This window comes from Rana temporaria, chromosome 1 (genome assembly GCF_905171775.1).
Source record: "Rana temporaria chromosome 1, aRanTem1.1, whole genome shotgun sequence".
NCBI lineage: Eukaryota > Metazoa > Chordata > Amphibia > Anura > Ranidae > Rana > Rana temporaria.
In genome coordinates, this window is record NC_053489.1 from 213,282,425 (window position 1) to 213,570,782 (window position 288,358).

The window sequence follows — 288,358 nt, forward strand, 5'->3', positions numbered from 1 at the left end:
TTGTCTTTGGGAAATAGATGTATGAGTGCTGCCAGCATTGCTGCAGAGGTTGAAGGGGTGGGGGGTCAGCCTGTCAGTGCTCAGACCATACGCTGCACACTGCATTAAGACGAACACTAACTTGCTAAAGAAGCTGAGGGTAAAGGTGATGGACTGGCCAAGCATGTCTCCAGGCCTAAACCATATTGATCATCTGTGGGGCATCCTCAAACAGAAGGTGGAGGAGCGCAACATCTCTTAGGCCCCTTTCACACTGGGGCAGGACGTGTGGTGGCGGTATAGCGCTATACCGTCTAAATTTTCACGGAATTGTGGCGGTAAACATAGCGCGCCTCATACCGCTCCAAAGATGCTCAGTGCTTTCACATTGAGAATGCAGTGCAGGAGTTTTTCAGACGGTATTTAGGCGCTATTTTTGTGAAAGGGGCCTAACATCTACCAGCTCTGTGATGTCGTCATGGAGGAGTGGAAGAGGACTCCAGTGGCAACCTATGAAGCTCTGGTGAACTCCATACCCAAGAGGGTTAAGGCAGTGCTGGAAAATAACTTAGGGGTGTACTCACTTTTGTTGCCAGCGGTTTAGACATTAATGGCTGTGTGTTGAGATATTTTGAGGGGTCAGCAAATTTACATTGTTATACAAGATGTGCACTCACTACTTTACATTGTAGCAAAAGTATAAATTCTTCAGTGTTATCACATAAAAAAGGATATAATAAAATATAAAAAAAAATGTGCGGGGTGTACTCACTTTTGTGACATACTGTATATTATATATATATATATATATATATATATATATATATATATATATACACACACACACACACGTAGAGAGTGCTTCACTCGGTCACTTGCGACCCCGCCAAGCTGGCCACCGCAATGTGCACAGGCTTTCCAGCCTGAAAGAGGGAGAGAGCTGCCTGTCAGTTCCTCACTGACTAAGGCAGAGCTGCTCACTCTGCAGCCTCCCATGTGCTTCTATTGGCAGGAGAGGGGCCAATAAAAGACACAGTTACAGCAGCCAATCAAAGGAACTGTACTAACCTGCAGGAAGCAGCTGCAAAGGACTCTGGAATATGAAGTCTCAGCACAGAGCGGTCTCACTGACTTTTAAAGAGGCAGGACTACAAATCCCAGCATGTTCTGCTGGCAGGAAAGGAGAGACTCCAGTTTGGTTCATAGAGGATAATTCAGTCAGCACAAGTGGAAGAAGAGATCAGATCTGAGGGAGAGATGCTGTTTATCAGGTGATTTCACCACGCGATTCAGGCCAGTCGGGACATCCAGCCTGAGAGAGGGGGATCCCAGGTGCAAAATCTAGGTGCACCTGCACCAACGGTGAAGCTTTCCAGTGTGAGTTGACCAGTCAGGTCGTCAGGAGAGCCTGCTTGTTCCAGCACGTTCATTTGGGCATCGACCGCAGGATCAGGGTGAGAAAGCTTTTTCCCATTTGCAGGAAACAGGGACACTGCACCACAGAAGGAGTTAATTGAACACTGTATACAGACATCATTGCTGGTAGTCATCTTACTGACACTTGTAGTGCCACAGGGATAAAGGATAAGGCCATCTATTTCTGGGGACACTGTTTACGGACATCATTGTCTTCTCACCTTGCTGAGGAATATCCTGCCTGCTCCACTTGATAATCTGGTCCAGTTGTGTTGAGTTTAAGTGCATCAACGAACGTGGCTAGCTGAAGACACAACGTTTTTTTTTTTTTACAAAAGGACTGAAGCTACTAGTGCAATACAGACTCGCACACTCATATTCAGGGCTCTGTATATGCAGTGGGTGTGTGGGACAGCTTATCTAGGAGGTTAAGCCATTGCATGTTGATGTGAATAAATGGGTAGGTTCAGGTACGGCCGTGTTTACACTACGCCGCCTTAAGTAAGAGAGGCAAGTACATGATTCTCAAGGCACTTACCTCCTTACTTAGGGCGGCGTAGTGTAAACGCGGCGGGCGTAAGGGCGCCTAATTCAAATGAGTTGGAGGGGGGCGTGTTATATGGTAATGAGGCTTGACCTCACGTTTTTGACGTTTTTTGTTACTGCGCATGCCCCGGGCGCCTACATTTCCCAGTGCGCATTGCGGCTAAGTACGCCGTATGGGCCTATTGATTTTGACGTGGACGTAAACAACGTAAATCCCGATTCGTGGACGACTTACGCAAACGACGTAAAAAATTCGAACCTCGCGGCGGGAACGGCGGCCATACTTTAACATTGTTATTCCACCTCATAGATGGAATAACTTTTGCCCGCCTAAGGCCTTACGGAAACGGCGTAAAGCGACTGCGGTGGCTGCGCGTACGTTCGTGAATTGACGTAGAAACTCATTTACATATTCTACGCCGGCCGCAATGGAAGCGCCACCTAGCGGCCATCCGAAAAATTGCAATCTAAGATAGGACGACGCAAGCCGTCGTATCTTAGATAGGTTTAAGCGTATCTCTGTTTGAGCATACACTTAAACTTAGGTCGGCGTAGATTCAGAGTTAGGTCGGCTTATCTACTGATAAGCCGGCCTAACTCTTTGTGAATCTACCTAAAAGTGTTTAAATTTGGGCCTGTGGTGTCAGGGGACAGAAGAGCGCAGCCTGACACAAAGGGGGTCATTCCTCTGCTCTACTGCCTGGACTCATAGAGCCAACCTAAGTAAAGGTAACCAATCCGATTTAAAGTGTCATATTGTGATTTATTTGCCATTTAAGTGTGCCTCTGCTCTTGGGGACATTCTCAGGTTTGAAATCCCCTGAAAGTAGCCAGACTATAGGATTGAACTAATGTATATTGCTCTTGAACTCAGTTATTGCTCTCCAGTTGATTTCTTGAATATATATGGTTACTGTTTGTCATTCTTCCACAGAAGTATTGCAGTAAGGACAATTTCTGTGTTTTATCATAACGTGTGTGTATCTTATTGGTCATTGCATTTACACTATTGCCAGGTGTGCCAGATGGGGCTGAGGCTGTTATTAGGGTTGAGAGGCAGAGTAACAGACTAAACAAACAAAAGAAGCTCCTTTGGGGGTATCGCTACATACACACACACCTTATAGTTCTAATATAATATATTATAAAGCTATATTATATTTGAATGGGTTGTTTTACAGGGAGAGGGTTCCCATAGATAGACTTTAAACTTCAAAACTACAGTACATGGGTACTGAGTGATGTAATGCTGATTTCAATGTCCTACATGTGAGGCAACATGTAGTTAATCACAGAGTAGCCAGGGATTAACCTCCCTGGCGGTATGATTCTTTCAGAAAAAAGGTGCGGTACCATTATTTGCAAGGAAATTTGGCGTTTTATACTGTAGGCCTGCAATTCTTAGGAATAACTCACTTAAATCTGACCAAACAAGAGTGTAGTAGGCATCCCGGGTATGACATTTTTTTAAAAACAAAATTATAAATTATAATCTAATAAATAACTATACATAATTATAACAAATAATAATATAATTATAATAAAAATTATTCAATAATGTAATCAACTCAAAATCACTGAAATTTGCTCAGTCGCAGAATTGTCGCTGTCATTACTTTTATTTTTTTATGACGAATTTCCCCACAAATCGCTATCGCACAATTCTGCAAGTGATTATAATTTATTATCGCTGTTTTCTAGCTGCTCTAAAACTATTTTTGACATAAAAAGACACTTTTGGTTGCTATGGACAATCTACAGTTTGCAGGGAGAAAAAACAGTTTTTATTATATAAAAGTGCATTTAGGGCACTGGGCAGACCACTAGGGACAAGGGGGTGTGTGTATTTTTTACATACAGTACTGTAATCTATAAGATTACAGTATACTGTATGTAATGTGTTTGTTTACGTTTTTGAATTTGGCCCCGTTCTCCGCCCCCGTGCGTCGTAACGTCACAGGGAACGGAGATCGACGGCACACAGAGGCACTGTGTGAATCGAGTGAGCACCCGCTCGCTCACACAGCGCGGTGGCATCGCTGGATCCAGGGACAAGGTAAGTAAACCATGCCTGTGGATCTAGCGAGGCAAGCCAGAGTCTGACTCTGCACAAAAATCTAACCCTGAGTCAGACTCGGAAATACCGCCAGGGGGGTTAAATAGCCCATGCAGTTTTAGCCCTAATCTTTTATCAATCAACAGGTCTAAACAGGAACTGGATAAATCCAGGAGGTAAGCAGTTAACTTCTTCCAGTAAGGGAAGAAATAGGAAGCCTATAAACCCGTGGCAACTTTTTTTTCTTTGGCACAAGCTAGAATATCTGTCAAATGAAACACACATACCTGGCTCAAAAAGTATATTTATTTACTGTGTCCCTTAAAATAAAGATACACTTTTATAGTATTTATTGTATTCAATGTTTGCAAAAAGAACAGAGTCAGGTTTTTAAACGGCCAGTAAGCATGTTTAATGGACGGAAACAGAGCAGCCAAACCCTCACAAAAGTATGTCAACACGGAAAATAAAAACGTTTCTCATGGCAAAAAAAAGAAGATATAATACAATATATTGCAGCTTACCAATTTATAGATGTGGAACAAAAGAGGGAAAATACCCATGTGTATTCATATCCAGAAAAAGGTGAATGAAAATATATTTGGTTACTGTGGATACTGTGCTTGATTTAGCTATTATGTATATTGGTTGTTGTATGCAACAATATTTGTAATGAAACATGATTTTTATGTATGCAACATTTTTCTGTTCATACAGTGAGACATGTGCTCCCTTCATTTCCCTTGGTGTGTCCTGAGGAAGCGGAACAGTGAAACGCATTGATGCACAGGGGCTCCCTTACTTTAAACTATCAAACTTAACCATATATCCAAAGTATTGGGCCTTGTTGGTTGTATATTATACATATATTAATACATGTTTTTAGATGGCACTGTTCCTAACCACATATAGCACAGCCAATTTAAATCAACAGGCTGCCCTATGCGTGTCACAGGAAAAACGAGACAAAATGTGCACTCCCACTATGCTAGATGTGAATAGGGCATGAAAGTGAAATTGGTGTGGTATCACAAGAACAATGAGGCTCCATTCAAATCTGTGCATTTCCTTGCATTTCAGAACTGTAAAAGTAAAAAACGCACCATGCTCCACTCTGAAAAAAAGTTCTTTGGGGCAATTGTTGTGTGTAAGGCAGCCCATTCAGGTGGATGGGCTGCCCCTATGTGTGATGAGTGAAAATGCTCCAAAACGCCTCCCCACCTCGCTAAAAAACAAAAACCGCATGTGGGAATGAGAGTTCCCGCTATGCAGAGTTGTGAACGGGGCTTGACACCTAAGTGTTTCTGTCCACTTCCTCCTATGTACTTGTATAAAGGTGGCCAATCCACTATGCAATCTGATTGTTTATTTAGTGAGAAAGGTGATCACTGATTAAACTTCATTTAAAAAATGTGCACCTGGGAATGGGAGGGTGGATGATGTAGAGGTGTGTGCTAATGAGGTCAGCTGGTCAACTCCTTCCTGTGTCATGACCTACATTCTGTAAGGAAGAACGACATTACAAATGGAAACGTGGATTAGGACAAGAAAAGTAAGTGACTAGATTTAATGGAAAGCTTTGATATTTTTTCAAAAAAAGTACATGAATGCTATATTGGTGCATAGAGAAGCTGTAATTTAGAAAACATAAATAAAAAAAAGTATACAAAAGGTGAACTTACCCTTTAATCCCTGCCCTCTGTTTTCACCTGGTGATTTGGCCAGTAACACACCTCCTGTATTAGAATGCACCCGTTGGATGAAGGAGCTCAGGGGGCACTTTTTTAAAGCACCATTGTCAATCTGGGGACAGGGGAGTGTTAGATGTACTAGCAAATTCCCTAAAAAGTTGAAGCCAAACTCCAGCTAATACTTGGCCTGATCACCAGACAAATGTGGAAGAAAGAAAGCCTAAAATTAATGCATCCACCACACCTAAGAAATGGAAAGCTGCAATATGATAAATGTTTGCTTTTGGATTAAATACCACCTACTAACAAATGATCAGGTTTAAAGTGGAAGTGGAAGTTGTGCCTGAAGTTCTACTTTAAACAAGCAAGTTTGCAAATCCTTAGTGGAGAAAACTAAGTGGACCTTGTATGACAATGCAAGCCCCGCTTCAATGTAACCCTCCCTAGCAAAATGATGTAATGTATTCAATGTACATACCTACATACCCCAGATATAGGGCAATGTGAAAATCACATTCCAACTTCATTTACCCTCTCACCTTTTATCTGTGAAATACTGTATGTGATCCAAGGTTCAGTAGCTCTGTGCTAAAACAGCTATGTTACAAAGCAGAAAAATAATAGAGGAGGCACAGCATGAGACCTTTAGCCCTGGTTCACACTGGGTACGATTTGGAACGATTTGAGATGCGATTTGACATGTCAAATCGCATCTCAAATCGGCGGCAATTGTCGGCAATGGCACTGTCCTAATCAGTGCGACGCCGCATCTGCGATTTCAAAAAGTAGTTCCTGTACTACTTTTTGCGATTTCGGGCCGCGATTTACATTAAATTGCGGGCCAAAATCACGGAAAAATCGCGGCAAAATCGCAGCCGCGAAATTGCGGTAAAATCGCGCATTTTACCGCGATTTTGAATTCGCAGCAGTGTGAACCTAGGCTCACACTGAGGATTTTAGAAAAGAAAATGCTTCAGTAACTAGAAAGGTTATAACATTAAAGCGGAACTTCACTCTCTCAATCAACATTGAGTATTCGTTATCCTTGTGCTGCCAGCATTCCCAAATAGATAGGAAGGTGTGTTATATTTACTTGGTTTAAACTTTTTTTTTTTTTACATTTGTTAATACTTCCAAGTTTCCAGGCCTAGGCAAAAGATATCATACATCCCAGGAGTCTTCAGGAGGGGAGGAGGGTTTTTCTCAGTTAACCATACCCTCCTGTCTGCATGCCTGAGCTAAGGGCAGATGTATACCAGGAATTAAATGCTACATGAATCATCTGCCCTTACTCAAGATGGCCGCAGTTAGAAATTCAGAAATTCTAGGGGGGGGGGGGTTTCCAAGTGATTTCTCAAAAAAATGATGGATGGATGAATTTGCTTTGAATATTAAAAATGTAGTTCCGCTTTATTGTCTAACCTGTCATTAAACTGGATTTTTCTATTTTGTGTGGAATTGTCTGCTATGTGTGAATTATCTTTGCTACAAATGCATGATGACCAGCAATAAAGCTCACAGTACATTTAAAAAAAATGAAAGATGCTTGCCTGCAAGCAATAAAACAGAATAGAATGCCACATCAAATTGTATATCATTTGCCATTCAGTAAAATTGGCCTGTGACAGAGGCTTAAAGTGGATGTAAACCAAATTCATGAAATCTGAGCTGGGCACATATATCTGCAGTGTTTTGTTATCTCTCTTCAAAGTGCTAAGTCCCATAGCTCTCTCCTGAACCGTTTCTCTGTTATCAGCCTGATAACTCCTGACAAAGTCTCAGACACATCAGATAAAAGCAGCCTGAAATTTCTGTCAGGGGAGGTTGCAAAAATAGATAAGTAGGGAGCTGACCCTGTTACAAAACACCTCCGAGAGTCTCTGCCTATGTGGAGAGGGGGTGTGTGCCTTTCCTCCAATTTTAGCCATCTTGACTGTATGCCCAGACATCACACTCTGTGTTAAACAGGAAGAGAAAATTTCCTAACACAATCTGAACTTTCTAAACAGTATATAAACGTGAAGACAGCAGATATACATGTAAAACCTATGTAGGGAGATTTGGTTCACCTCTGTGTATCATCTGAGGCTGTTCACTTCACTGGGTGTATGGAGGGTTTACACCCAGTTTAACCACTTCCCTACCCACCCATAGTCATATGACGTCCACAGATGGGATCTCCCATCCTGGGTGGACGTCATATGACGTCCTGGGCTTCCCGGCCGTCTAGGAGGCGCGTGCCTGTGGCATGGCGCGGAACCCGGGGCCCTTGGATCTGTGTGTGTAAACACATTAGGGGACACATTTAACCCCTTCCGCGCCCCTAGTGTTAACCCCTTCCCTGCCAGTCACATTTATACAGTAATCAGTGCAGTTTTATAGCACTGTATTAATGTGAATGGTCTCAAAAATGTGTCAAAAGTGTCCGACATGTCCTTCGCAATGTCACAGTCACAATAAAAATCGCTGATCGCTGCCATTACTAGTAAAAAAATAAAATAAAAATGCAATAAAACGATCCCCTATTTTGTAGACGCTATAACTTTTGTGCAAACCAATCAATATATGCTTATTGCGATTTTTACCAAAAATATGTAGAAGAATACGTATCGGCCTAAACTGAGGAAAAATGAATTTATTTTTTATAGATATTTTGGGGATATTTATTATAGTAAAAAGTAAAAAATATTGTTTTTTTTTTCAAAATAAACGCTCTATTTTTGTTTTTAGCGCAACAAATTAAAACCGCAGAGGTGATCAAATACCTTTTTGTGGGGAAAAAAAAGGACGTCAATTTTGTTTGGGAGCAACGTCGCACGACCGCGCAACTGTCAGTTAAAGTGACGCAGTGCCGAATCGCAAAAAGTGCTCTGGCAAGGAAGGGGATAAATTCTTCCGGGGCTGAAGTGGTTAAAGTGGAGGTTCCCCCTAAAAAAAATTTCTAACAATTCATTCGGAAGACTGGTTACACTGTGGTTAGGCTGTTTTTTTTTTGTTTTTTTTCCGTACATACCTCGATATCGCCGTTTCATCCCTCGGCTTCCGGGTATGATTCTTGCTGGACCTAGTTGATTGACGTTCCTCCGACCGGCGCATACTGCGCGTCACGACTTTCCGACAGAAGCCGATAGTCAATGCGCAGTCGCCATATAGAGTCGGCTCTATATGGCGCCTGCGCAGCGACGTTCGGCTTTTTTCGGAAAGTCGTGACGTCAAGTATGCGTCCGTCGGAGGAACGTCAATCAACTAGGAACGCCCAGACCCGAAAGAATCATACCCGGAAGCCGAGGGATGAAACGGCGAGATCGAGGTATGTACAAAAAAAACAGCCTAACCGCAGTATAACCAGTCTTCCGAATGTATTGTTAGAACAATTTTTTAGGGGGAACCTCCACTTTAAGGTACTTTCAGACTTTAGATTGTGCGTGTCCAACCACCCACCCACAATCTCATGTACAACTGTTTTGCAAATGTAAGTTTGCATCAGGTAAAATAATTGTTAAATATTTGTTTTCTGTTTGTAGAAAATAACTTCTATAAGATGACCTATAGTTTCTGACTATTCTAGCGCGAGACAGGATGAGAAAAGCAAGAGAAATTTTTGCGTAAAATAAATTAATGCTGTAGGAGGGCTCAGTGCAACAAACATTACATGGCTTTAGATTCATTGAAGTAATTGGGCTCTGATGGTACCAGAATTTACTGGGTCTCTGGGGATGTGTCAGTTTACTTGGTTTGTGGATTATATAACACATACGCAAACACACAATGGCCAGTTAAATTGTGTGTAGCCCCATAGAGATGAGTGGCATGGTATGCTGCTTTTGTTGTCTATGGATTGGGAGGCAAATCATTTGTAAGCCCTGGACTGTACAGTATCACAGAAAATGCTTACAGATTAAGCCACCTGAATTAACTAGCAAGGGGTTTAACCCGTCTAACAAAAGACTGAAAAATCATGCAAAGCTTGTGCAAATACTTCCCACTCCTCTACCACGTAGAGCTTTCTGTCTGAGTACTGCATATCATGATAATGCATTTTCTGTCAGTCTAGTAACCCCATACCCTTTGCACGCACCAAACTGTGTAACCAAGCAAGGCACACAACTTTCCATGCTCCCTTGTGTTTCAGAAGATCTTGCTTCCTTTGAAAAGTTGCAAATTTCATTAATGAGTCCATAATATCCTAATTTGTTTCCATAATATCCACATTTTTGGGGAGGTTAAACCTGAAAGCATCAAGCTTAAGACCGCATACACACTATTAGATTTTCTGAAGATTTTTGTCTTCAGATTTACCAAAACCATGTAGTGCAAGGGTCTGCCTGATTGCATACAAATTGAAACTCTTATGCCGCGTACACACGATCGGTTTGTCTGTTTTAAACTGTCTGATGGATCGTGTGTGGGCCCCATCGTTTTTTTATCCATAGGTTAAAAAACTAGGAACTTGTTTTAAAATTATCTGATGGTTAAAAACCGATAGAAAAAAACGATCGTCTGTGGGGAAATCCATCGGTTAAAAATCAACGCATGCTCAGAATCAAGTCGACGCATGGTCGGAAGCATTGAACTTCATTTTTCACAGCACGTCGTTGTGTTTTACGTCACCGCGTTTTGACACGATCATTTTTTTAACTGATGGTGTGTAGGCAAGACTGATGAAAGTCAGCTTCATCGGATATCTGATGGAAAAATCCATCAGAACGTTTTCATCAGATGAACCGATCGTGTGTACAGGGCATTAAGGTTTGACCTCATATTATATGGTTTTGGTAAATCTGAAGACAAAAATCTGCAGAAAATCTAATTGTGTGTATGGGGGTTTTACCTATTTAGCTCATAGAATGATCAAGGGTGGAAAATATGTTCACCACTTAGTGGTTGTGCTCTTTCAGACTATTTAAGACCTTCTTGGCCACTTTCCAAACTCAGGAGGCCTGGAAAGCTTCCATGCTGGGGTGCACTGAAGGTAACACTAAAGCCCCGTACACACTCTCGGAATTTCTGATGGAAAAAGTCTGACTGACTTTTTCCATCGGAAATTCCGACCGTGTGTATGCCCCATCGGAAATTCCGATGAATTCCATCGGAGTATAGATAGAGAACATGTGATTTTGGTCGGACAAAGGTCCGATAGTGTGTACGGGGCTTTAGTGCAGTGGAAATGGCAAGGATTTTGTAAACGGACAGATTCCCTTTAAATGTCACGTGTAATTTACAAAAATCACCCTTATAACTACAGAGGATAACATTGCAGCCAATTCAGTTAAAGATCATTGAATTCTTATAACCAATGTCACAATCTAAGGGTCTATGGAAGGCACAAGTGAGTACAGTCCAGCTCTGCTTTTTTTTCAACAGTATATCTGAAATCTTGGTTACTTCCCAGTTACTCATTCCATGGTCACAGCATTTCAGTAATCCATATGGTCCCATCATGTAGCAGCACTGAACGAATTCCCTTTATGTGATGGATTGAATATTCACTTTGAAGAGTGCTTGAACATCCAATCGCATAAGTCCTTTGCATTTGTATAGTAGTCAACATGATATAGTCCCTGAGTGAAGGTGTCATAGTAGGAGTGGAGAATATATGGAAGTTAGTTGTAAGCCACTTACAAAGTGCCGGACAATGCACTCAGTGAGAGCTTCACAGTTATCAGTTCATTGCTAAAGGTCAGTAGCCTGCTGGATATCCTCCCTTCCTTGTGTCTGAAGCTGCTGCCCACTTGTTTCCTGTCCGTACAACAGCCTGGACCACAGACCCGACCCTTTTAGTATATACCACATTATGATGACGTTTCACTAGTTCTTTTTCAACACTCTAAGATCAAAGAAAAAAAAAAACAGAGAGAGGTTGATCTATTTGTATTTTGGTAAAATGGAATATGTACTATAGGTACAATTTGAAGGTTATAAATTATAAATACCTGCTCCATGGTCTCTTCTAGGTTGGTGTCATTTGGGAATAACTGATTGTGCATTCTCGCCAACTCCACTGATTTCTCAATATCATGACCAAACCAAAGCGAGTTCATAATGACCTACGATGGAAAATAAAAAAATTGTGACCCAGTGCTTCCATACAAACTAATATTCGTATATAACATTTTTTACACATATTACAGCAGTTTTTGAATTTTTCAAGTACCAGCTTCAAAACAACAGCTGTACCTCATTAACCCCTTTTGTTGCCACCAACGTAAGGTATTTAAAAGGTAAGGGGTGACTGAGGTGGCAAGAGGAGCTCTAGATGCCACAGATATTTTTCAGTTAATTTTAAGGCCCAGGTATTCACCAAATTCTTTAATAGTTGAAGGGCCGAGGATAAGGATGGGCCTGTATCATAGATATTTATTAACTTATTATTGGCATATAGGCCTATTTGTTCAATTATTTGTCCAAGGGTAGTAACTAGCCTCTAAAGCACTGCATTTGGCAAATGGCAATGGCAAATGTCTCCATTGTTATAGCAAAAAGAGGGAGAGACAAGTGGCAACCCTGCGTTGTGCTTGGTACAGTTGTATATGCTTAGCCTTATTAAATATAGATATTGTTTGTGATGCTTGAGACTCACCAGTGCTGTTGCTGTTGTGATTCTAGTTCCTCCGGAGGCTCCAATAACCATATGCACTTTATTATTCTTATCCAAAATGATGGAGGGGCACATAGAGGAGAGGGGCCTCTTCCCTGCAAAAGTGGTAGGAGAAAAGTAATCTTTACCTGTCACTACTTATTCTGTTTCATTATACTTTTTATCCATGTATGCTCTTAAAACTTACCTGGTCTGATAAAATTAGCCGGTGATGGAGGGATTCCAAATCCATTGACTATCAAAGGTGATCCAAAATCATCCATCTCATCATTGTAGATGATCCCTGTGACATTGGAGCGCACCTTAGAGCCAAAGCTGAAACAAAAATGTATAGTTATTTTTAATCTAAGAGTGGTAGGCAAATTGTAAAAGACCCTTGCTTTTTTTCAAATTCAAATTTTTACTACTAATATGTACATGCCTTTGACACGTGTTATTTTCTGCTTTATCTGCTCTAACTGTGTTTTCACTAGCATTACAGTTTGTAATATACCAATACCAACACAAATCCAATCTTATCCCACAGGCCATAAGCAACTTTACTGAGGTTGCCTACTTACAGAAAAAAGAGAGGTCCTCCACAATCCTCATCAAAGTTAATCTATGTGGCTACCTCTCATAGACCTCTTGTGCTTAAAGAGAAACTCCATGCTCCTCTGTAGCTGCTGCCTTTTAATATAAGAACACTTACCTGTCTAGGGATCCAGCGATGTCCTCACCCAAGACGATTCTTCAATCGGCTTCAGGTGCAGGTGGCAACATCTTTAATAAGGGAAACAAGGAAGTGAAGCCTTGTGGCTTCACGCCCAGTTTCCTACTGCGCATCGCCTTGTGAATGGCCCTGTAGTCTTCTAGAACTTATGATGTGTTCCAGAAGACTGAGGGGGAAGAAGGCGTGGCCGAACTTCCATTTCAGATCGCCGCGGTGATCTGAGTCGGAAGCAGGTACATGTCAAAAACAGGTACCCGCTCCCCTCCTCCCCCAAAAAAGTGCCAAATGTGGCAGTGGGGGGTTGGGTGCAAACAAGCGTATTTTCCCCTTGGGGGGAGCTCCACTTTAAAGTTATATTGCAGCAGCAATATGTCTGCTCTGAATCTGCTTTTTCTTTAGTAGCTGAAAGACTTGAAGAACAACCCAAATATGATTGAATACTGACAGTGACATAGGTTGCTCTGCTGTCCTCACTTGTTTTTACAGCTACCTGATATAAGTGAACTTTTATGGTTAGAATTTTTATCATAATATCTCCCAATATTATATACAGTAATCAAACATAACTTTTGCAGTGTGGCAGGGTACATTATCACACAGAAAAAGGCCAATGCTATCAAGGAATATCATTTTCATGAAGGGGTGTACTCTGTCATCAACAATGATTAGGTAGGTGGTACAGATAAAACTAACATCCACATGAATGGCAGGACCCAAGGTTTCCCAGCAGAATAATTATCAAAGCATCACACTCATTTTGCCTTCTTCCCATAGGGTATTTTGGTGCCATCTCTTTACTAGGTAAACAACACACATGCGCCCAGCCATCCAAATAATGTAAAAGAAAATATGATTCATCAGAACAGGCCTCCTCTTTCCATTGCTTTGTGATCTAGTTCTCATGCTTATCTGCCCATTATAGTCATTTTTGGCTGTGGACATGGGTCAGCATGAACACGGGTCAGCATGAACACTCCGACCGGTCTCCAGCTACACAACGAACGAACTATGATGCCCATTTTTCTACTTTCAACATATCAACTTCAGAAACAACATTAGAAACAATTTGTGGAATACAGACCCTCAAATCGAAGCACCTCATCCCCTATAAAGAATACAAAATGCACAAGGGGGAAAGGGTAACAAACCCTGGGGACTTTTAAACGGTGCTAGTAAATACAATAAAACAAATAATGTAAAAAAGTTGAAAAAATGTATTTAATGGAAAACAATCAATATAAAAAAAACATCCGATTAATATAAATTGTTAGCTCCAAAAATAAGCTTGAAGGAACCTGTTGCAGAAGTTGAGCAACTTCTGCAACAGGTTCCTTCAAGCTCATTTTTGGAGCTAACAATTTATATTAATCGGATGTTTTTTTATATTGATTGTTTTCCATTAAATATTTTTTTTCTACTTTTTTACATTATTTGTTTTATTGTATTTACTAGCACCGTTCTAAGGCTTCATTTCCACTGGCGTTTTTACAGCCACTGTTGTTAGGCTTTTTTACAGCTTAAAAACGCCTGTCCATGTTTATTTTGTAAAAAAAAAAAAAAAAAAAAAAAATTTTTTTTTTTGTGAGCTGCAGCTTTAAAAATGCCGCGGTCGCGTTTTTGAGCGTTTTTGCGCGTTTATGAGCGTTTTTGAGCGTTTTTGAGCGTTTTTTAACGTCTGGCGTTTTTACAGCTCTACTCTGGAGCTTCAGAACGCCCTGGTCCCGCGTTTTTTTTACAGCTCAAAAACGTCTATGCCACTTGCAGCTCAAAAACGCCTATGTGGGAATGAAGCCATAGAATAACATGGACAGGCGTTTTTAAGCTGTAAAAAACGCTCAGAAACGTGGCTGTAAAAACGCCAGTGGAAATGAGGCCTAAAAGTCCCCAGGGTTTGTTACCCTTTCCCCCTTGTGCATTTTGTATTCAGAGACAACATGTCCACTCGTTGCCCAATATATCCCATCGACTTTCAAAAGTTATTGTAACAAGATAATCAATGTTATTCACGTAACCTGTTAGTGGTCATAAAGTTATGGCTGATCAGTTTATTGTGTAACAGCTTTCCTTTAATGCCAATCTAACTAGGGATTACACCTTACTGTGTTTTATGCTTGTAGGTGGGGCCCAGGCCCAGAGTATCCAATCAGGGAGAAACCACACACAGTTCTTGATGTTACAGTTGTCTTGTATCTATAATATACCCGGTGGGGCTCCATACCATTACTGGGAGTGAAGTAGCTGTGATTCGCTGGACAGGTACAGAGGGCAAGGGCTCTGTGTGTCCCTCCTGAATGTATAAGAGACAGCAGAGGTGTATAGTACATCAAGAGAGTTCAGTCAACTGTTCCAGCAAAGGTACCCCATGTGTAAGACAGTGACCTAGCATAACCCAGAAGAACCCACCCCAGGGTAGGCCTCTCATGTGACCCTTGCTTGGCGCACAACAAGGAGGAAAACACGGAGGACATGAAAGCCAACCACACGACCCCTAACTCCCCCCTTCTCCCACAAGTACCTTAGCTATAAAGTGTAACAGAAATACTGAAAATTATATCTATAGTATTCTTTTCAAGCAATATTAAAATATCTTTTATTTTTATGTAACATGGTGTAGAATAAACATATTCCATAGCGCTAAATATCCCCATCAAATAACATCAGTGATCACAAAAATGTTACCCTTGTATGATTCTATATCTTACTATTGGTTAATGGTACTCGTGGCCGATACTGCACTTCCATCTTCTGCTACAACTGACAAGTGTGCTGTGCCATAGCTGTCTGGAACATAAAATAAGGGCTCATAGTAATCAGATTGGTGAGTGGTATCATCTGTGATTTTCTGTCTCAAGCTCTCTGCAAAGAAATCTGAAGTCAAATTCTTCATCACCTGAAAGGGAGAGAAGATGGGATAAATATGAAACCTTCAAAGATCAGTAAATAAATGTATAGTAGACAGGGGCCAATCATGTTGCTTTCAATTTAATGCAGGAACACACAGAGCTTCAACACATGATGCATTTTTATAGAATAACGGAGAAGATTAAGACTATAGATGTAAGGCCCCTTTCACACATAATGTCAGTTTTTGACGGACTCCGTTTGCTCAGCTGAGATCGCTTTGTTAATTCATACTGAGCTGACGGATGACAGGTCCGTCTCTGCTCACTGTGCAGAGACAGACCTGTCAGATCTCCACTTTGCGCTATGGGGGAAGCATGTCTCCTGAAGAATGTCTCCAGTCTCCAACAGCTCCTATAAAATTTTCTCTGTTTTTGACAGTCTCCTGCAGCGTGTCCACAGTCTCTGACCATCTCCTGTAGCATGTCCACAGTCTCTGACCATCTCTTGTATCATGTCTGCAGTCTCTGACCATCTCTTGTATAAGGCCCCTTACACACATGCGGACCATTCATGTTCGCTTTTCCGTTTTCATCCGATCCGACGGATAGAAAATAGGGTTTCCATCTATCCGAATTTAGCAGATCTAAGAACTGTATGGAGCGTCCATTCAGGTCTGCCTAAAAAAATGACAGGTGGACCTGAACGGTCCGCATATGTGAAAGGGGCCTTATACAAGAGACCAGGTCCATAAATAGGGGGGGAGTCAGGGGTGTTAAAACCCTCCCTCAGGGCCAAAATGAAATGCATGGTGTTCCTGCTCTGCAGCCGCACATGGCACCAGCGACAGGCAGCACTGCAGTCAGTGGCACACAAGAGTGTAAAAATGCCACTGCAGCAAGTGTAATAGATCATTAGGCATACCCGCACACATGCTGTTTTACACCACCTGGCCGGTCTATCAGGCTCAGGCTGAAGGCTGACCGATCTATCACCAGGCAGCACAGTGGGAGCCGGCAGTGCGTGTGGTCCTGCCCAATGCACACCATGTATTCCCGTTGGCTTGCAGTGCCACTCCCACCTTGGGCTTGGGAGAGGAGCTTTGCCTGGGCCCTGGAGCGCAGAGTGCTTGTAAAGTGCTGTGTAGCCGCCGGCCCCCCACATGGCTGAACTGCCGCTGTCCTGTCCAGGTATGTCCCTCTTTCTCTTCTGTCCTAGTCTGAGAGATTCACCGAGAGTATCCTCAGACTTACCACTGCTCAGACCGCTGTGCTGCTGCTGGCATTCTGCTGTTCATACTAGGTAATTGTGAGTCAGTGAGAGACTGTCTGTTATTCTGTGTGGCAACTGGCAAAGTATGTGTTTCAGGCTGGCTGGGCTAAATTTTCCATGACTAAGCACTAATTGTGTGCGAAACGCGTCGGCTGTCCCCTTATGTGACTGTATCCTTGGACGTACACGTTTTACTTTTATCAATAAAGACAACTTCCTCAAGTTTATCTGGAGTGCGGATGTCCATCGATTTGCATGTTTTCCATGTTTGCCTAGTGCATTGCCAGCACCTTGGACTCCTGGGAGGTTCCTTCAAATGTCTGCTAAAGATCCACCTGGAGCGGTGACTCCCTTTCTATGTGTTTCAGGCTGGCTGGGCTAAATTTTGCATTGCTTGTGTTACTGACAGTTGACTGAGGCTAAGCTGAGTTTTCTATTGCTTGTGTTTCAGACAGTCCAGCATGGCACTGGCAAGATTGTTGTGGTGCTCACCGGCTTACTGATTCAGCAGTTGACACCACAACATGTCTGCCAATGCCAGGCTAGACTTTTTGCTGCCCACAGTGGCATGCATTGGCCCCGTTTTACCCCTGGTTCATACATATGTGGTACAGGAAATGCTGTCATGCCTGCGAGTTTCCTGCACCGCATTGCAATCACACTGTGTTTTTGATCTGCTGCAGGTGTCAATTCAAAGTTAACAACTCCCCAAAAGAAGGTCAGAAACGCAGTGTTTGTTTAAAAAAAAGGTGCCTGCACTTCTTTGGTGCGATGTGGTGCGATTCAGCCCATTCAAAATGGGCATAAATCACACCACACAGAATCGTAGATTTTTTTTAGTCTGTGATTAATTGAAAATTAAGCTAATGTTAACACAGTGAGTGTGCTGCCTTCCACAAGATGGTGCCCTTTGTACCTGCCCAGTAAAATTGGCTATTACAGTGCACCATCCTGTGGTAGGCAGTGCATTACCCTTTTTTTTTATCCTTAAAAGTTAAAAAAGTCAGTGAGTGCTCTTTCTGACACAGCATGGTGCACTTTGCACCATAATAGCCCTGCAAAAGATGGTCAGAGACTGCAGACATGATACAAAATGACTTTTGTATAAGAAGTCAATGCAAGCCACTCTGAAGTCACCCCAAAGTAGTACAGGAACCTATTTCTAAGTCAAAGCAACTATTAGAACGGTTCCCATGTACAGAATGGAGCGTGACTTGTTAGGCGGCCTAACAGGTCACCCCTGTGTGAAACGGGGTATTATAAAGATATTTTGTATTTACGTAACCTCTTCCCATCCCGCGTATAGTAATATGATGGCCGCAAAGTGGCTCTGCCATCCCGGGTGGCCGTCATATGACGTCCTCAGCTTCCCAGTGGTCTAGGGGGCACGCACGAGTGCCGCTTCGCTCGAGAGCCGATGCGTGTGCTTGGCGACCGCAATATCAGCCGGAAACCCGCGATTGCTCGTCACAGAGCAGTGATGTGGATCTGCGTGTGTAAACACACAGATCCACGTCCTGTCAGGGGAGAGGAGACAAACCGTGTGTTCCTAGTATATAGGAACACCGATCAGGCACCTCCCCCTGTCAGTCCCCTCCCCCCACAGTTAGAATCACTCCCTAGCTAACACATTTAACCCCTTGATCTCCCCCTAGTGTTAACCCCTTCCCTGCCAGTGACATTTATACAGTAATCAGTGCATATTTATAGCGGTATAAATGTCAAAGGTCCCAAAAAAGTGTCAAAAGTGTCCAATTTGTCCGCCGCAATGTCACAGTCCTGACAAAAATTGCAGATACTCGCCAATACTATATATGCAATAAATCAATAACCTATTTTTTAGACGCTATAACTTTTGCGCAAACCAATCAATATATGCTTTTTGCAATTTTTCTTTTACCAAAAACTGAGGAAGAATTTTTTTTTTTACATTTAGGATATTTATTATAGCAAAAAGTAAAAAATATTGTGTTTTTTTCAAAATTGACATTCTTTTTTGTCTATAGCGCAAAAAATAAAAACCGCAGAGGTGATCAAATACCACCAACATAAAGCTCTATTTGTGGGAAAAAAAATGATCAAAATTTCATATTGGTACAGTGTTGCATGACCGCACAATTATCATTCAAAATGTTACAGCACTTACAATGTTACAATTGGCCTGGGCAGGAAGGGGGTGAAAATGCCCTGTATTGAAGTGGTTAATGTAGTTGATTTTGATGCACCACATGTGTCCTGTGAAAGCAGCTTCCCTTTGAATGGTATTCCAGTCACCTTTTTTCTTTTGTATTAATACATATGCTGCAGGAGGCGCACTGACTTAGTGCGTTGGCATATTTCTAGGGTTCAAACTATTTTACCTCTTTATTAGCACCAAAAACTGACAGGGGTTCTATTTTTTTTCCCCACTGTATCCATCCCACTGGATATCACATCAGATAAATACTGCATATTTTGGAAAAATATCCAGGGCTTTTTTTCAGGGGGAACTTGGGGGAACTCAGTTCCACCACCTCTGGCTCAGACCCTTTGGTGCCTGCTCACCACAAACACTTGTAAACATAGAAGTCTGGTTTCTGTGTGTACAAGTGACAGCTCTGCACTCTGTGTGTAACCCCCCCTGAACTCTACACTCTGTATGTAATGCAATTCTGGTATTTAATGCCCCTTAAGACCCTTCTACTGTTTGCGAAATTTGAATGAGGTCGTGGTTAAGTTCCTGCACCTATTTTTTGAGAAAAAAAGCTCTGAAAATATCACACACTGTATTTTAGATGTTAGGTGTTTTTAAGGGAATTGGTGAATGTCCAAATTTTTGGGGAAAAAACGCTACCGCATTTCTTAAAGTAGTAGGTGCCATTTTATAAATTGAGCCCATTGTCCTTTTGGATGAAGTGGGTGTCCTATATACTCTTGATTGAATGCTCTACAGCTGTTTTACTCATTGGAGTAATGAGCAATTAAGGGACTTTTGCTACTTTGACAGAGTACCACCACTACTCTAATATTGCTATTACATTCTAATTGTTTCTATTTAATATGTGTTATATGTTCTTTATAATTACGGTAAGTTTATATACATACAGTATTTATACTTTAGGATGTATTCATATATTCCTTTATTTAAAGGAACATCTTGGGAGATATTTTGTTTTTTATAGGTATACCTTTATTTTAAATCGGTGTTGTTGATGGCTGAGAGTCATGTATACTGTATCTGTTTACTCTTTTTTTCTTTTTTTCATATATTTGAATTTCTGTGGCAGTCTTGTTAGGTAGATATTTAGTAGAAGTTATCCTTAACCACTTCCTATGCCGTACGACTATAAACGTCCTCTCTTTGAAGAGGAATAACGTTTTTATGGTAGCAGCTAGCTACCATAACCCTGGTATCCTCTTCAAGAGCCGGCGGTTCTCTTTCAGATAAAAGTGGTTTCTGCGGAGGACTCACCGCAAGATCACTTCTATCAGCGGCAGGAGAGTGCCCCCTCACGCCAAGCTCTGGTGCCCTCTGCCGCTTACAGTGGCCGCCGGTAACGGTGGAGTCGATCCGGTCCTCTCCCTAGCCTGACATGGAGACGAGTGAAAGGAAGATGGGCCCGCCCGTCTCCAAGTCATTGCAGGGCGGAAGCGACGTCAAAACGTCACTTCTGCCCATAGCTCTTAAAGGGACATTTTATTATTATTTTTTTTTCCAAATAACAATTGTTTTTATTGCATTTTAGTGTAAATATGAGATCTAAAGGTCTTTTGGACCCCAGATCTCATATTTAAGAGGACCTGTCATGCTTTTTTCTATTGCAAGGGTTGTTTACATTCCTTGTAATAGAAATAAAAGTGACACAATTTTATTTTCCAAAGTGAAAACAGTGAAAAAATAAAAAATAAAAGGTAAAATAAATAAGAGAATTTTTTTTTAACCGCGCCCCGTCCCGCCGAGCTCGCATGCAGAAGCGAACGCATAAGTGAGTAGTGCCCGCATATGAAAATGGTGTTCAAACCACACATGTGACGTATTGCCGTGATCGGTTCAGCAAGAGCAATAATTCTAGCCCTAGACCTACTGTGTAACTCAAAACATGCAACCTGTAGAATTTTTTAAATGTCACCTATGGAGATTTTAAAGGGTAAAACTTTGTCGCCATTCCATGAGCGGGCGCAAATTTTGAAGCGTGACATGTTGGGTATCAATTTACTCGGCGTAACATTATCTTTCACAATATAAAAAAAATTGGGCTAACTTTACTGATGTCTTATTTTTTAATAAAAAAAAAGTGCGCTTGTAGGACCGCCGCGCAAATACGATGCGACAGAAAGTATTGCAACAACCGCCATTTTATTCTCTAGGATGTTAGAAAAAAAATATATATATATTGTGAGGGATTAGCTCGTGGGGATCACCTTTTCTGAAATCACAGTCTGTAAGCAGGCACTTTCTTTTAAGTCTGGCGGATGCCAGATTTTATTTATAAACGGTTTGCAGATTAAAATAAACAAAACAATAAATTAAATCCTTGCCGTCCGGCGCTAAACTAAACAAACAGGATCTCCTCTCTATACAGTGTGGGGCTAGTCCCTGACACCCACAAAACATGTAGTAAAGCAAACCTTTTTAGTCCAGCACTCAGCGCTCCCCTCACTCAGGTCCCTTCCTGAGTTTCAAGCCAGAGCCCTGTTGTGCTCTCTTCCTGGACATTTAAAGTCCAGCTGATTGTGGACTCCAGTGGACCCAAACATCCGGACCGGAACCCTAGCCAGGCCCAGAGGCTGTAAAACCCGGAATGGATTCCGGTTCAGTCTCTCATGATAGAACGTATGCGAGGTGAAATGTACCTATGATCATGTATCGCACCTCGCATAGCGTCACATATCCTCCCCCTCTGCTCAAGCCCCTGCGGCTGAGCACTTGACCCAACCATACAGTGCACACGGGAGAGGGCATCTGCATTATTTTGGAGCTTCCCTGGCCTGTGCTCCACCGTAAATTTAAAAGGCTGTAGAGCCAGGAACCACCTTGTCACACGAGCATTTTTCTCCTTGTTATCACACATCCACTTCAGGGGAGCATGGTCTGTGACCAGCTTAAATGACCTCCCCAGTAGGTAATACCTCAGGGAGTCTAAGGCCCACTTATTGGCAAGACACTCCTTTTCTACGAAGGCATCATTTTTCTCGTGCTTGTTCAGCTTCCTGCTCAGGTATATCACTGGGTGCTCCTCACCATCCCTGATCTGTGACAGTACGGCCCCTAGTCCCACCTCAGAGGCGTCCGTCTGTATAACAAACTCCTGGCTAAAATCCGGGGTTACTAGTACGGGTACCATACAAAGAGCCTGTTTTAACTTCTGAAATGCCCCCTCGGCTTCGGGGTTCCATTTGACCATGACCGACCCCTTACCCTTCGTTAGATCGGTCAAGGGGGCGGCAATGGTGGCAAAATTGGGTATGAAACGCCTGTAATACCCCGTAATGCCCAGGAAGGCCCTCACTTGTTTTTTATTGACTGGTTGGGGCCATTTTTGAATTGCCTCAATCTTATTGGTCTGCGGCTTGACCATCCCCCGGCCAATAACGTACCCAAGGTATTTGGCCTCCTCCAGGCCTATGGCACATTTCTTTGGATTGGCCGTGAGACGTGCTTCCCTAAGGGAATCTACGACCGCTTGTACACGGAGCAGGTGCGATTCCCAATCTGGGCTGTGGATGACCACATCGTCCAAGTACGCCGCTGCATACGAGCGATGTGGTCTCAAAATTGTGTCCATCATTCGCTGGAATGATGCAGGGGCTCCGTGCAGACCAAACGGCATCCGCTTATACTGAAACGAGCCCTCAGGAGTGGAAAAGGCAGTCTTCTCCTTGGCCGATTCAGTAAGCGGTATCTGCCAATAACCTTTCATTAGGTCTAGGGTCGTTATGTAGCGAGCCTGTCCCAACCTGTCCACAAGTTCGTCGACCCGGGGCATCGGGTAGGCGTCAAATTTGGACACACTGTTAAGTTTTCTAAAATCATTACAAAACCTAATACTGCCATCAGGTTTTGGGACCAGCACTATGGGACTTGACCACTCACTGTGAGACTCCTCGATCACATCCAACTCTAACATATTTTTTATTTCTTCCGCAACTGCCTCTCGCCGGGCCTCTGGAATTCTATATGGTTTTACATTTACCCGAATCCCTGGTTCCGTCACTATGTCATGTTGGATCGTGTTGGTCAGTCCGGGTAAGGGGGAGAAAAAGTCTCTATTTTTCTGCACGAATGCCCTAACGTCACTTTGCTGTGCTACGGACAGGGAATTCGTGATGGGAACGTCGGGTATCACGGGTATCCGGTCTGTTGGAGGCGGGGACGTGGCCAGTAAAGTCTCTCGGTCCTTCCAGGGCTTTAAGAGATTTACATGGTAAATTTGGTGTGGTTTCCTTTTCCCTGGTTGGTAGACTTTGTAGTTTACCTCCCCCACCCTTTGGACAACCTCAAAGGGACCCTGCCACTTGGCTAAAAACTTACTTTCTACCATGGGAACCAGTACCAACACTCTGTCCCCCGGGCTGAAAGTACGGACCCTGGCACCCCGGTTATAGACCCTCCTTTGGGCCTCCTGGGCTCGCTCCATGTGTTCCCGTACTAGGGGCAGAATGGTTGCGATTCGGTCCTGCATCAAGGAGACATGCTCTATGATGCTCCTATATGGGCTGACCTCTCCTTCCCACGTTTCTTTAGCAATATCTAGCAGGCCCCTGGGATGCCTACCATACAAGAGCTCAAAGGGGGAATAGCCTGTGGAGGCCTGTGGAACCTCTCGTATGGCAAACATGAGATATGGTAGCAAAAAATCCCAGTCTCTCCCATCCTTGTCGACCACCTTTTTCAACATACTCTTCAATGTTTTATTAAACCTTTCGACCAGACCATCTGTCTGGGGGTGGTAGACAGAAGTACGGAGATGGGAGATTTTGTACAATCTACACAATTCCTTGGTAACCCTTGACATAAAAGGGGTGCCTTGATCGGTCAAGATCTCTTTTGGGATCCCCACTCGACTAAACACCTGGACTAATTCCTTGGCAATAACCTTGGCGGAGGTGTTACGCAAGGGTATGGCCTCAGGATAGCGAGTCGCATAGTCCAGGATCACCAGAATATGCTGGTGACCCCGGGCAGATTTCACGACCGGCCCCACCAGGTCCATGCCAATCCTTTCAAAGGGGACCTCAATTATTGGTAGAGGAACAAGGGGTCTGCGAAAATGGGGCGATGGTGCTGACATTTGGCACTCGGGGCACGATTCGCAGTACTCCTTGACCTCTGCATGCAAACCGGGCCAGAAGAATCTTTGGGTGATTCTCTCCCTGTTTTTTTCGACCCCGAGATGTCCCCCCATAACATGACCATGAGCCAGGTCTAGCACCACCCTGCGAAAGGGTTTGGGAACCAGTAGCTGTTCTACCTCTTCCTCTCCATGTTTTATCACTCGATATAACAAATTGTTTTTAATTGCCATGTAGGGAAAGGACACCACCCAATTAGGATCCACCGGTTCCCCATCCAACACCTTAACATTTTCCCTGGCATTCATGAGGGTGGGCTCTCGCAGCTGCTCGGTACAGAAATCCTCCCTCCTGACCTCCAAGTCGGGTACCACATTTTGGCTACTCTCCATGTCAGGGTCAGGCGAGGTTTCCTGTTCGTTACCCTCAGGCTGGGTGCTAGCTTCTAAGTCATCCGGTTCCCCAGCCATGGCAGGGAATGGTGGAGGATCTCTGGCCTCCTCGATCCCACCAACAGCATGCCCTTCCCTTTGGCAAAACGGGTCTGGTGAGAGTTCTCGAGTTTCGCCAGTAGGGGGAGCGCTATCTACGGGCCTCCCTTCACTCTCCCATAACTTCCAAAAATGAGGAAAGTCTCTCCCCACTAAGGCTTCATGGAGCAGTGAAGGTACCACCCCCACTGAATGTGTTACACAGCCCCAGGGGGTATCATCTCAACCACCGCTGTCAGGTAGTCCTAGAGTGTCCCCATGGATGCATATTACCCCAATACAACTGGGGTGTAGTTTTGCGGGGTCTACACACGCACTCCTGACTAAGGTCACCACACTACCAGAGTCTAGCAGGGCTGTAAGAGGCTTGCCATCTATTGAAATAACGCACATTTGTTTTTCAAGGCGACTCTGACCTGTCGCAACACATGCGACCTGTGCAAACAGAGAAATGCTTCTTACCCTATTAACATAATCACATTGCATAGGTTCATCATTTAGAGGGCAATCTGCAGCAATATGGCCTAATGCATGGCAACGAAAACACCGTATTTGCCCTACCCCCAGTCCTTTTAACGGTCCCAAAAACCTTCCTGGCTTCTTTGGCCAGTCTCCAGGTCTAGGACCTACAGTCTCATCTGCTGTAACAACAGTCTTATCCACTCTCCCCAAATTCTTGAACCCCGGAACAGTCTTACCCGAACCGTTGGGAGATCTTGCACCCCGAGACACTCCGAAGTGGGGCGTGGGTGGGTTTATTAAGTCCTCGGTAGCACTGTACCTCTCCACTAGGTCCACCATTTGGGCTGCAGTGTTGGGGTCCCCCTGTCCTAACCACCTTCTCAGGGCAGCAGGGAGCGCACGCAGGTATCAGTCCATTACCACACGCTCCACAATCTGAGGGCTGGTCAGAGTCTCTGGCTGCAACCACTTCCTGGTGAGGTGGACCAGGTCAAACATTTGTGACCGGGGTGGCTTGCTGCTGGAGTAGGACCACTGATGCACGCGCTGGGATCGGACTGCCATGGTGACACCCAAGCGTGCGAGTATTTCTGTCTTTAGAGTCTCATAGTCCTGGGCCTTATCTGCTTCTAGGTCAAAATAGGCCTTTTGGGGTTCTCCTGTTAGGAATGGGGCCAATAGTCCCGCCCACTGCTCTTTTGGCCATCCTTCGCGGTCAGCGACTCTCTCGAAAGTCGCCATGTACGCCTCAACATCATCCGCCGGTGTCATCTTTTGCAGGTGGTAGGAGGCACGTACAATCTTTGGTTCCGCTAACACCGGAGGTGCGGACCCCTTTTTCAGTTCCACGAGAGCTTCGGCGAACTGTCGGTTCATCTCCTGCTGGGCATGGTGTTGTGCTGCAGCGGCCTCTGTGACTTGGCGGTTTATCTCCTGCTGGGCAGCCTGTTGTGCTGTAGCAGCCTCTGCGACTTGGCGGTTGGTTTCCCGCTGGGCTGCATTGGCCTGTAGCAGGGCCTTTAACATTTCTTCAATTTTCAGAAAAGTGCCCGCTGAATCCACCACGTGTGAGGGATTAGCTCGTGGGGATCACCTTTTCTGAAATCAGTCTGTAAGCAGGCACTTTCTTTTAAGTCTGGCGGATGCCAGATTTTATTTATAAACGGTTTGCAGATTAAAATAAACAAAACAATAAATTAAATCCTTGCCGTCCGGCGCTAAACTAAACAAACAGGATCTCCTCTCTATACAGTGTGGGGCTAGTCCCTGACACCCACAAAACATGTAGTAAAGCAAACCTTTTTAGTCCAGCACTCAGCGCTCCCCTCACTCAGGTCCCTTCCTGAGTTTCAAGCCAGAGCCCTGTTGTGCTCTCTTCCTGGACATTTAAAGTCCAGCTGATTGTGGACTCCAGTGGACCCAAACATCCGGACCGGAACCCTAGCCAGGCCCAGAGGCTGTAAAACCCGGAATGGATTCCGGTTCAGTCTCTCATGATAGAACGTATGCGAGGTGAAATGTACCTATGATCATGTATCGCACCTCGCATAGCGTCACAATATATATAATGTTTGGGGGTTCTAAGTAAATTTCTAGCAAAAAAGAAAATCAGTTTTTAACGTGTAAACACCAAATCTCGTTAAAGCGGTTGTATACCCACTGAACTCATTAGCTCATTATGAAATACTTACCTTAGAACGAGGCATCAGTAACTTACCTGGTCCACGCCGAGGGAGATGACATCTTGCCGTGTCTTCTGGGTATCGCGGCTCCAGCGCTGTGAGTGGCTGGAGCAGCGATGTCATCACTCCATGCGTGCGGGAGACTTCTTTCCGGTAAGGTCCAGCATCTGCCGGGCCTTAAGCCGAAAATCCCCTGTGCCCATGCGCCGCTGCATTCAGCAGCTCATTGCGAGGGGAATATCTCCTAAACCGTAAAGGTTTAGGAGATATTTTTTTTACCTACAGGTAAGCCTTATTATAGGCTTACCTGTAGGTAAAAGTTAAAAAAATCCCTATACAACCACTTTAATGTAGTGGTTAATGATCAGAGACTGCAGACATTATACAAGACAAGGTCACAGCAGCAGACATGTTACAGAATGACTGCAGACATGATAAAAAAGATTCTTAGAGACTACAGACTTGATAAAAAAAGATGGTCAGAGACCGTAGACATGGTACAAGAGATGATTAGAGACCGCAGACCTGATACAAAAGATCGGTTAGAGACTACAGACCTGATAAAAAAAGATGGGCAGAGCCTGTAGACATGATACAAGAGATGATTAGCGACTGCAGACCTACTACAAGAGATGATCAGAGATTGCAGAAATGATAACAGAGATGGTCAGAGACTGGGAAAAGGCTATAGGTGTGGTTGGAGACTGTAGACATGCTTTAGGAGGCAGTCATTGACTGGAGACATGGTATATGAGACTGCTAGAAATCACTGCTATAACAGGGAAATAGGGAAACACAGATTCATTTCTGCAGTGCCCCCTAAGGGCTATGCAAAAAGTACCAGGGTTAAAAAGGGTACCAGGGTTAAACAGTATGAGAGAGAAGAGATCTGGGAACACAATAAAAACTGAAGTAAAATGATTATTTCTAATATACTGTTTAAAAGAAGAAAATACCAAACATTATAAGTTGTCAATCACACATAAGACAAAAACAAACATTCATAAAGCTCATTCACATGTGCGGCTATACTGCTGCTCCTCTGAAAAGTGATCATCAGTGAATGAATAACGTTGATTATCTCATTACAATAGGTGGGCTATATTAGGCTGCAAGTGAATATGTTGACCCTTCTTTGATGTTTTCAAAGTAGAAAAAATGGGCAATCATAAGGTTTTGAGTGACTTCGACAAGGGCCAAATTCTAATGGCTAGATGACTGGGTCTGAGCAACTCCAAAACTGCAGCTCTTGTGGGATGCTCTCGGTCCGCAGTGGTCATCACCTGCCAAAAGTGGACCAGGGAAGGAAAACTGGCAACAAGGTCATGGGCGGCCAAGGCTCATCAATGCAAATGGGGAGTGAAGGCCACTTGCGTAGTCTGATCCATTAGAAGAGCTACTCTAGCTCAAATTGTTGAAAAGGGTAATGCTGGTTCAGACAGAAAGGTGTTAAAGCATACAATGCATCGCAGTTTGTTGTGTATGGATCTGTGTAGCCGCAGACCAGTCAAGGTGCCCATGCCGACCCGTTTCCATAGCCAAAAGCGCATACAATGGGCACATGAGCATCAGAACTGGACCACAGAGCAATAGAAAAAGATTGCCTGGTCTGATAAATTAAAGAATGGTTTGAGCAGCACAACAACCAGTTTGAGACTTGTTTTGGCTTGGCCTCCAAATTCTTAAGATCTCAATCCAATTCAGCAACTGTGGGATGTGGTGGAAAAACAAGTTCAATCCATGGAGGCTCCCCCTCAATACTACAGCATACCTTCAGAGGTCTAGTGCTGTTCATGCCTCGATGGGTTATGGTGGGTGGCCACAACAGGTTATGGTGGGTGGCTGATTGGTATATAGCAAACTTTCTAAACAAAGTGCCAGTTTACTGTAGAAAATGCCCTGGCATTAATGGGGGTAAACAATGCCCCATCTTTAGTATTAGCGGGGGGAATAGCGCCCCATCATTGGTGCCAGTGAGAGAAATAGTGCCCCATCATTGGTGTCAGCGGGAGCAGTAGTGCGTCAAGGGCCGGATAAAGGAAAGCAAAGGGCCCTATCTGGCCCCAGGGCCTCAGTTTGGAAATCCCTGGTACTAGCATCTGGAACAAAAAATGTAAGTTATACTTGGCATCATGGTTCCAAATGCTCTATACATTTCAACAAAATGTATTAATGATCAGATAAGGCTGAACTCCTGACAAACAGCTAAATACACAGATTAAACACATCTAGGAGTGTTGTTTTACCTGCCAAATCATTTTCAGTTTTGGCCATTCAAGTCTAATATTTACAAAGCTCTGTCACAGAGCACAGAACTGTCTAAAATTGCAGGAAACCCGATTTTTTTTCTCCTGCAACTTTACTAATAGGTCTCCTTTTCATTACCACTCTGTGACTGGACAGTGAAAGGAGAAGCAGCATACTGATGAGGTCATCTCTATGTCAGTCTGCTCTCTCTTCCTATCCTTGCAGTACAGCACACCTAATTACCGTATTTGTCGGCGTATAACGCGCACTTTTTTCCCCTTAAAATCACGGGAAAATCGTGGGTGGGCGTTATACGCCGATCCGCGCTGTCTGAGCGCCGACATATACGGAGCGCAGTACACTCGGGTACACTCAACCACGCTCGCGGTCACGCCCTGTCCCGCCTCCTAGCCTTTATGCGAGAGTGGCCGAGCAAGGCCGAGCCTAGCCGAGTGTACCGCGCTCGGTATATGTCGGCGGCGGCGCTCAGAGACAGCGCGGGAGAAGCGTGGAGGACACCACCAAGGCCGCAGATGGACGCCGGACCGGACAAGGCTGCCGATGGACGCCGGGCAAGACACCGACGAGGGGCATTCAAACTGTAAGTATTTCTTTTTTTCCCTTAAAATTCCCTTCTCGGTTTGGGGTGCGCGCTATACGCCGGTGGGCGTTTTACCCCGATAAATACGGTAACTCCTTGGGCTGATTTTCCTTCCTTCTTTCTTAGCCGTGCTGTACAGCAGACAGTATGGCCTCGTACACACGACCTAGGAACTCATCGGAAAAGACACGTCGTTTTCCTCGACGAGTTCCTTGTTAGGCTTGTCGAGGAACTCGACAAGCTTGCTTTCCGTACACACGGTCAAGACAAAATCTCCTCGTTCTCAAACGCGGTGACGTACAACACATACAATGGCAGGGGAAGTTTGATTCCACTGGCACAACCCTTGGGGCTGCTTTTGCTAATCTCATGTTACTGCGTGTTAAGTAAAAGTTTGGTAAGAGACGATTTGCACTTTTCAGTCTGTTACAGCGTGACAAATGTGCTATCTCCATTACGAACGCTACTTTTACCGAAGGTGCGCTCCCGCCTCATACTTTATTCTGAGCATGCGCGGGTTTCTTAGCATACACAAGATCGTGTTTCCCGTCGAAAACCAGCCCGACGAGGAACACGACGAGGAAATTGAGACTCCCGTCGAGGAAAAAGAGAACTTGTTCTCTTTTTTCCTCGTCGAGTTCCTCAACAGTTTCCTCGATGAAAAACATACACACGACCGGTTTCCTCTGCAAAAAACCTCTGCCACCATGTTTCTTGATGGATTCTGTCGAGGAAAACGGTCGTGTGTACGAGGCCTAAGATACAGCTACCAAGTCAAATTCAGATACACTGCCATCATTTAAAAACAAAATACATTAAATTATGTATTAATGACTACAGAGTCACATTCATTGATTATTATTTTTTTATCTGCCTAGAGTTCAGCTTCATAACAAACCATTAAGATACTTAGACAGAAGACAAACAAAACAAATGTTGTAATTAAGAGCTTATGATGGAGTCAGGACATTGCACAACTCAATGACTGTGCGTCAGTGGTGATTTATTTAACCTTCAGACAAAAATGAAAGGAGGACAAATATTCAATCACGTGCCAACAGGCCATGGAACTTTACAGTCATTCTGTAATGCCCTGAAAAACCAAATCAGGTTGAAATATTGTTACCTCTGTTAGGTTGACAAAGTTAGGATCCCCTAGCAAAGTCCTCTTAGCATAAGCAAAGCGGAAAGCTTCTACAATGCGGTGGTAGGTCAGTCCCAAAGATGCAGGTTTTACACTTTCGCTTGTAAAATTAAAACCTGATACAAAATAGGAAAAGATAGAAATAAAAAATATTAGTCCTATGTCAATTTTTACATAACTACAGTATTATTTAATACTCTTTAATGGCAATACATGTTGTTTTTTTTTTTTGCACTGCAGTGTCTCTACGCCAGTAGGAAATAACTGTGGTTTTTAACACTAATTAGCAGGCGCTGCTACAGATAAGAAACCGCAGCAGAGAACTTTCTTAAGCAAAGTCTCACCCTTCAGAATGTTAAGAATAAGGCCAAGGACAGGACCACTCAAGGGAGCCTTAGGACTGATTAGGGTGTAGTCACCGAGTTGATACCGAAGTGGATTCTCGCTAATTTCAACTGTATAATCTTTCAGATCTCTTTCTGTAACTATTCCACCTGCAACAGAAAATAACAAAATGGTGTAAGACAGGTCCTTACTAGGCAAGTATTTAAAATCACTAGGTCAATTTGGCAGCACATCTTTTATTTACATAGTGGGGGATTTATTAAACTGGTGCACATCGAATCTAGGTGCAGCTGTGCATAGTAATCAATCAGCTTCTAAGTTTTATTGTCAAAGCTTAATTGAACAAGCTGAAGTAAGTCTAGGTTCACATCTATGTGGTTGCGGTTGATGCATTTTTCAAGCACATTTTGCATCTTTGATGCGTTTTTGCATGCATTTTGCATTTTGTGTGGGTTTTTGATTTCCTTTTAAAAACCCTGTGTAAAAAACAAGTTCCTCAAGGCGTGAGACTTTAATGGATCAAAAACGTTCAGGAAGTGAGGGATTTTCTAAAATTACATTTTTTTTCCAAACAATAAATGACATATCAAAAACTGTATTAAATTGAAACACATGATAGAAAGGAAATAACAAATATGGAAGACAAACAATTGGAAGAAGCCCAGATCGGGAGGACAGACGAAATCCAACGCGTTTGAATGCAAATTAAATAAAAGTCTTCTTCAGGGAAAATGGGCTGAAGCTTTCACAATATATACATACAATCTCATGTGTTCTATATAACAATCGGAAAAGATCATAGCTCAACTGGTAGCAGGAAACTGAGACACCAAAACGGCGCCCTGTAGCCAGAGCAGAAGGAAATTGAACCGTGTCCACATCAGACCCCCGCAATCTGAGAGTGCCTCCCAAAAGGGGGCCGGAGCAGTGTCAGAAGGTAACACAACAAGGATCTATCACCTGAGGTTAAATGGAGTGGATCTATCAATGTAGAAGTTGATCTATGAAGATCCAACTAAAAATGGCCGTTGAGATTCCAACAGGACTGTGCTATGAGTGAGGCCATAAAAGCATAGCATACTCAACATTCATTCAGCAGGTATTCAGGAAGAGGCTGAACAAGCAAAAGCCAGACCTGTAGATGTCATAAGTACAGCAAGTCCTTGTGTCTGCAGCCATATACCATTAAAAACACTGTATATAACAGGTTGCTAAAGAGCGGGACGGGAAGCCACCCTTCACTTCCTTAACAACCGATGAGTCACCAGCTGTCAGCATTGTTCCCCACAGACAGCTGATTGTAAAATAGTGCCCCCCCCCCAATGCATACCAGCCCCTCAAATCTGGTATGAATTTGGAGGGGACCCCCACACCAAAATAAAAAAAATGTGAGAATTTGTGTGAATGAGTATGTGGTACATTGTACCTCTACCCATTCACAAAAAAAAAAACAGTGTAGTGTTACAATAAACAAGAGACGTTTTTTGACCTTTTGAAGTCCTTTATCAAAAATGAAAAATGTCCCTCGTAGCTCCAACATCAATCACAATGTCATCTTTCTCCACCGATGTCTTCTTCCTCTGCTTGCTGTCGAGGACTCGCTGAAAAAACGCTCCTCTTCCGACGCTGACTATGGTGTCTGACAGTTCTTATTTAGCTATGGGGCGTGGCCATGCAGTGATGTCACCCAGAGACCCACCCCCTTGTGGCACCACAGGCCTGGGCAGTGTGCAGTGGGCAGTGTGTGGGTCGGTGAAGGGGTGGGTCTAAGGGTAACATCACTGCATGGCCCCTCTGCCCCAAAGCTGTTGAGGGCATGCAGCCTAGTATGATTCAGTAGAGGGGGTCATCTCCTCACGGGGGGTTGTCCCCTCCCTCTCCTGACCTGCTGGGCTGCATGCTTGGATAAGGGTCTGGTATGGATTTGGTGGGAGGGATCCAAAGCCATTTTTTTTATTTTGGAGTGAGAATCCCCTCCACATCCATACCAGATCCGAAGGGCCTAGTATGCATTTGGGGGGACCCCACGCCATTATTTTCTCGAATGATTGTAGCCAGCAAATCTTTTTTTTTTTTTTTACAGTGGGGAACCCCGCTGACAGCTGATAACTCATCAGTTGTTAAGGATGCAGGGGAAAAAACGCATAAAAAAGGGTTGTGTTTCTGGCGCGACTCCATTGAAGTCTTTTACACACAAAATGCAATCTGCTGCAGGAAAAAAGTCCAGACCCTTTCCAAAAACGCACTGGCTGAAAAACACATAGATGTGAACATGTACCTTAGGAAACCATGTTAAATGGTGAACTGTAGTGCGTTTCTGCAAAATGGAAAAAAGCCCAAAAAAGTGCATAGGTGTGAACGTAGGGTTAGAAGCTGATTGGTTACTATGCACAGCTGCACCAGATTTGATGTGCACCAGTTTTAGTAAATCCCCCTACAGTGCTGACATATTCCACAGTAATTATAACAAAAGAGAACTGGGGTAAAATATTTGTTAGTGACTTCAAACCACCACTGATAATACCCATTTAATAAAGATCAATACATATTTGAAAAAAAAGTAATAATAATTATATTAATCCATGCTAAAACTACTACAAGGTTACGAATAATATTACCCTTAAGCTATTTAAAATGTATAATAATTTTAAGCAGGGCCCTGCATCCTGTATAAACTCAATATAGAGGAATCCAATTGATTCTAATCTCCCCTAAAAAAATGACAATTTATATTACATTAAATACAAAAGATATAATGGATAAGGAAGAACCAAACCACACTGTGACCTACTGTATAACTGTGTCGGTTCCATGTCAAAATTATAGGTGGTAGTGTGGTTTGGTTCAGTTTGAGCTGGGCTACAATGTATGCATCAGTCTTAATACTTTATGGTCAACTCTTGTGTGTCCGCATTTACCTTCCCAGCTTATATACACAGAAAGCCCTATTTGACACTTTAGCTATTGAGCCCATATTTTGATAAAACTCCTATATTATTATATGTATTTATTAGTAATAAGAAAAACGTATGCATTTAATGTTTACTATATAGGTGTTAATACCCCTATCCTCCTTACCCATTATATTTGATATAATTAATATATACATTTGAAAAAAGGTAGATTGGAATCAATTAGATTACTCTGTTTTAAGGATGCAGGGCCCTAATTGAAATTATAATTAGTTTTAAATGGGTTATGAGTAATATGTGTGACCTTATAGTAGTTTAGGCATGCATTATTAAAAAGTATATTATTTTTTAAATATTTAAGGATCTTTATTCAATTGGTATTATCTATGTCAGTGATGGTTCAAAGTCTGTCTAACAATTATTTTCTCCTGTTCTTTGAGGTTATCTTTGGCAAGCACCACAGCTGACATATTATGAATTGTAAATTGTATCCATTATTTTGGTTAAGTTTGAGTTAATGTAAGTATTATCAATGTGTTTTTTTTTTTTTTTTTTAATTTTACCTGAATTTCTAATTTGCCCATACATTCTTGTGATACACACACTTCTGTTAGTTTATAAAGTCAATTTTACTACTTCCTAGTTCAGCTTTTACTGATTTCCGATTAAGCTTAAGGGCTTGTTCCAGCACAGATCAGTGGAATAGTACACAGAAAACAATGGTCTGTGTGCCTAATTCAAATCACAATGTTGTGTACATGGGTGGTGTGTTAAAATGCAACCTATCTTCATTTTAACGCAATGTAGATGAACTCATGCATTCCCAACACAACTGAAAGTAAAGATATATAGGGCCAGATTCACAGAAAAAGTACGCCGGAGTATCTGCTGATACTCCGGCGTACTTTCAAATTTGCAGTGTCGTATCTTTATTTGTAATTCACAAACAAAGATACGATGGCTTTTGGCTAAGATCCGACAGGCGTACGGCTTCGTACGCCTTCGTATCTTAGGATGCAATACTTCGGCGACCGCTGGGTGTAGTTCGCGTCGTTTTCCGCGTCGGGTATGCAAATTAGCTGTTTACGGCGATCCACGAAGGTACGCGCGTTCGTCGCATTCTCTTACGTCGTCGCTAGTCAGTTTTTCCCATCGCAAACTTAAGCCTGCTATTTCATGGCTTAGATTTAGACCAGCCATGTTAAAGTATGGCCGTCGTTCCTGCGTCGAATTAAATATTTTTTTTTTTGCGTAAGACATCCGGGAATACGAAAGGACATAACGCACGTCGCCGTTCAAAAAACACGTCGGGGCGCCATAATTTGAGGGCAAAGCATGGCGGGAAATTTCCTAACGGAGCATGCGCAGAACTTTCGGTGCGGGAACGCGCCTAATTTAAATGGTACACGCCCCATTTGAATTAGGCGGGCTTGCGCCGAACGCATTTATGTTACACCGCCGCAAGTTTACAGGCAAGTGCTTTGTGAATCAAGCACTTGCGCTGAAAACTTGCGGCGGTCTGAATCTGGCCCATAGTTGCTAGTATTTTATTCCTTCCGGAGAATGAAAATTCAAGCCAACATGCATAAAAACACCATGTTATACAATGCAATTCGCATGAAAATGTTTGGTGATTAAACAACAAAGCACATGCATTTTCAGTGCCTTGCTGTGAATTCTTTAGTGCAGTATTTTGTAAAAGGACACTTAATGTCATTTAAGTGTTAAGGATTTAAGTGCAGTGCTAGGTTACTAGTGATATATGTAATAATGCAAACATATAAGGATAGTGCACAATTAAACATACATTAATGACATTGCCTGCAAAGCAAGACTTGTATGCAAAATAGTGAGACAACATATACATAAACATATTGAGAACCTAAATGTCCATTAAACTGCGTCAAGAGACAGTTAGATGAGTCCAAAGTGAAAAAAAGTAATCTTAGTTACTTAGCGCTGCACTTAAATCCTTACCACTTTCTTTACACAATTCGTCTAATTGTAGTGTCAGAAGCTCATCTATTGAGTGTGGTGGCACAGTATTTTCCTTCCTTTCCATAATGTAATTTCCCTGTACATTGGACAGAGGTGACAATGCTGATTTATCTAGAAGACTATAGGTTGTAAGGTGACACAGGAAGCTACATTGTGGAACCAGGTGGGTCAATTGTTTAATTAGAAACTGTGCATCATCAATCTGGCTGTACAGTGTGGAAAATTTGTGTAAATGGCAAGACTGGCTGTACAGAATTACAAATATTTTAGTAATTGAGTCATTAATCATAAATGGAGTTAAACTGTTGCCTGTGTGCCTGGAGTTACACATTAACTTCATGTATGTTTAGCGCCTTTCTCAATTTTCCAGGAGCCTGGTGGTGACTCCCAGAGGGGAGGGGAGCTGACATACATTCTCAGGGTGCAGGTTACTAGGTATGGTGGGTGATGAATAAAATAGAAATTTAGCACCAGTCACTTTTATTCTTGAACAAAGAGAAGTTTATTTCTCACAACAGGAAAAATGCGGGAGAGAGGGGATAGTGCACAGGATACCCTTAGTCAAAAATAGTAACGATCAGCAGACAGGCAGATTGGCAGACTCCTTTGACAAAAAAGGTGAGATAAGGCAGAAAGCAGTACAGGAAAAGAGCCTTTAACTACTTGCCGACCTGCCCTCGCAGTTCTATGGCGGCAGGTCGGCTCCCCTGCGCGAAAGCCTGTACAATAACGTCGGCTTTCTAAGCGGCCACTAGGGGCTCGTCCCTGACTCCTGTGCGGGTGCCCGGTGGGCGCGATCGCCGCCGGGCACCCGCCGATTGCTTGTTACAGAGCGGGGACCGGGAGCTGTGTGTGTAAACACACAGCTCCCGGTCCTGTCAGGGGGAAAAATGCCTGACTGTCTGTTCATACAATGTATGAACAGCGATCAGTAATTTCCCCTAGTGAGGCCACCCCCCCTACAGTTAGAGCACACCCAGGGAACATACTTAACCCCTTCCCCGCCACCCAAGTGTTAACCCCTTCCCTGCCAGTGGCATTTTTATAGTAATCCAATGCATTTTTATAGCACTGATCGCTATAAAACTGTCAATGGTCCCAAAAATTTGTCAAAAGTGTCCGAAGTGTCCGCCATAATGTTGCAGTACTGAAAAAAAAAAATCGCTGATCGCCGCCATTACTAGTAAAAAAAATATATGAAAAAAAATGCCATAAAACGACCCCCTATTTGGTAAATGCTATAACTTTTGCGCAAACCAATCAATAAACGTTTATTGCGTATTTTTTTACGAAAAATATGTAGAAGAATACGTATCGGCTTAAACTGAGGAAAAAAATTTTTTTTATATGTTTTTCAGGGATATTTATTATGGTAAAAAGTAAAAAATATTACTTTTTTTCAAAATTGTCGCTCTATTTTTGTTTATAGCGCAAAAACTAAAAACTACAGAGGTGATCAAATACCACCAAAAGAAAGCTCTATTTGTGGGAAAAAGGACGCCAATTTTGTTTGGAAGCCACGTCGCACGACCGCGCAATTGTCAGTTAAAGCGACGCAGTGCCGAATCGCAAAAATTGCTCTGGTCTTTGACCAGTAATATGGTCAGAGGGTTAAGTGGTTAAAGCTGAACCAGCACATTTGTACTTTGTAGAATAGGCTCCTATAGTAACTGAACTTAACTCACTGAAGGTGCAGGAACTTTATGGACGAATCCTTCTTGATGCATTTCCATGCTCTCCATGCTCTCCATGGGTTCTTGTTCCATGCAAGAGTCACCTCTGGTACTTCATCTCAGGTCTCCATCCCTTCCTTCATGCTTCCAGGTAAGGATGAGCTTCATGAGCTTTATGTTCGGGTCGAACGCGATTTCGACTTGAACATTGGCTGTTTGCCCGTTCGCCGAATAGCAAACAATTTGGGGTGTTCGTAGCAAATTCGAAAGCTGCGGAACACCCTTTAAAAGTCTATGGGACAAATCAAAAGTGCTAATTTTAAAGGTTAATATGCAAGTTATTGTTACAAAAAGTGTTTGGGGACCTGGGTCCTGCCCCAGGGGACATGTATCAACGCAAAAAAAGTTTTAAAAACGCCTGATTTTGAAGTGAAACAATAAAAGTGAAATATTCCTTTAAATTTTGTACTTGGGGGTGTTTATAGTATGTCTGTAATGTAGCGCATGTTTTCCGTGTTTATAACAGTCCCTGCACAAAATGACATTTCTAAAAGGAAAAAAATTGCGGCTATAATGAATTGTCAGGTTTCCGGCAATACAGATAAAAGTCATTGAAAAAAACGGCATATTAACCTTTAAAATTAGCACTTTTGATTTTTCATGTTTGTGTTCCATAGACTTTAACGGTGTTCGCGTGTTCGAACAAATTTTTTGCCTGTTCGCATGTTCTGCTACAAACCGAACCAGGGGGTGTTCAGCTCATCCCTACTTCCAGGTAGTTAGCAGGCTTCCCCATACAGAACCTTAAGCACATGGTTAGGCTTTAGACCTACCCAGCAGGCACTGTTTCACACACATCACATCCAGACCGCAGCATGGGCGGGGAAGACCCCCATAACCTTTCCAAATAAATACCTCCTCCCAGCATTCATAGCAGCAAATCTGATTGGCTGAGAAATGTGTGATTAATCATAACCTGAACTCACCATAGCTCATCATATTAATGTCAAAGGCAACATCGCCATCTACTGACAAAAAGGAGAAGCCACAGCTAAAACAGGATTAGGAAGAAATCCATTTGATCACTAAACACTACAAATTAGCCAGGCTGGCTACATTTACCTGTAGCCCTGCTTTGGGACAAGGGTGCTACATATGTTTTTGCAGAGTGGATGAAAAACAGAAAATTTAGAGATAGCTCACACAAGCAGAGATCCCACACACTTCATACAGCCTGACCTTACCTGCTTGTTGAATGTCTTTGACAATTTGTTGAGCTAACCGACCACTGTAGAACGACTCAGGATCATCTGCCAGGATCTGTAGCGTTTCTGCCAGTTTAGGCATCCTTACAATATCTCCTTTCTCCAATACTTTCCCTTGTGCGTCACACAACACTTCACTGTGGGGGGTTGGCGTAAATGGAAAAGACATATTTTAAATATGGCCAGCCTAAAAAATATCTGTCAACAGAAATAGTTGTATCCCTTAGTAGAGGAGATATGAATAGAGAAACCCCTAGAACGGAATAGGTATTTACCATCTATGTGTCACTGGGGTGATTATCCCCATCTTTTTTGTCCTGGAGAAGCAAGATGAAATCTCTCAAAAGCGAAGGGAAATGGTTTCTTAGGCCTATTTCTCACCTATGCATTTTTAGTGCTTTTTGCATTTTGCAGATTTGCACTTCAGAACATGTTCCATAGCAAACAATGTTAAACGGACTGCGGTGCAAATTTGCAAAATGCAAAAGGCACTAAAAATGCATAGGTATGAATTAGGCCTTAGACCCCTTAGTTGTTACCATGGATAATTTTCCCTTAACCCCTGCTCTAGAAACAATAGTAAAGTTGTGCCACACACAGAAAGGCACTCTCGAAAGAGGAAAATATTACCTTACCAAGAACTGTGAAATGTGGAAAATTTGTCTACAAAACCTGCTATAAAGATCACCAAACATATTACAATCTGACTTTACCTTTACTTTATATCTTCCCAACCTTTTTTATCACTCACGCCCCTAGGAAATGTTTCATTTATGTTTGTTCCCAAAAGTAATATCACATTTGAGGACGAAGAAGTCTAGTTTGGAATTTGTGAACCACAAATTGCACCACATATAATACTGCGGGTGAACAAATTGAACTTAAAAAATAAGCTTTTAAGATGTAGATATAAATGTAGATATAAATTGAGCAGTTAGATTTCTGATTTATTCATTATTTTTTTTTTTTTTAAATGGTAAAATCAATTCCAATTATAAATTCAATTACTTCTTTGCTCCTGCTTATCAGAATTTTATTGCTGACTGCAATCCATGGGTGTGCCGCTGGATCCAGGCGATTCCTACATTTTGTCCTGATTGAAAAAAGAGAGCTGAATCCAGATTCAAAGTATGTGGTTGCAGATGAAATGGGGACATGAAGAGCTTTTCCACCAATTCCCGAGAACATACCGAGGGTTGCACATCAAAACTCCTCCAAATGCTTTTAAATTACATTTCAAGCGCTTAATTTGGCTGAAAGGTAAAAAGATCTTCCTTCAGCAATTCATCATCTGACATTTACTCCAAATTGTAGGAATATGGATTCGTAATCCATTTTTTATGAAATCTTCAGGTTTCCAGCAGCAAAATATCCATCACAGCCAAAAAAATATATATTCATAGATTTATCAGTGAAATAATATACGATGAGTAAGTCAGATGTTGTGTTAACTTATAATGATTTTATATCATTACTATGATAATCAGTTATAGTACTTTAGGTTATGGTATTTCTGTTATTATATACTTGTGTTTAAATAAACAATGATACCACTATCTACTTAACATGACAATACACCACTACTGCTCAAGGCACACTGGCAGTGATGGCTCATAAATGGTCGCTTAGGGACACAAGCCACTCTTTGTCACACCCCCTGAAATTCCATCCCGTATCCCAGGTTGGGAAACCCTGATCTAAAATATCCAATGTTTTTTTTTTAAGAATAAAGTCTATTCAAAGTTTAGCATAGATAGACAAAAAGTGATACCTAAAAAAGGACCATGAGACAGACTCTTCCCCTAATGGAGGTCACAGTCAAACCATCAGAGGTAGGTATATTGCAAGGTATAAGGTACACGTGGTTACTAAATGCAATAGAGACAACTTAACAAGTGAAAGTGAGTCACGTAATCACAATACTTAACATGGATGGAGGGCTTAATGCCTCTTAACCATGTATAGACAAAGTGTTAAGGAACAAAAAGAGGGGTAGGTGGGAAAAAAGGTGAGGGGGAGGTGATCTGACTGAGGCAAGCTCAACAAAACCAGCACTGACACATAGGGGTTGATTTACTGAAGGCAAATCAATTTTGCACTACAAGTGCACTTGAAAATGCAGTCGCTGTAGATCGGAGGGGAAGATCTGAAATGAGGGGAAGCTCTGCTGATTTTATCATCCAATCATGTACAAGCAAAAATGCTTTTTTTTTTTTTTCCATGTCCCCTTCAGACCTACAGCGACTGCACTTCCAAGTGCACTTGTAGTGCAAAGTGGATTTGCCTTTAGTAAATATACCCCATAGATAGCAGTGTTTAAATCATAAAAAAAGACAGAAGGTGTAGGAAACTAGAGAAGTTGATCCAATTGCTCCATGTCACCACAAACCTCTAATGACGGTCATGTAGATAAGCTATTAGCACCTTCATCCTCATAATGTGGTTGAGTTCACTAACCCACTTCCGAACGTGCAAGATGGTCGATCTTCAATGCCTACAGATCAGAGTCCAGCATGCAGGAAGGGGGAATCAGAGAAGGCCTTTCTTTATTGGCTTAATGGGGTGAGAGGGAGCAAAGCCACCTCTGGAGTCTCTGGCCAGTTCATGCCCATGATTTGGTTGCATAATCTGAAGATGATTCTCCAGTAGAGTCAAATATAATGTCAAGTCCACCAATTGTGGAGCACGGTTCCCTCCTCTGTTCTGCATATTCAACAATGAATAGAGAATGATGGAAAGAAATTATGCAACATGGCAGGGCATGTTTACTGCCTAGTTAATGTCTTGTAATTTCTCTCCTGTTCTTGACTTGCTATGCTTGATTTGAAAGTCAGGAGAAGGGATTTCTCCAAATCATTTTTTATTTAATCAGGCAGACCAATTGGCAATACATAAATGTTTGCAGATGTAAAGGCGATTGTACAATCAGATTGCAAAAAAATATGGCTTAAAGTGTGTGTGAACACCATCAATAATCTTCTTTTATATGCTACCTTTTGGTATTTTAAATATACCATTAAAAGTGTTTTGTTATATTTGTTCAATAAGTGCAAAAAAGGTGGAGACACCTCTGCTTGTGTGCTCCTGGTGGGCAGTGTAAATGTGTCTTTTTGTGTTCACAGATGTACATAATCCTGGTGGCAAGCCAGTATTTCCCTTCCTCCCCGTGAGTGCCCGACAGCGGCTGAAGCATGTGCTGTCCGCTGAGTCCATGTGCATCTGAAGCACAATGGGAGAATGCTGTGGCTCAGCAGTGATATTGAAACACATTTGAGTTTTGACTCACTAAAGACACTGGGACGTGTAAAAGTATTGAGGCATGTTCTACTGTACCTACTCCTGTAGTAATGTGGAGAATGCAAAAACATAAGAAAAATGCCTAGTCTTTAGTACTACAATAATCTACGGACATGAATATTTTTATATAATGTAACTATGTTAAATTGGTATTAATTAAAATGAGGCTAATCTGAAGCATGCACAGCTAAAACCTATGTGCATGTTAAGATATGATTATTTCCTATATTCTCAGACAGGCAGATATGGGACCTAGGGAGTTCCTTGGTGGCACAATTGCAAAATTGGGAACACAAGTCTTAAGGCATCAAGTTGCCCTGAAGGCAATAGGCACAGTTTGCTCTACCCCCTTATGTCAACGTAAATCGGTACCTTAAAAGGTTAATAAATGGAGGAAAATGGATAGATGATGCTGACATAATAAATAGAGCTAAAAAAAAAGATAAGAGGCACAAATAATGCAAGTAAAATTATGAATAGGCTATACAACATATAAACAATGTAAAACGTACAGAAGTCTTAAACTGGTAGCAGTGCAGACAATAAGGTGTGCAATTAGGACTAAAAGCACGTCACCATATGTTGCTCCTTACCATAGTGATTTGTCCGATTCAATATGATCCTTGGCAGAAGACAGGCCCTGAGACAGGCCCAGGCCAACTGGAAATCCTTCTCTTGCCAATTTAATGCTCGGCTCAAACAAACGTTTCCATTGCAACTTGCCATGTCGCTCGTGTGCGACCTTGTATCCTCGAATCTCTCCTGGTACTGCTATGGACAATCCACCTGAAAAAACATGATAGTGTAGCATGTAAGCCATAAGGTCAAGTGAAACAAGGTGTAAAGAAATCGGTAGACAAGAAGATTGGTCAATACATTTAGATAAGGTAAACGTGCCAGATGTAGCCACGCTGTTTTTGCCAAAAAGGATTGTTCTTGATTTAATTCATGTTTAGTAGACTCAGGGCTTTTTTTCAGGGGGAACTTTGGGGGACTCAGTTCCACCACCTCTGGCTCAGACCATTTGAAGCCTGCTCACCACAATTACTTGTAAACACAGAAGTTTAGTTTCTGTGTTTACAAGTGACAGCTCTGCACTCTGTATGTAACCTCCCTGAACTCTGCACTCTGTATGTAATGCAATCCTGGTATTTAATGCCCCTTTAAGACCCTTCTACTGTTTGTGAAATATGAACGGGGTCGTGGTTGAGTTCCTGCACCTTTTTTCTGAGAAAAAAAGCTCTGAGTAGACCATTGCTCCTTTGTGGAAACCAAGGTCAAAGGGCTGAAGTTACGGAGTGTCACTGCTATATGGAGCTCTTGCAAAGGCTAAATCAGGCAGTATTTCATAAATCCTTCTGTTGAGGCCAGTGCGAGTTATATCCTTCTCCCCAAAAATATTGGCAGGTGCCAGATCCCATCTTGACAAGCACAGAAAACCGATGGTTGGACTGATTTTTCCCACTATAACTGGCCAACAGTTTAATTTCTAAATATAGAACGTAAAGGAAAGCAATGCAACCCATGTAAGATAATGTTATCTAGTGTAAATCATACAACTATTCTCCACTGCTCAATGAATCTCTTTAGAGTATGTTTGATTATATATATATATATATATATATATATATATATATATATATATATATATATATATATATATATATATATATATATATATATATATAAAATTGTGCTGTGCTTGGACTTGCCAAAAAAATACCATAAACTGTGCCTTACTTCAATTGTGCTATCGCACTCAAATCAATAAACTAATAAATAAATAAACCTAGTGTTCTAGTGCATTCAAACCTTATATCAACTTATTCACATAATTATTAACAAATGAATAGATGGGTATTCAGATCACCCAAATAAAAAGTGCTAGCTTCTCGCAACTAAAATAAATAAATGTGCAATATTAAATATAGAAACACAAAAGTCCCAATTCATATGTCCGTGTGATAAAATCTCTTGTGCTCAAGTTAAAGTGCTTGGTATTAACTTAGAAAAAAGTGCTCAGTGCTGTCCCTTTAAGCTTTTAAACATGCTCCACACCGTCCATCCCCTCTTTCGACTACACTCACCAGAGCTGGATTAACTCTTAATCTCATAAGCAGGTCACAAATGCTTTGGGATGAATGACCTTCCACTCTGGGGTGATGATGTTTGCTCCTTTAGGATCCCTCTATGTATGGTAGTTTACCACGGACATGCATGTAAGAGAAATAGGGGAGAGACCCAAGACAGTCTCTAATAGTGTAATTCCATTTTATTAAAATGTTAGGGCTGCTCCTGATGACGTCAGAGTTATGAAACGCGTTGAGAAGGGCTTATTGCATCACTTCTGCTATCGTAGTGTCCGGTCTTTGGAACACACATGAGTATTGAGGAAGTAACACAAAGTGATGCATAATTATCCTGTATGTATATTTTTAACGGATTTTAATAAAACAGAATTACACTATTACACTGAGGATGCTCAAGTTTAATCCTTCAACCTAACTATGTAACTATGTTTAAAACACCCTCTCATTTAGTGATCACTACCTTTATATCTCTGATCAAATCTCATACATGCAAATAGTACCAGCTTTAGTTTCCCTGTTCTGCATTTATTTATTTTTTTATTACAAATACTTATACAAGGTGGTATCAAAAAGTTTCAAGACTAGTTTTGTAATACACCAGCAGATGGCAGGACAAGGCTGCATGCACAGTCACAGGGAGCCCTGACCTTTACAAGTCAGTGTGCCAAAAGACATCGTCCAGTTTAATCAGGAGCTGTGTAACTGGTGCTATTCTGTGCATTACCACATCTGTTAAACTGGGAAAATCTGCCACATAGACAATTGACATGATTCAGCAAGTTTACTGCGTTCGAGGTGTTTTGAGTGGCACGTGCTCTTCAATAAGCGGAAAAACATCACTGGAAGACGACGAGAGATCAGGAAGACCTCCATCCCCGAAAATGTCAAAACCATTTGGCAACTTGTGTATGATGTCTGTCGGAGAACAACTGCCTTCCGCAATTTAAAACACCTCGAATGACGCATTGCAGCTTCGCTATAAACTTCCTGAATCATGTCAAACGTCTTTGTGGTAGATTTGCCCAGTTTCATGCAGAATTTCACGTATGCTCTTTGTTCTATGCTCTCCATGATGAAACAGTAGATGTGATATCGCAGGTGGGGACTTATAAACGAAAAAAGACCGAAAATTTTGAAAAAAAATGATATTTTCTACTTTTTGTTATAAGAAAAATCAAACAAACTAAATTTTAGTCATACATTTAGGCAGAGCTTTTTTTCTCAGAAAATAGGTGCAGGAACTCAACCACGACCCCGTTCAGATTTCAAAAACAGTAGAAGGGTCTTAAAGGGGCATTAAATACCAGGATTGCATTACATACAGTGTGCAGAGTTCAGGGGGTTACACACAGAGTGCAGAGCTGTCACTTGTAAACACAGAAACCAGACTTCTGTGTTTACAAGTCACTGTGGTGAGCAGGCACCAAAGGGTCTGAGCCAGAGGTGGTGGAACTGAGTTCCCCCAAGTTCCCCCTGAAAAAAAGCCCTGCACTTAGGCCAAAATGTATTCAGCCACATGTCGTTAGTAAAAAAAAATGTCAATAAGTGTATTTTTATTGGTTTGCGCAAAAGTTAAATCGTCTACAAACTACGGTACATTTTCTGGAATTTACACAGCTTTTAGTTTAAGACTGCCTAATTTCTTGAGGTGCTAAAATGGCAGGGCAGTACAACCCCCCCCCAAATGAACCCATTTTGAAAAGTAGACACCCCAAGCTATTTTCCGAGAGGCATGTTGAGTCCATGGAATATTTTATATTTTGCCACAAGTTGCTGGAATATGACAAACTTTTTTTTTTGGCACAAAGTTGTCACTAAATTATATATTGCTCAAACATGCCATGGGCATATGTGGAATTACACCCCAAAATACATTCTACTGCTTCTCCTGAGTACGGGGATACCACATGTGTGAGACTTTTTGGGAGCCTAGCCGCATACGGGCCCCGAAAACCAAGCACCGCCTTCAGGCTTTCTAAGGGTGTAAATTTTTGATTTCACTCCTCACTGCCTATCAGTTTCGGAGGCCATGGAATGCCCAGATGGCACAAAACCCCCCCCCAAATGACCCCATTTTGGAAAGTAGACAGCCCAAGCTATTTGCTTTTTTTTTCATGCAGCCTGTTGGCTCAACGAAAAAAAGAGATTGATCGGTGGGTATGCCCACCATTAGAATACCTCCCTTCATCCACCCACTTCTAATGATGGGCATACATGCATCATTTATATATGCCGAAGCATGGAGGCATCCTCCCGCAAAAAAGTTATGCCGCTCACACATGGTCGGACTTTTCCACGGGCAAGCTTCCGTCGGAATTTCGACCGTATGTATGCGGCATTAGGAGCAAAATCGCTCCTCCGCCCCTAATGCCCCCATGCTTCGGCATATATGCTCTTTTTTTAACTGTGGTGGGGAAATCACCTCCTACAGTGTTGGAGTCGCGGCTTTATGTATCGTGGGAGCAAACGCTGTTGCTGTCACACTAAATAAATCCGCGCTGCAACTGAATGGCATACCTGCTAAGCAAATGATGGTTAACATTAAAACAAAGTAACATTACATTTTAACAGTAAGGCCTCGTACACACCAGCGGACAGTCCGATGAAAACCGTTTTCATCGGACATGTCCGCTGGGAGATTTCGGTCTGATGGTTGTACACACCATCAAACCGCTCTGCGGACCAGTTTCAGCAGACATGTTCGGTCGTGTGTACAAGGCCTAAGACCTTACCAAACGTTACCTGCAAAGCAAATACCAAAAAAAAAACAGTAAAAAATAAAAAAAAAATTTAACGCAACCTGTGCCTAAAAAATATATATGCCGAAGCATGGGGGCATCCTCCCGCAAAAAAAGTTATGCCGCGTACACACGGTCAAACTTTTCCATGGGCAAGCCTCCGTCGGAATTTCGACCGTATGTATGCGGCATTAGGAGCAAAATCGCTCCTCCGCCCCTAATGCCCCCATGCTTCGGCATATATGCTCTTTTTTTAACTGTGGTGGGGAAATCACCTCCTACAGCGTTGGAGTCGCAGCTTTATGTATCGTGGGACCAAACGCTGTTGCTGTCACGCTAAATAAATCTGCGCTGCAACTGAATGGCGTACCTGCTAAGCAAATGATGGTTAACAATAAAACAAACATTACAGTTTAACATACCATACCTGCAAAGCAAATACAATAAAACATAGTAAAATTAGAGAGAACAATAGATATAGAATAATAGTGAGTGGACAGTAGAGAGTGAACATAAGAGAGAACAGTAAAGAGAGAGGAGAAAAATACAACCACAACTATTTTTTTTTTTTTTGTGTTTTTTTTTTCCCCCCCACTTTTTTCACTTTTATAAAAACTGTAAAAAAAAATGTAAACTGAACGTCGCAGATTATGGTCTCTCAAAATGTGATGGCCATCACATCTTCGGAGACCCTGTGTTAGTGTGCCTAGGACTGTGCGGTGCTGTACCCTACGCTAAAACTCAACTAGTGTGTGGTAGCGTTTGAAACATTCACCAATGCAGGCACCAGGTTGGTCAGGACAGGAGGGACAATAAAAGCGGGTGTCACGCCTAAATCCGCGTTTGCTCTAGACACGACATCTTCTTTGGGGGGTTCTTTGGGTAGGGGTACCAGAGAGGACAAAAGGAAAATGCCTCTCATACAGCCAGCTCACTGCATTTGCGTTGGGAAGGTGGGGCACAGCACCGTCTGAAAACAGAAGGGCTGCAACGATCTCTTCCTGGAATTTTAGGAAGGATCCAGTCCGTCCTGAAGCTCTGTATAGCACATGAGCGTTCAGAAACAAATAAACAGACACTTTTTTGTACCAGCGTCTGGCTTTACGGGCAATTATGTACGGCGCCAACAACTGGTCATTTAGGTACACGCCTCCCATGTTAAGGTTGTACTTGTGGATACAGTGGAGTTTCTCCACAACACCAGTCGCCGTAGGAATTTGGACTGCCGTGTCAGCGTGAAGCGAGGACAGAACGAAAATATTCAGTGAATCCCTCCACTTCACTGCTAATAAATTATTACACTGTAAGCAGGCTCTCTTCCCCCGACTAAGACGGGATTCTACAAGCCGTTGGGGAAAGCCCCGGCGATTAGGTCGCACGGTGCCACATGCGCCAATTCCAAAATCAAAAAGGTGACTAAAAAGTGGCACGCTTGTGTAATAATTGTCCACGTACAAGTGGTACCCCTTTCCGAATAAGGGTGACACCAATTCCCACACTATCTTACCAGCGCTCCCTATGTAATCTGGGCAGTTCTCCGGCTCTACGTGGCTATCTTTTCCCTACATAAAGCTAGATGTATAGCCTGTTGCCCTGTCACAGAGGTTATACATCTTGACCCCGTATCTGGCACGCTTGCTGGGAAGGTACTGCTTAACCACTTGACCACTGGGCACGTAAACCCCCTTAATAACCAGACCAATTTTCAGCTTTCGGTGCACTCACAATTTGAATGACAATTACTCAGTCAAACAACACTGTACCCAAATGAAATTTTCGTCCTTTTTTTCACACAAATAGAGCTTTCTTTTGGTGGTATTTAATCACCGTTGGGTTTTTAATTTTTTGCGCTATAAGAGAAAAAAGACTGAAAATTCTGTAAAAAATAATAATTTTTCTTTGTTTCTGTTATAAAATTTGGCACATTTAGTATTTTTTCTTCATTCTTTTGCTTAAATGTGAAAGATGAAGTTACGCCGAGTAAATAGATACCCAACATGTCACCCTTCAAAATTGCACACGCTTGTGGAATGGCGCCAAACTTTGCTACTTAAAAATCCCCATAGACGACGTTGCAGGGTATTGTGGAGTATTGTGGGGTATTGCGGAGTATTGTGGGTTATTGTAGAGTATTGTGGGGTATTGTAGAGTATTGTGGGGTATTGTAGAGTATTGTGTGGTATTGCAGGGTATTGCGGAGTATTGCGGGGTATTGTGGAGTATTGCGGGGTATTGTGGGGTATTGTGGGGTATTGCGGGGTATTGCAGGGTATTGCGGGGTATTGCAGGGTATTTCGGGGTATTGCGGAGTATTGCGGAGTATTGTGGGGCATTGCGGAGTATTGCGGGGCATTGCGGAGTATTGCGGGGCATTGCGGAGTATTGCGGGGCATTGCGGAGTATTGCGGGGCATTGCGGAGTATTGCGGGGCATTGCGGAGTATTGCGGAGTATTTTGGGGCATTGCAGAGTATTTTGGGGCATTGCAGAGTATGGGGGCATTGCAGAGTATGGGGGCATTGCAGAGTATGGGGGCATTGCAGAGTATGGGGGCATTGTAGAGTATGGGGGCATTGTAGAGTATGGGGGCATTGCAGAGTATGGGGGCATTGCAGAGTATTGCACAGGGAGGGATGGATGGATCTGTGACTACATGTGTCACAGATCCAGCCCGCAGCAGCAGCAGCAGCTGCTGCTGCTTCCGCTCTCTCCCCTCTCCTCTCTCACACTGTACCGTTCGGTACAGAGAGGAGAGGGAGGAACCGGCGTCATCACATGACGCCGGTTTGTTTACTAGTGATCGCTCCGTCATTGGACGGAGCGATCACGTGGTAAATCGCCGCTATCAGCGGCGATTTACCGTGATCCGTGATCAGCCGGGTCCAGAGGACCCGGCGGTCACGGAGACTCCCGTGTGCGCGCCCCACAGGGCGCACGGGAGCGCGACTCTGGGAGGACGTACATTGACGCCCTCCCAGAGTTAAGCAACCGCCTTGTAGACGTATTTCGTCTATAGGGCGGTTGCTAACTGGTTAAAAGACAAGCGGCCAGAAAACTTAATCAGGGACTCATCAACGCAGACAACTTGATAAAGATTATACAAGGCTGCAAAACGTTCGTTGAAGTGGTTTACGAGGGGCCGAATTTTGTAGAGCCGATCGAATCCAGGGTCTCCCCGAGGACGACAGAGTTCATTGTCACTGAAATGCATGAACCGCAAGATCTGCTCGTATCGTTTCCTGGCCATGGAGGCAGAGAAAATGGGCATATAGTGAACTGGGTGCGTGGACCAATATAACCGCAGCTCACTCTTTTTAGTAATGCCCATGAGGAGGGAAAAGCCCAGAAAGATCTTAAATTCGTAAACCGTAATTGGTTTCCAATGTCTGGCAAGGGACAGCTGGGGATTAGCGGCGATGTATTGACCAGCATACAAATTGCTTTGGTCCACAATAGATCTATAGAGATCTTCGGTGAAAAGCAGCGAATAAAAATCAAGTGACGTAAAATCAACTGTTTCCACTGGAATTCCGGGTTGGCCAGTGAATGGGGGAAGTACGGGTGCTGCAGAAGTGGTGGGTACCCAAACAGGATTAGCGAATGCAACAGGAAGGGCACTATGGGCACGACGGGCCTGTCTTTGTCTTCTTCTTGGTGGCAGCGGCACTACTTGTGCTTGCCACCTCGCCAGCTTGAACTGCACTTATGGGACTCGCCACGTCACCACGTGATACTGCAGTGCTGGATGTACGACCAGGATGTACTAGGCCGCTGGTGCTTGCCAGTTTACCAGAAGGAATAGCGGCGCTAGTACTTCTCTGCTCTATACGAGAGCCCTGCGGTTCTTGCACCTCAGCGACAGCAGAAAATCGGGGTCTGGTACACCTGACCTTGGCAGGGACCACAACTCCGTCGTCAGAGCCATCTGTCAGGGAGCCGCTGTCGTCTACAGGATCGTATTCTGAGACAGAATCTGACAGATGCGTGACCTCCTCCTCACTATGTGTCATGCTCAGAAACAAGTAGGCCTTTTCACTACTGTACCTTCGATTTGCCATTTTGGGCTCTAAATTTGGGGGTACAGTAGTAAGATTCACAGGTAAAAAAGCACCTGACCTATCAGCGACTGAGTCAAACGCTACCAAAAAATTGTTAGCAATCGCAGAGATCAGGCCTGACTCTGCGAACGCTGCAGTTATGTGTTTTTGTGTTTTGTGACAGTGACCGATCGATCGATACTGCACTTGGGTCGGCTGGGCTGGGCGAAGGGGCTAAACGCAGGTGCTAGCAGGTATCTGGGCTGATCCAGCTAACAATGCGTTTTTGGGAACCCTAAACTGCCGGGGACGCTAGTATAGATCTGATTAGATCAGGTATCGATCCGTTCAGATACTATACCACTAAGGGAGGCGTATGGTGCGTGCGTGGGTGTTAGCGCTACTGGCACTAATCTGACGCTGCCAGGGGCGACGCAGACCCGATCTGGCGCTAAAACCAAACTTTGATCACCAGCCGGGCGATCAGGGGGTTAAACCTTTATTGGAAAAAATATGGCGGGTGCCTTGACGCTATAAAAAATAAACTAGCTAAACTGCGTCACCCGTGACACTTATACTGTGATCACTGGTGACACGGGGTAATCAAGGGGTTAAACCTTTATTGGGGGGGTTAGGGGGGTCCCTAGACTTATTAGGGCCTAAGACTAATTACCCTAACAATTATTTTAGTCACTAATGACACTAGTACAGCGATCAAAAAAAATCTGATCGCTGTACTGGGTGACACAGTGACAGGCAGTGAAGGGGTTAATTTGGGGGGTGATGGGGGGGAGAATTGTGTGCCTACGTGACCTGGTGTCAGTGTAGTGTTGTGCAACTCACTGTTAGATCTTCTCTCCCTCTCGGTCTGGAACGAAAAGACTGACACGACGGAGAGAACATCACTTCCCCTGTCAATGTTTACATTTACAGAGACAGGGGAAGACAATCATTGGCTAAGATTGATCACCAGGTCCAGGCCAGATTTTATAGCTACGGGCTCTCGCGCAGGAGTGCCGACCTGCCACCGTAAAACTGCGGCGGCTGGTCGGCAACTAGTTAAAGAGGGCAAATTGTTGGTGCCTGCTTAGCTGGTGCCTCTGTGACTGAAGTTGCCAATTTTTTTTTGCAGTGTTGCGAGGTACAGTATCATAGGTTATGACAGTTTTTGGGAAACCGTCATCTGATAAGCATAAATACGATCGACATGGACAACTGGCTGAAAGAAACAAAAAAGGACATTGCACAAAATTATGACCCAGATTTTTGCATGAAGAGTGGTATCAAAACCCTTTATCCACCATTCAAGACTTATATTTGTCAATTCCCAGGGGAATTCAGGCTGTCTAATGCCCAACGCTATATTAGGTAATGATTTTGTTCTTTTATCATACTTGGTTCCATAATTTTGTCCAACCCCTGTGTACTGTACATTCCCTGCGCTCAAGTAGCTTTCAATTTGTTTGTACAATTTTCCTTTAGATTTACTAAAGCCATATCATTTCAGGTCATTTCTAAACAATTTCAATTTGTATGCAATCAGGCAGACCCTTGCACTACATATGTGTGTAGAAAGGTTGGAAAATTTCCAGAAACAGATGGTGGTATCTCACATTTCTGGGCGTCCCTGGAAATGTACATGCGCGTGTGCGTAAGATTGTGCAACGGACGGTGCAGGCGTAGTCTGTCATATGCCTCAGCATTGACAGGAAGTGAGGGGAAGAAACCCCCTTCTCTAACAAGGAACATGCAAACATCCGCACAGAGCTAATGCTACAAACCAGAGTGTGTGTAATGGCAATTGGAACCACAAGATGGCGAAAGAAACATACAAGTAATACAGACATAATTAATTTAGAAAATAGATGACGATCTGAAATAATAATTAAAATATATAATAGAAACATCACCATAATGCTAATAATAGCACAAATAATTGATGTAATGGTCAATATCAGGTAGTGCAGACATCCATACGTGTACAATATACATCTTAAGATGACTACAATAGATCGCTCCTGAAAATATAAAACAGCATAAGACATACATAAAGCACCCACATATATAATAAGATAAAAAACAAAAATAAATAAATATAAAAGGGGGATATCCATGTTGAAAATTTATAGAACTTCTAAACACCAAGGTAGGTGCTAAAACAACAGATACATATAGCTAAAAGACAATGATGTATCCAATCTGATCATCACAGTGCAATATGATACAAGCTGTGGCAAGAGATAAGGAATAATAAAAAACATCAATTTATATATATCCAAAATGTATAAAGATGTTATTATTGGATCCAGTTTCAACATGGATATCCCCCTTTATATTTATTTATTTTTGCTTTTTATCTTATTATATATGTGGGTGCTTTATGTATGTCTTATGCTGTTTTATATGTCCCGGAGCGATCTATTGTAGTCATCTTAAGATGTATATTGTACACATATGGATGTCTGCACTACCTGATATTGACCGTTACATCAATTATTTGTGCTATTATTAGCATTAAGGTGATGTTTCTATTATATATTAAATTTATTATTTGATATGAGATCGTCATCTATTTTCTAAATTAATCATGTCTGTATTACTTGTATGTTTCTTGCGCCATCTTGTAGTTCCAATTGCCGTTACACACACTCTGGTTTGTAGCATTAGTTCTGTGCAGATGTTTGTGTGTCCCTGGTAGGTGGAGGGGGTTTCTTCCCATCGTTTCCTGTCAATGCTGAGGCATATGACGGACTGGAATATGATACCACTCTTATATATATTTTTTAGGCTTTTATTTTATTTTATTACCATCTAGTCCCCTGGTATTACCAGATCTTTATTGGACAGCATGATCTAATAAGATTGATACAGTTCCAGCTGTTATTATACTTAGTATCTTCTATTACAAATTTATAGATTTTTACTACCTGTTGATTGGTCGCTTGCAATGATCTAACATCGGCACATACTCACCTGGTGGATCTGACTATCACTGGAATTGTTCTATCGGCATTGGCGCACCTCTTAAGCTGCCTATGATTCATCCAATTTTTATCAGACTAGGTGAGCATGTAGCAGTTTATGTAGTTTATGATTTATGTAATACTATGTAATAAACTTTTATGATTATTATTATATTGGATACTAATGACATATTTTTATGTCCTGTACAGACCACGTGAAACTAAAGATGGGTGCAAGGCCCTGATGAAGCACAACTGTGCGAAATATGTTTGGCCATCTGCATATATGAAGTATTTTGTTACTGAATTCTTCATGGTCTATGTAAAACCTATTATCATATTTTAATGTTATTAATAAATTCTTATACCTTTTCAATTAATTTTGTCTAGTGTGCTCACCTTATAACAGAATTGGTGTCTCCCAATAAAATCCCATACTCTGGGAGAGTTGTGTCTCTCCCTACTTTTTCCTTGCACTACATAGTTAAAGGTAAATCTGAAGGAAATTGAATAGGAAAATTGCATAATGTATGGCCAGCTTTACTCACATGCATACATACTAGGACCAATTTAGACAGGAGCCAATTAACTTACCAGCATGTCTTTGGGGTGTGGGTGGTAACCGGAGTACCCTGGGGAAACCCACACAGGAAGAACATGCAAACTCCAGGCAAGTAGTGCCATGCTTGGGATTCAAACAGACAACCCTAGTGCTACTAGGTGGAAGTGATAACCACTTAGCCACTGACTGTGCTGCCCACATTGTAAATAAACACATGTTGGTACATGATGTATTGTGTGTATTGTGATCACGGCCCCGGCACCCCCCCTTCTCAGCTCGCGGCTGAGAGGAGAGGAGAAAACGACGTTCATTTCGGTAGTCTTCCCCCTCTCATGTCGCTGCTGGAGAGAGGGGAGAAAACACGTTCACTTTCAATCTGCGGCAGTATGAAGAGGTGAGTGAGATGACACTGGCAGTCCCTGGCCCAGCCCCCCCCCCCCCGGTTCTCAACTTGCGACAGCACCTTCCCTGTTCGAAACCCCCACGGCACCCCCCCACCGGTTGTTAATTCGTGGCAGCACAACCCCCCCGTTCTCATACAACACCCCCGGTTCTCAAATCGCGACAGCCCCCTCCGGTTCTCGATTCACGGCAGCCCCCCCCCGGTTCTCAATTTGCATCAGCACCCCCCCCCGGTTTTCTCATTTTGTGGCAGATACCCCCCGGGTTCTCGATTCGCGGCAGCAACCCCCCAGGTTCTCTGCTCCAGGGGGCCCATGCCTGAAGCTGTGTGAGGGGCCCCAAAATTTCCAAAGGCTGCCCTGATTGTGATCAAAAGTAATCTCTAGACTGGGGACAAAGGGCCAAGTTGCTTTTTAGATGCTAGCATTTATTACACTAATAACAATTTTGGGGTGCATTGATTTTTATTTTTCATTTTATTTACCCATTGGCTAGAACAGAGCAAAATGTGCCCTTAGATACACATAAAACATTACCCATTTTACTGTGACAGATAAAAGCTTATTTTAGAATAAAAAAAAAATATAAGAAATATGTTTGCACTGAAAATGTATTTATTATTACATTTACTATAATTTATTATTAGTAATCCATCTGAAACATTATTACTCCAATGTGTCATGATAGAAGATCCAGCAATTCTGCCATTAGTGGCAACGTCAGGAGAATCCAGTCCCGACGCATGCGCATTGGCGCGTATTTGAGTGCTATTTAAACTGTCCAGTCCCTCACCATCTTGCTGACCAGTCTACAGCGTTTCCTGAAAGAACCTGCACCTGCTACCTGTTTGATTACTGTTACCTGACCCGGCTTCCTGTGACCTTCCTCTGCCTGCAGCCTGCCCTTGACCCCGGCTTGATCTGACCACCGACTCTGCTTAACCCCTGGCTCTGTCATCTGCCCGCCTGATATACCGACCCGGCCTGGACTTGATTAACCCTTTCGGATCTGCTCCGTTCTTCTGATCTGCTACCTGATCCAGTGTGTGCCTATCACTTGGTTCTTCATCAGCAAGCGCTACCTCACTGTGCCTGTGTTCTGCGGTTTCCTGCCCGGACCCCGTCTACACCTGTCTACGTCCTCTTCCGGTCCGCTACCAGCTTACCACCAGGCGCTTGTGCCCCTCTAGACTCTTGACCCTCTGTCTGCTCTACCAGGGGCTCCTGAGTCAAAGGCTTACGAGAGGCCTCTCCCTGCACGTTGGGCTCCATAACCAGGTACGTGACACAATGACCAACTTTGAGTAAATAAAATTGAGTACATCTAATGGGAAAAAAATGTTCTCACAAGGATTGTATTAAGCACTCAGCTGCTTCTCAAATTTTCCGACGGCAAAATTTCCTGTCGGAAATTCTACACAAAAATCCTACGCATGCTCTGGAATCATTGAACTTAATTTTTCTCGGCTCGTCGTAGTGTTGTACGCGACGGCGTTCTTGACGTTCTGAATTTCCGACAGCATTTGTGTGACCGTGAGTATGCAAAACAAGTTTTAGCCAAAATTCAGTCGGAAAAAAAATCCACGGTTTTGTTGTCGGAAATTCCGATCGTGTGTACGCGTCATGAGGCATATTAGGTATTTTGGCACTTGAGTGCTTTGGAGGTTAGGATTTTGTTTCCTGGGAAAGTGGTAAAAGGCCATGTGTTGCTGCAGCTTTTACCAGTAAAACAGAATAGGAAATGACCTTACTCCATCCTCTGATGTATTGGGAATTTAGGATTCAATATTAAAAACTAAATAGTCAATGGGTTTGTTTACTAACGGTAAATAGACTGTTCCATTTGCAAGGGAATTTTCCCCAGAGGTTAGTGATCGTGGTGAAATTTCACTTTGCAAAGAATACTCAATCACGTGTAAGCAGAGCTTCACTTCATTCACTAAGCTCTGGAAAAATTCCCTTAAATAATTAAATCTGTTTGCGAGAGAATTTTCTTAGCTTAGAGAGATCGTGCAAGGAGGTGTACCATCACACCTTGGATCATTTGTTCATCCTCACCTTTTTGTGATAACGCAGTACTATTCCCAAACATCCCCTCACTGGCATTCGATGGTGCTGTCTCTCGAGCATTTATTATTTCAGCATTTCCTGGAAGAAAAAAAAATCTATATAAAATAGCCCAGTGATCTCTAACAATGTGTGTTTTTCAGTTATATATACTGTTGGGATTATCAGTGTTGTTTCCCAAGGGCTCTTCCACCCTGGCTTGCAGTTCAGTTCCACAATGTAAAATAACTGGATATTAGAAATAAAAAGTAAAACAAAAAAAAGGCATCTGGAAGCAGCAGTAGAAGCTCCGTAACACCTGCCAGCCACTGCTATACTGCCCTCTGAAAAGCCACCCAAAGCAGATCACTTTCAGAGGGCTGTAAGCATTGCTGCCAATGTAAACATGGTACAGGCCAAATAAAGAAAAGCCGTTTATCTGATGGCAAACTGTCTCTTATTTTTCTAAAACAATAAGGCCGCGTACACACGGTCGGTTCATCGGATGAGGACGGTCCGAAGGACCGTTCTCATCGGTTAACCGATGAAGCTGACTGATGGTCTGATGTGCCTACACACTAATAGGTTAAATAACCAACGGTATCAGATCGCGGTGACGTAAAACACAACGACGTGCTGAAAAAAACGAAGTTCAATGCTTGCAAACATGTGTCGACTTGATTCTGAGCATGCATGGTTTTTTAACCAATGCTTTTGCATACTAACCGTCGGTTTTGACCTATCGGTTAGGCGTCCATCGGTTCAATTTTAAAGCAAGTTCTACATTTTTTGACCGAAGGATAACTGACCGATGGGGCCCACACATGGTCGGTTTGGTCTGATGAAAAGGTCCTTCAGTTCGTTTTCATTGGTTTTGACCGCCCGTGTGTACGCGGCCTCAGAGAAAAACATAAAACTATAGTTTTGCTTTCCCTGTCAGCTCATCATCACTGTTACTACCTTTTATTTCACATGCCTTTCCATTTAGATTGTAAGCTCTCACGAGCAAAGCCCTCCTAGACCTCTTGTTCTGAAATATATTGTAACTGTACTGTATCCCTTTATTCTGTAGTAGCACTATATCAATTCTGCATAGTAACAATAAATAGAGAATTATGAATATAGCAATTCTTTTTGTTTCAAATGCACTTGATAATTGAGATTTACCCACGTCATTTCTGCTGGTACTCACACGAAGGTAGGAAGACAAACACTTGCCCAAGCCCAAACTACTCATAAGACAAACATGTAGGAGGAGATCATATAACATTTAGAGCAAAAGATCTTCTGTGAAGCTAAGCATAAAAAAAATAGAATAGCGCCTCTAATACCGCTTACACACGATCGGGCTTTTGCCCGACCAAATCACATCGGAATTCCGACAGAATTCCAGCAAAAAAAATATAGATCAAGTTCTATATCTAAAATTCATCAAAATTTTCGATGAAAAAACCCAACGATATGAAAATCCGATGGAAAAAGTCCATCGGAAATTCCGATCGTGTGTACAGGGCATACGTGTAATATTTTAATATAGCAAGGTTTGGCAAATGACAAATGAGCATTCACGTTAAGAAAGTAAAAGTAAGGCCTTGTACACACGACCGAGGAACTCGTCGGAAAAGACACATTGTTTTCCTCGACGAGTTCCTTGTTAGGCTTGTCGAGGAACATGACAAGCTTGCTTTGCGTACACACTGTCAAGACCAAATCTCCTTGTTCTGAAACGCGGTGACGTACAACACATACAATGGCAGGGGAAGTTTGATTCCACTGGCACAACCCTTGGGGCTGCTTTTGCTAATCTCATGTTAAGTCTCGTGTTAAGTAAAAGTTTGGTAAGAGACGATTTGCACTTTTCAGTCTGTTACAGCGTAACAAATGAGCTATCTCCGTTACAAACCCTACTTTTACCGGTGCGCTTCCCCTCTCATACTTTATTCTGAGCATGCGCGGGTTTCTTAGCATACACACGATCGTGTTTCTCGTCGAAAACCAGCCCGACGAGCAACTTGTTCTCTTTTTTCCTCGTCGAGTTCCTCGACAGTTTCCTCGATGAAAAACATACACACGACCGGTTTCCTCGGCAAAAAAGCCCTGCCACCAAGTTTCTTGATGGATTCGGTCGTGTGTACGAGGCCTAAGGCTCATCTGTGGTAGTAGACTCCCGATGGAGATGATACTCTGCACCAAGGACGTGCAAAAATCGAGCTTGTTGTGGCGCCGCGTCCTAAGGTCAGAGAGACCCCAATTTGAGGGGTAGGTAGCCCAAGTCCTACCCCACCAGTGGTAAAAATGTAGGGCTCCTACGACCTATGGTTCTGGAGATACAGAGCTCCTTGCGCAGCCTGTCAGAAGCTACATACAGAGCTGCCAGTTTAATTACAAGCTGGCACACTCTGTTTGCAGCAGACTGAGAGGTTGAGCTCACAGTGCCCTTCATGACAGAGCTGAATGGACAGCTTGGAGTCTTGGACCAATGGTAAAGTAACATTAGCCCCAGCTGTCCAATAACAATGCTGCAGTGGAAGCACGCCTCTCACTGCAGTGTCATAGAAGGGGCATGTGCCTAAAAAACAAATGCTCCCTTCTTAACTACAAGGAAATACATGGATTTATAGGTATAAGATTTACCCACAATCCCATGTTTTTCTCACACAGGTGAGAGTTAGAATATGATGCTGTTGAAAAGATATTGTTATAATCAAGCTGAATCATATATTTATATGCTATATGTTATAACATAATATATTATTATTCATCTATTAACTGTGAAATTACTGGTTTGAGTTATAACTTCAAACTTCCGTAATTTCTCCGTTGAGTACAGTTTTTGAAAATATAGTAAATTACATTAAAAACAATATATAATAATTATTTGTATATTACTTATTAATAACCCCTTACCACCCACGCCAATTCTGACACTTCTCTCCTACATGTAATAATCATAATTTCTTTGCTAGAAAATTACTCAGCTCCCCCAAACATTATATATATATTTTGTTTTAGCAGACACCCTAGGGAATAAAATGGTGGTCGGTATTTGCGCAGCAATTTTTAAAATTTTTAAAATGCGTTAAAAAAAAAAATATAACCCAATTTTTAGGTGAAAGATGATGTTAGGCCAAGTAAATAGATACCCAACATGTCACACTTTAAAATTGGGCACGCTCGTGGAATGGCGCCAAAATTCAGTACTTAACCTCCCTGGCGGTATGATTCTTTCTGAAAAAAGGTGCTGAAAGCGGTACCATTATTTTGCATGGAAATTTGGCGTTTTAGATTGCAGGCCTGCAATTCTTAGGAATAACTCACCTAAATCTGTCCAAACCAGAGTCTCTAATAGACTATGACAAAGTTTGAAACACAAAATCATAAATTATAATATAATAAATAATAACAAATAATAATTTAATAATAACAATAGTTTTTATTCAATAAATTTTAACAAATAATATATTCAGATACTCTGATTTTTTGGGGGGTCAAACAGGGGTGCAAAATGATAATTCAATAAATGTCTCGGGTGTGGAAATCCTTAAAGCACGGTATGGCGCAAAGTCCAACATCACAGTCGAGACAACAGTAGCGCGTTTCTTTGCGAATTTTCCTTCCGCTGGCGTCGCGCTTGGAGCAGCAAACCACACACATCCGTGTGGGTGCTGCTTTTTTTGGAATGGGTGGTACATGGTCCAAAAAATGACGACCAGTTAGTCGCTCTGGATTTACAACCCCAGAAGCCCGTCGTCCAGAACGGTTTACCGCCGTTGGTGTTTGGTTTTTGAGGAAAATTTGTTCAGCCACCTTCCACATAAAGTCCGCATGGACGATAGATCTGACATTTTTTTTTTTTAGCAGGATGAAAGAGTTCCAAAGACATTGCTCCAAAAGATGTCGGAAAATCTTTTTATAATATTTTTTTTGCTGCTTTCTCATTGCAGGGTAAAAAGTCATGGCCTGGTCAGCCCTGTCCACACCTCCCATCGTGTGGTTGTAGTCCAACACCACCTGTGGCTTTAGAACGTCTTTTCCACCTTTGGTATGGACCATGGCGGTCGAGGTGTTGTGGACCGTGCTCAAAAGGGAAACGTCCTTTTTGTCCCGCCACTTCAGAGCCAACATTTTCCCCTTTTGCCATGCAGCTACTTGTCCTTTCCCAAGCTTTTTGTTTGGAAATCCTGACGGCATGTCACGCCGGTTAGGCCTCACAGTCCCATAAGCGTCTGTCCTATTCAGAAGTAGGAACTCGTATAGTTCTGGGGACGTATAGAAATTGTCCGTAGTGATACAGTAGCCCTGGTTGAGCAAGGGCTCTATCAATGAAAGCACTGACGCGGTTGCCATCCCAAAATCACTGAATCTCAGGGAGAATTTGGTCCCTTTGCCAGTATAAAGTACTGAGTTCCAAATATATCCCGAGCTGGACTCACATAACATAAAGGATTTTATCCCAAAGCGAGCACGCTTAGACGCAATGAATTGAATCCAGCTTAGGCGACCTTTGTAGGCCATGAGACTTGTCTATTGTAATGTCCCTCTCAGGTATGTAGGTCCGCTGGAAATTCTGCAGGACCATTTGGTAAATATCCCAAATTTTTTTAAGCTTTGGAGCTGGATGAGACCGTTCGTCAAATTCCTCATTATTTGCAAAGTGCAAATATTTTATTATAAGTGAAAACCGATATTCGGACATTACTGTTCCAAAAAAAGGTGTGGCCAATAATTTATTTGTGGTCCAGTACCACTTTTGGAGTGGTTTTCCCACCACTCCCTGCAAAATTAGGAGGCCAAGGAATTTCCATATATCCTCGCTGGTCACAGGCTCCCATTTTCTGCGTCTTGAAAATAACTGCTGGGTAGCAGATTGCTGTTCTTCATACCGATTGGTCTCCAAAACAATTTTGTCGATCACCTCATCGGTCAAAAATAGTCGGAGGTATTCTAAGGGATTGTCATCCTCTATGTCCACTTTTATTCCAGGTGATCCTGTGAACGGAAACCTAGGGGGCGCTACATGCTCCGTAGCGCAATCAATTGCGCACCAGGTCCGCACGTCGCTGGGCACAGGTGCAGGATCGTCAACCACATCACTTTCTGCATCCGACGATGAACTTTCCCACACGTCGCTGTCGCTCAGCTCCTCCGCAATGGATTCGGCATCGCTGTCGCTGTTTGGCAGCAGGTCGCATAATGAGTTTGATGCAGAGGCGCGCTTTGCCATTATTGCTGTGCAATATACAGACACTGATACAGTAATTCTGCAGACAGGGCACTGGAAAGCACTGGGGGGGGCAATCAAAGGTCACTGTATTTTTTTTTTATTTTATCCAATGATATCAGTGTGTTTTTACTGTGTTTTACTTTGTTTTACTTTTTATACGTTTGAATTTCGTGCCGCCCCCCCCTCCTTCCGCCCCCTGCGTCGCGACGCTCGCAGGGAAGGGAATCAGGGGAACACACAGCATCGGGCGGACATCCGCCCGCCGTGCACTGCGAGGATTCAACGCTGGATCGCGGAGAAAAGGTAAGAAAACCTTTTTTCTGCATCGAGCGAGGCAAGCCCGAGTGTGACTCGGGGTTACCATTCGCAGCCTGAAAATCTCACCCCGAGTCACACTCGGGAACACCGCCAGGCAGGTTAAAATGGATGTAAACCCTCCATACACCCAGTGAAGTGAACAGCCTCAGATGATACACAGGGATGAACCAAATCTCCCTACATAAGTTTTACATGTATATCTGCTGTCTTCCCATGTATATATTGTTTAGAACGTTCAGATCGTGTTAGGAAATTTTCGCTTCCTGTTTAACACAAAGTGTGATGTCTGGGCAGACAGACAAGATGGCTAAAATTACTGATTGGAGGAAAGACACACACCCCCTCTCATCATAGGCAGAGACTCTCAGAGGTGTTTTGTAACAGGGCCAGCTCCCTGTTAATCTATTTATAGCAACCTCCCCCAACAGAAATGTCAGGCTGCTTTTATCTGATGTGTCCAAGAATTTGTCAGGAGTTATCAGGCTGATAACAGAGGTATGTGTCAGGCAAGAGCTATGGATACCCTTCTAATACAAATATTTTGTCCCACTTAGATAGATTCTACATCATGTCCAGCTCCTCCGCCCCCCCAACCACACTGTCTTCTGGGAGACACACAGGTCCCAGAAGACAACAGGGACCAGTCAGGACACGCATCGCGACTCGCGCATGCACCGTAGGGAACCAGGCTGTGAAGCCACAAGACTTCACTTCCTGATTCCCTCACTGAAGATGCTGGTGCCTCCCCCCGGAGCCGAGATTAGCAAACCTGTGAGATCAGCAGGCTTACTGCTACTTTTAAAATCCAACATCTAAAACAGTCAGACGGAATGGGATGTTTTGCTTTGAGGGCTCGTTCACATGTGCGGAAGTGACTGTCACCCCTCTGAAAAGTGATCCATGCAGTTTGTGAGGTGATGATGAGGTAATATGTCACCTCCTCATCACCTGATTTAACACGATAGTAACCATAATACCATACCACAGCCACATTCAGGGCAGTTGTAGGGTGGCCCCTTTGAACTACATTATTTGCATTCAGTGGCAGCAACGCACACAAAAAGCAACATGTTTTTTATACATTCATTCAGGAATTTGTTTCTGTTGGAACATATACAAATTTCCCACACTGATATCTCACAGCTCCCTTGTATTAGTGAGGTGATCTATATACAGAATCTCTGTATATTTATACTTTTATAGAAGTGACTGCAGTGTCATTCCAGTCAGCAGGGCTTTTTTTATCTGCAGCAAGGCAGTACTCGATACCACCACCTCCAGCACTAGGACTGTGCTCACTGCAGTCATTTGTTCTAAAAACTTAATCTGACTTCCTTTGCTGGTGTTGCGTCAGAATCTGGTGACCTGTCAGATTAAGTAACGGAAATGATGTTCCGTCAGCTGCGCATGTGTTCCACTGTTACCCGGTTTGCTCATCTGACAGAACACCTGCAGTCAGAAGAAGCGGCAGTGGACATGTTACTACACCCAGCTATGTGTTGAATTTCACAGTAATTTTAGCAATAAACTGAGCATATATAAATAAATATAGTATGTTGACATCTGTGATGCTGTTTGGATGTTACATGTTGAAAGCAGCGGGGCATCAGCAGTGGGAAGGTGGCGGAGGCCATGTTGGTACGCCACATATTTCTCAGTGCTAAACCTTTCAAAATAAAACATCCAAACAGCATTGCAGATGTCAATACAGTAAAACCTTGGTTTGAGAGCGTTTTGCAAGACAAGAAAAACGTTTTAATAAATTTTGCCTTGATATACAAGCGATGTCTTGATATAAGAGTAGCGTCATGTCACAACTGAGTATAAAAAAGAAGAGAGGGGACTTTAAGTGTAGTGTTGAGCGGAATACGCCATATTCGATTTCGCGATATATCACGAATATATAGCCGAATATTCGTGAAATATTCGCTAAAATCGAATATTCGTGATATTTAAAAAAAATAAAAAAATTGCGAAATTTCGCTAATGCGAAAATGATTGCGAATTTTCGATAACTGTGGTAGGAGAACTCCGATTGGCTCTGATGCAAAAGAAGGGCGGAGAAAGTATTCTCGAATATTCGGAAATCGAATATTCGGAATATTTTATCAAAAAAAAAAAAATGTTGTGAAATATTTTGACAACTGTGGTAGGAGAACTCTGATTGGCTCTGATGCAAAAGAAGGGTGGAGAAAGTATTCGCGAATATTCGGAAATCGAATATTCGCGATTACTTTCTCCACCCTTTTTTTTCATCAGAGCCAATCAGAGTTGTCAAAATCTCGCAATCAATTTCGCATTCGCATTAGCGAAATTTCGATAAAATATCACCAATATTCGATTTCCGAATATTCGCGAATACTTTCTCCGCCCTTCTTTTGCATCAGAGCCAATCAGAGTTCTCCTACCACAGTTGTCAAAATATTTCACAACATTTTTTTTTTTGATAAAATATTCCGAATATTCGATTTCTGAATATTCGAAAATACTTTCTCCGCCCTTCTTTTGCATCAGAGCCAATCAGAGTTCTCCTACCACAGTTATCGAAAATTCGCAATCATTTTCGCATTAGCGAAATTTCGCAATTTTTTTTTTTTTTTTATATTCGGCAACATAAAAGGATCGCCTCAGCTTAGCTACTCGGCCCAGGGTCTCTAATCATACCAGCAATGCTTTTAGACGTCGATAGGATGTGATCTGTTTTAAAAATAAAATTGAAAAAATGCGAATATTCGGAATTGCGAATATTGGCCGCGAAATTCGAGATATTCGCGAATACTCGAATATGCCATATTCGAGCCGAATATTCGCAATACGAATATTCGTGAGCAACACTATTTAAGTGTAGCAATATGGTTACATTTAATGAAGGTACAACATTTAGCAACTTATTGCTACACTTAGAGGTGCCTCTCTTCTCTTTTATACCCTGCAAAAAAAATGCTTTGATATACAAGTGCTTTGGATTACAAGCATGTTTCTGGAACGTATTATGCTCGCAAACCAAGGTTTTACTGTATACTATAGTTATATATGCTCACTTTATTGCTAAAATTAATGTGAAATTCAGGTAGCTTTGAGGTAACTGGATGTACTAAGATGTCCGCTGCCTTTTTCTGACTGCAGGTGTTCTGTCAAAATAGCAAGTATATTTATTCCATATCACCTTATGAAATGGTAATAGGAGAGAAATAAGGAAGAGAAGAATAAAAAAAAAAGGGTAAGGAAAGGTGGGGGGGGGGGGGGGGGGACAGAGGGCATGGGGTGTTCCCGGAGGCATAATCTATTCTTATAGTTTTATTATTGTTGCATATACAAATGTTAGTTACCATGACTGGATCACCTGGTGGTCAAAGTTTATAGGTAAACAATGTGTAACCCATGGTTTCCATAGATCTTCTTATCCTTTCAAATTTTCTTTATCTAGGGCTTCCATTTTTGCATGCAACAATGTCCGATTCATTCTGTGTTTGGTTTCTTTCTGCTATGTTTAGTAAGGGAGTTTTCCATGCTTTAATTATTGTCTGTTTAGCTGCCGTCATAAGTTGTATGAATGGCTTGAATTGTTTACGAGTCATGTAATCAGATTTTATATTTAAAATGGCAATTTCTGGATCTGTCATTATTGTCATTTCAAACATTTCTGAAGCAAGTAAAAAGACCTTTGTCCAATTTTTTTTTTTATAATAGAACAATTCCACCACATGTGTATATATGTTCCTTGTTCTTAACAGCCATGAAAGCAGAGACCTGAGTAATCACGCACAAATTTAGCTATTGTAGCAGGAACCAAATAACAGCGTGGGAGAACCTTGTAGGTGGTTTCAATATCTATCACATTAGGAGGAAAAGATTTGAGATTGGACCAAATTGCGCACCATTCTGCTTTATCTATAGTTCGATCAAGATCTTTTTCCCCATTTAACCACAAAAGATGGTAATTTAGCATTCTGATTTAACAAGTAATGTGGAGTATATTGTTGATTTGAGACCTCTGGCATGAGGGTCTTTCATGCATATATTTTCAAACTTAGTAAAATCATCTACGGAACCATCAATGCTTAAGAAAGGAATACAATAGTTCTTAATTTGAAGGTTACAAAATATTTCTGATTGGGGGAGCCCAAAAGACTTGCATAAATCTAGAAAGGACGGATTGTTGTATTTAGGTTAATGTGATGTAAACATGTTATACCTGCTTTAGACCAAGCCTGAAAAGATCTGGGATAAGTCCATGCTGGATAAAAAGCTGGGTTTTTGAGAAAAGATAGAAGTGGATTATGTTTGGATTGCAAGACCATGAGAGATTTTGGGGCAGATCCACAGAGCGAGTACGCCGGCGTATCTACTGATACGCCGGCGTACTTTCAAATTACCCGCGTCATATCTTTGGTTTGAATCCTCAAACCAAGATACGACAGCATCTGAGTTAGATCCGACAGGTGTACGTCCTCATACGCCTTCGGATCTAAGATGCAATACTTCGGCGTCCGCTGGGTGGCGTTCACGTCGTTTTCTGCGTCGAGTATGCAAATTTGCTATTTCCGACGATCCACGAACGTACAAGCGGCCGGCGCATTTGTTTACGACGTCTCTAGTCGGCTTTTTCCGGCATATAGTTAAAGCTGGTATTTCGTCGCGTATAGTTAGATCTGCCATGTTAAGTATGGCCGTTGTTCCCGCGTTTATTTTGAATTTTTTTTTTTTTGCGTAAGTCGTCCGTGAATCGGGATGGACGTAATTCACGTCTAAGTTTAAAAAAATGACGTTGTTGCGACATCATTTAGCGCAATGCACGGCGGGAAATTTAGAAACGGAGCATGCGCAGTTCATTTGGCGCGGGGACGCGCTTAATTTAAATGAAACACGCCCCCTAATCGCCGATTTGAATTACGCGCCATTACGCCGCCAGAGATAGACTACGCTGCTGTAACTTTCGGCGCGCAATCTTTCAGGATTCTAACCAAAGCCAGGAAAGTTACGGCGGCGTAGCGTATGTCTGATACGCTGCGCGCGTGCAGATCTCTGTGGATCTGCCCCTTTGAGTTTATCCCAAATAGCTAGAGAATGTTTAGTGATTGTTTTTTTTTAAAGTTTTACGATCTATGGGACATAACCATAAAATATTGTGTATGGAGAGAGGGTCACAATCTATTGCTTCGATGGTAACCCACAGGGGAATGTCAGTTTTGGAGTGATATTTTATGGATTGTGCTAGTTGAGCGGCTTTATAATATAATGAAATGTTTGGAAATCCTAGGCCACCATGGATACTCGTGGTTTGAGTTTTCCACAAGTAAATTTTATAAATTTTTGTTGTATAATTCTTAGGCCTCATTCACACTTGGCCGTTCGGGTCCGTCTGTCGGCGGACCTGAACGGCCGCTCCATGCATCGCTATGGAGCGTCGGATGTCAGCGGAGACATGTCCGCTGACACCCGATCCGACCCGCTAAAAACAGACGTATGGGGGCCACGTCCCCATCCGTCCATGCGGATCAGATCGGGTAAGATCTGATGAAAACGGACATGCTGTCCGTTTTCATCAGATCGCTCCATAGGGAGACAGCGGTTCCCGACAAGTGAGCAGAGAGGAGCTTGTCATTGTCGGCTCAGCGGAGATCTGCGGACTGATCTCCCGCTGAGCCGACCGGAGCAGGCGGACTCCGTAGCGACGGAGTCCGCCAAGTGTGAATGAAGCCTAAAGGAAATAGGCCAGGATGTGTATTGGAAGGAATCTTGAAAAGGTACAGGAATTTAGGAAGTATAGCCATCTTTATTATATTTATTTTCCCAACCCATGGTATCAGTATGGATGACCATGTTAAAAGCAAGTTTGTAGTTAATTTTAGTAAAGTAGGATAGTTGGCAGAAAATAAATCCAAGTGGCTGACAGTGAGCTGGATACCCAGATAAGGAATGCTACGTATAGCCCATTTGAAGGGTAATGATTCTTGTACAATTAATTTTTCTGTAGTGGATAACGAGATGTTCAGTGCTATAGATGTTTGACTATTATGCCTGTTATAGACGGTTCCATTCTTATTCTGTGCTAAAGGTTTATTAAGCAAAGCAAATAATAAAAGGTGAGAGCGGGCATTCTAGATGTGTGCCCCTTTCTATGTTGAATGTTTCAGATTTGTAGCCTGCATTTATTTTTTTAAAGTGTACATTTTATTGTACAGAATATAACAAAGCAACATAATACAGTACACATTTTCACATCTTATGGGTCAGAAAGAATTTCAGACAAACTCAGAGTCATAGTTGTACAGCATGTACACACTATCCGGCAAGCATAATAACAGTACCCTTTTTCCGTTTCCTTTTAACATAAAGCCATCAACTTAACACATGAAACACAGAAAGAAAAGAAGAGAAAAATACTCATTTCCCTTGTGTCTCCTGGTGCCTAACGCATTCCATCTCGGCCTCCTCCAGTCCAACATTCTTCTACCTCATGTATCTACATTTACATCTTAACCAGTACCTCCATTATACCCCCACATCTCCCGAGACCTTCTCAAGCCATCCCGCCCACACCTTCTCGATTTTTTTGGGCATCCTCTAGCTGTGTATGTCAGTTTGTACATTGGCAGGGCATTATTCACTAGTTTCAACCAACCCTGCAGAGATGGAGGCAATGGATTTCGCCAGTTAATGGCCAGGGCCTTCTTAGCATAGCAGAACAGTATTCGCAATAATGTTTTCTGTGATGCAGGTAATTCCTCCTCCTCCAGATCACCCAAAAGGCATCTAGCTGGGGAACATATGTTAGGTAGTTCCAAGTTAACCTCTAGAAATGATAGTATCTCCTTCCAGAACCCTTCCACCCGAGGGCACTGCCACACCATATGGAAAAAGTCACCCTCCGCCGCATGGCAGCGGGGGCATTCAGATGACTCCCCTCCACCCATTTTGTGCAATCGCTTGGGAGTGTAATATAATCTATGCAAGTAATTAAATTGCGTCAACTTGTCCCTAGCTGAGATTATCGAGGGTACCAATGAGTCAAGGGCTTCAGACCAGAATTCCTCTGTAAGGGACCACCTGCCACTGCGCCCTTACCCTCTCCATTCTGGGGGAGGAGGACGTCAACAACATAAAGTAATACTTAGAAATCAGCTGCGAATGATCCCCATCAGTCAGTAATTTTTCCATACTGGAGGGGGAGAGCGCCACCACCCCCCCACCGTATTGAGCCATTGCGGCATGGCGCAGCTGAAGGTATCTAAAAAAGAATGTATTAGGAACTCCATGCTCTGTCTTCAAATCTATAAAGGTTCTAAATACCCCATTCTTGAACAGCTGATGGGCATACTTAACCCCATACGCCGCCCAACGCGACCCATCCGGTACCTCGACTATCTCCTTAAGTTGAGTATTATGCCACAAAGGGGCATTGGGAGAGGCTGCAAGACTAGTACCCCCCACCCTTACATTACAGATATGAAATATTTTATAGGACAACTTCAATATGTCCCCCCCTCTCTCTGGGTATGGGCCATTCCTATAGAGGACGTTAATTAGTCCTTCAAACGAGTGGACCTGGGCTGCCTGAGTGGCTACTGATGAAATACGTAAGTTTTTGAACCCCCACCAGTGCATGTGTGTTAACTGGGCCGCAAGGTAATAACAGTACAAATTCGGTAGGGCCAGTCCCCCCACCTTTATTGGCAAATAGAGCGTTTCCAGGGACACCCTTGCAGGTTTAGGGATATAGATTGGGGCATGCCAGAATAAATAAAGAAACCTAGGCAAATAGATCATTTTAAATATGGTAATTCTCCCAAGGAGGCCCAAGGGTAATTTAGCCCATGCTTGCAGACTTTCCTTCAAGCGGAGCTTCATAGGGGTCAGGTTATTACTCATATAAGCACCAATCGGCAGCTGGACATCCACTCCCAGATAAGGAAATTTGGACACTACTCTAAGTGGGATGTCCGGGGGCAACCGCGGGGGACTATCTGAGCTAAAGGGAAACACAATTGATTTATTCCAATTCACCTTGAAACCTGAAAAATTTACAAATTCAGAAATTATGCTCAGAGCGGTGGTCAGCGAGCCCTCCGCCTTAGCCAGATACAGGAGCATGTCATCAGTGTAGAGGGATGTCCTTTCTTCCAACTCATTGATAGTACAGCCCCTGACATTCACATCCTCTCTCAGCCGTGCAGCCAATGGTTCTATAGCCAGAGCAAACAACAGGGTTGACAATGGGCACCCCTGCCGCGTGCCCCTAGCAATATGAAACAAGTCCGTGATGACATTATTAACCCTAAGCCTAGCCCGTGGTTCAGCATACAGTATTTGGACCCACTTTATAAATCTGGGGCCGAACCCCAACCGCCCAAGGACTGCTAGAAGATAAGACCATTCAATGGAATCAAACGCTTTATGCGTGTCCAAGGATACCACCACTCGAGTATCCGGTGTGGACCCTTCAGACTGTGGAATAGTGAAAAGTCGGCGCAGGTTTATTGCTGTCGACCTCTCAGGTATAAAACCTATCTGACCCTGATGAATAATGGACGCAATCTTCAGATTCAAACGTTTAGCCAGTAATTTAGCAAGGATCTTTGCATCCACATTAATTAACGATATTGGTCTATAGGATTCGCAAAGATCATGGTCCTTGTGCGGCTTGGGAATCAACACTATAAGTGCCTCTCTCAGGGATTCAGGGAGTACCCCCCCCCCCCCGATAGGCATCCATGTACATCTTGAGCAATTGGGGTGCCAGGCTGTCTGTATATGTGCTATACCACTCTGCCGGAAACCCATCCATTACCGGGGTCTTATTTGTGTTCAGGGAGTTTATAGCCGACACCACCTCCTCCACCGCAATGGGGAGGTCAAGCTCCTCCGCCGCCCCCACCGAGAGCTCCAGGAGGGGTATCGGAGCCAAATATGCCTGCACTGCTTCTCTACCACAGTAGCCTGCATATTTAATGTATGCTTTAGGTTTGTGGTAAAGTGCTGAAAGTCATTGTAAGAAATGGGGGCCAAATTCCCATTTACTAAGAGTATAGTACATATAGGACCATGAAATGGAGACAAATGCCTTTTTTATATCTAATGAGAGGAAATAGGCTGGGACACGGTGTCATTTTGCAGCAATTGATAGAAGGGTGGCTCGTCTAATATTATCACTTGCTTGTCGGATAGGGATAAATCTTACTTGGTCTTAATGTATGATTTTACCAATGAATGTGATAAGTCTAGTTGCAAGGATCTAGGCTAACATTTTGCTATCTATATATAAGGAGATAGGACGATAGTTCGAACAGATGCTATCGTCCGAGTTTGGTTTGGGAAGCATACAAATAATTGCTGTTAATGTTTCCTCTCTAAATGAGTAACCTGATAGTAAAGAGTTGAAGGCATCAGTTAAGGTGGGTGATAATGTTTCAATACATGTACAATATTACTAGTGCGGAAAATCCACCAGGGCCAGGTCTTTTGTTTATTTTCAGTGTTTTGAGAGCACTGGACACCTCTTCAACCGATACAGGTTTCTCTAGAAGCTCTAATTATGTTGTGGATAATGGGGGAAGGGAAATGTGGGGAAAATAATGCTTTGGATGTATCCAGTTCAGTGTTAGAAGAATATAAAGTGTTTAAATGTGTCTTACATTTTTGAAGTATTTTCACTGGGTTATTCGAATATACATCTTTAGACATTTTGAGGCAAATAGGTTTAGTGGGAGAGTTGTGAGATTTGAGTGTGCGGGCTAATAGAGTTTCTGGTTTGTTAGCTTTCATATAAAAATTGTGGCATGATTGATTAATAGTTTTGTCTGCTGATGTTGTGAGAAACAGGTCAATTTCAAGATTAGCCTTATCTAATTGCAATTGTAACAAGGGGGAAGGTTTGGATTGAAATGCCATGTAGCAATTGTTAAAGTTTGTTTCTAATTTGTTATATAAAGCTCTACATTCTCGATTATATAGAGCCGCTTGTCTCATACATATAGCACGTAAAACTAGTTTTTGAACTTCCCAGTGAGCAGTGATATATCAGGGGTAGAGTTGTCTACGATGTATTATTTCAGTGCAAGTTCAATATTAAGTTTATGTGTCGGGTTTTTAAGTAGCTAATCTCTAAAAAGCCAGGTCGGATCATGTGCTTTTGGAATGGTAGAGGCTATAGTGGTAAGTATTGCACTATGATCCGACCATGGGATTGGTAAAATTTTGGATGTTAGGATTTCAGGCACCATACCTGTAGTTAGGAATATGCAGTCTATATTTATGAGAATGAGCGATGGGGATGTGAATAATGGGTAAATTGTCTTTTGGTTGGATTCAGTTCACGCCAGGAGTCTACTAAATTATGTTTTGTAATAAGTTGTGAAAAAGAGTGTTTGTTAGGGACATTAGATTGGGACATAGGTGATTTGTCTGGAAAGGGAAAGAGCGTTAGATTGGAATCTCCACAAAAAAGTAACGTTCCTATTTTATGTGATTCAATTACCTGTAAAAGATGAGAAAGGAACGAGGTAGGACTTCTGTTGGGGGCATAATATGAAACTACTGTTATGGCTGTATCATGCAAATATCCTGTTAGAATCAAATATTGCCCTTCCGGGTCTTTAATCTCCTTTAATAATGTGAATGGGTTATTGCGGTGAAATGCAATAAGTATGCCTCGCTGTTTAGTTGAAGCTGAGGCTGTGTAGACCTGTGAGTACATTTTGCTGAAAAATTTAGTGAATTTGTGGTGTGAAGTGAAGTGAAGTCGGTTTCTTGAAGGCTCAGGATATGTGCTTTTTAGTGGCAAATGAACGAAAGGCTTTGGTGCATTTTTGTGGGATGTTTAAGCCCTGACTACTCAGGGAAAGTATATTTATTGGACCCATAGGGTTATGAATGCATGAGGTAAGATATCATGTTTTCCAAAACATTGGGGGTTATTTACAAAAGGCAAAACTTGAACTTGAAATTGCACTGAAAGTGCACTTGGAAGTGTAGTTGCTGTAAATCTGAGGGGTAGATCTGAAATGAGGGGAAGCTCTGCTGATTTTATCATCCAATCATATGCAAGCTAAAATTATGTTTTTTATTTTCCTTGCATGTCCCCCTCGGATCTACAGCACTTTGCACTTGTAGTGCAAAGTGGATTTGCCCTTCGTAAATTGTATAGATAGATCTGCCTCTGGGAGGGGGGGGGGGGTAGGGAAGGATAGAAAAGAAAAGAGCAGAAGATCTAATAATAAAACATACATTTTCTTCATTTTGAATAGTAAATAAAACAGAAATAATCTCATAACACATCCGTTGGGGGGGGGGGGGGCGTCAAAAAACTCCCCCCAAGGGTACATTGGCCACTGTATCAATGAACTAACCAAGAGTAGCAAAAAGAGAGCTCAAGAAACATTCCTGAAAGAACAACAAAGCCTACTAGTAGCAAGTTTCTATAAGTATACAAGTAACGAGAATATTTTAGCACTTGCAGGAACTGGGGGATAAGTAATGGAAAATAAATATGGATACTGAAGATTGATCTATTTTTACCATTAAGCCATTTATCTTGGATCTGGAGTAAAGCAGTTGTTACAATATGTGACATTAAGAACTTGTTACGACAATTAAAGTATCTCCTTGAGGCGATAAATTACAAGAAAAGACAATAAAGATAATAGGACTATTTTGCCGTCTTATTAATCAAAAGATGAAAAATGGATCCTAATGCCGCGTACACACCATCGTTTTCTGCGATGGAAAAATGCGACGCTTTATGTGCTTTAAAAAAACGTCATTTTTCAAACTTCAATTTGAACAACGACGTAGCATACACACCATCGCTTTTTCACAACGCTCTAGCACAGCGCAGTTCCGTCAATCACGCACGACGTCACTATAAAGGGTCGTTTCCATGCGGAAGACGGCCTCTTTTGCTGATATCGTGTTGCTGCGTGTTAGTAAAAGTTTGGTGAGATACGATTCGTGATTTTCAGTGACTGTGCTTTAAATTTCGTTTTCTTGTCTATAAGCTGAAAAACACCTTAACGAATGTGCTGATTCCATTCTGAACAGTCGTTTTACATGAATGAGCGCTGCCGTCTCCTAACTTGCTTCTGAGCATGCGCGGGCTTAAATCGACGTTTTTACGTACACACGGTCAATGTTTAGAACACAGAAAACGACGTCGGCCAAAAACGACACATAAAATTGAAGCATGCTTCAATTTTTTTCTGTCGTTTTTTAGAAGACAGAAAACGACGTTTTTGCCCACACACGGTCAATTAAATTGACGTTTTTGAAAATGACGTTTTTTTCCATCGCAGAAAACGATGGTGTGTACGCGGCATAAGAGTATGAAGTTATGAAAATGGAAAAGATATCTAATTTTGACATTAACATAACCGAGTGTGTACAAGTATAAGATAAGAATTTTCTTGTGAAAAAAGTATAATAAGAAGAATTTTTTTGCCAAATGTGAAATAGACAGTAAGAATTGGTGAATGTATCCATCAAGTAGAGAGAGAAATATGGGTATATAGTATTCTTCAGTCAATAAGAGTCATCAGGAGCTTGGTCAGGCGATCAATATCGGCCCCTTTTGTGTGAACTCTGTTGCTCATTTCTCCTTGGCAACGCAGAAGATTTATTTGGAGAGGATGATGTTGGTCTTCGTCGAGTGGTTTCCTGATTCTGTGTCGAGTTCAGCAGATGCATGTCTTGAAGAGTAGTTTCGAGTTCGTTGGCAGAACGACATGTAAACTTAGAGCCTTGAAATGCTAAACGCACTGAAAAGGGGAATCCCCATTGATATGCAATTTGATTGCGTTGTAATACTTGTAGAAAGGGTTTTAAGGCCTTTCTTTTATTTATTGTAAGTTGGGACAAGTCTGCAAAAAGCTGGTAATTATGGGCCAGATTCACGTAGAATTGCGGCCGTGTAACGTAACCCGTTTACGTTACACCGCCGCAAGTTTTCAGTGTAAGTGCCCGATCCACAAAGCACTTACCTGTAAACTTGCGGCGGTGTATCGTAAACACGTCCGGCGCAAGCCCGCCCAATTCAAATGGGGCAGGTACCATTTAAATTAGGCGCGCTCCCACGCCGGGCGTACTGCGCATGCTCCGTTCGCAATTTTCCAGACGTGCTTTGCGCGAACTTTGTGAATCGCGACGTGCGTAACGTACTTACGCCGGGAAAAAGAAAAAATTCAAAAGCGACGCGGAAACGACGGGCATACTTTAATATGGTGGAGTAATTTTGCACCATGTTAATAGCACCCCTAACTTTGCGACGGGAAACTAAGACTTGCGCCGACGTAACGACGGGAAAAACCTTTGCGGATCGCCGTAACTGCTAATTTGCATACCCGACGCTGGAATACGACGCAAACTCCACCCAGCGGCGGCCGAGGTACTGCATCCTAAGATCCGACTGTGTAAGTCAATTACACCTGTCGGATCTAAGGGCTATCTATGAGTAACTGATTCTATGAATCAGTCGCATAGATACTCTGAGAGATACGACGGCGTATCAGAGATACGCCGTCGTATCTCTTCTGTGAATCTGGCCCTATGTCCTTGGAAGTTAGGAGTTTCTTTATTCCCTGCTGCAGATAGTGGTTGTTCTTTTGTTCTGTAGAAATTAAACTTTGCAATGATATCGCGGGGTGGACCATCAGATTTTTTTGGTGTTAGGGCTCTATGATCCCTGTCCATTTCCAGACGGTCTATTGGAATGGCTAGTTGTAGTTCCTGGAAAAGTGCTGTCATTGTAGCTTGTAAGTCAATTACAGTTTCAGGAATACCTTTAATGCGCAAATTAGAGCATCTAGCACGATTTTCATAGTCTTCCAATCTTGTCTGTAATGTTGCATTTTCCTTTTTAAGGTTGTCAATTTCATTACAGCATTCTATATTGTTAATTTCTAATGCCCTGTACACGATCGGTTCATCCGATGAAAACGGACCGATGGATTTTTTCATCAGATATCCGATGAAGCCGACTTTCATCACCATCAGTTAAAAAAACTTTTGTGTCAAAACGCGGTGACGTAAAACACAACGACGTGCTGAGAAAAATGAAGTTCAATGCTTCCGAGCATACGTCGACTTTGATTCTGAGCATGCGTGGATTTTTGACCGATGGATTTCCCCACAGACGATCGTTTTTTTCTATTGTTTTTTTAACCATCAGATAATTTAAAAACAGACTAAGTTTTTTCACCGATGGGAAAAAAAACGATGGGGCCCACACACGATCGGTTCATCTGATGAAAACGGTCCATCGGATCGTTTTCATCAGACGAACCGATCGTGTGTACGCGGCATTAGTCATCTACTCTGGTTTGAAGTGTGGATAAGCGCTGACTCAGCCCTCTTATTTCCTTGGCAGCAATCTACTAGATTATGGAAGAACGGATTCAGAAGGGCCCTTGGGATTGTTTATTTCATGATATGAGGAAAACTGTCCCTCTTACGAGAATACCCTAGTCCCATTCCTCTTAAATGCAGCTAAAAGTTTGATCCCAAGTTTTTGTAGAACTTAAGAAGTTCCGAGCATGAAGGAGTGGGTTGCAAGGGTTGAAATGATAAGAGCCATAGAAGAAACTATTCATATAGAAGAGGACTCACTGGAGATATAGCGCAATACATGGGGAAAATGGATGGAGTTTAGGGAATCTGGAGGAATTGATGCAAGTGTAGGGAGATGGGGGGAGGAGAGAAGGGGAGGAGAGAGAACCCCCTTCAGTGTTTTTTTGTTTTTGTTCTTTTTGTTTGAGTGGGTTGTTTTGGGGGAGGGCATGTGGAAAGGGGGGGGTAAACATTTAGGGGCAGATCCTCAAAGAAATTACGCCAGCGTATCTCTTAATACGCCGCGTAATTTCAAATTTGGCGCGTCGTATCTTTGTTTTGGTATCCACAAAACAAGATACGACGGCATCTGTGTTACATTCCGACAGGCGTACGTCTTCGTACGCCGTCGGATCTTAGATGCAATTTTTCGGCTTCCGCTAGGTGGCGTTCCCGTCGTAATCTGCGTCGAGTATGCAAATTAGCTATTTCCGACGATCCACGAACGTACGACCGGCCGTCGCATGTTTAAATGTCGTTTTCGTTCGGCTTTTTCCGGCGTATAGTTAAAGCTGCTATATGGTGGCGTACTCAATGTTAAGTATGGCCGTCGTTCCCGCGTCTAATTTTGTAAATTTTACGTTGTTTGTGTAAGTCGTCCGTGAATGGGGCTGGACGCCATTTACGTTCACGTTGAAAACAATGACGTCCTTGCGACGTCATTTGGAGCAATGCACCCTGGGAGTTTTTACGGACGGCGCATGCGCAGTTCGTTCGGCGCGGGGATGCGCTTCATTTAAATGAAACACGCCCCCTACCCGCCCAATTTGAATTCCGCCGTGAGAGATACACTACGCCGCCGTAGCTTACGGCGCAAATTCGTTGAGGATTCAAACCAACTCAAAGTAAGTTACAGCGGCGTAGCGTATTTGACATCTGCGCCGGGCGCAGCGTATGTATGTGGATCTGCCCCTTAGAGCTTAGATAAAGGAATATGATTTGTATCATATATATAAGAAGGCCAGTATGGTGGCCTGAGTTTATGGGAGGAGCCCGGAGGGTATTTAAGCAGCCCACTCACACATGCTCTTTGTCGGTTCAGTGTGCGGTACTACACGTCACTGGGCCGACTCTTTCCAGCTCACCTCATGTCCGTGAGTCTGCGCATTCAATCGCATTCGACAAGGCCCCTGCAACCACACAATATCGTCCCAGCAACCTGACACTCACTGACACCCTTGCAACCGCACAATATTGTCTGCAGTAGTATAAAACACTTTGCGGCAGGCACCTACGTGCAAACCCGAATACAAACTAAACTTGCAAACACACCTCAGTGACAAACAATCAGCCACACAAACACACAGTGGCACCCAGTTGGCCATTCATCTTCAGTGGCACGCGGGCCACTCATCTTTTCTCTGTGTTTTTTCCCTGCGGTTAGTTCAGGTTTTCATCCAGCACCAGCGAGTGCACGTTGGCCTGCGAGTGCATGTATATCGTCTTGTTGAGCACCTGTGTATTGTCTTGATTTTCTCACACCAATGCAAGATCCAGTCCAAGTTCTCAAACTAGACCAAGCATCAGTAGCAGACTTAGCTATGTGGGACAACTTCCCCACCTGATAGAACAGCATTTCAATCTTCATCCTGGCAGTGTCAGCCGAGCCACCAAAGGCTTTTGCAGCCATTTTTAGGCCGCCACTGGTTCTCCAAAACTTGGCCCCCAGAAATTCTCTTAAATTTTTTCACCCAGTCTTCATCACACCTCGTGCTGCACCCCATCGTGGCAGCTGCCCACGTCTAGGACCACACTTGAACAGGACAGACACTGTTCTTCACCACAGACAATCAGGCCACAGCCGACATCATCAATTAAGGTAGATCTAAGTCACTCCCCATCACTTCCTGCGCAGGCTCGCGCAGCTGTCACTCCGTCACCAGTTAATATCTTATGTAGACCTTTTTCCAGGCAAATGCAAAAAGCAGCTGATGCGCTTTCCTATTCCAACCTTGGAATGGATGTTTTTTCCAGCAAGAGCCTGGAGCCGACCCAACAACTATCCCTGTCCCACCATGGACATTGCTGACGATGGACTGAAGTCACATCTCACCAACGCAATCCAACTTATTAACCACTCCTTGGCACGCAACACACTGAAGGCCTATCGCACTGCTTGGAACACTAATCGCAAATTTTTGGCCCCTTGCCCCGAAGCAGCAGTTGGACACATCCTAGCCTTCATATCGTATTGCCACATGCAGCTGACCATTTCTCAATACTATCACGCCATATCTAGATGGCATCCAGCATTTCCTGTCCCTGCAGGACCCCAGTAAACCGTCAGTATTCTCGAGCCCATGCAGTCAAGTCCCTCCTACAGGGCATACAGAAGCACCAACCTGTAGTCAGTGGCAAGCGCCTACCTTTCAAGAGTCCCATCTTTAGGGACATGTCTAAAATCCTTACTCGTTCCCTGTTTAGGGCTTTGCCCAGACTAGTCACCCGAACAGCCATCTACCAGGCCTTCTACGGTTCCCTACAACCTAGTGAATTTAGTCAGCGGCTCCGGCAGTCACACACTGCTCCGACGCCACCCGACTCGCTTTCGAACCACTACACTCTCACAGTCTGCAAACGCAACAAACCAGCCCCTGGGGTTGACCTCAACCTGTTTCAGACTGACAACGCCTGACGCACAGTGACGGTGCTCGACCCACTACTGCTCCATCTACCCAGCCAATCTGATGGTAGCTCGTTGCTACCCTTTCTAAACCAGCTCCCTGAGTGTCAGCCAGTGTGTCAAGCATGTCAGAATCCTCCTAAGTAACTTGGGCTTCAAACCCCAGTCAGTTCTCTGGACATTCTTTGGAGCAGCCTCAGTTGCCTCCCAACAGGGAGTATCAGACTACGTAATCAAGATACCAGGCTGATGGAAGTCTCCTTGTTTTGCCACATACATCCCAAATCCTCATGAAGGAATGGCACAAGCCTTTACCAAGCTGGCTAAATAAATACAAGAAATCAATATAAACTATTTCCCTATCTGAGTCTTTTGCCCCCTTTTCTTGGCATACTGACCAGACCACCAAGGCACACTTCAGGTCTATTTATGTTGTAAGTCTTGTCGCGTGTTTATGTGATCCACATCTCTCTCGGTCAGAGGGTAACGACCATAAATAAGAAGGCCAGTATGGTGGCCTGAGTTTATGGGAGGAGCCCGGAGGGTATTTAAGCAGCCCACTCACACATGCTCTTTGTCGGTTCAGTGTGCGGTACTACACGTCACTGGGCCGACTCTTTCCAGCTCACCTCATGTCCGTGAGTCTGCGCATTCAATCGCATTCGACACCCTCCCGCCCTTCCCTTTTTCAGGGCACTTCTCAGCATATCCTTCTTCAATTAACTACCCATTACTTACCTTGGGTATGCCCCCTTTTCTTGGCATACTGACCAGACCACCAAGGCACACTTCAGGTCTATTTATGTTGTAAGTCTTGTCGCGTGTTTATGTGATCCACATCTCTCTCGGTCAGAGGGTAACGACCATAAATATATATATATATATATATTTGTGAATAAATAATGAAAATGGCGCAACAAGTGTAAATTAATGTCCATAGGGGCAGAGTCTGGTAGAAGTTGTGTGATGGTTTCCAGGGAGAAGTCTGAGGAGTACGCTGGTACGACGGGGCCTGTATATGATTAAGGAGATTGGAGAACCTGTATTGGAACATACAGATTTATTATGAAGAGCAGTTTCTGCTGAATTCACTGGGAATTGATCCTGTTTTCGGAGAGGTCGCAATAGAAAGGATCCTTAAAGAACCCTTTACATGCCTGATGGTCATTTATGGCCTTATATCCGGTGCGCGCATTGGATTGTCACACCGGGTGAAGCACTTTAATATGCACGTTGCACTTTCTGAAAGCACGGTGTTTGGAGAATATTAATTTGGAACACTGCACCTTCATTGCTAATTACTGTATTTATTGGCGTATAACACTCACTTTTTTACTCTGAAAATAGAGGGTAAATTGTGCCTGCGTGTTATACGGAGGGGGCCGTGGAAAGTTTTTTTCCTGAATCTTCCCTCTTAAAGTTAGAGTGCGTGTCATATGCCTGTGCGTGTTATACGCCGATAAATACGGTATATCTGCATGTATTTGAACTTTTTATTTATCAATTACTTGCTTAATATATGGACATTAATTTACACTTGTTGCGCCCTTTTCATTATTTATTCACTGTTTATTAGTATTCACACATTTTTGCACTTGTTGTAATTAGTATTTATATATCGAGGCTGCACCTGACAGCCAATCCGAAGATGGGCTTGCGCTTTCCTTGTTTTATAAAAAAAAAAAAGAAGTTTGGCATTACATACACTTTAAGGCCCGGATTCACGTAGAGCCGCGTAAAATTGTGTGGGCGTAACGTATCCGATTTACGTTACGCCTCCGCAACTTACACGGGCAAGTGCTGTATTCTCAAAGCACTTGCTCCATAAGTTGCGGCGGCGTAGCGTAAATCGGCCGGCGTAAGCCAGCCTAATTCAAATTTTGGATCAGGGGGGCGTGTTTTATGTTGAACTACTGTGACCCGATGTGATTGACGTTTTTGCGGAACGGCGCATGCGCCGTCCGTGGAATTTCCCAGTGTGCATTGCTCCAAAGTACGCCGCAAGGACGTCATTGGTTTCGACGTGAACGTAAATGACGTCCAGCCCCATTCACGGACGACTTATGCAAACGACGTAACTTTTTCAAATTTCGACGCGGGAACGACGGCCATACTTAACATTGGCTGCGCCTTATATAGCAGGGGCAACTTTACGCCAGGAAAAGCCTAACGTAAACGTTGTAACTTTACTGCGTCGGCCGCGCGTACGTTCGGGAATTTGCGTATCTAGCTAATTTGCATACTCAACGCGGAATTCGACGGAAAGCGCCACCTAGCGGTCCAAAAAAAAATGCAGTTAAGATCCGACGGCGTAAGAGACTTACGCCTGTCGGATCTAATGGATATCTATGCGTAACTGATTCTAAGAATCAGGCGCATAGATACGGCGGCGCAACGCAGAGATACGAGGGCGTATCTGGAGATACGCCGTCGTATCTCGGTTGTGAATCTGGGCCTAAGCCTTTTTAAAAGTTACTTTCGTTTCTGTTTGCATAGCTAGATTTCATCATTTCTTTTGAGCTCTAGAACAAATGCTTTGTTTGAGCAGGGTTGACTGTTCAGCTTTTATTTATGTGTGCTGTTTCCATGATGACAGGAGGTTCTCACAGTTTACATTGAAAGGGGCTGTCAGTAAACTATGAAGATGAATGCTTTTTGGCAAAGATTAGTATTAACTTTAAAAATTATAGTTTACAATATTTCAAATCAGAAGAACAGCCACTCTCTCTGTTCACAGAAGTGCATTCCAAACACGGATCTTAATAGCCAATTCACTTTTTTTCCATATGCAGCTTCTTGCCATCAGGATTGCCAGTGGAAACCAGTAGCTATCAATGCACTGGCATCTGACATCATTGCTGGCTGAATTATAATCTTTTCATTTATCAATCACTATTATCATTTACATTTATCTATGTTTTTTTGTTTGTTTTTTACTTATGAAAAAAAAAATCACATACAAGTGAAAGACGATAGAATAACAGGAAAACAAACCTTCCAACAGCATAGGAGTTAAAGCAGTATTAATCTTAAAGGCAAACATTTATTATACTGCAGCTTATCAGTTCTAATGCCGCATACACACCATCACTTTATGTGATGAAAAAAAACGACACTTTCTGTGAAGTAAAAAATGACGTTTTTGAAACTTCAATTTTCAAAGACGAAGTTGCCTACACACCATCGTTTTTCTCACAATGTTCTTGCAAAGTGAGGTTACGTTCCACCACGTTTTACCATTGAAGCTTGCTTCATAAGTAGCTTCTGGGCATGCGTGGATGAAAAAACGTCTTAGAAAACGACGTTTTTTGCTACACACGGTCAATTTCTGTGAAGTAAAAAGTGCACTTTTGAAAAACGACACATAAAATTGAAGCATGCTTCAATTTTTTTTGGTCGTTTTTTACAAGACATAAAACAACGTTTTCCCCCACACACAGTCAATTAAAGTGACGTTTTTAAAAACGTCATTTTTTTTCATCACATAAAGTGATGGTGTGTACGCGGCATTAGATGTGGTGGCTGCATTTATCACAGACAGGGTGCTTTACACTGATCAGCTTTTATTTATTTATGCATAACCTTTATCCCAAAACAGAAAATAAACGGTTGCTGTAGCTGCTTATAAAGTGTGAGCTGGACTTGTTGTGGAAATTTCAAGATGTATTTAATATGTATTGTCATAATGGCACCCAGTCTTAGTACTTCCGCAACCCTCTCTAAATAGAGCTGACTGGGGCAGTCTGAGGCTGGTTGAATCTCGTCTGGTAGTAGAAAATGTCTTGAGGTTGGAGTGTGATGTTTGCGGCGTGGGCATATGTCCGCCGGTGAGGGGCCCTCTGTGCATTTAGCACCGACGATCGTTGAGGATGGGGATGCGCTCACTCAGCAAGCACACTAGTGGTTATGGACAGATGTGCGCTCTTATCTGGGTCATATCTGATCAGCATGGATTGGGATTCGTAGCGTACGCCTGTAGATAGCCTCCATTCCACCTTTAATAAGGGTATAATCTGGATATGCATTATTCTATGGAATGGCGCAGATTAAGGATGCTATCAGCGTTTAACCACTTCATTACTGGGCACTTAAACCCCCTTCGTGCCCAGACCAATTTTCAGCTTTCAGCGCTGACGCATTTTGAATGACAATTGCGCGGCCATACAAATTATATTTTTATCATTTTTTTCCCACAAATAGAGTTTTCTTTTGGTGGTATTTGATCACCTCTGCGATTTTTATTTTTTGCGCTATAACCATAAAAAAACAGAAAATGTTGAAAAAAAAACACAATATTTTTTACTTTTTGTTATAATAATATCCCATTAAAAAAAAAAAAAAAAAAAAAATTCCCTCGGTTTAGGCCGATACGTATTCTTCTAAATTTTTTTGTTAAAAAAAAATCGCAATAAGCGTATATTGATTGGTTTGCGCAAAAGTTATAGCGCCTACAAAATAGGGGATAGATTTATGATTTTTTTTTTTTACTAGTAATGGCGGAGATTTGCAATTTTTTTGTCAGGCCTGCGATATTGCGGCGGACGTATCGGACACTTTTGACACAATTTTGGGACCATTCACATTTATACAGCGATCAGTGTTATAATAATGCACTAATTACTGTATAAATGTGACTAGCAGTGAAGGGGTTAACACTAGGGGGTGAGGAAGGGTTTAAATGTATTCCCTCATTGTGTTCTTACTGTGTGGGGGGAGGGGGCTGACTGGGGGAGGTGACCGATGCTGTGTCCCTATGTAAAGGGACACAGATCGGTCTCCTCTCTTCCTGACAGCACATGGAGCTCTGTGTTTACACACAGAGCTCCACGTCCCTGCTGTCACCGACGATCGCGGGTGTCTGGCGGACATCACGGCCGCCAGGCACTCGCATCGGCTCCCGAGCGATGCGCCGGGCACGTTGTTTCCCCGCTGCGCGCCCCCAAGCGGCGCGCACAGGGAATGACAACAATAGGACGTCTAAAGACGTCCACTCGGCACTTGAGAGCCGCGCTGTGGACGTCTTTCGTCCATAGCGCGGATCCCAAGCGGTTAATATGAGAGCTTGTGATCGTTTCTGGAGTCAGGAAAGGCATACATGCATTCTCTGCCCAGACACGCCCATAAGACTTTGGCCATCATTGTATGTACTCTATTCAGTGTATTGTAGTCATTGTATGTACTCTATTCATTGTATTGTATTCATTGTATTATTTTGTTATTGTTAGATTACTGTAATGAATCCCTGTTGGAAAGGTTTGTCTGTGCTGCCAAATCGATATATGGGCATTTGTTGTATTGAGCCCACATGCTGTGACATCACTTCCCATGGAGGCGGTCACATGCTGTGACATCATGTCAGGACCGTTAAGGTAAGTACTCACCGAGACCGAGATGCCGAGGGTGGCTACCTTTGCGACTCTGTGCACCTCACCCTCTGGAGATGGAGACAGCGAGGAGGGGCACAAAGAGGCACCGGCTGCCAGCAGCGGAAGATGATTAGCTGGAAGTCACTGAAGCTATGATTCGGAGACACCAAGGGAGCTGTAGCAGATGAGGTGAAGATGCCGGTGCAAGTCAGAGTCCACGGGTTTGAGAGCCTGATCAGGTCAAGCAGGAAGTCCAGGAAACAAGCCGAATGGTCAGGGGTTCCAGAAGGTAGAGAGTCCAAAACGGGAAGCCAGGGATCAAAGGAATGGAGACAGAAGCGGGTCCAGTAAACAAGCCAGGAGGTCAAAGCGTAGGAGAAGGCAAAGAGTAGTCAAGTCCAAATCCGGGTCAAAACAGGTCAGGATACAGGTAATCTTCCAAGGTACTTCAGGTAAAGCTGACAACGAACCAGCAATTAGCAAGGAGGAAGGGGCTGGCTTAAATAGGCCGCTCAGGCCACTGATTGGTCCAAAGTAACATAGGTTCAGCACCAGGCTCCAACGGACAGCAAGCAAAGTAACACTTGAGCAGTGGCTCAGAAGCAAAGAGCTGGACTTGTAATGGATAGGTCCTAGGTTCAATCCCACCCAGAGCCAACTGGGGAATGTTACCGTAAAGGGCAGTGCCCTGACACATCACTTCCTATGGTCACATGCTGTGACCTCCTCCAGTCAGATGTGGTCTGGGAAGCCTATTGTGGTAATAAAAGGATGCCTGAAGGGGGCGTCGGCAGCAGTCTGGTGACGATGTTGAGATGAAAACAAGTATGGTGTGAGGTCTCTTGACTTGAATGTATGGCAGGGAATGGATGGTGAGTGAATCTATTTAGTTTAAAGATGGCTTATTTCAATAAGACCAAGTGCCTGCTTTATAGCACAAGGCAGGATGGTGGTATGCTCTGCACACCACCGAACCGCCATGTCAGACTTTAATTTGTTAGTGTATCTACAGTGCCTTGAAAAAGTATTCACACCCCTTAAAAGTTTCCACATTTTGTCATGTTACAACCAGAAATGTAAATGTATTTTATTGGGATTTTATGTGATTGACCAACACAAAGTGGCACATAATTGCGAAGTGGAAGGAAAATGATTAATGGTTTTCAATTTTTTTTTTTTTTTACAAATAAATATCTAAAAACGTGTGGCGTGCATTTTAATTCAGCCCCCTTTACACAGATATCCCCAAATAAAATCTAGTGGAACCAACTGCTTTTAGAAGCCACCTAATTAGTAAATAGAGTCCACCTGTGTGTAATATAATCTCAGTATAAATAAAGCTGTCCTGTGAAGCCCTCAGTGGTTTGTTAGAGAACCTTAGTGAACAAACAGTATCATGAAGGCCGAGGAACACACCAGACAGGCGAGTGAGTGAGTGAAAAACTTATAGAGCGCAACACTTGCGAACTGAATCGCCTCTGGGCGCTGTTTCCATTCCTTCTGTAAGGAAACCCTTTACCTCAGAAGAGATGAGTTTTAATCATTCTCCTGAAGGCAAAGTGGTCCGACTCCAGTCGGATGGTGGTTGGTAGTGCATTCCACAGTCGAGGTCCTTGGACAGCAAATCTCCGATCTCCTTTGGATTTGTATCTTGCCTTGGGTATTTCCAGTAGGTTTTGATTTGTTGATCGCAGAATGCGATTTGGGTTATAGGTTTTTATTTTTTCGCATAGATATTGGGGAGCGTTTCCTTGAATACACTTGTGTGTTAGGCAGAGTGCCTTAAAAGTGATTCTGTCTTTCACTGGTAACCAGTAAAGAGATCAAAGCGAAAAGGAGATCGACTCCCATGGTTTTTTTCCAGTCACTAATCGAGCGGCCGTATTTTGAACGACTTGCAGACGTTTTGGAGAAGTTTAAATTAGGGTTAGGTTATTAAAAAATATCAAAAGCTTTGAACATCACGTGAGCACTGTTCAATCCATCATTCGAAATGAAGGGAGTATGACACAACTGCAAACCTACCACGACATGACCGTTCACCTAAACTGACAGGCCCAGCAGGGAGAGCATTAATCAGAAACTCAGCCAAGTGGCACATGGTAACTCTGAAGGAGCTGCAGAGATCCACAGCTCAGGTGGGAGAATCTGTCCACAGGACAACTATTAGTAGGAAACTCCACAAATCTGTCCTTTATGGAAGAGTGGCAAGAAGAAAGCTATTGTAGAAAGAAAGCCATAAGAAGTCCCGTTTGCAGTTTGTAAGAATCCATGTGGAGGACACAGAAAACATGTGGAAGAAGATGCTCTGGTCAGATGAGAGCAAAATTGAACTTTCTGATCTAAAAGCAAAACGCTATGTGCGGTGGAAAACTAGTACTGCACATCACCCTGAATACACCATCCCAAACGTGAAACATAGTGGTGGCAGCATCATACTGTGGGGATGCTTTTCTGCAGCAGGGACAGGGAAGCTGGTCAGAATTGATGTAAAGATGGATGGAGCCAAATACAGGGCAATCTTGTTAGAATCTGCAAAAGACTTGAGACTGGGGTGGAGGTTTACCTTCCAGCAGGACAACGACCCTAAACATACAGCCAGAGCTACATTGGAATTTAGAGAAAAGCATATATTCATGTGTTTGAATAGCTCAGTCAAAGTCCAGACCTAAATCCAATTTAGAATCCGTGGTAAGACTTAAAAGTTGCTGTTCAGACGCTCTCCATCCAATCTGACCACCAAGCTTGAGATATTTTGCAAAGAAGAATGGGCAAAAAAAATTACTCTCTAGATGTGCTAAGCTGGTAAAGACATCCCCAAAAGACTTGCAGCTGTAATTGCAGCAAAACGTGGTTCTACAAATTATTGATTCAGGTGGGCTGAATACAAATGCATGCCATACTTTTCACATATTTTTTTTTTAAAGGTTGGAAACCATTTATAATTTTCCTTCCACTTCACATTTATGTGCCACTTTGTGTTGGTCTATCACATAAAATTCCAATAACATACATTTACATTTTTGGTTGGAACATGACAAAATTTGGAAAATTTTCAAGGGGTATGAATACTTTTTCAAGGCATTGTAAATCTTCTAGTACATCTAAAACTCCCTGCCACCAGATTACCATTGCTGTTGCCCAGAGGGTTACTGGCCAGAACACCAGGTGAAAACTGAGGAGAAAAAAGTCTAAAAGACTAATGCAGCCACCACATCTGATTGGTAATCTACAATATATGACATTTTTGGGTTTTGGGTTTACAGTACTGCTTTAAATATATACTGTATACCAAGCATATTAGACTTTTGCAATTCATATCAATTGGCATAATAAACTTAATTGTCTATAATGTAGTCATACAAAGACTATCCTAATGAAATCATACAAAGGTTGGTTAACATGCCGAGCTGTTTAATAGATCTGTATATTGGCACACGAAATTTGGTAAGAAGAAGGATGAAAAAAACAGGAAAGAAAAATCTATGCATTTTTTTATCTTTCCTCTATTATGTTTTGTCTATGTAGCACCCTCTAGTGTGCGCTAGTCGGTAGTGTAGGTCTGTTAGCGTAGGAACATTTAGTTTGGCTCAGAGCTAAGCACAAGCTGTGACTTTGGGTCAGGGTTCAGTGAGTCAGGGCTGGATGACTCATTCCGACAGCTCCTCTGGTGCCTCCCCCTGGTCTAGAAGGTTGTAGAAACTTCTAGAGCTAGTGGGTGGAGGTTAGGAGGAGCTGTTTGGAATATTTATGAGGGCCCCAGCCAATCCCCAGTTAAGGGCTGGCAGGGGGAAAGGCTTACCTCATAAATAGGCATGAGCCATGCAAGCAGGGCAGTCAGGTGGAAGATGGAGATGAAGTGACGTGAAGACTGTTGGTGGCCCTTTGGGGTACCCCCTGTACTGGGAAGGTGACTCTGGGCCAGTGCTATAAGGATCCTAAAATAAATACACGGAGGAAGCCCTTCCTGGAGCAAGTGAGGGGACAGTGTCAGTAGAGTAGCACTACTGGGGACTTACAAGGGGGGAGACTGCCAGTTCTCCATAAAGACTGCGTTGTGCCAAGTCTTCATACTGTCCCTAGGAGATTTCCTGCAGAGTCAGCTGGGTGGTTTGGTGAGAGAGTCAGTCGGGAGGACTGCTGTAAGAAGTTAGCCTGGAGGGCTAGTGAAAGGGGCAGCTGCAGCCAGGTGGGTTGGCAGTGCCTGAAGAGGTGGTGCTGGGACCAGTAGCCACAGGAGGGATATTACAAACTGATCACTATGTTATACTACACAAAAAGGGGCTTTGAGTTCCTATCTGCAAAGGGCTATTGCTAAATCTGACTGAGCCTTGACTGTGCCTGTCAGATACATTTCAGTTATTCAGCTGGAGTCTGCAAGCAAGTAAAGTGCACAAGGAGTGTCAAGGAGGCTGTATATAGACTGCATATAGACTGTGTATAGCAGTGGTGGTGCATAAGGGCACACGGGCACCGCCCCCTCACTCCTGCCACCCCCTCTATCACCATAGATAGATTCATGTATTTTTTGGAAGCACCTGATTAGAGCCAGGTGCATCAAAGGCATCAAAAAAGGTGCACAGCGGGCGCCATGCTGGGCGCTCGTAGTTCACTCAGCGTTATGTTATGAATATTCGCTTTCCTAACACTGAACCGCCTCTCAGCCAATCGGGTCTGTTACCTGTCTCCTGATTGGCTGAAACAACAGGTGTTGTGATTGGATGCCTATCAGGCGTCCAATCATAGCAGAGGACGGGAGAAGACATCGAGGAGCGTGGAGGACAACGCCGCTGTGACCCGCTGCTCCACCGAGACAGGCAAGTGCCGGGTGGGTGGGGAATGCACACTGGCAGCATTTGATGGGCACAGTGGCGGCAATTGATGGGCACACTGGCAGCAATTGATGGGCACACCGGCAGCAATTGATGGGCACAGTGGCTGCATTTGATGGCACAGTGGCTGCATTTGATGGCACAGTGGCTGCGTTTGATGAGCACAGTGGCTGCGTTTGATGAGCACATTGGCTGCGTTTGTAGGGCACAGTGGCTGCGTTTGTAGGGCACAGTGGCTGCATTTGTAGGGCACAGTGGCTGTGTTTGATGGGCACAGTGGCTGCGTGTGAAAGGCACAGTGGCTGCGTGTAATAGGCACAGTGGCTGCGTGTGATAGGCACAGTGGCTGCAATTTTTGTGTTTTTTTTCCAGTTTGTTTGCGCACCCCCCACCACTGGTGTATAGGAAGATGTCCCTGAAGATGTTGCCTACGTTTTATTGCTGAAGTCAAGTGGGCAATTCATAATTCAAGTTATTAACCCTCAATAAACCACAAAAACAAAGTCACTGACTGTTCTCAGTCTCTGGCGTGCCTGTGAAGATTTGGTGTGCCTGGCTGTGCAGTGTGGGGGATCCCAGTTCATCTGCAGCTCCCTAGGGGGTGTGCTACATCCATGTATATTTATTTTCCCCCCATCTTTTTTTCTACCTATTACTCATGCTACTCTGCTACCTTCCTGTACTATCTATCTCTTTTTGTTTTGTACCACCTTTATAGGTCTCCTGCGTTTGCTTTATTTAAAAGGCTGCAGGGTCTACAGCCTGAAACTTTCTTATTAACCTAAAGCGCTATATGCCTGTATTATCACAGATTGCTTTAACAACTTTGATGGACAAATGGTAATCACCATATTTATGCCTTTGGCACTCTTTAATACTTTACTAATAAGAGGGTCTGCAGCACAGGGATTGCTTTTATACAGTCAAGGGCATGTCGCATAATAAGTTTATACTGCTGTGCGATTGAAGCTTGACTCCATGCTGCTGGCAGCCTCGTGGTCATTTAAAGCTATAATAATCCTAACAAGCATTGACAGTGGAGGAATTTGCATTTGGTCTTGAACTGCTAGTTCAATCAGTTAGTCGTGTGGACAGAGTTTAATTATATTCTTTGCTGATAATCATCAGTAGATACGGCATAAAATGATTTATGGATTATGTAGGCAATTATTACATTGAACTTTGTGCCTTGGCTGAGGCTGCGATTATCAGCTGGTTGAAATGTTATCAATTCAATTACAGAGCACATAAAGACAATAATTCTGAATCATGATATAACTAAGATACTGTAAATATCAATGTTACTAATCATGCTTACATGGGGTCCCAGCAGTAAGCCTTTCGCAAGTCCATTACTTTTTTATGGCTTATTGTTAAACACATTTTAATGTTTTCTACAGTAGCTGCTGTACATTTATGTTCATATATAGTAGTATGTAAGTGACCTGTTTGATACATTTATCCACAGCTCCCAACCGTCCCCCTTTTGAAACCGCTTTGTCCTTTTTACCTCCACATATGCCCTTAATTTTGATCTGCTATATAGAGGGATGGGGGTGTTTTTAAGAATAGTTAGACTTATTATTTTTCTATGGTTTGTGTAATGGGCGAGTGTCAGGGGTAAGTCATTTGCCTACATACTTAAAACATGTGCATCTAATTTTTGGGAGGCATTTATATCTGTTTCTGGTCTGAGCTCTGCCTAACTGTTTTCTGCATGATGCCTCTCTTTCTTCTGCTTTATAAACAGTCATGGCCAAAAACATTTGCACCCCTGCATTTCTCTCAGATAATGCACCACTTCGACCCCAAAATGTTGTTTGTATTGGTATGACACAATAGTGGAGAAACAAAAAGTCAAATCTGACACATTCCACGCAAGACTCCAAAAATGGACTGGACATAATTATTGGCACCCTCAATTTAATATTTGATAGCACCCCCCTTGGAAAAAAAACTGAAATCAATCGCTTCCTGTAATCATCAATGCGTTTCTTACACCTCTCTACTGGAATTTTGGACCTCTCTTCTTTTGCTAACTGCTAAAGGTCTCTCAGATTGGAAAGGTTCTTTTTTTCCAACTGCTGTTTTGAGATCTGTCCACATGTTCTCTATGGAATTTAGATCTGGACTCATTGCTGTTTAGTTCAGTACACTCTTTCACTTTGTCTTAAACCATTTCTGGGTGAAATTTTCTGGGCAAAGTGGTGCATTATCTGACAGAAATGCAGGGGTGCCAATATTTTTGGCCATGACTGTATAACGAAACATGTAATCCATTTTAAACTTTTAAACATAAAACTTCTTGCAAAAATCATACACTCCCAGGGCTGGACTGGGACAAAAATTTCGTCCTGGACTTCATCCAGACTGGCCCACTTTGACAGGTCTCTCCCATGGCGGCGGGACAACTCCCGCCCCCCCCCCCCCCCCGGCCACCCAAGCCCCTTCTCCCCCTTCACTAGCCACTAGCTGTTCTACTTTATTAGAGTAGAACGGCTGGTACTTTTATAGGCAGTACCAGTGGGGAAGCTAGACATTATTTCACCTGGGGAAAATAATCAGTTCGGTGCCCCCCCTTATGGGACAAGATTAGGCAGAAGTGAGAAACTCCCAGGCCATAGCTGTTGAGTCAGCTGTCTGTCCCCTCCCCCATGCTCCTCTGTCGCCCCCCCTGCTCCTCTGGTCCTCCCCCTGCTTCTCTGTTCCCCCCAGGTAAGCGCTGCAGGGAGGGAGAGGCAGAGGAGCGGCGGTCCGCTGTCACTGAAGCCGGCCCACTGAGCCATCGGCCCACCCGGAAACTCCCTGTAGTCCCAATGGCCAGTCAATCCCTGTACACTCCTAGATATTGCTTTTGGTAGCCATAAAAGAAGATCTTGTGCCCCTTTCCAATTTAGTTTTACTGCCTTTATGGCTAATCTACACCATCTTTCAAATCAGAAGATAGTCCCCAATGGCCACGGAGACAATCCCACTGAACAGTGCAATGGCAGTTGGCAGTGATCAGCCATAAAGTTAGGCCCAGTAACAAAGTGGAAATAAATCAGAGAGGGGCACAGATTAGGCTTTTTTGGCTAACAAAGGTCACATCAAGCGTCTTGTGGTGTCTGCTCTACGGTATAAGTTTTACTTAAACCAGATTAAGATTGTGTACAGATTCACATTATGGATTTTGTAGCTCCAGATGTATATACTATGTAGTGAAGTTTTGCTTTTCTGAGCAGTGAGCACTAAGATATACTCTATAATCACCTTACTAAAAGGTTTCCTCTCCAACTGCTAATCCTGTGGAATGCATTTTCGCAGAATTTTTTTATTTTTATTTCTCACCTGTTTTAGGGTTATATATAGTAAGAATCACCCCTCCTCCAATTCCCATGCTGTGAGCATTCAGGAGTCCAACACACACCAATGAAGCAATAGCAGCATCAACTGCTGTTCCACCTTCTTTAAGAACATCTCTGTAAATAAGAGTCACAGAGGACACTATGATTAGTTATAATTAGAAACACAGATGTGCAGTAATACGAGTGAATCATTGTGTACAATCAATTTGTTCAATACAAGCAAGTCACTGCAGATAATCCCTTTTTTCTTTGTTTTAGGAAAAGTTTTTAGGGATATAACTCGCAAAGATCAGATATATACTTTATATAGGGATGTGTAATGCTTTATAAGTGAATAGTTTATTTCAGTATATTTTTTTGCCAGAGAATAGAAGGATTGAGTAATTTTTAGTGCTGTGGAAATTAAAGATTAATTCCTCGATTAATCTTACATTTTTTTGATCGATCAAAACTATTTTTATTGGTACTAGTGGTGCAACGGATTGTAAATGTTACGTGATCCGAGTGGGTCACCATATGCGGATCGGCACACATCGGCTCCGCTGCTGCCTCGGCCATAGGAAAGGGTGCGGCTTCGGCCTAGCTCCCGGAGCAGCGGTCATCTTGGTCCACCCGGCGGCGGCCTAGGTGAGCCTAGAGCGGCGCGCTGATGTCATCACCCGGCCTCAACTGCTCGTGTTCGGCCGGCTTCTCTAGTAATACTAAACAAGCACTAATCTTCCTATACAGTGGGGGAGATGTCTGTGGATATTACAGTGGGGGAGATGTCTGTGGATATTACAGTTGGGGAGATGTCTGTGGATATTACAGTGGGGGGAGATGTCTGTGGATATTACAGTGGGGGGAGATGTCTGTGGATATTACAGTGGGGGGAGATGTCTGTGGATATTACAGTGGGGGGAGATGTCTGTGGATATTACAGTGGGGGGAGATGTCTGTGGATATTACAGTGGGGGAGATGTCTGTGGATATTACAGTGGGGGGAGATGTCTGTGGATATTACAGTGGGGGAGATGTCTGTGGATATTACAGTGGGGAGATGTCTGTGGATATTACAGTGGGGAGATGTCTGTGGATATTACAGTGGGGGGAGATGTCTGTGGATATTACAGTGGGGGGAGATGTCTGTGGATATTACAGTGGGCGATTAATCGAACACGAACATTTTAATCAGTAACAGCCCTAGTAATTTTGGAGGCTACAGAGAAGATAATACATTGAGAAAAGGTACAAGATTTTTTTTTCAAGAACCTGGGTTTGGAAGACCCTGCCTTGAAGAGAAAGTAGTTGTCAGGAAGGCACTAGCGATAGTACAGATGAAGCCTCAAGTCGTACATGGGTGCACAGGCACAGATGTTCGGTTGTCTGTTTTTCTGTGAATAACCGTGCACCAATATTGGCATCAATAGGACTATTTAAAGTGCAGAAGTTCTATTAGCCAGTACTGTCTGATCTACAGATATTACCCATGTTCCTGTTGACCCGGCTTGCCCTGACCTTGGCCTGTCTCTGGATTTGCTCTACCTCCTGCTCATCTGCCTGATTCTACATTGCTCACTTCTGCTTGTATCCTGACCATTTTCTGCCTGCCATTTATGCCTGTATCTTACTGTTGGTCGCTGACCTGGCTCGTCTGATGTTGCATCCAGTTATCCACCCATCCTGTCTGCATGCTACCTGGTCCCTGCTGGTTCTTCACCAGCTGAGTGCTTTCCTGTTCTTCCATACCTGCTACCTGCCAGCTGCCTGTCAAGCACTGGTCACCTGCTGTCTGCCCAATCTGGGGTCTGCTGTCTCTGCTGCCATCTGTTGTTCCAGTGATCTGACCTGTCTCTGGTGACGCATCTGCTACCCACTGCCACGGCTCACAGACACTCATACCTCCCTGCGCTCTAGTGGCCACAGTCGCAACATCAGTGGTTTAGAGCCATGGCTGTACAAGAGGACTCCCTCTATGTATCAGGCTTTGCCACAAGGTACGTGACAGTAGTTACTCACCATAACAGAAGTGGCTCCAATGAGGATTTGCTGCAGATACTAATGATGTTGCATTAAACAACTTATTCTTTTTGGTTCCTTGAGGACTGTTAGACTTTTATGCCTATGAAATAAATTTTGGGCTGCATGCAGCGCTCGAGTTTTGGGGGCTGAACAGGTGTTGACATTTAGATTTGGGCATCTGTTATAGTAGAGGTCGGGAGATCTGTTTTTTACATTTATAAGCCTCAAATAGGTCACATCCTGCTCAAGATAAGACGTACGGAAGCAATCGAGTTTGCATACATACAGTAATTGCGTGTTTTTTATATTGGTGGAGCGATCGGGTCACAGGAGCTGAAGAACGGGGAGAGGTGTGTGTGTAAACACACCTTTCCCGTTCTTCTGTGTGGCAGTGTCACTGATCGTCTGTTCCTTGATATAGAGAATGACGATCAGTGACGTCACACCTACAGCCACGCCCCCTTACAGTAAGAATCACTCCCTTAGGGCACACTTAACCCCTTAGAGCCCCCTAGTGGTTAACCCCTTCACTGCCATTGTCATTTTCACAGTAATCAGTTCACTTTTAATAGCACTTTTTGCTGTGAAAATGACAATGGTCCCAAAAATATGTCAAAAGTGTCCGATGTGTCTGCCATAATGTCGCAGTCACTAAAAAAAAACGCTGATCGCCGCCATTACTAGTAAAAAAAAAATATTAATAAAAATGCCATAAAACTATCCCCTATTTTGTAAACGCTATAACTTTTGCGCAAACCAATCAATAAACGCTTATTGCGATATTTTTTACCAAATAAATTAATACGTATCGGCCTAAACTGAGGAAAAAAAATGTTTTTTTATATATTTTTTGGGGGATATTTATTATAGCAAAAAGTTAAAATATTGATTTTTTTTCAAAATTGTCGCTCTATTTTTGTTTATAGTGCAAAAAAAAAAGAGGTGATCAAATACCACCAAAAGAAAGCTCTATTTGTGGGGGAAAAAAGACGCCAATTTTGTTTTGGAGCCACGTCGCACGACCGCGCAATTGTCAGTTAAAGCAACACAGTGCCGAATCGCAACAACTGGCCAGGTCCTTTACCTGCATAATGGTCCGGGTCTTAAGTGGTTAAGTTTGATTTTTTAATAACTTATGAAATTCGAGAATTATTTTGAACTAACAAACTTTGAAATTGAGATCATGTCCGAGTGAAGCCACTTTCCGTCATGGAGTCTTCTATACCCAGGTACTTGATCATTTTTTTCAGTGTAGTTTTGGTTATAGAGACGGCACTAAACAAGGGAGTTGGCACACGTTTAGATGGCTAGCTTTTCCTGCCCCTCATTTATTTGTTATGGTTTTATTGAGAAAGGTACATGTATTATCAAAACATGAGAACCCATCTCATAAATTAATACAGATCTGCCTTTATTCAGAAGACTTTCCACGAAGGGTAAACAGAAACAAATCATCATCTATTTCAAGTATTCTTTGCAAAAAAACAATGATCTCTTGTTGCAAATGAGTGGAGCCCCAGAAAAAAGCCTTTATCTTTGCTTGTTAGGAACTTTTAAAGCATGTGTTAGTCAACTTGGCTGAACAATGCAGAGTGCATGCTGTGATGACTAGGGTCTTAGCATACCCAGACACTTCTCTGTATGCCCCTCACTTGCTCAACCCCTTTTCCAAATACGGTAAGTTGGCACACTGCCTAAAAACTACATACATGTTTTGCAAATCTCATAAACCCATATTTCATTCACATTAGAAAATAGAAAACATACCAAATGTTTAAACTGAAAAAAATTACCATTTTAAGGAAAATAAAATAAGGTAATGTTGAAACTGATGGCAGCAACACGTCTCACAAATGTTGGGACATGGCAACAAAAAGCTGGCAAAGTAAGTGGTACTAACAAGAAAGAACTGGAAGAACATTTTGCAACTATTGAGGTTAATTGGCAACAGGTCAATAACATGATTGGATAATTTATAATTGATATACAAAGAGCATTTAAGAGAGAGTCAGAGTGTTTCAGAAGTAAAAATGGGCAGAGGTTCACCAATCTGTGACAAGCTGCGTCTTAAAATTGTTGAACAATTTCAGAATATGTTCCATGCAAAGACTTTAAATATATCATCATCTGCAGTATATAATGTCATTAAAAGATTCAGAGAATCTGGAGATATCTCTGCGCACAAGGGACAAGGCCCTGAAGGGGGGGTACACGGGCCCTGACAGTGGGGGATGACCAGTGCGGCGGTGGGGGCAGTTACCAGCACCGATCTTCCTGTATGGCTTTCAGTGAAGCAGCAGTAATCTGCTTCTCCTCCTCTTTCTCCCGCGGCTGTCAGTTGCTTCACTGAAAGCCATACAGGGAGAGCGATGCTTGCAACTGCCCCCACCGCTGCACGATCACCCCCGACTGCCCATCGGATTTCCCTTCCTCACTTGGCCCCCCTGTGTGTTCCTCCGGCTCCCCTGCCTGCTCCTCCCAGCCCCCTCTGTGTGCTCTGGCCCTCCTCCTCATCCTGAATCCATCAGGATGGAGAGCAGAGGAAGGGGCTGGTAAATGTGTCATTTACCGGCCTCTTCCTTTTCTGAATGAGAAGAGTCAGTGATCACCGACTCTGTCCATTCATAACCAAAGCATTTTAAACTGTTTTTACTATGTTTCTGTTTATGAATGAACAGGAGCCTCTGTCTCCTGTTCATTCATCTTCAGTGCAGCTGAGGTTGCAGAGAAAAAGACTGGGGAACCTCTGTCCTCGGTTGCTTTCAATGTCTCACAGGGGGAGATGTCAGGGGGTCTACTTAGACCCCTGACATTTCACCAAAGCTTTGATAAATAAAAAGAATTGTAATTCCCCCCGCCCCCCCATAAGAAAAAATAAAACTTGTAAAAAAGTAAATAAATAAAAAATAGAAAATTACTGACACCATTCACTGCTCTACTGACACAGCCCACTGCCTTCCACAAAATCTTTGTGAACAAAATAATACAAAAAATAAATGGTACAAAAATTATATAAAAAAAAAAAAAACATTTTGGAAGGAAGGAAAATATGCTTAAACTATGGCCTACCTTAGTTTGTACACTTTGACAACACTACATTTATTTATCACACTCACCAAGGTTTCAGCCTTTTGCACAATATGCCTCATTATTTTTTTTGCTGACAAACACATTTTGCTCAGACATTAAATAAATAGACTATTTTCAATGCGCACATACCTTATTTGGGGCATATTTATAAATCAGTGAATCAGACATTCCCCAATTGTAAAGTGATTGCTGATGTAACTACTCTTCTTGAAGCTTGCTCTTCCATAGTTTTGCAATTTTATGAAATACTGAGATTTGTAGATTAGCCAATAGAGGGGTATCACCCTCCCTGCTTAATGTGGGTAACCTTTTATCTATGCATCAATTGTCATTATATGTACATGGGGCAGCTATGTTTGTTCATAAGATATTCGGGCTCTGGTTCAGGCTGAGTAGTTCTGCACAATGACCGTTCACTTCTCAACTTCAGTCACTGTAAGTTTGTTCTACCTCAGGTATAGCCCATTTGAAAACAATAGCCTCTCTGTAAAGTAGCAGAGTCTTTAGACCTTGCATAGCACTCCACAAAGTTGTACATTCAGCAAACACATTTATGTTAATGGTGTTGTCAGCGCTGGTTTAAAGGCGGAGGTGGGGGGTGGTAATACCAGAGCAAAACAGGTTTTGTCATTAATCATTCCCCAGATGTTTGAAAGCTGACAGTGTCTGGTGACCTCTATTTTTAGTTAGGTCAGGTAACTGTTGTCTCAAATCTATGGGTAGCTTAAACATGGCCATATACATTTGCGGTAGGTCGGACATTATTTATCTGTAATCAAACCATCGGACATTGTCAGTGGCGGAAATTGTCACCACTGTGCCATGCTATCAAGCGCAGCCGATGTGCCATCAATTGTCACCACTGTGCCATGCCATCAAATGCAGTCACTGTGCCATCAATTGTCACCACTGTGCCATGCCATCAAACGCAGCCGCTGTGCCATCAATTGTCACCACTGTGCCATGCCATCAAACGCAGCCGCTGTGCCATCAATTGTCACCACTGTGCCATGCCATCAAACGCAGCCACTTGCCATCAATTGTCACCACTGTGCCATGCCATCAAACGCAGCCACTGTGCCATCAATTGTCACCACTGTGCCGTGCCATCAATTGTCACCACTGTGCCATGCCATCAAACGCACTGTGCCCATTGTTGCCACTGTGCATGTCACTGTGCTGTGCCCTTTAATTGTTGCCACTGTGCCCATTGTTGTCACTGTACTGTGCCCTTTAATTGTTGCCACTGTGCCCATTGTTGTCACTGTGCTGTGCCCTTTAATTGATGCCACTGTGCCCTTTGTCGCCTCAGTGCCCATTGTCGCCGATGTTCCCTGTAAAAATGCACTTACCTTTCTGCTTCCATGTCCCTCGATGTCTTCACCTGCCTTGGTCACGCTTCAGCCAATCAGGTTCCTGATAACCAGAATCCGGGAACCTGATTGGCTGAAACGGCCGCCAGTCTTATCCAAGGAACGCACCCCCGTAGGTTCCGAGGATAGACCTTCCGGGAGACTAGGGCTGTACTCGGAAAGCCTATCAGAGCCGCTGGCTCTGATAGGCACTTGCGCTCAGCCAACCAGCTGCCATTATTTAGGTAACCGGCGCCCAAGGTCCTGAGATCTGAATAGACCAGCGGCATCTGGCAACCAACAATAACATACATTCGTGCAATACAATGCATGAATGTATGTTATTTGCGAGAGGGGGGTGGTGCTGCAGCGCCCTCTATAGACGGCCGCCATCACTGCAGTTAAAAAGTAAAAAATACATTTTAAGCCAAGTAAAAATTCTTAAAAGGGCCCATTTTTTTTGTGACTACAGGAGGGGGGGGGGGGGCAGCGCCCGGGCATCCCCTATGGACGGGCCACCACTGGACATTGTATTTTATGTCAACTATTACGTTAAAAAGGAAAGTGACATTCCTTTTAGGCAGACAACAAAGGAGAGAGGGTGTAGAAGTGCAAAAAAAAAAAGAGCCAGCTTATTTCATAGGAAAGAATAGCAATTGAGTGATATTTTCTAATCTGTCTGATCACTCTGATATACAAAACAATGATTTAGGGATGTTGGAGGCTAACCCCTAAATAATTAATTACCACTCAATCGTCTTCTAATATCTAACCAAGCTTATCTCCTTGGTTAATGTAGCATTACCCCCGGAGGAGCTGCTGGTTGTTTCGGATGGCACATTTACCTCATGACTTCCCCGAATTCCTAGGGGTGGATGATGCGTATTGCATTTAGTGTAAGTAAAGTAATGTCCACAACAGGTGCTCTTTGCTGTGCTCTTTATTACCCAGCCGGGTAAAAACAATAAACTTGTGGTGAGGAAAGTAAAGTTGAAGAAGAAAGGAGAACTGCAGATTCAGGCGTGATGATAGGGAACAGTCCTGCTCCCAGGCGTAACACTTTTCTGTGCCACTCCTGACCTGGCAGCCGGAGTATCACTCGAACATTTGTAGGAAAAAGTCCTAGAGTGGCGCGTCACGGCCCATAATTCACTGCGGCATCGCAGTGCATTGCTGGCTGATGACTGGCCAAGCATGCGGGTCATAGTGCATGCTTGGCCAGTCATCAGCCAGCAATGCACTGCGATCACAGCGCACAAAAAACAGAGAGCCATAATTGGCCAAAGCCAGGGTGGCTTTGGCCAATTATGGCTCAGGGGGTTTAGTACACGCCCCTGCAGGTCGGCCTTGTGTAGTGTGTTGCGGCGGTGGTTAGAGAGAGATTGAGAGAGAGAGAGAGAGAGAGAGAGAGTGTAATTTTTTCTAGGTAGATAGAGCAGGCAGGCTAGTCAGTTAAAGTTACAGTGTGTAGAGGATATATATGCATCCCAGGTGTTGTACATATATTTATACACTGTATAGTTTAGCTAGATCAGCTATTCCTAATTTACTGGCAGGCAGGTGATTGTGCTAGCTGCAGTATTCTCATGTGGTGTATTGCCTGTGTCCTCTGCAGTGTGCACCATAAAGCTACGTGGTGTGTACTGCCCTTGTCCTCTGTAGTTTGCACCTAAAGCTACTTGGTGTGTACTGTCCGTGTCCTCTGTAGTTTGCACCTAAAGCTACTTGGTGTGTACTGCCCGTGTCCTCTGCAGTTTGCACCTAAAGCTAAGTAGTGTGTACTGCCCGTGTCCTCTGCAGTGTGCACCATAAAGCTACCGGGTGTTTACTGCCTTTGTCCTCTGCAGTTTGCACCTAAAGCTACTTGGTGTGTACTGCCCGTGTCCTCTGCAGTTTGCACCTAAAGCTACATAGTGTGTGTACTGCCTTTGTCCTCTGCAGTTTGCACCTAAAGCTTCTTGGTGTGTACTGCCCGTGTCCTCTGCAGTGTGCACCATAAAGCTACGTGGTGTGTACTGCATTTGTCCTCTGCAGTTTGCGCCTAAAGCTACTTGGTGTGTACTGCCCGTGTTCTCTGCAGGTTGCCACTAAAGCTACGTAGTGTGTGTACTGCCCGTGTCCTCTGCAGTTTGCACCTAAAGCTACGTAGTGTGTGTACTGCCTTTGGTCTCTGCAGTTTGCACCTAAAGCTACTTGGTGTGTACTGCCCGTGTCCTCTGCAGTTTGCACCTAAAGGCTACGAGGTGTGTGTACTGCCTTTGTCCTCTGCAGGCCATTAGTATGTCTGGAAGTACAACAAGGAGAGGCAGAGAGTCACGAGGGCAAGCAGGCTCTGCGTCTAGAGGCAACAGTGCTGGTCGTGGACATGGTGCATCCTCATCAGCACATGGCCGTTGGACACGCTCGTCCTTGTTTTCGGCAGCCGGCCGGGTTGAGCCGCAACATGCCGAAGACTTTGTGGAGTGGATGACCAAGCCGTCCTCATCCTCTCTCACCTAGGCTCGAGGTACTTTGTCTGGCAAAGCAGCTGCCAAGGCGTACTCTTCTCTCTGCTCAATGGCATCAGTCACTCCTTCCCTAGCCCCACCATGTCCTTCTGAGGAGTCCCCCGAACTGTTTGACCACAGTGTTGGGTACATGCTGCATGAGGATGCGCAGCGTTTTGAAGGCTCCGATGATGGTACACAGCTAAAGGAAGGCAGTTACATGAGCCCAGAGAGAGGGGGTGCCAAGAAGGACAGCAATCTGGCAGTCATGTTCCCCCAGCTGCAGCATACTGCCAGGTTTTCTACAGTGATGAGGAGGGAGGGGATGATGAAGTCACTGACTCTACGAGGGTGCCTGATAGGAGAGGGGAGGAGGAGGAGGCACAGGCACATCTCCAACAAGGCAGGATGCCCTCCAGGGGCCAGCTTAAGGGCAGCACACCGACTGCATCACAACGCAGAGCTACGCATATGCAGGGCGCTGCTGTGTCTCAGCATTATTTCAAAAGTTCTTTGGTGTGGGCCTTTTTTGAGACGAGTGCATCAGATCGCACCGCTGCTATTTGCAACATATGTCTCAAGCGTATCTCGCGTGACCAAAACATCACCCGCTTGGGCACCACATGCTTGACCAGTCATATGTTGACCTGCCATGCAGTTCGTTGGCAAGCGTACCTCAAAGACCCACACCAAAGAACAAAGCGGACCTCCCCTTGCCCCTCATCATCTGGGAACTCCAACCCCACTATACCCTCAGCCTGCACCAATAGGACTGAAGGTGTAGAATTAGGTGTGTCACAGCCTAGTACATGTGGGCAATCTACTATCGGTACACCGATGACAGATTGTACCAGGCAAATTTCCCTGCCCCAGCTTCTGCAGCGCCGAAAGAAGTTCTCTCCCAGCCATCCACATGCACAGCGGTTCAATGCTAGCTTAGCTAAATCGCTAGCACTTCAACTGCTGCCTTTTCAGTTGGTAGATTCTGCCCCCTTCCATGAGTTTGTGGAATGTGCGGTACCTCAGTGGCAAGTTCCCAAATGCCACTTTTTCTCACGGAAGGCGATTCCGGCTCTCTACCGGCATGTGGAAGGCAATGTCCATGCCTCGCTGGACGGGGCGGTCAGTGGTAAGGTGCATATTACCGCTGACTCATGGTCCAGCAGGCATGGACAGGGACGTTACCTATCTTTCACGGCGCATTGGGTGGAATAATAAACAGGGCCCTTGAGGCAGAACAGAGGGAGAAAGAGGAGGACTTCCTTACCTCTCAAGGCCCCCTTTATCCAGACAGTGTTCCTGCTTGCCCGCCTATCACACAGGAAGAGGAGGAGGAGGAGGATTGTGTCAGCATGGAGGTGGAGCCTAGCACTCAGCATCAGCAGAGGATGAAACATTTTCGGGAGGCCTTGCAGAAAGGTCTGTGCAACGCGTTCCCAGAGAGTGGGGGGTTACAAAATCCAGGTCCTGGACAAAGTGTTGCTGAGGCTTCGGTCAGTCACAGAAGGAGCGGTGGAGAAGGTGGCCGTCTGACCGATGCGTTCAGACAATTTTTTAGTCCGCAGCCCCAAGGTATGACCGGTTCCAGCAACCATCGCCAGCGTCTGTTTTACATGGTGCGGGAATACCTAGGGGCAAGATCAGACTTGGACACCTTTCCCACCGAAACTCCTCTGGCTTACTGGGTCTTGAGGATGGATCACTGGCCAGAGCTTGCACAGTACGCATTTTTCTCAATGATTTTCATCCATATTGCAGGGACCAGACATTACATTAAAGCCGCAAGCAGTTTTAAATGACTTTTTTCTTATAGTAATTTCATTTTGTGCAGGGACAGTTCTAAACACGTGCCACCTCACAGGCATACTATAGACACCCAGCAGGTACGATATTTAAAGGAATTTTTCATTTTTTTTAAGCATCATTAAAATCACTGCTCCAGAAAAAAACGACCGTTTTTAAAACTTTTTTTTCCATTGATACATGTTCCCTGGGGCAAGACCCGGGTTCTCAAACCTGTTTTCTGACAATAACTTGCATATTAGGCTTTAAAATGAGCACTTTTGAATTTGAACGTTTGAGTAGCATTGACTTCAATGGGGTTCTAAATGTTCGCGCGAACGTTTGGTCCGTTCGAAGGTTCTGGTGCGAACCGAACGGAGGGGGGGGGGGGGTGTTCGGCTCATCCCTACCTGAGACAGCTGGAGCAGTTTGTTCAAGAAGAGTGAGCCAAACAACCTGTTGGCAGGTGCAAAAATCTCATTGAAGGCTATAGAAATCACTATAAAGGCTATACCATAAAATATTGGGTTACGGGTCCCATCATTTCTGTCCATGACATTTGCATTTGCTTTATCATTTAAAATATTCTGTTGAATCAAAAATGAAAAGAAAAGTCTGATTTTCTTTAAATATGGAATACATTATGATGGGTGACAATATTTCTATTCTATAGTCAGCTTCAAGTTATTTCAGGAAAAAAAAAAAGTGGTTTCTTCTTTTTTTCATTGAAGGGTACCAACAAATTACTTCACATTTGTATGTTTTATTCACTTGCAATGTACCTCTTAAACTTACTAGCAAATGTGACTACTCCAAGAAGAATCAATTTTCCAACACAGCCACATTCTCTTTGGATATCATAACCCACTGCTATTCTGACAGTGTCTAATTACTCTCTGTGCTGGCCCAGATATTCCGTTCCTCCCTTCATAAACTTGTATATGAATGAGTGAAAGGGAATACTATAGGTAGGGTTGCCACCCGTCCGGGATTTACCCGGACAGTCTGGGTTTTGAATCATGTGTTTGGGTTTCAGACCACCTGAAACACGGACACAATATTCAGAATGGACTGTGGCTCCCCAAGTAACCAAATGCCACAACCGCCGGTCCTGAGTACATAAATGTGCACACAGGCCCCACCCCCATACATGGGCAGGAGAGAAGAGAAGGCTTGATCTGCTCCTCCTCCTCCCACCCCTACCCCTCTGTCTGCCAACCTACACTCCAATCCCCGGTGTTCTGTGCCTCAGGAAAAGGATGTGTGGGCTGGAAGTTTGAAGTTTAGCAGCCGGCAGATACATCATGTATGAAAGGTGTCAGTGCCTGAGCCTCCATCCTCGGACAAGTGAGCTCACCATCCACTATCTGTGACTAAAGTCATCCCCCTCTGTCCCTTCTCTCTCCTGCTTTCAAGCATATGAGTACACTAAGGGAAGGGGGACTCAGGTAAGGGGTGCCCTGTGGACTCTGATGTAAGGGGGGCTTGTCGTGGAAGTTTTATGAAGATGTATTTAATATGTATTGTCATAGTGTCACCCATTGTTAGTACTCCCGCAACCCGCTCTAAAGTCCCGTCTAGTAGTGGAAAACATCTCAAGGTTGGAAATTATGTTTGCAGAGTAAGGATATGTCCGCCAACGAAGGGCCCTCTGCATTAGCACAGACGATCGTCGAGGAGGGGATATGTTCGCTCTGCAAAGACATTATTGGTTATAGGCGGATGTGCGTTCTTGTCTCTGCTTTGTCTGATCAGCATGGTTGGGATTCGTAGCGCACGCCTGCAGATAGCCTCCCTTCCACAAGCAATAATAGTATAATCCGAGTATGCGCTGTTCTCTGGAATAGCGCAAAATAAGGATTCCTATCAGCGGTAGGGTTGCCACCTCATCCCTTTAAAACCGAACACATATGAATTACACAGGTTCTGAGGCTAATTTAATGCAGGTAAGGCACCAAATGAGTCTAATTACCACCTTAATTAGCCACAGAACCTGTGTAATTAATATGTGTTCGGTTTTAAAGGGATGAGGTGGCAACCCTAATCAGCGGTAATATAAGAGCTTATGAGCGTTTCATAGTCAGGGAGAGCGTCCATGTTTTAAAGCAATATGGCTTTGTTTGTTAAAAGCATACACGCTTTCCCTGCCTGGACACGCCCATAAGACTTTAGCCATCATTGTCTTGTGTTGTATTTATGTATTGTATTAGCTGTATATCCTTATATGGTCACTTCCTGGGTGGAGGAGGTCACATGCCGTGACCTAACTTCCTGCTGGTAATTTAATAAAAAGATCGAGGCAGACTGGGCAGATCAGTCATGCTGGAATGCTGAGATGAGAACAGTCTGGTGATGCCTCTTGACTTGAATGAATGGGAAATTGAATGAATGGTGAGTGAATTTTTAGATTAAGATGCATTATATCAAAAAGACGAAATGTGTGCTTATTAGCACAAGGAGAAATGGCTGTGCTCTGCAAACAACCAATTTTTCCATGTCAGGCTTTGGGAACCATAATTAAAGGGTAAATGCTAAGAACTTAATTTAAGTGGAAGCTTTGGTAAGCAAAAAAACCCCACTTACGTCAGAGTTCCCCTTTACAACAGAATCCATAGTGTTCCTCCTTAACCACCTCCAAACCAGGCACTTACGCACCTTCCTGCCCAAGCCAATTTTCAGCTTTCAGCGCTGTCGCACTTTGAATGACAATTGTGCGGTCATGATACACTGTACCCAAACTATTTTTTTATTATTTTGTTCCCACAAATAGAGCTTTATTTTGGTGGTATTTGATCACCTCTGCGATTTTTATTTTTTGCGCAACTAAAAAAAGACCAAAAATTTTGTCGGACACTGAGGGGTCCATGTTGCCAGTCAGTGCCCATTTGTGGGCACCGATTGGCATCTATTCTCTTTTTTTTTTTTACTGCCCCTTTTTTTTTTTTTACTGCACTCTTTTTTTTTTGGCCCTTCCCTGGTGGTTCAGTGTGGGCTTCCCTGGTGGTCCAGTGTGGGCATTCGAGGGGGGGCTGCGCTGAGTGAGGAAGAGCCATCAACGGCTCTTCCTGTTTACATCTTGATCAGCCGTGATTGAACACAGCTGATCACGTGGTAAAGAGCCTCCGCCGGAGGCTCTTTACCGATATCGGAGATGCAGGGTGTCAGACCGACACCCCGCATCACTGATCGCCGCGCTGCGCACCCCACGGGCGCGCGCCGGCATGAAATCCTGCAGGACGTCAATAGACGTCCAGTCAGGATTTCACAACCACTTCCCGGACGTCAATTGTCAATTGACCAGGCGGGAAGTGGTTAAAAAACATTTTTTTCTATGTGCAACTAAAGTGTTCGGGTTTGGCGTGAAGAAAAGGTGGTAACCCTAACTATAGAGTGTCACTTGAGTGAGAGCTCTGGGTTCTACTGGGGCTTCTGATACCAGCTCCAAGATGGTGGTGACCAGTAGAAGTCTCAGGGCTTCTGGATGTCTACACAAGTTAGGCTTTACAGACAAATACAATATTTTATGGACATGAATGGTCTGGTGACAGGGTTTATTTTTTATTATATAATAAGCATGCCAAGAATGCCTTTGTGCTTTTAGTGCAATAAACTGAATCATTCAGAAATGTCATAATTCATTAACAGTAAAAGCATGTAAATGTTAAACATTTCCCTGTGTCTTCCATAAAGCAGCCATAAATTATCTAGTGGTTAGTGATATAAGGGAGTGAAGAGTTAGGTCAATCAATAGAATATCTCACACACATTTTTTAAGTATAGTGAGGGAAAGGTTAGAACCTCTCTCAGATGTTTGTTGAATCAGTGTCTTCCGTACCTGTGATACTTGTTGCCTTCGAATGTCCACCCCAAAAACATATTTTTTTTTTTGATAGAGTGGGGAGACTAGGGATGCTGTTAAGTTTTTATTGCTTTCCAGGACTGCATTAAAGAGATTTCACCTCACTTCCTGTTCTGCGGACATGAGACAGGAAGTGAGGGGGACATTTTTAACAGGGGCACAGAAAGCAATAATAATCTGGCAAGGATTTTAGCTTTTTCCTTCTCTACTAAAAAAACTGCAGGTCTATCTTTTTCCTTGGAGATTTCTTCCCATTTCCAGTCTGTACAAATGTTACTAGAAGAACACGAAGGTAGGAGAAATCCCTCTAATAGCAGTTAAACCCGACAGACATTCTAATGCCGCGCACACACGATCGGAATTTCCAACAAGAAAATTTTGATGTGAGCTTTCTGTCGGAAATTCCAACCATGTGTAGGCCCCATCGGACTTTTTCTGTCGGAATTTCCGACAGCAACAATTTGAGAGCTGGTTCTCAAATTTTCCGACGGTAAAAGTTCTTGTCGGAAATTCCGTTCATCTGTCAATTCCGACGTGCAAAAAAACACATATGCTTAGAATCAAGTCGACGCATGCTCGAAAGCATAGAACTTAATTTTTCTCGGCTCATCGTAGTGTTGTACGTCACCGCGTTCTTGACAGTTGAAATTGCGTGTGACCGTGTGTATGCAGCACATGTTTGAGCCAACATTCCGTCTGAAAAAAATCCACGGTTTTCTTGTCGGAATTTCCGATCACGCTTCCCCACTTTTTTCAAAACAAAGTTTGGTGTTGGCACTTTAGTTTCTGGGTCACTGACCAGAATAAAACCTACTGCCAGTCCTCATACCTCTCCACTGTTTCTAGAACTAATATAAGACATTTTGAGCCCATTCACACAGGGGCAAGACGACTTCCAGCATGACTTTGGGAGGCAACTTGGACACGACTTGAGTATGAATCATCAGGCAACTTACAAGGCAACTTCAAGTTGCCTCCAGGACAGTACAAGGCAACTTCAATTCGCCTCCAGGACAGGAGGCTAGTTTCCAGTGGCCAATCAAACAACAATCAGCTCTGTGGGACGGAGGGGGGAGGGAGGGGTTTACCTGAGAAATGTATGTTATCTTCCTGTATTGTTGCTTCAGTTAAGACAGTGATCCGACTTCTGAGGCAACTTCCATTGAAATCAATGGGTACAAGTTGCCTACAAAGTTGCCTAGAAGTCGGATTGAAGTAGTACAGGAACCTTTTCTGAAGTCGGAGCGACTTCAATAGTGTACATTAAGACGGCTCCCATTCACTTCCATTCATTTTCTCGACCGAACGACTTGGGGCGACTTGAAGTTGGATCCCAGGTCGCCCGAGCAGTGTGAACCGGCTCTTAGGCTATATTAACAATATACAAATTCACAATAAGAAATTTACAAACAGTAGAGAACAATGCACAAAAGATTACAAGGAGACATGGGATCGGTTTTCTGGAATGCCTGGGACTTTTCTAAAAGGGCTTTTCAATAATTTGAAAAACTTGTATGTATTTGCATATTTATCTTTTATATTTATCTTAAAATTCTTGTCCAATGAGATTGGCTCTACTTCAATAGCTGCCAATGTTCCCAGTAAACTTGCAGGTACCTTCTTTCAGTAGGAAAAATGGTGATGTTACATGTCACCTCAGCAACCACCCCCAGGCTGGTGGGACGTTTGGCAGGACATGAGAGGTTTGGACAGCTTTCAATATGGGGTAATGTAATGCAGACAGAGGCGACTATGTTCTTCAATACATTACTGTGGGAGTAAATACACGCTTCTCAGTTATCTAGAGTGGTACAGGCTGAGCCACAAACCACCTCTTGAACCCAAGAGCTGCTTTACCAACTCCAGCAAATGTACATAGATATCTAGATAGATAGATAGATAGATAGATAGATAGATAGATAGATAGATAGATAGATTCCTTAAACTCACCTTCCAATCTCAGAACATTTTCCAGCATCTGTAGCTACAGCTGCTTTTCCATAGATCTGTGCGCTCGCGATAATCTCCTTAGGGTTCGAACGCAGTCCAAAAAACAATCCCAAGAACAAAGCAAGTGTAACCAGTACAATGGACAGAAATCCTATTATAAGATGGCGACTCCGCATGGCGCTGTGAATGGAGGAATAGAAAAGTAGTATTGAAAATACACATCATCCCTCTATGAATTTAATTGTAATAAACAGTTATGATGATGCTTTACTCTATACAGATAGCTGTTATTCTCTCCCACCCTGGAGCTATAGGTTTATGCCATTAAACTCTCCCTTTGTGCTCATGTTACCATTAATAAAGCAGGAGAGGTGCAGAGACACTGGGCCCGAGCTGCGTTCTTGCAGCATGATCAGACTGTCTCTAGTTGACACTACTTGAAGTTGGCAGTGGTTTCCTGGCCATCCCCTGACTCAGAGGGTGCCAGCAATGCCGTCAAACAGGGCACAAAAATCCATTTTAAAAGAGGCCTGATTTGGAAGCAGTTTATCTTTGGTCCTTCTCGTTGGTTATTAAATAGCAAAATGTTCCCTTCAACAAAAGACTATAAATCTTTCTGACTTTCATCTGGGAAAACAAACACAATAACCACACAATAGTGGGAAAAAAAAAACTCTCATGCTGTCAAGTAAAACATTTTTCACCAAAGAAAAGGCATATAAAATGTCACCTTGGTATTTAAACACATCAGATGATATTACAGCTCTGTCATATCAGACAATGGTGCCATTTATTTGTAGATGTCACTATTTCATTTAATAAAGATTGCAGCATTTCAAGTGTAGACAGCATTAATATAAGCACAACACGGACAACGGGCACACACAAAGAACTCTGTACTACTGTGTTATGCTGACACTTATACTGAACCTATAGCTTACCTGTGGGTAAAAGTAAATTACAATTCTATCAGTCATATTAGGCAGCTGGTTATTCTCTCAGCAGACACCTACTGATGCAGAAACTCTCATTATAGTGATGCCATATGCTCCATGAGCCAATATTACGATTTACACAAGCATCAGTACACCCTGAGGCCCTGTACACACGTCCGAGGAACTCGACGTGCCAAACACATCGAGTTCCTCGTCGAGTTCAGTGTTGAAGCCGCCAAGGATCTCGGCGGGCCGACTTTCCTCATTGAACAACGAGGAAATAGAGAACATGTTCTCTATTTGGCCCGACGAGTTCCTCGTCGGCTTCCTCGCTGAAAAGTGTACACACTCCGATCGAGTTTCTGGCTGAATTCTGCCGAGAAACTCGGTCGTGTGTACGGGGCCTAAGACCTATATGACATTGTCAGGGGCTACTGATAGGTATGTGCCAACAGCCAACGCTGCAATAAGCTTTGTAGCTTTTTTTTTCTACATGCAAGCTTATGTCAAGTAATACTAGGCCTGGGGATCTGGAGCTAAAACAATGCTGTGTGGCTGCCCTTTTCTAAGATGCCTTATTCAAACTGACGCTGGTTAGTGGGCAAAGTTACTAGGGAAGGGGAGGCAGATCATCACCGTTTGCAAAGCTTTCCTTGCGGGAGTGGCCCGCCAATGGGATTCTACCTTGCCTGTAAGGGACAGCAATAGTGGTAGGGAAAGGTTCCTGACGAGGAGGGAAAGAATCTCTGGACACCTGCCTGTTGGGTACAAGACCAAATTTTTCCATCTCTACGGACGGTGACAGTTGGCTATAGTCTACTCTGTTGGAAGTGAGTGTTTGCAGCTGAGCTGCCTTCCCAGCAGGTTATGACAGTTGTTAACTGTCTCTGCATTATTTCAATACAAGTTCTTTCACTGTACTGGAATTTAATGAGTTATTCCGCCACACCGAGCTGCACCCCACCTACATGTGAAGTCCCATGTGCCTGTTACCACATTCCCATCCCTGTACCCAAGGAGATGCAGCAGGGTAATAAAAACGTATCAGATCCTGTCTTGTAGCTTCTAGCAACAGTACCAGTTTGTCTCTTCCACGTGGTTCTGCATATCATGTGCCCACCCCTTGCTTCTGTATGACATCTGCTGTAAACAGGGCTGGACTGGGACAAAAATGTGGCCCTGGACTTCATCCAGACTGGCCCACTTTGACAGGTCTCTCCCATGGTGGCCCGGACAACTCCTGCACCTCCCTCCCCCGGCCACCCAAGCCCCCTCTTTCCCCCTTTACTAGCCATTCTACTTTATTAGAACGGCTGGTACTGGTCCTCTTATAGGCAGTACCAGTGGGGAAGCTAGACATTATTTCACCCGGGGGAAAGAGTCAGTTCGGTGCCCCCCCCTTATGGGACAAGATTAGGCAGAAGTGAGAAACCCCCCAGGCCATAGCTGTCTGTCCCCTCCCCCATGCTCCTCTGTTGTCCCCCTTACTCCTCCCCCTGCTTCTCTGCTCCCCCCAGTTTAGCGCTGCGGGGAGGAAGAGGAGGTGAGCGCTAAGGGAAGGGAGAGACAAAGGAGCGGAGGGGGGCGGCGGTCTGCTGTCACTGAAGCCGGCCCACTGAGCCATCGGCCCACCGGGAAACTCCCTGTAGTCCCAATGGCCAGTCCATCCCTGGCTGTAAATTAACAATGCACAGGCCAGCATTTAAGAAAGAAGGCATGGTTAGTAGAATTTGTACATTTTAAAACACTTCTTATGAAGCCGCTATGGTTTTTTGAGTACAGGGGAGAATGGGGAACCGGGGGAGAAGTAACAGGAACGCCAGGCTCAAATATCTCAGTTAAAGCGGAGGTTCACCCTAAATTTAAATTTTCTCTAATTCAAACCACTACCCATCATCTATGCACAATCCGTTGTTTTTTTTTTTTAAATCAGATTCTTTACCTTTCTAATCCAGCCTTCAGTGTTCTGTCAGTGATCCTTTCCCCACGGGAGTGGGCGTGTATTATCTTTTCCCCGACAAGCGCCATGTCTCCTGGGGAGTGAGTGATGAGAATCCCAGGAGACGCGCTGTACTGTAATCCCGCCAAATCTCTGGCAACTGTGCAGTGTTGACGGTGACGCTCGCCGTCAACACTGCAGATTACTACAGGTAAGAGCGGCAGAACGATCTAAAAATAAAATAAAAAATACCCGCTGAACCCCCGCTTTAAACAGCAGAGCTCAACCATCAGCTATCTCTGACAGGTAGAGAAATGATTGTGTACCTACTGTAGAGGGTCAAGTTGGAGAATGTTGTGGTTTTTCATCAACAGGTACACCCTTTACTGGAATGTGAGACATTGTATAGTGAAGGATATAGATATACACTCACCGGGCACTTTATTGTTACACCTTGCTAGTACCGGGTTGGACCCCCTTTTGCCTGTCTTAATTTTTCATGGCATAGATTCAACAAGGTGTTGGAAACATTCCTCAGAGATTTTGGTCCATATTGACATTATAGCATCATGCAGTTGCTGCAGATTTGTCGGTTGCACATTATGATGCGAATCTCCCGGGCAGAATGGATCCATGCTTTCATGTTGTTTACGCCAAACTCTGACCCTACCATCTGAATGTTGCAGCTTAAATCAAGATTCATCAGACCAGGCAATGTTTTTCCAATCATATATTGCCTGTTTGATGTAGCCTCAGTTTCCTGTCCTTAGCTGACAGGGGGGGGGGGGCACCCAGTGTGGTCTTCTTCTGCTGTAGCCCATCTGCTTCAAGGTTCGATGTGTTGTGCAATCAGAGATTGTATTCTGCATACCTTGGTTGTAACTAGTGATTATTTGAGTTACTGTTGCCTTTCTCCCATTTTTCTCCCATCTCAAACCAGTCTGCCCAATATCCTCTGACATCAAGGCATTTTGATTCACACAACAGCTGCTCACTGGATAATTTCTCTTTTTTGGACTATTTTTTGTAAACCCTAGAGATGGTTGTGCGCGAAAATCTGGCAACAACGACCATGCTACTTTCAAAATCCCCTTTATTACCCATTCTGATGCTCGGTTTGAGCTTAAGCAAGTCTTCTTCACCTTGTCTACACGCCTAAATGCATTGAGTTGCTGCCATGTGATTGGCTGATTAGCAATTTGTGTTACCAAGCAATTGAAAAGGTGTACCTAATAAAAGTGTCTGTATTCCCTCCATTCAACAAAAAATTTATTTAATGGTCTGTATATAGTAATAACATACCAGGAGAATTTTTTTTCAGCTTCATAACATGTGAAAAATGATCTAGCGTTATTAATAAACGGCTACTAAACCTAATTCTAAACTGTCCACACGCAGTTTTATCCACGGAAATCTGATGCGTGAGCAGTTTCAAATATCTGACTGAGAGGTGCAGCATGTGTGGAATTTTAGTACTTTAAACCCAGAGGTATGGGTTGTATTGTGTAGGGAATTCTGGGAGTCCCTGCCCATTGTGGTCATAGCTGGACAACACACATATCATTCTCATTATTATGTAACCTGCAGGTTATGAAAATAATTCAAACTTAAAGTGCATAAACAGTTAAGTCTTTTCTCACTACATTAAAGGGGCTGTAAAGGTAATTTTTTTCCCCCTAAATAGCTTCCTTTACCTTAGTGCAGTGCATTATGGGACGTTCCACGGCACTCAAATTTCCAGAAAAGCCCAGAGCAGGGGAACGCAGTGGACTCGGTGGAGGGCTGGCATGACTGACGTCACAGGGGACAGCAAAACAATGATTGGCTGTCAGCACCCGGGGGGCGGAGAGAGGAGTTTACTTAAGGTTTGGCTCCCGCCCTCCCGGCAACACAGCGCGGAGGAAAGTTCCCAGGATGTCGGAGGTGGAGCTCATGCTGGCCCAACTACAGGCGGAGGCGGCGGCGCACGGCCCGGAGTGGCTTCGGGACCAGCTGCGGCCTATATTCGGTAGGTCGGCAGCTATTGAGGACGCGGGGGGGAGGGACACAGGGCGCGCCCGGCGTTCTCGCCCGCCGGAACGTTTTTCCCCGGACACATCCCCCAGGGCTCAAAGAAAGCAAGGGAGTCCCCGTTCGCGGGCCCCTCCGGGCCCCCCGCCAAGCGCGCAGCATTGACCACAAGGGGGGGGGGAACGGGAGGAATCCCAATCGGGGCCGTGGCGCGGCAGCCGGCCGTTCGGCCAGCCCTGGAGCAGCACCTGGGCCCGCGCGGCGTACGGAGCAGGATTCGGCGGGCCCCGCTCCACCGTGGGGGGTGCGGCGCCTCAGCGGGGGAGACCTAGAGGCCCGGCTGCTGGGCCTTCCAGTTCCGCGGCCCACAGCCTTGCCGTGGTGCGGACGGAGGGGGAGGGGACTACCGGCGAACTAGTTGGGGGCAGCAGGGCTGGGGAGACCCCCCCAGGCCCACGAAAAGCGGCGCAAAAATCGGCGAACGGGTCTGGCGCGCGGAGGAGTGACCAGGCTGACGCCAGGCCCACGGCAGCCAGGGATCCTTCCCCTGGGGTGCAATCAGCGGAGGAAAAGGACCCAGCCACGTTACGGTCGGAAGGGGAGCTGACGGATTCAGAGGACGACCAACCATCCATGACGGTTGCAGCGGCGTTGGAGACGGGACGATCGGCTGGTGGGTCATCACCTAGGCAGCCCGGTAAGTCGATTTTGTCATTACATTCTACTGTGGGGAGGGGTATGTTGTCTTCTGGGGGCAGCGGGGGGGGGGGGGGGGGGGTGTCAGCTCGGTGGGGGCGGATGCACGGGCAGGGGGATCTCAGACGGTGTCACCGGGAGGGGGGGGTGTCCCTGTGGGGGGTGGTTTTGCAGGTTTTTTGGCAGGAATAAAAGAGTTGGTGGGCAGGTTTGAAGGATCAGATGGGGCGACTGCGGGCCCGGTTGCGGCTTGGGTCCCCCCTGCGGTTCCTGTGGGGGGAGGGGTGGTTGCTACGCCTAACACTCTGCCGGCGGTTGTGATGGCTGGGCCGGTGGTGGCATCCGCCCCCGCGGTAAGCGGGGGTTCGGGAGCAGCTGCGGCTCCGGCGGCAGCAACTGGGGAAAAAGGGGCGGTGGCAAGTGAGGCGGCGCGACAGGAAATAATCCGCCTCGCGGACGCGGCTAAGTGTGAGGTGTACTTATGCTATGAGGCGTCGTTAGGGACACATTTGAAGGCAGAGGTCCGGGAGAAGATATGGAAGGGTGAGTACGTGGAGATTTTCGCGTTACTCCCGTTAGAGAAGTTCAACCTGGACAGGGGGAAGCCGGACGAATCCAAGAAGGAGGAGGAGGAACGGCGCAGGTATCGCTTGATTCCACGGACATTTACCAATTGGCTACAGGCGTTCAGCATACTAGCGTGTGTGGTAGGGGAGAAAAAGCCGGAGTGCTGCTCAGGGCTCTTCATATATCAGAATGCGATAGGGGAGGCACACAGGATCTACGGAGGATCCGCTTGGCTGCGATACGATGAGCAATTTCGGCAGCGGATGGCGGTGCGGCAGGACCTGCGCTGGAATCAAAAGGACATGAATCTCTGGCTGTGTTTGATGACGGCGGCCAGGGTTCCGGGTCAGTCCTTTCAAGGGGGGGCCGGGGGTCCATCTTCCCTTGGACAACCGGCCGGTCGGGCAAAAGGGGTGTGTTGGCAGTTTAGCTCCGGCACTTGCAAATTCGGAGGCACCTGCAGATACAAACACGAGTGCTCTGGTTGCGGAGGCTCCCACCCGTTGTCCAAGTGCTTCAAACAGGGTAAGGGACGTTCCGGAGATTTTGCGAACAAGAGGGACGACGCCGGTGATGGTGGAAAGGATGCGGCCGTTTCTCGGTAGGTATCCGGACAGGGGGGCGGCTCGGGCACTGGAAAGGGGGTTCTCAGAGGGTTTTCAAATACCGTGCGCGCTGGGGGTGGTACCCCCGGTCCCGCGCAACTTGCGGTCTGCGCTCCTACATCCAGAAGTGGTTTCGGAGAAGCTGCGGAAGGAGGTAGCTCTGGGGCGCATGGGAGGTCCTTTTTCGGTGGCACCCTGGGGGGATCTGGTGGTTTCGCCGCTGGGGGTGGTGCCCAAAAAAGAACACAACAAGTTTAGGCTGATACACCACCTCTCCTTCCCAAAGGGGGGGTCGGTTAATGACGCTATAGACCAGGAGGCGTGTACGGTGAGCTACACTTCATTCGATGCGGCTGTCCATTGGGTGCGGCATTATGGGCGGGGGTCCTTGATGGCGAAATCGGACATTGAAGCGGCGTTCCGCTTATTGCCAGTGCACCCGGACAGCTTCCGGCTGTTGGGGTGTCATTGGGAGGGGCAGTTTTATGTGGACAAGTGCTTGCCCATGGGGTGTTCCATTTCTTGCGCACTGTTCGAGATGTTCAGCTCATTCTTGGAATGGGTGGTTAGGGACGTGTCCGGGGTGAGTTCCATCATCCACTATCTGGATGACTTCCTGTGCGTTGGACCGGCGGCGTCACGGATCGCGGCAATTCTGCTGGCAACGCTGGAACACATGGCGGAGCGCTTCGGGGTCCCTCTGTCACCCGAAAAGACGGAAGGCCCAAGCACGGATATGACTTTCCTGGGGATAACATTGGATTCCATGGCAATGGAATGCCGCCTGCCGGAGGACAAACTTGAGGCGATGAAAGCGGAAATCAGGGGCATGCTGGGGGTCAGGAAAGTGAAGCTGAGAGCGCTACAGTCGTTGCTCGGTAAGCTTAATTTTGCGTGCCGTATTTTGCCCATGGGGCGGGTGTTTAGCCGACGGCTGTCGGCGGCGACCGCGGGCGTGAGTTCCCCTAACCACTTTGTTACGCTAGGCAGGGTTCTTAGGGAGGATCTGAGGGTGTGGCACTCCTTTTTGGAGTCATTCAACGGCCGGGCACTGTGGATGGCGGGCCCGGTCAGTAACTTTGACTTGGAGCTGTACACGGACGCTGCGGGCGCCACAGGCTTTGGGGCATTTTTCCAAGGCAGGTGGTGTGCGGGTCCTTGGCCGCAAGAATGGGTGGACGCGGGTTTCACTAAGAATTTGGTGCTCTTGGAATTGTTCCCAGTGGTACTGGCAGTTGAGTTGTGGGGCTCGGAGTTCAGGGATCGGAAGGTCAGGTTCCATGGGGACAACCTGGGAGTGGTTCAGGTCATAAACAGGGTATCGGCTTCGTCACCGCCGGTGGTTCGGGTGTTGCAGCATCTGGTCCTACGGTGCCTACAGTTGAATATTTTTGTCCATGCAGTTCATCTGCCCGGGGTTGAGAATGTCATTGCTGACGCGCTGTCTCGATTTCAGTGGGACAGGTTCCGAGAGTTGGCCCCGGAGGCGGAACGACACGGAGAGCCTTGTCCGGATTGGCTGTGGAGGGTTGCGTTGGCGTGATATCAAAATGGCTCAGGAGGTCGGTGAGTGAGGCCACTTGGGGGGCGTACAGCAAGGTGTGGTTGGAATGGGAGGCTTTGGCGAGAATGGTGGCTGTGGACCCGTTCGGGTCAGAGACACGATGGCTGGTGTTGTACTTCGTGGCTAGGAACATGGAGGACGGCACGTCGGTGGCCACGCTGAACAAGAAGATGGCAGGTCTTACGTTCCTTTTTAAATTGCGGGGTTGTCAGGACTTTACGAAGGACTTCTGGGTACGGCAGGCGCTGAGAGGTTATAGAAAGGCAGGAACGACCAGGGACTCCAGGCGCCCGGTGTCGTTTGCACTGCTGGAAGGAATGCTGGAAAAATTGCCGGCCATTTGTTCTTCGGAATATGAGTTTTTGCTGTTCAGGGCGGCTTTCACGTTAGCTTTCTTCGGGGCTTTCAGGATCAGTGAGCTGGTCAGCCCGTCTACCAAATGTCAAGGGGGCTTGGGCTCTCAGGATGTGGTTTGGGGGCAGGACAGGGTATCGATTTGGCTGCGGAAGTCGAAGACGGACCAGGGGGGACGGGGCAAGTCCATACATGTCTTTTCGATTACGGGGTCTCCTTTATGTCCGGTTCAGGCTGTGCGGGCCTTCGGGGCCGAACGTCCTGATAGGGATGGGTTGCCATTGTCAAAATATCAGTTCGGGGCTGTTTTTAGGAAGTGTGTGTTGGCCATGGGGTTGGATGGCAAGGGTTTTTTCTTCCCACTCCTTTAGGATAGGGGCGGCCTCAGAGGCGGCCCGGTGGGGATTGGGTACGGAAGCCATACAGCGTATAGGCAGATGGGAATCGAGGAGGTTTCAAAGTTATGTCCGTCCCCACCTATTGGATGTATAGGACGGTCACGTCAAGTGGGGGTGGGGAGGGAGTCTGGGGTGTGGTGTTATTTGTTTGAGTGTTGCTGGGTTATGCGGTGGATTACCCGGTGCAATTGTCTTTTTTCTTTCAGGTGGGACCCCGGCACTAGTATGGATAATGGGACATTCTTATGTCTTTTGGGGGGCAAAACGGGCTGAGCTTAGACATAGCGGTCGGCAGTTGGGTTTCCCGAGGGAAGAGGCAAGCGTGCACTGGTTAGGGATTCCGGGAATGCTCTGGGGCAGGGTGGTCCCGGAAGTGCATCGCTTTGCGCGGCTGGACAGGCCCCCCGACGTCTTACTCTTGCACGTGGGGGGCAACGACCTAGGGGTCAGAGCAATGATGGACATCACTCGGGATATCAAGTTTGATATCTTGAGACTTCGGATGGCCTTTCCGGATATGATCGTCGTGTGGTCCGACATTGTGGCTCGGACTGCATGGCGTATGGCTAGGTCTGTAGCGGGAATCAACAGGGCCCGGAGGAAAATCAATAGGGACGTGGCCAAGTTTGTAGGGAGGAACGGGGGGTTGGTGGTACGCCATATGGAATTAGAGGAAGAGACCTGGAGGTATCTGCGAGGAGACGGGGTCCACCTTAGCCCAGTTGGGATTGATATGTGGGTGTTGGGGTTACAGGATGGGATTCAGAGGGCCATTAGGGTGTGGAGGAGCACCCAAGGGTAAGGTTTTACCTTTGGGTGCTGGTGGCGTTGGTTGGTCCCTGCGGGTAAGGAATAGACTTTGAAAGTGGAATTAATGACCTGTCGGTGACAGGCGATGATGAGGGTGATGCCAGTTAACGGAGGTTAGCTGAGGAATGGAGTATGGAGCACTACGGTCGTGAGACGCCTTTGAGCCTGTTCGGCTTGAGGCCTGCAGAGGAATCCAAAGACCGGAGTGCAACAAAAAGGGCATATATATATATATGTTTATATATATATATATATATAGTTTACGGAAGGATAGAGGCTTTGCCTGCGGGGACCAACTTCAGGTAGTTCAAGTTAGCAGATGTTCTTGCTTAGTTTGTGTTAAAATATATTATGTTTAATAAATCAGGCTGCTACGGCCTATTTTTTCCCCAACAAGCAATGGTGTGGTCTCAATTTAATGGGCAGAGGTTGGGGGGATACTAAGGTTTTGGGAAGGTGGTAAGTTAAGTGGAGTAAGGACATCTGTTGTACTAAAGTCAAGAAAAGCCCAGAGCAGGGGAACGCAGTGGACTCGGTGGAGGGCTGGCATGACTGACGTCACAGGGGACAGCAAAACAATGATTGGCTGTCAGCACCCGGGGGGCGGAGAGAGGAGTTTACTTAAGGTTTGGCTCCCGCCCTCCCGGCAACACAGCGCGGAGGAAAGTTCCCGCCCACCCACCCCTTATGGTATTAGTAGAGCATCATGGTGTGTCGTAGTATGTGTGGTTTGTGTGGTTGTGTTTTTCTGTTTTTTTTTCATATACAGGTTTAAAAATGGGATTGTCGTGGCAGCGTTGGTTGGTCCCTGCGGGTAAGGAATAGACTTTGAAAGTGGAATTAATGACCTGTCGGTGACAGGCGATGATGAGGGTGATGCCAGTTAACGGAGGTTAGCTGAGGAATGGAGTATGGAGCACTACGGTCGTGAGACGCCTTTGAGCCTGTTCGGCTTGAGGCCTGCAGAGGAATCCAAAGACCGGAGTGCAACAAAAAGGGCATATATATATATGTTTATATATATATATATATAGTTTACGGAAGGATAGAGGCTTTGTCTGCGGGGACCAACTTCAGGTAGTTCAAGTTAGCAGATGTTCTTGCTTAGTTTGTGTTAAAATATATTATGTTTAATAAATCAGGCTGCTACGGCCTATTTTTTCCCCAACAAGCAATGGTGTGGTCTCAATTTAATGGGCAGAGGTTGGGGGGATACTAAGGTTTTGGGAAGGTGGTAAGTTAAGTGGAGTAAGGACATCTGTTGTACTAAAGTCATGCGAACGCCCCATATGTTTGGTTCGTTTTAGAACAAATGAACACCCGATGTTCGAGTCAAACTTACGTTCGTCTCGAACTGCGGGCTCATCCCTATTCACAATTTGTTTTGCACCAGTGACACACATTAAACAGAGAAAATAATGTAATCTATTGTGGTTTGGGATCATTGTAGAGATTAGAGCAAGTTTACAATTGCCATGTTCAGCATGTGTTTGGGATTTAGAAGAATTTCATTTATGAAGAAATGTTTCTCATTTACAGTTTATTCTGGGCAGTCCGCCAAAAATAGCTTATCTTTAAAGACAGATTAAGCCAGCCACACTGAACATGATAATTTTGAAACTGAGTTTTAGCCCTTGTTCACATTGATGCGATTTGACATGTCAAATTGCATGCCAAATTGGCGGCAATGGCAGGGTCCGAATCGGATGTGACACTGCATTTGCGCCGCTGCACCGATTTCCAAAAGTAGTTTCTGTACTACTTTTGGCAATTTCGGGGTGCTTTTTCCATTGACATCTGTGCAGAAACCCGCACAGATATCTGAAATTGCCCCCGAAGTTGGGACTGACATGCGGGAAAATAATTGTGCGAGTTCAGCTGAACTCGCACAATTTCATTTCCGCAGTCAGTGTGAACCAGGGCTTATTTAATGTCAGGTCAACCTGTTAAAAATTACAATGCCCCATATGTGTGGATATCTAGTACAATATGTTGAAGAGTCAAAAAACTTTAGCTCCTTGAGAATGGGAAGTTATGTGCACTGATTTCAAGGTATTTAAAGAAGGGAATGAAAATATCCTCACATGTAGTGTACATGTGGATATTAAAATGTAGGGATGTGCCGCGTCCTGATATATATGATAGAGGAGATAACTAGGGGCTAGTTGCTGGACTTTTTAGGCACGGTTGGTTGATCAGGATATAGTCACACAGAGAATGTTGTTCTATAAAAATTATTTCAATTTATTAAGACAACAATAGAAAAAAGTTGTACATATTAAAAGGAGATTGCCATTGCATTAAAGACTACCTAAAGTGCTAATTCGGCAAGTTTCTCCAAATACAGTGACAGGAATAGTAAGCAGTGATAATATATCAAGAAAATCAGGTTGAACAAAACTCTCAAAAGCACGAAAGACAACCTATAATTATAATTGAAAATCCTGTATGTTTATGGAGATGCAGTCAAAAAGATGTCTGCGATGGTCTGGCTTGCTTAGTTAGCTGACTCGACCGGTTTCACGCTATTTCACAGCGCTTCCTCACGGAGTCTTAGTGTGGTTGAAAAAGTATTTAGAGCAAAAGGAAAAAATCCTAAAGGTTTAGTAGGTAGTGCGTATAAGAAATTTCTTATCAGAAAAGAGTAGGTTATATCCGGACTGCTGGACGTAGTTTGAAGGGTATTCAGATAACCCGAAAAATACAGGAAAAATTCTTCAATGGAGGAGAGTAATGCTTAGTTGAAGAGGAGGACAAGAAAATCATAAGTTTCTAAAACGTCAGACCTCAAAGGGTAATGAATTCATTGGTAAAGGAGATTGCACCGCATGTGTAAGCTCTAATGTCGGCCTAGCACAGGCTGCAAGAGCAATGAATACACCTGGGTAGTGAGTTGCAGCGACTAGCTCCTCCACAAGTCTCCCGAGAGGCTGCAGTCTCTCGGGAGACTTGTGGAGGAGCTAGTCGCTGCAACTCACTACCCAGGTGTATTCATTGCTCTTGCAGCCTGTGCTAGGCTGACATTAGAGCTTACACATGCGGTGCAATCTCCTTTACCAAGGAATTCATTACCCTTTGAGGTCTGACGTTTTAGAAACTTATGATTTTCTTGTCCTCCTCTTCAACTAAGCATTACTCTCCTCCATTGAAGAATTTTTCCTGTATTTTTCGGGTTATCTGAATACCCTTCAAACTACGTCCAGCAGTCCGGATATAACCTACTCTTTTCTGATAAGAAATTTCTTATACGCACTACCTACTAAACCTTTAGGATTTTTTCCTTTTGCTCTAAATACTTTTTCAACCACACTAAGACTCCGTGAGGAAGCGCTGTGAAATAGCGTGAAACCGGTCGAGTCAGCTAACTAAGCAAGCCAGACCATCGCAGACATCTTTTTGACTGCATCTCCATAAACATACAGGATTTTCAATTATAATTATAGGTTGTCTTTCGTGCTTTTGAGAGTTTTGTTCAACCTGATTTTCTTGATATATTATCACTGCTTACTATTCCTGTCACTGTATTTGGAGAAACATGCCGAATTAGCACTTTAGTTAGTCTTTAATGCAATGGCAATCTCCTTTTAATATGTACAACTTTTTTCTATTGTTGTCTTAATAAATTGAAATAATTTTTATAGAACAACATTCTCTGTGTGACTATATCCTGATCAACCAACCGTGCCTAAAAAGTCCAACAACTAGCCCCTAGTTATGTCCCCTGATTTCAAGGTATGCTTCACCTTGTGCAATGGCACACCTTCACTCTCAAGTTGCCAAAAGAGGAGCATGCACCTGAAGATTGAAATAGTATCAAATCAATCTAATTTGTGCAGAATATAAGCCAGGAAAGTGAGTAACAACTCAGGTTACATCCCAGGGGCTTTGTACCCCTTCCAGAGAATACCTGTGTGGATATAGAAGTGATTTTAGCCTTTAGAGTATAATCTCAGTGACACCATAGCTCCAAACTGTACTTGATTTTGAGGGACTGCCCCTGATTTGGAAGTCCCTCCGTCTCTCTTTCCTTCTCATTTGTCCCTCGTTTTGGTCTGATCTATATATAGGTGCATTTAAAAAAAAATTAGAAGTACCGGTGCTTTGTTAAATTTAGAATGGGATGAGGGAGTTAGTTGGCTCTGATCCAGTTAATCTGTTCAAATTGGATCTCTGTCTCAGCTTGGCTGTGCTGCGGGCTTATGTTGTTGTTCCTGGGGTGCTGTTCCCACCCCAGGACGATAGGTGGCAGCAGTGGAGTCGAGGTTTGGTTGCTTTTCCCCCAGCAGCCTATCAGGAGGGTTTCTCTTCGCTGTGCATGTTGGGGGGAGGGTATTTATGAGACAGACGCCATTGGTCTGGGCTCTTCTTCGAGTGCGGCACCCACCTTTAGGGTGACTGCATCACGGCGCCCCGGCGAAATGGCCTTCCAGACCGGGGTGCGCGTGCCACGCAGTGTTCCTGGTTCCAGGACCATGTTGGTCCAGGACATTTAAAGCTGTGGCGAGGGCCCCAGTAATCGACTGGGTCCCCAAGCCTGAGAAGATCTCAAGCGAGATAGCTGTTCAGTGGGGAGTCCATCTGAGGAGAGCCAAGAGAGGCCGGCAATCCAATAGGGTCTCGACAATCCACCGGGGATCAAGGGAACCGATTACCGAAAGGATGGACGTTGGTCACCTGTCAGTCGGTAACCTGTAAACTACCTGAAGGAGATCCAGGCCAAAGTCTATTAAGGAGGTGTTGCAAAGAATATAATATCTGAATTTTGACCATTCTCTGGTTCCAGTCAGACAAGCAGAGGCTGAAGCTGTCTTGGAGAACAGGATGCCCCAACCCCCCCCCCCCCCCCCCGCAGGAATGTAATCTGTTACACTCGACTCCGAAGAGTCTATGAAATCCTCTGATAGTAATTCCCCTTTCCCTTTGTCTGTAGAGATGCCTATGTCAACATACTTACAATGATCAAGAGACTAGTCCTCTATTGGAGATTGTATGGGCAACATTGCCCCCAGTGGCTAGGTAGGGAAGGACAATCAGTAACAAGGAAAATGTCTTGGAAGTGCAACTATTGGACAGAAGGCATAGGGGGTTGGCAATGAGGGAGTTTGAATTAGTAATGAGTGAGTTTTTGTAAAAAGAGATTGGATGTAATTTAAGATTTTGTAAGATTTGGAGAGTAAGGACCTGGGCTGGCGAAGGCCTCATGGAAGCCTGGTGGCCATTTTTTGGGCCTAGAACATGTGGCCAAAGCCGAGGCTCTCTCTCGCTCTTTGTACATCTTGAGCTCAGCCAGTGAGGAAGGAAATGTGTTAAGTATCTTTCATTGTTTTACCAGTACTGTTATTAGGCCATAGATGTGTGTTGTTAGAATGTGATATTCCTACTTTGAAGGAAATAAATGCAATGTGGTTAACTAGCAATTGTGTCAGTCTTTATAATTAGCATTAAAGCCTTAAGCCTAATACACTCTGTTTATATATATATATTAGCAAACAAGGGACTCATACCCATTAATACAGATGCAATAGTTATATATTATAGGTTATCATAGAGGGAATATATAGAGGATATATATATATATATATATATATATATATATATATATATATATTTATATATATTATTGCATGATTTTACAGGAGGATTACCTCTGCTACCTCAATCCTAAGGAGGGTCTGTGGCAGAGACTTTTCCTCTAAGTTTCGAGTGATACTCTGGCTGCCAGGTCAGTGAGAGAGGCCTGTCCAGGTGCACTATACCCACTCTGGCTGGAGTGGCGGAAAAAAAAATGTTGTTTGAAGCAGGATTGTTTCCCTATTGCTACGCCTGAATCAGCTATTTCTCCCTTTACTTCAACTCTTCTATCACCACAAAGTTTTATTGTTTTTACCTGGCTGGGTAATAAAGAGCACAGAAAAAGACACCTGTCCTGGACATTCTGTTAATGCTACATTCACCATACACCCTTAGATGGCTGAGGAGCCATGAGGTAACATGCCACCCAAAACAAACCAGCAGCTCCTTCGGTGGTAGAGCTATACATTTTAATTTTGATGATCATGGCTTACAGCTAGAGAAAACCCCAAATTCAGTATCTCAGAAAATTAGGACATTACATAAGACCAATATTTTTTTTATTTTTAATACAGAATTGTTGGCTTACTAAAAAAAATATGTCCATGTACAGCATAGTATGCACTTAAAGTGGAGTTCCACCCATAAATATAACATTACATCAGTAGTTTAAAAAAAATGTCATTAGTCCTTTACGAAAAAAATTTTTTTTTGATGCCTTCAAAGTGTTGTTGCTAGGCAGAATAGTTAATCTTCCCACTTCCTGCACCTAGGTGCTTAATGCTTCCTAACCTACACCGCACATACTCCTGGGAATGTAGTGGGTGTAACTTTCCAGGAGTCTGTGCACTCCCCAGTCTCAAAGAATCATGTGACTTGGACAGCACAGGTGCTGAAACCTGATCTGACACTGCTTGTGCAGCACTGAGCATGTGCGAGATCTTCAAGGCTGAAATCCAGGAAGTCATACAGTCTGGCTTCATGATGCCCACACTTAAGATGGCCCCAGTCAATTTCTATTTTATAAAGTGTCTAAATGCTGTAACAACCTAACAAAACGGACCTTAGTTTACAGGCCAACTTTACTAGAATACATTAAGCTTGTGTATTACAGGGGGAATTTATATTTAAAAAGTGAAATTGTGGCCGGAACTCTGCTTTAATACTTGGCCGGGGCTCCTTTTGCATGAATTACTGCATCAATGAGGTGTGCCATGGAGGCGATCAGCCTGTGGCACTGCTGAGGTGTTATGGAAGCCCAGGTTTTCTTGATAGTGGCTTTCAGCTCATCTGCATTGTTGGGTCTGGTGTCTCATCTTCCTCTTGACAATACCCCACAGATTCTCTATGGGGTTTATATCAGATGAGTTTACTGGCTAATCAAGCACAGTGATACCATGATCATTACACCAGGTATTGGTACTATTGGCATTGTGGGCTGAAGACAAGTCCTGCTGGAAAATGAAATTAGCATCTCCATGAATCCGGTCAGCAGAGCAAAGCCTGAAATGCTCTAGAATTTCCTAGAAGAGGGCTGCACTGACTTTGGACTTAAAACACAGTGGACCAAAACCAGCAGATGACATGGCTCCCCAAATCATCACTGAGTGGAAACCTCACTCTGGACCTCATGCAACTTAGATTCTGTGCTCCTTCCTCCAGACTCTGATGCCACGTACACACGACCGTTTTCCGGGTTGTAAAAAATGAAGTTTTTTTTAAATGTCATTAAAAACGATCGTGTGTGGGCTCCAGAGCATTTTTTACCAAAAAATGGGCATTAACCACTTCAGCCCCGGACAATATTGCTGGTCAATGACCGGCCCACTTTTTGCGATTCGACACTCCGTCGCTTTAACTGACAATTGCGCGGTCGTGCGATGTGGCTCCCAAACAAAATTGGCGTCCTTTTTTTCCCACAAATAGAGCTTTCTTTTGGTGGTATTTGATCACCTCTGTGGTTTTAATTTTTTGCGCTATAAACAAAAATAGAGCGACAATTTAAAAAAAATATATATATTTTTTTAATTTTTGCTATAATAAATATCCCCGAAAATATATAAAAAAACATTTTTTTCCTCAGTTTAGGCCGATACGTATTCTTCTACATATTTTTCATAAAAAAAAAAAAAAAACGCAATAAGCGTTTATTGATTGGTTTGCGCACAAGTTATAGCGTCTACAAAATAGGGCATAGTTTTATGGCATTTTTATTAAAAAAATTTTTTACTAGTAATGGCGGCGATCAGCGATATTTATCGGCACTGCGACCTTATGGCGGACACTTCGGACACTTTTGACACATTTTTGGGACCATTGGCATTTTTATAGAGATCAGTGCTATAAAAATGCATTGAATACTATAAAAATGCCACTGGCAGGGAAGGAGTTAACACTAGGGGGCGAGGAAGGGGTTAATTATGTTCCCTGTGTGTGTTCTACCTGAAGGTTGGGTGGGACTGACTAGGGGAAATGACAGATCGCTGTTCATACATTGTATGAACAGACGTTCAGGCATTTCTCCCCCTGACAGGGGGGAGCGGTTCTCGCTCTGTAACGAGCGATCGTGGGTGCCCGGCGGTGATCGCGCCTGCCGGGCACGTGCGTCGGGACCAGGGGCTAGCGGGGGGCGCGGGCACGAAAAAGGGTTAATACCGCCTGCAATGTGCCTCTGCAGATTGATTGATTGATTTAATGGATTTGTAATGCGCCAAATACTGACCCGTCAGGGAAGCGTCTAAGCGCAGAAGACATACCTGTAGATAGATAAATCAAGTCAGGGAAAGAAAATAGAAGGAAAAGAAAGAAGGAGAGCACAAAAAAAGCAAACTACCAAGGAACAACAGGGAAAACTAACGTGACTCAGCCTGCTTTTCCCTCAAAAAAACAAGTTTTTATCCTTTTACGAAAGGCCATAATGGAGGGAAGAGACCGGATAGAAACAGGGAGACTATTCCATAGGGCCGTTGCTCTCACAGAAAAGCGTCTACCCCCGAAGGTAAGCAGGCGAGCAGATGGACAAGTGACGAGACCAGCTGTAAGTGATCTAAGTCCTCGTGCAGGGGTGTATCGCGTTATCAGGGAATTTAGGTATTGTGGGCCTAGGGTTGCCAACCGTTCCGTAAAATACGGAATCGTCCCGTATTTTCAACAGACAAGTGCTGTTCCGTATCAAACTGATACGGAACCCCCCCCGTTCCTTATTTCCATTTCAGAAAGTTGGCAACCCTATGTGGGCCCGTCCCATGATAAGCGTGATAGGCGAGACAGAGAGCCTTAAACTCAATGCGATCTACCACAGTGAGCCAGTGCAGTGATCGCAGGGTAGGGGTAATATGTTCCCGCCTATTTAAGCCGGAGATTAGTCTAGCGGCCTGGTTCTGGACGAGCTGGATTTTCCTCAGCCACTTTAGAGGCATACCCAAATTCACAATATTGTTGAAGTCAATCCGGGAGTTGACGAGAGATTGAACCAAGACTTTCCGGTGGTACTGAGAGGCGCATTGCGGGCGGTATTACCGCGGTTTCCCATTGTTTCAAATGGGAAGGAGCGGTATACACACCGCTCCAATAATGCTGCTTGCAGGAGATTTTTTTCTCTCCTACCAGTGCATCGCCTCAGTGTGAAAGCCCTATTTTTAGCGCTAAACCGCCTGAAAAACTCCTTAGTGTGAAAGGGGCCTTAACCTAACACAGTGGCCTGAAAGAGCTGTACACCTGCCACAACCACAATACTTTGCTTCATAAAATTATACCTTTGTCCCATCTGGCAGGCAATAGCTCCACCGAATATAACCCATTTAAGTGCCCTGTAACCGCATGCAACAACAGCACTGTGCTGTGGGATGTTCAGGGTTGAACCAGGCAGTGAGGAGGCAACAGATCGCCTCCAAGCTTGTCAGCCACCCTCTAAAAAGTGATCCACTATGTGTTGCTTTTCAGAGGGGCGGCAAAGGCTAATGCCAGTGTAAACAAGCCCTTAGGACTAGCTTTCATGGGATTCAGCTTGTATGAAAGCAGTGTGATCAGCTAGTTGTTATGAAACATTCAGCAACCTATTGAAAGGGTTTTGGCAAATTTCAAGCAGCTTTCTTGAAGCTCTTATAACACCTTTCAGCTCCTGTTTGGAAATATTAAACACACAGATCTTATTGGTAGTGCTGTCTCTTTAGGCCTGATTCACACCTATGTAGGTCGCAGGTGCCCAATGCATTTTGCTTTTTTTAATACAGGTGTTTGATCCATTGAAGTCTATAGAATCAGAAAAAAGTCCCTCGCCCTTTCCGTAAAATGCACAGATGTAAACGTGACCCATAGAAAACCATGTCAAATGGACTGTAGAGTGTTTCTGCAAAACTGAAAAGCGCATAAAAAAAAAAAAAATGCATACATAGGTGTGAACCAGGCCTGAAGGGCTATTTCAGACTTGCAGTTAGGTAAAGTACAACCCGTGGTTGAGAAGCACTTTCACTCCCGCTTTAGTTGCAGAGGGAGGCGCTAAGGGTGTACATGCACAGTGGCCACGATGCTTTGTTTCATGGCTGTGGCAGGAATTATACCCCCATTTTGCTTTTCAAGTGAATAGAACCACTCTGCAACCACCCAGTAACCATGTGCAATACATGCAGTTGTAGCTCGCTAGTCTGGGGTTAAAGCAGGTGGTAAGGAGGCAAGTCAATGCTTCCTCACTGGCTGTCAAATGCTCTCATAAGAGAGCATAGTGAATGTGAACGAGCCCTTAGCAAGCTACTAGCAGGCTTTCAATAAGCTTCAATGTGGCAGTCAGCACTCACTTTAGCCCCCGTTCACATTGACTGCCGCTTTGAAATCGTGCGACTTCATCTGAAATTGCATGACTTCAAAGCTGAACCTCAGTGCAACTTTGGGTGTGACTTTGAAGAAATCTGTGCGGCATCATGCACAGATGTCTATTCAAGTCACACCCGAAATCGCTAAAGATAGTGCATGTACTACTTTTTCAAATCGATGGGTCACCGGGGTTTGAACAGTGCGCTTGCCGGCAATAGGAATGCGACTTGTCAGGCGACATAATTCGCCCCAATGTGAACGGATGGCTTAAAAGATCTCTGTTTAACATTCCAATTTGAAAAGTGAAATTTATGATAGGAATGAGCTTGGGCGTGTTTGGGATCCCACCTGCCCGATTCCTGCACATGGCTAATCACGGGCAGTGAGAAATTTCCCGGTCCACAGCTGCACAGATTGAAATGTCTCACTGCCTGTGATTAGCCGTGTGCAGTGTCGGCTTCCTGGCGGGATCGGGCATGCGTGTGGGATCCCGAACACACCTGGGCCCATCTCTAACTTGTGAAAACAGATGCCTGAGCCACAGTCCTCCTATCACCAACAAAACGTCTAAAGTGCAACTGGAGAAGGCTGTTTATATGCCTGTGCAAATTTAATTCGGCATGTCAAGTTGACAGGCAGCACCACCTTTTAAAGTTGGCCATTCAAGTCAGTGGGGCTGCATAACAAGTGAGATTCAAATGCTTGGCTTGTGTTTGCGGCACATGATGAGCCCCACTGAAAAAGACAGTTTGGCAAAAAAAAAAAAAAACATCATTCAGGAGGCAGCAGGATCACCTCCTTACTATCTCTCTGAAAAGCAACCCACCCACTACGGATTGCTTTTCAGGGCTAGTGTGAACCCATCCTAAGGGAGTAGCCCCTAAGGGTAGAGCAGGAGATGTTTCCACTCACATGATGGTGAAGTAGTATTGTCTTTCTCCAAGAAAAGTCCAGTCCCAACTCTTCTCCCAATGGCTACCTACCAAGTGAATACTCAGTAGTAAACAAGTCAGATGTGAGATGTCCAGCCACAGCTACATAGCAAGACATAGGTGGGATCTTTCTGTTAAAGGGATATACACCCTGTTCAATACTGATGCAACTCTTAACTCTGCCTGGCCTTTACATGCTGTCTAAACTAGGGTGACCAGACATCCCCGGTTTTAGGGGACAATCCCCGGATTGAGGACACTGTCCCTGGACCAAGTCTGTCCCCGGTTTTGTCCCCGTATTGGATTTGAAAAGAGGCTGGGGCAATTTCAAAGACAGTCAGTGCAGAATAAAAAATAATAATTCTGAATTACACACTCCCGCTCTGCCGCTCCTACTAGCTGTGCTTATTGGGATACTATGTAGCAGAATACATGTTGTCTAAATTGCTGAAGAAATTTGATGTTTTTAAAAAAAAATATTGGGTATGTTTTATAGCAGAAAGTAAAATATATATATATTTTTTTTTTCAAAATTGTAGGTCTTTTTTTTGTTTATAGCACTAAAAAAAATGCAGAGGTGATCAAAAACCACCAGAAGAAAGTTCTATTTGTGAGGTAAAAAGGACATAAATGTTATTTGTGTACAACGTCGCACGACCGCACAATTGTGAGTTAGGGTCCTTTCACACGTGCGGACCGTTTTTTAAATCAGTTTTTTATCATCAGTTGATCCGTTTTTTCATCCGTTTTTCATCAGTTGTCATCTGTTTTTCATCCGTTTTCATCCGTTTTCATCCGTTTTTTCATCCGTTTGTTCATCCGTTTGTTCATCCGTTTGTTCATCCGTTTATTTTTTTGTTAGAACTTTATTTTTATTACATATTTTGATGAAAAACGGAAGTTAGCGGATCGGATGTTAAACGGATCGTCCGCTAACATCCGTTTTTCGTCCGCTCCGTTTTTTTGACGGAAGAAAAATAGGGTTTTCTTCCGTTCAAAAAAACGGAGCTTAACGGAGACAGCCCAGTCTCTCGAGCAATGGCTCAGGTAAGTATTAGGGGGGGCTGCTGCACAAGATTTTTATCTTAACCACTTAAGCCCCGGACCATTTGGCTGGTTAAAGACCAGGCCACTTTCTGCGATTCGGCACTGCATCACTTTAACTGACAATTGCGCGATCGTGCGACGTGGCTCACCTCTGCGGTTTTTATTTTTTGCGCTATAAACAAGAATAGAGCAACAATTTTGAATTTATTTTTTATTTTTACTTTTTGCTATAATAAATATCCCCAAAAAATATATATAAAAAAATAATTTTTCCAATACGTATTCTTCTACATATTTTTGGTAAAGAAATCGCAATAAGCGTTTATTGCTTGTTTTGCGCAAAAGTTATACGTCTACAAAATAGGGCAAAGTTTTATGGCATTTTTATTAATATTTTTTTTTTTTAATAGTAATGGCGGCGGAGTGATTTTTATCGTGACTGCGACATTATGGCAGACACATCAGGCACTTTTGACACGATCAGTGCTATAAAAATGCACGGATTACTGTAAAAATGACACTGGCAGTAAAGAGGTTAACCTGTAGGGGGCACTGAATGGGTTAAGTGTGTCCTAGGGAGTGCTTGTAACTGTTAGGGCTCTTTCACACGGAGCGGATCCGTATTGATCTGCTCCGTTAGCCCGTTTGGCTCAGCAGGGATTCCTCCGTTAATCTCCGCTGAGCTGTCGGCGGACAGGGCGGTCCCCGCACACAGTGCAGAGACCGCCCTGTCTCTCCTCTGCTCTCCCCTATGGGGAATCGGATGAATACGGACCGTGTGTCCGTATTCATCCGATCCGTTCCGCCTAGGGTTGCCACCTCATCCCTTTAAAACAGAACACATTAATTACACAGGTTCTGAGGCTAATTTAATGCAGATAAGGCACCGAGTGAGTTTAATTACCTCCTTAATCAGCCACAGAACCTGTGTAATTAATATGTGTTCTGTTTTAAAGGGATGAGGTGGCAACCCTAGTTCCGCCGGACGGAAGAAAAATAGGGTTTTCTTCCGTCCGCAAAAGCGGATCTTTGCGGACGCGGATGGTTGCGGACGTTAGCGGATGCATCATCCGCTAACGTCTGCAATCCCATAGGGATACATTACAAGTCCGTAAACGGACTTGTAATAAACGGACCGTTTGTCCGTGCGTGTGAAAGGGTCCTTAGGGGGCGTGGCTTGCTGTGACACGTCACTGATTGTTGTTCCCGATGACAAGGAGCACGATCAGTGACAGTGTCACCTAGGCAGAACGGGGAGAGACTTTGTGTTTACACTAACATCTCCCCGTTCTTCAGCTCTGTGACCCGATCGCGGGACACCGACGGCGATCGGGTCCGCGGGTCCAGTCACGGACCTTACTATGTACATCGCCGTACACCGGTCAGGAACCAGTTAATACATAGGATATATTAAGGTAAAAACCTCACTTTAGAACCAATTTAAATGTGTCTAAAGGTTAAACCCTTTTTATCAATTTCTTTTCCCTTCGTCTTGGGGAGATGTACCCCTTTGATTGTCCTGTCAACCTGTAAATAGAAAATTTGAGGTACTACAAACATTTTAGAGTTGTCCTCAGAGCAAGAGGTGATGAAAAACTCCCCAATGAGACACAAACAGCAAACATACATTGACACAGGGGTTTTAACTCTACCCTCAAAGTGGGGGAGGGGTTAGAGGCAACATGCCTATGATTTGGAATGGGATGTCTAAAAAAGCTCATTTAGTTATTATGGTCAGTGTCCACGCACCTTTAACTATAGTATATGAGTTAGAAATAAACAGTTGTGCTCATAAGTTTACATACCCTGGCAGAATTTATGATTTCTTGCCCATTTATCAGAGAATAGGATGAATAACACAAAAACGTTTCTTTCGCTCATGGTTAGTGTTTGGCTGAAGCCATTTATTATCAGTCAACTGTGTTTATTCTTTTTTAAACCATATTCACAACAGAAACCCAAATGACCCTGATTAAAAGTTTACATACCCTGGTGATTTTGGCCTGATAACATGCACACAAGTTGACACAAAGGGGTTTGAATGGCTATTAAAGGTAACCATCCTCACCTGTGATCTGTTTGGAATTAGTGTGTGTGTAATAAAGGTCAATGAGTTTCTAGACTCCTGATAGAACATTGCATCTTTTTTTTGCCTTACAAAATTAGTAAGTAGGCCTCCTTTTATATACCCAGCCCTAAATGTATCCATCTTTATATATTTAGTGTGCTTTTCCTGCCTTTTAGATCTCAGTACCCTTATGCTGCACATGCCGCTGTCGCACCAGGTTGTGGCTGGCTCTGGTGCCTCTGTGCCCGCCCTCAGGCTTTACTAATGGACGCCTTATGATCCGCCATTGTGATGTGAGCATTTTCATACACCAATTACTGTTATATATCATGTTTTGTTATTGATGTTTGTTTATGGTCGTTACCCTCTGACCGAGAGAGATGTGGATCACATAAACACGCGACAAGACTTACAACATAAATAGACCTGAAGTGTGCCTTGGTGGTCTGGTCAGTATGCCAAGAAAAGGGGGCATACCCAAGGTAAGTAATGGGTAGTTAATTGAAGAAGGACATGCTGAGAAGTGCCCTGAAAAAGGGAAGGGCGGGAGGGTGTCGAATGCACAGACTCACGGACATGAGGTGAGCTGGGAAGAGTCGGCCCAGTGACGTGTAGTACTGCACACTGAACCGACAAAGAGCATGTGTGAGTGGGCTGCTTAAATACCCTCCGGGCTCCTCCCATAAACTCAGGCCACCATACTGGCCTTCTTATTTATGGTCGTTACCCTCTGACCGAGAGAGATGTGGATCACATAAACACGCGACAAGACTTACAACATAAATAGACCTGAAGTGTGCCTTGGTGGTCTGGTCAGTATGCCAAGAAAAGGGGGCAAAAGACTCAGATAGGGAAATAGTTTATATTGATTTCTTGTATTTATTGAGCTAGCTTGGTAAAGGCTTGTGCCATTCCTTCATGAGGATTTGGGATGTATGTGGCAAAACAAGGAGACTTCCATCAGCCTGGTATCTTGATTACGTAGTCTGGTACTCCCTGTTGGGATGCAACTGAGGCTGCTCCAATTCGGAAAGAATGTCCAGAGAACTGACTGGGGTTTGAAGCCCAAGTTATTTAGGAGGATTCTGACATGCTTGACACACTGGCTGACACTCAGGGAGCTGGTTTAGAAAGGGTAGCAACGAGCTACCATCAGATTGGCTGGGTAGATGGAGCAGTAGTGGGTCGAGCACCGTCACTGTGCATCAGGCGTTGTCAGTCTGAAACAGGTTGATGTCAACCCCAGGGGCCTGTTTGTTGCGTTTGCAGACTGTGAGAGTGTAGTGGTTCAAAAGCGAGTCGGGTGGCGTCGCAGCAGTGTGTGACTGCCGGAGCCGCTGACTAAATTCACTAGGTTGTAGGGAACCGTAGAAGGCCTGGTAGATGGCTGTTGGGTGACTAGACTGGGCAAAGCCCTAAACAGGGAACGAGTAAGGATTTTAGACATGTCCCTAAAGAGGGGACTCTTGAAAGGTAGGCGCTTGCCACTGACTACAGGTTGGTGCTTCTGTATGCCCTGTAGGAGGGACTTGACTGCATGGGCTCGAGAATACTGACGGTTTACTGGGGTCCTGCAGGGACAGGAAATGCTGGATGCCATCTAGATATGGCGTGATAGCATTGAGAAATGGTCAGCTGCATGTGGCAATACGATATGAAGGCTAGGATGTGTCCAACGTTGCCTATTGCTGCTCCGGGGCAAGGGGCCAAAAATTTGCGATTAGTGTTCCAAGCAGTGTGATAGGCCTTCAGTGTGTTGCGTGCCAAGGAGTGGTTAATAAGTTGGATTGCGTTGGCGAGATGCGACTTCAGTCCATCGTCAGCAATGTCCATGGTGGGACAGGGATAGTTGTTGGGTCGGCTCCAGGCTCTTGCTGGAAAAAACATCCATTCCAAGGTTGGAATAGGAAAGCGCATCAGCTGCTTTTTGCATTTGCCTGGAAAAGGTCTACATAAGATATTAACTGGTGACGGAGTGACAGCTGCGTGAGCCTGCGCAGGAAGTGATGGGGAGTGACTTAGATCTATCTTAATTGATGATGTCGGCTGTGGCCTGATTGTCTGTGGTGAAGAACAGTGTCTGTCCTGTTCAAGTGTGGTCCCAGACCTGGGCAGCTGCCACGATGGGGTGCAGCACGAGGCGTGATGAAGACTGGGTGAAGCAAAAATTTAAGAGAATTTCTGGGGGCCAAGTTTTGGAGAACCAGTGGCGGCCTAAAAATGGCTGCAAAAGCCTTTGGTGGCTCGGCTGACACTGCCGGGATGAAGATTGAAATGATGTTCTATCAGGTGGGGAAGTTGTCCCACATAGCTAAGTCTGCTACTGATGCTTGGTCTAGTTTGAGAACTTGACCTGGATCTTGCATTGGTGTGAGAAAATCAAGACAATACACAGGTGCTCAACAAGACAATATACATGCACTCGCAGGCCAACGTGCACTCGCAGGCCAACGTGCACTCGCTGGTGCTGGATGAAAACCTGAACTAACCGCAGGGAAAAAACTGAGAAAAGATGAGTGGCCCGCGTGCCACTGAAGATGAATGGCCAACTGGGTGCCACTGTGTGTTTGTGTGGCTGATTGTTTGTCACTGAGGTGTGTTTGCAAGTTTAGTTTGTATTGGGGTTTGCACGTAGGTGCGTGCCGCTAAGTGTTTTATACTACTGCAGACAATATTGTGCGGTTGCAAGGGTGTCGGTGAGTGTCAGGTTGCTGGGACGATATTGTGTGGTGGCAGGGGCCTTGAGTATAAAGGTTTGATGGTATTGGTGGTTGCAAGGGTCTCAGTCAGGTTTGCTGAGACGATATTGCATGGTTGCAAAGGTCTGGATGATTATGAGGTTTGTTTTGAGATGGCATGGTGTGGTTGCACAGGTCTCAACAAGTGAGGGGTTGCTGAGACGATGTTGCGTTTGCAATGGTCTCAAATGAGTGTCGGCCGCTGAGACAACTTTGTATGGCTGCAAGGGTCTGAATGGGGGTCAGGTTGCTGAGACGATTTTGCATTTGCAATGGTCTCAAATCAGTGTCAGGTTGCTAAGATGACTTTGTATGGCTGCAAAGGTCTGAATGGGTGTCAGGTTGCTGAGATGAGATTGTGTGGTTGCAAAGGTCTAGAAGGGTGTGAGGTAGCTGAGATGATATTACATTTAGCAAGGGTCTCAAATGAGTGTCAAGTTGCTGAGACAATATTCCCCTTTATTTGAATTTTTTTTATGAAAACGACTGTGAATGAAACGCTGGTAAACATGAGTTACCGCATCTGGTAGTGTTTACAAGCTGTTACAGGCATTGGCGTTTCGAATGCGTTTTGAATGCCCCTGAACATCCGTCTGAACCCATTTTTTTTTTTCTACCAACAGCAGTGTACATGAGGCCAAAGATGATTTGTCTGGCTGCAAGGGTCTCAATGAATGCCAGGTTGCTGGGGCGAGACTGTATGGTCACAAAGGTCTTTGACGAGTGGGAGGTTGCTCAAGACAGTATTGCATGGTTGCAAGTGTCTCGATGAGTGTGGCGCTGCTGAGACGGTATTGTGTTTGCAAGGGACTCAACAATGGTGTGAGGCTGCTGAGACGGTATTGCGTGGTTGCAAGAGTCTTGATGAGAGTGGGGCTGCTGAGACGGTATTGCGTTTGCAAGGGTCTGAACTATGGTGTGAGGCTGCTGAGACGGTATTCCGTGGTTGCAAGGGCCTTGATGAGTGTGGGGCTGCTGAGACGGTATTGCGTTTGCAAGGGTCTGAACAATGGTGTAAGGCTGCTGAGACGGTATTGCGTGGTTGCAAGGGTCTTGATGAGTGTGAGGCTGCTGAGACGGTATTGCATTTGCGAGGGTCTCAACAATGGTGTGAGGCTACTGAGATGGTATTGTGTGGTTGCAAGAGTCTTGATGAGTGTAGGGCTGCTGAGACGGTATTGCGTTTGCAAGGATCTCAACAATGGTGTGAGGCTGCTGAGACGATTTTGCATGGTTGCAATGGTCTCAACAGGTGTCGGGTTGCTGGGCCGAGATTGTGTGGTGACAATTTATTTTTTCTGCTTTATTTTTTCTTTATTTTTTATGTTTTGCATATTTTTTTTTTGCGTTTTGTAAGGGTCATGTGTTGCAAGGGTCAAGGGCTGCTGACACGGTATTGCGTTTGCAAGGGTCTCAACAAGGGTGTCAGGCTGCGAAGACGAATTTTGCGTCGTTGCAATGGTCTCAACAGGTGTCAGGTTGCGGGGCTGAGATTGTGTTTTTTTTTTTCTGCACTTTTATATTTCTTTTTGCGTTTTTTTTTTTTTTTTTTATATATAATTTATTTTTATTTTTTTTCGTTTTGTAAGGGTCATGTGTTGCAAGGGTCTTAACAAGGGTGTCAGGCTGCTGAGACGATTTAGTGTGGTTGCAAGAGTCTGGATGAGTGTGGGGCTGCTGAGACGGTATTGCGTTTGCAAGGATCTCAACAATGGTGTGAGGCTGCTGAGACGATTTTGCATGGTTGCAATGGTCTCAACAGGTGTCAGGTTGCTGGGCCGAGATTGTGTGGTGACAATTTATTTTTTCTGCTTTTTTTTTTTCTTTATTTTTTGCATATTTTTTTTTTATTTTTTTCGTTTTGTAAGGGTCATGTGTTGCAAGGGTCTTAACAAGGGTGTCAAGCTGCTGAGACGATTTAGTGTGGTTGCAAGAGTCTGGATGAGTGTGGGGCTGCTAAGACGGTATTGCGTTTGCAAGGGTCTTAACAAGGGTGTCAGGCTGTGGAGACAAATTTTGCATTGTTGCAACGGTCTCAACAGGTGTCAGGTTGCTGGGCTGAGATTACGTGGTGGCAATTGTTTTTTTTTTTTTTTTGCGTTTTATATATTTTTTTCCTTTTTGCGTTTTTTTTTTTTTTTTTGCATTTTGTAAGGGTCATGTGTTGCAAGGGTCTCAGCAAGGGTATCAGACTGCTGAGATGATTTGCATGGTTGCAAGGTCTCAATCAATAAGAATTGGGTTACTGAGAAAGGATAGAAACACTTGGTTTGTTTGTACCTTAAGCAAGAGTATAAGGTAGAAGGACAACGCCTGTTTGAATCGTAGGTTCCATAGGGGCCACTAATGAACGATATGGGAGACAACGAATGGTAGCAAATTGATAGAACATAAAGAATGTAATAACAAATCTTACTTGCGACAGTGGGCCATGCCAGTGGGTTTGCGGCGGACTGTGGCTGAAGTGAAACATGTCAGGAACGTGTAGCGTGATGCCGTGCATGGGGCAAAACAACGAGGTTTGGTGTAGAAAATAGAACACAAGAAGTGCGTATCAATGCTTTGTAAGCTTCACTGCGGGAACCAAACATATGGTACAGGTGACACCATGAGTGGCCACAAATTTGACATGACAAACAAGCTAACGAATCCTACCTGGGACAGTGAACGTGCGACTGGGTTTGCTTTGGACTGGAGTGGATGTGCAACACATCCCAAGAGTGTGGTGTGGTGCCATGCATGACACACACGCAATAACTTTGGTAAATAAATGAGAGAGAAGAGCCGTGTACAAGCAATTCGTAAGTTCCCGCTGCGGGAACTAAAACACGACATGGGGGGGAACAATGAATGACAATGGTAGAAAGTATGCAATGTATCTGATGCAAAACGGTTGTAAAATGCATGAAATGAATCCGATACCAATTGATAGTAAGGAGTATTGGACGAATCTGATACGAATTGGTTGTAGAGTGTATGCTACCCCTTGCTTTGAAACCGAACACCTACCAACCACCCATCCCCCCAGGCTAATCAAGTGCAGAGAAGGCACCATGTGAGTCCAATTACCACCTCAATCTGCCAAAGAACCCATACAAACACATGTCAATCTTCAAATGGATTTACAAATGAATCGTATGTTTGGCAGAACATTATGCCTGAGCCGAATTATGTTGGAACATGAGCAAAAGTAACTCAGAAGCAGATTTTTTCACGAAAGGGATGCAGGATAGGAAGCATAACGAATTGTAAGATTGCACGAGATACGAAAAGGTTTGAATACTACCTGCGACAGTAAGCGGGAACCGCCGGCGAAGACCATGAAGGGAGAAGCCGCAAAGCGCTTGCTATGTCGAATGCGATTGAATGCACAGACTCAGGGACATGAGGTGAGCTGGGAAGAGTCGGCCCAGTGACGTGTAGTACTGCACACTGAACCGACAAAGAGCATGTGTGAGTGGGCTGCTTAAATACCCTCCGGGCTCCTCCCATAAACTCAGGCCACCATACTGGCCTTCTTATTTGTATTGCTATATTTTATATACAGTATTAGCTATAATCAGGTACAGCCGCCTATCTTTAGGTCGGCGTAGCGCATCCCATTTGCACTACGCCGACGTAACATAGTGAGGCAAGTACTGTATTCACAAAGCACTTGCCTCCTAAGTTACGTCGGCGTAGCGCAAATGGCCCGGCGTAACCCCGCCTAATTCAAAATAGGCAGGTGTTGTATGGTAATGAATTCACGATTCATTACCATACATGTAAATGAAGCGCCGATCGTACGGCGCATGCGCGCGCATGCTCAGTATCACGTCGCAAATACTCCTTGCTTTCGACGTGAACGTAACCTACGCCCAGCCCCATTCTGAATCGGCTTACGTAAACGACGTACACTTTTTGGTTTCCCAGTGCATCCTGGATATCTCATGCCTGCAATACCTCCAAAGCGAAGCTTAAAGTGGTTGTAAACCCTTACAGACCACTATGACCTACGGGTAAGCCTAGATTAAGGCTTACCTGTAGGTTCTGGAAATATCTCCTTAACCTACGTGGTTAAGGAGATATTTGCAAAAAATATGGCACAGATGTCTACGGTGCATGCGCGCCGTAGACAACGGCGCAGGCGCACTGAGCATGCCGTTAATGAATGGACTCATGCCATCTCCACCGGCACATGCGCAGAAGTGACGTCATCCTGGCTCCGGCCAGTTGGAGTGCCGGAGCCGCGATACACGGAAGAGAGATGGTGGCGATGGAGGAGGGGAGCAAGAAGCGCTGCTAAAGCTTTAAAGTACCATGGCTAGAGATCTGCCGATTAGACAATGAATGAAAAGCAGCTGCTCACTGCAAGCTTGCCAGTGCAAAGCAATAGGGCGCTGACTTTTGCTGTAATCTTCCAGCCAAAATGCCGCTCGCTGTGCAGAGGATTACAGAGGATTATTTTCAAGACAGATTCAGGTGCTTATACTAATCCAATTTAAAAACATTTAAGATATTTTTAATGAACACATAACTGGTGTATTTTTTTTTCAATGCCTGCCTAAAGATCAGTTTTAATTGGTTGGGGGAGGGTGGGTATAAAGGAGATATTTAAAAAAGAGATGGGCGCTTCTTTAGAATTATATTGTTAAGTGGAATGCATCTGCCATGTTATACCTGTACATGCTCTGTCTACATTCAAAAAACTCTCTTTAAAAAATGTTCACATTTTATTAAACTCCACAGGTGACAAGTGCATATAGCACATGGTTCCATTTTGATTGGGGGGTCCCAGTGTCTCCTAAATGCATCTCTTTGTGCTGACGGTTGTCCAACCCCTTCCAAAGCCCAAATTATGGGCGTTCCTGTAGGAGGAGGTACATCCAGCAAAGAGCCCTACCCCCTCTCTAAGCTGAGTGATTGGTCACTATATGAATGAACAATCAGCGCTGCTTGTTCATTCATGATGGTAAAAGAATACTGAGAGCTTTGGCTCTGTGTAATGTATCTGCCGATGTGAATGATGTTTTACTTATTATGAATGAATAAGTAGTGCTGATTGTTCATTGATAATAGTGACAGATCATTCAGTCCTGTGGCTCTGTGTGAGAATCAGTGGTTGCTTTTACACATACACAGTCACAGCACATACTTTATGCATGAACGATCAGCGATGTCTGAGTGGTGCCATGTATAACACAGCCCAGCATCACTGATCATTCTTTCATAAAACTGAAAGAACAGTCAGCGCTGCGGCTCTGTGTGATCTATCGGTAGGGCTGTGTATGTGTAAAGGCGGCCACTGATAGACAACCAGTACTGCAGGCTATGTGATCCAGAGCGCCCTCTGCTGCTAGAGACCAATGCTGTTAATCACAAATCTGTCTGTTCTAACAGTGTTGTTGGATGGGGCAGGGGGGTTTAGCAATGGACGGACAGATTTGAGTGGGAACAAGTGCTATATGCATTGTTTCCCCTGCAAGAGTGTGTATATATATGTGTGTGTGTATATGTATATATTAGGGCTGTTACTGATCAAAATTATTCTGTTTGATTAATCGTTTTTTTTTTAAATCGATTAATCGACTAAATTCGATTAATTATAACGCACATACAGATCCAACTACTTTTAGCTGATCTCCTTGCAGGCTGACACCCAGTGCAGCTACCAACCACTGGAAAAATGGATAGCAGGATACACAAAACACACAAAGGCAGCGCTCGATGGGAATAGCATTAAAACTTGTATAGTCTTCAAGTAGGTAACCAAATAAATATTGCACTGGAGATAAAATCGATGTAGCTACATAAACTTTAAAAATGGTGCGAGTAATACCAAATGGTACCAATAGCAGTCATAAAAACATGTAGTCAAGTATGATACTGGTATAAAAATGTGTACAACGATACCACTGCTGAATCCAGATGAGGAGAGGTTAACATCAGTCCGTTGGCATGTAGATGTTCCGTTAAGGGAACTATCACAACTCCCAGTGGATGGTTGTAGAATCCCAGGTTGATAGAGGGAAGTGATAGAGGGAAGTGTAACAGCCCTTGCGTGTGGCAGATAGTGTGGTCCCGCCGGCATGCAGATATGAAGGCACAGCAAAGGAGCCCTTCAGATGGACACGGCAAGCCCCGCCAGTGTCCCTGACGTCACCGGATCTCCGGCGGAACTCCCTGAAGGCCCAGAAGCCGGCGGAGAGGTGAGTACCAATCAAAAGAATTTTAATCGATCAAAAAATTTAAGATTAATCGATTAATTAAAAGTTAATTTGCACAGCCCTAGTATATATATATATATATATATATATATATATATATGTAGCACCCTGCTACTTTTAAAGATGATGCTGCCTTAAATTTAGAGGGTGGTCAGAGATTTAGTTGCCTCTGACCGTGTTATTTTTGATAAGTTCGGGCCTCTGTTCCAGCCATGGCTGTGCTGTGAGTGACCACTATTGTTGCCTGGGGTGCCTGTACCACCCCAGACCACGGGTGGCAGCAGTCGAGTCCAGGTGCATTGGGTGTTTTTCCTCAGCAGTCAACCAGTGGGGGCTGGTCTCCTCGCTGGGCATGCTGGGGGAGAGTACTTAAGGGACAGACGTCATTAGTTCTGGGTCAACGTCGTTGTGAGGCCGCCCCTGGCTGTCGTCCCACCACCCCCCGTGTGTGGCCCTCATGGCCAGGGGTGCGTGTTAAAGTGTTCCTGGCTCCGGGACCACGTTGGTCCGGGGTTCTAATCTACTGTGTAGGCCTGGTAGTCAGACTGGGTCTACAGTTGCTGTGGACAGTGGTTCTGTGCTGTCCGTCATGAGGGAGGAAGCTGCCCGATGAAGAACCTGTCTGGGGGAATACTGAGCACGAGGCTGGTATCAAGAAGAGGCCTTGAACTTCATCGACGCACCATTACTGAAGGGCTGAATGATGGTCGCCTGTCAGTTTTGAATTACCAAAGTTTATTCAAGAGAGATCCGGGTGCTTAATCCAGTGTTGAGAAGGATTCTGGACCGAATACATCTCCATCTTTGGGAAGGTCTGTGGCAGAGACTTTGCTAAATTTCCGTGTGACACCCTGTCTGCTAGGCTGGTGAGAGAGGCCTATTCAGGTGCACAATACCCACTCTGGCTAGAGTGGCGACGAAAGTTTATTGCTGGAAGAAGGATGTTTCCGAATGGAAGTTATACACCTGAACCTACTTCTTATTATCCCTTCTACCTCTTCAACTACTATTACTTCTACTATTTTACCGCATTGGGTAATAAAGCACAGAAAAGACATCTAAAGTGTGGACATTGCAGTTCTTCTCAGCTCTCATCGTGTACCCCAGACGACGGGGAAATAGAGGTAACATGCCACCCAAAACAAACCAGCAGCTCCTTCGGGGGTAGTGATATTATATATATATATTATATATATATATACATTTTATTTTCTTTAAAAGTAAGCCTCATACAGTACATACATTTCCAAAATACAGAGTCAAGTAATTTTTTGCATCAAGGCTAGTGATAGAATCCTAAACCTGCATACAACAACCTCTAACTGCAGCATGTTGTGGAAATGCACCCATTGTACACAATACAACCAAGTCCAACAGTGGACACATCTGTAAATGTTGGGATTGCAAATCTCTACAGCTATTTTAGGAACTTCCTTTCAACCTTTAATACAGTGACCTAAAAATTGCATGTTCTCATCACAATAAAACATTTTTTGGAGTGAATTGATCTGCTAGAAGCACTGTGAAGAAGCAAGAATAATAGAAATATCTGAATGCTATAAGCACAGAAGTGTTCCCTGGATCTTTCTGGATATGTGCAGTAGCAGTGCAGGGGTTAAGTGTGCCCAATTTTTTTTGTCTAATGCACCTTGGCAAAGCTGCAGAAGATGCATACAAAGCTGTGACAGGCAGCATGAGTGGGTGGCAGTGCCATCTGTTCTATTAGCGTGAGCAGTGACAGCTCCCCTAGTCACCCACTCATTCTCCGCCTCGCCCCCCCCCCCCCCTCCCCAAAAATATGGAAGTTGAAAAGACAATATTGTAACATAAATGTTCCACGTTTATCTGAGTAAAAAATTTAAAAAATTGAGGGAATTGTGAAAGACAATACATATAAAGCTGCAAAGGGGAAGGAAATCTAACTAAGACTTGGACTCAGGAATACAACACTGGTTTAGTAAAACCACTTTGAATTTTATGTTCTGTTTGGACATTTTAGACCATGCATATTCCATAAAGTCTGTAGAAGATGCTCAGAACATCCTGGTACTGAAAATGACATGAACCCAGGGCCGGTGCTGCCACCAGGCAAACTAGGCAGCTGCCTAGGGCGCACTGCTCTGTCTCCGCGCTATGTACGTTTTCGGTGCTGTATTATAAATTCCTCTGTAATAAATGTTATAACCTCTAGTGGGCGCTGCTGGGATAAAGCGTGCACATCTAGGGGGATGCCTCTGCTGCATGTTACTCAGGCAGTCACTCTGTAGTGACATTATAGAGGCGCAGCACTGGAGGACATGTCCTGATGGAACGGAAGAAAACGTCCCCTGTGTGTCTCTATGATCAGTGCTCTCTACTGCAGCCGCATGCTTCCTCTAGCGCCGGCTTCTGTCACAATGATGCTTGGGCAAAGGTGAATTCAGGGGCGGAGCCAGGGGGCGGCAATATGAGGTTTTGCCTGGGGTGTCAAAAATCCTTGAGCCAGCCCTGCATGAACCAATTAGGAAATTACAGCGTTGTAGCTGCTAGATGGAGCTGAGGATCACGCGTAATAGCTATATCAAAGAGACAAAATACAGCCAAAATTCATTGGATATACAGTGTAATATATGCTCACTTGTGTCTGGACTGTGAAAGCAAAAGCTTTCTGGCACTTTGCTCTCTCTGGCACTTTGCTCTCCTAGCAGCCTGCTCCTGGCACTGCAATGCATCTGATTGGCTTGGTATGCTGCTTCTTCCATTTCTCTGAGCTCTGCTGTACAGAGACTAGACAAGAGGCACGAGCACTGCATTTTTTTAAATCCTAGCTCGGTTTGCGAGTGTTGTCTCGCAAAACAAGCAGGATTCAAGCCAAAGCGGTGTGCAGTACCGCATTTGGCCTGAGGCGGGGGGCGCAGGAGCCCAGTGGAGACGAACGGCACCATTCGGAGCAGTTTGGAAATTATCAAAAAGACTCGGACATACACCGTTCCCGAGTCTTTCCAAGGTTTGCCGAGGTCAGCCTTTTTGTGTGTTCCCAAAGCTCTCAGGGGCACCCCCACCTCTGGCCACATGCGGTATTGCACGCCATTGAAGTCAACACGGAAAAAATTATTTTTGTTTCCGTTGACTTCAATGGGGAAACTCGCTTTGATATGCGAGTACTTTGGATTACGAGCATTCTCCCGAAATGGATTATACTCGTAATCCGAGGTTTCACTGTACATTTCAGCTTACCAGTCCCTAGATGTTGTGGCTGTGTTCATTTTCACTTTTTAAGGAGCCGCTGTTTAGTATGGGATCGGCCTATTTTAAGTTACCTTCTTGACTTGGTCTAGGGGTGATAGCTGTGAGTATGAATAAAGAGCAAGTGTCCAGACGTCAATTGAGTTTTCAATGCTTTATTCCAAGGCCTAACATGGCCAACATCAACATGACACACAATAGAGAAAAGTTGATAAGCGTAGAGAAAACTTTAGTATCAGGCCTTGGATATGAAAGAGAGCAAGTCTGCTCTCAGCAATAATGTAACCCAATTCATCGCCACCATAATCAGGGTGGGTAAAGTTCCCCCGGACAGGCGTCTATCACAGGCCTGGCAGCCGAAGTGTCACTCAAGATTCACTGGGAGGAACAGGCCTCTGCCACATGCTTGACAATTTGAGATTTGTGAAATTAGATTGAGTGAATCCTCCCAGTCAGTTCAGATAGTGTCACCCACTGACAGCTTGAGCATACCTGTCATGCAGTGTGGTGACCGGATCCCCGATGGTTCGTCTAGGCCTCCTGGACAACCTCTGATTCTAGGTTCTCCTGAGCCAATCCCCCATCGCACAGCTCCCGGCTTAGGATCCTCTCAGCAGAAGGTTGGGACCCAGACAGTCGCTGGGGCCCCTCTCTGGGTTGGTTATGAGGCTCCGCATGGTGCATGACCCCAGTAAAGCAGGCCATGGTGGCGGGGCCCATGGATGCGCGCACCCTGAAGGTGGATGCCGCACCTCGAACTCGGGCCACGCACAGAACAGAACGGCCAAAAGGCGGTTGCCCAGATATATCCCCCACCCAGCATGCCCAACGAGGGAAGAACTCCTTTGATTGGCTGCTGGGAGAAGGTGGGTCTGTCAGAACCCCTCTAGCGCCAGCTGCCGCCCGGGGGTGATAACCCCTGGAGCGCAGACTGACCCACAGGACAAATTCTGAAAATTGGCAACAGCCTAAATTTCTATAAACTGTGAATGGGAGTAAACTAGTCCTCCCATTCCCCACTTACTCTAGCGTAGTGCCCATGCTGAAAAGTAAGGGGGCGCTACACATACAACAGGTAAAAGCTGTGTACTATAGAGATGAACTGATGGAGAAAGTAAATGTTCAGCTGTTATGTATAAGCAGGATAGACTTTTTCTCTAAAGGGATTCGTTTTCAGGGATCATCCAAAAGCAGACAGAATAGGGGCTAGCCAAACAGATTGAGTCAGACAGTTCCAGAGGAAAAGTCCTGGAGGTGAGCAAGGGAAGAGGTGATGTCTTGGAGGAGCAGAGTGGATGGACTGGGTGACATTTTGAGACAGGGTCGGTGATGTACATTAGGTGAGACCAGAGTTGTGCATTGGTTTTGTACGTTGTTAGGATTTTGAATTGTATGCAATGGGTGATCGGAAGCCAGTGGAGAAATCGTCAGAAAGTGGTGGCAGATGCAGGGCTGTTGGCGTGATGGATGAGTCTAGCAAATGTAGACGTGAGGGGACACAAAGAAGGAGATTTACTAAAACTTGTGCACACAGAATCTGGTGCAGCTGTGTATAGCAACCAATCGGCTTCTAACTTCAGCTTGTTTAACCACTTCAATACCGGCCCATTGTAAAATGACGTCCACAAAGAACCTCTACCGTTCTGAGTGGACATCATATGACGTCCTGGGCTTTGTGGGGGGGATATCCGAATGATGCCTGCAGCTAGAGGCATCATTCAGATATCCTTCTCTTCTGCCGGCGATTCTGCACAACGTAAGAATGATCATAGCGGCAGTTCCACCGCTAGATCGTTCTTACAGGCGGCGGGAGGGGACATCCCCCCCTCCCACCGCCATCCGGTGCTTCTCCGGGCTCTCCCGTGCCATCGGGGGCCCGGAGAACGAATCGTCCGGCGCTGGCAGGAAGCATAGAGATGACTGGTGACCAGATGGTCACCAGTTATCTCTATGACCATCGGAGGACCCGGGCGCGATGTGATGACGTCACGCCCGGGTCCCTGTAAGTAAACAAAGCCGCAATTGCGGCTGCTAAGCAACTGTAATCATGAGATCGGTGAATTTTTTTTCACCGATTTCATGCTTTCAGGCCTGGAGGAGAGATGCGGGGTCTTATTGACCCCGCATCTCTCCATAAAGAGTACCTGTCACACACATTCCTATTACAAGAGATGTTTACATTCCTTGTAATAGGAATAAAAGTGATAATAAAAAAAAAAAAGTGTAAAAAAATAAATATGTAAAAAAAAAAAAAGAAATACAATTTTTTTTTTTAACGCCCCTGTCCCCAGTAGCTTGCGCACAGAAGCGAACGCACATGCAAGTCCCGCCGACATATGTAAACGCCGTTTAAACCACACATGTGAGGTATAGCCGCGTGCGTTAGAGTGCCAGCAACAATTCTAGCACTAGATCTCCTCTGTAAATCTAAACTGGTAACCTGTAAAAATGTTCAAAGCGTTGCCTATGGAGATTTTTAAGTACCGAAGTTTGGCGCTATTCCATGAGTGTGCGCAATTTTAAAGCGTGACATGTTAGGTATCTATTTACTCGGTGTAACATCATCTTTCATATTTTACAAAAAAATTGGGCTAACTTTACCGTTTTGTTATTTTTTTTAATTCATGAAACAATTTTTTTCCAAAAAAAAAAGGCGTTTGAAAAATTATTGCGCAAATACCGTGCAAGATAAAACGTTTCAATGACCGTCATTTTATTCCCTAGGGTGTCTGCTAAAAAAACATATATAATGTTTGGGGGTTCTGCGTAATTTTCTAGCAAAAAAATTATGATTTGTACATGTAGGAGAGAAGTGCCAGAATAGGCCTGGTATGGAGGTGTGTATAAAAGCCCTGTATGGAAGTGGTTAAGCTTTGACAATACATTCTAGAAGCTGATTGGTTACTATGCACAGTTGCACCAGATTCTGTGTGCACCAGTTTTGGTAACTATCCCCCAAAGTTTGTTATTTGCTGGATTTCCAGGTGAAAATAACAGGGAAAAAAGCCTGAAAAAAAAGGAAATGTAATCACATCTGTCAATGCAAGACAAAGTAACAGTGGCCCAGATTCAGTAAGAATCTGCGCCTTTCTTACGTAGGCATAGGGCAGCGTTTTTGCCCTGCGCCCGCGCAAATTTTCTGCGCTGCCCGCGATTCACGGAGCAGAAGCTCCGTAAATTGCGGGGGCGCTGTGTTAACTTGCCCGGCGTAAGGGCGCCTAATGTAAATGATCCCGCCGGGGGCGGTAATCATTTAAATTAGGCGAGCTCCCGCGCCGAGCGTAGAGCGCATGCTCCGTCGGGAAACTTTCCCGACGTGCATTGCGGCAAATGACGTCGCAAGGACGTCATTTGCTTCAAAGTGAACGTGAATGGCGTCCAGCGCCATTCACGATCCACTTACGCAAACAATGTAAAATGTGAACGTCGCAAAGCGGGAACGTGGCCATCCTATAGCATTGGCTGCGCCTGCTATTAGGATGTGTAACGTTACACGAAACCCGACGTACGCAAATAACGTAATTTGCGTACGCAGGGCCCGCGCAAGTTTGTAAATCGGTGTTAGTATGCAATTTGCATACTATACACAGATCACAATGGGAGCGCCCCCTAGCGGTTTTCGCTAGAATGCAGCCTAAAATCTGCGTGGCATAAGAGCCTTATGCCGCGCAGATTTTAGGCTGCAGTCGGCGTAGCGATGTTCCTGAATCGGGAGCATTCGCTACGCCGGAGCAAGTAAGCAATTGCGCCGTGTAACCTATGGTTACACGGGCGCAATTGCTTCTTGAATCTGGCCCAGTGTCTCTGATAAGGTCTTCCCAATCTCTCTAATCTCACCAGCACTCCCTCACAAACCCTTCCTCCTCTGTAGCTTTCCACTATACCTGGCACTTCCCAGTTTGACCTCCTCCTATGCGACAGTGCTAGTTGCCAATTATTACACCAATAATTAGACCTGTGCACTGTCACAGGGACATCCTTGCTCTGCTGGGTCGCCAACACCAGTCTTTTCAGTGCCGGCTGATTGGCTCCCGCTGCTGTCAATCAAATCCAGTGACTGGGAGGCAGGGCCAAGACCGGCATTCTGCATCTTTGGACACAAACACTGAACTCGGGAGCGCGCTCGCATGGTAACCCCACAGGAGAGTGCTTCTCCTAGGGGGTTATACGATGCAAGGAGGAGCCACGAGCGCCACCGGGGGACCCCAGAAGTCGAGGATCGGGGGCCACTTTGTGCAAAACAAACTGCACAAAAAAAGCCTTACAATCAATTTGAGGCAAGATCTTTCAAAAGAAGATCATTCATTCACATTTAATAGACCTCTAATGTCTGTAAGTAGGTTTAGAAACTTAATTGCTGAAATGTGTAATGAGCCAGAAATCTAACAGTTGATGGCCCTGCCAGTTTAAAAAATTGTAGATTATTTTTGTGGCCGAACAGTGCCTGCAACCAATCAGTTGCAGGCATTATTTGTGTATTTTGATATCCAGTGCTCACAGCTATCAGAATACAATAGCCCTGCAAGGGGGTATTCGTCCATCCATGCTGTTTGTGATTATAGGATTCTTTTAGCCTGGGTTTACACTATAGCGAACAAAGACATTGCATGTAATTCACACCCGTACTGTATTGTCCTGCTGGATACAATTGTATGGCTGAACTCGCATTGGATTTGCATAAAAAAAGTGCAGGGACTTTTTTTTCCCGTTCTGGAATCGGATTGCATGCAATCTAATTTCTGTCCAAATCCACAGTTAGTACTGCAATCTGTTAACCAATCTGGGGGTGTCATTAACATTTGTATTGATACCCACAGTGGTTTGCAGAGGGCAGTGTGAAGTGCCTGCGGGAGAGATGCGATGCAGGCGCATTGGAATCGCAGGGATTCCCGCATCGCTATAGTGTGAACCCAGGCTCGATTACAGCACTGATTACATGCAAGAAACCCCGGCAATTAGGTATGGGAGGCAGTGCCATTCAAAGCAATGGGAGGATGCTGGCTCCCACAGCTAATTGCTGCCTCTAGCACGTAATCGCTCATACAGTGATCATATGCAAGTGAGCAGCCTTGGAGACAGCAGCCAATTGCAGCCATTCATGTAAAAAAAAATTAATCTGCCCTGTCTATGTCCAGGGCCAATCTTTTGCATGTGATCAATGCATGGCAGATTAGATGCGAGTGGCCGTGTTTTAGCTACGAGAGCCAGTTGTAACGGTCAGGGGTTAACACCGTTCACGATCTCCCATTCCATCAACCCAAGACAGCTTCCGACACTCCAACCATCCAGCAGACCCGATCCATTCCATAAGAATTCCCCCAGAATTACGAGACAGACGCTCTGTGTTCTGAGTCAAATGTATGAACGCTTTAATGGTTAGCTCTCAGGTTTATATACAGTTACAAGGCATGTTTCAGTAATCACAGGAACAATCAAACTCTCCACCCCCAACATCACTCAATGGGCTTCAATCACATTCTTTTAGATAATTACATAGAGGAGTTAATTATCCCCTAGACGTTACGTCTCCGACAATAAGTGATTCACCTGTATAATACACATTTCTATGTCAGACGTTTTGGCACAAATCTGACATAATTACTATAGTTGACAAATACATTCCACACATAAAACAGTATTAGCATACCGAATGAGAGATCCAGGAGCCAGGCTGTCTACCAAGCTCAAATCCACCTCACCCCAGTACAGACTCAATTAGCATATCAACAGCCTATGTTACACAGAGGAATGAGTCGCTATTGACCGGTAGGGTCAGAATAAGCCAACAACTTGTAATTAGTTCTTTGCAGACATTAAGGAATATATTGTGGATTACTGTTCATGCTAAAACAATCCAACATATGTCCCTTATTTCCTGGCTCAATCTGTGCCCAAAAGTGACTCCTGTTACATGGCTCCCTCCTTGTGGAACACTCCGGCAGACCCGGCTTGATCCTTTTCGGGTCAACTTGGGGATGTCCAGAACTAGGAGGCCGGGATGACGTCTGTTTGCCGGGATAACCCATCAGCATTGCCATCTTGCTTACCAGGTCGGTAGCTGATGGTGAATGTGAATAATGGAATTCAGTTCTGGAACAGTCACTTGCTTTGCTCTCTCAATGGCTCCCAAAACCTGTTGCTGATGCTCTTGGAAGAGATAAGGCACAACCTGGGCGCAAATCCCATTTAACCTTTTGACAATTTCAGCCTGTTTATGCATTTTAATGTTCAAGCCACGGGACATCTCATAATACATGACGTAGTGTCGTTGCATCTCCGATTTCTCACTGGCCAACTTGTCACATTCCCATTTTAGACTGTGATATTGCGCCGTATCTACGGTACATGTCGGGGAAGGTAGTCTTACCCGGGTCTCAGCAGCAAGCGAGTTGGTTCCAGCAACGCGGGTCTGGGCACACGTAGTCACTGTGTGGGCTTCAGCGGGGCATACCTAATGAGAGATCCAGGAGCCAGGCTGTCTACCAAGATCAAATCCACCTCACCCCAGTACAGACTCAATTAGCATATCAACAGCCTATGTTACAGAGAGGAATGAGTCACTATTGACCAATAGGGTCAGAATAAGCCAACAACTTGTAATTAGTTCTTTGCAGACATTAAGGAATATATTGTGGATTACTGTCCATGCTAAAACAATCCAACATATGTCCCTTATTTCCTGGCTCAATCTGTTCCCAAAAGTGACTCCTGTTACACCGGTGTTCTGTCAAATTAGCCAACTCGTCAAAAACTCCAACCACTTCACTTCCGGTTTCTTTAAACCATCAGTAATTGGAGATTACAGACCTACAATATAAAATGCAAAATTTCCATGCAAAATAATGGTACCGCTTTCAGCACCAGAAATCTGACATAATCATACCGCCAGGGAGGTTAAAGAAACCAGAAGTTAAGTAGTTGGCGTTTCTGACGAGTTGGTTATTTTGACAGAACACTGGCAGCCAACAGGGTTGCCAACCTCCCACAGCATTTTTTACTGACAAAACATGGAAAATTTACTGGCAGGCACATTTTTCACTGGTAACCTGAGAAATTGCAGAACTCCTATTGAAAAATAACACCACGAATATTTGAACAGTATAAACATGATATGGAAACACTGACAATGCCTATAACAAAGTAATTTGCTTGATTTAAACTTAAAAAGTCAACACAGCATGATATTATCAGCCCACTGATTTTTCAAACTGTCAGTAAATTTACTGGCAGTTGGCAACCCTAACCACTGCTTTCAATGGGACTGTCTCCCTCAGTTAATTGCTGGGAACCCCTGCTGTGGTTCTAACATCTAATTGGTGTCGGGTGCATTGGCGAGTCTGCATTGGCAGGTGGGAATGCACATTTAGGGCTGTGGACTGAATAAAAGAAATCTATTAGTACATAGCCAGCTTAAATAAATTACTCTGGACTGAGTTGAACTCTGGGGTGAATGATCTATTTGTTATTCATTACGCAAAGTTAATAAGACAGGACAGATAAGAAGGGTGAAAACATTCCATGGAATGATTTGGTTTATATTTCCTGCTTCTATTTGTTTATTTTTCTTTTCGGTTTCCACAAACTCTTAAAGTGGATGTAAACCCCCCCAAAAAAATTTTTTTTATGTCACAATGTAGAGTATAAGATTTCCTATCATCTGTGCCCAGTCTTGCCACACAGAGTTAATCCAGCTCTGAGCAATCATATTTTATTGTTCAGTGAAATACAACAGACTTCCAGATAAAAGTCCTTGCTTCTAAAAAAAAAGTGCACAATTCACATCTCCTCCCCTGTGTTTTGATTAAATGTTTTCAAAATATGGGGTGAGTCACAGTTCAGTGCCATGAGAAAATGCAACAGCCATCAGAATATACATGGAGCTGGAGGAAAGAGGGGAGGGGGATGTGAATTGAGCACTTTTTTACAGAAGCTGTGTATGTCTGCAAGCAGTGCACAAAATATGTAAATAACCTGTCACTCAAGCAAGGACTTTGGTTTTTATCTGGAAGTCTGTTTTATTTCCCTGAACAATAAAAAGAGGATTGCTCAGAGCTGGATTAACTCTGTGTGGCAAGACTGAGCACAGATTATAGGAAATCTTATTCTCTACATTGTGACATAAAAAAATTTGGGGGTTTACATCCACTTTAACCACTTAAGACCCTGACCTTTAGGCAGCTAAAGGACCCGGCCAGGTTTTGCGATTCGGCACTGCATCGCTTTAACAGACAATTGCGCGGTCGTGCGACGTGGCTCACAAACAAAATTGGCGTTCTTTTTTTCCCACAAATAGAGCTTTCTTTTGGTGGTATTTGATCACCTCTGCAGTTTTTATTTTTTGTGCTATAAACAAAAATAGAGCGACAATTTTGAAAAAAATTCAATATTTTTTACTTTTTGCTATAATATCCCCCAAAAATATATAAAAAAAATGTTTTTCCTCAGTTTAGGCCGATATGTATTCTTCTACCTATTTTTGGTAAAAAAAATCGCAATAAGCGTTTATCGGTTGGTTTGCGCAAAATGTATAGCGTTTACAAAATAGGGGATAGTTTTATTGCATTTTTATTATTTTATTTTTTTTACTACTAATGGCGGTGATCAACGATTTTTTTTTCGTGACTGCGACATTATGGCGGACACTTCGGACAATTTTGACACATTTTTGGGACCATTGTCATTTTCACAGCAAAAAATGCATTTAAAATGCATTGTTTACTGTGAAAATGACAATTGCAGTTTGGGATTTAACCACTAGGGGGCGCTGATGGGGTTATGTGTGACCTCATGTGTGTTTACACGATCAATGACGCCGCCACAGTGAAGAACGGGGAAGCTGTGTTTACACACAGCTCTCCCCGTTCTTCAGCTCCGGGGACCGATCGCGGGACTCCAGCGGCGATCGGGTCCGCGGTCCCGGAGTTTCGGACCGGGTCGCGTGCCCGCGACCCACGGCTGGGCACTAGCACAGGACGTACCTGTACGTGCATGTGCTCAGCCGTGCCATTCTGCCGACGTAAATGTGCAGAAGGCGGTCCTTAATTGGTAAGCCTATTAGGCCCCGTACACACGAGAGGATCTATCCGCTGGAATTGATCCGCGGACCGGCTCCAGCGGATAGATCCCCTGGTGTGTACAATCCAGCGGATCTGTTTCCGCTGATTTTTATCCCCTGGGATGGATTTCAAGCGGATAAAAATTTGAAGACATGCTTTCAAATCTATCCGCTTGAATCCATCCCAACGGATTGATCCGCTGGTCTGTACAGACTCACCGGATCAATCCGTCCGAATGGATCCCCCGCATGCGTCGTAATGATTCGACGCATGCGTGGAATTCCTTTTATGACAGCGTCGCGCACGTCGCCGCATCATCATCGCGGTGACGTCGCGACACGTCATCGTGAGGGGATTTCGCCGCGGATTTCGATCCGATGGTGAGTACACTCCATCGGATCCAAATCCTCTAGAGGATTTATCCGCGGAAACGGTCCGGTGGACCGTATCCGCGCATAAATCCTCTCGTGTGTGCTAGGCCTTAGTCTCTGGTCCAAGCCGCTGTACTAACCATGAAAGGTTAATGCAGTGATCTCTCCCGCTGAGCTGTTGTGTTCTGACAGGGGGATGGACCACTCGCCAGAACACTCCGATCAGCGCTCTCCGCCATTGGTGGAGTTGGCCAGCTGCTGGTTTTCCAGCGTGCACGTTCGACAGAAGCTGCCCAAACAGACCAATGCACACATGGGCCGAATGTCGGCCATTTTTTTTTTTAACAGCCGGCTGTCTCCCGACATTTGGCCCGCGTGCACCCAAATTTAGGTTAGGTTCACATCGGTGCAGGTAGGAAAAATCATGCAAAATCGTGCGTGTTGCAGACCCGCACAGAAACACGCTGTACTTCGCAGACGCGTGGGGCTTGTGTTTGTGCATGCTAAACTCCATGAAAAGCTCTGCTGATTTCCATCATCCAATCATGTGCAAGCAAAATAGCTTTTTTTTTTCCTTGAACTCGATTGGGTATTTTTTACAAAATGAGTTACCACATTTAATAAGCTCTGGGGAAAATAAGCGCAACTGCATTTGCAAACTGCCCCTTCTATTTGCTTTTGGTAAATCCACCCCAATGTTTTAAAGGATTTTAATTACTTTCTATGTATATTTGGGAACGTTTTTAAAACTTTCACTTCTTTGCATTACAAAACACATTGTAGAGCACCATGCACACGTTAGTGCATTGTGGTGCAATTTATATTTAATGGCACCCTTCTACTTTAAAACAAACCCATTTACAATGCAGGGCACTGCAGTGTGCAATAGCACACTGCCATGTGGTGTTCTGCACTGCCCCAGGAAAAATAGTACAAGGACTTTTTTCTCTGTCAATTCTGGTACATTGGCACCACCTTCAAGTGAATGAGTAGCTTTAACACACTGCACTGAAATGAATGGGGCATCACTGTTTTTCGCAGGATACCTCCTTACTGGGGATCATGGTTGGAACTTAACTAGGATTAACTTTGAAATGTATCTTTCTACCATGGCAGGTGACACTGGAAGAGTGGCATATGCTTTTAGACCAGTGGTTTTCAACCTGGGGGTCAAATGACGATTTGCCAGGGGTCACGAATCCTGGGCTGTTCTTGAAGCCGCACTGTTCTCCCAGCTTTTTCGCGGCCGTCTAGCAGGGCTGTCCCTGGAGCCCCCTGCCACCCACTGAGCCTCTTTGCAGGCATCCTTTCAGTTCACGGGATGGTTGGGGGGCAGGGACTAGGGGTCAGCTGCCTGATGAGGAATGTGAAGTGGGAGGGGCTGGAGGAGACCCTGTCTCCTGATTTCGGGATAGGTGTCAATGCTACAAGACACCACAAATTCGGAGAGGCAGTGAGTAACACTACCTGTGATAATAGTTGCCGTTAAAAGTCCCCACTTCAGTTCTCAGATCAGCAGATGACCTTGATCAAGGGACCCTTAGTTGGCTGATCAGAATCCCCCCCCCCCCCCCCAGCGCTGCCACCGACCCCACAAGCACTGCCACTCATCCCATTCCCCCCACCCCCCACCAAGAAGTAAGTGAAGGAATAAAAATATAGAATACACGAGAGGGGGAGAAACAAAGAAAAAGGGAGAGAAAGAATAAGAGAAAGAACAAGAAAAACGGCTAGAGAGAGGGATGGGGGGAACAAGAAATCAGGAAAGAGAAAGATAAAAGGGAAATAAAGGAGAACAAAGCGAAAGAGTGGTACATCCTAAAATGTACAAGAAGGGGTTTTAATAGTGTACGAGTGGAAGGGACTCAGGGAGCGATAAATGTCTGTGGGTTAGGGTCACAAATTACTTGTCTTGCCTTGGGTGCTGACAACCCACACTACGATTTTTTTTTTTTACAGTTGAGGGTCCCACAACTTGGGAAATTTTATCAAGGGGTCTTGGCACTAGAAGGTTGAGACCCACTGTTCTAGACTGTGAGCTCTAATGAGCAGTGCCCTCTGATTCCTCCTGTATTGAATTGTATTGTAACTTTAATGTCTGCCCTCATGTTGTAAAGTGCTGTGCAAACTGTTGCTATAACTGCGCTATATAAATCCTGTATTATAATAATAATAATAATAATAATAATAATACAGTATGCCTTTACTGATTTAAAGAGTCCTGTGCCCATCATGCAGCCAGACACTCTCCAATGCAGTCAGATGCCTTACATTAGGCTCTTAAAGCGGAGGTTCACCCAAAAGTGAACCTCCGCTTTTCGGAACCTTCCCCCCCTCCGGTGTCACATTTGACACCTTTCAGGGGGGAGGGGGTGCAGATACCTGTATAAAACAGGTATTTGCACCACTTCCGGATATAGACTCCTGCGGGAGTCTGGCCCTTCCGCGTCACCCCCCCCCGTTGTGTTTTGGGAAACACTCGGCTCCCAGAACACAACAGGGACCAGTGGGAACTGCACAGCACAACTCGCAGGGTTGTATTTTGGCCTAGGCCGACAAGGCCCAGGCCTAGGGCGGCACTTTGCGGGGGGGCGGCGCCCCCCTGCACAAAAACATCCCCCCGACCCGTCCTCCCGAGTCCCGGCTCCCGTGGCCTCCTCCCGGCTCACATTCAGCTTCTGAGGTGCCTGACCAGTGCAGAGTTATCTGCAGCCTTACATGCTGCGCCGGGGTCCGGGCGCCTGGATGTGTCTGGATGTGTCTTCTTCAGACATCCCGCCCACTGCTTCACCATGCAGCGTGACACCCAGCCCAAGTAGGAGACACCGTTGTAAGGGGAGAGTGGGGAGCCGAAGTGTATGGCAGCCAAGGAGTGAGTGTATGGGAGGCTGTGCAGTCTCATTGTTTTGTGTTTGGAGGACTGGTGGCAGCCCATTTTTGCTGGGACTTGTAGTGCCCCGTTTTTGCTGGGACTTGTAGTGCACTGTGGGGGCTGAGATATGGCAGCCCCGTTTTTGCTGGGACTTGTAGTGCACTGTGGAGGCTGAGATATGGCAGCCCCGTTTTTGCTGGGACTTGTAGTGCACTGTGGGGGCTGAGATATGGCAGCCCCGTTTTGCTGGGACTTGTAGTGCACTGGGGGAGGGGGCTGAGATATAGCCCGATATTGCCCGATGCCAGCGATGCCGGGCTTATTTGTTTGTGGCCACATCACCCACGCAAGCTCCAAAGGAGTAGCGGGTGAATTTTGTCACTGCCACCATTACCGCGGAGGAGGAGACCGTATGGCCGGAGCCATCCCTGTCGGCATAGGCGTGCGCAAGTGGTGTGCCGGGTGTGCCTGGGCACACCCTAATACTGGGGTTGGCAACTTGTCACCTGCTCTCTATTGAACCACAATCCTTCCTTGCCGACCCTCAGAACCTGGACAGGTAAAGCGGCGGGGGTGGAATTGAGTGGAAACAAGCTGTATTTTCCTCCTGCAGCAGCTGAAAGCAGGCTTCTCCTCCTCTCCCTCTCGTTGACATACAGCTTCCACAGGAGGAAAATACAGGGGATCGGTACCAATATATGCCACCACTCCTGTCCGTGTTCCTCTTCTTTCTGCTTCCCGGGTCGCCCATATGCTCCCTGGCTCCCCCTTCCTCCCATTGTTTTTGGATGGAGAGTGGGGAAGAGGCCGGTAAATATCAAACGCATATGTGTTGAAGCTTTGGGGTGCACACCCTAATGCCATAGACTGCTGTGACGCAATGACCCGGGACAAACAGAGACTTTGCAAGGATGAGGGGTACTCCTGTACCGGCGTCACCAAGCAGTCTTATGTCTAGGGTCACCTTATGTCCGATAGGGCCATAGGGTGACTGAGAAATTATGTCCTAAATTAGAGGACAGAGGACCTTACTGATAGTTCATATTGCAGGATTTTGAGATACTGCAAGATGTTGGTTAATTGTGACCCAACCAGTCAATAGTGACTCATTTCTATGATTAGCCCTGGCTAGTGACATGCTAATTGAGTCAGGCTCCTGGAAGACCTTTCATTGTGTGATAACACTGCGTTAAGCCTATTGATGCCCAGATGTGACTACCTGTCTGTTGGAGACAGAACGTCTGTCTAGGGATGTGGATTAAGAAGAGATCATTGTGTGATGGTGTTTTGTTTGAGTTCTGTTAATGAAGGAATGTGCAGTGATTAGATCATGATAATTATAGGCTGGCGCCAACATGTCTAGAATGTTTAGTAATTAGCTCAAAGAATGTGATTGAAGCCCCCCACGGTGTGATGTGTGGGTGGGGAGTTGATTGTTCCTTTCATGCCTTGTACTATATATAAGACTGAAAGTTACCATTAAAAGTTGTCTTCATTTTGGAACAAGTACAGAGCTGCGTGTCTCGTCTTGATTCTGGGGAATTGATATGGATCGGGTCCTGTTGGTTGGAGTGTCGATAAGCTGTCTTGGATGTAATGGAAGGTCGTAAACGGTGGTGACCGTTACAACTGCGCACACCTATGCCCGTCGGTAACTATCGTGGAACCAGAAGTCCGGATTCTGAGATAATCTCAGTGTCGTCCACCTTGACTCTCCCCTCGGCTGCCTCGCCACCTCGCTCATTGGAGGTAAGCCCTGTGGACAGCCGGGACCAAGAAGGTGACCCATCCAGCGTGACCAGCTCAACTAAAGTGACTTGTACCCAGGCCGAAACCACGTCGGAGACAGCCATTTCCACAGCGGTCTCCGTGTGGTGTGCCTCTCTAGGAGCAGGACCTGCTCCAGCCTTCCGCAGCCGTGGTCGAGGCCTACCTATTCAACGCTCTTCGCCGGGCTGGCCGAGGGACCCTACAGCAGCCAAACACTGCGGTTACCCGCCAGCGGAGGAGTTGCATTTATCGGACTTTGACCTTTTATCGGATTATTCCTTGACTGATGGCGGCGACCTTCCTGATTACCTTTTCAAGCCTCGGTCCCCTGAGTCGCAGGGCCTGGGAGGACCCCGTGCCCTCCGTGGTGCTTGAAGGAATAAGAAGCGCTCCGACTAGAGCGCTTCATCGCGTGGGTCCCAGCAGCCGTCTACGGACGTTTCATGTCTAACCTGGGGAGTCGGTGAGTTAAATGTTGTGCCTGTTACGCTCACCACCCCTGTGTCCCTTGTTGCTCCTGCGTTAAAGAGGGCACCGGACGCAATAGTGCTGCCAGGACGCGGGGACCTACGTACTTTGCCAAGTTTGGCCAGGCTGCAGCGCCTGGTGATCCAAAGAGTTGCGGCCCAACACGGATACGAATACCCCTACGTGCCACCTTCCCTTTTGCTACAAATTGATCAGGAACGGGAAGTTTGGTGCCAGAAGGCCATATGGTCACACCTAAAAATACCCCGCATTTCAGTGGGCGCAGACCCAAGGCTCTCCTCTTTAAAGGTTAAATTTGAATGCTGCCACTGCGACTGGAGTTACGGTCGTCATATTTACAGCGATTGGGTCATGCTGAAGTCGCCTGGGAGAGAAGACCAGGTGTTTTCAACCACCACGACCACTGCCGATGGCACCATCATTATTCTGCCAGACCCACGCTTTTATAAGTGAGCTGTATGTCTGCATTGTTTGGCATGAACACTTTAAAGAAGTTTTGGACAAGGGTTTTTGCCCCCACTCATGTTGTTTCTCCTAGTTTCCCCTTTTCCCCCTGGCCCCTCCGGATCCATATCACGGCTTATATGAAGAACTTCGGGGGGGGGGGGGGGTTGGGTTCAGTCAGTTAGAGTGGGACCTTGTCAACTTCTCCACAGCAGTACAGGAAGATTCAGCAAGAAAATAATTGTTTTACCTTTTCACTTCCCTTTTGCTGCTATTTCTTTGCACTTGAACTGGACTGCCGCAGTACCAGCGCACTGACCACTAGGGGCAGTGTTCTGCAACGTTCTCACTGCAGGACAGAACTGTACATACAGTTTCTTTGCTGCTTTTATATTTTTATATTTCATGCAAATAGTAAAATCTTTGCTCAGCACTTACATTTAGGACTCCTCGGGAGGAAGGGAAATTTCGCGCTTTCCCAGGAGCGTGCAGTTTCAATTCTGACCTTGGAGATTTGTATATAGATAGAGATTTTATAATATGTCAGGATGTATATTGTGTATATATTCTCTTTTTTATTTTTCCTATGCAGGTTGTTCTGGACCCACCTACTATCAACACTGCGGAGAATGGGCAGCATAGATAGATAGGGCTGTGTATGTGTGTATTGTCATATGTTATTTAAATTACTAATATTGTAATTTAATGTTCTCTCTTTTTCCTACTTTTCTATACTGTTTAGCAGGTATCAGGCTGGCATTCAGGCTTGAATGCCTTAGGACACTGGGGACAGTGTCAATCTAAAGTGGGGGGATTATGTAGCGCCCCCTTACTTTCAGTATGGGCACTACGCTAAAGTTAGTGGGGAATGGGAGAGTTATTTTGCTCCTATTCATAATTTGTTAAATTTGGGCTGCTGTCATTCCTGAACTGTCCTGTAGGTCAGTCTGCGCTCCAGGGGTGCCGATCCCACCCCTGGGCGACAGTTGGCGCTAGAGGGGTTCTGGCAGAGCCACTTTTCCCCAGCAGCCAATTAGAGGAGTTTTCCCTCACGGGGCATGCTGGGGGAGAGTATATCTGTGGCAGACGCCATTTTTGTTGGTTCTTCGCGGGTTCCAGGTTCCAGGTGCGGCACCCACCTTTAGGGTGCGTGCATCCAACAGAACCGGCGATATGGCCTACCAGGCCGGGGTCACATGCTACGCGGAGCTCCATGTTGCTGAAAGGGGCCCCAGTGACTGAAGAGATCCCAAGCTGTGTGCTATGCGGTGGGGGATCGGCTCAAGGAAAACCCAGAGGCAGGTTATCTGAGGGGCTTGAATGAACCATCGGGGATCTGGTGACCAGGACATTGACAGGTACACTTCAACTGTCACCCGGTGACCCTAATCTAATCTACTGGGAGGATTTGCTCAATTCATTTAGCTCATTCAAGTACTAGGCCTGTGGCAGAGGTCCCTAGAGCCAGGTCTGTGGCAGAGACCTGTTCCTCCCAGCAACCTTAAAGTGGCGCTTTGGCTGCCAGGCTCGTGGCAGGAGTCTGTCCGGAGGCACTTCACCCATTCTGGCTAGAGTGGCGACGAACCGTATCTACTACTACTGAGAGCAGGATTGCTCTTTCTCATATCCAGGCCTGATACACAAAGTTCTCTATTGCTTCATCAACCTTTTCTCTCTACCTCGTGTTGATGTTGGTCATGTTGGGCCAAAAATAAAGCATTCAGAAAACCTTCATTTATTGTCAGGACATTCGCTCACTAATCTACTCATCAACTTCACCCCTAGACAACAGTAAGAGGTAACTTAATATGCCGATCCCAACAACAATCAGCGGCTCCTGAGGGGGTAGCGCTAGATAGTGAAAACTACATTTTAACATCTTTAAGTCAGTGATCACTGTGAATTCAGTAACAGTTCTGATTTGCACATGAATATTGTCTGCGGGTTAAATACCATCTATTGGATCAGCTACCTTGCTTTACCATTCAACAGTGGCGGCTGGTGGGTTCTTCTTTGGTGGGGGGGGGGGGGTGGCAAACAAACAACAACCCCCCGGCGGCAGCACCCAACACACCCCCCATGCGTGGGCGGTCCGGCCTAGCACTTATCCACTCGTGTGGCGGGGGCTGTGGTGTCCTTCTGGAGTGCGGGCAGCGGCTCCGGTGTCCGCTCCTCCAGTTTCCTCTGCCGTGTGTCTTCCACCAAAGCGCTAGGCATCCAATAGGATCGCCTGACGCTTTGGCCAATCGGGAAACAGGTTTCACAGATCTGCCTCCTAATTGGCAGGGAGGAACTTAAGTGTGATAGGAGTGAAAATGTATTCGCTTATCGTCACACATCTGGGTGGGCTCGGAGCGCAATGCTCTGCAGAGGATAACCTCATCATCTACAAGGCAATAACAACACGATATCATAAAGAAATCTTCAAAGCCAAGAAACATCATTTTTCTATGGCGATTAACAGCGCCCTAAACCGCCCCCGCGAACTCTTCAAGATGGTCACCCAGACCATGAATCCAGGATGTCTTGAAGTCCCCAACTCAGACACCCAAGAGTTCTGCAATGAACTATCGGATTTCTTCATCAACAAAATTGAAAGAATCTGGGAAAGCATCATGCAAAACAATACCCCCCTCAACCCCACCGTCAATCAACCACAAAACACCCACAGAAACGCTCTACAATCAACAAAGTTCACTCTGGAACCGATCTCCATCGATACCACAAAAAATATCATTGGTGCTTTGCGGAACAGCACATCTCCCAATGATATCATCCCCACCAAACTGCTGAAGGAATGTGCCGACATCCTGGCACCACCCATCACACAGCTTATAAACCAGTCATTTAAGGAAGGCACAGTGCCATCCCTGTTGAAAGAGGGCACAATCCAGCCCATCTTGAAAAAACCTAACCTGGATCCCAAGGACCCAACTCACCGCCGTCCCATAACAGGCCTAAATGTTCTCTCCAAGATAATGGAGAAAGTAGTGGTACAACAGCTGCAACAGCATCTAGATACCCACAATCTACTAGATCCATTACAATCAGGCTTCCGTCCCGGACACGGGACAGAAACGGCCTTACTCAAAATATGGGACGATGCCCTCGAGGCCGCAGACGAAGGAGAATCTTGTCTCCTGGTTCTGCTGGACCTAAGCGCAGCCTTTGACACGGTAGACCACAAACTGTTACTGATGCGACTAGCCAAGGTAGCAGAAGTCGCAGAAGGTGATTTACCATGGTTTTCTTCCTTTCTTGAAAACCGATCACAAACAGTTAAATTGGGTTGTTTCATGTCGGAAAAGCGCACGGTGTCATGTGGAGTCCCCCAAGGATCCCCCCTGTCACCGGTGCTATTCAACATCTATCTTCGCCCTCTCTTTGATATTATCAGTAGCCAAGAACTACTCTATCACTCTTATGCAGACGATGCGCAACTGTATTTTCGCATCTGCAACAAAAAGGATCATCATCTCAGTTTAGAGAAATGTCTCTCTTTGATAGAAAACTGGATAACTAAGAGTTATCTTAAACTCAACAGTTCAAAAACAGAACTCCTTATGTTTCACGCCAGCCGAAAGAGTCAACTGGCAACAACCTGGACACCCCCGCCCATTCTGGGCCAAATCATCACCCCTAGCTCCAAAGTCAAAAGTCTCGGGGTCATCTTCGACACCTTCATGACAATGGACGCACAAATAGGGTCAGTAGTCAGCGGAGCGCACCATCTGTTGCGCCTACTACGCAGACTTATTCCATTTATCCCCAAAGAAGACGTAGCAGTCGTGGTGGGAACAATCGTGAATTCCAGACTGGACTATGCTAACGCCCTGTACCTCGGACTCCCAAAGTACCAAATCTCCCGTCTGCAAGTCGTTCAGAATACGGCCGCCAGACTGGTGACTGGAAAAAAAAAATGGGAATCAATCTCACCTTCGTTGAGAACCCTTCACTGGCTGCCAGTAAAAGACAGAATTGCATTTAAAGCACTCTGCCTGACACATAAGTGCATCCATGGGAAGGCTCCGCAATATCTTTGCGACAAGATAGAACCTCACAATTCGAATCGCGTTCTGCGATCCACCGACCAAAATCTGGTCAGGGTACCAAAAACCAAATACAAGTCCAAAGGAGAAAGAAGGTTTGCTTTTCAGGGTCCTAGACTATGGAACGCTTTACCAACCAGCATTCGGTTGGAGGAAAACCACCTGACTTTCAGAAGACGGATCAAAACTCTGCTCTTTTGATGTCATGAGACACGAACAACTAGCGCCCAGAAGCGATTCAGTTCGCATGAGCCGCGCTTTATAAGTTTTTCATTCATTCATTCATTCATTCATTCACTCCGAACTCACTGGCTCTAATCGGGTGCTTCAAAAAAAATACCCCGCCACATTGGAATCCATGGTCTGGCGACGCTGATATGTAGATCAGGGGGCCGGATGCATGAATAGGGGAGATGGTGCCCGTGCACCTTCTATGGATGGGCCGCCACTGCCATTCAATATTTCTTGCATGCAATTAAATTAAAAGAGCTAGCTGAAGATTGACCGGATTGCCACACAACAGCACAGGACTACTTTCACCTCCCTCCCCAACTTCAGGGGTTTTCTTTGCTGAAGCTTGTAAAGCTGTAGTTCACCAATAAATCTCTGTAAGAGCAGATTGAATTGTCATACAGTTCCTGCTTGCTAAAGTTTGTCTACTGTTTTTTTTCCATTTACGTGTAAAAGAAAAAAGAGAAAAAAAGGTGTTTTTTTTTTACAAAAAATAAAATTACGCCTACACAAAAAAATTAACGCCCCCCCCACATATACACATATACGTAAACGCATGCATGCGTGAAAATGTATTGTTATACACATATATTGCATATCTATCACCACGCCCGCCAGATTGAGAGCAATATTTCTAGCACAAGGCCTCCTCTGTAACACTAAACTGATGACCTATGGGGGTTTTGAAGCGTCGCCCCATTGAAAATATAGGGTACTGAAGTTTGTCCAAATATGTTGCAGCCTATTTCTTTATGGAGCTTCTTCTCATATGAACTCACCTTGGTTCTAATAATTTTTTACTGAAGTTTGTCGCCATTTCACGTGCACACACAAAGGTTTGGCATGTTGGGTATCTATTTACTCTTGTAAATTGTCTTAGATTTTACCAAAATGTGGATAGTTTATTAAGTTTCTTTGCCCTGTAATTCACGTAAGTGTGTTTTTTTTACGGCAATTACCTTTGTGGTAATATTGTCACATATGACAAAATATATATAAAATCTTCAAACAGTGAAATAAGAATTCAAATTATATATAAACAGCGCTAATGTGTGCATGAACCACACAAACAAACCAAACAGGTTTAAAGAATGATAAGTAAATAAATAAATAAATAAACAAATGAAAATAACCCGTGAATAAAGTGTTCATAAGCAAAAATAGTTCATAAGTGTTTGAAAAGCCAAGGGGAAAAAAACGTTCTCTTTCTCAGATGTGAAATCTTCAAAATGAATCTTCAAAGAAATCTTCCACCACACCCGATATGCAACGTGAATCCTCCACCAATAAAAATTGGCCACTCACCAGAACAATTTGCCTGACACTCTCGTGTTTCGGCACAAAAGCATGTATCGGTTTTTCAAACCATTAAGTGAGCATCCATATCCAACCGAGTGATAGATAAGATCCTCATAAATAATGAAGAAAGCAAATGATAGTGTGATAACGTAAAAACTGTTTTAATAACACACCACATAAAATCCGCAAAAGTTGCACTCTGAAATCAAACTCGTGAATCAAAATACAGCAGAACTCCTTCAATATTAATTTGGCTGATGAACTGTGGTCACGGCGGACCTAAGTAAACAACCAGGTGTTTCTCACCACTCGATCTGCACTGTGCTGGTCACCCACATTGATGGAAAAAACAGATTTCAATCGCTGGTCACTAGCAAAATGTAACACTGCTGAGGCCTCTCATGTTTAGTTCAGATGATCAAATATCCAAACTGTAGCCACGCCCCAACTTTTGCAGATTTTATGTGGTGTGTTATTAAAACTGTTTTTACGTTTTCCTCTATGCTCCCGCACCAAAACGAACGCATATGTAAGTCACGCCCGCAAATATAAACGGTGTTCAAACCACACATGTGAGGTATCACCCTGATCGTTAGAGCGAGAGCAATAATTCTAGCACTAGACTTCCTCTGTAACTCTAAACAGGTAATGGTTACATTTTTTAAAGCATCGCCTATGGAGATTTTTAAGTACCGTAGTTTGTCGTCATTCAACGAGTGTGTGCAATTTTAAAGCATGACATGTTAGATATATCTATTTACTCGGTGCAACATCTTTCACATTATACAAAAAAATTGAGCTAACTTACTGTTTTTTTTTTTTTTTTTTTTTTTTTTATTCATTGAAGTGTATTTCCCCCCCCAAAAATTGTGTTTGAAAGACTGCTGTGCAAATACAGTGTGATATAAAATGACTGCCAGTCTATTCTCTAGGGCAGGGGTTTCCTAACTTTTCGAAACAAAGGGCCAGTTTATGGTCCTTCAGTGAAAAGGTGGGCCGGACTTTGGTCATTGTGTGTAGAAAAGGTCTCGATGTCAGTGGTAAAAAACAATGACCCATCTTTGGTGTAAGTGAAAAGAATTGTGCCCCATCGTTGGTGTTGTTGGGAAGAATTGTACCCCATCGTTGGTGTGTTGGGAAGGAATTGTGCCCCATCGTCTGCATCATTGCGAGAGTTTGTGCCCCTTCATTGGTGTCAGTGGGGGGAATTATGCCCCACTGTTAAATATCAGTGGATGAAATAGTGCCCCAAGGGCCAGATAAAAGCAAGCAAAGGGCCACATCTGGGCCGCAGTTTGGAGACCACTGCTCTAGGGTATCTGCTAAAATATATAATATATATATATAATTATAATGTTTGGTAGTTCTAAGTAATTTGCTAGCAAAAAATACGGATTTTAACTTGTAAGCAACAAGTGTCAGATAAAGGCTTATGCCGCGTACACACGACCGTTTTTCGGGTTCTAAAAAATGACGTTTTTTTATGTCGTTAAAACGAATCGTGTGTGGGCTTTAGAGCATTTTTCGGGTTCTGAAAAACGGGCAATTTTTTTTTTCGAACATGCTCTATTTTTTCACTACATTTTTAACGTTGTCATTTTTCGGGTTGAAAAATCCACGCATGCTCAGAAGCAAGTTATGAGATGGGAGCGCTCGTTCTGGTAAAACTACCGTTCATAATGGAGTAAGCACATTCATCACGCTGTAACAGACAGAAAAGCGCGAATCGTCTTTTACTAACACAAAATCAGCTAAAGCAGCCCCAAGGGTGGCGTCATCCGAATGGAACTTCCCCTTTATAGTGCCGTCGTACGTGTTGTACGTCACCGCGCTTTGCTAGAGCATTTTTTTTTTCACGATCGTGTGTAGGCAAGACCATTTTAATGATCAAGTTGAAAAAAACTTTGTTTTTTCTAGAACCTGAAAAACTTTGTTTTTTACAACCCGAAAAATGATCATGTGTACGCGGCATTAGTCTTTAAGCGGTTAAGCGCATTTAGGGTTGTGCAAAAGACAAATATTATGCACACAATGATCCCAGGCAATCAGCAAATACAATCACTGTAACTTGCACCCATCCACATAGTTGTACTCAAACTAACATTGACCCAGATTCAAGTAGAATTGCGCAATATTTGCGGGGGAGCAGGGCAACGAATTTGCCCTGCGCCCCGCAAATATTTTGCGCTGCCCTCGATTCACGGAGCAGTAGCTCCGTGAATTGCGAGGGCGCGCCGGCAAATTTGCCCGGCGTAAGCGCGCGCAAGTTAAATGATCCCGCCGGGGGCGGGAATCATTTAAATTAAGCGCGCTCCCGCGCCGAGCGTACAGCGCATGCTCCGTCGGGAAACTTTCCCGACGTGCATTGCGGCAAATGACGTCGCAAGGACGTCATTTGCTTCTAAGTGAACGTGAATGGCGTCCAGCGCCATTCACGTTTCTCTTACGCAAACGCCGTGAAATTCAAATTTCACGGCGCGGGAAGGCCGGCTATACTTTAGCATTGGCTGCCCCTACTATTAGAAGGGGCAGCCTTGCGCTAAAAGTAGCCGTACGGAAACTCCGTACCTGGCTTGCGCGGGGCCCGCGCAAGCTTGTGAATCAGTGGTAGTATGCAATTTGCATACTACACGCTGATACACAATGGGAGCGCCCCCTAGCGGCCCCCGCAAGAATGCAGCCTAAAATCTGCGAGGCATAAGAGCCTTATGCCGCGCAGATTTTAGCCTGCAGTCGGTGTAACGAGGTTCCTGAATCAGGAGCACTCGTTACACCGGAGCAAGTAAGCACTTGCGCTGCGTAACCTATGGTTGCGCGGGCGCAAGTGCTTCTTGAATCTGGGCCATTGACTTTTGTTACACTTGGTTGACAACAGGGATTGTTTCTGATTAGTGTGAGTACAGTGAACAATACAGGGCAGGCAAGAGGTATCAACACCCAGTGAATTTAGCAGTTGAATCTAGGTTAGCGCACCTTAAAGCGGACCTTCAGTAATTTTTGCAACTTTCTATGTATTAAATCTTCTGCCCTGTTTGTTTAACTTTGGATGGAAAAGCATTTTTTTTATGCCAGTAAATACCTTATAGAGCCGACCTGGTAAAAAGCCTAGGCTTATGACATCATGCCCAGCTCTCTCTCTCTCTCTCTCACTCTTGTGAGAGTTTGCCAGGAAGAGAGGGGGGGGGGGGAAGTCATGCGAGGACCAATGAGAGCTGCAGGGCTGCAGAGCTGGAGGTGTTTCACTGTGTGTCTGTGTAAATCCAGGAAGTGAACAGGCAGCATCTTCAGCTGCCCAAAGTTAAAATGGATGCAGCCGGACTTAGTGGATGGAGATTTCTGCAGCATATTTGGCAAGTACAAAATCACAGTATATATAAAATAATATGCAAAGTGGTTAGAGGGAAGCTTCAGAATGACAAAGATATTTTTATTACAAATTATGTGAGCAGACTGCAGTTCCTCTTTTATCCTAATATAAATAAATATGAGAGACCAGACTTCTGATTATGTAGTAAGGTTATACAACTGTGTGCATTCCCATCTGCATACCTCCCAACATTTTGAGATGGGAATGAGGGACACCTATAAGCAAAAGTATGCAGGCATAGGACACACCCCTTGCCACGCCCCTTAAAGGAGAATTGTACAAAAAAAACAAGATCTGTTAAACCCACAAATGCTTTATTTACCACTAATATTCCTTTATATTGGCTCTTGGAATCTACAAATGCAGCAATTTAGAAATCAGATGAAAGGTTTAGCACTGGAAAATACTTTTTGATAGATAAAAAGTGAATTGTATATACAACTTTATAGAACAGATCAAAATGAGGGACAACTGAGGAGGAATGAGGGACAGAGGGACTTTGCTCCAAATCAGGGACAGTCCCTCGAAATTAAGGACCGTTGGGAGCTATGCAATCTGCACTTACTCATGTACACATAGGGCTTTATTTACTAAAACTGGAGCGTGCAAAATCTGGTGCAGCTGTGCATGGTAGCCAACCAGCTTCTAACTTCAACTTGTTCAATTAAGCTTTGATTAAAATCCTGGAAGCTGATTGGTTTCTATGCAGAACAGCACCACATTTTTCACTTTCCAGTTTTAGTAAATCACTCCTTTACCATGTAGACATAAGAGAGCATTTAGAAAAAAACATCCTCCTCCAATTATCCTGCTGGATGATAATGACAAAAACATGTACTTCCTCCATGATGCAGCGCAATCCCTTCAAATCAGTGGCGGCTGGTGCTTAATTGTGGGGGGGGCAAACAAATATCCCCCCTCTCCCTTGCAACGCTGACACCCCCTCTCCCCTCACTCGCAAATGACCTTACCTTAGGTGATGAGGAGGGCTAGGGCTGCTGCTCCTCGCTCTAGCCGAGGGAAGAGCCGGGTCTTCTCTTCGCAGCTGAACAGGAAATGGGTCCTGGCTCTGAGACCTGTTGGCCAGGAGTCCTAAGACTCCCTCGCCAATCGGGACTTGGGAGATTCTTCCTGATTGGCCAAGAGGAGAATCAGGAAGACCATAGCGAATATTATTTTGCTATTGTCACACAACTGGGTGGGCTGTGCGCATGAGCCCATCCTTTTTTTGAAGCCAATTAGAGCCTCCATCTTTAATCATGTGCTTAAAAAAAAAACATATTGAAATCCATGCATCCAGCGCCCTGCATGTAGATTGGCGCCACTGCATCAAATAGTGTGACAGTCCTTAATTCAAAACTATTTAATGGTCCTTCAATGTCCAGTAAAACTAGATCAGCTTCAATGTCCAGTAAATGCTCCACCACCACCACCACAATAGATTGATCTCTTCCTTCCTCTTCTCTCAACCTCTGTGACACATGAAAACACCCAATGATAATATGTGTTCACCTTGTGCAATGGACCTCAATACAGATCAATGTCATAACATACTTGTTGCCCCACCTTGAGCATATGTGGCATCAGCTATTCCTCTTGCTCCTTCCTCCTCAGTACTCTTCACAAGTATACATCTCATGCAAATAGAATGAGATCACAATAGTGCTTTCTGGATAGTAACAATTTATTAAAAGCTCCCAAAATCAACACTTACATTTTAAAAGCACCCACTGTCCTATGCAGTGGCGTATCTAGGGTATGGCAGCCATGGCAAGTGCCATGGGCGCCATATGAAGGGGGCGCTGATAAGTGGCTGGGCAGCAAGGCACTTACCAGGGTCTGAGGGTCTCTTCTTCCCTCCTCCCGAGCATAGGCAGGATCTCCGTTTCAGCACCTTTGCTAATGGACAATGGCAGCACTATCTCTGCTGCGTTCAGCCACACCCCTTCCCTGTTCTCCCAGGCTCTCCCATTCCATCTGGTCGGATTGGCAGCGCACAAAGAAGGAGGAACATCAGCTTTTCCGTCTCCTCTGTGAAAACTGAGGCCTAAAGTGATGAAGATTTCATCACTTCCAGTATTGGTTCTGCATTTACCTGGCCTTGGAGGGCAGAGGAGGGATCAGGGGTCTAATAAACCCCAGATTTCTCCATAAAGAGGATTTGTCACTACCAAAGGTATCACAAGGGATGATAAATATCTCTAGTTTTGTTAGCCGTTTTTTTTTTTTGTTAAGGTTATATGAAAGATGTGTTTCAAATGTTTAGACAGGGGCGCAGTTTCAGTGCTTGCCATAGGCGCCATTTTCACTAGATACACCTCTGGTCCTATGTATCTCAGCATGAACACCCAGGGGCCATAGTGATTAAGACAGCCAGTGTTCTCATAACAGAGCATTGCTCCATGTCCTGTACACGTTACACTCCTGTACCAGAGCTTCCTCAGCAGGCCTGTGAAATGCATAGCACTGTGGGAGCTTTTTAAATGTAAGGCCTTGTACACATGACTGAGAAACTCGTCGTAAATGAAACATCATTTTTCTCGACAAGTTCCTTGTTAGGCTTGTCGAGAATCTTGACAAGCTTTCTTTGCGTACACACTGTCAAGACAAAATCTCGTTGTTCTCAAATGCGGTGACGTACAACACGTACAACGGCACTATAAAGGGGAAGTTCTATTCCACTGGCACAACCCTTGGGGCTTCTTCTGCTAATCTCATGTTACTGCGTGTTAAGTAAAAGATTGGTAAGAGACGATTCGCGCTTTTCAGTCTGTTACAGCGTGACAAATTACTCCATTACGAACGCTACTTTTACCGAAGGTGCACTCCCGTCTCATACTTTATTCTGAGCATGCGCGGGTTTCTAAGCATACACACAAACGTGTTTCTCGTCGAAATGACTAAGCACTGAAGCTACAGTGTGAAACGTTCAATTTTTTTGCTGTGGCATGTTTATTTTTGTTATCGATTTTAATTAAAAGAACATTTTTGGAGTGCGGCTGTCCAAGTTTCCTTCGTATTTTTGCAGCCCGACAAGGAAATTTAGATTCCCGACGAGGAAAAAGAGAACTTGTTCTCTTTTTTTCTCATCGAGTTCCTCGACAGTTTTCTCGATGAAAAACATACACACGACTGTTTTCCTCTGCAAAAAAGCTCTGCAACCAAGTTTATTGATTGATTCTGTCGAGGAAAACGGTCGTGTGTACAAGGCCAAAGTGTTGATTTCCTCCACGTTGGTGGATGAAAAATAGCTTTGAACATTGAAGGACCATTAATAATGTTTTGAATTAAGGACTGTCACACTATTTGATGGATTGTGCTGCATCCTGGAGGATGTTATATATTATGTTCAAGTGGGGTGAAAAGCACTAATTGATGTGTTAGCAGCAATCACTTTGATTTCTTAGTTTTATTTTATTTTTCATGCGTCTAAATTTTAATGCATCTATTTTATTTTTCATGCGTTTATTATTAACTACGCAGATTGTTTTCACTGTCTTTTTGTATAAATATGTACCCTCATTTTTGCTGAGCATGCATGTTTATGAACTAAACAGACATTAGCCTTATCTCAGGGGAACAGAAGAAATCGTCCAAGAGGTCTCATTTTGGGTGATCAATTTATTCCGCTTCCAATTTCTTTCTAATAAGAAGTTCAAAATACTCAGGGAAAAGGAGGTCTGTCCCAGTCCCGCCATTATCGGCCAAGCCTGCAAATTAGGATATTGTTGATTTCTCATTGTAAAAATTTGCTTCAAATTGGTTTAATGTTGTTTTTTAATTGATATCAAGGCCGGGTTCACAAATGTGCAGCCGCAGTTCCCAGCATGGGGTCCGGTGCATTCCTGTTCTGGTGTTCTGAGTCAGGTCCGAATTTTGCCTAAATTCGCTCCTGAACTGGACCCAACCACGGACATGACCCTTTTCGGTAATGGACCAGAACTGTGTGAACTGGCTCCATTAAGAGCGGGTCACACTCGAATGCCATACGAATTGGATGCAGGGAAAACCTAAATCTAGTTTGCACATACTGTATGTACACCCGGCGTAACTCTTTTGTTATTTAGGGGATAATTCTCACCAAGGCAGTCTACTTTAATGTAGTTAAAGCGGTGGTTCCCCCTTAAAAACAACATTTTTTTATTCCACTGCCCCCCCACATTCCATCACGATTAATGCTCTTAATATTTTTTTCCTGCTGTACATACCTTAGTACAGCATCTTCACCCGTGCATCCGGGTTGCGAGTCCCGCGGGAGTGGGCGTTCCTCACAGGCTGTTGATTGACGTTTTCCCCAAAAACGAGCTCTCCCCCCGTCGCGTAAGCCGCGTCACGGTTGGCGAAAGTCGCCAATTGCGAAATTTCGCTAATGCGAATGCGAAATTGATTGCGAAATTTTGAAACATTCAATTTCACCTGCCCTTTGGAAAAAGTGTGGTTTTACGTAATGGACCCTGCAACTAACAAGGTATTAATAAAATAAATACATTATTATATAGATTTGAGGGTTTACTTTGACCAATTTGTATATTGATTAGTTTAATAAATATTGAATAACCATAGATTTGGAAAATACAAGTAAACCGTTTACACAAACGGCGAGTCGGCGCTATACTGCGCATGCGCATCGCCGTTTGGCTCCTTTCGCCAATCGTGACGCGGCTTACGCGACGGGGGGAGAGCTCGTTTTTGGGGAAAACGTCAATCAACAGCCTGTGAGGAACGCCCACTCCCGCGGGACTCGCAACCCGGATGCACGGGTGAAGATGCTGTACTAAGGTATGTACAGCAGGAAAAAAATATTAAGAGCATTAATCGTGATGGAATGTGGGGGGGCAGTGGAATAAAAAAATGTTGTTTTTAAGGGGGAACCACCGCTTTAAAGAGGAGAAATAAGAGGAAACTGTAATGTAGATATTTGCCAGCAAACCATGGGACGACATGAATAGCGTCCAAACGGATGATTTATTGCATGATCACAACACAAGCTGGTTGTTGCTGCAGCACCCTAATTTTAGAGCTCATCCAGGAATGTGTGCGATGGGAATATGAAGTATGAGAGGAAACTGGTCGCACACAGCAGTTGTAATCCAATAAAACGTCCTTTATTCTTCAAACATGGGACAATAGCGCAGGATAGGTTACAGTTGACATGGTTCACACATAGAACAGTTGGACCACCATGGGAAAAAAACATATTATGTTGCCAACATCCCTTAAATTAGAGCAAAAAATAAGAATGTACCCCCCGGTACTACAGGACTTAAAGCAGACTCAAATTTAATATTGATATCTTAAAGTACAAAGTTTATTTTTACTAAATAAAAACATTGGTGCATACATCACCTTCAATTTACATAAAACAACAAGTTTGGACATGGGCTCATGAAGAGCTGGTTACTGAAGTAGTTGTCTCTTCTCGTTATGCCCGACGCATTTAAGGAGCAAAATATATCCCTTCTTCAGGGAAATTTGGGAGAGAAGATCAAAGATGAAAAACATTCAGCACCATGGCCCAAATTGGACACATCCTTATTGAGATTTTCTCTGCATCAGGTTTTGGACAACTCCCTCAAAAATGGACCCCAAGGCCCTGAATGCCCCTCACAAGGATCCAAAGCACAGCAAATGGAAGCCTAATTGGCAGGGGTTGTAGTCAGCAAAGGAAAGAGGGATCCAAATTGGTGTGGCGTAGGGTAATTACCGTCACAGGTGATGTGTGTGTGTGTGTGTGTATGTGTGATATATATATAGATATATATATATATATATATATATATATATATATATATCTATATATATATATATCTATATATATGTGTGTATGTCATTCCCGTATACAGCGACATCTGCATTGTTTCATTTGTGGACACTTATCCACCAACTGTTACTGCTATTTATGTCTTGGACACTATAGCTACTGGTTTATTTATGTTATTATTCTTTATTTGACACACACTGATCTCAGCTGTAACTATTTGTGGACACGTACACAGGACTGTGTCACTTTGTTACCACTTGCGCTACACTATTTATGTAGTTTAATGCACATTAAGCCCTGTACACATGGGCCAAATGTCGGGAGACATCAGCCGGTTTAAAAAAAAAACAGCCAACATTTGGCCAGTGTGTATGTCCTTCAGAGTGTTCTGGTGGGGGGCATCCCCCTGTCAGAACACAACACAGTGAAGGAGATCACTATACTAACTTTGTATAGTTAGAACAGCAGCTCTGACCAGAGCTGATGGTTTTTTCCCCGTTTATCCCAGCTGGTCATAGAGTGTGAGGGGTTTAAGTTGTGCATAAATAGGTATCTCATTGTGTTGTGAAGTAGTGTTGAGCGTAATACGCCATATTCGATTTCGCGATATATCACGAATATATAGCCGAATATTCGTGAAATATTCGCTAAAATCGAATATTCGTGATATTTTATCCAAAAAAAATTTTTGAGAAATTTCGCTAATGCGAAACTGATTGCGAAATTTCGCTAATGCGAATGCGAAATTGATTGCGAAATTTTGAAACATTCAATTTCACCTGCCCTTTGGAAAAAGTGTGGTTTTACGTAATGGACCCTGCAACTAACAAGGTATTAATAAAATAAATACATTATTATATAGATTTGAGGGTTTACTTTGACCAATTTGTATATTGATTAGTTTAATAAATATTGAATAACCATAGATTTGGAAAATACAAGTAAACCGTTTACGTTGACATCTCTTAAATGTCTTTATGTTAAACAGTTATTATTCTCATTAAAGAGGTGAAATGCAAATGATGATGACACGTGACAAAAGATGGAAAATTCTTTGAAGATGGAAGACTGGAAAAACGCACAGAAACACTCCACTCTCTCCTATGACAACTGTGGTAGGAGAACTCTGATTGGCTCTGATGCAAAAGAAGGGCGGAGAAAGTATTCGCGAATATTCGGGAATCGAATATTCGCGATTGTGAATATTCGGCAACATAAAAGGATCGCCTCAGCTTAGCTACTCTGCCCAGGGTCTCTAATCATACCAGCAATGCTTTTAGACGTCGATGGAGATAACTAGGATGTGATCTGTTTTAAAAATAAAATTGAAAAAATACGAATATTCGGAATAGCGAATATTGGCCGCGAAATTCGAGTTATTCGCGAATATTCGAATATGCCATATTCGTAACGAATATTCGCAATGCGAATATTCGTGAGCAACACTATTGTGAAGGTGTGTTAGTGCGTTGTTCATTGTTATTGTTTCCCCAACACACCTTCATAGTGCACCAATGCAGGTAACATGGATTTTCACAGCACAGTGGAGTGCATGGGTCCTAAATAAATTGTAATTATGGTTGTAATGAAGCTGCAAATAAGACAGTGTTCTTAAAAGATTTGCAAAGTTGTCCATCAAAACAGAAGGTAAATGAATTCTGTGCGAATGGGGCAAAATGTAATGTTCTCAGGCTATATTCTCTGCAGATGGAATGTGTGAATAAGGAAAACACCACAGTATCCCCACTATGTTGCTGAGAAGCATACTTACTTATTTATTGTAATAGTCTTCACCATCTAGTGGCAATAATACTTTTTTTTTTTTTTTTTTTTTTTTTTTTTTTTTTTTTTTTTCCCATTCACACATTCGATCTGCAGAGAATATAGCCTGTGAACATTTTATTTTGCCCCATTAATACACAACAATATTTCTGTATTTTCCAGCATATAAGATGACCTTTTATATTTTAAAAATATGCCTCAAAAATTGGGGGTCGTCTTATACGCCGGATGCAGAGTCAGTCAGACTGCAGGCCTCCATTGTTCAAAAGCCGCGTCTCTTCCTCGTGCTGTTTCATGATAGGTGGAACACTGAACACAGGCTCTGCTGGGAAACTGAGTGTTCTGTCTATCACGGAACAGCACGAGGAGGAGGCGCGGCTTTTGAACAATGGACGCCCGCAGTCTGACTGACTCTGCCAAGGATAAGGTATGGAGATCGTCAAAGTGAGGCATGCAATGGCACAGTAAGGCATGTGGCACAGTGAGGGGGGAAGGGGGAAGGGGGTCGTCTTATACGGAGAGTATATCCCAAAACTAACATTTTAGCTGGAAAATTAGGAGGTCGTCTTATATGCCCAGTCGCCTTATACGCCGGCAAATATGGTATATGCAGTTTCAATGGACAAACAGCAATTGTTTTTATATGAATACTTCCTTTAGTTACATATAAAAGAAAAAAAATGCAATCACATAGTTTTTTATAATTTTTTTTTTCTTAATACATCAAAAGACTCAAAAACACACAAAACATTTAAAACAAATAACCCCACCTAACAAGAAAAAGAAAAAAACTCTGTTTGTGCTCACCAGATTGTACTTCAACTATTGCTCAGAACCCTCCATCACATCAGGCCCATTCTTCTCCTAAATAAAATTATTAACATTGTAAAGCTAATCTGAGTGTTCCATGTCACAATTACCTCTTAACAGTGGCGGTGCGTCTATAGAGGGCGCTGGAGCGCCGCCCCCTCTGGTTCTCGCACCGCCACTGAATAACATAGATTCATGCATTGCATGATTCTATGTTATTGTTGCCGGCCGCTGCCGCAACTATTCAGATGGCCGGACGGTGAGCGCCGACTACCTGAATAATGGCAGCTGGTTGGCTGTGCGGAAGTGCCTATCAGAGCCAGCGGCTTTCCGAGTACAGCCCTCGGCTCCGGAAGCTTATCCTCGGGACATACGGGAGGTGCGTTCCTTGGATAAGACTGACGGCCGTCTCAGCCAATCAGGTTCACCGATTCTGGTTATCGGTAACCTGATTGGCTGAAGCGTCATCGAGGGCGGGAGAAGACATCGAGGGACGTCAAGGGAGAAAGGTAAGTGCCGGGCGGGGGGGTATTTTACAGGGCACAGCGGCGACAATGGGCACAGAGGCGACAATGGGTACAGTGGTGACAAAGGGCACAGTGGCATCAATGGGTACAGTGGTGACAAAGGGCACAGTGGCATCAATGGGTACAGTGGTGACAAAGGGCACAGTGGCATCAATGGGCACAGCGGTGACAATGGGCACAGTGGCAACAATAAAAGGGCACAGTGACATGCACAGTGGCAACAATGGGCACAGTGGCGACAATTAAAGGGCACAGTGGTGACAATTTGCACAGTGGCGACAATTGAGGGGCACAGTGGCTGCGTTTGATGGCATGGCACAGTGGTGACAATTGATGGCACAGTGGCTGTGTTTGATGGCATGGCACAGTGACTGTATTTGATGGCATGGCACAGTGGCTGCGTTTGATGGCATGGCACAGTGACTGCATTTGATAGCATGGCACAGTAGTGCGAATTGATGGCATAGTGACTGCGTTTTATGGCATGGCACAGTGGTGACAATTGATGCCACAGTGGCTGCGTTTGATGGCATAGCACAGTGACTGCATTTGATGGCATGGCACAGTGGTGACAATTGATGGCACAGTGGCTGCATTTGATGGGCACAGTGAGGCTGCCTCTTAACGGTACATATATATATATATATATATATATATATATATATATATATATATATATATATATATATATATATATATATATATATATATATATATATATATATACACAATTATCCCCCTACAAAAAGTCAGCTGACTGCTCAGATAGAATAAACCAAGGAAACATACTGTGCTAAGAAAAAACTTGATAAATAAAAATTTTATTTTAAAAGAAAAGCTGCACACCTAAAAAACATGTGATACTCATGTAAACAGAATCAAGAAAAAGGAAAGGTAGATAGCGCTAAAAAAACACACTACTTAAATTAAGTGTAGATATGAATATGAGTTAAACACAACATGAGTCAGTGCAAACAAAGTGTAAATATATATATATATATATATATATAGGTTAATACCCCTCTCAAGAGATACTAACAAATAACACGCAAAATAATAATAAAAAAAAAATTAATTAAATTAGTGTCCAAAACGTGATACTGTTGTAATGTCCAATTTATATGGTGACAACCAAAAATGTAATCAAGTGAAGAGAAGAATCCACCACCGATTTATTGTGAGTTGAATGGACGTAACTGTTCCTCACAGTCGCACCAAAAGTGGTAAGTAAACACCCTTACCAGAAGTGTTGGATGCCCTGTTAGATGAGGTCATACAGGCATCAATATCCACCCTGACGGGTAATAAGAGATCCCAGCGGTAGTACGTAGCTCCTCTCCCAACGAATCCTTCCTTGGCTCCGGGCTCTGAGGCCCCGTACACACGACCGGATCTATCCGCTGGGATTTATCCGCGGATCAGTTCCAGCGGATAGATCCGGTCGTGTGTAGGCCCGAGCAGACAATTTTCGGCGGATAAAAATCCAGCCGACGGATTCCCAGCGGATAAAAATTTTGTAGCATGCTACAAAATCTATCCGCTGGAATCCAGTCCAGCGGACTGATCCGGTCGTCTGTACAGACTCACCGGATCAGTCCGTCCGCTCCCATCCCTCGCATGCGTCGTAATGATTCGACGCATGCGTGGAAGTATTTACCTTCCATCGTCGCGCACGTCGCCGCGTCATCGTCGCAATTTTTTTTCCTGCATCCACAGATTGCAGGAAAGAAACTTGCATGATTCCCCCCATCAACACAGACAGTGCTGACAGGGAAATATCCCTCCTGCCCAGCAATTGTATTCTCCCGACAAACAGTGATTATCACTAGTGGCTATAGCAACCACTAGTGATAATCATAAGAGAACCTGCTCATTAATGGTTCCTGCTCAACCAGCTGAGATTTAAACTGCCTATGGCTGGTCTTAGCTCAGCTATTAGGTTGAATGAAAAAAAAAAAGAAATGATCCAATTCCCCCATCTACACATTATAGGTGGATGAGGGAATCCTCCCAGTGTGGACCAGTGGTGGAACAACCAGAGTTGCTGTCCTGTCCTGACTATTTACAGCGCTGGTCTCTGTCTCCATGGCAGCGGCGGCAGCACATTGGAACCCAGTGCTGGTTACTTTATGGGGCTGATGTAGAGGAGGGCCAGCACAATTTGTTGTTAGAAATGGGCCGGGCATGTTCAAAATTCCACATGCCAGAGCATGCCAGGAAACCCACACTGCACAGCGCTAATCACAGGCAGTGAGACATTTCCCGGTTCGCAGCTGCACAGATCAGGAAATGTGTCACTGGCTGTGATTAGCACTGTGGAGTGTCGGCTTCCTGGCTGGATCGGGCATGTGGGATTTCAAACACACCCGAGCCCATCTCTATTGGTTGTAGACAGTTGAGCTCCCTGCACATTGCTTAGCAGCAGTGGAGCTTCTCTGACATGCTGATCGGGATGCAATCCAGGTGATGCTCCTTGTCAAATCCTAGTGTTAAATATCAGAGATTTTATTGATCAAACCCCACACTTTACAGGCATAGAGCCCACATGGCTGCTGAACATACAGTTGATTATATATGTGGTTGTACTCTTGATGCTAATAAATACTGTGTTTATTAGATCTGACTGGGAGAATCACTGGATCACATCCCGATCAGCATGTCAACAGAGAAGGTTATACAGCATTACTGCTGCTAGGTGACCAGCTGGGGGCTTGGCTCTCTATAACCAATAGTGCCAGCCTTCCCCTGCATGCACCCATAATCTCACCAGCACTAGGTCCTAATAGACTGCCGCCGCTGCCAAGGAGACAGATGCCAGACTAGCGCTGTCAATAGATGGAACAGGACAGCTGGGGAACCCTACAGTGGCAGAACACTAGGGCCCGGTGGCAAGACGACCTTTGCAACCCTGAGAGTTCTCCCACTGCTTTGGACCCTTATATTTCTTGGTGTGCTGGTGACATATATCTCTTGTTTTCTGCCACCCTGGGGGGCCCCAGTATAGTAGGAAAGGTGCTCACTGCAGAACATGTGAAAGGGCCCTTTGTGGGATCGTAGTAAAGGGCCCCAGGATATATATATATATATATATATATATATATATATATATATATATATATATAAAAATTGCATTTTATAGTTGGCCCTCCTACTTTTGTCCCTGTCCCCCCATGTGCCCCCCCTAAATATGAAAGCTGGAGACGCCACTGCTAATTACGCCTGTCCTTAAGCAGGCTATCCCTCCTTTAGTCTATTATGAATTCTGCAGCTAGACTAATACACCTCACTAACCGATCTGTAACTGCTGCTCCTCTCTGCCAATCCCTTCACTGGCTTCCCCTACCCCACCGTGTAAAATTAAAAATGCTAACCACAATATACGAGGCCATTCATAACATCACCCCCATCTACATCACCAACCTCATCTGCAGATATCGCCCAAATCACCCCCTCCGCTCCTCCCAGGACCTCCTGCTCTCTTGTTACCTCCTCCCATGCTTGCCTTCAGGACTTCTCCAGAGCCTCTCCCATCCTCTGGAACTCCATGCCCCAGTATGTCCGATCAGCCCCTAACCTCTCCACCTTTAGGAGATCCCGGAAAACTCATTTATTCAGGGAAGCCTATCCCACACCCACCTAACAACTGTGCCTGAGGCGCCCCCATCAAATCATTCTCTGCAGCTATTACCTTTTTGTACCACCACCCCCACCCTTTAAAATGTAAGCTCTACGAGCAGGGCCCTACTGTACCTTCTGTATTGATCTGTACTGTAATTGTGCTGTCCCCCCTATACATTGTAAAGCTCTGCATAAACTGTTAGCGCTATATAAATCGTGTATTATAATAATAATAATAATAATACTAGCAGAGGCAGTTTTAAGTTCCTCTAATGTCAAGGGTTGATCCAACATCTTTCTATCAGCCACTGATAATTCGGTTAGGCCACGTACACACGATAGGTTAAACCGATGAGAACGGTCTGACGGACCGTTTTCATCGGTCAAAACCGATCGTGTGTGGGCCCCATAGGTTATTTAACCTTTGGTTATAAAAAAGCAAATTTGCTTTAAAATTTAACCGATGGATTGCTAACCGATAGGTCAAAACCGATCGTTCGTATGCAAAACCATTGGTTAAAAACCTGCGCATGCTCAGAATCAAGTCAACGCATGCTTGGAAGCATTGAACTTCGTTTTTTTCAGCACGTCGTTGTGTTTTACGTCACCGCGTTCTGACACGATCGGTTATTTAACCTATGGTGTGTACGCGTGACGGACCATCAGTCAGCTTCATCGGTTAACCCAAGACAACCGTCCTTCAGACCGTTTTCATCGGATGGGCTGATCGTGTGTACAAGGCTTTAGTGTAATGGAATAAGGAAAAAGTTGCTGTTTAGCTTCCTTATAGGATACTACTATACAAGTTTAAAAACAAATTCAAAAACACTGATGAGATCTCTAAGGTAGTTCGCACAGTTTCGGTTGGAGAAGTTTGTAGTTCTACTACTTGTGTCATTGATTTTTGAGCATTTACTATTGCTGCTAAAAGATGGCTAAAATAAAAAAAATGTAAAGAATGTTGTTGGTCAGATGTAAACAAGATCTGCCTGTCTGACTTGAACCTTAGAGGTAGTACAGAACATCTTCATTATATACCATGTAGAACACACTGTGTACAGTACAGTACACCTAGAAAGCATGAATAAACAATGTAAAAAATGTTTTTTTATCAGTACATTTATTATCTCATGGAATGTGTTATGATGAGATTTTTATCATATAAATGTTCTTACAGATGAAATCTACCAGCATACGGCAGCTTTACTCTCTTCATCTCCTCGTTTTCTTATCTTTGTAAAAGCTGCATTAAAATGCTTGAAGTTAGCGTAACAATGATTTTGCTGATTGCCATTCTTGGTTACAGCTTATCCTACCTTAACCCCAACAGTACTCACAAAACACAATCAGAAGGACTTTATTAACCAAAGTGAAAACATAGGAGTTGATTTATTAAAGGCAATTAGACTGTGCACTTTGCAAAGTTCAGTTGCTCCAGAGCTTAGTAACTGAGGTAAAGAATGCCTTTGCAAAGAATACACAATGACACGCAAGGGAAAAAAAACACAATTTTTTGCTTGCACAGAATTGCATAATGGAAGCATCTGAAACAACTGCATTTGAAGAGTGCAACTGCAAAGTGCACAGTCTGTTTTGCCTTTAGTAAATCAGCCCCATAGGACCATACATATGACAGCTGTTAGTCTAAGATTAGTTAGTGTACACTGCTTCTTCTGAGCTTCAGAGGTATATCTATACAGTGAATGATTAGTACAGTACAGAATCCGGCCACATATAAGACCCAGCTGATAAGCAGCCTGTTACTAACAGGGAAAAAGTACAGCCACAGTCCAGCTGTCACAAGCAGTTTTTTACACAGACTTCCTCCAAGTCTTCACTAGTTAAAATATAAAAAGAGATGAATTATACTACAGTAAAGCGAAATCCACATTTTAACTTCTAGCCCTGAACTCCCCATATACCTGTGTTTAGCAATAACCTTTTTCCTTACCTCTCAGTTGTGGTTCTGCAGTAATTGTGCTGCTGAGATAAGGTGAGTGTGGCAAGTTCTTCTGTCTGTTGAGCCATTAAGCTGACAGGGGCTGGTTATAATTTACTGAGAGGAGGAGACGGGGCAGGGAGACGTATAATGAACTTTCCTCTTACCGCAAGGATCAGAAACTCTATACAGAAAATTAAGACTTTGTTTGCTCAGCAGCATTCTAGGTAAAAGGAACAGGTGTGCTAACCCAAGAAATCACATTTTTCTACTTAAAACACAATAATTGACTTTTCACAAAGTGATTTAAAATGCACAAATAATTCTTTTTTTACAGCAAAAAGGGGTTCAGCTATACACATTATAACCTGTCATCTGGGCATTTTAGCCCCAGTTCACATATTAGGGAATTAGATGCATTTTGAACCCCATCTGATCCGCGTGACATGTGAACCAAACCGGCTTTATATGGAGCTGGTTCACATATGTACGGGTTGGCCGCAGTGCGATTTTTAAAAAGCGTTAGGCACATAGGTGTGCGCAGCCTATTGCATTAGCGTGTGCACCCCAAAGCTCAAACACCTATGCATGTGTCAGTAGAGCAATGGACAGTGTCAGTAGGGCAGAGATTGGTGTCGGTAGGACAGTGGACACTGTAAGTAGATTTAATTTTTATAATTTTTTTATTATCATTATTATTATTATTTTTTATCATTTCTTTTTATAATTTTTTTTTTTTTCAGAAGACCCGTTAGGAGGCTTTGTTGAAATATCAGGGGTCTAAACAGGGGGAATCTTCCCCATATGGGGTGATTAGGGTGTGCCCAGGCACACCTTGTGCACACGCCTATGGTTAGGCACGATTTTCAGTTTGGTTCATGTGTGAAATTGCACCAGACAAATCGCACTGAAACCAGCCCCACACACGTGTGAACCCGGTCTGCTACAGGGTCTTAGGTGGGTCCAGTCTGCCACATAATTACATTTACATTATAAATATTTTATTTTTTCATTTAGGAAAGAATAAAAGGGGTACAGCTTTGAACATAGAGAAAATAAAAACAATAGCTTGGTAAATCACATAGTCACAGGTGAAACCTATCTAACATAGGGCAACATAGGACCAACATATGTCAAAATTAGATCAAATTCAGGAATCATGGGTTCATGAAATAGCTAAAATGGTTGAAAAAGAAATTCAGCCCATGACATATATTAACATGTGAACAGTGCATGCCCATATAACATTGTTCCAGGTGATGTGTAAGAAGCAACATGTGCCAAGGAAGAGTCAGGGTAAAAAAGAGAAGGCAAAAGCAAGAGGAAGGAGATGCAGCAAACGGGGGGCATACAGCATACTAGGCATACCACTGAGGAAAACTAACAGATAGAAGGTAATATCAACCAGTGTCCCACACTGCACAGTTTAATAAAAAGCCCAGGGCACTTCACAGTTCAGGTAAAGCTCAGTTTTAAAAGATACAAAAGGCTCAAATCACAAAGCTAACATTAGGATAAGGATCCTTATGCCACGTACACACGATCATTTTTTGGCATGAAAATAAAGTATTTTTAAAAAAATTTAATTTTAAATGATCGTGTTTGGGCTTCACATAATTTTTCAGGTTCTGAAAAACGACAATTTTTTTTTTCCGAACATGCTGCATTTTTTAACGTCGTTTTAAACTATGTTGTTTTTCGGGTTGTAAAAAATTATTGTGTGTGGGCTAAAACGATGTTAAAAACCCGCGCATGCTCAGAAGCAAGTTATGAAACGGGAGCGCTCGTTCTAGTAAAACTACCGTTCATAATGGAGTAAGCACATTCATTACGCTGTAACAGACAAAAAAGCGTGAATCGTCTTTTACTAACATGGAATCGGCTTAAAGCAGCCCAAAGGCGAATGGAACTTCCCCTTTATAGTGCCGTCGTACGTGTTGTACGTCACCGCGCTTTGCTAGAGCATGTTTACAAAATTATGGTGTGTGGGCAACGTCGTTTTAATGATGAAGTTGGAAAAACGTCATTTTTTTTTCATGCCGAAAAATGATCGCGTGTACGCGGCATTACAGTTAAATTCAGCAGTTCAATGAAATTTGAAAATTACAGTCACATGTTTGAAGAGGTCTGTTTCCTTGTGTAAGGTTTTGTGAATTGAATTTAAGGACTGAGTTACAATGGTATTCTCAATAAAGAAAGTCACATTCTGAAAAAACTGCCACGTGGCACAAACTGGCCTCCATGAAGCAACTGTACAAGTTAACAGCCTTAATACAAGCAGAATTAATCTTTTCACACGGAAGCGTTTTTACAGCGTTTTAGCGTTAAAAATAGCGTTATTAAAACGCTCATAAAATGCTCTCCATGCATCTCAATGGACCCTTTCACACTGAGTCCTGCAAGCAGCATCTTTGGAGCGGCTTTTGGGCGCTGAAAAAAATGCTTCAAAAACGCCCCTCTCCATTGAAATAAATTGAAAGCGCTGTAAAAACACCTTACCCTTCACACTGAGGCACTGCAAAAACGTCCTAAAACGTTAGGGTCTTTTCGGTGCTTTACCAGCACACTGGGATTGCAGATGAGGCTTCGCTCGAATAAAGGTCGAAAAACGCTTGAAAAACGCCCCAGTGTGAAAGGGGCCTAACAATGCAGAACTGGCACAGTCTACTCAGGGGTTGAGGAACAAGCTCAAGTCTGATGCATCTCTGGCTGTTTCCAGCTCCACAGGTCTTACGAAGCTCACGTCTCCATATCTATAGACAATAATAGACCAAACCTTGGCCAAACAAATGGGACAATTTAAATGGTTGTAATTAATATTTTCAACATGTTGCTATTGTTTTCCCTTTGATAATGACTGGACTGTCTAGGGGTGTAAAAACCGCAGAGGTGATCAAATACCACCAAATAAAAGCTCTATTTGTGGGAAAAAAAAGGATAAAAATGTTATTTGGGTACAGTGTTGTATGAATCAGCGCTGCATCAGCGCTGAAAGCTGAAAATTGGTCTGGGCAGGAGGGGGGTTTAACCTCCCTGGCGGTATGATTCTTTCAGAAAAAACATGCTGAAAGCGGTACCATTATTTGCAAGGAAATTTGGCGTTTTATATTGTAGGTCTGTAATTTTTAGAAATAACTCACTTAAATCTGACCAAACAAGATTCTAATAGGCATCCCGGGTATGACATTTTTTTAAAAACAAAATTATAAATTATAATATAATAAATAATTATAAATAATTATAACAAATAATAATAATATAATTATAATAAAAATTATTCAATAATGTAATCAAATCAAAATCACTGAAATTTGCTCAGTTGCAGAATTGTCGCTGTCATTATTTATTTATTTTTATGACGAATTTCCCCACAAATCGCTATCGCACAATTCTGCAAGTGATTATAATTTATTATCGCTGTTTTTTAGCTGATCTAAAACTATTTTTTACATAAAGGGACACTTTTGGTTGCTATGGACAATCTACAGTTTGCAGGGAGACAGAAACGTTTTTATTATATAAAATGACATGCACGACACAGGACAGACCACTAGGGACAAGGGGTGTGTGTATTTTTTACATACAGTACTGTAATCTATAAGATTACAGTATACTGTATGTAAAGTGTTTGTTTACTTTTTTGAATTTGGCGCCGTTCTCCGTCCCCGTGCGTCGTAACGTCGCAGGGAACGGAGATCGGCGGCACAGGAGGACGCTGTGTGAATCGAGCGAGGTCCCGCTCGCTCACACAGCGCGGTGGCATCGCTGGATCCAGGGACAAGGTAAGTAAACCAAGCCTGTGGATCTAGCGAGGCAAGCCCGAGTCTGACTCGGGGTTACCGCTCGCAGCAGGAAAATCTCACCCCGAGTCAGACTCGGGAATACCGCCAGGCAGGTTAAAGGGGTTGTAAAGGTTTGTTTTTTATTTTCTAAATAGGTTCCTTTAAGCTAGTGCATTGTTGGTTCATTTACCTTTTCCTTCCATTTCCCTTCTAAATGTTTTTTTTCTTTGTTTGAATTTTCTCACTTCCTGCTTCTCCTCAGTAAACTTCACACCATCATCCGAGCGGTGTTTAGTCAGCCAGAACAGCTTACTGAGGAGGAACAGGAAGTGAGAAATTCAGACAAAGAAAACAAAGAAAAAAACATTGAGAAGGGAAATCGAAGGAAAAGGTACGTGAACCAACAATGCACTATCTTAAAGGAACCTATTTAGAAAATAAAAACCCAAAATGACCGCTGCTCCGGAAGCTAGGCCGAAGCCGCGCCCTTTCCTATGGCCGAGGCATCAGCGGAGCACGTCGTGTGCCGATCCGCATATGGTGACCCGCTCGGATCACGGATCATTTACAATCCGTTGCACCACTAGTAGCAATACAAATAATTTTGATCGATCAAAAAAATTAAAGATTAATCGAGGAATTCATCTTTAATTCCCACAGCCCTAGTAAGAACCGATTGAATTATTTTAGTTTTCTTTGGTACAAACCTTTCAAATCCAGCCAAAATCTTGCTTTTGTCAGACTACTCAAAAAATTCTTGGGTAGAGAGTAAAGTAAAGTGAAAATGTGGAAATAATTAAACAACTGTACAAGATGTAACATGCTAGACAATTAAATGGAAACATCAATATTGGGGGGCTAGGATTTGTGACTGCTTCATAAAAAATTTCCAAACAGTTCAGCCCTTTGACTCAATTGACAACATTTCCAGCCAACTTATCAAAAGTCATATGCCGTGAAGTCATTTTTCCATGTCATATAAAGATTCTTTCAAGGGTGGCCTTATAGTACATATAAATATTTATTGTACAAAACATATACTGTACATTAGTCTAATGTCTCTTCACATTTGTGTCTCTTGTATGTATTCCAAAGGCCAGCTGTGTATGTTGTTTCTTACTAGTTCCATTTGCTTTCCATCAGCAATGCTTAGTGATACTTTTTCTTGTACAAAGTCTGTGTTTTAAAAATGTGTTGTAAAAACATTACGCTGCCACAAATAGTGAATTTCAATAAAACAACAAAAAACAGCTGTTTACACTTATTCCACTATAAGCTATTATACGAATTAAAAAACAACATTGAACAGTACTTGTTCCTAAACACAGTGAAACTATCATCTAAAATATGTACAGTGTATATATACTATATATATATATATATATATATATATATATATATATATATATATATATATAGTGAGTGTACAGCTTGTATAACAGTGTAAATTTGCTGTCCTCTCAAAATAACTCAACACACCTATTAATGTTTTAACCGTTGGCAACAAAAGTGAGTACACTACTAAGTGAAAATGTCCAAATTGGGCCCAAAGTGTCAATATTTAGTGTGACCACCATTATTTTCCAGCACTGCCTTAACCCTCTTGGGCATGGAGTTCACCAGAGTTTCTCAGGTTGCCACTGGAGTCCTCTTCCACTCCTCCATGATGACATCACTGAGCTGGTGGATGTCAGAGACCTTGCGCTCCTCCACCTTCCGTGTGAGGATGCCCCACAGATGCTCAATAGGGTTTAGGTCTGGAGACACGCTTGGCCAGTCCATCACCTTTACCCTCAGCTTCTTTAGGAGGGCAGTGGTCTTCTTGGAGGTGTGATTGGGGTCGTTATGTTGGAATACTGCCCTGCGGCCCAGTCTCCGAAGGGAGGGAATCATGCTCTGCTTCAGGATGTCACAGTACATGTTATGGTTCCCTCAATAAACTGTAGCTCCCCAGAGCCGGCAGCACTCATGCATTCCCAGACCATGACACTCCTACCAGCATGCTTGACTGTAGACAAGACATACTTGTCTTTGTACTCCTCACCTGGTTGCCGCGACACATGCTTAAAGGGTTTGTAAAGGTTTGTTTTTTATTTTCTAAATAGTTTTTTTTTAACCACTTACCCCCCGGACCATATTGCTGCCCAAAGACCAGAGTACTTTTTGCGATTCGGGACTGCGTCGTGTTAACAGACAATTGCGCGGTCGTGCGACGTGGCTCCCAAACAAAATTGGCGTCCTTTTTTTCCCACAAATAGAGCTTACTTTTGGTGGTATTTGATCACCTCTGCGGTTTTTAGTTTTTGCGCTATAAACAAAAATAGAGAGCCAATTTTGAAAAAAATGAATATTTTTTAAATTTTGCTATAATAAATATCCCCCAAAAATATATAAAAAAAACATTTTTTTTCCTCAGTTTAGGCCGATACGTTTTCTTCTACATATTTTTCGTAAAAAAAAATCACAATAAGCGTTTATTGATTGGTTTGCGCAAAAGTTATAGCGTTTACAAAATAGGGGGTATTTTTATGTCATTTTTATTATATTTTTTTTACTAGTAATGGCGGCGATCAGCGTTTTTTTTTTTCGGTATTGCGACATTATGGCGGACACTTCGGACACTTTTGACACATTTTTGGGACCATTGGCATTTTTATAGCGATCAGTGCTATAAAAATGCATTGGATTACTATAAAAATGCCACTGGCAGTGAAGGGGTTAACACTAGGGGGTGGGGAAGGGGTTAAGTATGCCTGGGTGTGTTCTTACTGTGGGGGGGGGGGGTGGCCTCAGTAGGGGAAACACTGATCCTCGGTTCATACATTGTATGAACCGAAGATCAGCATTTCCCCTGCTGACAGGACCGGGAGCTGTGTGTTTACACACACAGCTCCCGGTCCCTGCTCTGTACCGAGCGATCGCTTGTGCCCGGCGGCGATCGCGCCCGCCGGGCACACGCACGCGCCCCTAGTGGCGGCTGGGAGAGAGGACGTCATATTACGTGCTCTCGCCCAGCAGAGCCACCTTGTGGACGTATATCGACGGTGCGCCGTCGGCAAGTGGTTAAGCTAGTACCTATTCCTTCGATTTCCCTTTTAAATGTTTTTTTCTTTGTTTTCTTTGTCTGAATTTCTCACTTCCTATTTTTCCTCAGTAAGCTGTTCTGGCTGACTAAACACCGCTCAGATGATGGTGTGAAATCTACTGAGGAGAAACAGGAAGTGAGAAATTCAGACAAATAAAATAAACATTTAGAAGGGAAATCGAAGGAAAAGGTAAGTCAACCAACAATGCACTAGCTTAAAGGAACCTATTTAGAAAATAAAAAACAAACCTTTACAACCCCTTTAAGTTTTTATCTTGGTCTCATCAGACTACAGGACATGGTTCCAGTAATCCATGTCCTTAGTCTGCTTGGCTTCAGCTTTCTTGTGCATCATCTTTAGAAGAGGCTTCCTTCTGGGACGACAGCCATGCAGACCAATTTGATGCAGTGTGCGGCATATAGTCTAAGCACTGATGGGCTGACCCCCCTACCCCTTCAACCTCTGCAGCAGTGGCAGCCAGGGTCGCCAACAGGGGGTTCAGGCAGTACACCTGTAAGGGGCCCGGATGGCAACCCCCTTTTTTTTTTGTAAGTGGTCAAGAGGGCCGTAGATGGCTACCCCCCCTTTTTTTCCATAATTTTTTTTTTATATATATTCTTCTTATTTATTTTTTGGAAAAGGGCCCCCCCCCACTTCGCAATTTTCTCTTGGCCACCGTGCTGCAGCTCAGTTTCAGGGTCTTGGCAATCTTCTTATAGCCTAGGCCAGGGATATGCAATTAGCGGACCTCCAGCTGTTGCAAAACTACAAGTCCCATCATGCCTCTGGGTGTCATGCTTGTGGCTGTCAGTCTTGCTATGCATCATGGGACTTGTAGTTCTGCAACAGCTGGAGGTCCGCTAATTGCATATCTTTATGTAGATAGAAAAAAAAGGGATAAGGGAAGGGAGGAGCACCCATTAAACCAATAATACACGGTCAATTGTATGAAGTAACCTGTGATAGATCATTCACCTCGTGAGGCGTTGTTGCCGTGACCATGCAGCATATAGACAAAAAAAGGGAGAGGGGTAGCCTGTTGTGAAACAGGCCAAAGGGGGTCACTATTGGCAACAAATATAACGATCAAGCTGGAATTATTCGAAATGCAATGAATTTATTCCTATATCAAAGTTAAATATGTATCAAAAATGTAATGTTTAGAAAAAGTGCAGTAATAAAAACCAATAGAATGCATCAGGCAAGAAAAGGCATTTTTACAGAGTTTAGTAAATGAGGTAAAACTTCACTTCAAAGAAGTTTCAAACTTTCAAAGAAGAAACAGATTCCAGCAGAATGGAGGTCAGACAGCACTAAATGTTTACAACATCATGACAGGATATCCTATCCAAAGCACCATCATCGAAGTCTGTGACTGACGCTCAGTTTGTGTTTTGTATGGGAATTATTTGTTGGCGTACAAATTTCAGACTGACATAATAATAGACTGTAATACTGTACAGATATGTACAATAAATGAATGTATCTAGAACCAACAAACATCTTAAAGTGGAAATTCTGATAATTTATTTTTTCTTGTTTTGGGAAGAGTGAGGAAAGATCCAAAAATGTGAATGGATCTCCTTTTAGGGCCCAAACACACCACACTGCAACACAACATGATTTTTTGTGTAACGAGGAGTTGAGGTGTATTGCGTTAGGTAGCCCATTTAAAATGCACACACAAAAAGATAGTGCAGAAAACTGCATCCTATAGAACAGAAATGCGTTGTACAGTACACAGGTCTTGTGAACTTGTGAAGGTGCGTTGGAGCGTAATAAAAAAAAGGCATTGCAGCACATAACATGTATTACTACTATTAATATCCACTCAAAAATATACAGTATGCACACATAGCAGCAGACATGGCAAAGCATACATTTAGGTGGAAATAGGCTCTCAGAGTTCTCTTTTATAAACACAATAAACTGTAGTATGTAAATGTAGACCAAGGAAAGGATAGGATTTCTACTTAAAATGCATGTTCATGCAGAAAATTCTATGCTTTATACTGTAGAGAAAACAAGGTGTGTAAATATGCTCTTCTATTGCAGCTTAAACAAGTTGCTTACATACTGTCCAGCCACTGTGCAATATGTATAGCTATCATCTCTCAAATAATGCACTCTGTTTTTTAACGCAAAATTAAAAAAAAAATCCCAGTTTTTCTTTTTTGCATTGTTAAAGGTCCATTAAATAACCAGCTTCCTATGACCCTTTTTGACAATGACTTGCCTACTAGTCCTTTAAAATATGCAGAATTAAGTACCAAGTTTTGCCCCCAGTAAACTTCATTGGCGTTCCCAGCTAAGTTCGGGTTTCCTGGATTTCAAGCATAATTTGACTAACCCCCTCCAGATTGAACACGGACAGATTCACGCATCCCTACTGGTTAGGTGGGTCAATAATCACTTTATGTCTATGGGCACCCCAAAACTGATTATATTAGATTTTCAGCCATCATGCCAGTACATAAGGCCATCTTTGTAATGCGTTCTGTACACAGAACCCCCAAATTAACGCTTGTCTCTTCTGGATGCCTGTTACTTTGTGCACTATAAGGATGGTGCAATATATTGATCTCCAGGAGCATGTTTAAGAACTATTCACAGCAGTTTCTGAAAATCAGACATCAACAGATTTAGACATGAAGGAAACGTGTAAACATCTGTTTTGCAACTTTTATACTGACCAGAGGAATTCGCCTGCAATTAACAAAACTGCTGCAGGCATCTTTTCTGGCGTATTATACCCTATTCATTCAGCAGCCACGGATTTGGATTATTATGCATTGAACATCAAAAAGACATAATAAAAATGGTTGTAGCTGTCTGCCATTTTATAACTTTTTTACTATAAGCTGTCAATAAACTAACAATCTGCTAGAGCTAAACCTAAACTTAAGCAGTTGTCCTATAAGCAGACTTTTAAACAGCATCTTAAAGCCTAAATTTATCCTAAATAAAAAACAAAAATATAAGTACAAGGGACATAACTTACATTTAGTATGATGTCTCCCTTGTGCTGATTCTTCTTAGTTTAGGAGAAATTTGCATGTTTCCTACCCCCATGCCTCCGCTGCCATCAGGGCCAGATTAAGAACATCATGGGCCTGGTGCTGAGGATTTTGGTGGGGCCTTTAGGCTGCATTCACACCTCCGCGACAAGTAACGCCACGTACGCGGCGTATTTTGCCGCGAATAGTGTAACTTTTTTTTTACAAATCCTTCCTATTGCTTTGTATGGCCGAACGCCAATGCCGCCTGAAAAAAAGGGTCCGGGACTTTTTTTCATGCCGCAGGTGTACGGCGTCTATGAGATGTGAACCATCTCATAGACGGCAATGGGAATTCTCCCCTCCAGCGGCACGAGCGGCCGGCGTCGGGCGTTTTGTCGCGGAGGTGTGAATGGGGTGTAATAAATAATAAATAAATGCGTGGGAATGACATGAACGCAGCCCAGCCAAGGCAAGTGACCAAAGGCACAGAACCCAGAAGGAAGACCGGGTGAAGATGGAAGTGCCCGGGCCCCGCCTGATTCATCGCAGCACTGGAGGGCTCAGTCTGAAAATGTAAGTGAACACTAATGTGCTAATATGCTGTGCATACTTGTACGTTGTGGCATAACCTACCCCAGGGCCTCTAAAAAGTAGTAATGTCAGGAAAGTTTACTACCGCTTTATTATCACAGGATCCCAGGAGCCTCTCATGGGGCCCCCTACTGACCCGGTGGACGGTGGCCCTTGGGCAGTGCCTAAGTGCACAGTTGCCAACATTTAAAAAATATTTTCAGGGCCACTTTTTTATACAAGTGCTATATTTAGAGTAGCTGAGATCCCCGATGTTCCTCTATACATCATAATAGTAATCACAAAATTAAATGAGTACTAATAATGGGGCAGAACAAATATGAGAACTGAGATTTCCTTTAGTTGAACTAACAAAAGTGTGTCCATTCTAGAGCTGGTAACATTGAGGATATTCAGTATAATTTTAAAGAACTGTTTTTGTGGTTAAGCGACATAGGGGAGGAGTATGGACGGTATATAAGTGGGAAGTATGTGCAGGTGAAGGAGAGGAATGTGGAGGGTCTAACAGTGGGCACTATGTACAGGAGAGGAGTACAAAGGGTACGGAAAAAAAGCACTATGTACAGGAGAGGAGTGTGAAGGGTATGACAATGGGCAGTATGTACAGGAAGAGTGAGGGGGTATGACAGAGGGTAGTATGTACCAGAGAGAAGTGTGGAGGGTATGATGGGGCAGTATGTACAGGAGAGGAGTGTGGAGGGTATGATGGGGCAGTATGTACAGGAGAGGAGTGTGGAGGGTATGACAGTGGGCAGTATGTACAGGAGAGGAATGTAGACGGTATGATAGTGGGCTCTATGTATAGGAGAGGAGTGTGGAGGGTATGACAATGAACACTATGTATAGGAGAGGAGTGTGGAGGGTATGACAGTGGGCACTATGTATAGGAGAGGAGTGTGGAGGGTATGACAGTGAGCAGTATGTACAGGAGAGGAGTGTGGAGGGTGCGACAGTGGGCACTAAGTACAGGAGAGAAGTGTATGACAGCAGGCACTATGTACAGGAGAGGAGTGTGAAGGGTATGACAGTGGGCGCTATGTATAGGAGAGGAGTGTGGAGGGTATGACAGTGGGCACTATGTACAGGAGAGGAGTGTGTAGGGTATGACAGTGGGTACTATGTATAGGAGAGAAGTGTGGAGAGTATGACAGTGGGCACTATGTACAGGAGAGGAGTGTGGAGAGTATGACAGTGAGCACTATGTACAGGAGTGGAAGGATATTTAGGGACTGAGTAGTGGTTAAGCGGGTCATACATGGATTGAAATTATGCCAATTATGCAGAGACCAGCCATAGTCAATCTATGTATGGGCTAGCTGGTTTTACACAAGTCAATCTATTAATCAACTTGAGTACAACCAGCCTGTTTTTTTTTTCTTAAAACAATCAGTGCTGCCAGCTAAAGTTAGCAACACTGATCATTGTACGCACTGGCAGAACACAATAACACTGCAGGAGTGATTCCCCCATCCACAGGTCAGCAGGTGAGAGGGTGTGTGGGGACAGGCTGGGGAGAGATACTAGTCAGTGGCTGGGTAGGCACTGGTAGTATCAGAGCCAGATACACACAGGTTACATACGCCACGATCGTTAGAGCGAGAACAATAATTCTAGTACTAGACCTCCTCTGTAATTCTAAACATGTAACCTAAAAAAATGTAAAGCATCGCTTAGGATACCAAAAAAAAATTGTGCTAACTTAACTAACTAACTGTTTTTTTAATGAATGAAACATTTTTTTCCAAAAAAACATGTTTGAAAAATTGCTGCGCAAATACTGTGCTAGAGCTGCACAATTAATCGTTAAAAAAATCGTGATCTCGATTCAACCCCCCTGACGATCTTCAATGCAGAGTTTGCTGATTCTTTCATATAACAAGTGGAGAGACTTTCAGCTGTCAAAAGAAAATATCTGGGCAGTCTGCCAAGTTTTTAACAGGAAACATTGTAACTGACACTTCCTTCTTAGATCAAAGGGATACACTTCTGTGTGTAAAGAACAAATCTGGGCAGTCTGCGAAGTTTGTAAACAAAATGAAACATTGTAACTAACTAACATTGTAACTACATTTAACCACTTAAAGTCCAACACTTGTTTCTTAAGTTAGAAAGCAATATTATTTGCTAGAAAATTACTTGGAACTGCCAAACATTATATATATTTTAGCAGAGACTCTAGGGAATACAATGGCTATTGCTTTGTTATGTCACACTGCATTTGCCCACTTCAATGAATAATAAAAACCATAAAAACAAAACAGTGAAGTTAGCCCATTTTTTTTTTTATGTGAAAGATGATGTTACGCCGCAACTATTGTGAGAGAATCGTCATCTATCTTCTAAGCAAAAAAATTGCAATTCTCATTTTAGCCAGAATCGTGCAGCTCTATACCCTGCAACATAAAAAGTGCAAAGACCACCATAGAGTAATTTTCTAGCAAAAAACAAATGATGATTTTTACATGTAGTAGAGAAGTGTCAGAATTGGCCTGGGTGGCAAGGGGTTAATTACCATGAGTAATATACAAATAATTATTATAAGCACTGTGATCCTATCAGTTTGCTGCAGTGTGTCAGCTTGTATTTATATTGGCCGCTCTGAATGTAGCTTCTGACAGGCTGTGCAAGCAGGCCCGTATCTCCGGAACCATAAATGATAGCCGTCCCATATTTTAACCAGTTGTGGGGTAGCTCTTCCCATGCCTACCCCCAAATGTGGGGTTTCTGTGACCTCTGGTCATCGAGCTACAACCCCCCAAATTCGATCTTAAAAAAAAATAAATCTTAAAAAAAAAAAAAAAAAAAAAAAAATTTATTTTTTTTTTTTTTTTTTTTTGGGCAAATGGGCCTATCTTGAGAAAGGGGCCTGGAGCTGCAGCTCCATCAGCACCATTGTTAATCCGGCCCTGGCTACCATAATCATCTGGTGCAGTGGGGGTTAATACAACTAAGGGGCTTCCAGGAACTCAAGAGAGTTAGGCAAAGCAGCCAGCAGCAGCACAGCTTGATTTGTAACCTTCAGCATGGCTGCTTGCATGTAACTGCTTGTGCTACTGAGCTACTAAAATGTTTTAAAGCTTATCGCCAGCTATTTCCCTTACTAACGTGTGGCCACCAGTGGCGTCGCTATGGAGTGCGGATCACACCCAGGTGACACCCGCCAGAGGAGTGACATCATTAAGTAGGAAGTGATATCTGACCACGATGATGTCACCCCCATCAGGGCTGGATTAATGTAGTGGCTATTGGAGCTGCTGCTCCAGGCCCCTACCTTAGTATAGGCTCAGCTTCCCAAAAACGTCCCCCTGAAACCGCAAAAAGAGACCTTCCTGTCTCAAACATGGAACAAAATAGCATCGGACTGAGTGGCTCTTTGTCATTCATAGGAAGCTTTGTATTCTATCAATGAATACAAAGTGACCTCTGATTGGCTGAGTCAGAAAGGCAAGCTGATGATGTCACAATCTCCAACTTAGCCAATCAGAGGAAGCATTTAATTCAGAATATTCCATTTTACTGAGCTGATTCTCTGCTTCTGTAGCAGCTGGTGCTATCTTCTACTCCCCACTCCAGCAGTGGACAATTCCTTAGCTTCCTCCCATCCAATGTAGTGCTATAGCCTTTGCATTCAACTTGATGACATCAGAAGACCTGTGACTGCATAGTGGAAAAGAGGCTGCAGTGATCGGTCTTACAGCCTAAAAAAGGGGGCCTATGGGAGCTTTTTGTGGTAACCTAGACCTAAATTAGTATTTAACCCTTGCAGTGCAGGGGTAGCACCAATTCAAGCGAGTATTTTTCTATTCCCTGGAGTTCGGCTTTAAACTGCTGTTGCATGTTCTTTTTACACTATAACACACACACTATCTCTGGTGTCTCTTACTGTTTAACGATTAGGAAATAGTTATATATATTATATTTCCTTGCAGGGTGAAACCTGCAGCTGTGCACTGAAGTATGGAGAAAATAATAAATCATAATGTCAGCCAATGTTTTTCATTTACTGTTGCAATTACATAGAATACACAGCACAATTGATTGGATGAGTCATACTGCAGTTTTGGAAGTTGAATGCACAATCATATTCACATCTGAATAAAACTCATTTTATGCACCAGGTTCTTGATCGACTTTTTTTTATAAACACGTGTAGCACTACCCCCGTAGGAGCTGCTGGTTATATTTTGGGTGGCATGTTACCTCTATGTTCTCGCTGTCCAGGGTGAAAGGAGAGTCTGAAGAATTTCAATGTCCACACAATGCACTTATTTTTCTTGGATTTATTTGGGAGAACTTTAGAGGAAAAGAAGGATGAGGGGTGGAAGGGTAGGTAGGTTCAGGTACATAATCAAAGTAAGGAAACACTCCTGTTTCCAGCATACAGCTCTCGTCGCCACTCTAGCCAGAGTGGGTATTGCTCACCAGGATAGGTCCCTCTCACTGGCCTAGCAGCCGGGATGGCGCACAAAGTAAAGTACAGTCTCTGCCACAGACCTTCCTTTTTTCTGATGAGACACAGGATTCAGCACTTGGATCTCTTTAGCTTTGTTTCTTTGTAACTTTAGATCCAAAAGGCGACACTGTCAAGCCTCTCGGTGTACGGTGCATCCTTTGATGAAGTTTCCAGGCCTTCTCCAAAGGTACCAGCCTCTTGCATGGATAGGTCCTCCCCTGGCTTCCTTTATCAGGTGGCTTCCTCCCGCAGGACGTACAGCACAGGATCACTTTTGCAGTACAGGTCCCAGCCAGACAACTGGGCCCACAGGCGAAGCCGCAGGCCCAGGCCAACGTGGTCCCGGAACTAGGATTCAGAACGCGCACCTCAGGCCAGGCAGGCTACGGGGCGTGGACGGTCGACAGACAGACCCCACACCAGTGGCGTCTGCCCCTTTAAGTACCCCTCCCCAGCATGTACAGAGGGCAACCACTCCCACTGATTCGCTGCAGAGGGGGACACTCAATACACCTTGACCTTCCTGCTGCCACCCTTGGCCTGGGGTGGTAATGACACCCCCAGGCGAGCAATGGTGGATACTCTCAGCACAGCCATGGCTGGAACAGAGGCTAAATTGCCCTTAATCATTCTGGTCTGAGCCAAATAACAGCTCAGACCCCCACTAAATTTAAAGCAGTGCCTGTTCAACAGGAGCAGGGCGCTACACACATAAAGAGGAACTGAACTCCTGAAAGCTCTACCCAAAAAAACAGACAGATGACAGTGAATATGTCACCAGTTTTGTATGTTGTCTCCCTGCATCTGATCTTTCCCCGTTTCTGACTCACCATGTTCTGCACTGTTTCTCTGTGTGAAAGCAGCCATCTTGGAAGAGGCAGGGATTTTCTTTCTCATATCAAGGACTCCAGCAAGGAGAACAGTGGGCAGCAAAGTAGTGACATCACTACATCTCACTCCAAATCTTCCAAGACTAATAGTCAGGGGCGGCCGTTCCCTAGGTCTCACAATGCAGATATGCAGCTATGAGGCTTTACGCACAGGAGTGCCTGTACATACCAGGACGTGTACTGCTGTTTTTCAAAAAATAACATGGCAAATCTTAACTTTTTGACTTTAGGTACACTTTAAAGTAGAACTGAAGGAAAAACTTGTTTTCATGTTTGACGGAGTAGTTATAACCTCTGTCAGTTTTTTTTTCTAATTATGTGTCATTGGGGAGATTTTCCTCCATTTCCCATAGCCAAATTAGAAAGTGAGGACTGTTTGATACTGTTCTGATTTCTAGGAAGGATCTCCTGCTATTTTTTGTTATTGCCACTGAATAATCTGCTCTTGACAGCTGCCTCCATATGTATGTGTATATGATGCATCCCCAACACCCCCTCCCCCCCTGCTTCTTTCACTCTTTCACTTCCCAATTTTTTACACGTCCCCCACTTCCTCCTGGAAGTATCTATGGATGCCTACTGATTTTTATGTGAAACTGTATTTTCTTGAATGCTACTGTGTTTTTTGGCATGTTCACTGACACAATCTTCTGTACCTGCTAAATGTATTCTACTGTACTTTGACCTGAACAGTTTTGTGCAATTTCCTAATAAACCTAAACACAGACCAAGATGGCAATCAGACTATTGACTCCTTGACTGTCAAATAAGCTCTCACCATCAGCATTGGAATCCTACCTGATGTCTGAACACCCCTCCTGGCTGGTGGATGCAGAACTCTGATATTTACTGTTCTCTCCCTAAGCGGCAGTAGCTCATAGAATTAAAAAAAACTTTAATAGAGAGCTGAATAACATTAAAAAGGAAATGAGAGGTATGGAGACACAGGTCACCCACTTAGAAGCTAGTAAAGACTCTGAAGGGTATAAGCAGGGTCGTTTTTAAGGCAGGGCAAAAGGGGCAGCTTCTCATGGCCCTATCATTGTTGTGGGGCCCAAAGCAGCTGTCTTATACTTGCCAGCTATCCCAGTTTAAATTCCCTTGTCCCTTGAAGTTTTAGTCACGTGCTGTGTCGCGATATCTCAGTGTGAAGCTCTGTTACTAATGCTGCCCAGCTCTGCCCTATTGCCATGTACAGATGACTCAGCTGCAGACCCTGTGTTTACATGTAAACAACCTGCATTGATATGTAAATAGAAGAATCATTAATATGTAAATAGCCGCGGACCGGCTGTAAATAGAGGTGGCATTTGTATGTATATCATACCCCCCTGAGGTCATATTCACCATCACCTCTGCTGAATGCTGCCAATTGGGGAGATAAAGGGGCATGCTTGAGAGTCCTGTCCTGTGGTCATTAAGCCTAACATCAGCCTGTTCTTAAAAGGTAAGCAAATTGGAGGTCAAACCCTTTTTTTAAATAACATGGTGCCACAGCACCATGAATTTTGGTGCATGTGAATACCCACATCTCAGCCAACGGCGGATCCAGGGGGGGGGGGGGCAACAGGGAAATTGCCCCCCCCCCCCCCCCCACGAGGCAATCATGTCACATTGGCTTTAAAAAAAAAAAAAAAAAATTCTTTTTTTTTTTTTACTATTTTTTTTAAACTGCTTTGTGGCAACGGCGGATCCAGGGGGGGGCAACATGGCAATTGCTCCCCCCCGAGGCAATCATGTCACATTGGCTTTTAAACTGCTTTGCGGTGCCTGCAGCTCCCGCTGCCGAGTCTCTAACTCTCCCTCTCTCATCACCAGGGCTGGTAGGCTGCCTGTCCTGAGGCTGCTTTGAGCTGTAGCTGACTGCAGCACTCCCCTCTCTCCTGCGTGTATGACATCGGGCATCTCTGGCTGTGTGTGAGAGCTGGATCTCTGTTCGGCTGTGCTGCCTGTGCTAGACCTGCTCGTGTGATAGTAGATGGAGATGGAACACTGATTGAATCAGTGTTTTGTCTATCACACAAGCCCGTCTAGGGTGGGACTTTGCTAGAGCCGAACACAGACCTACAGCTCCTGTTTGTTCCATGACACACGTCGGGAGAGGAGATACCTGCTGTGTGTGATTGAGGCAATGCCATGGTGAGTGCCATGCACAGTGTGGCTGCATTAATAGACAAAAGTGGGGCTGCATTCATATACAAAAGTGGGACTGCATGTATATACAAAAGTGGGACTGCATTCATATACAAAAGTGGGACTGCATTCATATACAAAAGTGGGACTGCATTCATAGACACAAGTGGGGCTGCATTCATAGACAAAAGTGGGACTGCATTCATAGACAAAAGTGGGGCTGCATTCATAGACAAAAGTGGGGCTGCATTCATAGACAAAAGTGGGGCTGCATTCATAGACAAAAGTGGGGCTGCATTCATAGACAAAAGTGGGACTGCATTCATAGACACAAGTGGGACTGCATTTATATACAAAAGTGGGGCTGCATTGATATACAAAAGTGGGTCTGCATTGATATACAAAAGTGGGTCTGCATTGATATACAAAAGTGGGTCTGCATTGATATACAAAAGTGGGACTGCATTAATATACAAAAGTGGGACTGAATTTATACACAAAGGTGGGGCTGCGTTCATATGCACAGTGAGGCTGCAATGGTGGGCACTGATGAGGCTGCATTGATCTCTTGTACCATGTGTTCAGTCTCTGACCATCCCTTGTACCATGCCTGCAGTCTCTGACCATCTCTTATACCATGTCTGCAGTCTCTGACCATCCCTTGTACCATGCCTGCAGTCTCTGACCATCTCTAATACCACGTCTGCAGTCTCTGACCATCCCTTGTACCATGCCTGCAGTCTCTGACCATCTCTTATACCACGTCTGCAGTCTCTGACCATCCCTTGTACCATGCCTGCAGTCTCTGACCATCTCTTATACCACGTCTGCAGTCTCTGACCATCCCTTGTACCACGTCTGCAGTCTCTGACCATCTCCTGTACCACGTCTGCAGTCTCTGACCATCCCTTGTACCACGTCTGCAGTCTCTGACCATCTCCTGTACCACGTCTGCAGTCTCTGACCATCTCTTATACCACTTCTGCAGTCTCTGACCATCCCTTGTACCATGCCTGCAGTCTCTGACCATCCCTTGTACCACGTCTGCAGTCTCTGACCATTTCTTGTACCACGTCTGCAGTCTCTGACCATCCCTTGTACCACGTCTGCAGTCTCTGACCATCCCTTGTACCACGTCTGCAGTCTCTGACCATCCCTTGTACCACGTCTGCAGTCTCTGACCATCTCCTGTACCACGTCTGCAGTCTCTGACCATCTCCTGTACCACGTCTGCAGTCTCTGACCATCTCCTGTACCACGTCTGCAGTCTCTGACCATCTCTTGTACCACATCTGCAGTCTGACCATCCCTTGTACCACGTCTGCAGTCTCCGACCATCTCCTGTACCACGTCTGCAGTCTCTGACCATCTCCTGTACCACATCTGCAGTCTCTGATCATTTCTTGTACCACGTCTGCAGTCTTTGACCATCCCTTGTACCACGTCTGCAGTCTCTGACCATCCCTTGTACCACGTCTGCAGTCTCTGACCATCTCCTGTACCATGTCTGCAGTCTCTGACCATCTCTTGTACCATGTCTGCAGTCTCTGACCATCTCTTGTACCATGTCTGCAGTCTCTGACCATCTCTTGTACCATGTCTGCAGTCTCTGACCATCTCTTGTACCATGTCTGCATTCTCTGACCATCTCTTGTACCATGTCTGCAGTCTCTGACCATCTCTTGTACCATGTCTGCAGTCTCTGACCATCTCTTGTACCATGTCTGCAGTCCCTGACAATCGTCTACAAACTATGGGATAGATTTATGGCATTTATATTTAAATATTTTTTACTAGTAATGGCGGCGATCATTGATTTTTTAGCGGTACTGCAACATTGCAGCGGACACATCGGACACCTAATTGAGTTCTGTAAGCAACACCTTATTTTCTGGCAGTGCTCCTCCCGAGACTAGACTCTGGATCCGCCCTTGATCTCAGCAGAGGCATAAGGGTGTTGCAACCAATCATTGAGCGGCAAGCATATGCAGTAACCTCTAGCAACCAAACAGTGAGCAGTAATAATGTACAGTAACCTCTAGCAACCAATCAGTGAGCAGTATTGATGCAGGGGGTCCCATGAAATTTGTTTGCCCAGGGTCAAATCAATATTAAAGACGGCCCTGGGTATAAGGGATGACTTACAGATACGGTGCCAAAAAGTACCCTTGTGCTGGTAAGTAACAATGATGTGCAATATCCTCTGGTAGGACTGTAAGGTAAATGTTAGTCCAAGACTGCAATTCACCTCCCTTATTTAATAATGGATGTTAGAAGTGTAAACCTTTTTGATATGTGAACCATGCCATTAATAAGATCCCTAACAGTGCTATGATACACTTCCCCTGATGGTGTTAGAAATATCCAAATGTATATTATAATATCACCTCCTATCAGTAGAAATAAAGTGCTGTAGTGCAAAAAACAAAAGAAACGTGTAGACGGGGCTTGTATCCTCATCACTTCTGGTTACTGGTCCATGGAACGCAGGGCTTCCTAGACATGTTCTTTTTTATACCTATACTTCCTGATTTAAAGAGGTTGTAAACCCCAGTCATAAAACGTGAACAAAGTTTTAGGAGAGTGTCTATGGGAATGTCTGACCATTCTTCCAGAAGGCACTGATGTTGGATGAGAAGGCCTAGATTGCAGTCTCTGCTCTAATTCATCCCAAAGGTGTTCTATCGGGTTGATGTCAGGACTTTGTGCAGGCCAGCCAAGTTCCTCCACCCCAAACTCGCTCATCCATGTCTTTATGGACCTTGCTTTGTGCACTGGTCCAAATCATTTGGTGGACAGGGGATTATGGTATGGGGTTGTTTTTCAGGGGTTGGGCTTGGCCCCTTAGTTCCAGTGAAAGTAACTCTGAGGCCTCGTACACACGACAGAATCCATCAAGAAACTTGGTGGCAGAGCTTTTTGCCAAGGTAAACGGTCGTGTGTATGTTTTTAGTCGAGAAAACTGTTCTGGAACTCGATGAGAAAAAAAGAGAACAAGTTCTCTTTTTCCTTGTCGGGAGTCTCAATTTCCTCATCGTGTTTCTCGTCGGGCTGGTTTACGACGAGGAACACGTTTGTGTGTATGCTTGGAAACCCGCGCATGCTCAGAATAAAGTATGAGACGGGAGCGCACCTTTGATAAAAGTAGCGTTCGTAATGGAGATAGCACATTCGTCACGCTGCAAAAATTATTGCATTGTTTAAATGCTGCACATTTAAATCATCTTTAGGTCCAAAGATGAACAATAATGATCTTCTTTTGCTGCTGATATTCACACAGAGTTCTGACTAACTTTTTGTAACATTTTTCATGCTGATCTCATGAATATTTCATGATATATTTATATATCCCGAATTTTTTTTTTTTTTTTCAAATACAGATCTTCATTTTTAATTATTATTTCATTTCTAGTCATCTCCATGATTTTAATTTTTAATTTTGTTGTGTCAAGTTACCACCATTGTAACAGTAGTGTTTGGTCTTATCTGATCTGTCTCTTTATAATTAGACCTTTTGTAGTTTTTTTTAAGTTAACCTGCCTACTCATATTTGGGCTACATTTTTGGGTTGATTAAAAACACATAGGCAAGTATGAACTGTAAACAAAAAATGACCATTTATTCTGGTAAAGAACAGAAATAAAATAAATACAAGGCAGTACTGAAGAACCTGCTGCCATTTGTGCAACTCTGTGTGGACACTAAAATTGGGACGTTGAGAGGAACATACAGGAGGGAGCCCAATCTGGTCCTGGACTCCCAGAGGTCAGGAACAGCAGCAGGTCAGACATATGTCCCAAGGTTGTGGTACTACAGCAGGCTGCCTTCTGTCAGACCACCTTGAAGCAAGGACATCACTTCCTGGTCTTCCTGGTAGCCTTCCCTGCAGCCTTCCTTGCTGCCTTCTCTGCAGCCTTCCTTCTCCGCTTGGCTGGAGGCTGTGCCTCTGGAGGTGTAATTGTGCCAGGAAGTCTGGTGCTTTTTCTGGAGCTTTTTTTGGAGGGTTGTCTGAGGGGAAGGCTGGAAGGCTGGAAAGTGAATCCCTTGATTCAAGGTGGTCATCAAGAAAGGACATTCTGCCGTAGTACCACAACGACGGTACATATACCTTCCCTGCTGCTGCTCCAGACCTCTGAGAAGCCAGGACCCTATTACGCGCAGTCTGTAACTGCCTCTCAAGGTCCCAATATTAGTCTCCAGCTGTTCAGCTGTTACATGGGGCATCTTTTTGTGCACAAATGGGAGCAGGCTATTCAGTGCTGCTGTCCTTAGTTCGTTATTCCTGTGGATGGGGTCTTTTGTTGCCCAAGGAGCGGGCAGCTCCCTTAACCTGTCAATTAATTCCCCCAGGAACTCCCTCTCCTGAAATGGATTCATATTTTCTGCCAGACAAAACAAAAGACAAATATACTAATGTCAATCACAGTCTATAAACTCTAGTAATCTTTATCCCCATATAGCCCGTAAATCTCAGTTTAGGCCACTGATGTCCCAAGTTCAAATCATACCTTTGTTCACACGTTCATCGCTCTAACGACTTCCTCCGCACACCGAACGTACGTACGACACATGTGTGTTAAGCTTTATATACACTACGCATGCGTGACACTCCGCACACGTCGCCCACCCATGACGTTCTTACTCGATGTTTCCACTCCCCTTCTCTTTCGGCGCGCAAACGACATGGCGGAATTAGATGAGCAGGTGTCTGCTATTAGGCCAAGTTCATCAGAAAACGATGACATGGCGGCATCAAATGAGCAGGTGTCTGAAATGAGGCCTAGATCTAAAGGAGAGGGCACTCAGCAGCTGTTTACACATCTGCACTCAAGAGCACTAGTGTGGGCCACCAGAACAACCTTTTTAGGGTGACCCACACAGATGCTCCTGTGCATTTTTGGGGTGTCTACATGTGTGAAACTTGTCCCAAAAAGGTGAGTATTCAAGAATAGTGTTTGCCAAAAAAACATGTCTTCTGCTTGTAACTGCCCAAACAGACACTTGTACCCCACTTCCAAGCAATGTTTAATATTCCTATTTTTGCCCTCAAATATGTGTGTGCTAAGTGTACTTTTTGTTTCATTCTCATAGGGGACAGAAGACTGTGAGGAGTCCCGGAGGACACCACTCCTCCGAGCGAAGAAAACACAGATCTCGCCAGGAGCCCTCACCTCACCGCCCACCTCGCCAGGAACCAACACCTCACCGCCCACCTCACAAGGAACCAACATCTCGGCGCCCACCTCGCAAGGAACCAACACCTCACCGCCCACCTCGCAAGGAGCCCTCACCGCCCACCTCACCAGGAACCAACACCTCAGCGCCCACCCAGACCTCAGGATGTGGAGGAAGGAGAAGTGGTTGAAATTTTGATTATGTGGCAGAAAAAAGGCCTTGATCCTCCCATTCCAAGACCCAAAATATACTCCTCCAAATCAAGGCATGCAGTAGGGAGATGAATGTCATCAAACAAAAAATGGCCTTTATCAAGAAAACCTTTAAGGACATAATTGATGACTTGGGGGGAAACTAAGAAAACCCCATTTTGTTTGTTCCCAGTTTTACCCTAAAGTTTTGCACTTTTTCTAACAAGCCAAAATTTGAAGATGCACACAGTTAGTCAACATGTGCTATCTGCCATCTCGGGATATCTATGTCCATTGATCACCCATGATGGCAGATAGCACATGTTGACACTAGGGATCAGTAGGGAAATAACCATTTGTAACCCTAAAAAGACTGTGTGCATCTTCAAATTTTGGCTTGTCCAGGGGTGACAACACCCCATCTTACTATGGGCAGGTAGACAATTTAAAAAAAAATTACAATGTCTGTGTTATTGCCTAGAGGTTTACATTGTTATATTTTGCGCTATGTAATATTGGGCCTGATTCCCAAAAGAGATACGCAGACTTAACTGCTGTTCAGTCTGTGCCTAACTTTGGAAACGATTCTCAAAAGGCTTTTTCCAAAGTTAGGCAGAAAATCTGACATGTGTAAGACACTTACACGGTCAGATCTTAGGATGCAGTACCGCATCCGCCGCTGGGGGCATTTCTCATGGAAATGCAGCTTTGAGTATGCAAATGAGGACTTAAGCAGATTCTCAAAGCATTTCAGCATTGTGATTTCTGCGTAAGTTCCGATTTTGCTTGCGCAAAACTAGGGCTGGTTTTACAATGTGTAAAGTTAGTCACACCTTGTAAAGGCCCATTCAAGCGATGGCATTTGGTATGCATTCCTGAGGGAGAACTCCACGGCAATTTTTAAATTCAAAACCGGCATGGGTTCCCCCCCCAGGAGCATACCAGGCCCTTAGGTCTGGTATGGGTTGTAAGGAGACCCCCCCTACGCCGAAAATTCGACGTAGGGGGTCCCCCTACAATCCATACCAGACCCGTATCCAAAGCACGCTACCCGGCCGGTCAGGAATGGGAGTGGGGACGAGCGAGCGCCCCCCCCTCCTGAGCCGTGCCAGGCCGCATGCCCTCAACATGGGGGGGTTGGGTGCTCTGGGGCAGGGGGGCGCACTGCGGGCCCCCCCACCCCAGAGCACCCTGTCCCCATGTTGATGAGGACAGGACCTCTTCCCGACAACCCTGGCCGTTGGTTGTCGGGGTCTGCGGGCAGGGGGCTTATCGGAATCTGGGAGTCCCCTTAAATAAGGGGGCCCCCAGATACCGGCCCCCCACCCTAAGTGAATGGATATGGGGTACATCGTACCCCTACCCATTCACCTGTAGGCAAAAAGTAAAAGTTATTAAACACACAACACAAGGGTTTTTAAAATAATTTATTATTCTGCTCCGGAGGCCCCCCCTGTCTTCTTTATTAGCTCTATTACCAGGGGGGGCTTCTTCTTCCACTCTCCGGGGGTCTTCTTCCACTCTCCGGGGGGGGGTTTCTTCTTCCGCTCTCCGGGGGGGGCTTCTCCGCTCTCCGGGGGGGTTTTCTCCGCTCTCCGGGGGGGGCTTCTCCGCTCTCCGGGGGTCTTCTTCTATCTTCGCCGCACTCCGCTGTTGACTCGGCGAACCCCGGTTCTTCTGCAGCTGTCCGGTGCCTTCTTCTTCAGCGCTGGCTGCCTGCTATCTTTGTGTGTTAGCTCAATTAGTAACAGGCAGCCAGCGCGGTCTTCTGTGACGTCAGGTTCTTCTTCTCCCCTCTTCCGATGTTGACTCGTCGCCTCTTGACACTGCAATGATGGAAGCGCGCCTTGCATCCCATTTATATAGGCATCACCGTCCCATCATGCTCCGGCAGGTACCCACGTGGTGGGTGCCTACCCACGTGCACCCACCACGTGGGTACCTACCGGAGCATGATGGGACGGTGATGCCTATATAAATGGGATGCAAGGCGCGCTTCCATCATTGCAGTGACAAGAGGCGCCGAGTCATCATCGGAAGAAGGGGAGAAGAAGAACCTGACGTCACAGAAGACCGCGCCGGCTGCCTGTTAGTAATTGAGCTAACACACAAAGATAGCAGGCAGCCAGCGCTGAAGAAGAAGGCACCGGACAGCTGGAGAAGAACCGGGGTTCGCCGAGTCAACAGCGGAGAGCGGCGAAGAGAGAAGAAGACCCCCGGAGAGCGGAGAAGCCCCCCCCGGAGAGCGGAAGAAGAAACCCCCCCCGGAGAGTGGAAGAAGACCCCCGGAGAGTGGAAGAAGAAGCCCCCCCTGGTAATAGAGCTAATAAAGAAGACAGGGGGGGCCTCCGGAGCAGAATAATAAATTATTTTAAAAACCCTTGTGTTGTGTGTTTAATAACTTTTACTTTTTGCCTACAGGTGAATGGGTAGGGGTACGATGTACCCCATATCCATTCACTTAGGGTGGGGGGCCGGTATCTGGGGACCCCCTTATTTGAGGGGACTCCCAGATTCCGATAAGCCCCCGCCCGCAGACCCCGACAACCAACGGCCAGGGTTGTCGGGAAGAGGTCCTGTCCTCATCAACATGGGGACAGGGTGCTCTGGGGTGGGGGGGCCCGCAGTGCGCCCCCCTGCCCCAGAGCACCCAACCCCCCCATGTTGAGGGCATGCGGCCTGGCACGGCTCAGGAGGGGGGGGGGGGCGCTCCCTCGTCCCCACTCCCTTCCTGACCGGCCGGGTAGCGTGCTTTGGATACGGGTCTGGTATGGATTGTAGGGGGACCCCCTACGTCGATTTCTCGGCGTAGGGGGGGTCTCCTTACAACCCATACCAGACCTAAGGGCCTGGTATGCTCCTGGGGGGGGGGGAACCCATGCCGGTTTTTTCTTTGAAAATTGGCATGGAGTTCTCCCTCTCAGGAATGCATGCTGAGCGACGCTGTCATTTTTTTTTATAATTATTTGTTTTCCCGGCGCGTATATTTTTTTTCACCCGTCGCAACTTTAGTGTCCCGTCGCAATTCTCAAAGCCGCCCGGCGTCAATTACGTTCGCGCGCTGCACGTCGGGAAAATTACGTCACACGCATGCGCAGTACGGCCGGCGCGGGAGCGCGCCTCATTTAAATTTTAAACGCCCCCCGGAGAGGAGGACCGCCTTGCGACGGCGGTACTTAAGTTACACGGCCTGAAATTTCTAGGTAAGTGCTTTGAAGATCGGGCACTTAGGTAGAGATTTTAAGTCAGTGTAACTTAACTGCTGAAAGTTAAGTTAGGCAGCTTTTTTGGGAATCAGGCCCATTATGTTTTTATTTTTCTTAAAAAAAAAAAAAAAAAATTGCCAGTTTATGGCAAATAATAAAAACAAAATAATAATAAAAAAATTAAACACCACAAATATTTGAGAAAGACCATGTGTGTGAATATGCACCAAGTACAAATTTGGTAAAAGCAACAACAAAGTGTGTCTTGTTTTTCTTAAATACCCTAGAAATTATGATGTGTTTAGTTTTGGTGTTACCTGTGAAATGGTTGTTAGTTCATAAAGAAAATACACTCGACACTACAAGTAGTACACTAGGAAATACGAAGAGACAGCTAAAATAAATACAAGCGAGACATCAAAAATTGAATTTTAACAGATTTTTTTAGGATTTGGCTCAAAATAATAAATTACAGATTGGCTTGCCTAGGAATGGCCCCCCTACCCATGAAATATTCCACGTACTTATCCCAGACTGCACGGGCACTTTGGGGGGGCAAGCCAGGGCGGCCATGTTTTAGGCCCGGCAAGGCAATTGCACCTGAGGTAAGTCCGGCCACGGGCCCAACTGTGGCCATATAGGTAGGAGACTGTCTCCTTAAGAAATTGTGTAATATGCAGCAACAAAAAATAATATAGTTCCATTTATATTCTGCCATATGCAGTGAGGGTAAAAACAAGCGGAACCGGCTGGCCATTATCCCAAAGGCGTTCTCCACAACTCTTCGGGCTCTGGCCAGCCGGAAGTTGAACACCCTCCTTTCTGGGGTGAGGGTCCGCTGGGGGAATGGCCTCATGAGATGCTTTCCCAGTCCAAAGTCTTCATCAGCCAGAAACACAAAGGGGAGTCCTTCCACATTCTCTGCATCCGGTGGCAATGCAAGGTCATCGTTCTGAAAACGAAGCGCAAACTCCGTCTGCCTGAAGGCTCCCCCATCTGACATCCGGCCGTTCTTCCCCACATTAATATAGAGGAATTCATATTGTGCTGACACCACCGCCATCAGCACAATGCTATTAAACCCCTTGTAATTGTAGAATTGGGAACCAGAACGGGGTGGTGGCATGATGCGGACGTGCTTCCTGTCAATGGCTCCACTGCGGTTGGGGAAGTCCCACCGCGTAGCAAACTCCGATGCCACAGTCTGCCATTCCTGTGGCGTGGACAGAAGCTGTGGAATCAAACCAAAAGCCTAGATGAGTTTGGGACCTCAAAAAAAAAAAAAAAGGTGAAGCTATACTGTGAAACACATTTTAGGGGGGGGGGGGGGCATTACAATGGATCTTACAAAATACATTGGGAAGTGACTAGGCTAGGTGTGTTTGGGCCCAGGATAGCATGCTGGGGAGGTAAGTGAAGGGAAATATGCATGTAGGCCAAAAAAGGGGCATTAAAAGCTTACAGCATGCATGGGGGCAAAGGGGACATTCACAGCATATTACAATCATGGTAATTAGGGAAGGAGGAAATAAATACAATACATTAGCATACATTAAATGTGAAATTAAAGGAGAAAACTTACCCTCATATAGTTGTCCTGCAGAACCTGTATTATAGCAGAACAGGTATCTGGGATTATGAGGCCCAGAGCCTGGGGGGAGATGCCCATCGTGAAAGTCCTGCAGGCTTCTCCCAGTTGCCAGATAGCGTAACGTGGCAACTAGCCTCTGCTCAGCGCTGATGGCTTCCCGCATAATGGTGTCCTGCCTGGTGATATAGGGCGACACCAAAGCCAAGAGGTGCTGGAAAACGGGGACAGACATCCTAAGGAAATTCCTGTAATCAGGATTATTCTCCTGGATCTCCCGCAGCAGAGGCATATGAGAGAATTGGTTCCTACGGAGCAACTAATTCTTGGTCCATGAACGCCTCCTCACCCTGTTCATGGCCTCATCTAGGTCTAAAACAATATAAGACCAACACACACCGACTGCATAACACGAACTCGACGACGAGCAGGTGCCTGCAACATGGCTAGAAACGAATGACTAATCAGAACGAACAAACTAAACAGAAAGCACTGAAGAACAGCAAGTCCTATGAAGAACGACCTGAAAATCAGAAACGAGCGGACAGGAACGCACTGTAAAACAAGTACGACCTGACCACACGCCCCGAAAGACAAGATACAAACCCACAAGCACAAATTGAACTGCAGAAAACGATCTGAAAGCACGAAAACTGAAAAGCGCGAATCGTCACTCACCAAACTTTTACTAACTAGCGGGAACACGAGATTAGCAAAAGCAGCCCCAAGGGTGGCGCCAATGGAATGGAACTTCCCCTTTATAGTGCCGTCGTACGTGTTGAACGTCATCGCGTTTGAGAACAACGAGATTTTGTCTTGACAGTGTGTACGCAAAGAAAGCTTGTCAAGATTCTCGACAAGCCTAACAAGGAACTCGTCGAGGAAAACAATGTTTCATTTACGACGAGTTCCTCGGTCGTGTGTACGAGGCCATAAGGCGTCAACATTGTGGGAACAGTTTGGGGATGGCCCCTTCCTGGTTCCAACATGACTGCGCACCAGTGCACAAAGCAAGGTCCATAAAGACATGCATTAGTGAGTTTGGGGTGGAGAGACTTTACTGGTTTGCACAGAGTCATGACCTCAACACAATAGAACATCTTTGGGATGAATTAGAGGGGAGACTGCGAGCCAGGCCCTCTCATTTAACATTAGTGCCTGACCTCACAAATGCGCTTCTGGAAGAATGGTTAAACATTCCCATAGAAACTCTTCTAAACCTTGTGGACAGCCTTCCCAGAGGAGTTGAAGCTGTTATATCTGCAAAGGGTGGGCCAACTCATTATTGAACCCTATGGACTAAGACTGGGATGCCATTAAAGCTAATGTGCGTGTAAAGGCAGGTGTCCCAATACTTTTCACAATATAGTGTATCTGTAGTGTTTACTTGTCTCTCCCCAAAGCTTTAAGTGTTGTTTCTTCCGGGTGCTTCGTTTCTCTGTTATCAGCATGAGTCACCTCTGAGAAGTGGCATGGTTCACATATCAAAAAGTTTACACTTCTAACATCTTTTTTTAAATAAGGGAGGTGAATTGCAGTCTTTGACTAACATTTACCTGACAGCCCTAGCAGAGGATATGGCACAACATTGTTACTCACCACCAGCACAAGGGTACTTTCTAGCATGGTATCTGTAACTCATTGCTGGCAGCGCCATTCACACCTTTACTTATTTTATTTACCTTGACTCAAGTGTTCCCTCCACCCAACTTAACATTCCTTGACACCCATCCTACAAATTTAGGAACTTGAACATGGGAGATTAAAGCCAATGTGGTGAGGGGATACAAGTTTCTGTAGTCCAGACCCCTCTCATTTGCAGAGACTTTAGCAAAGGGAATGTTGGGGGCCATAACAGCCTCATCAAATGTTTAGGGACTTTCAGCATCAAAAATGCATAGTACAATTCAATATCGCCCCCGTAGGTGACTGCCCTCTGCATATGGTGGCCCTGGCAGTAAAAAGAACCCAGGTGACCCTTGGATTTGGGTTTGATTGCGCTTTGGCTGTGTTTTCACTCTCGCTGCACTGGTATCTCTTGCTTCATTATTAGGAAATGGTTAGATATATTACATTTTTGTTTTTGGATTTAGATACTTTGGCCCAGATTCTCAAAGAAGCGCCTATCTTCAGGCGGGCGTAGCGTATCTCAGATACACTACGCCGCCGTAACTTAGAGCTGCAGGTCCCGTATTCAGAAAGGAATTGCGCTCTAAGTTACGGTGGCGTAGTGTAAATGGGCCGGCGTAATGACGCGCTTTACGAACGGCGCATGCGCGCGCATGCTCAGTATCACGTCGAATGTTCAAAGTAAATTACGCCCGCTCAATGCTTAGTCGACGTGAACGTAACCTACGCCCAGCCCCATTCACGGACGACTTACGCAAACGGCGTAAAATTCGACGCTGTTCGTACGTTTCCGACGTCCATACCTAACATGACTTACCCCTGCTTTATGAGGGGTAACTTTACGCCGGTCTGACGCCTTACGTAAATAACGTATCTTGATACGCCGGGCGCACGTACGTTCGTGAATCGGCGTATCTAGCTCATTTGAATATTCAACGTGGAAATATACGGAAGCACCCCTAGCGGCCAGCGTAAATATGCACCCCAAGATACGACGGCCTAAGAGACTTACGCCGCTCGTATCTAGGCAGCAGTGAGGCGTATCTGATTCTATGAATCAGGCGCAGAGATGCGACGCCTCACACTCAGAGTTACGACGGCGTATCTGGAGATACGCCGTCGTAACTCCTTTGTGAATCCGGGCCTTTAAGTTTTTCGTTATTTACAGCTTAAAACCAACCTTTTTAATGTTTTAATGCAATTGTGTTTTTTTAAACTGTTGTTATATTTCAGTTTTACATAATTTTCTGTATGTAACCAAATATTATTAGGGCAACCTACTTACTGTTTTATTCAAAAGTTATATTTTTGTGGACACATGCTACACCCTAGCCTGTTTGGTGTGCTTCCATTGACCTTCATTTTAGGCCCCCCTACTCCACATAACAAACTCCCTCCCTTGATAGGGTATTATTGGAAGGAAGTAACTAATATTTTTTGGCCAAAGGCACCCTCCATCCCAACACTCCTTCTTCCTCCTACCTTTTCCCCACCATTCAACCTTACACTAGACTTTGACCTCACCTACCTGTCCCACCCTTCCCTCTTCCAAGTCACTCCCATCCTACCTATTCTTGTCCTATTGTCTATTTCTTTTATTTCATTCCTTTCTCTCGCTTTGTACTTTTTTCCCACCACTTTGTACTTTTTTTCCCCCCAACACCTTCAATCTTCATGAAGAATAGCCGTTCTTGCTAGGCAGCTACTGTGGACCCCATAAATTTTTCTTTCTACAATATCAGGAGGTAAAACTCCCTTTACAAAGGCTTATCCAAAAAGCCAGAGAGTATATATTCAAAAAATGCATTTTACAAAGGACAAAACACATTAGCTCCACAACTGCCACTTTCCAATTATATTGTAAAGCTCTACACCTCACCCAAGTGGTTGATTGGTGTCACTACTCCCTCACATAATCGTGGGTTCAGACAAAACAGGACTGTGTCATTATCCAGCTTGCTGGTCTTTCGTTGGTCACGGTGTGCCATTCCAAGCTTTTTTAAGCCTGGTATAGGTTACAAAAAAACTGACAGCTCCGGTCGGGAGCCGCTGTACTAACCATGTGAGGTTAGTCCAGTGATCTCCCCCGCTGAGCTGTTGCATTCTGACAGGGGGACGGCTTCCCAGCCAGAACACTCTGATCAGCACTCTCTGCCATTGGCTGGGAGCATGGATCGGGAGTCAGTTGGCTGCTGGTTTTCCAGCATGCACATTCCGACATTCACACGGTCAGAACGTTGGCTGGTATTTTTGTCTCCTGACATTTGCCGATACAACGCTCAAAGGGCTCATTTACACTTCCTTAGACTTCAACACACAACCTACCGCTTAAACATGCTTTTGTGATGTGTTTTTTATGCTTCTGTGATGTTTCGGTGATGCTAAAGCCTAATTAAAGCCTCTCAAAAGCTGCAGGTGCTTCAAGTGAGCTTTGCCATGGAGGCTTCAAAGATTCTTTGAAGCACCACTAAAGCATCATGGGGTATAATTTTTGAAGCAAAGCTGAAGTAAAGCACAGCAAACACAAGGTATAAACAAACAGAACTGTAAGTTAACCATTTTATTTAGTGACAGGAGATTTGACTGGCGTTCAGAGAGCTTTAACAAAGCCTGTCCGAAGCCATGTTTTGAAGCAAGTGTAAACGAGTGCTTACTTAGATGTTTCCTAAAATCAATACCTAGCTGTATCTCACTTCTTAGACCCATCGCCCCATTATACGACGATCGATACCCCATAGCTCACTCATTCTCTTATCTAAACAAGTTATTAGTTACTATTAGTTAGTTATTAGTTTCTCCCACGGAAAGCTATAATAGGTTATGTTTTAAATAGGTATATTATAAATAAATTTTCTGCACAAATTGAAAGAACTATCTATTTTGCACACATATCCTCAATAGCTAATAGGTTCCAGAAACATGATTGTAAACTGTTGACCCCTTGGTAAGCTGATCTGATTCGCCTTCATAAATTTAACAAAGAGGTCTCTCCACACTGTCGGCAGTGTCATTCAAAACCCAGCACATTTCTACGCACCTTTTGGAACTGCACCCTAATTTAGCCTCTCTGGGATTCTCATCCTTACCCCAGTTGATATTGGCAACGAAGCAGTTACCTTCTCCATCTAAATAGCCTCCCAACAAAAACTTGCATGGTTTCACCTTATGGTACACCAACGTAAAGAGGCCAGTGTTTTTATGTTCTCTATGGAAACAGCCAGTAACCACACTATTGCTCTTAGGTAGAAATGATCAAGAAAATGAAAGACTTGACCGTCTCTTAAAAAAAAATACAAATTCTGACACATTGAGGGAGATTTACCAAAACTAGAGCATATGGAATCTGGTGCAGCTGTCATGGTAGCCAATTGGCTTCTAACTTCAGCTTGTTCAATTAAGCTTTGGCAATTAAACCTGGAAGCTGGTTGGTTTCTATGTAGAGTTGCACCAGATTTTGCACCCTTCAGTTTTAGTAAATAACCTCATTTGCTTTTCTTAAATCAGTTTGGTCTTTTACCTCAATAAAAGGCTATGCTCACACAGGAGATGTAGTGGTCAGACAAGAACCTAGTCTAAGGTCACCCCCTTCCTAAATCATTTCTACATTTGCCATTAATGACCGCCACCCAGCTACTCTCTCTTTCTGGGAATTACGGTCTTATTCTTAACCTTACATTTTAAACCATCAGTTCTTCATGCATTTACTCCACCATTTTTGTTTTTCTTGTTTTCTGCCTCTCTGAGGCCCCGTACACACGACAGAGTTTCTCGGCAGAATTCAGCCAGAAACTCGATCGGAGTCGTAGTCCCAATCACAACGAGGGGATGGGGATTGTGCTCCGCCAGGGCAAGTACTGTCAGTGAGTAAAGCAGTGATGTGGCAGCCTTTTTTGGGGGCATCAGCGGGTAGCTGTGTCAGTTTCATTCCAGAACACTGTATTGCCCTAGAATGAAGGTTCCCGGGACAGACCTGCAAAATGCGGGCAACCTGGGACACGTGGTCACCCTAATCTGCACCCCCTGTTTCTACTACATGTACCTAAATCTTCAAAAACTCTAAACCCCAGATATGTAATGTTATGAATGCTGAATCTAATGGGGTCAATAAGGTACTCAGATAGAATAAGTTTCACAAATAGTCACACATTCTCACAAAAACTCCTGTCCCTTCAGCAGAACACACCATGTATCATCCATACATGGCACTTACTGCATGCATATGGCTATACTTAGTGCTAGTTGGAAAGTGTTCATTATCAGGCATACAGGTTAAAGGAAAGTGGTTTGAGAAGGCTGCTGTTTGTGTGGCTGTTTATAGGGGAAGGAGACTTGTTATCTGTTAGCAGCTGCTGCCCTGGAAATAGTAAAGTGGGAAGAAGCACAACAATAGTAAGTGGATTGAACCCTGAATGAAGTACCTAACAGTAATGACTAAATGCAATTCCTAGCATCTCTTAAGCAAATGTCATCAGTCGAGGCTTGTAGGAAAAGTCACTTGTTCTGTTTGAACAAATCATCATCACAACACCATGCTCTAAAAAAATGAAGTTCAATGCTTCCAAGCATGCGTCGACTTGATTCTGAACATGCGTGGATTTTTGACCGATGGAGTTCCATACCGACGATCGGATTTTTCTATCGTTTTTTTATCCATAGGAAAAATTTAAAACATGTTCTATTTTTTTCACCAATGGAAAACAAACCGATGGGGCCCACACACGATCGGTTTGTCCGATGAAAACAGTCCGTTTTCATCGAACAAACCGATCGTGTGTACAGGGCTTAAGGGGCATCTTTATCAAAGATTCAATGGCCAATTCACCCAATTTTGAACCAACCTTCAACTAACATTTTTTGTAAAAAGCCATATTTGTAGACGTTAATCCAATTAAAAATATATTCCCTGATAATTGGAAAAACAAGGGTTTTTCCTGTAACATTGTTCCAATTTAATAAATAGAGTAACATTCACACTATGTAATAAGGGCCCTTTCACACATACGGATCCTGTGAGGATCCATACCTTTATCATCCGCTTGCTCAGCGGGGATCCCTCTGTTGATCCCCGCTGAGCCGCCCTGTCAGATCTCTGCTCTCCTCTATGTCAGTGTTCACCCGATCCGACAGAGGATTTTCATCCGTCTGCAGAAATGGACCATAGCGGGGACCGATAAGATCGGATGTCATCCGCTGACATCCGCAATCCCATAGGGATACATGTATGTCCGTATTTCATCCGAAAATGGATGGATGAAATACAGACATACGGTTCGCAGGTGTGAAAGGGCCCTAATAGTTGGGACTATTATTAGGGACATGGCTGCATCAGGGACATGGCTGCATCTAGGGACATGGCTGCATTAGGGACATGGCTGCATCTAGGGACATGGCTGCATTAGGGACATGGCTGCATTAGGGACTTGGCTGCATTAGGGACATGGCTGCATTAGGGACATGGCTGCATCAGGGACATGGCTGCATCAGGGACAAGGCTGCATCAGGGTCATGTCTGCATTAGGGACATGGCTGCATTAGGGACATGGCTGAATTTAGGGACATGGCTGCATTAGGGACATGGCTGAATTTAGGGACATGGCTGAATTAGAGACATGGCTGAATTTAGGGACATGACTGAATTTAGGGACAAGGCTAAATTTAGGGACAAGGCTGCATCTAGGGACAAGGCTGCATTTAGGGACAAGGCTGCATTTGGGGACACAAGGCTGCATTTGGGGACACATGGCTGCATTTAAAAAAAAGTATTGGTAATCGGTATCGGCGAGTACATGGAAAAAAGTACTTGTAGCTCAGCTCAGCTGGGACCACTAGAGGTGTGTGTGATACTTTGAGGTGTGCGGCTTGCCTTTCTCACAAGATTTGGTTGCGGGGTCTTCCACCATTCGATTGTTTTCTCTTCTTCCATCAATCAGTTGAATCAGACTTATTATTGACTGTGTGGTCCTTTGCTTTGGACTTTTCTGCCTCAGATCATATGTGTGCCACCATTTTATATATAGAGATTGTTCATCTTATTGCTACCATGTTGTAACACTTCACTTGCCTTCACTTGTTTTAGGTTGCCCAGTCACTTGTGCCCTTTCCCTTTACTCACTTATAGTCCTAGTGTAATATTTTTCACAGCACAGACACCTTTCACCTGTTCATTATATCATTTTTTGTCTATTAAGGTAGACCTTCTTAGTGTTTGCAGCAGTGCTCCCTACACCTCTCTTTCCCCCTCCCTCCCCTATTCACAGGCAGCGCAGGAGTTTTACCCTATTCATAAATGTGATTACTTCTTAACTGGCTTACTGTTTATATGTTTAAAAAAGTAGATAAACAATTCTAACACATTCCGATTGGTAGCCACTGTTCCGGGAGGATATTATAACAAATTGGGAAAAGGACTGTATTTCAGGGATGAGCCATCGGGTCATCAATCCCTGAGATACAATTTGCATAACTTTGGAGGATTCCCCCTTGGGAGTACCCCCAGAGAAATAGTGCAAATTATAAACAACAACCACAGGGAGCTCTGTGTTGTTTGTCCTAATTCTTTGAGGACCCTGACACTCTCGGATGTTGGCTTACAATGGGTGGTGTGATGGGAAAGGACGGGCCGGAAGGTGAGCCGGACCAACCTTCCCCCCATAGAGTTTGTTAAGGTTACACAGGGAAATAGTTGTGTTAATCCATTCTGGTCTAATGTTCAGCAACGAGCACACCAACTACACATACCGGGTATGGGCCCCACGGGACCCTGCTCCGAGGAGCAATGGGAGGAGGTTAAGAAAATTTGTGGAATGCACAAAAAACACAACTATCCCCCAGGTACCCATGATGAAGAATATATGAAGAAAGGTTGTAAAATGTGGAATAAGGCAATATAAGAGTATAAAAAGAAATTTCCCATATCTACATATAATACAACTAAGTCTTTCCTTTTCTTATGGAACAACCTGGAGATCAACCCCAGGAACAGATAGCTCAAGTTATGGCTCAAGTTATGGCCCCATTTGTCCCCAGGCAATATCCACCAAGACACATACAAGCACCCCCAGAGTATAGCCATGGTTATTTCCCAAACCAGGGCACCTGTTGTTTCCTTTGTGGGGAACAGGGTCATTGGAAGAGTCAATGTCCCCGGAGGAGGGGTTCCCGAGAAGGGGAGAATACAATGCCAATAGGAGATGAGGGAAGGGAGCTGAATCTCAAGGGATGGTAAGACCGGAGTACAAGCAGCCCCAACAACAACAACAGACCACCAACCTCACAGGGGGCTCAAATAAAGACACCAGGGGAAAAAAACATATTCCCCTATAGCAGAAAGGGATATTCCTGGAGTAGTGAGTATAGACACTGACACGGGATCATTGAGGGGGGCAGAAAGGGGGATCTGACTTACAAGTTACACCCCCTACTGCATCTTAAAGGTACATACACCAGCTAGAAGTAGAAGACATACATTTTGAGTAAATCGTCTGTTAAAAGATGATTTAGGGGCCAACCTGGTCAGGGACAAGTCTACCCTAGAAGGGGCTAATTTGCGACCATCTGTATAACTTTGTTGGTCATAGACTGTGTCACATATATATACATATATATATATATATATATATATATATATATATATATATATATAGTGCTTTGGAAGCACATAGTAAAAGACTCTGGGTTTTGTAAAAGTTTTGAGAAACCTAATTAAGTGATTAAGATATTATAAGTAGAAATATAGGATTGGTAGAGGTTATTTGTTTAGGGAAGTAGAAACCTTCCTTCCCGCAGCCATAGCCTGCAGATAGAAAACTGGGCATGGTTCAAAAATGTATGGACTCATGAAGTGGGTCTGAGACCGATCCGTTTTTATGTAGGATATGTAATTATTTTGTTAGACCTCAACAGTTTAACAGTTTAAGAAGTAGTAGTAAAAAACTCTGGGCTAGGTAGGAAAAAAAAAAAAAAAAAAAACTCAGACCTCTGTCGCTGTCCTTCCTGACGTTTGACAAATATAGTGAAGTCCTGTACCCCTATGAGCCAAGATGTTCTATGAGTTAATGTGAAACTTACAAATGCTGACAGTAAGGGTCAATGGACACCCCAGACCACAAAGATAAGTGAACCCCTCTTTTAACAGACCAAGTGGCCATAATGACAAAACGATTATTGTCATTTAAATCTGTTATCAGTGGCTAATAATTAGTCGGTGTCTGGAGTCCATTGGCTATTACAATAATAAAGCTATTCTACGTGTGAGTAAAGAGCGAAGAGGAGCTCCTTCACAGAAGCCCCCACCCTCGGGGTCCTCTGTGAGGAAATCGCCCCTCCTTTCATACTTGTGAAGGAAAAGAGCTTTGGGAACGAATGAAAAATATTCTGTGTGACCGGGTTGGTTGAGCATGCCGGAATATTAAAACAACTTGTGCACTTATTATTTGTATTGTTTATATTGCTAGGTAAACATTGTATATGTATGTAGCGTCCCGTTTTTTTGGAAAGAGATGGGTTGGAAATGGCAGAACACGCAATGTTCAGAGCAGATGGGAGAAGAAGGATGACAAGTTCAAAATTGCCCTAGTCCTCAGGTGCAAGCCACGGGAATTGCCCACCACCCACCCCCTATAATAAAAATAATTGTCAGGATGCCAAATAGGTATATGTCTTAAACAGGAAGTTTATTTTGAAAAAAATTATTCTTGCACATTAACAGCCACATATTAGGGTATTTCCGTGCAAAATATTGCCATTTGGCATTTTGCCAAAAAAACAGGAATGGTTTTGAAAACATCGCATCTTAAAGGAACATAACACTTTACACGCTTATTAAGCCTAATCTGTGTATTAGTGAGCGATTGTAGTGATGCTGACACCCTGTTCTGAGGCATAGTCAAATATTTATAGTTTAAAAGAAAAAAAAACGTTCTAGAAGAGGGGATACTGGATATCACCCTAGAACACCTCTATAAACACTGTAGCCGCTTTATACAGGACTTGAGGGAAAACAGTTCCCAGTTATACTTGGAGCACCAGTTTTTGCCATGCCACAGCCACACCATCTAATGCTACCCACTTCACTTCATAGTGATTGGTTTAGCAAGTATGTTTTTGCGTCCTGGTGGACGAGGAGAGGGCATCCCCTTGTGGACTGGCCAATCTTTTGGAAATGTGTCCTTCACGTCCGATGATTAACCTGTTGGATAATATCCTCTGGGTTATGTACCTTTTTTGTCTACGCAATTATGCTCTAGACCACATTGCAAGCCCACCTGCGAGACCACACCTACACATAGATCGGCCCTGCTACAGTATGTGGCTACTCTTTGGAGGCCAGTTGTAAGGACCGGTTGAGTTTACACCCAGAAGGACACTCTGTATTCAGAGTCATTGGATCCTTTACTCGGGGTCGGTGGATATATTTATATATATAGACAGAGGGTTTTTTTGTTTTCATTTAAAGGGCCAGAAGTTGTTTTACTTCGGCAGGTAAATCAATCAAGCAATAAGTTAGATTGATTGGCTGTTTTCAGCATTCCAGGTTCTTGCTGAGGTAGCCATCCTAGCATTTGAGACTCGCATATGGAAGCAGACCAGGCGGCTAAGGATGCTGCATTACAGCCCCAGACACTTGATGGTTCTGCGCAACTCACAGATTCCACCTAGTTCTGGCCCAGTATTGCTGAGAAAAATAATTCAACTTTAAGGACCCCTGAACGAGAAGAACAAGTGGTCCACAGGGGGAAACTTTGGAATCAATGTGATCTTTTATGTCTGCCAGCCATTATGACCCCTCCACAGCCCCGCAGCCTGACATATGTAACGTGTCTTCAGTCACAAGCAGTTATAGCTGCCCTGGTAAATGAACATGGGATAGACACAGGGTTCACCACAGTTGGTTTTTATAATTTAACACTTCTTGTTTTACCTGTTACCAAAGGTGTCACCAAAAGCTGAACCTCCCTTCCAGAAATATAAAAGATATATCCGGGTGCCCAAGTAAAGGTATCTGAAAAGTGCTGTGGTTGTAGCACTCAGACTTGGCCTCCTCGCTATGTTTGTATGCAGGGGACAGTTGTAAGATTATGACAGGTGTCCTCGCCAAAAAAAAAAACAAGGTGGAGAGCTTTGCCCTGTGGGGTCTTTTTCCCAAGGGTGGTCCCAGTTCAGGTTCAAGGTATGCCTCCTGAGCAATGATGGTAGGGGATGGCAACATCATTTACCCTGGGCAGACCAACTACAATGGTACTTAAAATATTAACACCTGTCTGCTCAAAGTTTGGGCGGATATGGAGTTATTCCAAAAGCTAGGATTTTAATACCTTTTTTTGGGGGATTAAATGAACAGGGTGAGGTAGTGTCACAGCATGACTGTATACACATTGTTCAACGGGACACTTCTCCCAGATCATTTATGACTTCCACTGTTTTATCTGATGTTCACAAGGGTTTTGTAGATTCTGCTGTTATTAGAGTGCATTTGCAGAGTCAGCTACTAGAGCAGCCAGCACATACCCAAATGCCAGTACCAACACCTGAAAAAGAACAGCTAGATCATTCATTATTAGATCTCCAGACACATGCCACAGAGAAAGATTTGAAGGTTTGGGTGGGGGATGACTCGACTCGGAAAAGACCATAATTGGACTGTTCCTCGAAGAGGGGAAGACAGGACATGATGCATCCCCGCAGCTAGTGCATCTTTGTTTATGGCCCAATACCATGGGGTAGGTCATAGAGGTTGGCAGAAAACATTTTACTGAAGGATTTCTTTGTCGCAAAAATACCCAAGCTTGTTAAAAGCATATGTGTCACATGTATCATCACATCACATGTACGTGCAAACATACCACACAGGGTGAAACATGAACACCTCCTGTATCCTACTACACCTTTCACTCATCTGCAAATAGATTTCACCCACATGCCAAAGAAAGGGACAGAGCAAGAATACCTTTTCGTCATCGTGGATGTATTCTCACGATGGGTTGAAGCATTCAGAACCACAAGAGAAGACACACAGACAGTAGTGCGCATACTCACGCAGGGAATCATCCCTAGGTGTGGATGTCCATTGAAAATAGGAAAGCCACGCAAGGAACTTTAAAATATTGGCTAGTATACCTACCCTTGATACTATACCAAATCAGAAAAACCCCTAGTTCAGGAAAAGACTTTCTCCTTATGAAATTTTAATGGGTAGGCCAGTACAAAAGAGGAAATGGTTTATGGAAAATGAAGATCCACAAGTGGATCCTAACCTTTACTCCCTACAGGAAGAGTACGTGAGAAATCTGATAAGTACACTTAGCGAAAATTATGAAGCAATGGCTGTCACCTTTCCTCCTCTTTCTACAGATCCGATCCACCTTCATACTGGGAGACAAAGTCCTAATAAAACAACTCACAGTGAGAAAACATATAGGACCCGTTTACAGCGGCCCACGCAAAGTAGAAAAAGGTCTTCAGAACGGCTATACTTACTTCCCAGGGACCACAATAAATCCCTGCATCCCTGATAAAGACGACTCCCCTTTTTCCCCTTCCAACTCCAGAGGCACCGGCAGAAGAGCAGAAAAGGAGGGACCAACAAGCCGCACAACTGGAGGACTTAATCCAAGGATTGGAACAGGTCACAGTGCAACTACCTTGAACATTGTCAAAGACTGGCCCCCAATTTGCTCCCCCGTTTCGGTCCCAGACCACTTCCAACTCCACATTGGCCCAAGTTGCAAAATATTTTTCTTTGTCACCGATTGTTACATGTTATGTTCTCCTTATTGCAATCCCAGGAAAATGACTAACCCCCATGTGAAAAGGGGTGAGAAGGTCAGCATGGCAATGTTGACCATAGAGCAGAAATGGTATAATGAGTGATCGCGTAGGCTAGGGCCTACGCGATAAAAGGAGGGATTGAAAGGCTAGAGTTCCCCCATAATATCAATGCATTGAAAGGCTAGAGTTCCCCCACAATATCAATGCATTATAAGGCTTGCTAGAGTTCCCCCATAGTGATTAATGCTTGTATGAGGATGTATCCTTGAGCTTCTAGGATTAGTTACACAAAAGCTAGGAACCTTGCCAGTGTTATTGTGTACTAGGCAAATAACATAACATTAGATAAGGTGCAGTAAAAACCAGATTCAGTCAGGCACCCAGAAGACAGATTGTTATATTTTACACACGATGTATAATTGTGACGAATATTACTTGTATAACCTAATTACTTAAATATGATTGGCTGGGACAAGGCCGTTCCTTTCTTGTATGATTTGATTATGTACAAGTACGCATTAGAAATAAAGTCTAGTTTGGACATACCATATCTCCGTGTAGATGTTTTCACTGACCAATGCATTGGAGAGTTACATACATCCAGATAGTCCCTAAAGCCCGGGTCTAGTTGAACCAACAACCTTACACAAAGTATTGTCCAATGGACAAAAAAATCGACTTTTATTCTGGCTTCTTTTCTATTTTTCAATATTTATTTGTAAACAATTTTGAAAGCCATTTATCATTTTCCTTCTACTTCACAATTATGTGCCATTTTGTGTTGGTCTATCACATAAAATCCCAATAAAATAAATTTTTGGTTGTAACATGACAAAATGTGAAAAATTTCAATATGAATACTTTTTTAAGGCACTGTAAATATCTCAAATGATGTATGTATTTATAACACTTTAAAAGAAAACATTTTTATTGCTAGTCTAAGATTTTCACTTTGATTGCTTTTTTGGGTATGTCTCCCTTGCTTTCTCATTTGTGGTCTACATTTAATTATATTGTTAATCAAGACTATACTATACTATACTATATATAGAAAAAGAGGAAAGAAGCCAGAATAAAAGTAGATTTATTCTCAATTGGATTTTTAGTTGCATTTTCCGAAAGAATAAAAGATTTATTCAGATAATGCAAGCTTTGTAATTTCCCCACAATAAAAGAGAAATGGTAATTGATGGACATTACACCAGTAAAAAAAAGCTGAAAACAGATTTTTTTTTAGTGGTGTTTATTTTAATTTTGCATGAGATACATAGAAAAGACTCATTGTCTCAATAGAACTCAATGTCAACTCTTATAAACTCTTGTCAGATCTTAAAGTAACGTCCATAGCTAAGGATGTGCTAGTTTGCAATGAATACTAGCACATTATGCAATTGCCTTGCAGGGGATTTTGTTCTGTCTTTAAAATGTTAGTTTACTACCGCTTTGAAGTTCCTGTCAGCTTCCTTCCTTCCTTTTTGTCTTTCTTTCTAATTTAAGAGATTTCCCTTCACTTTCTATCTTGTAGACATGACAGAAAGTCAGATAAACCTTTTTTTTTTTTAAGGAAGAAGTATGACCAAAGCTTTTTGCCCTTAATTCTCGTATGGATCACAGAAGTGCAGTCTGTTCTACACTCCTGTGACCCATTTCCCCATCATCACTCAGCTGGTCCAGGCTCTGGAAAGGTCAGGATCCACCCAGATGCCTGGAAAGGCACCTGACTCCGCTGAGAGCCTGAGTGTCAGAGAGGTTCCCTTGCTGGTCACCCTATTGGCCCCCCCGAAGCACGCCTGTGCGTTCCTGTGCGGAAGCGTGGGCGCACGCGCGCGGGAAATTGGTGCCAATCGGTCTATTAAAACTGCCAGAGTGCCTGGGATCGGTGCTGTCTGATCTGCAGCTACCTGTGACCCTTGCTCCTGTTACCTGTCTGAACAATTGTCTCCTGATTACCCGGCCTGCTATTGGATTATCCCTGCCTTCTGCCTGCACCTGACCTTGGCTTGCCTTGACCTTGAACCTTCCTGCTTCTCTGTACTTCGATGCCCGCCTGTTGCCAACCCTGCCTGTGACCCGACTATCCCGTTCTGCTCCTGCTCAGCATCACCTGCCTGTGTTCCTGTCTCCTGTTGCCTGTCCAGCCGGACACCCTCTTCTCTGCATCTGGATCCAGAACTGCATCTCCTGCAACTGCCTGCCAGGCCTTAATACCACTCCGCATTCCCGTGCCTCCTGTCCATACTACCAGGGGCCGCGAGTCGGACATGTAAGGGAGACCTCCCTCTGCTCAATCGAACTCTCCAGTCTGGTACGTACAAGTCTGACATTGAACTAGCCCCTCCTGCCCCTCCACCACAGCACTCCAGTGTGTGCTGAAGGGAAGAGCAGAGAGCCACTGACTAACAGTCATGGCTCTCTGCTTCGGAGCAGAGGGGGAGAACTGAGCAATCAGTGTTGTTTGATTGCTCAAATCTCACTGCAGATCCGGAGGGGGGGATAGATGCAGCATCACATTGATGCTGCATCCAACTAGGTGAGTATAAATGTTTTGTTTTTTTTAAATTCCAAACTTCTCTTTTAAATGTTGCTGAGCTTTTTTTAAAATTGTTATTTAAACTTGGAGTTGGACTTTAACTACTTGTTAAAGAAGAGTATGGTATAGGTACCTTTAAAAGAGAGTCACAAAAAAAGTGAACAAACTGGAAACATTCAGTTCAGTCCTGTCGTGTTCAGGTAGTCTCACATTAGGTAGTCTCACATTAGCATAGACAGAGATTGGGTCTTGCTGCTCCAATAATAGCAAAACAGGAGAGCAGGTCTAAAAACATAAGTTAGACTAAGAGCACACCAATTTTCTATAGTGCAAAACAGGTTTAGTAATAAAAACATACAAAACTTGTACTCACATAGTATAGAAAATAGTAGCACCTGTCAGTGGCACAGCAGAACTTCTGCATGGAAGCTAATCCTGGCCAGTGGTGGTACACGTAGCTGGACAGTTCAGCGGTGCCAATCGTAACCTTGAAATGGGAGGTTAGAGGTCATAACCTCTGGGTAACAAAGACGTTCCCAATAACAACTTCTCAAGCAGGTCCCCACGTGTTTAATCCGTTTTGCAGTGAGATTTCAAAGAACAGCTCTAGTGCGAGTTGATGCAGCTCAGAAGCCATTCTAATGCATTTTTTATCTACATAAATCTATACACCTTTTCTCTTCTGTCACTAGGTGGCACTGTGGCTGGGGACATTAGAATGACAGGGGGCTTTGCAAGATCAGAATATGAATGGATGGGATGTCTCAGCCAATTGGCAGGGGTTTCTTTAGTCCCTTGGCCTGCTGGGAGAACCTATTTATTTGGGTGGATTCAGGTGATCAGGATTCTGTGCCACCTGGACGGCTGTCTAGATGGACGTGTGTTATGTCGCCCTGGGCTGCCAGGCCAGAAGCTTGAGGCCTATCCCTGGGACACCGGGCTGCTAGGCTGCCTGAGGCCTATCCAGGTGCAGGAGAAGAAGCGTAGGGTTAGGACTGCAGGATTGGAGTCCAACCAAGTTGAAAAGGTTCAGCCGGACGGGGAACCAGTTGTGGTCGGAGGTAGAAGGGAAGCTGTCGCCACTAAGGGACCATCCATTTTTCTGCCAGAGACTACAGTGAGTATGCTCAAGCAAGTACCAGAGCAATTTTTTCACCAACTAGGGAAGGTGAAGAAGTGGGAAAACTTGAGCGACTGCCAAGCCAGTGACCAAGCAGGATAGCGGGAATGACGCTTGAGGAGTATACGACGGGATAGCTGTGGAAGAGCTCAGGGGAGATCCAGTGACGTCTGGGATCTGGAAGTCCAGTGAGAGACTGGGAGCTCAGTGAGTGAAGATCTACAGTGAGATACCGAGAGATAAGAAATGGACTGTTCTGTGTTACCAAGAGTTACGTACAACTACCTTTTATTGACTGTTGCAAGATTAGTTGCCATAGGACGAGACAGCGATCCCACCTATACAGAAGTTTTATCTGGCTGGAGGTCTTCCACTGTATAGCTGTCTACCTATAGAAGTCTCGGGGTCTGCCAATTATCATTGCATTTACTCAAGGGTGTCCTGGCCCTAACCCTCTCTCCCACAATTCTGTTAAGAGACAATAAATCTTTGTTCGCATTCAAAAAATGACTGGCGCCCAGCATTTCATCTTGCATCTCACCCACCATGCCTGGTAACCCACTCTACAAAGAAGCATGTCAGCTCTCCCTGACTCTGGAGGTCACCATTAGGCCTACATATGCATTATGGAACACATCAGAAATCACATCAGTGTGAAACAAGGCTTAATGCCAACCACGTGCACCACTGGACTGTCCAGCTACAAGCCCTATTGCAGACCACAGTGGCCAAGTGGTCCACTGAAAGACACTACTATATTCTATACCATGCTGCAAATGGGGGTACTGCTAACAAGTGGTTAAATCTCTCAATAGCAAAAATATTTAATTGTTCATGTAGTCCTATCCTCAGAGCCCATAATCTACATACTCATTCAAGTTGAATGATTTAAATATTACTGTACCAACCGGATCAGTGTGACATCTGCTGAAAATGGGAATACTGCCAACAAGCAGTTAAATTTCTCAGTAGCAAAACATTTAATTTTCCATTCCTAAAAAGTATTTGGCAAGAATTTTTATTTGGTTGCTGTTCTATATTTTTATTGTATCTCAAACACAAAAGTAGAAATGCTCCTCTGGTGTGCCCGCACTGCAAGGGTTAAATGATTGTTCAGTCTGGCAGTGGTTACAGTAGTCAGTACTGGTACAAGGTCATCCAGCCCTCAGGGCAAGGATGAAGAATTGCACCCCCTCCCCCACTATGAATAAATGCTGTAGAATGGGTGTACCACCTTGTGTCCATTTTTGGCCTCTTTGATTCACTGTGCCCAAGGCACTTGTTCCTCTTGCCCACCCATTGTCCTGGTCCTGATTTTACTTATCTGATTTTCTGATTTTCCAGCAAACAGTGATCCTCTAAGCTGGGGTAGTGGACTGTCCCTAGATGTCCTTATGCCCAATGCAAGGCTATGGTCCCTGAGTCAGTCTTGATGATGTCAGAGGCTTTTGACCACTGACTTGCAGGGAAGAATGCAGGGACTGGTCTAGCAGCATGGGGGAGCCTGCAGTAGCAGAGGATCAGGTAATTAAAACTACTTTAGCTGATCCCACTAGACAGATACGATCAAGCAACCCTAGTATGGTTCTATCATTTTGTTCTGATTCCAGGAACACTGCTCACCAGCAAATTAAAGCAAACAATAACACTGAGCTTAGGAAAACCCTGCAGAAAGCAGAACAATAAGAATCCAGACTGATTACCGTCCAGCAAACCAAATGCAATGAGTCACTCCTGCTTAGGGCTGAGTGGCTATACATTGTATATATTAAAAAACATGATTATTACCCCCTTTTTATGGCTGTTAGGATAAATTCCATTAGCTTTATTAAAAGTCTATTGATTTCAGTACAATCATACCACACCAGTAGGAGGACAGGCAGCATCCAGATCTTACAGCTATCTGTAAAAACATTACATTCTAATAACTGTAGGTCAGGGGTACTGAATTAAAATTCACGGGGGTCCAGTCGGAAGAAAATTCTTCCAGCGGAGGTCCGAATGCCAAATTGGTGCTATGACGCCACATGATATCCTCTACTTGACAACCTCCCATCACAGTGCCCCACCACCACCACACACATGCACACACCTTTATGACCCACACACATCGCACTTTTTTTTCTTTCAACTTTATTGAAATGTAAAAATACCTTTTATTAATTTTTATGCACCACAGTTCAATTGCGGTGCATAGAAACAGAATGCATTTTGCAACACACTGCTCAGTACGCAGGGGCACTGTTGCAGTGTGAACAGGACACATAGAAAACAATTGTTTTCTATTGCCCTTGCAGAGACTGACGCATCACAGACCCGCCCCCCCCCATCACAGACTGACCGCCCAAATCACAGACTGACCTGACCCATCACAGACTGACTCCCCCATCACAAACTGGTCCTGACCCATCACAGACCCCTTATCACAGACCCCCTATCACAGACCCCCTATCACAGACTGACCCCCCAAATCCCCAACCCCCTATTACAGACTGACCCCCCCCCAAATCACAGACCCCCTATCACAGACTGACCCCCCATCACAGACTGACGTGACCCATCACAGACCCCCATCACAGACTGACCCCCCAAATCACAAACTGGTCCTGACCCATCACAGACCCCCTATCACAGACTGCCCCCCCATCACAAACTGGTGCTGACACATCACAGACCCCCTATCACAGACTGACCCCCCCCATCACAAACTGGTCCTGACACATCAGACTCCCCATCACAGACTGACCCCCCAAATCACAGACCCCCTATCACAGACTGACCTGACTCATCACAGACTGACCCCCCATCACAAACTGGTCCTGCTGACCCATAACAGACCCCTAGAACAGACTGACCCCCAAATCACAGACCCCTTATCACAGACTGACCCCCCCAAATCACAAACTGGTTCTCACCCAACACAAACCCCCTATCACAGGCTGCCCCCCCCCCCCCATATCACAAACTGGTCCTGACCCATCACAGGCCCCCTATCACCCCTATCACAGGCTGACCCCCCCCATCACAAACTGGTCCTGACCCATAACAGACCCCCTATAACAGACTGACCCCCCCAAATGACAAACTGGTTCTGACCCATCACAGACCACCCCTATCACAGACTGACCTCCCCCCCATCACAAACTGGTCCTGACCCATAACAGACTTACCCCCAAATCACAGACCCCCTATCACAGACTGACCCCCCCAAATCACAAACTGGTCCTGACCTATCACAGGATGACCCCCCCATCACAAACCCCCATCACAGACGGGTCCTGACACATCAGACTCCCCATCACAGACCTGTCCTGTCCTGTCCTGTCCTACATTGCATTGCACTGCACTCCCCCCTCCCCACAGAACCCTACCTTAATCACACAGGAAATGAAGCATGGCCGCTCTGGACTATGGGCGGGACTTTGCCCATTAAAAGTGAGTGATTTATTGCTGGGACCGCCCCCGCTGCCTAGCAACCAATCACCCACTTTTTAACTTGAAAAGTCCCGCCCTTTGTCCAGAGCAGTCGCGCTCCGTGTCCTGTGTGATTAAGACAGGCAGTGTGGGGAGTGTAGCGAGGGGGGAGTGCAGCGATGTGAGAAAAGGCACGGACCTGCCGCACCTGCCATGCTGTGTATATAGCGGCATCCGCAGCGGCAGGCGGGCGAGCGAGCCGGTGACAGAGGACACACGGGAAACTACTTGGCGGGGCTGCGGTCCGGATAGAATGGCCACTGGGGCCGGAACCGGACCGCGGTCCGCCATTTAGTGATGCCCGCTGTAGGTCATCATAAAATAAAATAACGGTATGCATTTGCATTCGATTAATTATAAAGCTTTAGTTAGAAAATGAAGTCCTGCTAGACCACTTCAAGCTGGCCCATTTTGCAGGTATAGCTATGTAAAATATATATATATATATATATAAAAAGCACCTATACTGTTTAAAATCCTGCAATATACTGTCTCACTCTGCTCTGCACATTCTCTGTTGCTCTCCATTTTTAGGCATTTTTAGATACTGCTGAATTTGTAAAGGCTGATCTGCTGACAGCCTTAAAGCGGAATGAAACCCTCCAATCCTTTACCGGCAAGGAAGCTGCTTCTGTTTGATCTGCAACTGCCATGGTGCTGCACATGTGATCAGTTATGACACCAGCTATTTGATGGTTTGACAGTTTGGTTGAGGACACAAGCAAATGTGACAGTTAGCAATCCTGGCATTCCAGGAATGTAACTGTTTTTTTTAAGCCGTTAAAAAAACAGGTTTAATTCCTGCTTTATAATTTACTGCTGTTCAGGGGCTCTGGGCTTTAGCAAAATGGCAGCCTCCAGCAAAAAGAAACAGGAAAAATACTGGAGGTAATTTACAGCACACGCTAATTTTGGTACCATAATTATTAATGTGGAATGTATGTTCCTTGCTAAAGAACATTCTTTTTTATCAAGTTGTTATGGGTAAAGTTTTAACGCTTTAACCTCTTGGCGCCAACAGTACACAAATATGCGGCCTCTCGGCAGGTGGGCCTTGCCGCAGAGGTCCTGCATATGTCACATCATCATAGACCCTGTCCCACCTCCTGGGATTAGGAACCCCCTAAAAGGCTGGGAAGCACCAGCATTAAAGGGTTAATAACATATGTAGCATTTTCCCAGTTAGGCTGCAAAGAAAATGTTGTGTGCTTGGCCCCCTCTGTAATCAGTAGAGCAGTTTGTAAATGCTTTGAGCTGTTCTGGGCTCCTCAGGCTGCAGGTTTGACTGCTCTACCCTACCTTTCAGAGGATTCCAGAATTTAGTGGGTAGGAAGGATGCAAGCCAGCAGTCTGAATATTTATATGGTTTCAGCCATTCCCTGGGGTAGGCTGCCCAGTAGGTGGCTGCAAAGCGCATAAATAGTCTGAGCTTGTGGCAACCCTGTTCTTGTCTAGGAGGAGAAGTTGCCATTCTGAAGAGCTGTTGTCCTTTCAGACAGCCCAATTGGAAGTCTGTCTATGTTCACCAAGGTCCAAGCTTGCTGCAGTTATACAAGGGATTTTCTTCAGAGCATCCAGTCTTAGGTTCACTAAGTAAAAGTCTTTGGATATTGGAAGGTGGCATTCGAGTATCCAGGCACACTGAGTACAAACAGGGCCGTCTTTACCACAGGGCAAATGGGGAAGCTGCCCAGGGCCCTGTCACTGTTGGGGGCCCCAGATGGCAACCCCCCTTTTTAATTTATTTTTAAATAAAAAAAAATATATTTTTTGAATATATTTTTATTTTATTTTTTATTAAAGGGCCAATTTTATTTTAGAGGTCTGGGGGTCCCCAGTGGCCCATAGTTCCCCAGGGCCCCGGATGACAACCCCCCTTTTTTTATAAAAAAAAACATTTTTTATATATTTCTTTATTTCTTTTATTTTTTATATATATATTATTATATATACAGTATATATAATATTATTATTATTATTATTAAAGGACCCAGAGGTCCCCAGGGCCCCGGATGGCAACCCCCTTTGTTTTATAAATGTTTTTGTTCATATTTTATTTCTTTTTTTTATATATATTTTTTTTTTATTAAAGGGCCCAGAGGTCCCCAGGGCCCTGGATGGCAACCCCCCCTTTTTTTTATAAATGTTTCTTTTTTATATATATATATATTTTTTATTATTATTAAAGGGCCCAGAGGTCCCGGATGGCAACCCCCTTTTTTTTGTAATTTATTTTTATTAAAAAAAATTATTAAAGGGCCCAGAGGTCCCCAGGGCCCCAGATGGCAACCCCCTTTTTAAAAAAAATATATATATATTTTTTACTTCTTTTTTTCTTTTTATTAAAGGGCCCAGAGGTCCCCAGGGCCCCGGATGGCTACACCCCTTTTGTATATATATTTTTCTTTCTTTCTTTCTTTTTTTGTAAAGGGCCCCCCGCTTCTAAATTATGCTCCAGGGGGCCCATGCCTGAAGCTGTGTAAGTGGCCCCATAATTCCTTATGGCGGCCCTGCCGCCCGTTAAGCCCCTGTGCTGCCCACAAATCAGGCTGAAAATCATCAGCGGCACGCAGCCAGTGACAGTACTGCTTCCCTTCCCAGTGTTTTAAAATGTACAGCACCCCTGGCTTCCCTTTAGACATGCACTTCTCCCTTCTTGCCACTGGGTGCTGTTTGTATATAAAAGTGAATTAGAATGTGATTTTATAACATCCCCAGTTTGCTCTTCCCGAGGCTGACTTCTTCATGTCCTGCTCCTCAAGGTATGTCACTGTTTGCTAATCTATATTGTAAATAGAAGTTTTCTGTAGAGTGTGCCCAAAGTCTTTTTGATGATTCACTGCAGGTCTGGTCAGTGTTTTCAAAAGTTCCTCTATTTTACACATGGCATGGCATGGGGGTCACAGCACCGTCTGTCCATTCTGCTTTAGCACCATGGGACCCCATGCCATGCCATGTGTAAAATAGAGGAACTCTTTAAATCACAGACCAGACCTGCAGTCCAGGCTGAGTAAGGCCTCAGAGCACATGGCATTACTGTCTGTATTTAACTGCTTGATGGGCTTATTTTGGGCCTGGCTGGTTCACATGTATGTGTTTTGGCGGCCCACATTTGCGCAGGCACAGCAGCCCATTCATATGAATGGGTCACTATGCCTGCGTTTCCTGCAAAGAAAAGCGCATGCCTCATGTAATAGGCTGCGCACACGGCACGCCTATGCCCATCAAGCACTGAAATACAGCACTGTCTGTCCATTCTACTGTCTGCTGTGACTTATCTGCAGTTCCCGCACTGTCAAACTTGCTGCATTTTTAGACGTTTAGGTCACGCTTATAAAAACACAGTGCGTTTGTGTGTGCAAGAACTGCAGGTAAGTAGCATGGTGCAAAAGCAGAATGGATTTCAAGGCAAATGTATTTTTAAAATGCTGAATGCACCTTTTTTCTGCAGGAAACGAAGGCATGGCAGCCCATTCAAATCAATGGGCTGCTGTACCTGCACAAATGAGTACCGCCAAAACACATACATGTGAACCAGCCAGGCCCAAAATAAGCTGGAGGGGGGCCCAAAAATGTTTTTTGCCCAGGGCCCAAACCATATTAAAGACGGCCCTGAGTACAGACCTGTATGCAGGATCCCGGTGCCTGCTGCAAACCCTTGTGTAATAACACTAAAGTTCGCCTGGCCTGGGACATTGAATATGGTGCCTCAGTGCTGTGCAAAGCTGGGGCTATCACTGAAGGTACTGTTCCAATGAGAAGCCACAGAGTGAAGAGTTTCCTTTTATCTAATGCAGAATAAAGGTGCTATATACAGTATATTTACTTGAAGCAGAACTAAATTCTTAGCTCCAATGATCTGATGTCCGTGAGGTCAGTCATCTAGATTTGCCTCCACAAAATGATGTAACTCCCACACATCCCTAAGAGTTCAGTCATCCCTGCACACGGGCACCGTGCCAGGATTAATGAATACTGAGCTATTTATGCACAGGTCAGTGTTCTTTTTAAAGACGTCAACAAGCTAACATGTCTTTTCTGCAATAAACAATGTACATGCAGTTGCAATAAAAAGTATGTGAACCCTTTTGGAATGATATGGATTTCTGCACAAATTGGTCATAAAATGTGATCTGATCTTCATCTAAGTCACAACAATAGACAATCACAATTCAAAAATAGTGCTAAAAATGCCGCCCCTCTTCTAATATAGCACTACTCAGCGCTTAGGTACGTATAGTCACAAGGTGATCGGTAACAGATAATAAATAAATATGAGTTGCAGCTGCTGCTAAACATTATATGACAATGTTTGTAAAACAGTAAAAAAATAAAAAAAATAAAACTATTAAAAGTCCCAAGTGTTCTATATAGAACTGTAGCAGCGCTACTTTTAGACCAGCGTTTAAAATTCTTCTATGGATATGGTAGATTCATAGGTATATGATGATAGTGCAGATGGATTGTACACAAATTAAATGTTACCATGTTTTTATTGAACACACCGAGTAAACATTCACAGTGCAGGTGGAAAAAGTATTTGAACCCCTAGACTAATGACATCTCCAAGAGCTAATTGGAGTGAGGTGTCAGCCAACTGGTTACAGCTGCCCTGCCCTATAAAAAAACACACACCAGTTCTGGGTTTGCTTTTCACAAGAAGCATTGCCTGATGTGAATGATGCCTCGCACAAAAGAGCTCTCAGAAGACCTTCGATTTAAGAATTGTTGACTTGCATAAAGCTGGAAAGGGTTATAAAAGTATCTCCAAAAGCCTTGCTGTTCATCAGTCCACGGTAAGACAAATTGTCTATAAATGGAGAAAGTTCAGCACTGCTGCTACTCTCCCTATGAGTGGCCGTCCTGTAAAGATGACTGGAAGAGCACAGCGCAGACTGCTCAATTAGGTGAAGAAGAATCCTATAGTGTCAGCTGAAGACATACAAAAGTGTCTGGCATATGCTATCATCCCTGTTAGCGAATCTACGATATGTAAAACACTAAACAAGAATGGATTTCATGGGAGGATACCACAGAGAAAGCCACTGCTGTCCAAAAAAAAATTGCTGCACAGCACACCAACATCAAAACCTCATCCCAACTGTGAAGTATGGTGGTGGGGGCATCATGGTTTGGGGCTACTTTGCTGCGTCAGGGCCTGGACGGATTGCTATCATCGAAGTTTATCAAGACATTTTGCAGGAGAACTTAAGGCCATCTGTCCACCAGCTGAAGCTCAACAGAAGATGGGGTGTTGCAACAGGACAACGACCCAAAGCATAGAAGTAAATCAACAACAGAATGGCTTAAACAGAAGAAAATACGCCTTCTGGAGTGGCCCAGTCAGAGTCCTGACCTCAAGAAAGCGATTCACACCAGACATCCCAAGAATATTGCTGAACTGAAACAGTTCTGTAAAGAGGAATGGTCAAGAATTACTCCTGACCATTGTGCACGTCTCATCTGCAACTACAGGAAACGTTTGGTTGAAGTTATTGCTGCCAAAAGAGGTTCAACCAGTTATTAAATACAAGGGTGCACATACTTTTTCCACCTGCACTGTGAATGTTTACATGGTGTGTTCAATGAAAACATGGTAACATTTAATTCTTTGTGTGTTATTAGTTTAACCACTTGCTTACTGGGCACATAAACTCCCTCCTGCCCAGGCGAAATTTCAGCTTCTGGCACTGCGTCGCTTTAACTGACAATTGCGCAGTCGTGCGACGTGGCTCCCAAACAAAATTGGCGTCCTTTTTTCCCTACAAATAAAGCTTTCTTTTGGTGGTATTTGATCACCTCTGCGGTTTTTATTTTTTGCGCTATAAACAAAAAAGAGCGACAATTTTGAAAAAAATACAATATTTTTTACTTGTTGCTATAATAAATATCCCAATTTTTTTAAAAAAACTTTTTTTTCTCAGTCTAGGCCGATACGTATTCTTCTACATATTTTTGGTAAAAAAAAATAAAAAAATTGCAATAAGCGACTGGTTTGCGCAAAAGTTATAGAGCCTACAAAATAGGGGATAGAATTATTATTATTATTTTTTTTTTACTAGTAATGGCGGCGATCTGCGATTTTTATTGGGACTGCGACATTATGGCGGACACATCGGACACTTTTGACACATTTTTGGCACCATTCACATTTATACTGCGATCAGTGCTATAAATATGCACTAATTACTGTATAAATGTGACTGGCAGGGAAGGGGTTAACACTAGGGGAGAGGAAGGGGTTAAATGTGTACCCTGCATAGTGTTTCTAACTGTGGGGAGAAGGGACTGACTGGGCGAGGTGACCGATCTGTGTCCCTATGTACAAGGGACACAGCATCGGTCTCCTCTTTCCCTGTGTAAACACACAGATCCACGTCGTTGTCTGTGTACCGCCGATTATGGGTGCCTGGCGGACATCGCGGCCACCAGGCACGCGCATCGGCATCTCAGTGATGCGGCGGGCACGCGCGCCGCCGGCGGCGCTCACGCGCCCCCCAGTGGCTGGAGGCCGTATATAGACGGCCTCCCGGCAATTAGGATCCACATTGCGGCCATAGAAAGTTGTACGGCCGGCAGCAAGTGGTTAAGCAGACTGATTGTCTATTGTTGTGACTTAGATGAAGATCAGATCACATTTTATGACCAATTTGTGCAAAAATCCATATCCATATCCAAAAGGGTTCACATACTTTTTATTGCAACTGTATTTGTCAGAACACAATAGATCATCAAGTACTGTCCGAAAAAGTAAAGTGTGGGAGCCATGCAGAACCCCCTTGTTAGGCATGCCTGGTGAAAGGGTCCTGTGCGGCACCAAAACGTTGCACTTTGTCCACTTTGATGTGATCATTCTTCAAAAACTTTCAGTCTGTACTTGATGATCTGTGATGTGCTGGCAAACGTCTCCAGTCTCCAGCTGGCTGTTGCTTAAGCACCCGTCACTTTTGAGCCCAATCCAGGAACGTGTGCCGTGGGAATATTGACACTATTCTGCGATAAACAACCTGCCTGCTCACAGTTTTTTGAAGAAAGAATTTTGTTCTGCTTCAATGCATTTTTAAGGCTAAAATAAAGACATATTTTCTGAAAACAAAGATGTTCTATATTGGCCTGAAAGTAGGTAATTCTGTATTAATCTTGTCCCTCAACACTTAGACCATTAACCACTTGCCCACTGGGCACTTATACCCCCTTCCTAACCAGGCCAATTTTCAGCTTTCAGTGCTTCCACACTTTGAATGACAATTACTCAGTCATGCAACACTGTACCCATATGAAATTTTTGTCCCCTTTTTCACACAAACAGAGCTTTCTTTTGGTGGTATTTGATCACCACTGAACCGAAAATTTTGTAAAAACAATACATTTTTATTTGTTTCTGTTATAAAATTTAGCAAATTAGTAATTTTTCTTCATAAATGTTGACCACAATTTATACTGCTACATATCTTTGGTAAAAAAAATAACCCCAATTAGTGTATATTATTTGGCCTTTGTGAAAGTTATAGAGTCTACAAGCTATGGTGCCAATCATTGAAAACATGTGTCCGACTTCAATAAACAGAGATCCGACTTCATTTGCCGACAATACCAGGCACTGTCTGGTATGAATCTTTAGGGGTAATTCCATGGCAAATAAAAAAAAGGGGGCATGGGTTCCCCCTCCAAAAGCATACCAGGCCCTTCAGCAACATGGGGGGGGGGTTCTTTGGGGCAGGGTGGGCCCTGCGCCCTCTCACCCCAAAGCACCTTGTTCCCATGTTGATAAGGACAAGGGCCTCTTCCCGACAACCCTGGCCTTTGGTTGTCAGATTCTGTGGGCCTGTGGCCGCTGTCTTCTGCCAGGTCGGGAGCAGTCAGGGTTGGGAATGGCCAGGGTTGTCGGGAAGAGGCCCTTGTCCTCATCAACATGGGGATAAGGGGCTTTGGGGTGGAGGGGTGCAAAAGAGGCCCCAAAGCACCCACCCACCCATGTTGAGGGCATGCAGCCTGGTATGGTTCAGGAGGGGGGGCTTGCTCGTACCCTCCCCCATGAAGTTCCCCTAAAAGATCATCAGAGCACAAGTCGCATGCCAAAGTCGGATCAGGCAAGACGGTGATCTGACTTTGATCTGACTTCAATGATATTCAATGGGCTGAAGTAGGATCAAAGTCAGACCAAAGTAGTGCAGGGAGCATTTTCAATACCAGACTGACGTGTCAGACCAGTTAAGACGGTCTGACACGTTATGTGACAATGTCGGAGCGTTTGTCATACCAGTGTGAACCTGGCCTTAGGCCCCTTTCACATGGGCTGTCTGATCAGGTTTGTCTGTCAGATTTTCAGGCGGACCTGATCGGAGCCTCCATTCACCCCTTTAGGGCAGCGGATGTCAGCGGTAACATGTCCGCTGCATGCTGAACTCCATTGGGCTGCATGTGGCCTGTGAACCACTGGTTGGACACCCCAACCTTAGTGTGAATGACCCCCTATGGTAAAGTTTAACTTTTAGCCCAAAAAAACATAATTATTCCACATTCTCCTTTTTTATTTTGTAATCTGTCAGGGTAAGCTGCTGGGAAGTGTGCTGGGAAATTTTCTGTTGTTTGTAATGTGCAAAGCCCTTCCATGTACTGTAAAGGCTAGTTATAGATTGGGGTTGTTGCCACTTACTGTATCTGCACACCTCGTCGACTGAATTTGGCATGAGGTGCCTTTAAGGAGGAATTGGACCCCCGCAGGAAAACCTACCATTGCTTTATCCACTGCTATATAGACCAGTTGCACACCAACATAATAATTTAGAAAGTTGTAAAGTAGAGGACATGTCAGAAAATCCAATCTCAAATCGACATTGGCATCATCCATAAGTGAATATGGTATTTTGGATTTTTGAGTAGTGAGACTTTAAATATGCCAAATGAGAACAAAGTCAGAATAAAAATCTATATCAATTTTATTACACATAAAACGTTGTCATAAACACAATATTAAAAACATAGATATGCATAAAGAAACTTTGCGATAAATACAAAAATATGTCAATCTGATGGATACATGTACTTGTAACTTTTCTACGCATTACGTGGGATCCCCTGCTTCTTCAGAACCATACATATATTGCAAGTGTGTTATAAACATCATTTCCAAGGTTATTAAAAAATCAGTAGTACAACTACAACACCATTTAGACACCCACAAACTTCAGGACCCACTACAATCGCGCTTTCGTCCAGGACATGGTATGGGAACGGAAACTGCACTTCTCAAAATATGGGATGACGCTCTGGAAGCAGTAGACGATGGAGAATCTTGTCTCCTGATACTGCTGGACCTTAGCGCTGCCTTTGATACAGTAGACCACAAACTGTTGCTAACTCGCCTCACAGAGGTAGCTGGAGTGGCAGACTCAAATCTACCCTGGTTTTCATCATTCCTGGAAAATTGATCCCAGATAGTGAAACTAGGACCTTTCACATCTGAATCACGTAGCGTGTCTTGCGGAGTCCCCCAGGGATCTCCCCTATCGCCCGTACTATTCAACATTTACCTCTGCCCACTCCTAAAAATTATTAGTAATCAAGACCATCTCTATCACTCCTACGCGGACAGAACGCAACTTTATTTTCGTATCAGCGACAAAAAGAACCAATACCCCGTATTAGAACAATGCCTCACTCAGATAGACAACTGGATGACGGAGAGTCACCTCAAACTCAATGGAGCAAAAACAGAACTCCTTCAACTCCATGCAAACCGAAGGAAACTGGCCAGGACTACCTGGACACCACCACCCATTCTGGGACAAACCATCACCCCAAGCACCAAATCAAAAGTCTCTGAGTCATTTTTGACTCGGACATGACAATGGATGCACAAATAGGATCAGTAGTTAGCGGATCCCACCATCTTCTACGTCTCCTACGAAGAGTTGTTCCCTTCATCCCGAAAGAAGACACAGCAGTAGTGGTAGGGACAATCATCAACTCTAGGTTAGATTATGCAAATTCCCCTCTACCTCGGACTCCCAAAATACCAGCTTGCCCGTCTCCAAGTCGTCCAGAACACGGCGGCACGACTGGTAACAGGGAAAAGACCCTGGGAACCAATCACCCGCTCCCTGAGATCCCTCCATTGGCTGCCCATAAAGGACCGAGTCACATTCAAGGCCCTATGCCTGACGCACAAATGTGTACACGGAAGCGCGCCCCTATATTTAAGTGAGAAAATAAAATACCAAAACCCCAATCGAGTTCTTCGATCAGCTAACCAAAAATTACTACAAATCCTCAAAGCCCGCTACAAGACAAAAGGAGAACGTTGATTCGCAGTACAAGGACCTCGGCTCTGGAACGCATTACCAACTAAAATCCAAACGGAAATTGATCACCTGGCCTTCAGAAAAAAACTCAAGACCCACCTATTCTGAGAGTTAAACAGAAGGAAAATGGATGCCAAGCGCCTTAAAGCGATTCAGTTCGCATTTGTAGCGCTATATAAGTTATTCACTCACTCATATACAGAGTTCTTACTCAATAATCATAAATCATTAAAACAACAGAGGAGAGGAATACAGGATAATGCACCATGTCACAAAGCTCAAATCATCTCACCACTGGTCTTGAACATGACAATAAGGTCACTGTACTCATATGGCCACAGTCACCAGATCTCAATCCAATGGAGCACCTTTGTGATGTGGTGGAACAGGAGATTCGCATCATAGATGTGCAGCCAACAAATCTACAGCAACTACGTGATGCATGGGCATCCTCTCGATAAGGCAAGGGAGGGCGCTTCCCGGAGGGCGCTTCCCCCCCCCCTTAGAAACCAGTGCCATGATCCTCAAGGAGAAAAACAGTGGGCAGGAAGCAAGACGGCGGCACGGCGAATCCCGCTCTCTCTCTTCTAGCTCCAGCTGACAGAGAGGGGGAGATATACAGTACAGCCAGCCCACGGCTCTCCTCTCCCTGTCACATCGCCACTGCCGAGTTCTCTGGTAAATGGAGCAGCGGCGCGGTGACATATTGACATGACATTGACATGATAGCATCATGTCATGGGCGTCCGCTGAACTTTTTTCAGGGGGGGGCATCATTTTAAGGTCATCCATGCTCGGTCCCTTTTTGACAATGTCATGAAGGGGAGGGGCTTAGTCATTATCACATAAAGTGCAGGCATGCAAAGGTTTGAGAAACTAGCAACTTTGGATAACAATATCATAAAAAATGGAGGCCCCTCAAGGAAATAACAACCCCCAGGATCAGTGCCAGTTTCTGCAATAACAATCTCCAGCTTTGCTGTCAGTTTCCGCAATAAAAATCGCCAGCATTGGTGTCAGTAGCAACAACCCCCCACATCGGTGCAGATTTCTAGAATAAAAACTTCAGCATCTGTACCAATGTACATAATAATGACCCTCAGCACTGGTGTCAGTTTTCACACTAAAAACTCCCAGCATTTGGTGTCATTTTCTGCAATAATTTCCCCCAGCATAGATGGGAGGATATCAGGTTAGACACTTCCTAATGGCTCATTCCCTAGGATAAGTAATGGATAATGGCCAACAGGCCCTCTTACCAGACCTGGTGAAACCGCAACAGTGATCCCTCTGGCTGGACGTTCGCTCACTCTGGGTTGCCTGGGGTGACTCTAGTCAGTAGTGTAGCATGCCTGTACCCTGGCAGCAGCTCTGTCTTTCTCCCTCTCTGGTCATGCGGGTACAGCGGGGCTCCCTCTCTGGTAGTGTGGGTACAGCTGGGCTCTCTCTCTGGTGGTGCGGGTACAGCGTGACTCCCTCTCTGGTTGGTGCGGGTACAGCGTGGCTCTCTGGTTGGTGCGGATACAGCGTGGCTCTCTGGTTGGTGCGGGTACAGCGTGGCTCTCTGGTTGGTGCTTGCATGCTGGGGGCTTTAGCATGGTGTCTGTGGACACGCTGGGGCTGCCACTCTTAAGGGACTGCATTTCCCATGATGCCGCCAGTCCCCAGAATATTCTGATTGGCCCTCTGCTGTGGCCTACATGGCGAGGAAAGCAGGAAGCAAGGCGGCGGCACGGCAAATCCAATTAGAGCCGCTTTCTCTCTTTTCTAGCTCCAGCTGACAGAGAGGGGGAGGGGCGACCTGGGGAGCTATACAGTACAGCCAGCCCGCGGCTCTCCTCTCCCTGTCACCGTGCCGCTGCTCCATTTACCAGAGAACTCTGCAACGGCGCTGTGACAGGGAGAGGAGAGCCGCGGGCTGGCTGTACTGCATATCTCCCCCGATCGCCCCCTCCCCCTCTCTGTCAGCTGGAGCTAGAAGAGAGAGCGGGATTTGCCGTGCCGCCGCCTTGCTTCCTGCCACTGTTTTTCTCCTTGAGGATCATGGCACTGGTTTCTAGGGGGGGCAAGCGCCCTCCCTTGCCCTATGGAGCGGATGCCCATGCATAGGTAACATTCCTTCTCCTCCTCCAAGCATGGTGAGTTGAGTTGATGCCAAAGAGCTTGATTTTGGTCTCCTTTGACCACAACACTTACACCCAGTTCTCCTCTGAATCATTCAGATGTTCATTAGCAAACTTCAGACGGCCAGTACATGTGCTTTCTTGAGTAGGGGGACCTTGCGGGAGCTGCAGAATTTCAGTCCTTCACGGCATAGTGTGTTACCAATTGTTTTCTTGGTGACTCTGGTCCCAGCTGCCTTGAGATCATTGACAATATTCTCCCGTGTGGTTCTTCTGGGCTGATTCCTCACCATTCCCATGATCATTGAAACTCCATGAGGTGAGACCTTGCTTGGAGCCCCAGACCGAGGAAGATTGGCAGTGATTTTGTGTTTCTTCCATTTGCGAATAATTGTTATCACCCTCTCACCAAGCTGTTTGGCGATGGTCTTGTAGCCCAGTCCAGCCTTGTGTGGGTCTACAATCTTGTCCCTGACATCATTGGACAGCTCTCTGGTCTTGGCCATGGTGGAGAGATTAGAATCTGATTGATTGTTTGCCTTTTTAGACAGGTGTCTTTTATACAAGCTGATTTTAGATGCAGAAATCTTGCTGATTGATAGGGGATCAAATACTTATTTCACTCATTAACCACTAGAATGCAAGGCACTTTACCCCCTTCCTGCCCAGGACAATTTTCAGCTTTCAGCGCTGTCAGACTTTGAATGACGATTGTGCGGTCATGCAACAATATGTAGAATTGATTGGCACTGATATGCAGCACTGGGCACCAATAGGCGGCACTGATGGGAACTGATAGGCGGCACTGATGGGCACTAATAGGTGGCACTGATGGGCACTAATAGGCAGCACTGATTGACAATGAGAGGTGGCACTGATGGGCACTAATAGATGTCACTGATGGGCAGCACTGATGATGAGGTACTGACAGTCATTACTGATGGGCACTGATTGGCATCTGTGAAGGGCACTAACAGGTGTTACTGATGGGCACTGAGATAGGCACTGACTGGAAGCTGACAGGCAGTGATTGGCAGCTGATGGGCAGTGATTGGCAGATGTGGTGGGCACCTCTGATGGGGGCTGAGCTGATAATCAATGCGCCGATTGGCACTTCCTGGTTACATGCTGTGATTAGTTACAGCTGATCACGTGGTAAAGAGCCTACTTCATAGGCTCTTTACCACTATCGGAGTTGCGGTGTGTCAGATTGACACACCACACCACTGATCGCCACATGCGATCGCAGCTTATCCTGCTGGATGTCCAGTCAATATAACTTAACCACTTTGCGTACGTCATTCTGTTATATGGCAGGCGGGAAGTGGTTAAAATGCTAATTAATTGATAACTTTTTTTAAATGCGTTTTTCTGGATATTTTTGTCATTATTCTGTCTCCCACTGATAAAATAAACCTACCATTTAAATGATAGACTGATCATTTCTTTGTCACCGGGCAAACGTACAAAATCAGCAGGGGGTCAAATACTTTTCCCCCCTTACTGTATACCATCGTCTGGGTGCCCAAAGCTGACCCCCCTCCCCCACACGGAAAAAAAAATCCCAGACATTGCAGAGTCATATTGTATATGCAATAAGATCATATTCTCATTAAGGCATGAAATAATCTATTTTCTATGACAGTGAAAAGGGTGGAGTGTAGCAATCAGTCATTCACAATGAATGTGCCTTGATATGGGGTTAGCAATGCACCAGCTGCTATCTGTATAAAGATAATAAAGGGCAGTGTGAAATGAAATGGCAGTGGCAGTTGTTTGCAGAGAAGCATGCAGCCCAGACAGCTTTTTCCCCCCTCTCAGTCACACCCTGACACCTTGCTCACCATCCTACCCTCCCTGCTCACCACCCTGCCCTCCATCCTACCCTCCTTGCTCACCATCCTGTCCTCCCTGCTCACCATCCTACCCTCCCTGCTCACCACCCTACCCTCCCTGCTCACCATCCTACCCTCCTTGCTCACCATCCTACCCTCCCTGCTCACCACCCTGCCCTCCATCCTACCCTCCTTGCTCACCATCCTGTCCTCCCTGCTCACCATCCTACCCTCCCTGCTCACCACCCTACCCTCCCTGCTCACCATCCTACCCTCCTTGCTCACCATCCTACCCTCCCTGCTCACCACCCTGCCCTCCATCCTACCCTCCTTGCTCACCATCCTGTCCTCCCTGCTCACCATCCTACCCTCCCTGCTCACCACCCTGCCCTCCCTGCTCACCATCCTACCCTCCTTGCTCACCATCCTACCCTCCTTGCTCACCATCCTACCCTCCCTGCTCACCACCCTGCCCTCCATCCTACCCTCCTTGCTCACCATCCTGTCCTCCCTGCTCACCCTCCCTGCTCACCATCCTACCCTCCCTGCTCACCACCCTGCCCTCCCTGCTCACCATCCTACCCTCCCTGCTCACCATCCTACCCTCCTTGCTCACCATCCTACCCTCCCTGCTCACCATCCTGCCCTCCCTGCTCACCACCCTGCCCTCCCTGCTCACCACCCTGCCCTCCCTGCTCACCACCCTACCCTCCTTGCTCACCATCCTGCCCTCCCTGCTCACCACCCTGCCCTCCCTGCTCACCACCCTGCCCTCCCTGCTCACCATCCTACCCTCCCTGCTCACCACCCTGCCCTCCCTGCTCACCACCCTGTCCTCCCTGCTCACCATCCTACCCTCCCTGCTCACCATCCTACCCTCCTTGCTCACCATCCTACCCTCCCTGCTCACCACCCTGCCCTCCATCCTACCCTCCTTGCTCACCATCCTGTCCTCCCTGCTCACCATCCTACCCTCCCTGCTCACCACCCTGCCCTCCCTGCTCTCCATCCTACCCTCCCTGCTCACCATCCTACCCTCCCTGCTCACCATCCTACCCTCCTTGCTCACCATCCTACCCTCCCTGCTCACCACCCTGCCCTCCATCCTACCCTCCTTGCTCACCATCCTGTCCTCCCTGCTCACCCTCCCTGCTCACCATCCTACCCTCCCTGCTCACCACCCTGCCCTCCCTGCTCACCATCCTACCCTCCCTGCTCACCATCCTACCCTCCTTGCTCACCACCCTGCCCTCCCTGCTCACCACCCTGCCCTCCCTGCTCACCACCCTACCCTCCTTGCTCACCATCCTGCCCTCCCTGTTCACCATCCTGCCCTCCCTGCTCACCACCCTGCCCTCCCTGCTCACCACCCTGCCCTCCCTGCTCACCATCCTACCCTCCCTGTTCACCATCCTGCCCTCCCTGCTCACCACCCTGCCCTCCCTGCTCACCACCCTGCCCTCCCTGCTCACCATCCTACCCTCCCTGCTCACCACCCTACCCTCCCTGCTCACCACCCTACCCTCCTTGCTCACCATCCTACCCTCCCTCCTCACCATCCTACCCTCCCTGCTCACCACCCTGCCCTCCCTGCTCACCACCCTGCCCTCCATGCTCACCATCCTACCCTCCCTGCTCACCACCCTGCCCTCCCTGCTCACCACCCTGCCCTCCATGCTCACCACCCTACCCTCCCTGCTCACCATCCTACCCTCCCTGCTCACCACCCTGCTCACCACCCTGCTCACCACCCTACCCTCCCTGCTCACCACCCTGCTCACCACCCTACCCTCCCTGCTCACCACCCTGCCCTCCTTGCTCACCATCCTGCCCTCCCTGCTCACCCTCCCTGCTCACCATCCTACCCTCCCTGCTCACCATCCTACCCTCCCTGCTCACCACCCTGCCCTCCCTGCTCACCATCCTACCGTCCTTGCTCACCATCCTACCCTCCCTGCTCACCACCCTGCTCACAATCCTACCCTCCCTGCTCACAATCCTACCCTCCCTGCTCACCACCCTACCCTCCCTGCTCACCATCCTACCCTGCTTGCTCACCATCCTGTCCTCACTGCTCATCATCCTGCCCTCCCTGCTCACCATCCTACCCTGTTTGCTCACCATCCTGTCCTCACTGCTCATCATCCTGCCCTCCCTGCTCACCATCCTACCCTCCTTGTTCACCATCCTACCCTCCCTGCTCAGCCCCTCTCTCCAGACACACAGCTACCAACCATCCCCCTCCACTATGCACTATGCAGCCTGTGATTGGCCAGCCCGAGCAAGCTGAAACATAAACAAACAGAGAAGACAGGCGGCTCCAGACACACAGACTAGTCCGAATGTAGCCAGCGTCACCCCGATCGGATGGTAGAGATCATACAGGAGCTGGCGGCCAGTGACAGTCATCAGAGAGCAGGCACACAGCGGGAGGTGCAGGCAAGTGACAGTTCAGCACCAGCGGCGGAGCGGACAGCTCCCTCCCAGCACATTCATAGAGGACTACGTGCGCTGCGCCTGGTGCTGTGCCCAGCGTGTGCCCACCTACCTGCTACACATCTCTGAATAGATGACAATGCTGGAACATGGTGGCATGCTAGGCTAGTTTCATTGCACACAGCATAGCTGGCACCTGTGTACCCAGTGGGCACGTTGCACAGGGTGGAGACAGGTGATGGGTGGTCGGCTGAGCAGACAGAGCAGTCTGGAAGATGATCAGGAGGAGGTGGTAGACCCAGGGCCCCTGAGAGCAGAGCCCAGCAGCTCTCGAAGTACTGATTTTGCTCTTACATCGCTGATCCTGAACTCGGAGAGGATCCCTGGGGTGTTACGGAAGAATAAACCGCCTCCGTACGGAAGGAGGGCGGCATGGATACGGGACATTCAGGCGGTGCTCCGGGACCACAAGCAGGAGCGGGCGATGCATATCCTCAAAATGCTTCGCAAGGTAAGGCCACCCTGAAAACTCTACCTGTCATCTACCATATCATAGGTGTGCACAGCCTATCGCATTGGGGTGTGCACCCCAAAGCTCAAACACATGCGTGTGTATATACTGACGGTGTTAGTAGGGCAGAGATTGGTTTCAGTAGGGCAGTGGGTGATGTCAGTAGTTTTTTTTTACAATTTTTTTTTTTAGGAGCCCCATTAGGGAGCTTTGGTGAAATATCAGGGGTCTGAACAGGGGGAATCTGCACCACACGGGGTGATTAGGGTGTGCCCAGGCACACCTTGTGCGCACGTCTATGTACCATATACAAACCACTCTCCGTCCTAGGGTCACTATACATCAGGGGTCTCCAAACTGATGTATAGTGCTTGCCTTTATCTGGCCCTTGGGGTACTTTTCCTTCCACTGATACAAGACACTATTCCTCCCACTGACACCAACAATGGAACACTATTTCTCTCATTGAAGCCAATGATGGGGCACTATTAATCCTACTGACACCAATAATGGGGCACTGTTCCTCAAACTGACACCAACAATGGGACACTATTATTCCCACTGACACCAATGATAGGGCACTATTACTGTAGACTGTGCATCTCTGGAGCATATCTCTAGCTGAGCCTTTGTTGTGATTAATTTCACCTATACCCGGTTGGTTAGTGGAATAAGGATCATTAGTGGATCGGATAGGAGGAATCTTTTGTCTTATCACCTCATTAATTCTTGTATGTGTATATCCCATACACTGATGGTGAGGGTCAGTTTTTTTGGGTGTTGGTGACGGCTTTCTTCACTTTTAAACACATGGCTTCTCTCCTTTGATGGACTATAGTTGGATCCACATTTATTTAACTTCATGATTTTGGAGTGATTTTACATGAATTTCTGTATAATACTACCACTTTTTAGCGCTACACCCCTACCCCCCACTATTACTGACACCAACAATGGGGCATTATTCCTCCCACTGACACCAACAATGGGGCACTATTCCTCCCACTGACACCAACAATGTGGCACTATTCCTCCCACTGACACCAACAATGGGGTACTATTCCTCCCACTGACACCAACAATTGGAGCACTATTCCTCCCACTGACACCAACAATGGGGCACTATTCCTCCCACTGACACCAACAATGGGGCACTATTCCTCCCACTGACACCAACAATTGGAGCACTATTCCTCCCACTGACACCAACAATGGGGCACTATTCCTCCCACTGACACCAACAATGGGGTACTATTCCTCCCACTGACACCAAGAATGGGGCACTATTCCTCCCATTGACACCAACAATTGGAGCACTATTCCTCCCCCTGACTAATCATATCATTTTTATTGAAAAATGTTTTTACAATTTACCACAATACAAAAACATACAAAACAATTCATCTAGGAATTTTTTTTTTTTTTTAATGAATTTCCTCCATTTAATATAAACAATTCATTGTTTACTCCCACTGACACCATGATAGTTTCGTCTCCCAATGGCCAAAGTCTGGAGGACAGTAAACTGGTCCTGCCATACATACCGTTTTCATCAGGGTATTGCGCGCACCCACGTATAGCGCGCACCCCCAACCTGGAAGGGAAATTTCAGAAAAAAAAAATACTTACAGTTTGAATGCCCCTCGTCTGTGTCTTGCCCGGCGCAGTACACTCGACCACTCTCAGCTTCTAGGAGGCGTCACAGAGCGTGACTGCGAGCGAAGCCGAGCCTGGCCGAATGTACCCGAGTGTACTGCGCTCGGTATATGTCGGCGGCGCAGTTCAAACTCAGTGCGGGAAGCGGGTATCGGCATATATCGCGCACCCACGATTTTCCCCTTATTTTAAGGGGAAAAAAGTGCGCGGTATACGCCGATAAATACGGTACATGTTACAATCCTACCTTACCAATCTTCATACAGTCAACTTTAGATTTACAGAAACTACCTACTATGAGGAACTGATCTATCCCATCGGTCTGTATTTATTCAGGCAGGCCTTTGCACTGCATAGTTGATGGTAGGTCTAAGGGAGATTGTACAATCAGATTGTAACATGGGTGGTGAGCTTTAGATTTACCAAAACGAATGAGAGGACAGACCTAAACAATCAATTCAGTTTGTATGAAATCAGAAAGACCTTTATACTTCATAGTTGATGGTAGATCTAAAGGAGACTGTACAATCAAACTGGTGGCCCTCCAGCTGTTGCAGAACTACAAGTCCCATGAGGCATTGCAAGGCTGACAGTTACAAGTATGACTCCCACAGGCAGAGGCATGATGGGACTTGTAGTTCCGCAACAGCTGGAGGTCCACTAGTTTGACACCCATGGTCAGCCGTACATCTCCTGACACCAGTAAAATTAAAGTGGAATTAAACCCAAAAGCAAAAATTAAATATATTGCAGCTTACCAAAAATTAGATGTGGTGGCTGCATTTGTTTTATCTTAAAGGCTTTTCTCCCCTCTGTTTTCACCTGGTGTTCCTGCCAATTGTACACCTCCTTTATTAGGGCTCTTACAATCTGGATGAAGGAGTAACAGAGACGCCTTTGGAAAGCAGCATTGTCAGTCTGAGGGGAAGTACTGGCTTCTGATTGTATTGCCTATTCCAGTTGCAGATGAAGCAGTCAAGAGACTTTCCATTCAGCACTCTGCTTTCTCCTTGAATCATGTCATGCATGGTGGTGGAAGGATTTGTAGGGCAAGACAGCCTCGGGCATTCTGGAGTTCTGGTTTCTGACTTCATTGCCTATTTAAGTGTGGTGGAAAAGCCCAAATATTTTTCTTTTAATGCACTGGATCATTGAGGAAAATGTTACCCCTATTTTTTACTGTGGGCCCTTCCCTTAAAAATGTACCTGCTAATAAGTAGAAACATCAAACGTCACTTTAAATTTAAGCTGGCCATATACTGATTGAAATTTGGCGGGTTTGACAGGTACCAGACGGATGTTGATCATTGTGCGGCTGTCCCCACTTGTCATAAACGTTCTGGCTACCATAGCACACCATTTATACCCAACATACAGCCAATGGAACAATTCACACCTCACCACCTTTATTTGGATTTAAATGGCCATAGCAACCTATTTATTAAATAATCTTTCATAACAATATATATATATTTTATATTACATTTTATGTAAACCATGATAACAAAATAACGTAACTAACTGACCTTATCATAGATCCTAGATTTTTGAAGGCATATGTGAACTAATAACCGGCTGTATCTGCCACCAGCTTGCATAGTAGGACCCCCAGCCGCAATTACACCGCCTCGGGGTCAACTTCTTTCTAAGTTACCATCCAATACAGCTGCAATAACCCATATCACATTACTGCCACACTTATAGGGAAGGTACACCCATACCCGAGATGGGCTCAACCCATTGTTCACAACAACTTTTGACCACCCTACGCCTTCAAAGACCTTGAGACCTCTTTCTGCTGCTATGATATTACCAACCCTTCATTACAGGAACCATTGTCCCAAAACATACACTTTAAAGCGGAGTTTCACCCAAAAATTGAACTTCTGCTTTAAGGGAAGGTGACCCCCTGACATGCCACATTTGGCATGTCATTTTTTTGGGGGGAGGGGGGGCGGAAACCCTCTTTTTAGAGGCTTCCAGCTCCCACTTCCTCCCGGGGCTCCGCGGCGCCGGAAGGAAGTTCACCTTTTCTCCCCTCCCTCTCAGCAATCATCTGGGACACGTCACAGGTCCCAGATGATTGGCCGGCCAGTCACTCACGCATGTGCAGTGCATGCCCAGCTGTGAAGCCACAGCCGGGCGCTCACAGTAGTGGTGCCGGCGCTGCAGTGAGCAGGGGGAGAGGAGCAGGGCTTTGTTCCCCCGCATAGCTGGAACCTGGGACAGGTAAGTGTCCGATTATTAGGCTTCATTTCCAGGGACGTTTTTGGACGTTTTTACAGCCACTTTTCTGAGCTTTTTTTGCAGCTTAAAAACTGCTCTCCATGTTAGTCTATGGCCTCATGCCCACCATGACGTTTTTGAGCTGTAGATGGCTGAGCCGTTTTTAAGCTGCAAAAAAAAAACAGGACCAGTGCGTTCTGAAGCTCCAGCCTAAGAGCTGTAAAAACGCCAGACGTTCAAAAACGCTAAAAACCGATACCGCATCGTTTTTGAGCTCCAGCTCAAAAAAAACAAAAAAACCATGGACAGACGTTTTTAAGCTTTAAAAAAGGCTACAAAAAGTGGCTGTAAAAACGTCCATGGAAATGAAGCCTTAAAAGTCAGCAGCTGCAGTATTGGTAGCTGCTGACTTTTAATTTGTTTTTTAAGTCGGAACTCTTAAAAAAACTCTAAAACCCCAAATAAATGCACCCCCAAAAAACAGCACAAGACCACATATGTAATAGATCTCTGACCTAAGGCATACCAATACTGTTTCAAAATGGCAAAAATAACAAATGCAGTGCTTCCCAAAAAATAAAGGTTCCTAATAACATGCGTTTAAAAATGTCATATGTATGTTAAATACACCATACAGCAGTATGTCATTGGTGAGCGCAACAGTACGTACATAGGCCAGTGTGGTTACATGTGCCAACCGCTGATTGGAGATTAATTTCAATGATTGTCCACTTCAGATGAATTTATTTAGTATCAGTTAAAGAGGTTGTAAAGGTACATTTTTTTTCCTAAATAGCTTCCTTTACCTCAGTGCAGTCCTCCTTCACTTACCTCATCCTTCCATTTTTGCTTTTAAATGTCCTTATTTCTTCTGAGAAATCCTCACTTCCTGTTCTTCTGTCTGTAACTCCACACAGTAATGCAAGGCTTTCTCCCTGGTGTGGAGTGTCGTGCTCGCCCCCTTCCTTGGACTACAGAACTACGTTGCAGATAGAGAAAGGAGCTGTGTGTTAGTGGGTGTCCTGACTCTCCTGTAGTCCAAGGGAGGGGGCGAGCACGACACTCCACACCAGGGACAAAGCCTTGCATTACTGTGTTTAGTTACAGACAGAAGAACAGGAAGTGAGGATTTCTCAGAAGAAATAAGGACATTTAAAAGCAAAATGGAAGGATGAGGTAAGTGAAGGAGGACTGCACTAAGGTAAAGGAAGCCATTTAGGAAGAATAAAAATGTACTTTTACAACCCCTTTAAGGTAAAAAAGTCCTCATGTAACTTGGAGACTTCAAAACACTTTTTGTTTGTTTTTTGGGGGGTATTAATCTACTGTAGACTACCGATATATCTAGCAGGTCCTAATTTGGTTTAGTTCTTAAATTCTTCTTCTCATCAGTGCCCTATCTTTGCTATATGACCTTGGTCCTGAGTGTGATGACCTCCCCTTTTACTGTCTTTGTAGGACCTAGGGCTGGAGGGTACATTCCTAAATGACATCCTATATAGACATGTCACCTTCCTCAACCTGGTGGACCCCATCTCCCATGAACTGCTGCTTAGCCTGGCCAGGGAACTGCAATGCCCCAGGAAGGTAAGAGTTAGTGCATTTTAGTATGTCTGTACAGTATATAGTCTGTATATAGTATAATAATCATCAGCTATGTGTCTGTTGGAAATCATGCATATTATAAGCACGACAACCTGTTCAATCAGGGGACTTGCCTGATTGCTGCATAATTAGGTTTTGAATATTTATATTCTAAAAAAAAAAAATACATATATGCAATGCAAGACTGTTATTTCCTTTAGAGGTGTGAAATAAAAACGAAAAAAAAAAACAACAAAAAAACAATAGGTTTATATTTGTATTTCACTTAGTCCATCCAGTGTGTTTCTCAGCTTTTCCTGTGCTTGGAGGGAAAACCTTCCAGAAACACCAAGCCTGGTACAGAATATCAATGATAAGAACATAGAAGAGTTAGCGAGGGTGGAGACTGATAGGGGAGTGACTGAGGAGGAAACAAGCAGAGATAGGAGGGGTGGTGGGGAATCAGACACTGATAGGGACACGGTAAGAAGAAAGGAATGACAAATGCTGTGAACAACACAATTTGACCGACATGTTGAATACAGTAACTGAATACATTGGTGCTTATTAGAATAAAATGACCAAAGTATTAAAGAATGCAGGAATGCAATGGGTAGGGAAAGGATGCAGTCTGACGTAAAATCTTGTCTTTGCAGACAAGCTGGCAAAGTGAAATATCTGTCTTTGTTCTTCATATTAAATCCTCTGTACTGGCCTTCAAGAACTCTAAACCTAGGGGAAAATATAGATATGTCTATCTATATGTCTATCTATATGTCTATCTATCTATCTATCTATCTATCTATCTATCTATCTATCTATCTATCTATCTATCTATCTATCTATCTATCTATCTATCTATCTATCTATCTATCTATGGTACAGTTTAATAAATACATCTGGGAACTCATTTTCTAAACCAAGACTTATGCCGTGTACACACGATCATTTTTCGGCATTAAAAAAAACGACGTCCTATCTCCCCGGCTGAACTTTTGGCGACTATTAAGTCTCTTCCCTCTGGCAAGAGTCCGGGCCCTGACGGGTTCACGAAGGCGTATTATGCAAAAAAATTTGATACACTGCAGGCCCCCTTGTGCACCCTCCTTAACTCACTGGCGTCTGGTGGCCAACTCCCTAGGGAGACCTTGTTGGCACACATAACGGTGCTTCCGAAGGACGGTAAGGACCCTACCCAACCTCAGAGTTATCGCCCGATCTCTCTTTTGAATACGGACCTCAAAATGTTTTAAAAAATTCTGGCTAACCGGTTAAAACCTCTCCTCCCTGACATGGTACACGCTGACCAGGCTGGTTTTATACCGGGACAGGAAGCTAGAGATAACTCGAACAGGGCTATACAGCTGATCCACTGGGCGCATACACGCGATCGGATGCCTCCATACTTGATACTGTCCACCGACGCGGAAAAGGCATTCGATCGCATGGACTGGCGGTTCCTCAGCGCGGTCCTAGAAAAGTCAGGGTTGGGCCCACGCATGTTAAGCTGGATCTCTACGCTTTATGTCTCCCCCACAGCACAGGTTAAGGTGAACGGTGGTCTCTCGGCAGGGTTCCCTATCCGGAATGGCACGAGACAGGGGTGTCCGCTCTCGCCCCTCTTGTTCGCCTTGGTCCTGGAACCATTGCTGCAAAGGGTCAGATCAAACCCCAACATCAGAGGAGTGAATGTAGGCTCCCTAGAACACAAGCTCTCTGCTTATGCAGATGACATATTGTTCCATGTGGTAGAGCCCCTTGTCTCTCTGCCAGTCTTGATGGATGAATTAAGGGAGTATGGGGAGGTATCGAACTTCAAGATAAACTATGCGAAATCCGAGATACTACCTGTCACTGTCCCTCCCGCCCTAGTGTCCTCTTTGAGGGACTCTTTCCCCTTCAGTTGGTCCGCCTCCTCCATGAAGTACTTAGGGATCCAGCTTACTACCTGTCTAGACTCACTTTACTCCCAGAACTATATCCCTCTTCTGAAAAAGACTTCTCAGGACTTGCAGACTTGGGACAGGACAATGTTCACTTGGGTGGGACGGACGAACATCCTGAAAATGACTTTTCTGCCCCGAATCCTATTCCTCCTACAAATGATACCGATACGATTACCAAAACGTTTTTTTGCAGAACTACGAAGTCTCTTTACTAAATTTGTGTGGGGGGGTAGAAGACCTAGACTGGCGATGATGATCTTGCAAGGGTCCAAACTAAGGGGAGGCTTGGGAATACCAAATATTCTCAGGTATTATCAGGCGATTGCACTACAGCGCATCCTGAACTGGAAGTTTCATACGTCCCTTAAGTTGTGGGTCCCTTTGGAGAAGACGATGGCGGGACGGGACTTGTCCTACGCACCCTGGGTCCCGACGGACAGTAGGGGGCTCTCTGACTGGGTTTCCCCGCTGACGGCTCACTCTTCCTGCTCCATGTCCCCTCCATCCCTCTGTCACAATATAAACGTAGTGCTCTTCCCCACCTCCTCAATGCGGCAAAAAGACTTATTCCGATTCATTGGAAAAGTTCACACATTCCAAGTGAACAAGACTGGTTGAGGAAGGTGGGGGAGATCATGGAAGCGGAGGATTGGCTGGCTACTTGCAGGGACACCCGCGAAAAATTTGGGGTCACCTGGGCAGAATGGAAAGCCCACGTACATGACACGGCTTTGCTCTCCTCCAGTCTGGATGAGGCACTACTTGTGCTAGCAGATCCCTCCTTTGGGGAACTTGTCCGGGCGCATCATCAGTCTGACTCCTGAGACCCCACGTAGATGGGGGTCCATTAAGTCGGCGAGTCTGGTGAGTGCTGATCCACTTGTCTTCTCATTTCCCCTTTTTCCACTCTTCCTGTCCCTTTTCTTGGCTTTCATTCTGATTCTCTATTCTTTGCTTCCTTCCCCCCTCCCAACTGTTTAATGTATAACTATTTGTTTATTATTGGGACCACTGGTGCAACCTCCACTCTGTTTGGCTAGTCCCGCCATCTCAGGCCTGTCACGGTTGGCATGTAGTAGAGGGAGCCATTCTGTTGCCTGCTGGGGGGCGGGGACACAGGGATACACACCCCCCATTAATATGGGGGGAGACCTGCCCATGTGGATCGAATGTCCCGGGCGGGCGGTGTGTCCTCCTGTCCCTGCATTGCTGTGGTTCCAATGCTTCCGAGCATGCATCGACTTGATTCTGAGCATGCGTGGTTTTTAGTCCGTCGGAATTGCATCTAGATGAACGTAAATTTCGCTAGAAATTTTTTTCAAAGGAAAAATTGAGAACATGTTCTCTATCTAATTCCCTCGGAATTTCCGACAGAAAAAGTCTGATGGGGCATTCACATGGACGGATTATCCGATTAAAAGCTTCCTTCTGACTTTTTCCGTCAGAAATTCCGCTCGTGTGTACAAGGCATAACTGTTTATTCCTGGGTCCACTAAGCTTTACCTACACTACCAGCACAGAGTACCCTCCCCTTTATTTTCTTTATTACTACTTGTTTAAATATGTTTCGTACTGTAAGTCATTCATTGCTACAATTTTTGTCTCACATCTCACCATTACTTGTTTGCCCTGGGTCCTTATCCATGCATATTAATGTTGTCTTCTGTCACATATTAAACAACTCGATGTCTTGAATTGGAATGCACATGGCCTAAATAATAAGTTTCAATGATATACTGTACTGTATAGTCCTGAATTACATAAGTAACAGCACCCAGACATTGTGATCCTTCAGGAAACACATCTTTCTGGCACTATTCTATAGAACTCCATAGAAGTGTCAATCTAGTGTCACTATCTGACTTTGGCATTTATATGGAACTATAAAAGGGCAGCATTTTCACATAAAACGCTTACATTCTCTACTTATTGGGGAGTCTTAGCACTTCCATACCTGCATAAATAATATAGCCCAAGTCTTCCTGATGTTCAAGTGGTTTGTTAAAAGTGATACCCATTAGGCACAAGTACTTGGATTATACCTGTATGCATGGCCCAAAATAACTGCTCTATTAGCTTTTAAGGCCAGGTTCACACTAGTGCGACACGACACTCTTCCTACTATGGATACAACTTTACCCAACTTTAATGAACGGGGATCCGACTTGGATCCCTGCCAATGCCAGGCACTGTGTTTGGTATAAATCTTGAGGGGAATTCCACACCAAATTTTAAATAAAAAACCGGCATGGGCTCCCCCTCCAGAAGCATACCAGACCCTTGGGTCTGGTATGGATTTAAAGGGGAACCCCTACACCGAAAAAACGGTGTGGGGGTCCCCCGAAATCCATACCAGACCCTTATCCGAGCACGCAGCCTGGCCGGTCAGGAAAGGGGGTGGGGACAAGCGAGCGCCCCCCCTGCCCCAAAGCACCTACCCCCCATGTTGAGGGCATGCGGCCTGGTACGGTTCAAGAGGGGGGCGCTCGCTCGTCCCCACCCCATTTCCTGACCTGCAGGGCTGGGTTCCCCTTTAAATCCACACCAGACCCAAGGGCCTGGTATGCTCCTGGAGGGGGAACCCATGCCGGTTTTGTATATAAAATTTGGCGTGGAGTTCCCCCTCAAGAGCAGCAGAGCACAAGTCGCATGCCAAAGTCGGAACATGCAAGACGGCATTCCGACTTCAATGATATTCAATGGGCTGAAGTAGGATCAACGTCGGACCAAAGTAGTACAGGGAGCATTTTCAAAGTCGGTCCGACATGTGTCGGACCAGTTAAGATGGCTCCCATAGGGAAACATTGATTTTCACACGTCATGCGACATGAGCTCCCAAAGTCGGAGCGTTTGTCAGACCAGTGTGAACCCGGTCTAAGGCTGGGTTCACACTATATTACACGACAGCAGTACGACTTTCATCCAACTTTGCTCTGCGACATCTGTCCTACATTGGTCCTACATTGGTCCTACATCCAATCAACTTTCATGAACAGGATACTACTTTGATCCGAATTTGTGATAGTCTGACTTGTTCTTTGACCAATCAAAGCAATCCCAGAGTGAGATAGTCCTTTTTCCTGCTGCTGTAATCACATGTCGGATGTCAAAAGTTGGATGGTAAGGACAAGGCTCCTACTCTGGTCCGACTTCAATGATATTCAATGGGTTGAAGTAGGATCAATGTCGGACCAAAGTAGTACAGGGAGCATTTTCAAAGTCGGACCGACTTGTGTCAGACCAGTTAAGACGACTCTCATAGGGAAACATTCATTTTCACACGTCATGCGACATGAGCTCCCAATGTCGGAGCGTTTGTCAGACAAGTGTGAACCCGGCCTTAAGGTCAAAGCTGCACTCAATCTCATCAGCTGTATTTAATCAGGCTACAAATGAGAGGGAATGGGCAGAAATTTTCTATAAAACAGACTGGGATTGCCAAATTAGGTTGGGGGAAACCACAGTTCTCATTGAGTCATCTAAACTTACTGATGTAACTGAATGGCAAATTTCTGGACTGTGGTTTCTTAGTCAACTCCTAGGAAATGTGACACTAAAATCATCACTTACCATACATACACGTAGTTAACTTTTAAACTTTGTAATGGATGGACTTAGGAAACAGCTAACAAGTACGGTAACTTCTATAATTAGTTGATTATTTCCAAGGCAAATTTAAATGTAATATATTAACCCCACCGCTGTGCAACCAATATAAATAAATAAAAGATCCTAGTATCAGCTGCTCACCTCCAATAAATGTGCCTTAATTTGTATCAAAGAATATATTCAGTATATCTATATATAGAAATATATCTATATAAAAGTGAGTACACCCCTCACATTTTTGTAAATATTCTATTATATATTTTCATGTGACAACACTTAAGAAATTACACTTTGCTACAATGTAAAGTACTGAGTGTACAGCTTGTATAACAGTGTAAATTTGCTGTCCCCTCAAAATAACTCAACACACAGTCATTAATGTCCAAACCGCTGGCAACAAAAGTAAGTACACCCCTAAGTGAAAATGTCCAAATCAGGCCTAATTAGCCATTTTCCCTCCCCAGTGTCATGTGACTCGTTAGTGTTACAAGGTCTCAGGTGTGAATGGGGAGCAGGTGTGTTAAATTTGGTGTTATCGCTCTCACTCTCTGAGGCCGGGTTCACATTGGTGCGACACGACACTAGTACTACTTTGGATCCGACTTTGCCTTGCAACTTGAAGTCCGACATATGCCCGACTTTCAATGAACGGGGATCCGACTGCCAATACCAGGCACTGTGTTTGATATGAATCTTGAGGGGAATTCCACGCCAAATTTTAATAAAAAAAACGACATGGGTTCCCCTTCCAGAAGCATACCAGGCCCTTGGGTCTGGTATGGATTTAAAGGGGAACCCCTACACCGATAAAATGGTGTGGGGGTCCCCCGAAATCCATACCAGACCCTTATCCGAGCAGCAGCCCGGCCGGTCAGGAAAGGGGGTGGGGAGGAGTGAGTGCCCCCCTGCCCCAGAGCACCTACCCCCCATGTTGAGGGCATGCGGCCTGGTACGGTTCAAGGGGGGAGCGCTCGCTCGTCCCCACCCCATTTTCTGACCTGCCGGGCTGGGTGGGGGAACCCATGCCGTTTTTTTATTTAAAATTTGGCGTGGAGTTTCCCCTCAAGATCAGCAGAGCACAAGTCGCATGCCAAAGTCGGAGCATGCAAGACGGCATTCCGACTTTGATCCAACTTCAATGATATTCAATGGGCTGAAGTAGGATCAAAGTCGCACCAAAGTAGTACAGGGAGCATTTTCAAAGTCGGTCCGACATGTGTCGGACCAGTTAAGATGGCTCCCATAGGGAAACATTGATTTTCACACGTCATGCGACATGTGCTCCCAAAGTCGGAGCGTTTGTCGGACCAGTGTGAACCCGGTCTAAGGCTGGGTTCAAACTATATTACACGACAGCAGTACAACTTTCATCCTACTTTGCTCTGCGACATCTGTTCTACATTGGTCCTACATCCATCCGACTTTCATGAACAGGTTACTACTTTGATCCGACTTTGTGATAGTCTGACTTGTTCTTTGACCAATCAAAACAATCCCAGAGTGCGATAAAGTCCTTTTACTGCTGCTGTAATCACATGTCGGATGCCAAAAGTCGGATGGTAAGGACAAGGCTCCTACTCTGGTCCGACTTCAATGATATTCAATGGGCTGAAGTAGGATCAATGTCAGACCAAAGTAGTACAGGGAGCATTTTCAAAGTCGGACCGACTTGTGTCAGACCAGTTAAGACGACTCTCATAGGGAAACATTAATTTTCACACGTCATGCTACATGAGCTCCCAATGTCGGAGCGTTTGTTGGACAAGTGTGAACCCGGCCTTAAGATCAAAGCTGCACTCAATCTCATCAGCTGTATTTAATCAGACTACAAATGAGTGGGAATGGGCAGAAATTTTCTATAAAACGGACTGGGATTGCCAAATTAGATTGGGGAAAACCACAGTTCTCATTGAGTCATCTAAACTTACTGATGTAACCGAATGGCAAATTTCTGGACTGTGGTTTCTTAGTCAACTCCTAGGAAATGTGACTCTAAAATCATCACTTACCATACATACACGTAGTTAACTTTTAAACTTTGTAATAGATGGACTTAGGAAACAGCTAACAAGTAACTTCTATAATCAGTTGATTATTTCCAAAGCAAATTTAAATGTAATATATTAACCCCACCGCTGTGCAACCAATATAAATAAATAAATAAATATATAAATGATCCTAGTATCAGCTGCTTACCTCCAATAAATGTGCCTTAATTTGTATCAAAGAATATATTCAGTATATCTATATATAGATATATATCTATATAAAAGTGAGTACACCCCTCACATTTCTGTTAATATTTTATTATATCTTTTCATGTGACAACACTGAAGAAATTACACTTTGCTACAATGTAAAGTAGTGAGTGTACAGCTTGTATAACAGTGTAAATGTGTTGTCCCCTCAAAATAACTCAACACACAGTCATTAATGTCCAAACCGCTGGCAACAAAAGTAAGTAAAGGGGGCTCCCAGATTCCAATAAGCCCCCCGCCCGCAGACCCCGACAACCAACGGCCAGGGTTATCGGGAAGAGGCCCTGTCCTCAACAACATGGGGACAAGGTGTTTTGGGGTGGGGGCGCCCCCCTGCCCCAGAGCACCTACCTCCCCATGTTGAGGGCATGCGGCCTGGCACGGTTAAGGAGGGGGGGGCTGCTCGCTCGTCCGCACCCCCTTTCCTGACCGGCCCGGCTGCTGCTCGGATACGGGTCTGGGATGGATTTTAGGGGGAATCCCCATGCCGTTTTTTCGGCGCAGGGGTTCCTCTTTAAATCCGCACCAGACCCATGAGCCTGGTATGCTCCTGGAGGGGGAACCCATGCCGTTTTTTTAGTTAAAATTTGGTGTGGAGTTCCCCCTCAAGATCAGCAGAGTACAAGTCGCATGCCAAAGTCGGAGCATGCAAGACAGCGTTCCGACTTTGATCCAACTTCAATGATATTCATTGGAGTGAAGTAGGATCAAAGTCAGACCAAAGTAGTACAGGGAGTATTTTCAAAGTCGCTCCGACATGTGTCGGACCAGTTAAGACGGCTCCCATAGGGAAACATTCATTTTCACATGTCATGCGACATGAGCTCCCAATGTCGGAGCGTTTGTCGGACTAGTGTGAACCCAGCCTCATACTGGTCACTGGAAGTTCAACATGGCACCTCATGGCAAAGAACACTCTGAGGATCTGAAAAAAATTATTGCTGCTCGACATAAAGATGGCCTAGGCTATAAGAAGATTGCCAAGACCCTGAAACTGAGCTGCAGCACAGTGGCCAAGACCATACAGCAGTTTAACAGGACTCACTCAAAACAGCCCTCACCATGGTCGACCAAAAAAGTTGCGTGAACATGCTCAGAGCCATATCCAGAGGTTGTCTTTGGGAAATATACATATTAGTGCTGCCAGCAATGCCACAAAGGTTGAAGGGGTGGGGGGTCAGCCTGTCAGTGCTCAGACCATACGCCGCACACTGCATCAAATTTGTCTGCATGGCTGTCATTCCAGAAGGAATCCTCTTCTAAAGATGATCCACAAACAAGCTGAAGACAAGCAGACTAAGGACATGGATTACTGGAACCATGTCCTTTGGTCTGATCAGACCAAGATAAACATATTTGGTTCAGATGGTGTCAAGCGTGTGTGGGGGCAACCAGGTGAGGAGTATAAAGACAAGTGTGTTTTGCCTACCATCAAGTATGATGGTGGAAGTGTCATGGTCTGAGGCTGCATGAGTGCTGCCGACACTGGGTAACTACAGTTTGTTGAGGAAACCATGAATGCCAACATGTACTGTGACATACTGAAGCAGAGCACGATTCTCTCCCTTCGGAGACTGGGCCACAGGGCAGTATTCCAACATGATAACGACCCCAAACACACCTCCAAGACGACCACTGCCTTGCTAAAGAAGTTGAGGGTAAAGGTGATGGACTGGCCAAGCATGTCTCCAGACCTAAACCCTATTGAGCATCTGTGGGGCATCCTCAAACGGAAGGTGGAGGAGCACAAGGTCTCTAACGTCCACCAGCTCTGTGATGGCATCGTGGAGGAGTGGAAGAGGACTCCAGCGGCAAGAGGGTTAGGGCAATGCTGGAAAATAATGGTGGCCTCACAAAATATTGACACTTTGGGCCCAATTTGGACATTTTCACTTAGGGGTGTACTCACATTTGTTGGCAGCGGTTTAGACATTAATGGTTGTGTGTTGAGTTATTTTGAGGGGGACAACAAAATTACACTGTTATACAAACTGTACACTCACTACTTTAGCAAAGTGTCTTTTTTTTTTTTTTTTATCGACCCATTGGCCAGCCTAAGATAACAATTTCGGTGACAACTGCAATGAGTAAAAATTTGTCATTTTACAATTTTTGTTTGTTTTCTCGTGCATATCTAAAAAAATATAAATAATAATAATAGGAGCGGTGAGATATAATTTACTACTGTAGTCTCATGCCTGCATTACCTTTGCATAAAGGCAGACCAAAATCATACAGTAAAGTCTGGGACATTTATTAAAAAGAATGGATGTGCACAAATTCACACACACATTTGTAAACATTCGGCAGTGAAATCTGCATTATGTTCTAAATATCGTGTAGTTTGTATCCTTAATTTTCACATTGAGCAAAATAAGTGTCAGAATGTCAAAAACAATATGTAACTTAAGTACCTGTAAATGTAAGCAAATCATTCAACTGTAACTGCAAATGTACATTAATGAGTGACTACTGATAGTGAACGAATAGCTGTACATTTAACTGAAAAATTACTGTGTAAGAGGTTGCATATCCCATGTGTACAATGACACTCTAAAGCCCTGTACACACGATCGGTCCATCCGATGAGAAAGATCTGAAGGACCGTTGTCATAGGTTAACCGATGAAGCTGACTGATGGTCCATCGCGTCTACACACCATCGGTTAAAAAAACGATCGTGTCAGAACGCGGTAACGTAAAACACAACGACGTGCTGAAAAAAATTAAGTTCAATGCTTCCAAGCATGCGTCGACTTGATTCTGAGCATGCGTGGATTTTTAACTGATGGTTGTGCCTACTAACGATCGGTTTTGACCTATTGGTTAGGAATCCATCAGTTAAATTTAAAACAAGTTGGCTTTTTTTTAACCTATGGATAAATAACCTATGGGGCCCACACACGATAGGTTAACCAGAGGACAACGGTCTGATGTACCGTTTTCATCTGTCAAAACCGATCGCGTGTGGGCCCCATAGGTTATTTACACCACTGGCTTATTGGAATCTGAAAGCCCCCTTCAACAAGGGGGCCCTCAGATCCTGCCCCCCTATGTGATTGAGTATGGCCTACCCATTCACCAAAAATGTGTTTTTGACAATTCCGTTATTAAAAAACAATGTCCCCCGATGTACATCCATCTCACGCCACCCACCGCACTGCTGAACCTGAATAAAAAGGGGGGGGAACCTCTGGCCTTGACAAACGCTTCCCGCGGACTGCCTCCTCCTCCGTCACTCCATCATATAGATAAGGGGTGGAGTCACCCGATGATGTCAGCTGGTGGCCCCGCCCCATGTGACATCGCCGCCCGGGACATGCGGGGTCAATGACATCAGGGCGGAGCCACTCATACCCCTTACTCTTTCACATAGGGGGGGCGGGAATGAGGTCCCCGGCCCGAAAGCACCCATCCCATGTTGAGGGCACGCTGTTTTTTTCCATCAACATGGTATCAAGGTGCTTTGGGGTCGGCCCCTGCCCACCGGATGGATGGCAAACGTATCCCCATCCATCTGTTTTTAGCGGACTGGATATATGTCCACTGACATCCGCCGCCCCATAGAGAACAATGGGTGGTCCGATCGGGTCCACCTGAAAAACAGACAGGCAGACCCGTTCAGTTCGCTGGTGTGGAAGGGGCTAAAATGTTGCTGTTTTTTGTTTGTTTTGGGGTGTAAAGAAGGGTTATTTTTAATTATTTATTTTGCTGTCTTTATTCCTGCTTTTGTTCCCCCATGGGGAGGTTCACTTTCTCTATTTGTCGGTCACTGGGACAGGAAACGGGTATTGTTCACAAGGCCTTGTTCACACAGCTGATTACTTGCAATCCCCATGCAGGGCCATGTTTTTTCCAGAACAGGGACGCACAGGTGTTACAGGCATTCCCATGCCAGCAGTCCCATAGATGTCTATTGGGACACAGCCACTGCGTCTCAATGTGACATTGGTGCGGGTGCACTGAACACACCCAGGGTGAATTCAGGGACCAGCACAGATGTCATTCTTGGATACAGTGACTGTGTTCGTGCAGCCATGTGTCCCACATTATTTTTCCAGTACATCTCCATGTGTGCAAAACACGTCCCTGTACATGGCACTAGGGGTGCAACGGATCCTCATTGATCCGTGATCTGTACGGATCAACACCTTCGGGTCTGCACACATGTGATCCGTGGGCCTCCTGGTCCTGCATCGCCCATAGGAAGGGCTGCGGCTTCAGCCTACCTCCTGGAGCGGCCGCCATCTTGCTCCACTCGGCGACAGCCTAGGTGAGCTCCCTTGCCTTCCTTGACTGCCCACAGTGCCCAGTGTTCTGTCCTACCCTGGAACGGCCTCCAGGCTGCCTGTGGCGGCTACCGAAGAGCCTCCACATCCTGCCTCTACTTTGAGGAAGGAATTAGTCCACACACAGTGTGGTCATGGTGAGCGGAGTAACGGAGGAGCTTGAATGCCCCACGTCATTTAAATCCCCTGTTTTGTCTTTTTTTTTTTTTGCTGATCCGAAAAATGATCCGATCCGTGACTCTGATCCGAGAAACGACCCGAACCATGAGTTTTTTGAACCGTTGCACCCCTACAGGGCACGCAAGTTATCGACCAAGTGAACAAGTCCTAAAGATAAACATGTAGTTGTGGAAGTAAAAGCAGGATGATATCTCCAAACAAGATGTGTTTATCATATCCAACGATTCGATGGTGCTCAGTCTAACTTTCTCAGGGCCAGAACTTTGCATGTAATAAGCACCTTTTGTTTGGGCACATTCTCCTGCTTTAGGACCCATAAGTACATCCACAACTATACTGTACGTTTATTTATTAATGTAATTCTGCTACAGAGCAACAGTGTACGGTGACTACAATCTGGTAATATGCAAACCTTAAAAAATATACTTTCACTATTATATTTTTATTGTATAAAAAAATAAATTTGCAATGTTGTTCTTATGTTTAATACGCTAATAATCCTGCATATTAATGATGTTCTAGTGCATGTTTGTGTTTTTATGAGTACTTATACACATAATTTAAGTTTACATTCTTGTAGGAACATGATTCACTGAAGTCTGCGGACCGTATTTGCCGGCAACTTCATTACCATCTGACCCCACATTCCAAATGGCATAGACACAGTCTACCTCGGAGGAAAAGCATGGCATGGTGAGATGAGAGTGAAAAAGTGGCACCATGGCTCTGTATTGTTAGAAATTTGTAAACCCTTTCAATATACCCAGTGAAGTAATTACCCTCAGGTGATAAAGAGATTAAGCAAATCCTCCTATATGAAGTGTCTATCTGCAGCCTTCTCTTCTCTACAGCTGTTCGAAGTGCAGAATTTGTACAGCTTGTCTGAGCTTTCAGAAAACAGGGGGCAGAGATTTGAAGATATGAATGAAAGCTTAATGGAGGGGAGAGACACCCCTCACACAGGCACAGGAACAGAGCTGAGGCTATCAGTCACAGGATGTGTGCTGGAGATCCCTCCCCTGTCACCTATTTCTTTTAGTGTCAGGAAAACCTGTCAGATGTGACTCATGTAGATAGCAGAGGAACAGAGCAGCAGACAGAAATGTCACTCAGTGCTCTGGATTGAGATAAGCACACACTATATAAAAGGATATGTTATGTTCATATTTCATGTCAGAAGCTCACATCCACTTTAACGCATTGTTGTATAAGCTTTTTTGTAAAGTTATTGGAAATTACATTTTCTTTTATATTTACAGTAATTTATGACTTTCTATAACTGTCAAGCAATTCAATGTTTTCCTCCCTGTACCATGGCAACAATTTAAAGTCAGAATTTCCCAGAATCCTTATCCCTTTTTTCTGTTTTTTTTTTTTTTTTTTTTTTACCCTACAAGAAGCTTTCTTCTTTAGTAAGATATGTGGCCCATTTTATGAAAGGCAGAATCATTTATTTAATGTCCAATTTTAAAGAGTTTAGCAAGAACAAGGGATTGGTTTATGCCAACATAAACAAAGCACAAGGCGGTAAGGATGCACAATAAAGTTTTTTTTTTTTTCCCCAGAACCATTTTATCGTTTTTAAAATAATTAATGACAAGGCTGTCAATGTGTGCCGTTATTTATTATGTCATGACTGTCCATCAGCATGACATGCAGTATTTATGAAGGAAAGGGACATATTTCGTATGCTATTATATTTAAAGCGTAACTCCACTTTTGTGTGGAAAAAAAATAGCAAATAAAAAAATAATAATATACGGTAATTGCGACATTCTGAGAATGCATTGCAATATGGCTACATGGAGCTGTTCTGTACACAGAATGTGTACTGACCACTCCCCAGAAACATCATTTCTTACTTGTATGATTGGCTCATCATTTTTTACAGATGTCTGCCTAAGATTCAAGTCAGATTTTAGGCATCCCCTGCAACAAAAAATACATTTTTGGAGAGATACTTTCAATAGGAACACATTAAGAGCCGGTTCACACAGGGGCGGCACGACTTCGGGGGCGACTCGGCCAGGCGACATGAAGACAACATCTAAGGCGACTTTCAAAATGACTTCTGTATAGAAGTCAATGCAGGTTGCCCTGAGTCGCCTCCAAAGTAGTACAAGAACCTTTTTCTAAGTCGGAGCGACTTGTGTCGCTCCTATTATAATGGTTCTATTCACTAGAATGGGACGCGACTTGTTAGGCGGCTGCATCGCCTGACAAGTCGCCCCAGTGTGAACCGGGTCTTAAAGGGATGTAGGCCCAGCAGATTTCCTCATTAGTGCCCTGCAGCTGCACACCTGACAGTTAATTATGAAACCACTCCCATTAGACCCACTTTGTACAGAGGCACAGACAAACACACATGGATTACTTCAGAATAACAAAAGGTAGGAATCTGCAACAAAGGTTGTTATAATCCTTGTAATGTACATACATCACCCAGAGGGGAATGTTTTTTTTCTCAACAAAAGTGGAGTTACGCTTTAATATAATTCCATAAATGAGAACATTTTATTATTTTTGTAGAATTTAGCCTAAAAGGAAAAATGTAATGACAATGAGAATATGTTTTCAGTATTTCGTACGTAAAGGGTTTTATGCATCTGATCAAAAAGATTGCCTATAGGATTATAAATGGGAAGTGTCAAAATGTGCTACAAGCAGCTGTAGTCCTTAAATGATAAATTGTCACACAATCTTTGTCTATTTCATGCAAATTACAAATGTCTCTTTCTATCTAGAGCCAGCTATGATTACCTAAAGCTGCTGAAAATCTTAGAACGGACCTTGTACTAAAAGGAAATATCTGCTCATAACATCAGGCCTTTAATCAAATTACTGTATGATGGTTTCAATGCACAGCACATAGGCAAGGATGATATTATAATCCTTCCTACGAGATCTTTGGAAGAATTAGGATCTCAAATCTTGTTAGCTACAGAAGCATCTTGAGAGGTTTGTGATATGCTGTTCACAGGATATTACCAGAAGGATTATAACCTCGCCTAGGCATGGAAGCTGTAGTGAGAAAGGTGCTGTATATTTACTAGCTTACTTTCCCAAAGGTGCTTTTTTTTTACTGACATCATACAGCAATTATGCATGAGGCCTGATGTACTGAGCAGACCTTGCCTGTTAGTGCAAGGTCCACTTTAAATGTCACTTCCTTGTAAACGTGCCAACCATAACAGAATTGAGGCCTTTTACTGCCTACACAATTGGTTCTTATTATAATACTGGTCATATGACTATGGCAGATGGACTGTCCCAGTTAGCTCCAAAGGCCCGTACACACGATCGGATATTCTGACAACTATTGTCCGATGGACGTGTTTTGTCGGATAATCCGACCGTCTGACAATTGTCGAAATTTCTGACAACAAACGTTGGATGTTCATGCACTCAAATTGTCCGACAACAAATGTGTTCCGTCGGATTATCTGATCGTGTGTACAGTAATCCGTTGGACTAAAATCCAAAGTACAAACACGCATGCTCCGAACCAATGCTAACCATAAAGCCTCGTACACACAATCAGTCCATCCGATGAAAACGGTCTGAAGGACAGTTGTCCTAGGTTAACCTATGAAGCTGACTGATGGTCCGTCGTGCGTACACACCATCAGTTAAACACAACGACGTGCTGGAAAAAATGAAGTTCAATGCTTCCAAGCATGCGTCGACTTGATTCTGAGCATGCGTGGGTTTTTAACCGATGGTTTTGCATACTAACGATAGGTTTCGACCTATCGGTTGCCATCCATAGGTTAAATTTTAAAGCAAGTTGCCATTTTTTTAACCTAAGGTTAAATAACCTATGGGGCCTACACACGATCGGTTTGGTCTGATGAAAACGGTCCTTCAGACCGTTCTCATCGGTTTAACCTATCACGTGTATGAGGCTTAAGACAACATTAGCAGAATTTGCCCAAAGGCTGGCGCTAAAGAGCAGAAAAAACATGTTGTTTCATGAATGTTGGCTGAAAAAGTTCTTCCGTCTGTATGCAAAACAAGTTCACTGCCAACGCCCTTCGGACAAAAATCCACGGATTTGTCCGATGGAAGTCCGATCGTGTGTATGAGGCTTTAGGAAGTGATTGTTATCCCTGCACAACAATAAGAGGAAAGACTACAATAAAGGTTGCAAAACTCCCTGGGTGGCTCTGTCATCTCCCTCCCCACTAAATATGAAAAGAACCTGGGTGGAAAAATGTCAGATGAATCCAATCAGATGGAGCCATCGTCAGAATACAAGTGAATTTGTCTATCCCCTCCATTTAGCATAGATGAAGTAACCTTTTAATGTTGATAGATACAAGCTGGTGGACTCAAACATTGAAAATCTACACAAATACATCCAGCAAAAACAAACTAACGCGTTTCAGATGCTGTAGCCTTACTCATAGCATAGATGAAAGAACCTGTTTGATTTTTTTGTTCAACCAGCAGGCTAAATTAAAGAAATCTATCAGTGTATGACCAGCTTAAAGTGGAGGTTCACCCTATAAAAAAACTTCTAACATTATATCCAGCCCAGTTCTGCAAATAACATGACACTGACCTTTTTTTTTTCCCCCCCTGTAGATATCGCTTAACCATAGAATTCACCGCGGCTTCCGGGTAGGGAATCCCGCGGGAGTGGGCGTTCCTATTGACATGCCAATCAATTGGCATGCTAAATGACGGCACACACAGCGCGTCACGACTTCCCGAAGGAAGCTCGGGTCTGTTCGGCTCTATTCGGCGCTGGTGCGTAGGCGCCGAATAGAGCCGAGCCGAGCCGACCCGAGCTTCCTTCGGGAAGTCGTGACGCGCAGTGTGAGCCATCGTTTAGCATGCCAATTGATTGGCATGTCAAAAGGAACGCCCACTCCCGCGGTATTCCCTACCCGGAAGCCGCGGTGAATTCTATGGCTAAACCATATCTACAGGGGAAAAAAAAAAAGGTCAGTGTCATGTTATTTGCAGAACTGGGCTGGATATAATGTTAGAATTTTTTTATAGGGTGAACCTCCACTTTAAGGCCCACTGGCTGAATGAAAACAAACCAAAAAAAAAAAAAGATTCCTCCATCCACAAACAAGGTGAATGTAGAAACTAGAGGTAGACCGATATATCGGTCGGCCGATATATCGGCCGATATTTGGCCGTTTTTGTGAAATCGGCATCGGCCGATTTTTGTGAAAGAATCGGCCAATTAGCTGCTAAAGTGTCCGGCCCGCATGGCCGCCTGCCCTGCAGTACTGACCCCACTCCCATGTATCCGATTCCTCCATCTGCACGGCCACCACAGAAGGGACATAGATTTCACTGGCATTGCGCCGCCAGCCGTGCCCCGCCCCCTCCCTCGGCTTGCTGTATTAGGGACAGGGAGAAACAAACAATCATTGGCTTACAACTGCCGCCTGACTCATGTAACTCCCCCAGCAGGAATGTCTTCCTTTCCTGCTGAGGCGGAGCCTGCTGGCATTACACCAAGTTCTAAACAATGATTGGCTGATCAGCTCATCAGCATGCAACCTAGCCTATTAGGTGCATGCAGACAGAATTGGATTATGATACCAGCATGTATGGAGGGTAAGTTGCCCAAATTATGTGCTACTGTGCCCCCCCTGCAGAATTTATTAAAACTCCTTTTAAAAGGGAAACCTGGCTGAGGCTGGCATTGAGAAAATGGATGAGGATGAATTTGGGTGGAAATTAGATACATTGTGGAGATCCTTCTCACAATGTAACTCTCATCCCCACACAGAGTCATCCTCATCCATCTTCACAATGCAACACAATCATCTTCATCCCCACCCAGCACCATCCACCCCACTCCAACGCATCCCCTGCACCATCCATCCCTTTCCACAACACATCCCCACCCACGCGCAGCACCATTCATCCCTCTCCACAACGCATTCCCATCCACCCCTCTCCACAACGCATCACCACAATGCATCCCCACCCATGCCCAGCACCATCCATCCCACTCCACAATGCATCCCCACCCACCCCTCTCCACAATGCATCCCCACCCATGCCCAGCACCACCCACCCCTCTCCACAACGCATCCCCACCCACGCCCAGCACCATCCATCCCTCTCCACAACACATCCCCACCCACGCCCAGCACCATCCATCCCACTCCACAATGCATCCCCACCCACCCCTCTCCACAATGCATCCCCACCCATGCCCAGAACCACCCACCCCTCTCCACAACGCATCTCCTCCCACCCCTCTCCACAACGCATCCCCACCCACGCCCAGCACCATCCACCCCTCTCCACAACACATGGCTGTGGAGGAGGCGGGTACAGAGAGAGGTGGCTGTAGAGGAGTGGGTACAGAGAGGTAGCTTTACAGCCACCTCTGTACCCCCCTCATCCACAACCACTTCTCTGTACCCCCCTCCTCCACAACCACCTCTCTGTACCCCCCTCCTTAAAATGACTAAGATTGTATTATTTTTCTTTTTTAATAATTATGAGGTGGCACTGATGGTCTGCACTGGTGGCCACTAATGAGGTGGCACTGATGGACACTAATGGGCTGAACTGGTACGCACTGATGAGGGGTGAACTGACAGGCTGAACTGGTGGACACTAATGAGGTGGCACTGATGGACACTGATAGGCTACACTGGTGAGCTGCATTGGTGGGCACTGATAGGCTGCACTCCACCTCTCCACCCTAAACAATAACCTCCTCCCCAACCTAGATTTTCTGAGATAAAAAAAAAATCGGCCTAAAATATCGGCTGCAAATATCGGCCTAAAATATCGGCCATCGGCCACCCCAATTTTGAAATATCGGCATCGGTATCGGCCAGAGAAAAACCCATATCGGTCGACCTCTAGTAGAAACCCCCCACCAGCGCACTGTACTCTGACAGCAGCTCCTGCCAAAAAATGTCAGCGTGTCCATTTGACAGAACTTGGTCCAATTAACTTGTGACAAACAGGGAAGGCCACACACAGATAAAAATTGTTGTACAACTGTCTTGAAGATAAAATAATATTACCAGAGCCTTTGGGTAAAGAAAATAAGGCTTAATATACAAAGAACATAACATGACAATGTTAGAGCCGGTTCACACAGGGGCGACTCGTCAGGCGACTCAGCCGCCTGACAAGTCGCGTCCCGTTCTATTCAATAGAACCGTTCTAATAGGAGCGACGCAAGTCGCTCCGACTTAGAAAAAGGTTCTTGTACGACTTTGGGGGTGACTTGCATTGACTTCTATACAGAAGTCATTTTGCAAGTCGCCTCTGAAGTCGTCTTCAGGTCGCCTTGCCGAGTCGCCACCCAAAGTCATGCCGCCGCAGTGTGAACCAGCTCTTAGTAAAGAAGTTACATTTTTGTCTGGCAAATTGTAAACAGTGCTCCACTTGAGTTTACACACAGTTGCTGTCACCATCTGTGGTTACATATATAAACACATAGCACGCAAGAGACTAGAGCAGTTGCAGTATTAGGGATTCAATGTTCTAGTTCACAGGTGTCAAACTGGTGACCCTCCGGCTGTTGCAGAACTACAAGTCCCATGAGACATTGCAAGGCTGACAGTTACAAGCATGGCTCCCACAGGCAGAGGCATGATGGGACTTCCTCAACAGCTGGAGGTCCACCAGTTTGACACCCCTGTGCTACTGACAACGGAATATTGGGTTTATGCATTTAATGCAATGAATTCTGCTTATGCGTGATAGTTTTTATTAACATAAATAAACAATTTTTCTGCTTTATTTGACAGCCTAAAAAGCAGCTTGCAGCAAAAGTCAAAAATAGAGGCATTGGATCTCTCTGGAATCACATTGTCGCCTAGAGATATGCAACGTGTAATACTATATTTGCAGGGCCACGGAGACAGCCTAACGAGCATGGACCTAAGCTTTACCGACCTCACAGACAGTACCTTGGCACAAGCCATGCCTGCTCTTGCAGTCCTCCCCAATCTTACGCACCTTGCACTAAATGGAAACCGGCTTACTTGTGCCACCCTGAAGGAACTCAGCGAAGCCATGAAAGACAGTACCAACTTCCCTTCATTGGCCTGGGTGGACCTGGGCAACAATGTGGACATCTGTTCAATGCCACAGCCTTTGCTTTTAGGATTAAGGCGCCGCCTGTGCCAACATAATCTGCTTCCCACCATCCCTGAGGCCCAGGACAGTGACTTGTCAGAAGGAGGAGTTTCCATGTCTTTCCCACTGCCTTGGGACAGGTGAGGTCCCTCAATGTAGTCAGCACAGAGACAGGGACTGACCACCCCTCCTCACACACCAGTGTTGATTCCATCTAACATAACCAGAGATTGGATGTCACACTCACTGTGCCATAGGTGGTATGTTTTCAGCCAAGGAAGGGGGGCACCAGATAAAGGTACCCCGTAGCCCCACTCATCTTCATCCACCGGCTGAGGAGCCCGGAGGCAAGGCAGCCCATCACAGCTCAGCACCTGCCTCATCACTGCGTGTTCTGTGGATTAATCTCCAAACAAAAGAAGCCCATGATCGCAGCCGGGCGACAGGGACAGAACTGCACTGTCAGGAAAACTGGAAAGAGGGGGGGGTGGGTGATTACCCAAGACCCAGGGTGGGGGGCATTTGCTGGAGAGGCACGATTCTGAGGGAGCAAACAGACGTACTTAATTATGGACAAACTGTGAAATTATAATGAATGCAGCAGTGAACAAAATTAAAATGCTGCACGGCTCAGAGAAGAAGAACGCTGTAAATCTGACAGAGTGCAATAAGTGTAAAGGTTTCCGGGTCGGTAAGAAATGTACTTTGGCCTGACACAGGAATGCACGATCAGCACTTCTCCATTCAATTGCTCCAAACACAGAATTTGTATATTAGGTTCAGCTGTTTTTTGAAGAAGATACACAGAAATGTAATGAAGAATCTATGTGTATTATACTGATAATTCCATTGCTGACACAGACACTTCAATTAGAAAAGCAAGAACTTCTTTATATCATGTTTGAGTATACTGTTAGATATTAATATGATGAAGCCAGGGTAAACAAACCATGCATCACCACAGAACTGTGTATTTCTTACCTTTTTAATTTTTATCACTAGTAGGAATGTAACTTCAGCTGGAACATTTTGGTTTCTCTGTTAATTATGATACAATTATTTCTCAAATCCCTCATTTGTTTACGAGTCATACAATGATATGGAGCAGGGATCTTCAAACTACGGCCCTCCAGCTGTTGCGAAACTACACATCCCATGAGCCATTGTAAAACTCTGACATTCACCGACATGACTAGGCATCAGTGGCGGCCCGTCCATAGGGGACGCCTGGGCACCGCCCCCCCCCCCCCCTCCTATAGTGACAAAAAAAACGGGCCCTTTTAAGAATTTTTTTTTTTGCTTATTTTGTCATTTTAACTTTAACTGCAGTTCTGGTGGCCGTCTATAGAGGGCGCTGCAGCGCCACCCCCTCTCGCAAATAACATACATTCATTGCATTGCATGAATGTATGTTATTGTTGGTTGCCAGCTGCCAGCAGGTCTATTCATATAACCGGACTTTAGGGCGCCGATTACATGAATAATGGCAGCTGGTTGGCTGAGCGGAAGTGCCTATCAGAGCCAGCGGCTCTGATAGGCTTTCTGAGTACAGCACTCCAGCTCTCGGATGTCTATCCTCGGAACGCAGCCTACCTGCGTTCCTTGGATAAGACTGACGGCTGTTTCAGCCAATCAGGTTCCCAGATTCTGGTTATCGGTAACCTGATTGGCTGAAGGGTCACCAAGGAGGCGGGAGAAGACACCTCGACATGGAAGCAGAAGAGGTAAGTGCAGCCATGATATCTATGGACACTCTAATGAGATTCAAGGCTGGAGATGATTTTATCCATATTCGTTTTTTGTTGACGGAAAGATATTTATATATATAGTACTGCTTAGCCTATGAGTCTGGTTTGGAGAGAAGAAATGACAGCGCTGCAAGAAGAGGGAAAGTTACAGTAACATAACCTTTCTTTACAATCACCATCCCCCCCCCCCCCTCTGCGGCACCGCAATTGATGGGACAGGCGCTGCAATTGATGGGCCAGAGGGTGCCATTGATAGGAGAGAGGCTGTAATTGATGGGACAGTCACTGCAATTCATGGGGCAGTCGCTGTAATTGATGGGGCAGTCGCTGCAATTGATGGGGCAGTCGCTGTAATTGATGGGGAAGTCACTGCAATTGATGGGGTAGTCGCTGCAATTGATGGGGAAGTCGCTGAAATTGATGGGACAGTCGCTGAAATTGATGGGACAGTCGCTGCAATTGGTGGGACAGTCGCTGCAATTGATGGGGCAGTCGCTGCAATTGATGAATGAATGAATGAATGATAGGGGCAGAGGCTGCAATTGATAGGGGCAGAGGCTGCAATTGATAGGGGCAGAGGCTGCAATTGATGGGGACAGGCGCTGGCTGCAAGTGATAGGGATAGAGGCTGCATTTGATAGGGAGAGAGGCTACATTTGATGTGACACAGGGCTGCATGTAAGGAGGGACTCCGCTGTGGGCACCTGATGTAAGGAGAGACTCCGCTGGGGACACGTGATGTAAGGAGGGACTCCGTTGGGGACACCTGATAGCATCTGGTGGCAGGCGACACGCTCAGAGATCCCACTGATTCTGCATTATGGTGAATTGAATAGTTTCATTTTATATTACAATGTAATAATAGAAATAATGTGCTTCAATCATCTTGAGACCATAACAACCATGGTGCCGGGATGATTGAAGTATCTTTATCTGCTGATTGTTAATTTTTCTAGAATGCACATATTTCTATTGTTGTGTAGGATCTGGGCCTGCTCTCCCTTCATCCCTCGTTCATCTTAGATGCTAACCACACCACCTTAGAGCTACGCCCACTATTTTGATGAAACCACGCCCATTTCCACCAAGTGGGAGGGGTCAAAAAGGAAGGGCAGGGGGCTGGCGCCCCCCCATCCTAAAACTTCAACAGCCGCCACTGCTAGGCATGATGGGAATTGTAGTTCCTGAACAACTGGAGGGCCGTAGTTTGAAGACCCCTGATATTGAGCATAGGTGGGTTGTTAGATTATTATAGTTATCTGCATTTTGCTTAGTCTGTCATAATATTCCTTAGTACTATAAATGGGGTTGTAAAGGTTTGTTTTTTATTTTCTAAATAGGTTCCTTTAAGCGAGTGCATTGTTGGTTTACTTACCTTTTCCTTCCATTTCCCTTCTAAATGTTTTTTTTCTTTGTCTGAATTTCTCACTTCCTGTTTCTCCTCAGTAAGCTTGCCCCCATCATCCATGGGGGTTAGTCAGTCAGAGCAGTTTACTGAACAGCTTACTGAGGAGAAACAGGAAGTGAGAAATTCAGACAAAGAAAAAAAAATCATTTAGAAGGGAAATTGAAGAAAAAGGTAAGTGAACCAACAATGCACTAGCTTAAAGGAACCTATTTAGAAAATAAAAAACAAACCTTTACAACCTCTTTAAGGCAATACAGTAAAACCTTGGATTGCGAGCATAATTCGTTCCGGAAGCATGCTTGTAATCCAAAGCACTTGTATATCAAAGCAACATTTCCCACAAGAAATAATGGAAACTCAGATGATTCGTTCCACAACCGTTTTTTCATAAGTCTTTCAGTTTATATCCATATAAAAAGATTATAGCAATGTGATAGGTTGTGTAACCATAACATTTCCATCCACAAGGGGATTAGAAGCAAAATCCAGCAGGAGCTACAGAGTATAAAAAAAGAAGAGAGGCGCCTCTAAGTGTAGCAATATGGTTACATTTAATGAAGGTACAACATTTTCTATTTGATATATGAAATATAATAGAAATGAGTGCAGAGCCTGTTCCAAATTAACAAAGGAATTCAGTATAGAAAAAGCCATAGATTGCCACCAGGTTGAACCTGGCATATAGGGTGTGCACTGCCAGCACACAGCTCCCATTCCATTACACTCATATGAGCAGAGCCTGCACAGCCAACCGCTTTCCTGCTGCACTCAGCTGAGCAGAGGAATCCAGAGTAAGCAGCTCCAGCTATATTGTTCTGTGCTGGGTCTGTCACAAACCCAGCATAGAGCAGAGAACTGAGTGCTCCTAATTACCAAAATGGCTTGTGACCCTTTTATTGATTAGATTTCCAAGGTGTAAAAGAGTGGCGCACGCATTATGCCTGTGCCACTCTTTGTTAATTCGCCTCATCATCTGCATACTTGTTCTGTGTAGTGACTTACTCAGTGAGAGTACTGAAGCTATGTTAGCCAGGTAACCAGTATTTTCAGAAGGAGAATACAGCATTGGCAGCCTCCAGGTTTCCTTTCACTGTTCCAGGGATTATCATGTGATCCCCTGTTAGACAAACATTTTGGCGTTACGGAAAAGAAAATGAAGCAGGTAGTATTTTAGCGCAGTGGCCCTCACATTGTTGAGGAATGCTGTGTTCCAGCAATGAATGAGAGGTTCTGTGGTTCTCTAACACAAAGCAGGAAAATAGAAATATAGCCATGTAACAGAACAGTATAGATAAGCTTGTACTTGTGCACCTATAGGCCCATACACACGATCAGACTTTTTGACAACAAATGTCTGACGGACCTGTTGGACAAAATGTTTGTGGTTTTCATCGGACAAATGTTCGCTGTGCAAACAAACAAACTTTCCGGCAACAAATGTCCGATGGAGGGTAATCCCATCATGTGTACACAAGTCCATCGGACTAAAGTCCAAAGTACAAACACGTATGCTCAGAACCAATGCTAAAGATCAAACAACAATAGCAGAAGTTGCCCACAGGGTGGCAGCAAAGAGCTGAAAAACCACGCGGTTTGGTGAAAGTCGGTTGAAAGATTTCTGCCGTGTGTATACAGAACAAGTTCACGGCCAACGCCCTTCGAACAAAAATCCACGGAAAAGTCAGATGGAAGTCCGATCGTGTTTATGAGGCTTAACAAATTTTTTAGATACCTACCAGCTTTTAGTTTTAGCTTACTTTATAGGCACACCCAGACTATAGCTGAGTTCCTTTCATTTATGATGTAAAATAAATAAAAAAAAACTGATTACTGCAATAAGGTATCTATTCTTGTAGAACTGTTTTCACTTTTTTCTCTCAGATCTATGCTCATTTGAAGATACTCTGTTTTCTATGCACTAAAATTAGACTGTAAGCTCAAATGGGCATGTATTTAATAAATTCAGTGTACAGTACCTAATAAACATAAGGTTGTTATGTATGGATATTTGTCAGAATTGTTATTCTCTGATGGGCTTTAGCTTCTACAACAAAAAGACCATGGCCGGGATTCAGAAAGAAATGCCTATCTTTAGGCGGGCGTAGCGTATCTCAGATACGCTACGCCGCCGTAACTTTGAGAGGCGAGTCCCGTATTCAGAAAGAACTTGCGCCCGAAGTTACGGCGGCGTAGCGTATATGGGCCGGTGTAAGCCCGCCTAATTCAAAATAGGCTGGTAGGGGGCGTGTTGTATGGTAATTAATCGTGACCCCACGTAATTGACGCTCCTAACGAACGGCGCATGCGCCGTCCGTGAAAGTACCCCAGTGCGCATGATCCAAGTTACGCCACAAATAGTCAATGCTTTAGACATGAATGTAACTTACGCACAGCCCTATTCGCGTACGACTTACGCAAACAACGCAAAATTCAACGCTGTCCCGACGTCCATACTTAACATTGGCTACGCCTCATATAGCAGGTGTAACTTTACGCCGAAAAAAGCCTTACGTAAATGACGTAAATCAATGCGCCGGGCGCACGTACGTTTCTGAATCGGCGTATCTAGCTCATTTTCTAGGCGTAAATCTACGGAAGCGCCCCTAGCGGCCAGCGTAAATATGCACCCCAAGATACGATGGCGTAGGAGACTTACGCCGCTCGTATGTAGGCAACAGTGAGGCGTATCTGATTCTATGAATCAGACGCAGAGATGCGATGCCTCACACTCAGAGTTACGACGGCGTATCTGGAGATACGCCGTCGTAACTCCTTTCTGAATCCCGGCCCCTGTCGCCAGAACAATCCTCTATAAGATTATATATGCACATTTTATGTACAGGTATGTACTGTATGTAAGCATCCTTTGTGCAGTCATCCAAAGACCCCAAGATTTGCTGCTGGATGCTGCCATCTTGGATATGAATTAAAGTGTTACCAAACCCACTGCAGTAAAATCAGTCTGTATATGCAGTAAAGCATGCTTGTTATACTCACTGTGGAACCTAAAGGGGTTAATCCTCTGCATTGTGTAAAAAGGCTGTTTGATTCTGTCTTCTCTGATCCTCCCCTTTTATTAACTGCCCCCAATCCATCTGCTGATAGAACAGAGCCTTTTAGGCACTCTGCACATGCTCAGACTGGTGTGAATTGCTAGAGAGTTTTTTTCTTTTTTCTTGGGAGAGTGCATGATGTGATCGGCACAGGGTCAATTAGCACTTTCCAGACAGAGGGTCAGGGGTCCTGCAGCCTCATAGTATAGTGAGAGGAGAATGAAAACTCCTCCTACAAGCTTAAAAAAATTACGTGGGGTCCCCCCCAAAATCCATACCAGACACTTTTTCGAGCATGCAGCCTGGAGGTCAGGATAGGGGGAAGGTGAGCAAGCGCCCTCCCCATTCTGAACCATATAGCAAGGTCCCCCCCAAAGCATCTTGTCCCCATGTTGATGGGGACATGGGCCTCTTCCAGACAACCCTGGTCGGTGGTTGTGGGGGTCTGCGGGCAGGGGACTTATCGAAATCTGGAAGCCCCCTTTAACAAGGGGGCCCCCAGATCCTGCCCCCCTATGTGAATGGGTATCAGGTGCATACACCTACCCATTCACCAAAAAAAGCAGTGAAATGTAAAACAAACAACAATATGATTAAGCACTAATTTATAGTGCGAAACGCATCAGCTGTTTTACTCCCGTGTTGTGTGCTGTGACTTGTAGTGCATTTTTCAGTTTTTAAATAAAGACAACCATCAAGTTTTTTTTGGAGTGCGGCTGTCCATATTTTCTTTTTCCATTTGTTTCCTTGTGCATTGCCAGCACACTTGATCTCCTGACACCATACTGATCATCCTAACACAATCCACCTGGAGCGGTGACTTTCTTTCTTTCACCAGCTTTTTGACAAGTCCTTTATTGTAAAATAGCTCTGAGCTTCTTCCCCAAGTCATATTCTTCGGTTGCTGTCTCTCCCGCCGCCATCTTCTCCTGCCGCTGTTTCTTCCGCCGTCATCTTCTTTTGCCGCCATCTTCTCCTGCCGCTGTCTCTCCTGCCGTCATCTTCTCCTGCCGCTGTCTCTTCCGCCGTCATCTTCTTTTGCCGCCATCTTCTCCTGCCTCTGTCTCTCCTGCCGTCATCTTCTCCTGCCGCTGTCTCTCCCTCTGCCATCTTCTTCTGCCGCCATCTTCTCCTGCCGCCATCTTCTCCATCCACCATCTTCTCCCCGAGGCTGAGAAGCCATCTTTGTGAGAAAAATTCAGGCCAAACAGCCACCACAAATGCTGGCCTTTAAATAACCTAAGCTTGCTCACCTCCACACACCCAGTAAAGGACACACCCACCAACGTAATTGATTCTGTCTCTCTAAGGCCCCTTTCAGACGTCCGCTCCGCCTGTCCGTTATTACAAGTCCGTTAACGGACTTGTAATACATCCCTATGGGATCGCGTCCGTTAGCGGATGGAGCATCCGCTAACGTCCGCGTCCGTCGGGATCCGGTTTTCGGACGGAAGAAAACCCTATTTTTCTTCCGTCCGGCGGAACGGAACTGATGCAGACGGACACACGGTCCGTCTGCATCCGGTTCCCCATAGGGGAGAGCGGAGCTGAGACAAGGAGGTCTCTGCACTGTGTGCGGGGACCGCCCTATCCGCCGACAGCTCAGCGGGGATCCCCGCTGAGCCGACGGAGACACACGGAGCGGACCCAGAAACGGTCTGCTCCGTGTGAAAGAGCCCTAAGTTGTTGGGAATGTGGAGGGTCCAAAACAGGAAATTACAAATTTGTGAGGGTGGCTTCACACAAATTGGTGACAAAGCGCATTCGTCATTCATCATAAGCATACAACATTAAAATATCTGGCTGAAAACACCCCAGGTCTAGATTTGGTGCAGACCAACACTTGCTTGATTTATAATGGGATTTCTTGGGGTTCCATTATGTGAAACTCATCAAAAATGTTAGCACTGGTGAAAAACAAAGTTTAACACCACAACATATACACCTTTAGCCAGCTCAAACCCAGAAACTCAGTGCTGTTAGACAGAAGCTCTAGGCTGTGAGCCACGTGCTGTTCCATGTTTTTAGCCTGCATCTCTGTGGTGTCAAAAGTCCCAGGGGTGCAAGTAGTTAATCAATGCAGATGTACTGTGGAAAGCCAGAGAGCCAGGGAACAACCTGTTTTTGGCATATGCCATCTGTTTTGAAGGATGGTTATGGCTGATTACTGTCTGCATGCTGAGAGATAAACAGCTGTAATTTTGCGGGTTTTGGCTTTCTCAGGCCCCGTACACACGGCCGAGGAACTCGACGTGCCAAGCACGTCGAGTTCCTCGTCGAGTTCTGGGATGAAGCCGCCGAGGAGCTCGGCGGGCCGCCTTCTCCCATAGAACAACGAGAAAATAGAGAACATGTTCTCTATTTTCTCGACGAGCTCCTCGGCGGCTCCATGGAGCCAAAAGTGTACAGACGACAGAGTTTCTCGGCAGAATCCGGGTTTTGACGTCGTGTGTACGAGGCCTAAGAGGCTGCAATTAGTGGTGGTGGGTACAGTAAATCTTAAGGCTGATTATAGTACTTGCCCATAGAAAACATATATATGACACAATTTGCAATGGTGGTGGAACCCTCCTACACATAAATACTACATTTAGACAAGTCCCTGAGTCAGGAGTTATGTTAAACATAGGGAGGACAGATCTTGGGGCAGATCCACGTACATCGGCGCATATTTCCGCCGGGATAAGATACACTACGCCGCCGTAACTTTTTTTTTCGTATCCTCAAAGAATGTGCGCCGTATCTTGCTAATTTGCATACTCGACGCGGAATTCGACGGAAACGCCACCTAGCGGCCGGCTGGAAAATGCACCTACGATCCGACGGCGTACTAAGACGTGCGCCTGTCGGGTCGATCCCAGATGCAGTCGTATCTTGTTTTGTAGATACAAAACAAAGATACGACGCGGGAAATTTGAAATTACGCGGCGTATTAATAGATACGCCAGCGTAATTATTTTGTGGATCTGCCCCCTTATCTACATGAAGTGGCATGTTTGAGATGCAAACCCAGAAACTCAGTGCTGGTACGTAGAAATGCTAACCTCTATGCCGCTGAGCTGTCACATGTGGAACCCTCCTACACATAAATACACATAAATACTGCATTACTTTGGACATATACATGGTGGAATTACATCAGTCAGGAGTTATTCTTCTTGATTTCTTCTGTGATATTTGGTGGTTCTTGGTGTGTAAGTGTAGAATAGTTATGTTACCCTCTGATTTTTGAGAATGACATTTTGATTTCTGATGTCGGTTCACATTTTTTGGGCTCAAATTATGATTATTTGCAAATAAAGAAAAACACACAAAATTGAGACTCATTTTAAATTTGCACCAGCAATGGTTTTCTTTGTGGTTTGTGAAGACACCTGTGTGAGTTTGGATAAAGACTTTTGTGAGATAGAGAGCAACAAGTGAAAGTGACAGAGAAACAAATATTTTACCAAAACATGAAAACATTCTAGCATTCTTAAAAATAAAATAGATGAAAAAGAAGCAACATTGTTGCAAAGACAATTTCTTTGAAAGATATATTTCATCTCAACATGAAAGTATTTATTTGGGGAAGTTACAATTGTACCATTATAATCAATGGCTGAAACTTGCATTGGGTTACATAATTCAAATTTTCACACCCACAAAACGCTTTTTCCCACAGTTTAAAAGCACATTTGGCCATATTCTCATAGAAGTTACGATGGAGTATCTCAGGATACTCCATCGTATCTCCCTTTTTTGGCCCGTGTATCTATGCGACTGATTCTTAGAATCATTTTCGGATAGATACACTTAAGATCCGCCATCTGTAAGTCACTTACACTGGCGGATCTTAAATGTAATGACGCCTGCTATATGAGGAGTAAGTTTCCGCAAGTCCCACGTAGGCCATGTTACGGATGGCGTCGGGTCCGCGTCGTGTTTTTTCGTCGGGTACGTCGTTTCCGTAAGTCGTTCTTGAATATGACTTTACGTCAATGACGCACAGGTCGGCGTCATTGATGTTTTCCGCCGAGAACTGGAGCATGCGCACTGGGCTTTTTGAAGCCCGGCGCATGCGCAGTTCATTAGAATCGGGGGCGGGCTTAATTTGAATACAAGCCGCCCCCTTGGAGATCCGCCAGGCTACGCCGGGGCATTTACACTCCGCCGTCCCAACTTATGGAGCAAGTGTTTGGGGAATACAACACTTGCTCCTGTAAGTTGGGACAGCGGAGTGTAAGTGCCTTAAGCGCAGCCCGCGGATTTTTAGAGAGAATATGGGCCATTATCTTTAAAGCAGAGTTCCACACAGGGCCGATCCTAGGGTCACAGACGCCTGGGTGCAGGAATATTTTTGGCGCCCCCACATGGGCGTTGTCATCTTACCAACTCCCCCCCTTTACAAATGTTTCTATGGCAACGACTCAAACACAGAGATGCTCCCCTAAGAAGTCTTCGTTACCCTGGGATCCTCCCATGATCTTTTAACAATAAAGAAAATACAGGAAGAGCGTACACTAATGAGATCTGGAGGGGAGTCTCTCTGATGCACACAGAGAGGCCTTCTGTTAGAGAGTCTGTTAGAAAGAGCCCCAGACATAATACAGGAGATGGTCAAAGACTGCAGACATATTACAGGAGACGGTCAGAGACTGCAGACATAGTAAATGAGATGGTCAGAGACTGCAGACATAGTAAAGGAGACGGTCAGAGACTGCAGACATAGTAAATGAGATGGTCAGAGACTGCATACATAGTACAGGAGACGGTCAGAGACTGCAAACATGTTACAAGAGATGGTCAGAGACTGCGATACAGGGAATAATCAGAGACTGCAGTTCCTATGAACGTTAGTAGATAATGGCCGATCAGCCCTCACCTGACCCATTGATACAGCAACAACGGTTCCTCTGATCAGGAGTCGACTCACTCTGAATTGCACTTGGTGACTCCGCAGGGTAGAGCCCAGATCTGTATTCTGGCAATGACTCCATTCATTTAGCCGCCATGGATGGCGCCAGGCGGTGTGGCTTTCCTTCGGGTGGCGCAGGGCAGCGGGGTTCTTTCTCTGATGGTGTTCTCTCAGCACTGTCCTCGCCCTCTGGAGTCCTGGGTGCACTTCTCTAAAAACTTTCCCGGGCTCCTGGCTCTCTCTCTCCCATTCAGCTGAGCATGCTGTGTGGGCTACAGTTTCCGTGTTACAGTGGGGCTGCCAGTCCTAGGGACTACATGTCCCACAATCCACAAGGTGTCACATCCCTCCACCAACTATAGTCGCCCCTCAGTACAGACCCCCTCCACTAAGTATAGACCCTCCTTCATCAGTGCAGACCCCCCCACTAAGTATAAACCCCTCCCTCAATACAGAACCCCCAGGACAAACCACTCCCTCTATCAGTATAGACCCCCCTCAGGACAAACCACCCCCTCTCCATTAGTACAGACCCCCAGAACAAATCAACCCCCCACACATTATTTCAGACCCCCCAGAAC

The 288,358-nt window shown here is 44.5% G+C and overlaps 2 protein-coding genes and 1 long non-coding RNA gene across 3 annotated transcripts; 2 read left to right on the plus strand and 1 right to left on the minus strand.

Moving 5' to 3' along the window:
• Window positions 1-10,782: 10,782 nt before the first annotated feature.
• Window positions 10,783-185,187, minus strand: GGT1 (gamma-glutamyltransferase 1). Its single transcript, XM_040349374.1, has 13 exons — window positions 185,036-185,187; window positions 110,165-110,344; window positions 93,628-93,758; window positions 57,349-57,438; window positions 43,094-43,286; window positions 39,183-39,340; window positions 31,355-31,504; window positions 30,993-31,126; window positions 15,701-15,888; window positions 12,474-12,601; window positions 12,269-12,381; window positions 11,622-11,735; window positions 10,783-11,515 (listed from the first exon to the last, which is right to left on the minus strand). The coding sequence occupies exons 1-13, from the start codon at window positions 185,110-185,112 to the stop codon at window positions 11,369-11,371; spliced, it is 1,803 nt and encodes a 600-aa protein (XP_040205308.1). The 5' UTR covers window positions 185,113-185,187; the 3' UTR covers window positions 10,783-11,368.
• LOC120936759 lies at window positions 52,379-54,703 on the plus strand. Its single transcript, XR_005748633.1, has 3 exons — window positions 52,379-52,732; window positions 54,281-54,427; window positions 54,538-54,703. It is a non-coding gene; the product is annotated as an uncharacterized LOC120936759 (long non-coding RNA).
• Window positions 185,188-249,927: 64,740 nt separating the features above from the next.
• Window positions 249,928-277,164, plus strand: LRRC75B (leucine rich repeat containing 75B). Its single transcript, XM_040349394.1, has 4 exons — window positions 249,928-250,845; window positions 256,186-256,314; window positions 269,173-269,285; window positions 276,341-277,164. Exons 1-4 carry the CDS (start codon window positions 250,573-250,575, stop codon window positions 276,813-276,815), a joined length of 990 nt encoding a protein of 329 aa, XP_040205328.1. The 5' UTR covers window positions 249,928-250,572; the 3' UTR covers window positions 276,816-277,164.
• Window positions 277,165-288,358: the final 11,194 nt, after the last annotated feature.

Excerpts from the sequence above, each read along its gene's own strand:
- GGT1 (XM_040349374.1), bottom strand. The coding sequence starts at position 185,112 with ATGGCTCAACAGACAGAAGAACTTGCCACACTCACCTTATCTCAGCAG. Across the intron at positions 57,439-93,627 it reads TATATATAACCCTAAAACAG|GAAATGCTGAAATAATAAAT; the intron begins GTGAGAAATAAA and ends TTTTTCTTCCAG. Across the intron at positions 11,516-11,621 it reads TAGAAGAGACCATGGAGCAG|AGTGTTGAAAAAGAACTAGT; the intron begins GTATTTATAATT and ends CTTTGATCTTAG.
- LRRC75B (XM_040349394.1), top strand. The coding sequence starts at position 250,573 with ATGGGTGGTCGGCTGAGCAGACAGAGCAGTCTGGAAGATGATCAGGAG. Across the intron at positions 250,846-256,185 it reads TCCTCAAAATGCTTCGCAAG|GACCTAGGGCTGGAGGGTAC; the intron begins GTAAGGCCACCC and ends CTGTCTTTGTAG. Across the intron at positions 269,286-276,340 it reads CGGAGGAAAAGCATGGCATG|CCTAAAAAGCAGCTTGCAGC; the intron begins GTGAGATGAGAG and ends TTTATTTGACAG.